The sequence below is a fragment of the Tursiops truncatus genome, chromosome 4, assembly GCF_011762595.2.
Source record: "Tursiops truncatus isolate mTurTru1 chromosome 4, mTurTru1.mat.Y, whole genome shotgun sequence".
Taxonomy (NCBI): Eukaryota; Metazoa; Chordata; class Mammalia; order Artiodactyla; family Delphinidae; genus Tursiops; species Tursiops truncatus.
This window is the reverse complement of record NC_047037.1, coordinates 32,772,366-32,987,135: the sequence shown is the minus strand read 5'-3', so window position 1 is coordinate 32,987,135 and position 214,770 is coordinate 32,772,366. Positions and strand designations below refer to the sequence as shown.

The 214,770-nt window shown below is 45.0% G+C and overlaps 4 protein-coding genes and 1 pseudogene across 4 annotated transcripts; 3 read left to right on the top strand and 2 right to left on the bottom strand.

Moving 5' to 3' along the window:
• The first annotated feature begins 6,455 nt into the window (after positions 1–6,455).
• LOC101334603 (inhibitor of carbonic anhydrase-like) lies at positions 6,456–42,967 on the top strand. The gene is made up of 15 exons (XM_033855197.2): positions 6,456–6,593; positions 16,128–16,300; positions 19,542–19,650; positions 20,467–20,628; positions 21,903–22,050; positions 22,872–22,927; positions 23,986–24,026; positions 25,813–25,903; positions 27,062–27,118; positions 29,991–30,146; positions 33,240–33,381; positions 39,626–39,690; positions 40,320–40,504; positions 41,759–41,945; positions 42,771–42,967. Exons 1-15 carry the CDS (start codon positions 6,551–6,553, stop codon positions 42,803–42,805), a joined length of 1,650 nt encoding a protein of 549 aa, XP_033711088.1. The 5' UTR covers positions 6,456–6,550; the 3' UTR covers positions 42,806–42,967.
• Positions 12,765–13,016, bottom strand: LOC101319938 (small ribosomal subunit protein eS21 pseudogene; annotated as a pseudogene).
• A 27,341-nt stretch (positions 42,968–70,308) lies between the features above and the next one.
• Positions 70,309–101,665, top strand: LOC101338844 (serotransferrin). The gene is made up of 17 exons (XM_019934191.3): positions 70,309–70,463; positions 72,430–72,602; positions 78,519–78,627; positions 79,406–79,582; positions 80,324–80,471; positions 81,270–81,325; positions 81,852–82,030; positions 82,759–82,936; positions 84,148–84,302; positions 86,260–86,350; positions 86,950–86,988; positions 88,323–88,478; positions 91,257–91,401; positions 92,569–92,633; positions 96,154–96,338; positions 97,589–97,778; positions 101,466–101,665. Exons 1-17 carry the CDS (start codon positions 70,421–70,423, stop codon positions 101,498–101,500), a joined length of 2,124 nt encoding a protein of 707 aa, XP_019789750.1. The 5' UTR covers positions 70,309–70,420; the 3' UTR covers positions 101,501–101,665.
• Positions 101,666–106,282: 4,617 nt separating this feature from the next.
• Positions 106,283–143,582, top strand: SRPRB (SRP receptor subunit beta). The gene is made up of 7 exons (XM_019934192.3): positions 106,283–106,480; positions 107,044–107,138; positions 108,200–108,277; positions 111,099–111,181; positions 120,522–120,658; positions 127,802–127,856; positions 143,030–143,582. Exons 1-7 carry the CDS (start codon positions 106,327–106,329, stop codon positions 143,241–143,243), a joined length of 816 nt encoding a protein of 271 aa, XP_019789751.1. The 5' UTR covers positions 106,283–106,326; the 3' UTR covers positions 143,244–143,582.
• A 4,038-nt stretch (positions 143,583–147,620) lies between these two features.
• Positions 147,621–206,418, bottom strand: RAB6B (RAB6B, member RAS oncogene family). Its single transcript, XM_033855373.2, has 8 exons — positions 205,957–206,418; positions 180,063–180,121; positions 159,266–159,319; positions 158,977–159,082; positions 157,595–157,706; positions 156,467–156,560; positions 153,778–153,844; positions 147,621–152,124 (listed from the first exon to the last, which is right to left on the bottom strand). Exons 1-8 carry the CDS (start codon positions 206,024–206,026, stop codon positions 152,060–152,062), a joined length of 627 nt encoding a protein of 208 aa, XP_033711264.1. The 5' UTR covers positions 206,027–206,418; the 3' UTR covers positions 147,621–152,059.
• Between the last annotated feature and the right edge of the window lie 8,352 nt (positions 206,419–214,770).

Genomic DNA, 214,770 nt, shown 5'->3' with positions numbered 1-214,770 from the left:
GGGTCCATTTTCTGCCCACCACACCAGGCTTTCAGTGGGTAGACATAGGAGCCTATCAAAACTGCAGGCTAGTCTTGATTCAGCCAAACCTCGATTGGATGAAAGTGATCAGTCCCCATTTTATCTTCTTAGTAGAATAAAAGGATGAAAAAGGTGGAGAATTTCATTTGAGAATTGGAATCTATGAAGAAGAAATAAAAATGGAAATTCTAGCAGTGAAAAAGGCAATCGTTCCACTAAAGATGCAAGAAAAAGTGTCTTTGCACTTGTGGCAGCCAAGACTGAATGGGAGAATACAGGAATTACAAAACCATGGAAAGAGAATTTTTGCAACTCAGAAATAACATTCTAAACAGCAAAGAGCCTGTTTTACTCCCCCTAAAAAGTCTGAAATTTGAGTTTACATGAAAAAGGCAATAATTTGTGTCAATTTCTCATTAAGTATATTTAACAATACAATAGATGCAAAGAAGAGAGGATTAGTAAACTGAAAGTTAGTTTAATATAAAATATCCAAACTGAAACACAAGGAAAAAAATGGAAATACAGAAAAAGGCATGATACATGTGTGCATTTGAAAAAGATTACTACAGGGACTTCCCTGGTGGTCCAGTGGGTAAGACTCCACGCTCCCAATGCAGGGGGCCCCGGTTCAATCCCTGGTCGGGATACTAGATCCCGCACGCCGCAACTGAGTCTGAATGCCGCAACAAAGATCCCGCACGCAGCAACAAAGATCCCATATTCCACAACTAAGACCAGCCAAAATAAAAAAATAAATATTAAAAAATGAGATTACTACACATACAATTATAGTTGTAGAAGTAGAATCAACAGAATAGGCAGGAGGGATATTTAAACAAACAATGGCTGAGAATTTTCCAAAAGTGATAAAAAAAATTAGCCCAAACCTTCACAGCTAGGGTAAAATCACACTTAGGCATATGATGGTCAAACCAAAGAACATGAAGAAGATAAAGGGAATATTTTAAAAGCAGCCAGAGGAAAAAGATAAATTACCTTCAAAGGAACAACAGTTGACCTCAGTTGACTTCTCAACAGAAATTATAGACAAAAGAACACAATACAGTGACATTATTAAAGTTATGGAAGAAAAGAACAAACTCTACAAACTGTTAGTTAAAAACATTAAAAATCCTGAGAAAATGCTCTGCCAGAAGATTTGCACATTAAAAACAGGTGAGCCAAATAGAAAACAAATATAAGGTGGCAGATAACACTCTAACATATCAGTAATTACATTAAATGTCAACAAACTATATGCCAATTAAAGTCTAAGATTGTCACATGGAGTTTTTAAAATATATGCTGCTTGTAAAAGACACACTTTAAATATAAGGACACAGAAACACTGAACACAAAAGGATTAAAAAATATATGATGCATACAATAGCCAGAAGAAAGCTGGTGTAACTACCCCAATATTAGACAAGACTCTAAAGCAAGAAACATTACTAGAGATAAAAAGAGGCACTTCATAATGATTAGAATTATAAAGGGAATAACCTAACAGTAAGGTATCACAATCTCAAATATGTATGTACTCAAAAACATAGTTTTAAAATATATAAAGCAAAGGTCAGCAGCGTTAAAAGAAGAAATAGACAAATCCACAATCATAGTGGGGAACACACTTCTCTCCAGTGCTAATAGAAAAATCGGATAAAAACAATTATAGAGCTGAACAACACAATTTTCAACGTGTGTGTGTGTGTGTGTGTGTATATATATATATATATATATAAAACACATATGTATGTATTTGATTTATGTATAGCATTATAAATAAAACACTTTACCCAACAGCCATAGAATACTCATTATTTTAAAATGCATATTAAACAACAAAAAGTAACTGTATGCTGGGCCACCAAACAACCTTCAGCACATTTCAAAAGACTGAAATCATTCTGAGTATGTTATCGTACCATAGTGGAACTCAGTTAGACATAAATAACAAAAGATAACCAGGAAATTGAAAACACTGGAAATTAAGCAATACATTTCTAAATAAACTATGAGTTAAACAAGAAATCACAATGAAAATTGGAATATATTTTGAATTAGAATATATATTTGAATATATTTTAGATAATCATAAAGATATAATAATATATCAAGAAAAAGGAAATTTGTAGCCTTCAATGCATATATTAGAGTAGAAGAGAGGCTGAAAATCAATGATCTTAACTTCCTTTTATAAAATCCAGAAAAAGAACAAAGCCCAAAGAAAGTCAAGAAAGCAGAAATCAATAAGTGAATTTACCATAAAGAAAATCAACAAAGCCAAAAGTTGGCTCCTTATGAAAATTAATAAAATAGGTAAAACCTTGGCAATACTAATCAAGAAAAAGGAGAAAACATAAATTACCAATATCAGAAATGAAAAAGAAAATTATAGCAAGGATCCTCCACACATTAAAAATGTATAAGAGCTTCCAGGTTGGTGAACACTTTCACGTGCTGGGAGGACGGTGCATCCCAGTTTCTCAAGGACAGAAGCTCCTGTAACAGGACCCTTCCAAACCTTACCAATGAACCTCTTCATCTGGTCATTCATCTATATCCTTTATAATAAACTGGTAAACATAAAAAATGAATAAAGATAATATTGTGCACAACTTTACATCAATAAATTTGAAATTTAGATGAAATGGGTAAATTTCTTGAAAAACTTAGCAATACCAAGACTTGAAGAATCAGAAAATCTGAACATTTCTTTAGCTATTAAAGAAATTTAATCTGGAATTGAAAACCTTTCCACCAATAAAACTCTAGACATGGGTGTCTTCACTGATATATCAAGACTTATTATAAAGTTACAGAGACTGAGACAGATATAAGTGGAAGGGTTGATATATAGCTTAGTGGAACAGAGTGGAGAGTCTAGAAACACATAGACAGTTACCTGATTTTTGACAAAGCTTATACTAAAGTGCAGTAAAAAAAAGAATTATCTTTCAAGTAAATGGTGCTGGGTCAACTGGGCACACATATGGAAGGAGAAATGAATACAGGCTTCTATCCCATACCATTCACAAATATCAGTTCCAAAAAGATCTAGGCCATGTGCCTTAGCCTTGTCTTCTATGACATCATGCTATATATAGCTCACTAAGTTACTCAGTTTATAACTGTAGTTATATAGCACAAATTACAGGGTCTATACATCATTTGTTAAATTCCAGGAGACCTACTGAGTGAATATTTGGGGCAAAAAAATGTCATGTTAAGAAAAGTCATCTACTTCTTTTAACCTAATTTCTCGTTCACATGAATGGAAAATAAATGTCTGCGTTTTTTTAAAAAAATCAATTCCAGGTGGATTCTAGATCTAAATGTGAGGGGTAAAACTATAAAGCTTCTAGAAGGAAACATAAGAGAATATTTTCATGAACTTGGGACAGGCAAAGATTTCTTAAACAGTTTACAAAAAGTGCTAAACATAAAGGAAAATGTTGAAATAGGACTCAGAAATATATAAAACTTCTGTTTATTAAAAGACACCATCAAGAGAGTGAAAGAAAACCCATAAAATGGAAGAAGATATTTGAAATACATATGTCCTTCACAGTTCTCATATCTAGAATAAATAAAGAACTCCTACAACATAAAAAATGTGAAAATAATCCAATAAAAAGAAGATATCTGAATCACCAATAAACATGTGAAAAAGTGTTCAACTTTATTAGTCATCAGGGAAATTAATATTAAAACTACAGTGAACTTCATCATATGCTCCAGGAGAGCTAAAATTAAAAAGTCAGCCCAAACCAAGGGTTGACAATGATGTGAGGCAACTGGAACTTTCATACGCTGGTGGGAGTGGGAGGAGAGTGGGAAGTGTACAACTACTTTAAAAACAGTGTGGCAGCACTTATTAAAGCTGAACATAGGCATATGCTGTGATTCAGCAATCGTGCCCTGAGTCCCAACGTGGAATCTCTGGCCTCTAGTGTCTTTGGCATGGGGGGGCAGCAGGTGGCCTTCAGGACTTTGTGTCACCATCACAGCAGGCCCAGGGTAAGGGTTTACACCATAGCAGTCTCTGGGACAAACCCCGTGCCAAGAACCCCCTGATGAGTGTCTCACCAAGGAGGGGACATGTTCATCCTTTCCTTTGAGATGGTGTTCAGCAGATTGCTGGTCTAGAGGTTGCTTTAATCTCTGACCAGAAATATGTTGGCTATTTCCAGCTCATGAGCATATGGGATGTGGTCTCAGGGACCCTGACAGCCTCTCTGCACAGCATGGACCTTGTGTGACCGAGGCTCCTAAGCCTTTCTCTGTGCCCTCCAGCTGGTCTTACTCCAAAGCCCAGACGGTCACCTTGAAAGCTGACCAGATGTGAGAGGTCCCCTCCTCACTCTATCCTGTCCCTAGTTATCTGGCACATAGAGACAATACATTTCTTGAATTGAAAACTCAACTTAGCTGGCTAGAGGTGGTGTGAAGGGGGAGAGAATGGGGACAATCTCCCATTAGTTGTCCAATGATGGTGATGTCTGTAAGATATGGAAGGAAGAGGATACATTGTTTACTTTGAGGTATATGTGTGAGAGTGTGTGTGTGTGTGTGTGTGTGTGTGTGTGTGTGTGTAAAAGAAGGGGAGGAGAGCCCAGGTTTGTGTATAATAGTCTCATGCCTTTGACCTTGTGAATTCTGTGACTTACAACCTCTTCCTGCTCCCTCAGGACTATCTCTGGCCTCAGTGGAAGGCAGGGTTAATCTCTGACAGAGGGAAGAACTTTTCATAATTTTGGTAGGAGCTGAAACAAACAACAGTATTTCCTTAGCAAAGATTCACCCTTTGCGCACAAGGAGAGGGGGGCAGAATAAAGAGTTATGGTGGGCTAAAATAATAAACTGTTTAAATTCAATTATAATACATTCTTACAGTCTGAAGACTCAGTTTTGAGGATGCTTTATTAGATGAGTCTTGGTTTGTGGTTTGAATTACTATATTGCCAGTCCTAATACTTACCTTGAGAGAAAGTCTACTTAAAATGTATCCAGGGCAAAAGACTTGAACAAGAGGGCATTTAAATAGTTAATAAGCATATAAAGATACTCAACCTCATTAGTCATCAGAAAAACTCAAAATTATGGTGCAAAACCAACAACACTCCCAGCAAAACAGTAAAAATGTGGAACAGCCAAACTCTTGTACTCTTAATGTGGGAGTGGAAATTGGTTCAACCACTTGGGAAAAGTGTTTGGCAGTATCTGTGAGTTGAACATATGCCTACTTTATTACCAAGCAGTTACTCTCCCAGGAAAATATCCTGCAGAAATGTATACCTGTGTGCAGGAAAAGACATGTACTAGAATGTTCACAGCAGCACTCACTATAAGAGCCCACTAGAAACCACTATCATCAACAGGCAGGATAAATAGCAAGTCCTGCATATACAATATGGGGTCATATGCAACACCAAGATCTCCTGACGGGCAACTATACACAACAACATAGATGAATCTTACAAATGTAACCAGAAAGAAGTCAGATGCAACATTGTACATATTGTATGATTCCATCTCTGTAAAGTTAAACAGTCAGCAGAATTAGTCTATGTTGCCAGAAGTCAAGATAATGGATATCTTTGTGGGGAGATGGGAAGTAATTGGAGGAGAGGCACCCCCCACTCTGTTAACGTTCTGTTTCTTGATGTGGGTGCTGGTTACAGGGGTGTGCTCACTTGGTGATAATTGCTCATATACTTAGGATATGTTAAGTTTTATGTACGTTTATTACACTTAAAGAAAAATTTTGAAAAATCTAAATTCGGAAGACTTCCCCCAGGCAGAGCTCATAGACTTCAGGAGGATGGGGCTGCGGGCTGCACTGGTGAGTAGAAGCAGCCCTCCCAGGGTTCAGCGCTTCACTTGACCTCAGACTTCAGCCAGGGTTGCAGGAGACGGTGTCAGGGGGATTGGGGGTGGGGGAGGGACCCGGACTGGGCAACCGAGACGCTTTTGTTTTTTTTTTTTTTTTTTAACCGAGACGCTTTTGGAGGAAGAGTCTGAGGATACCTGAAAATTGCGTTCAAAACGTTGTGTATGCGTGTGCACATGCTCTCCTGGGGGAAGGGTCCACAGTGTTCACCTAGTGGACCGCCCCTCAGTCCCGAAGAGTCTGTGTTGGAGACATCGAAGAGTTGCTTGTCTAGATGAAGGTCCAGGGGTCAAGGAACCCGCATTCTAGTAACTAACCTGGGGCCCGGGCGGTCACTCTCATCTTGGGCCTCGGCTTCTCTGTCCAGTGGGCTCCGGGGTTGCTGTGGTTCGTACCTCCGGGGTGCGGACTACTAGCCCGCGAGCAGAGATCCAGCCTCTCAGTTCCGGGCGCTGGGCAGAGGTGCAGCCGCAGCGAGCCCCTGCGAGCTGTCTGGGAGAGGGGTGGGGGTGTGGCGAGGGCGATGGGCCGGAAGGGCGAACCCTTCGGAGGAGGCGGATCCGCTCCCTCGCGGGCAGGTAAAGTTGGCCGAGGCCCCGAGAGCCGGGTAGGAGTCGCGCCCCGCCGAGGAGAATGAGGCTCGCGGTCTGCTCCGTGCTGTGCGCGGGGGCCCTGGGTGAGTGCGCACTGGGAGCCGGGTGGGGGCCGGCCGTTTAGGATGGGACCGGGTGCCAGCCGAGGGTCAGCCACGGCGGGACACTGCACTGTCTCGTCTAGGAGGCTTCGAAGCAACCCAGCGCCTGGCTGGCTCCAAAGTGCCTTCCACCGCCGGTGGTTCATCAGTGCACCTGACCAACTTTCGCCCTTGCAGAAACCCTGCAGACTAGGGCAGGAGTTCGCAAACTCTGACCAGCTGACCAAATCCCGCCAGCTGCCTGATATACAGCCGAACGAGCTAAGAATGGGTTTTACATTTTTACATGTGTGAAAGAAAATAAAAAGAAAAATAGCTTGACACATAAGAATTATGTGAAATTCAAATGTCAGCGTCCATAAATAAAACTTCATTGCAACACGATCATGCTCATTCAGGTATTTGTCCATGGCTGCTTTCAGGCTTTAAGGGCAGAGTAGAGAGTTGCCACAAAGACTGTATGGCCCACAAAACTAGTAATTGCCTAGCTAGCCCAGTACAGAAAAAGTTCATGACCCCTGGCCTGGAGGCTGTTCGTCCAGTTTACAGTGAAGGAAACAGGGTCAGAGGAGAGAAGGGATTTTTTCCGAGGGCTCAAGGACTATTATTAAGAGGGGGAGGGGCACATCAGGTAAGCTTGTCATGTCAGGTATCTAACCAGAAGGATCTTTCCTGCTCTGAACTGTACAATGCCTCCCATCCCGACTACACACTAGGCAGGTGGAGGAATATAGGGGAGAAACAATCACCCTAGAATGGAATCCACCTGCCGCTCGGTGCCATGTGACTGGGTGGTCCCTTGCCCTCCTCTCTGAGCTGATTTCCTCCTCAGTTCAGTAGAAATTACTTTTTCACAGCAAACACACAGTTGCTGTGAAAGTGACATGAAGTCATGTACCTAAGGGCAGAGCTGTAGGCACAGGTGAATTATCACTGGAAAAAAAATCCTGCACGTAAATGTAGGGGACCCCGTCCCGTGTTGGGGGGCTGTCAGGGCTCTTGGCTGGGTAACTGTAAGGAAGGTAATGGTGCAAAGTCACTAACCTCATGCAGGTGGAGACCCCTGCCTGGCGGGACAACTGGGTTCTGTCCAGCCCTGATTCTGTCAGGTCTCAGGCTGTCTTAAATCATTTCTGGGGTAGGGTATCTATCATGGGGGGAGGCATAACCTGGGCTGAGCAGAAGAAGGCAGGAAAGGCAAGGAGTGCTTTCAGGGATGGGGGTGGCCCTCCTTGGCCCAGTGCTGCCACCTAGGGCCACACGGGGAGCTCTGATGGGGCTGGGGAAGGCTGGCAATGTTGCTACAGCTGTGGTCCAACTATGGCTGCAGAAAATCCAGAGTGCAGCCCCCTGGCCTCTCCCGTATTCTTCCTGAACAGGGCTTCTGTTGTTTGTTCTTCCCCCATCCCCTCTCTTGGCAGTGTCAGGCACTGACCAAAAGTTCACTTTCCCAGTCGGCTCTGTGTTTACTAAACAGAGGCAAGAGCTGCCTCTCCCTGGCCCTCCGCCCACTCCATCCCAACATTCCTTCTCTCTTGGCCACTGGACAAGGCTGGAATCGAGGACGTGCTTTCTTCAAAGCTCAGTGTTCTCTTCCTATAAAAACCCTTCTGGTGGCAGATGACAGGAATGTAACCAAACTAGCTTAAACTAAAAGTGTCAGAGGAGTGGGAGTGGTGATCAGTAGGCCTTGCAAGAGCCAAGAACCAGGGGCTCAGTACAGCCTGTACCTCCACCTTGGCTGCCACCTCCTTTCTCTACCTTTTGCTCTTCCGGGGAAGAGATTTCTCCACGCAGTGAGCATGTGGCCACCAGCAGCTTTTCCCTTCTAGAGCAGATTGAAATATTCACAGTGGGCTCTGATTGCCCCTTCTTGAAATTGTCACATAGTTGGATGGAGTGTTGTTGATGGCTGGCCTAGTTTAGGTTACTTGACTCCATTGACACTTAGCTTGCTTGCACACACTCTTTCTTTTTAAAATCATTTTTATTGAAGCATAACTTACTTTTAATAAAATGGTCTCCTACAAGTATACATACAGTTCAATGAATTTCAAGAAATATGCCTACCCCCATAACTACCACCACAATCAAAATATAGAACATTTCCATCACTCCCAAACTGTCCCCTACCCCTTCCCTGTCATTCGCATTTTTTCCCACTTTAGGTAAGTTTTTCCTTTTCTAGGATTTCATGTAAATGGAATCATGCACTACATAGTCTTTTGTAACTGGCTTGTTTCATTCAGCACAATTGTTTAGAGATTTATCCACATTGTTGTATGTATCAAAGTTCATTCCTTTTTATCGCTGAGTAGTATTCCATGGTATGACTTTATCACAGTTTGTTTTCCATTCATTTGTTAGTGGATGTTTAGGTTGTCTCCAGTTTGGGATATTATGACTAAAGCTGCTATGAATGTTAGTGTACAAGTCTTTGGGTGGACATATATTTTCATTTGTTTTGGGTAAATATCTAGGAGTAGCATTGCTGGGTCATAATGGTAACTTGTTAAGAAAATGTCAAACTTTTTTGAGTAGTTGTACCATTTTCCATTCCCACCTACAATATGATAATTTCAGTTGCTCCACATCCCGCTAACACTTGGTGTTGTCAATATTTTCACATTTAGCCATTCTGATAGGTGTGTGTACTACCTCACAATGGTTTTAAATTGCATTTCCCTGATGAGTAATAATGTTGTAGCTTAGCTTTCCATTTTCTTTTTTTTTAATTAATTAATTTTTTTTGAATTTTTGAATTCTATTTTTGTAAACAGCAGGTTCTTATTAGTTATCCATTTTATACATATTAGTGTATATATGTCAATCCCAATCTCCCAATTCATCACACCACCAATAAAATAATTAATTTTATTTATTTATTTTTGGCTGTGCTGGGTCTTTGTTGCGGCACATGGGCTTTCTCTAGTTATGGTGAGCGGGGGCTACTCTTTGTTGCCATGCGCGAGCTTCTCATTTCAGTGGCTTCTCGTGTTTCAGAGCACAGGCTCTAGTCTCGCTGGCTCAGTAGTTGTGGCGCATGGGCTTAGTTTCTCCACGGCATCTGGGATCTTCCTGGACCAGGGCTCAAACCCGTGTCCCCTGCATTGGCAGGCGGATTCACTGTGCCACCAGGGAAGCCCTCCATTTTCTAAATGATACCTTCTGAAGAGCAGATGTTTTACATTTTGATCAGGTTCCCTTACCTAATTTTTATTTTTTGTTATTATGTTTTGTGTCCTCTCTAAAAATATTGATATAATTGGCTACCCCCAAAGTTGCAATAGTTTCCTCTTTGTTTTATTTTAGAAGTTTTATAGCTTCAGCTTTTATGTTTTGGTCTATGATACATTTTTAGTTAATTTTTGTGTATGGTATAAAGTAAGAGTTGGGATTCACTTTTCTCATATGGATATCCAGTTATTCCAGGACTTGTTTTCGAAAAGAATATCCTTTCTTCACTGAATTACCTCGGCAGCTTTGTTGAAAATCTACTGACCCTATATATATGGGTCAATTTCTAGACTCTCTGTTCTGTTACATTAAGCTTTATATCTCTCCTTGTGGCAATATCACACTGTCTTGGTTACCGTAGCTTTATAATAAGTCTTGAAATCAGGTAGTATAAATCCTCCAACTCTATTGTACTACTTCAATGTTGGTTTGGCCATTTAGATCTTTTGCATATCCAAACACAATTTTGAATCAGGTTATCAAATTCTATAAAAAACAATTAGGCTTAGATTATTATTGAGATAGCATTTAATTTATAGATTATTTTGAGGCTTGGCATCTTAACAATATTGAGTTTCCTAATCCATGAACATTCTATATCTATTTATTTAGGTCTTCTTTCATTTATCTTGGAAATTTTTTGTAGTTTTCATGTACAGTTCTTGTTCATAATTTGTTAAATGTATCCCTAATATTTCATATATATATCTATTTTAGATTTTTTTTCTTATTTTCTTTCATTTTTCTTGGCTGTATCAGGTCTTAGTTGTGGAACGCTGGATCTTCGTTGAGGCATATGGGATCTTTCGTTGCGGCACGGGCTCTTTGTTGTGGTGCGCAGGTTTCTCTCTACTTGTGGCATGCAGGTTTTTCTCTCTTTCGTTGTGGTGCGCAGGCTCCAGGGCGCATGGGCTCTGTAGTTGGCGGCAGGTGGGCTCTCTTGTTGAGGCATGTGAGCTCAGTAGTTGTGGCACAAGGGCTTAGTTGCCCCGCGGCATGTGGGATCTTAGTTCCTCCACCAGGAATGGAACCTGTGTCCCCTGCATTGGAAGGTGGGTTTTTTTTTTTACCACTGGACCACCAGGGAAGTTCTGATATTTCATATCTTTGAAAGCCATTGTAAGTATTATTATTTATTTATTTATTTATTTATTTTTTTGCGGTACGCGGGCCTCTCTCTGTTGTGGCCTCTCCCGTTGCGGAGCACAGGCTCCGGACGCACAGGCTCAGCGGCCATGGCTCACGGGCCCAGCCGCTCCGCTGCACGTGGGATCTTCCCGGACCTGGGCACGAACCTGCGTCCCCTGCATCGGCAGGCGGACTCTCAACCACGGCGCCACCAGGGAAGCCCGTAAGTAGTATTTTTAAAGTTTCATTTTACAGTTTTTTCTTTTTAGCTTTGTAGAGATTCAACTGATTTTAGCGCTTTGACCTCAGATACTAAGACCTTTCTAAATCATTTATTCCTTAAAATTTTCTGTGTAGAGAAACATGTTATCTGTGAATATAGACAATTTTCTATCTTCTTTTCCAACCTGTATGCCTTTTGTTTCTCTTTTGAGCTTTGTTAAAATGGTTAAGACCTCTAATACAGTGTTAAACAGAAGTGAAGAGAATGTCAATCTTTGCCTTGTTTCTGACCTGAAGGGGAAAGCATTCAGTCTTTCACCATTAGGTATAATATTAACTGTGGGGTTTTTTGTAGATGTTCTTTATCAGGTTGAGGACATTCCTTTCTATTCTTACTTTGCTTGGAATTTTGAATTGGCAAGTGCCTTTTCTGTTCTATAGAGATAATCGTATGAATTTTTCTGTTTTATTCTGTAATATGGTGAGCTATACTGATTAGTTTTTGCACATTAATTCAACTTCACATTCCTGGACAAGGGATAAACCTGTGTGTGTGTGTGTGTGTGTGTGTGTGTGTGTGTGTGTGTGTGTGTGTGTTCATGTACTTAAGAATTTTTTTTTGGCTGCGTTTGATTTGTTAATATTTTGTAAATGATTTTTGTGTCTATGTTCATGGGGGATATTTGGTTGTAGTTTTCTTTACTTATAATGTCTTTGTTTGGATTTGGTATCAGGTTAATGCTGGCCTTAGAAAATGAGTTAGGAGTATTACTTTCTCCTTTACTTTATAAGATAGTTTTTGCCACATTGGTGTTATTTCTGTTAAGTGTTTGATAGATTTCATGAGTGTAACCACTTGGGTCTGGAACTTCCTTTAACATTCATTATAGTGCAAGTTTGCTGTACCCAAATTCTCCCAACATTTGTTTGTCTGGAAAAGTTTATTTTTGCCTTCAGTTCTGAAAGTTATTTTCATTGGTTTTAGATTTCTAGGTTAGCAAGTTATTTTTCTTTTAGCACTTTAAGGATATTCCATTGTCTATGACTTGTGTGGTTTCTGACAAAAAGTCTGAGATATTTATTGTCTTTGCTCCTCTGTACCTAATTTTGTCTCTTTTCTCTGGTTGCTTTAGAACTGGGAGTTTGTAGTTTTCATAATATTAGGAAAAATTCTGGCCAAATCTTTCTTCACATATTTTTTCTTGCCCCTTCCCCCCTTTATTATCCTGGACTCCAGTTACACATATGTTAGATCACTTGATACTGTATGACAAGTCACTGAGGCTCTGCTCATTTGTTTTTCTATCTTTCTTTCTCTCTGCTTCATTTTAGATAGTTTGTAGTAATGTCTTCTAGATCATCTTTTTTCTTCTGCATATCTAATCAGCTGTTAATCTCATCCACTGGAATTTTTATTTCAGATATTCTATTTTTCATTTCTAGGAATTCTTTTTGGCTCCTTACATCTTATATTTGTATCCTCATTATGCTCATGTTTTTCTTTTCTTGGGGGTAGGGTTCACTATTTACTTATGGCAAATATTCCACATCCATGATCCTCTCCAGTCAGAAGTTCTTTGAGAGGATGCCATGGGCCTTGGCCAGTCGGAGAATGGCATCATCTGACTCTCCCATCCTGTGAATGGCCCCACAGATAGCCTAGGTTTTGAACTGGGTGTTGAACCTGCCTGTTACTTTGTTAACCTCAGCCAAGTTCACCTGGACTGACGCGTGGTCTTTGGCGCCGATGATGCAGTTGCTGGCAGAGTATTTCTGCGGCAAATACAGGTCCACGAACTCTCTGGCATCATTTTGCATGTTGAGGGCATGTCTGGTGGCACCACAACAAGCATGGGAGCAGAAAGGAAGCGCCGCATCCCCCAGCAGCGCTGATGTTCCTGTTTTTCTTTAGCGCTCCGAGCATACTTATAACATTTAAAATAGCTGTTTTAAAGCTATTTTCTGTTAATTTCCTCATCTCTTTCATTTCTGTCTGATTGTATTGACTGATTTTCCTCCTGGTTATGGATTACATTTTCCTGCACCTTCACTTGTGTATTAATTTTATTGGTTGCTGGATACTGTGAATTTTACCTTGCTGAGTACTGTATTTTGGTTTTTGCTTTTTTTTTTTTAATTTAAGGAGTGTCAACCTTTTTTTCTGACAGGCACTCATAATGTCTTCAGATCAGCTTAACCTTCTCAAGACTATTTTTCAAGATGTTTAGGCAGTGTCTAGAATACCCTTCTTTCTAGATCTAGTTTAGCTTACTTATGGAATCTTTCATAAATGCACTATTTATTCAATAAGATTTTCTCCACTCTGAATGGTGGGAACCCAAATGATTCCTAACCCCATTTGAGTTCTGAGAAATGTTTGGTTTAGGCTCCCTATTAAATTTTCTTTCCCTAGCAGTTGTCCTTGCCTGGCCTCCACAATGCTCAAATTGATATTTAGCCAGAATCTCCAAGGTGTGACAATTCTGGATCTCAATCTCTCTTCTCTTTCTCCTCTCTTTTTGCATTCCCTGCTCTTTGGTACCCTGTGCTGCACATTCTAATTGCCTCCACCTTACCAAACTATGGTCTCTGTCTCCTCAACTTGGGGTGACCATCGGGCTGTTTCTTTTCTCTTCTCTGCCCTGCTATCTGGACATTTTGTCCAGGAAGAAAGCTAGTGTGATTACAGGGCTTACTTTATTTGTTTCCCTTCTCTCGGGGATCACAGTCTTGCACTTCCTGTTGTCCAATGTGTTAAAACATTTTTTTCGTATGTTTTTCCCCAGGTTTTTTTTTTTTTCTCACCTGTTTAAAGTGCTAGGGCAAGTCCCATATCAGTTATTTCTCATAGGTGGAAATAGAAGCCCATCCTGGTTTGATTTTTTGTTTGTTTGTTTTATGTTTTATTTGTTTTGCATTTGTTTAGTTCCCTGCTTTAGTACCATGTTTTTGTCCAGACTTTAGCGTTTCCCCTAATGATGTGAATATCATTCACCCTATTTTATACTCACACTGAATGAACTAGTGATTACCACTGGGGAGAGGGAGGGGATGAGGGGCAATATATAGGTAGGAGAGGGAATAAAAGGTTATTATAGGATTATATGAAATTATCTGTGTGAAACTTTTGGAAATTGTAGAGCACGGTAGAATTTAAAGAATCTTTCATTCAATAATAAATAAATAAATAATTTAAAAACATCAGAAATTCAAAAGCTACAGTTTTAATCATTTGACCATAAGCACAGGTGACTGAAAATAGACTTTCAAAAAGGCTTTCTCAGTAAGTGCAAACCTTTGAAAAAAAAAAAACTGCAATTGTATACAGTGGCTCTTTGTGTAACTTAACCTGCTTACAAAGCTATTTTCATTTATAGAGTTGTATTGTCTCTACAGTTATCAGTCATTTCTAAGAGCAGAAACGTTTTAAGAATCTGTATTGGCAAGCAGAGTAAACATGCTTTGAAAGGCTCAAAGTGCAATATGAGCTATTACTCCACACACTTCTATTCTGCGCAAGGGCATCTGTCCTGACAGCTCCATTCTCTCACTGGCTCTTCTACCCTGGCGGCTACTATCGAAGACCTGTTCAAAACAGAGCTGAAGCACTCCATTTGTCACTCCCTGTCTTTGGTATGGGATTCTCTCTAAGGAAATTTGACATCTCCAGTCCCATTTATTTTGATATTTCCTACTTGCAGACAGTTAAAACACAATACAGGCTTTGGAGTCAAACAGACCTGGGTGTTTCAAGTATTAGCTTCATCTCAAGTTATTTGATGTCTCTGACAGTTTTTTTTGTTTGCTTGTTTAAATTCATCTACAAAATGGGAACACCAGTATTTAACCAGCAGGACAATTGTGGGCACTCGAGGAGGGTCATGTGCCTGGCCTGACACACAGGGCCTTCTCAAAAATTCATAGCTGTGACTGCTGTTACTTGCATCTGCTAGATTTCATCTAAGATGACATTTTGCTCAAATACCACAGTTCTGTAAACAGCATTTTGCCTTTGCATTATTGTTAACACTAATTACTACAGCCTAAAGTGCCAGTGAAATGAACAGACACTGATTTTAATGCCCCAGCAGTTACTACCATGTAAGGTTAGAGTATCTAATGCCAAGACAAAGATTAAATCATTAGGCCCAAATCTTCCTTCCCATAATGCTATTTTCTTTTTTGGTGTGAAATTCACTAAAATGAAATTAGTCATTTAAAAGTGTACAATTCAGTGGTATTTAGTATGTTCACAGGGTTATGCAACTACCACCTCTATCTAGTTCCACCATAGTTCCAACACCCCAAGAGAGCATCCTGTACCCATCCTCCTCTTCCCCAGCCCCTGGCCACCACCAATTTGCTTTCTGCCTCTGTAGATTTACTTATTCTAGATATTTCATATAAATGGAGTCATATAATGTGTGGCCTCTTGTGTCTGGCTTCTTTCATTTAACGTATTATTTTTGAGCTTTATCAGTGCTGTAGCATGTAGCAGTACTTTACTCTTTTTACGGTAGATTATATTCCATTTTGTGGATGTACTATATTTTGCTTATCAATTCATTCATTGCTGTGCATTTGGGTTGTTTCCACCTTTTTTGACCATTGTGAAAAGTGCTGCTCTGAATATTTGTATATATGTATTTGAGTATCTGTTTTCAATTCTTTTGGGTATATACTTATGAGTGGAATTTCTGGGTCATATGATAATTCTGTATTTAACTTTGGGGGGATGCTTTGGCTTTTTTCTCCAAGGGAAAAGGCACAACCAGAGAAATGGGACCTGAGAATTTATGTGGGCCAGGCAGCCAGTCCAATGTGTGTCTACCCCTCTCAGCCAACCCTTGACCTTGTCTTTACCTTCTTCTTACAGCAGAGAAAGGTGAGTGCTGTGGGTCACTTACACCCCTGGCCTGTCTCCCGTAGGGCTGTGTCTGGATGTCCCTGAAAAAACTGTGAGATGGTGCACTATCTCAAGTCATGAGGCCAATAAATGCTACAGCTTCCGTGACAACATGAATAATGTCCTTTCAGTGGAGGGTCCTCATGTCACCTGTGTGGAGAGAACCTCTTACCTTGAGTGCATCAAGGCCATTGTGGTAAGTCACTGCTGCCTAAGAAGAGTGGAAGAAAATCCATACTTTCTCCTTCTTTTTTTGTACTTGTTATAGTTTATTGCTTCAGAACAACTTTCTCTCTAGCAAGGAACTAGACCATGCTTTAGAGGAGAAAGAAATAAGCTAAAGACTTCAAAGTACAGAGACTATGTGTAGATGAAAATATAGGTGCTCAACATTCATTAATAGTGAAAACAACAATAATAATAATTAAACAACTGATAGAGAAGGATTCAGTGAAAATGGCCACGGTAAAGCAAAGCCAGAATTGCACTGAAAGAGAAATCTATAAAGACTCAGAAATAAACAAGAAGCTGTAGTATCACTATTATTACTTAAAATTGTTTTTGGAATTTCCTAGTAATGCAATGATATAAAATACATATGAGATAGAAACAAACAAAATATCAATATTTTCAGATGCTTGCATGCCTAGAAAGTACAATGGAATCAAGAGAAATGTTACCATAATTATTAATGAAAAAATTAGTTTGGTAAAAGATAAATATATCACAATTAATGTCATTTTCATATATCAACAGTCACTAGTTGGGGAAAAATAACCTCAAATTGTGATCTCATTTACATTTAAAATGATATACAGAAAAATGTTGCAGGGAAAAAATCATATGAGAGATCCGCAAGATTATTATAAATGTAATACAAAAGTCTGAGACAAATGAACAGTACTTATTAATAAATTAAAACATATGCCATATTCCCAGACAGGAAGACTAAACTTCATATATGTGCACATTTTCCCAAAGTTAATTCATAAATTTAATATAATTGTTATCAAAATTATATTATAAAATTTAAAAAGTCAGTAAAATAAGTTTACAATTCTTAAGAAGAAATATGGGTGAGAATATAAAATAGTATTATGAAAAATAAAATGAGCTGGGGAGTAGCTGAGGCCTGCCTGAAACTATAACATATTTAATAACAGCATTACAAAGAACAGGGTCCTCGGACAGATGTAGAAGATCTGGAAGAGAACAAAATTCAGACGTATTCCGAGCTTTCTATACATACATCCATCTGTCTAATTATCTACATGATATGATGTAGATGCAAACTATGATGAATGTCCAACACTAAGGCAGTCTGGTCCTAGGCTTAATGGTTACATACACATAGATTTAGATATTGTATGATAAGGCATACTTTCCAAACAAATGTCTGAGAAAGGATTCTTTAGTTGGACAACTGGATAGCCATTTAGAAATAAAATCAAGTGAGATTTTTAATCCATTTACCAAAATAAACTCCCAGCTTGACTCAATTTGACTAATGTAGATAGATATAAAAAGATAAATCACAGAAGTAGACAAATTTGGAAATGTAAAAATTTTAAGTCTCTGACAAAGGAAAAAAATTAAAGCCCTAAGCATACAGAAAAATATATTCACATCAGCTATAACGAAACAGTGTAGTGTAAAAGCTATGTAAAGATGTCATTTAAATTTATAAGAAATGCTTAAGAATAACAAGCTATAAACAAACTACTCACAGAAATGACAACTAATAGACGATACAAGTAAGGAAAGGAAAATGTTCATCCTTTATAATAATCAAAGGATGCAAATAAAACCACCTTAAGGTAGCAGTTTATATCTCGTAATGTGATAACATTTCTTAAATGATAGTATTTCTTGCCGGTAGTTTTGCGTGAAATTGGTATGTATTGCTATGGGCATTAGAAATTATAAATTTCTACATCATTTCTGGAGAAAAATTTGGAAATATTCAGTAAGGGTCATAAAGATGTACACAAACTTTATTTATTTTCTCTAATTCATTCATATTTATATATGACCTTATGCAATTGTGGGACCTGGTTAAGAGATATCTGTAAGACTATTGTCTTTGCATCTGATACTGGAACTTGAGGAGGAGGTGGGCAGGAGGGGGAAGATGTGTGAAAAGGAGGAAAGACTGAGAACCATCTAGAACCTCAGTCATGAGCTGGAGCCCATGGGGATGGACTGAAACCTGTTCTTGTTGCTTCTGACCTTGATGGTGTTCACAAGGCCTTCTTGTCTTTTACCTTTATACTAAATCCCTCCTTTTCTTAAATTGGTTTCTGATACATGCAACCAACAGAATACTAACTTGATATATGTATATACATATGTATACATATACTTATATATGAATACACATTGTAAAATATATGTAAGAAAAAATGAGATGGAGTAAAGGGAGGCAAGTATACAGAAATGTAGTATTAAATTTATAAAAAGCCAAATTACTTTAAATGTCAATTAAGAAATGAATAAAAAGCACTATTTACAATAGCCAAGATACAAAAGCAACCTCAGTGTCCATCAGTAGATGAATGGATAAAGAAGATGTGGTGTATATATACAATGGAATATTACCCATAAAAAAGAATGAAATCTTGCCATTTGTGACAACATGGGTGGACCCAGAAGGTATTATACTAAGTGAAATAAGTCAGACAGAGAAAGGACAAATGCTGTATGATTTTACTTATATGTGGACTCTAAAAGACAAAACAAATGAACAAATATAACAAAACAGAAACAGAGTCATAGATACAGAGAACGGGTGGTTGCCGGAGGGGAGATGGGTAGGAGGAGGAAAGATATAGGTGGGGGAGATTGAGAGGTACAGACTTCCAGTTGAAAAAAAAAGATTTCCATGAGGAAATGAGGGGTAGGGAATAATCCAACCTCATTTTTGAGAAGAGGCTGTGAAGTTACTGCTTCTCTCAGGGAGGAAGGAATTCTTGGCTGAGAGATCCTTGAAGAGGGAATCCAGACTCAAGAGTGCAAACCATGACTTCTTATGGATGGAAATATTCTACAACTCATTCACTCAATTCAACATTTATTGGACACCTACTGGCAGTCGGTGCTGGGATTTGGCAGGATAAAACAACACAGTAACATCCCCACCCTGGAGGAGGCTGCATTTCAAAGGGGAGGACAAACAATAAATAAACGTTTGTCAGATGGTTGATAAGGGCTCAGGAGAGAAACAGAGGGCTTCCAGCATTTATGAGGTGGTAGTTTTAAGAGCACAGTCGGAGGAAAGCTCACTGCGAAGGCTTTTGAGCCAACACTAGGGAGGCGGAGGAGGTCTGAGCCATACCAAGTATCCATGGCGATACTTGTCAAGTGTCCCTGGCAGAGGGTTAGGTGAGTCTTCCTCAGAGGTGAGGGGCTTCATTCATGTCTGGCCTTTTCTCTTTCAGGCAAACAAAGCAGATGCTGTGACCATTGATGGAGGTTTGGTGTTTGAGGCAGGCCTGGCCCCCTACAACCTGAAGCCCGTCGTGGCAGAATTCTACGGGTCAAAAGATGGTGCGTCTTCCACGGGGACCCAGGTCTCTGTTCTGACACAGCAGCCACAGCAGAAGGCAGGGACTCTGTTGGCATTACACTTGCAGGGAACAAAGCTGCTGGAGTTCTCTAGACTGTGAGAGGCTGTTACCTCCGCTAACTCATGGGGGCTGGGATCTTGGCTCTTTCTGGGAAGCTGTGAACTCTGAGCATCCTGATGGGAATGCTGCTTGTGCTGCTGAGTGAGAGCGGGCATGTTGTCCAGAGTCCACTGCCCGCCCGGTGGGGTCGCCCATCTCTGGAGACACACAGACCTGGACAGCCTCTCCGTGTGCCAAGTCCTCTGCAGTTGCTAGAGAACACAGTTTGAAGAATGGGGTTTGGGGAGGCGAAGAATGGGGTGCCTGCCATACTTGTCCATGAGTGTCACCAGTGTGTGTGTGAGCACGGTCTGTCTCAATTTGAGTCCAGCTTGCAGGGCCCTGGCGAAACCCTGGAGACGCCCTCCATACCTTCCCCCCACACCTTCATCTTCGTGCCCAGGCTGCAGACAGAGAAGGGAGAAGAGCCCGTGGGGAGAAACAGTAAATCTCAATGACTGGGAGCTGCAGGCCCTGTAATAGCTGGTGCAGAAAAAGAACTCAAGTGTATTGCCTTGAAGAGGGGCAGTTTCCTTTCTTCTGTCAATCAAGGGCCTTTCCCTTTCCTTTTCTGCCTGCTTACCAGGAGATGTTGCAGGTCCTAGGATCCCCCCAAGTTCCTTTGCACACACTCTGTAAGATGAGTGGCAATGATGTGGCATCTTCCTTTGGCCCTTCTTTCTCTGCTCCTTTTCAGATCCACAGACTCACCATTATGTTGTAGCCGTGGTGAAGAAGGGCAGCGATTTCCAGCTGAACCAGCTCCAAGGCAAGAAGTCCTGCCACACAGGCCTGGGATGGTCTCCTGGGTGGAACATCCCCATCGGGATACTTCTTCCCTCTGACTTGGTTGAAAAAGGTAAGCTGGCTGGGACGGGGTGCCCTGAGGCAGGGTTCCTACTCCCAGCACCCACGTGGATTCTATTGGGGCCTTACGAACACTAACAGGCGTACAGGTTTCATAAACTCCAAGATGGGGACAACCTGCTTTAAACGTGTGCTGTCTGGGTTTGCTGCACCAGTGAGCCTTGGGAACTGGCAGCTGAGTCTTTCCTTCTCTCAGCAAAGGAACCCCGGTCTCTGAGCTCCTGGCAGCCCCACATTCACGGTAATCCCAGCAGTTTGGCTTGATAAGGGCCATCGTGGAGGCTGATGAGAAAGGGGAACTGCCTTCCAGCTGCCCAGGAAGGCTCACTGGGGATGATCGCCATACCGCCAGCAGTCAGGCCTCAGTGCTGTGGGTGAGGGCTTGGGATGAAGGCGAGAGGGGATGAGTGGACCAGAGCTATGATTTTTTGTGTACTCCAGTCTCTTGTTCAGTTCCGATGAGTCATGGTGAGCCTAGGGTGCCTTTTCAGCCCCTGAAAGATGACAGCCAAATTTTCTGTGCTCTGCAAAATTGTGTCTTTTTGAGCCCTGCCGACTCTGCAGCATTTATGTTTCACCTGTGTTTGGGGCTGCAGAGGTCAGATGGGGTGCGCAGCCTGGGCCACAGCTCTGGCTATGTTTGCCCTTTCTTGGGGTTCCTGCTTGCCCCGGTGTCAGACGCTGTGGGACGTCTGTCTGGGCGGTTATGATGTGGCTGTTGGCACACCCCCGAGCCCATGAGGCAAGTTAATCCAACCCCCTCCCATGAGTTCCTGGAAGAGGGATCCCCGGGAGCCACCACAGACCCTGGATCAGAAGAGGAGAGGGGTGGGTGGGACCACGTCCTGAGATAAGGAAGGGCTGTCGGGGGTTCCTGCGTGTTTAGAGTCCTGCGGCCTCCCCCACCACCCCCGAGCCTCCGTGTTGGTGAGCTAACCAGGTGAGTGGTGCTGGGGCTGCAGCTTGGGTCAGTGCAGCTCAGCAGTTTTCGCACCCTGCAGGGGACAGGCTGGGAAGCTTCTTTTGGGCTGGAGCCCCGGGACCACGCGTGAGCCAGCCACGCCCTCAGACCTGGGCACTGTCGGCCACCTCTGCACACCCACTTCCTCATGACAGTCCCAGGCAGTGCATGCAGACCTCTGGGCTCTCACATACGGACACACACACACACACACACACACACACACACACACACACACACGCATGCGTGACCAAGGGGCCCCGGCAGCTCATGCCCTGAGGTCCGTGTGTCTCCGTGTTGAGCAGCAGCGGCTAAGTTCTTCGCGGACAGCTGCGTTCCCTGTGCGGATCAGACGGCTTTCCCCAAACTGTGCCAACTGTGTGCGGGGAAGGGGACCGACAAGTGCGCCTGCAACTCCCACGAACCGTACTTCGGCTACTCAGGGGCCTTCAAGTGAGTGGGGCCCCCTTGCTCCTCTTCCTCACTCTGATGATGGAGAAACTAAGCCACAGGGAGTGGACGGGGCCTGCCTCAGACCACCTAGAGTGTCGGTGTGAAACACAGGGTCTCGAGTGCCTCCCACGGCCCACCCTCGTTCCTGCCCGTCCTGAGGGGCAGTCTTCTGTGGGGGAGCCCCGCTCGTCTCCCCAGATGGAGGGGTCTGGACCAGGGAGGTTTCTGGGATCCATGGACACAGGCTTGGACTCCCAGCTGGGCCAAGGGCTGGGAACCCTCCCCTACACCAGCTGCTTCTCTCTACCTGAGTATCTCTGTGTCAGGGACGCATGCTGCTTCTCCCCACCTCCCTCTCAGCCCCCTGCCTGCAGGCACCTCTCCATACTCCACGCCCTGCAAGAGACATAGCTGCTGCTCAAAACCAGAGCAAAACTGGCCGGGAGTCCAAGCCTGTCTAGAGTTTTTAACCTCTATGTAAAAGGCTTTAAACCTTTTTTTTTTTTTTTTTTTTAATCTGTTGCTTTTGGCTGCCTTCGAAGAGGAAGGTGGTGGGTTCCTCTTTTGCAGCCTCCCTCCCCAGAGTTGCCTGGGATGTAGCTTAGGGGGCTCCTGCTTGCTTCAGACCTGGCTTGGCTGTGGGGATTCAAAGGGTCTTCAGACAGGGCCATCACCTCTGTGAGGACGGACTGAAGCCTGGGAAACTGTGGGTGAAGCCCTGTTAGCCAGTGGCCCGGGGCAGAGCCTGGGGAGGGGGGTACTGGGGGAGGGGCGAGACTGTGCTGTGGACAGCGCCTGACCACAGCTGTCCTGGTCCTCAGGTGTCTTCAGGACAGTGTGGGGGACGTGAGCTTCGTGAGGCACATGACGGTGTTTGGTAAGTGCCGGATGGAGGAAGAATCCTGCGGGCCACCCTCTGGCCAGAGGAACTCATTTCTTCCTGAGCCGCCTTACATCTAGAAATGGGTGGTGCTAAGATCTTAATGAAATAGGAGAGTTTCTGTATAAAAAACACTTCCACTATTTGTACTTTGTTTAGTGCTCAGTTTGTTCAGTCTATAAATCTACCAAACAAATCTGAGCATTTAAGCATTACTTACCAACAAATAAAACAAGTTTTAATAATCAGATTATCTTAGTCACTGGAATACCAGTTTCCGATCTAATCACTTTCTCCTGAATACTTCATTATGAAGGGCTCCTAAATGCTTTAATCACCTTAAACAAACACAGATTATTATAATGATTTCAGAACTTATTAGCACATCTATAATTAAATCTGTTGCAAAAGCATTACTACCATGGACAAAGATGTATTTCTATGTTAAAAAAAAAAAAAAAACCTTCCAGAGTTTTGGGCAGTTTATCAGAAACAAACAAAATAATATTTCAGACGAGTCCACAGGCCCCCGGGTGTTGTCCCTGCAGAGCAGCTCATACTCGTCCCTGTCAGCCTTGTCAGCCAGGTTCTCTGTGGAGGGAAGCCCACATGAGCCGATGGCAGGCAGAGAAAGAGGTGTGGTCCCTGCCCCTCCCTGTATCCCAGATTGTTTGGGGATTTGTTGAAATAACTTTCTAAGCCCAAGATGGAGCCGCTCCTGCCTGGAATGCCAGGTCACCACTGAAACTTAGATAACTTCCTGTGCCTGTAAATGTTCTGCCTGACCAGAAACACAGTCTATCCAGTCAGCCAGGCCCCCAGTGCCAAGCCAACTCTGGGTCTATACTTCCTTCCTTCTTCCTTCTCACCCTTGGCAATGTGGCCCCAGCCAATCAGATATTATCTATTTTTCTCTTAGTTGTTCTTTACCCTATCAAAGCTTCCTGCCTTCTGCCCTATTCTGCAGTTCTCTGAATGGAGACTGCCCACTTCAAGAAGTGTTGAAGTTTGTATCACCTAAACTGTCTTCTTTAATCATTTTTTAACAGCCTGAGGAGGACTAAAAGAGAATCTTTTCCAAATACATTTTATACAGGTGAGGATGCTGAGCCCTCAGGAGATGAAATGACACATTCTCACTGCAGAGAGACCCAGGGCTGGGAGGCATGCTCAGCCCAAGCCTCTGCTAACAAGGATGATGACAGCAAATGTTTTCTGAGAGCTCACAGCACACCAAAGACTGACCTGAAGGCTCTCCATGCTCTGTCTCGTTTAATCCTCATAACAACTGGGGGAGGCTGGTAGATTATCCAGATTATCCTATTCTAGAGATGAGGAGACTGAGGCTAAGAGGGTTAAGGGAACTCATCAAAGTCTGAGTTAGTCTGTGGCTGACACAGCGCCAAGCTAGGACAATGAAACTCAGAAACTTCTGCTTAAAAGACAATGAGGGATCTTATATAATAGTGGACATGTGACTTTCAGCAAAGGGAAATTGGGATGGTCTCGGACAATTGGTTGTTTTCAGAAAGTGAGGATGTTTTCAGTTCTCCAGGGTGAGCATTAGAAGATGCTACCCATTGGCCTAACTGTGCCAACTTGAGCAGCCAGAGGAAATAACAATGACGGCTATCGGGAACAACTTGATTCTGGGAGACAAAACCCATAGATGACACCACTAATTAAAATTATTGATGATAAGATACACATGAATTGCCAAAATGCTAGCAAACCAGGTCAGTGTGTGATAATGAGGGGACAGTGAATTGTGAACAGCTGAGCAAGGGAACAAAGCCACTACACTTCTGCTCCATGTCAGGGAAAGACACCAGGCTGCGAGGAACCAAGGCCCCTGGAAAAAGTGAGGGCTCAAAATTCTCCTTGAGGTGGCAGATACATTTTAAAAAATGAACCTAGCATAAAATACACATCTCTTGTTTAAACATCCTAAGTGATACAAGTGTGTTTTGTATCTAACAGAAATTTAATTGGTTATAAAACCCAGAATTTAGGGATGTGTCCTTTGGATTAGTCAGATCCTGGAGGCTGACACATTCCATAGTGGTTATGAGCAGAAGCTAAGGAATTAAACTACCTAAGTCTTAGTGACCATCTATTGGATAAATTACTTAGCTTCTCTCTGCTTCAGTTAACTAAGGTATAAAAGGGGGAGAATTATAGTACCTACCTTACTGGGTTCTGTGAGGGAGTACATGAGGAAATCATTGTAAAGTGTTTAGAAAAGGGCCTGGCACATAGTAGGGGCTTGATAAGCTTTTGCTTCTGTAGTTACTACTGTTTTAAGATAGATTTCTAGAAGAGCAATTAACAGGAGAAGAGCAAAGAGTGCCTGTGTCTGTGTGTTTGTTTCTTGATGACCTTATCTATGAATATAAGTATGCATTTTTTTGTCTCTGTTGTTGGAAAAGTTCATTGATTAAAATCATAAGTTAATTATTAATGAATTATTAATTAGAGTACTAATGGGGTTATAAGAACAGAATTGAACTATGCCATACAGAAGAAAACGTGTTCCATAGAAACAGATTAGACACATACTCTGAGTCTGATTGTCGAGTGAGTGACAATGGTCACAAAGAAAGTGTAGTGATGGCATGTCCAGTACTCAGAACGGGGTCTCATGCGAGGGCACAGAGATGACCAGGGAGCATGACCTGGGTTGGGTGCTTGCTTCTGGGTTAACAGGCTAAAGGCATGTCCAGTTTTCTAAACCCTGTGTTTATGTGGCAGAAGCTCTGGGTCATACACCATTTGGTTTATCACAAGGACGTGTGACATTAAGCCAATGAGATGGAAACCTCTGAGGATGAGACAGGATAACAGCCTCACTGTTGTGCTATTGGTTTATTTCTTAACTTCAGAAAGGAGAGGCTGATGCCATGAGCTTGGATGGAGGCTTCATCTACACAGCGGGCAAATGTGGTCTGGTGCCTGTCCTGGCAGAGAACTACTGTAAGTGGAGGGGAGGGTCTCTGTGTTTTCTTCCTTCTGGGCTATGGACACAGAAAGGTGAGGAAATAATTTAGTTCGATGTGGAGATAACAATAGATGTTATCTGGAGTGTAGGGAGCTAGTAGATAACATCTATCTTCCCCAGAGTCAGAACCAGTTAAGATATAGATGCGGAACTTAGGCTGAAAGAAATCAAAATAAAACCTTTATTACTGAAAGAGTGATATTGGAGGGCATGGCATAGAGCTAGCCATGGGGCTTGTCAAATTGTCCTTGAGTTAGAGTCACCCACCAATTCAGGAGGACAGGTCTGCTGGCAGACCGCATGCTGAGGGCAGAGGGAAAACACATTCTGTCATAGATGAGATCGAAACCACCCTCTCCCCATTCTCTTCAACAAAGAAAGAGCCACAGGTGCCTAGATCCTTTTGCCAAATTTACTAATCCAAAATTAGCTCACCCAAGATGCACTGGGACATTGATGGATGGGGCCACAAGGTCATGGTCTTTGTGGGGATCCCTCCACCTGGAAAAATACAGCCAGGGGAAAAGAGGATTTCACCACTATTTGTTAAATGCCTCATCTGCTATGCAGTGAGTGAGAAACCATACGTTATCCTTCAAAACAAAACAAAACAACTCTATGAAGTAAATAGTGGTATCTCCATTTTACTAAGGCTTGGGGGAGTTGAATGATGTGTCCAAGGTAGAATAAAGACTGCAACCAGGTCTTTCTGAACCATGGGCTGGATCCTTCCCCTCCAACACAGCATGACTACAAGGATTGTCTACACAGCCCAGAGCTCGGAAGGGAAGAATGTCCGTATGCCTAGAATCACACAGCAAATCGAAAGGATCTCTGTCAAGGTCTTCAGTGGCTTCTGTTCCCCACCCCACCCCCTTCAATGAGCATCTCATTTTCTTTCTCTGTAATTCCCTGAATGTTGGGCATGTTCTGGGAGGGAACCTAATGTTCCAGTGGCAAAGGTCAGGAGAGAGGAGGTGAAATAGGACTGCAGGATCTCGCCTTGTTGATGGCCAATGATAAACTGCTTAGCAGCGTTTCTCATTTTATTCTTGACTACTGAGACTGAGAAAGTCAGGACTTGAGTAATGTGAGAATTTAATGACCTGTACCTCAATTCTTTTTCTTTTTAGTGTCTCAAGATGGCAAAGAGCAGCTTGGGTCTAAGTGTGTGAACACACCTGTGGAAGGTGAGTCAGAATCGGTAACACTGGGGCTCAAAGGTAAAGGCCTGGGCTTCCCTGGTGGCGCAGTGGTTGAGAGTCCTCCTGCCGATGCAGGGGACACGGTTCATGCCCCGGTCCGGGAAGATCCCACATGCCGCGGAGCGGCTGGGCCCGTGAGCTATGGCCGCTGAGCCTGCGCGTCCGGAGCCTGTGTTCCGCAGCGGGAGAGGCCGCAACAGTGAGAGGCCCGCGTACCACACACACACACAAAAAGATAAAGTCCTGTTGTCAGGGAGGGGGTGAGGAAAGCCTTACAAATAAACCAAAGTTAGTAGAGTTGTTTGAAAAAAAAGAGAGAGAGAGAGAGAGATGACACTGCCGCAGTCCATCGTGAAGGAGCAGGTCTGTCGTGGGGCATGTCACAGTGGACAGAGGGCTCCTGCTTGGACTGCTTCTGCTCACTCTGCTCAGCAGTCCTCTAGAACATGCACATCGCTGGCTGCATCACGTAGATGGGCAAGTGAGGCTCAGGGACGGTGTGACTTGCCCGGGGCCACACAGCCAGGAAGTGGCTGCACCTGGGTTTGGGCAGAGGCGCCGTGACTGGAGACCCCTGCCCTTCCTGACCCACCGCAGTGCTCCCTGTCACATACTGCCACCCATGTCTGCACCGGGACAGGAGCCCGTTCCTGACATTTCTGGGGCCCAGTGGATGCCTCAGAGGGGGAGGAGGAGGGGAGTCATAGATGCTGCTACTGAAGAGGAGGAGGATGAAGATGAAATCAGCCCTTTAGCTTTTAGTGGCTGGCTTTGAATAGCTGGGGAGTGACCTCCTCTTCAGAATAGGAGACCAGGTGACGAGTTTTCCCATCCATGTCTCCACATGGGCAGAGAGGTTCTGTGTCTGTCCCTGAGGTACCTAGTCTTGGGCATTGGCTAGAGCAGTGGTTCTCTAGGTAGTGTGGTGTCTGGACCAGCGGCATCAGCGTCGCTTGAGAACTTGTTAGATGTGAGCGTTCTTGAGTCTGACTGCAGGTCTGCTGGGGTCCAGGATGGGGCCACTGCTCTGTGTTTTAACAAGCCCTTGGGATGATTCTGATGCATATTAAGCTTTGGAAACCATCGTGATGGAGGATCTTGAGATGAAAACAAGTGCTCACCTGGGTTTGGAATTTCTTATGAGACAGGAGAGCTGCAGGAGGTGGGCGGGCACACAAGCTTGGGGTCTTGAGGCCCTGCACCGCCCGCCTCCACAAAGGCCTCAGGGGGGCAAAGCCACTCACCCTGCGGCAGCTGCCCTTTGTTTGCAGCAGGACCCCAGCCCTGGGGTCAACTGTCCCTCTTCCCTCTGCTTTCACGGCTTTCTGTCTTCTCTGAATTGGATCTGTATCTTCAACTCTAAGGGCTGGCATTTCGTTGTTCTGATTATAAAATACGTAAAGTCAGAAAGAATTCTAATTGATTCACAAGTGATTGAAATTTCCAGGAACTGCAGTGATATACAAATGTAGGTCAATGAGGATGCTTAGAAGACGGTTCAGGGTAATGGAGAAAGTTAGATTGGAGTAGAGATGGAGAGGGGTTAATCCCAAAGCCACACACACACACACCAGATGACAATAAATAATACCATTTGTGCAGAAATTGTTACAGCTCAAGAAAGGCACTGTAACAGTATTTGGCCGCCGGAATGGCGTAATAGAACCCAGTTGGATAGGCAAGAGCTTGCGGTGGCCTCAGGAGAATCTGCTTCACCAAGAAAGGGGCTCTGGTACTGCTTCTGCATTAGCAATATGGCTGGAAACCTATCCATGTAACCTCCCCTTCCCATTCCTAACGTACAGTGTGCTCATATTAGCATTACTGTTACCATTTCACTGAGGAGAAATTTAGGATCCTAGATGCTAAGCGACTTGTCTGAGATCATTTAGTAACTGGTGGGCAGGTCTTCCACTGCCATGTTGATTCCCAAATTTTCCAGGCATGAATATATAGATACCTCATCCACAACAGCAAGACAGGGTGTGTGTGTTGGGGGTGGTGGGAGTGGTGGTGGGGAACCACATTACCCATGATTCCAGTCTCTAAATTCAGCCTTGCAGTTTAGGCCTTACTCAACAAGCAGGATTCTGTTACACTCTACTGCAATAGGAATACATCAAGTATCAATGGTGTTCCCATAACAATCAGGAAGAAGACAAGAATGCCCACACCCACCAAAGATATTTGACATTATTTTGTAAGTGAATGCAGAAAGATAAGAAAAATATTTTAAAAATATATTGGGGAAAGGAAGAGATTAAATTGTCATTATTAGAAAATGGTATTATTGTAAACCTAGAAAATCAGAGACCTGACTTTAAAAAAGAAGTCATTAAAGCTCTTTCTTTTGGACTTCTATTCAACAGAAATATTTAAGCAGGTGCACACTCCATACAAAGCTTTATTTAGATAAGTGATTTTTCATGGGGAAAAATGGGTCACAACTTCAATGCCCACCAGTATGGGGATTATAAAACACTGTACTTCTATACAGTGGACATAACTTAGATTCAACTAATAAATAGAATGAGACAGGCATATCTATTTCTACTGAATCAAAAAGGTATATCATTGAGGAAGAATAAAGCACTGGCAGGATTCTGTTGAAAAAGTATGAAGTGTGTGTGTGTAAATATTTGTGAGTGTATGCCTGGAGACATATCTGGAGAGCAGTAGAGTCGCTCTGTTTGGCTGAGTACCTAACAATGATGGTTACTGGGAGGATCTGCTAGAGCAAGGTGAGGGCTTCAAGCTGTTCCCCCTCCCCTGGGAGACTGGCAGGCAGCAACTCTGCAGTACATTTTGGGAGGGCCCTGGAGGTATTGAAATTGCATCCTGGTATCTCTGTTGCAAGGTTATTACGTCGTGGCAGTGGTCAAGAAGTCAGATGCTGACCTCACCTGGGATTCTCTGCGAGGCAAGAAGTCCTGCCACACTGCAGTTGGCACTTCTGCAGGCTGGAACATCCCCATGGGTTTCATATACAACCAAACTGGGTCCTGTAAATTTGGTAAGTGTGCTCTGAGCGGTGGTGCAGCAGCCCCTTCCTTGGGCCTGTGCCTGTGTAGGGGAGAAATTCAGTTCAATGAATGGCATAAGTGGATGGTGTGGACAAGGTCTGGACAGCCATGTGAGTGAGCTTCACATCTCCTTAGCAGGACTCCCCTTTCTCCTCTCCCATTGCTTCTGAGGGGAGTGGTTCGGCCCAAAGGGCAGATCTCAGGGAAATACGCTACTCTTTATGTCTTTCAAATCTGGCTCAGGGAAGAGACCTGGGTTGCAAAGCAAGAGTGGGTCATAGGGGGGCTTCCCTGGTGGCGCAGTGGTTAAGAGTCCGCCTGCCGAAGCAGGGGACACGGGTTCGTGCCCCGGTCTGGGAAGATCCCACGTGCCGTGGAGCGGCTGGGCCCGTGAGCCATGGCCGCTGAGCCTGCATGTCCGGAGCCTGTGCTCTGCAACTGGAGAGGCCACAACAGTGAGAGGCCAGCGTACCACAAAAAAAAAAGAGTGGAATGTAGGGGTGCACATGTGATATGTGTGTGTGTTTGTGTGTATGTGTTGTCTTTCCACATAAACTGAATAGGCTGCTTTCTTAATTGAAAACCTTACACCAGTAAGTTTTGAGTGCTTTAGCTTTCACTTTCACCCTCACCTCTCTTAAATTTCCATATTAGTCGTTTCAACAATGCTCTTGCCAATACCTAAAAGGCTCCTGCTCCCCGGAATTCCCCAGCCATCTGACAAATCCGAGCCCTGCAGGAACCCTGTCACCTGCTCTCTTGGCCCTCTGCACCTGATCAGCTGAACACAGCTGGAGAATGTCGCAGGGCAGAGCAGTTCATTCCATGGAGATGCTCCAGCTGCTGACCCCAGCGCCCCCTGCCCTACCCTGGTGCTCACGAGTACCCCCGCTGTTCCTCTGCTCCACACCCACACTTCCCAATAATTATCCTAATGTCCTAGCTGTCCGTACACTTCCATCCCACGCTTACCTACCTATCACCCTTTCTGAGCACATGATCTCATCTGCACCTGCAAGAGATACTTCAAACCCTCAGGAAGGTTCCCATCAACACCCCACCGCCAAAGCTGGGGGCTCCTGCTGGCTGCACCTGCTCAGCCTCCCTCTACAACGCAGCCCGTCCTCCTACCTGCACTTGGCTGTGGGCCCTGCCTCACCCCTCCCCAGAGCTGCACCCTCAGTGACTACCTCTTCCTCTGGTATGCCCAACAATTTCTTTCAGCATGTGAACGTACCCAGTGTCTTCCACCTTTAAAAACCCTCCCTCTCCCCACATTCCCCTCCAGCTCCTGCCTTCTCTTTCTCCCCTTTATGGCCAAACCTCATAAAATCATGGTCTCAGCCACTCACCCCACTCATGGCTGCACTCACTGCCCTCTGGCTCCTCCACCTGGTTCCACAGGGAGAACTCTGGTCAAGGCTACCGGGACCTCCATGTTGCTCAACTGGAAGGATGGGCTCCAGTCTGTGCTTCCATGACCTTTCCTGCTTCAGATCACCTTAAACCACCATCTCCTGGCTTTTGTGAAAACACACTGGCTTCTTTTTTCTCCTACCCCTACAAAGTCCCTTTCCCACCTGGTTAATAAATGTTTGAGTTGCTTAAAGCAACTTTTTTCCCCACTCTAAACTCAACCCCCAAGCCCTCACATCCATGCCTATAGCCTAGATAACGATCTAAACAAACATTATACGTACAAAGCTAGGCACATAGCAAGCACTAGATAAGTTTGCTGCTGTACGATTATTGTGTCTATATGCTGATAACTGTCAAGTTTTTGTCCCTGGCACAGATCTCTCCTTGCTCTCCAAACCTATGTATATTGAACTGCTTGTTTGACATTATCTAGTCCAGTATCTCAAAAAGTACATTAAACTCAACCTGTACAACATGGAATGCATCATCTCTGCCGATCCTGGCCCTGCTCCAGAGCTGCCTAGCTTGGTGGAGGCCCCCCACTGTCCATCCACTGGCCCCAGCTGGAAATGAGTCTGCCAGCCACCACACACCTGTCCATCACCAGTGATATCAGCTTCTCCTCCTTCCACGTAGCTCCTCCCTCCCCTTTGTGCTACTTCAAGCTGCCCTCATGTCCCCTGGACCCCTGCAGTAGCCTGCTGCCTACACCCCACATCTGTCCTGGCTCACCCTGCTGCTAGACCCCTGGCCCAACATTGTCTAAAGCCCGTCAGAGGCTCCCCATTTCTCTGCAAATAAAGAACAAAATATACACAAAGGTGTAAAATATCACATGTGGTCTGGACCCTGACCCCTCCCACTCACTGGACCACTGGGTGGTCCAGGACCGATGGCCTCCATTAAGCTCTCTGTGCTGTTTGCTCCCTCCCCCAACTCCTGCCCTAGGCCTTTGCAGATGCTGCTCCCTGTCTGGAAAACTCGTCCCTTTGCCCTTCACTTGGGTAATTCCTATTCATTCTTCATCTGTCCACTTCAGGCCTCTCCCTGACTCCCAGGTTCCTTTATCTGTAGCCGTGGAACTATGTTCTTTTTCCCAGAGCACGGTGGGGAAACACGATGATAGGGAAACATAAATTCACTGGCGTGGTTACTTGAGTCGTGACTGTCACCACAGAAACTTGGGGTCCAGGAGGGCGGGGCTTGTGTGGTTTCCTCACCACAGTGCCCTGGGGCTCAGCACAGGGGTGGGCAGCTGGGCCTCTTGGGCCCCTTCCTGGCCTTTGAGTCATGATGGCAGACTTGTAAAGATGGACAAGGGCAGTAGAGATCGGAAAGCATACAGGACAGGTTCAACCACCTAGGACTTCCAATTTTGTCCACTCTCTTAGGGCTAAACCTGTGTCTACCCGTCCACACCACTGACCTGTGCCGGGACTGCTGTGATCTCAAAGACCCTTGTCCCAGCTTCAGCCAGGCCCCCTTTACTCTGCTTCAGCTGCAACCTTTTTTTTTTTAAATTCCATAAGCTTCTTGTTTCTAATCATATGGTACTAAATACCTGAGTGTGTGTTTATGTCACTCAGGCAATTTTAGGAACAAAGTCTGAGGCTTTCTTGCCAACACAGGCAGGAAGAGCTGACCTCTCGTGTCCTCCTGCGCAGATGAATTCTTCAGTCAAAGCTGTGCCCCTGGGTCTGATCCAGCGTCCAGTCTCTGTGCCCTGTGCAATGGCAGTGGCACGCCAGCCCACACGTGTGCTCCCAACAGCCACGAGGGGTACTACGGCTCGAGTGGGGCTCTCAGGCAAGTAGCATCTGTCCACCACCTTTCGCTTTGGCACCAGCCTGGTGAACTTCCTGCCCTTTCACCTCTCTCATCATCCCACCATCTGGGTGCTGCATTTAGGAGGAGCCAGAATTAGAGAACAGAACTGCAGATTCCCAGGGGCCCTGAGGACTCAAGCCCAGCCCCTTCCTGGAGCACTCTTGGGCAGAGCCAGCGGACTCAGGGCACCTGGGGAGAGGCAAGACTGATGGACACAGGTCACAACCCTGCTTCTACTTTTGATCTGTTCTTCTGTGTGATTGTGGACAAGTCACAGGATCTTTCAGAGACCCAGTTTAAGATCAAAGGAAGGACACCGGCTACATGCTTCTTACACCTGGTTGAAGAGTATATTTAAAAACACATATTCCTGGGCTCCTCCATCCATTCAAGAAATATTTATTGAGCACCTAGTATGTGGCAGGCACTATTCTAAGTAGAGAGGTTAGAGCAACAGCAAGACACACCGTGGGGAGAGTAAGACAATAAATACTTAAAGCACAATCACTTCCTGACTGTGATAAGTGCTGGGGGTGGTGGTGGTGACCAAGGGGGGTGATATGGCAGTGACTCAGGGACAATCTTAGAAAAGGTGGTCAGGGAAGGCCTCAGGATCAAAGGGGCCATGTGAACTGAGGGTTAAATGTTGAGAGGGAATCAGGCCTGAGAAAATATGGGGAAGAGTAATCCAGGAAGAAGGAACAGCAAGGACAAAGGCTGGGGCTGGACAAATGATGCCATATTTGAGGCCAGAGAAGGCGCCAGAGTAGAGCATTGGGAGGGAGGGGATCAGGTGAGGGAGGAGGCTGGAGCTGCAGGCATTGGCTGTCTTGGTGCCTTGAGGGCCTGGCTAAGGAGGTAGAGTTAATTCTCAGTATGAAGGGCACCCTGTGGAGTTAGGGTGGTGTGGAGAACACGTGAGTCTCTAGAAAGGAGCCTTCTACTCATCACACTGCCAGACTGCTTCGTCCCTCCCTCTCCAAAGTTTGGTCACTTTCATAAGCCGTACATAAATTACATATTTTCACAGACCCCACTACAAAAATATATGTTGAACATTAAACCTAGGCTAAAATAGTTGAACTTCTCTTTACACTGGGAAGTACATTGATATTAGGGTCCATGGTCCCATTTTGGTATGATTACAGTAGAATCACAGAGACCTAGAATTCTGTCCTCGGAGTTCTATACAGAACCACGGAAGTTCCAAAGTGCAGACGAGCACACGAAAAACAATCTTAGCTCTAGACATCTCATCCTGCCCGCCACCACCTGCCTGCCTTTGCACGCCTTCTAGCTTCCCGGCTCCACCATTCCTACTGACCTGAGGTCCGTTGATCCTGTTCACACCCACCCTCATGTCCTTTTCCCCCTCCAGATGCAGCATACATTCCACAGCCAACCGTGATAATTATTCCCCTGGGCACATCCTCAAATGCCGGTCATCTCTCCTGGCTGAACCTCGACCTGGGTTGGGTGCAACATTCTACTTCGGTGCCAGCGCCTCCAGGCTGACTGGCCTCCCTTTAAAGTAATGCGAACCCAGCTCAGATGAGCCAGAAGTCTCTAGTCCGTTACTACCCCACGCTCCTACAAGACCATTCCATACTCTTTCCTCTCCTCAATCCTCCAACACTTCTTCCTCCATCTGTCACACCTTTGTTTCCTATTTCACCTGAGAAAATTGAAGCAATCAAAAGAGAAACTCCACAACGTCCCACCGCCACATCTGCCGAGTGCTGGCATGTGTGCGCCCCTGGACGCTGCCCTCCCTCCTTTTACTGGGGAGGAGCGGGCCATCTCCTCACCGAGCCCAGCCCTGCATCTGCAGCGATTGTCTCCGGCAGGCAGCCCGCTCAAGGGCGTTGCCCCAGCGCTCCTCCCCCTCTTTTCTCCTGTGTTCTCACATCTTATTCTCTACAGGATCATTTCCATCAGCATACAAACATGCTGCTGTTTTCTCACCTTAAACATAAAGAAATAAGTAAAACCTCTCTTGACCTCACTTTCCTCTGCAGCAGCTTTCCATTTCTCTCCTCTTTACAACAAAATTCCTTGAAGGAGGATATTTTAATGTCCTTGCTCGGTTCACTTTCTCTCCTTTCAATCTCCCCAAAGCCTAGTTTAGGAATCTGTTCACCTCCCCCACCCCAACCAGTGGAGTTGGTTTTATTATTGTATTTAAATTATCTACAGAAAACATTCCTCCTTACTGTTGGCACGTGAGAAGACTACTCCCACCATACCTCCCCACTCCCTGCCTCCCAACCCCCTCCCCTGTATACCACCACCCACCACGCAGCTGAAACTGCACTTTTAAATTGCCAGGGACCTCTGTGTTGTTAAATAAATCCAAAGCCCAGATCACCGACACCACCGATCTCTTCCCCCACTTGCATACATTTTCTTCCCTGGCTTCAGGACCCCACACTTTCTTGGATTCCCTCCTCCCTCTCCTGTTACTGCATCTCGGCCTCTTTGCTGGCTCTACCTCATTGCCCAACCTGTACAAGTTGGTGTGCCCCAGGGCTCCAGCATTGGTCTTCTCTCTTCATGCTCAGACCTTGGTGGTTTTATCTAGTCTCGATCTATCTATATGCTGACAATTCCCAAATTTATGTTCCTGTTCAGACATCTCTTCAAAACTCCAGATGAAACTCCAAACGCATATATCCAACTGCCTCCTGGGCATGTCCACTTGGTTTCTAATCCGCAGGTCAAGTTTAAATGTCCCAAGCTGACCTTTTGGAATTTACACACTCCCACCCAAACCAGTACCTCCTGAGGTCTTCGCCATCTCAGTTAAAGGTAACTCCGTTTTTCCTTTAGGAAAAAGTCAAAGCCTTGGTGTGTGATAACCGTGTCTACTCTCTCTCTCTCAAACCCCACGTCTGGGTCATCATCAAATCATGTTAGCTCTGCCTGCAAAGGGTAACGAGAATTGTCCTCATCGCCCATCTCCAGTGATACCACCTTGATCTAAACCACCATCATCTCTCCCTGGATTATAACCCCCAACAGATCTCCAAGCATCTGTCCTATCCTCCTCCCCCACTCTCGTTGCTGTGTTGTCTCAACACAGCAACGAGAGTGATTCTGTTTAAAGCATTTCTCTGCTTAAAGCCCCCCAGTAATTTTCCATATTACTCAGAGTAAAAGTCAGGGTCCTTCTTTGACCTGTGTGGTCCCTTTGAGATCTGGGAAGGCTCTGTGTGACCTTATCTCCTACATCTTTCCTCTTGTTGTCTCTGCTTCATCTGTGATCTTGGCGTCACAGCTGTTTCTTGAAGATATCAGGCACACTCCTGCCTCAGGGCCTTTGCACTTGCTCTTACCCCCACCTGCAGTGCTCCTTCTTCTCATAGCATCATGGCTAGTTCCCTCATTTCCTTTAAGATTTCTCAGGGAAGTCTTTCCTGGCCACTCTCTGATTTTACACACATACCCTTGCCAATATTTCATATCCGCCTTTCTTGCTTTATGTTTTCTTTAGCACTTTTTACTCTCTAGAATACTATACATTTTATCTGCTGATCTTGGTTCACATCTTTTTTCTTTAATAAAGTGAATGAGGACTTTGGTTGCAAGCGAAAACACCCATATGAACCATCTTAAGGCAAGGGCATATTTTAACAGGTGCTGTGGGAGCTTTCTCCTTGTAAGGGCTGAGACCTGAGCCTCAGGAGTAGCCAAGATACTTTAAGGCAAGGGTTGCCAGGTAAAATTCAGGTCATCCAGTTAAATTAGAATTCCAGATAAATGACGAATGAATTTTTAGCACTTTGCTTCTCCTCTCTCTCTCTCTCTCTCTCTCTCTCTCTCTCTGCACATCTGCCTCATTTCTCTTTCCCCGCAGGGTGGTTTTCTCTGTTTCTCAGTCTACACAGAGGGAATGTCTGTGACCAGCAGCCCCAGCATTGTTACAGGTCTTTAGTTATAAAGAAGCAAACACAGACCATAACGTATTAGTCCCAGGTCCCAGGACATAGGATTGTCAGCCCAGTTCAGGTGAAAGTTTCCCGCTCACATAACTCATGCTGTGAAGTTGCATCGTGAAGTTCCAGCTGCCTCTGCTGTGACCAGATGGATTAAAGCAGATGGGGGGGGGGGGGGTTAGTACTCAAAAAAGTAGTAAAGCTAGGTAGACCGAACAAACGCCAAGAATTTAAAAATAAAATTATACAAAGGGAATTTTGTTTTCTTAGGTATAAAAATAATATTATAATACTACTTAATATAGTAATGCTGTGAGCAATACAGGCTGGTTTATGTGAAAAATGACAAATAAATCAGTGGAAGAGAAAAAATTTCCAAGACAGGTACATGGACATACTATATTTAATCTAAAACAAAGATGACATTTCAGATCATTGGGGAAAGGATGAACTTGAGAGATCAAATAAAATGAGTACAGTGAACCTAGCTCCTGGATCTGGTGACCTGGGCGGGAGGAGATTCAATACTGAGTCAGTCCCCTAAGATGACTGGCAAGGGTCAGAGAGTCATGTGCAGGGGTGCTGATGGCAAGTGCGATGATCCTTTCAGGTGTTTGGATGAGTCCTGGAGAGAGGCCCATTGCTAAGGGCAGTGTGGGGTCAAGGCAGGGCTTATTGTTTGTTTTTACAAGAAGTGTGGAAGCTGATGAGAAGAGTGAAGAGGGTTATAGAAGAGAAAGAGGATGACTACAGTGGAAAGTGCCTGAGCGTGGGTGAGGTGCAGACCACCCAGGGAGGAGACTTTTGCTGGAGAGAGACCTTCCCTCCTCCTTTGTCCCTGGAGGGCAGGAGCGTGCTGGAGCCTTGGGCTGCCAGATTTGGCAGAAGGATGCTGAAAGGAAGCCCAAGTGATGATTTCTGTGTTTCCTCTGGGAAGCCAAAGCACATGTCAGAGTGTGAGTGTTGGGTAGGGGTGTGTGGAGAGACAGAGGTTTACAGGAAGTGGGAGAACGTTTTGGAGTCCATGCTCTATAGAGTTGAGGGGGTGCTGTCTCAAGCTCTACAGAGCGGGGGTGAGGGGGCACTGTTTCACACTTGAGCACAAATCAGAATCTCCCAGAGAGCTTGTTAAAACACCGATGGCTGGACCCCACCCCCAGAATTCCTGAGCCAGTAGGTCTGGGGTGGGGCCCGAGAACGTGCATTTCTAACTAGTTCCCACTGGTGCTGATGCTGCCGGTCCAGCCCACACTTGGAGAATCACAGATCTAGAGCAGAGAAGGGACAACAGGAATGCCCAGGTGAAGTCAACGATCGGGAAGCTCTGGTTTACCTCACTGCCGAGGTGCAGACACACCTGAGGCAGACGATCAGGCTCTTTCAGGACTGAGACGATCAGGCCAGGGTGGAGGGCGTGGTGTTGAAGCAAGGAAATAGAGCAAGATGGAGAATTGAACGGAGTAGCTGAGCCTAGCTAATGATAGAGGGACCCGAAGATTAGGAGAGAGAGAGAACTGGATCAATTCCAACTGATTGAATGTCACAAAACTGATTTTTAACGCGCTCAACATTTCTCACAAAGAATGCACCTTAGGGCTTCCCTGGTGGCGCAGTGGTTGAGCGTCCCCCTGCCGATGCAGGGGACACGGGTTCGTGCCCCGGTCTGGGAAGATCCCACATGCCGCAGAGCAGCTGGGCCCGTGAGCCATGGCCGCTGAGCCTGAGCGTCCGGAGCCTGTGCTCTGCAACGGGAGAGGCCACAACAGTGAGAGGCCCGTGTATCACCAAAAAAAAAAAAAAAAAAAAAAAAAAAAAAAAAAAATGCACCTTAAACACACAGAAACATTTTTCAGGGGATTAAGCATGAAAAATATCTCATGATGCACATTAACTTTTGTTAAGGCTGAGTAGACATATGGATGTGATAGGACTCCTTCAGAATCACATCTTACGCTGATTTTAATCTCTGATGTGTGTTTTGATCCAACCAGAGAATTATCCTTGGATATCCCTATTCATAGGAGAACACAAGCAGCTCTTGTGGAGAAACCAATCAGTGTTTTAAAACAAGGAACCAAACAATAGGTATCTACAACAGAATCTAAATAAGCAGACTTCTATTTTCCCACGGCATTTCCCCTTGAGTCCCCAGGGACAGCAGGCATCACAGGAGCGTGTGTGGTGTAAGTGGCCCGGGGTAGGGCTGGGAGCTCCCAGTGGTTCCCTCTTGGAGCCTCTCCCTCCCACTGCTGTAAGTCCTCCTTGCTGACCTGACCCTCTCTGTGCAGGTGTCTGGTTGAGAAGGGAGACGTGGCCTTTGTGAAGTATCCCACGGTCCTGCGGAACACTGACGGTAGGCGCCTACGCTGTCCTTTCCTTTCTCGGAAAACTCAGAGTCCTTCCTGGGAAATCATTCCCCAGATGGGCAAGGGGGAAGTTTATTAACCCCATCAGACTCTGGTGACTTTGGTCTAACCTTTTTTATTTAGGGAATGAGAAAATTCTTCACGTCTGGGCAGACTTGACAGGGTTGGTTATCACATTGGTCTTGAACTCAACTGACAAACACACAGCTGCCACAGTCCATATGAGCACATCTGGCTGTCTTGATTTTTAGGCGCTCAGGCTACAAGTTTTTGTCAGCTATGTGTATTGCAAATATCTTGTCCCTCTCAAGTGAAAGGCTTGCCTTTCACTTTCTTGATGATGTCTTTTGATAAACATTCTTCATTTTAGTATGGTTCAATCCATCAATCTTCTCGTTTCTGCCTAGTGCTTTTCAGGTCTGTTGAAGAAATCTTTGCCTTTAAGAGAATCTATGAGTTTATGAATGTTGCTCTTCTGCTTTATTGTAAAGGCTTTATTGGTTTTTTTTGCGCCTCTGTGATTCTCCCAGGCACTGGTGGTCGGTCACACCCCCCATTGAGGGTGCCTTGACCAAAGCTGTCAGCTGTAGCCCGTCCACCTCCTCTCTCTCCCCAGGAAAGAACCCTGAAGCCTGGGCGAAGGATCTGAAGCAGGAGGACTTCCAGCTGCTGTGCCTCGATGGCACCAGGAAGCCTGTGACCGAGGCTCAGAGCTGCCACCTGGCCATAGCCCCAAGTCATGCTGTGGTCTCAAGGAAAGATAAGGCGGATTTTGTCCGCAGAATGCTCTTCAATCAACAGGTGTGGGAATTCAGTCCTCATCCCCGAAACGAATGCTTAGGTTACTTGCAGAGCTGCACAGGCCACATCCCAGTCGCATGCCCTTTCTCCCTCGGCAGTGGGCCCTGACTCTGATGAATGCGGAAGGCTGGCGGCTGCGCTCACTTCTTGCTCTGGGGCTGTCTAGGATATCACAGTGGACTGGAAGAGTCCCAGACGCATGGGTATCTCAAGCGTCTCCCTGAGACTCACTTGACTCTCTAAGCAGAGTCGTGGTACCTCTTGGGCTTGTTCTGTCACAGAAATAAGGGAGTTGGCCCTGTGCCCTTCACAGTAGGCTGGGCTACATGTGGAAAAGGCAGAACGGAGGTTACTCTGTGTGACCTAGGGAGGATCCCAGTGTGTTTCCTGGACCTGGGTAGGCTGAGACTGTTTTGGCTTCGTGAAAGTCGAAGAGCCAACATTCAGACAACTCATGACCTCTACAGGCAGCCAACAAGGGATGACCCTATGAAGTAGTGGCTGTCTGAATCAGATGATCTTAAGGAAACCCAGAGCCTTGTCTGCCTTTTGCCCTAGCACACCCCATTCCTGGAGGAGCCCCAAATGAGTCATACATATCTTAGCACATTCTGCCCACACATCCCAGTTAAAAGGTGATGACCCAGGGACAGGTGGAAATACAGAGGCTCTTGGTCATGGACTTTTGAAGGGATGGGTCCCACACAGAGCAAGCTGTCACCTGGGCTACAAGGAAAGTGGACAAAGGAAGGGGGGAGGGGCAGGAAGCGGGGGAGGGGCAGGGTCAGTGCCTGGGGCAGGTCCAGAGAACAGAAGAGGCAAGGTAGTAAGGGCTCCGGCCACAGGAAGACATGGAAGGATGACCCAGAGAGTTGAAAACATCTGGCAGTGATTGGTTGGGATAGTGATACAGCTGTGAACTTGGAGCTCTTTCTATTTAGCAGTTGCTTTACATACATCATCTCAGTATTTAGCATAATTACCTCCATATACAAATGAGTAAACTGAGGTTCACTGAGCTCCGTCAAGAATTTTCTTAATGTCACTCAACAGGAAAAGCTAGGGCCTGGATTTGAACCCAGAGGCCATGCTTTGTGCCATTTTACTACGGTACCTCCTAAGCTGTCTCTGTGTCCCAGGTCTCCTAGGGCCTGGCGCTGAGCAGTCCAGCAGACTCGGGGCTTCTGAAGCAGAACACACAGCTCCGTGCTGCCCAGTGCTGCTGGTCACTCGCTGTCTGTCTGTCTAACCCAGGAGCTCTTTGGAAGAAACGGGTTTGAATACATGATGTTCCAGCTGTTCAAATCCTCAAGCAAGGATCTGCTCTTCAGCGATGATACAGAATGTTTGACTAACCTTCAGGACAGAACAACTTATCAAAAATACTTAGGGCCAGAGTATCTTCATGCTATTGCTAACATGAGACAGTGCTTACACTCTGGTGAGTAGAATAAACACCAAGGAGCAATAACGTGGCGGTCAAAGTAAACATGTTTGTCTTAAGGACGACAGTGTGCCAAGCCTGGGCCAGTACGAATAGGACACAAAGATTAGGAAGGCTTGCTCCTGGCCCTGCAAGAGGATTCAGGCTTACCAGGGAGGCAGTCAATTAGGCCACAGTATAAGACACTAACCGAAAAGGCCAAATCATTTGAAGGAGCCAGAGAGTGCAACAGAACTGAAGATCATTTGGAAATTGAACTTGTTTACATGTATATTTCCATTTTTTGGCTAATAGAATGAAAATGTCTGTGTGTGGGAGCACTTCAGTGTAGGGAGGAGGTTGGAAATAACACATACATACCACTCATAGTGGACCAATTTTCAAAGATTTTAAATAAAATGTATAATTAATATTAAAATAAACAAGTGTTGTTAGCCTAAGCAGGCCACCTCTACATATATACATATGTAGAAGTGGCACTAAGTAAGTCATTTCTCTCTATTTCTATGTACTATAGACATGGCATAGCTGCCTCAAAAAAAATAAGTTGGAGAAATAAAATTAGAGCTGGAATAATCAAATTATTGGGAGTGTGCCTGAATTTTTGTTAAATTATATCATGTGTTAGAGACGTGGAGAATAGGAGGAGAGGAAAATGTAGATGTTTAAGGATAGCACTGACATCAGTTAGAGGAGAGAGAGAGAGATTTTTTAAAAAAAATCTTCATTACCTACCATTTACTTTTAGAAAATAGGAAGAGCATCATACTTAATAAGCACAGGTAGTACCTGACGGTCTTTCTCTTATGTTACCTCTCACAGAACTTCTGGATGCCTGCACATTCCATGGAAATTAAAAATTGATCCAAGTGGGCAACCGCAGAGATGCTCAGAGCCTGCAAATCCAGTGGGGCCACATTCTCACTTGTCTGCATGGTGGGTCTGTGTTAATATCAGTTAATCTTTATAAGTGTGTCCTGTAACTGATGCAAAAAATAAAATGAATAAAAATTATTGTGTCTTTCAGAAAACTTCATGAAATGTTCTCAGATTTTGGCAGGGGCAGAAAATGGTTTGTTTATACTAGAATTGTGCTTCTGAATTTAGTATGTTTTAAATTATATCTTTTTTTAGACCTCTACCATACTAGCTCAACTTCCCTCCCTATTGTTTGATGGTTTTACCCACGAGTCACTTAAATAACATTTAAGCAATAAATCTGTCTGAAGGGAGTCTGAGTGTGCAAAAAAAGCATTAGTGTGTGCAGTATCAAGGACTGATAAGGAATGAGTTTCTGCATTTTGAAAATATATTTGAGCATTTAAAATCCATAATGTCAAGCGGAATCAAACTCCTGATCAGATTAATTGAAAAATATGAAAATTACCGCAAAAATCTCATCCTACTACCTTTTTGCAGTATATTTCCTAGAAGTATGATTTACACTCATTTAAGTCAGTTTCTTACCAGAGATTTTGCCTTATCTATTATTACCATGATTCCAGCCTATGGTAGTGCCTCAGTAAATGCTGCATGGGAACCCAAGTTATATATTGTGAAGTGTCAGTTTGGTGTATGGACTTCTGCTTCTGCCTGTGAATGAGTAACCAGTACAGGATTTGCTGTCCTTCCATAAACAACTAAAAAACTGGAAAAAATACATGAAACAAATGTTCTCAAACATTGGGCTATAACAGTGCAGGACTATGATCCTTGAAAGAAGGAAAAGAAAAGAGGTGTGCAGAGTGATGACCTTACTTTTTCCTTAGAGGAAATTTCCAGATCATGGCAAAGGGAGCAGGAACCCAAGAGAGCCCATCACACTGAGTTGAGGAAACAGAGATAGGAGTTTGGGGAAGCCAGAGTGACTGGAATTTGTATACAGAGAGATCTGTACAGGAGTCTCCTTGAAATGTTTGGCAAAATACTAATCTGCTTGTGTATAGAATGAAACTGAAGTCCGTCAGGCTAGGCAAAGAATGACTGTGAGAGGCCCATAAGCTGAACAATGCCCAGGGCTCCCATGGGGCCAGGAGTCAATCACGTTCCTACCAACCAGTGTGAAGAGACCTCACTGAACACCTAAGCTTTTCTCTGAAGGCAGCTGGGGCTGAAATAGCTGTAGACTAAGGGCTGCTCCATAACTGCCCTTACTGAGAGTGACACTAGCCTTGGTGAGATCAAGCAGATCTGCAAGTCACCTGACTGCCCTCTAAAATAAACCTCAATACTCACTAAAGGAATACAACAAAATCTAAATATTCAACAGTGTGACATGCATAATATCCAGCATCAGATACAAAGATTACCAGATGTGCAAAGAAGCACAAAATGTGACCCAGAGTCATCAGAAAAATCAACCAGTAGAAACTCACCTAGAAACCACAGAGATGATGGTATTCAGACAATTAACTTTAAACAGTTGTTATAAACAGGCACAAGGATTTAAATGAAAACATGAAGAGAATTCCCTGGCACTCCAATAGTTGGGACTGGGAGCTTTCACTGCCAAGGGCCCGGGTTCCATCCCTGGTTGGGGAACTAAGATCCCACAAGCCATGTGGCCAAAAATACATACATACATACATACATGAACATAACAAAGTAAAAAGTGTAAGGTTTCAAAAAGAACCAGTGAAAATCTAGAGCGGCAAAATTTGTGTTTCAAGGAATTTGTTTGATCTAAATTGTCTATTTTTGCCATAAAATTGCTCAAAATATTTCCTTATTATTATTTTAATATTTATAGGTTGTGTAGTGATATCTCTTCTTCTGTTTTTCATACCGGTAATTTGTATTTTCTTCTTTCTTCTTGACCTGTGTAGCTGTAGCTTTATCAATTTTCTTGAACTTTTCAAAGAATGAATTTTTAGTTTTATAAATTTTCATATTATTATTTTTAAATTTTATATTTATTTAATTTATTTATTTTTGGCTATGTTGGGTCTCTGTTGCTGCACTCGGGCTTTCTCTAGCTGAGGCGAGCAGGGGCTACTCTTCATTGCGGTGTGTGGGCTTCTCAATGAGGTGGCTTCTCTTGTTGCAGAGCGTGGGCTCTAGGCTTGGGGCTTCAGTAGTTGTGACTCCCCGGCTCTAGCGCGCAGGCTCAGTAGTTGTGGCACATGGGCTTAGTTGCTCCGCGGCATGTGGGATCTTCCCGGGCCAGGGATCGAACCCGTGTACCCTGCATTGGCAGATGGATTCTTAACCACTGTGCCACCAGGGAAGTCCCACTATTATTTTTTAATCTCATAGATTCTTAAGGTGCAAGCTTATATCAATATTTAGCCCATTTTATTTTTCTAATATAGACATTTAAAATGATAAATTTCCCTCTAAGCACTGCTTTAGCTGAATCCCACAAATTTTGATATGTTTATTTTCATTATCATTGAGGTACATTTTTTCTAGTTTTTCAAAGATTTCTTCTTTGATCTGTTGATTATTTAAAAGTTCTTTTTAATTTCCAAATATTTGGCAATTTTCCAGATATACTTTTGTAATTTATTTCTAATTTAATTCCTTTGTGGTCAGAAGATATATATTCTATATAACTTCAATCCTGCTAAATTTATTGACTTTTTTTTTTTTTTTTGGCCAGCATATGACCAATCTTGGTGTATGTTCCATGTATACTTAAAAAAAAAGTATTCTTAATTGTTTGGTGTAGTTCTGTAATATGTAGTGTAGTACTATAAGTAGCAGTAGGTCAAGTTGGCTAAAGTTATTGTTCAAATCCTCTGCCTTGACTCATTTTCTATCTACTTTTTGCATTAATTACTGAGAGAAGAGGATTGAACTCTCCAACTATAAGTATGGATTTGCTCATTTCTCCCTCCAGTTTAAATAGATTTTGCTTTATATATTTGGAGGCTTTGTTACATACACATTTAGGAGATTAGGCTTTCTTGATGAATTGACTCCCTTACCATTATGAAATGTTCCTAGTTGTCTCTGTAATACTTTTTCTTTTTAAGTCTGTTTCATTGGATATTAATATGACCACTCCACCTTTCTCATGATAGTTTGTGCTTGGTTTATTGTTCTACATTCTTTTACTTTTAATTCATCTGTTTCTTTCTATTAAGGAGGGTTTCTTATAAAGAGCACATAGTTTTTTTTTTTATTCAGTGTGACATTCTCTTCCCTTTTAAATGATGTGTTTAGTTCATTTATATATAATGTAATTTTTGATATTTGTTTTCTATCTGTCTCATCTGTTCCTTGTTCCTTATTTCCTCTTTTCTGCCTTCTGTTGGATTAATTGAATAATTTTTAGTATTTCATTTTACTTCTCTGTTAGTTTATTAGCTATTATTTTATTTTTAATATCTTCTCCAAGGTTTGTAATATACATCTTTAGCTTAATACCAGCATCAAATAACATTATATCACTTTGTGTCTAACATAAGATCCTGTACAGCTTCACTTTCCCCAGTGATGTGTGGATAAACTTTTAACAACCAGATCTTCAAGGTAAAAAAAGCCTTGATTTGTGTCATTTGCCAGTTTCATGGAGTATGTACTCTCGCCATGGATGATTTCAAGCTACCAAAGTAATGTCAATGAATTCAGAGTTGAGTAGAGATACACACAATCAGCCTTTGCAAGCCATCACAAGCTGGCTGTACTACCCCACTGATTTCCCTGTTTTATCTTTTGTGCTCTTACTATCATACATTTTACTTCTACATATGTTAGAAACTCCACAGTATATTTTTATTATTTTTACATCAAGCTGTCAATTACCTTTTAAAGAAATTTAAAAATGAAAAAAATCTTATAATATTTACCCACATCTCTACTGTTTCTAGCTCTCTCCATACTTTTGTGTAGGTTATAGATTTTAGATATTTTGAGGCTATGTCTTTCTGGCATGCTTTCGTTGTCTGTAGATATGTTATTTTTCTTCTTATTTAATTTTCTGTAATAACTTTGTATAGTATTTGACCGCAGTACTTTTGGTTACTGAATTTTATGTGAAATTTGCGTTCCTGAACTTTTAGACTAAGGCTATTTTCAGGAAAGATTTTCTAACTTTACAGAGCTCCGTCTTCTGTTGTTTTGTGCATTATTCAAAAACATAGTAGCTTGTTTTCTTGGGTTTTTTGGTTTTATTCCCTTGTCCACTTTGGTCTAAACCTTCCTTTTACTTAATCCTTGTTTTCCCTTTCCCACACAAATCTGATTCCACGTTCAGCAGTCTCTTGCACCAGACTGCTCCAGGTCCTTTTGTCCTTCTTGGGAAAGGTATTTTCACATCTCGTCCTAGGCTGTCTCCCTACAGGATACCCCTAGGAAGCCACAGGCATGCTTATCCTTCAACCTGGGGCTTCTAGGAAGACTCTCTTCTAGAGTTTCACCTGCTACAGAGTCCTCAGGCTCTGTTGCCTGAAGCCTCAGAGACTGTTGCCTCTGATGGGCTTGAGTCTCTGCCACCAGTTTCCCCTACCAGGAAAGCCACCCTTGCAGTCTTGAGTGGATTAGACTTGAGGCAGGAGCCTGAAGATCCTGGTCCAACAGGGACTTCTCCCTGTCTGGGGAAAAGCTATCAAGCACTCTACCTCTACTTTTTCCCAATTCTAAGACTTGGAAAAAAGACAAGAGCAGATAATAAATGTTTAGAATTTCAACACTTTTGGGGTACTAATGGACCCCTTTGAGTATTAATAAAATCTTGGGACTCTCACCATCATAACACACACACACACAGACACACAGACACACACACACACCCCTTGGTGTATAATTTTTGTGTATTCATAGCTCCAGTCCACTGATTCTTCTGCAACCTCACACCACTTTCCCCTGGGGTGGAGGGGTGGAGATAGAGGCTACTTAATCTATTTTCAGGCAGATTCTACCCTGAGGGGTTAATAAGTCTTGTTGCACATATAGACAAGTTGCATATATTTATGTAAAAGGCCTATCTGTGGAACATTTAGGACAACTAAAAGGGTAGGATAATTTAATTGTAGAAACCAAGAGTTGACACCAATTGTCTACAAATCTGTATAGATCAAAGGTTTACTTTGAAACAGCTAAGAAACCAGGTGGACTTTGCTATCCTCTTCCCACGCAGAGCAGGGACATCAAACAATGGCATTTGCTGTCAGGGCAGTAGAGGAATCTGCAATCTGTTTCTTTTGCCCCAGGAGCACTAGACTCTGCTCAGCTTAACCAGCCACTCCTCATGGGCCCACCTGAAGATCTCAGGACTTGGCTTCTCTTGGTGAAAGAGCATGGGAAGTGAAATCCCTAAATGACTTAGAAGACATTATGAATGACACCTTTCAAGAAAGCATGTCACAGGATGGTGGGGATGGCTCAGGATATTGAGTCCAAAATCCTGGGTTCTGGCTTTGTCTGCTGGGCACCCTACCAGTTATGTTCTCTGGCTGGGCTTCAGTTTTTCTCTCTATAAAATGAGATCATTGTACTAGATGGTCTTGCAGGGTGTGTTTTGCTGAAGGGTCCATTAGCAATGGAAGGTGCCATGAAGATATTATGTGGGGTCACTTCATTAATTCACTGAATATGTTGTTAGTACTCAGTCTGTGCTGAGTGTTCCATAATAATGATAGCATTGCCCATCTATTGGTTACTGTTACATGTCAGGCAGGACTAGCACTTTAATAGCACTGTAAGTAATCTTCGAAAGGACCCAAGAAGGTCTCATATTCCTATTATTAAAGAGAAAACGTGCTAGGAATAGGTAAGTAACTTGTCCAGCATCATGTACCTTCTAAGTGGCCTATGATTCAAAACGAGGAGTCTCTGACTCCAATTTCATACCCATTTTATTCTACAGATTGCACATGATAATACCCAGTATCTGTCCTCAAGAATGGACAGGTGAATAAAAAGCGTGCATAGGTAACTAGCATAAGGTGAAAAAAACTTTGCAGCATCTGCTTGCTATATTCTTTATGATGCATTGTCTAGGATCTAGTGGTGAGCATGCTTGCAGGGCTCCCTGATGTGGTGTGACTCAGGAGCTGGGGTCACAACACTGTGCATATGGGAATTGAAGGGGAAGATATTGGTCATGACATAAATAAAAATAAGAAGGAGAATAATGTGCTGGGTACTGTACCAGGTGATTTACTTTAATTGCTAATTTAGTTCTCATAATAACCCTATGAAGTAGGTATTATTATTCTCATTTTCTAGGTGGGAAACAAAAGGTGGTGAGAGTGAACTAACTCACCTAAGTCACTAAACAACTGAAAGTCTTACTGAATAGAAGTAAATGACCAAATCACACTAGATATAGTGGTGTCCCCAGTCAAGGAGAACCAGGACCAGGTTCTCCTCTTGTCCCAGTCTTTGCAGTTGTGATCATTTCTCATGTTTACTTAATGCTCCTTCTATCACCACTACATTCTTGCTTAGCACTGGGCAGGTGATTTCCAAATACAAATCTGGAAATTAACTCCACTTCTAGGAGCAGATTCCTCTACCTGAGATCCTTCTTTCATTTTAAAATGAAGACTCCTTGACACCCTGGTGTCCTGGCCTACTTTATACCAGGCTCTTAGAATTCCCCAGCCTTCCTTTCCCCTCCATAGTATCCCGCTGTGTGGCCTGGGAGAAGTCAATTGCCAGAGGGGCTTTTGAATAGATGTTCCATCCTGGGACAGATCCTGCCTGTTTCACAATTTTGTCTGAAATCAACCCTGCCATGGAGCTCTAAACTGTGCCCCAGCCCTGACCTCTAACTCTCTTCCCATCTTTGCCAGACCTGTCGGAGTGCCCTGCCAAGAGCATGCCAGAGAAGACCAACTTTCCCTGCACACCTGCCTTTGATCAGGGACTTTTGTTCCTTTACACATGACAGTTTCCATAGTCCACTTAGCTCCAGGGTCAGTGGCCTCTGCACCTATTGGCCTAGCGGTCAGATACAACCAGGTTAGGTTGAACATTATACTGATAAGGAGAGAGTTTTATTAGGAGGTTCTTTTGCATGCAGAATAGACATCTCTGGCTTTTGAAACAAGGACAAACACCAGCTAGTCTCTCCCAGTACATTATAGAAGAATGATTGTGTTGAGGAAAAGGAGCCCAGAGCTTTGTTTAATGGTAAAAAATGTTAACTATCTCTGTTCAGTTTTTCCTCATTCTGCACAGGATCCTGCTCTCTGCCCTTCACAGTTTACTGTGTGACTGTGGAGACAGGTTAAAAAGCTCCTCTTCCTTTTCCTTTTCTCTACTTTTCTCTTTCTCTTCCATTTTTTGTTCTTTTCTTCAGTTAAAAAATACTTATTTGTTCTCCTTCATTTCCTCTCCTTGAGATGGCCAGGGGGAGTGAAGCCTGAGGGACTGGGGCCAAAGAGGCAGCTGGAGGATCAGGAGGTTGATAATATACAGGGGAATGGAACAAAGAGCTAAAAATATTGAGAACATCAAGATCCAGCTTTCTCACTGTCAGGAGGAAGGGAGTTGCAAATATGGGGAGGGAGAAAACTAAAAGATTTGCTGCGATGTTCAACTTGAATTGGAGGAATCAGTGTGAACTCATGGTTGGAGAGAGAGAGAGAAGGAGGGAGGGAGAGATGGATGTAGATGTGTGTTATTATGGAAATCTATATCTATATATCTATATCTGTATCATCTATACATATGTTGAAAGATCCTAGTATCAATTTCTCTCCAAAGCAGTTACCACACCTAGCACCCATATTTTGGTTCCTAAATACCATTCTATACTAAAAGGATAAAGTTTCTTAGAGAAATGAGATTCCTGAAACAGAGATTCCAGAGCTAGTATAGGGAAAGTATGAGATAGGCCTGAATGTCTTATTCTGCCAGAAAGTGATGTGCCTAAAAAATTATGGGGCTTGTAACAAATACACAGGAGCAAGCGTGAAGGGCCACAACAATCTATTCATCAAAATAAATGAGGGGGAGTGTTCTGGGAAGATGGCAGAGTATAAAGCACCAAGAATCAGTCTTCCCACTCAAACAACAATTACACTGGTAGAAACTGTTTGATGTAAGTATTTTTGAACGTTGGCATCCATTGAAGGCTTCCAAATTCCAGGGGAATGTTTAAAGGGTAAACTGCCATTAATTTCAGTCAATTTCAGTTCTTAGCCTAGCAGTGGCTACCCATCTCCCTCCCCCATGCCCCACATCAGGCAGCTGTGTATGTATTCCTGGAGCAGCTTGCACACAGCTTGTGGGATCCAAGGTGGGCAATAAGGATCCTGTTATGAAATATTAGGGATTTGTGTTATGGTCATTGATTGCAGCTTCTGAACATGGAGGTGCAGATACAGAGGAGGGAAGCCATTGTTACTGCACTTCTCCTCTTCGTTGCAAGACCCTCCTCCTCTGAGTGATTTCCAGAGGGTTTAAAGGGCCAATACCTTTTTACCACCCCCCCTCACTTTTTTCTTTTTCTCCCTTTTGAAAATGAGACATTTAAGACTAGGGCATTAAAAAGCAACTGCATATTCAAGAGAAATTAGAAAGTCATTGTGCATACCCAGGGAAAGGAGCAGGATCAAAAATGACTGAAAAGATCCTAAGTTTGTACTTCAGCTGATCCTTGGCACAGAGATAGTCTACAGCAATAGAAAACAAAACAAAACGGCAAACCCTGAGGAAGGAGAATCTGATTTCCAGAGTTACTATATTGTTAGATTCAAATGTCCAGTTTTCAACAACAACAACAAAACAAGGCATACAAAGAAACAGAAATGTATGGACCATTGAAAAGAGAAAAAAATCAACAGAAACTGTTCCTGAAAAAGACCTGATGATGGGTCTACTAGATGAAGACTTTAAAACAGCTGTTTCAAAAATGCTCAAGAGAGAACTAAAAGGATATGTGCAGAAAGTAAGCAAACAAAAAAATGACGTATAATCAAAATGGAAATATAAGTAAAGAGATAGAAAACCTAAAAGAAATTCTGAAGCTAAAAGTATAATAACTGAAGTAAAAATTCATTAAAGGAATTCAAAGGCATATTTGAACAGGGAGAAGAATCAGTGAACTGAAAGGCAGGACAATGGAAATTATTGAGTCTGAAGAGCAAAAAGAAAAATTATGGAGCAAAAGTGAACAGAGAATAAGGGACAAGTGTGTCTTCATAATGTAGAATAACATATACATTATGGGAGTCCCAGAAGGAGAATAGAAAGGAGTAGAGAGAACATTTGAAAAAATAATGGTCAAAAATTTCCCAGGTTTGATGAAAGACGTGAATATAAATCCAAGAAGCTCAGTGAACACCAAGTAAGATGAACCCAGGACCCACACCAAGACATATTATAACCAAACTGTCAAAAGTAGAGACAAAAAAATAATCTTGAATGCAGAAAGAAAGAAAAAACTCTTGACATACGAGTGATCTTCAACAAGGTTATTAACAAATTCCTCTTCAAAAACTTTGCAGGACCACCACTTCCCTGGTGGTCCAGTGGTTAAGACTCTGCACTCCCAACGCAGGGGGCCTGTGTTCAATCCCTGGTCAGGGAAGTAGATCCTACATGCTACAATTAAGAGCCCACATGCCACAACAAAGATCCCGCATGGGCAATGAAGATCCCGCATACCCCAACTAAGACCAAGCGCAGCCAAATAAATAAATAAGTATTTAAAAACAAAACTTTGGAGGACAGAAGGCCGTGGGCTGGTACATTTAAGGTGCCAAAAGAAAAAACACTATCAATCAAGAATCCTATGTCTGGCAAAATTGTTCTTCAAAAGTGAGGGAGAAATTAAGACTTTCCCAGATAAACAAAAGCTGGGGACATTTGTTACCACTAGACCTGCCCTGCAAGAAATACTAAAGGTAGTTTTGCAGGTTGAAATCAAATGACACAGGGCTTCCCTGGTGATGCAGTGGTTAAGAATCCACCTGCCAACGCAGGGGACGTGGGTTCAAGCCCTAGTCCGGGAAGATCCCACATGCCATGGAGCACCTAAGCCTGTGCACCACAACTACTGAACCTGCATTCTAGAGCCTGTGAGCCACAGCTACTGAAGCCCACATGCCTAGAGCCTGTGCTCCGCAACAAGAGAAGCCACTGCAATGAGAAGCCCGCACACTGCAAGGAAGAGTAACCCCCATTCGCCACAACCAGAGAAGTCCTGCGCACAGCAACGAAAAGCAATAGAGACAAAAATTTAAAAATTAATTAATTAATTAAAAAAAGAAAGAAATCAAAGGATACTAGACAATAACTTGAAGACTTATGCAGAAATAAAGATCACAGTAAAGGAAAATACATGAGTGATTATAAAAGCTAGTATTATTGTAACAAGGGTTTATAATTCCACATTTTGTTTTCTACATATATAAGAGACTAACGTATAAAAATTTATTAGCTTATGTTTTCAGACACAATGTATAAAGATGTAATTTTATGAAATCAACAATTGAAAGGGGTGGGGAATGGAGCTGTAAACAAGCAGTTTTTGTATGTTATTCAAGTTAGGATGGTATAAGTTCAACTTAGAGTGTTATAACTTTAAGATGTAATCTCCATAGTAACCACATGGAAAATAGGTATAGAATACACACAAAAGGAAATGAGAAAGAAATTAAAATGTTTCACTACCAAAAAAAAATCAACTAAACACAAGAGAAGACAGTAATGCTGGAAATGAACAGAAAAATGCTGTATGGCATGTAGAAAACAAATAGTACTATGACAGAAGTCCTTCCTTATCAGCAATTACTTTCAATGTAAATGGATTAAACTCTCTAATCAAAAGACAGAAATTAGCAGAATGGAAAAAAACATGATATAATAAAACATTGTCTGCAAGAGACTTACTTTTATCCAAAGACACAAATAGATTGAATGTGAAATGATGGAAGAAAATATTCCATCCAAATAGTAACCAAAAGAGAACAGGATTGGCTATAATAATATCAGAAAAAATAGACTTTAAATCAAAAAAGTTTATAACAGACAAAGAAGAACATTATATATTAGTAAAGATTTCAATACAGTAAAATGATATAATAATTACAAACATTTACAAACCTAACAATAGACCATCAAAATATATAAAGCAAAAATTGTCAGAATTGAAGGGAGAAATAGACAGTTCTACAGCAATAGTTGGAGACATCAATATCCCACTCTCAATAATGGACAGAATAACCAGATAGAAGATAAGCATGGAAATAGAGGACTTCAACAACTCATTAAATCAACTAGATCAAACAGACATATACAGAACACTCCACCCAATAACAACAGAATACACATTCTTTTTAAGTGCAAATACACATTCTTTTCAGGATATGTTAGGCCACACGTTAAGTCTCAATAGACTTTAAAGATAGATATAATATAAAGTATCTTGTCTGACTAGAACAGAATACTGTATGCTAACACATATATATGGAATCTAAGGGAAAAAAAAAAAAAGCTCATGAAGAACCTAGGGGTAAGATGGGATTAAGGAAACAGACCTACTAGAGCATGGACTTGAGGATATGGGGAGGGGGAAGGGTAAGCTGTGACAAAGTGAGAGAGTGGCATGGACATATATACACTACTAAATGTAAAATAGATAGCTACTGGGAAATAGCCGCATAGCACAGGGAGATCAGTTTGGTGCTTTGTGACCACCTAGAGGGGTGGGATAGGGAGGGTGGGAGGGAGGGAGATGCAAGAGTGAAGAGATATGGGAACATATGTATATGTATAACTGATTCACTTTGTTATAAAGCAGAAACTAACACACCATTGTAAAGCAATTATACTCCAATAAAGATGTTAAAAAAAAGGGGGTGCTTAGGAATTATCTTAACAAAAGAGGTAAAAGTTTTGCACAATGAAAACTACAAAACATTGCTAAAAGAAGTTAAAGAAGACATAAATGTAAAGACCTTCCATGTTTATTGATTAGAAAACTTAACATTGTTATGATGTCAATACTACCCCAAATAATCTACAGATTAAACGCAATTCTATCAAAACCCAAATGACTTTTTTTTCTCAGAAATAGGAAAAAATCCTAAAATTCATATGGAATCTCAAGTGATCCTGAATAGCCAAAACACTTTTGAATAAGAACAAAGCTGGAGGACTCACATTTCCTGTTGTCAAAACATACCAACAAACATAACATTATATTTTATAGATTTCAAAAGAGTATGGTGCTGGCATAAAGACAGATACATAGATCAAAGTAATAGAATAGAAAACCCAGAAATAATCACTGACATATATCCACAAAGGAGTTCAAGTCATTCAATAGGTGAAAGGATAGTCTTTTTGACAAATCATGCTAAGAAAACTGGGTATAAACATGCAAAAGAAGGAAGTTGGGCACTCACCTAATACCATATAAAAATTAACTCAAAATTATTTAAAGACCTAGACTTAAGACATAAAAAGTATAAAACTCTTAGAAGAAAACATAGGGAAGAAGCTTGATGACATTGGATTTGGCAGTGATTTCTTGAATGTGACATCAAGGCACAGGCAACAAAAGCAAAAACAGACAGATTGAAGTTTATGAAAATTAAAACTTTTGTGCATCAAAAGATACTATGAACAGTAAAAGGTAACCCACAGAATGGGAGAAAACATTTCCATGTTAGATATCTGTTAAGGGATTAATACCTAGAATATATAGAAAACTCCTAAAACTCAACAAGAGAAAAACAAACAACCAATTCTAAAATGGGCAAAGAACTTTAACTTTTTTGAAAATAAATTATATGAATGGTAAATAGGCACATGAAAAGATGCTCAACATCACTAATCATTAGAGAAATGCAAATTAACTCTACATTAAGATACCACATACTCATTGGAATGGCTCCTATCAAAAAAACCAGAAAGTAGTAAGTGTTGGTGAGGATGTGGATTAATTAAAACCCTGTTGGTGGGAATGTACAGCCATTGTGGAAAACAGTATGGAGATTTCTCAAAAAACATTAGATGTAGAGTTACCATATGATCCAGATATTCACTTCTTAGTATATACCCAAAAGAATTGAAAGCAGCGTCTTGTAGAGATATTTATACACTCATGGTTTATAGAAGTATTGTTTGCAATAGCTAAAATGTGGAAGCAACCCAAGTGCCCATTGCTAGATGAATGGATAAGCAAATATGGTATGTACATACAATGGAATGTTATTCAGCCTTAAAAAAGAAGGAAATTATTGACATGTGCTACAACATGGATGAAACGAGGATATTATGGTAAGTGAAGAAAGACAATCACAAAAGGCAAATAGTGTATGATTCCACTTAAATGAAGCACTTAGTGTAGTCAAAATCATAGAGATAGAAAGTAGAGAAGTGGTTGCCAGGGGCTGGGGGTAAGGGAAAATGAGGAATTATTGTTTACTGGTGTAGAGTTTCAATTTTGCAAGATGAAAAGAAATCTGGAGATGTATGGTGGTGACAATTTGCACAGCAATATGAATGTACTTAATATCACTGAACTGTACACCTTAAAATGGCTAAGATGATAAATTTCATGTTATGTGTTTTTTACCACAATAAAAAATGGAAAAAAAACAATAATAGTAAAGTATTATAACCCACTGAATATAAAAGAAACCCCCAAGCCCATGCTGATAAAAACAAATAAAAGGAAATCAATAAATAAATGGAGAAAGAGAAGTACTTGTTTATTTTAGAATGGCAATTGATAAATGCACAAGGAATGATATAATCAGAAAAATCACTATTTGGTAATCAATATAGTAATAATGATTCAGGCAAGAATCATCAATGGATGCTAAAACTGGAGGCTGAAAGTCTGATGAGGAACAAAATGTTAAGTAGTTTCAAAGTGTCTCTCCACAGACTACTCATTAATTACAAAGGAAAATTTACAGTGTAGAAACCTGTCAGACACCACCTTAACCAAGCAAATAAAGGTTACAGAAGTGATAATGGAACAAATTACTATTGTGTTCCTTCTAATGCAATACTCTGAGAACCCAGCCTCACTTCTGTGATGTTGCTGTCAAAAATGCACACCCTGAATCAAATCATGAAGCAATTTCAGACAGACCCAAATTGAGGGACTTTCTGTAAAATGCTGTTAAATGCAAAATAACATGTTAAATCACACCAGCCAAATCCAGAATGTTGGAAATTCCAAAGGACAAATGATGCAGTTTCTTCAACAAGTAAATAGCGTAAAGGGTAAAAGAAAAGAGCAGAAGAGATTTAAGATATATAACCAATTCAATGCCTAGATCTTGTTTTAGGTTCTAATTTGAATGAGGTAATAAAATTTTTTGACAACCAGGTAAACTGGAATATTAACTGGGAATTAGATAATAATATGGGATAATTGTTCATTTTTGACAGGTGTGATAAATGCATTATGGTTATATATTAAAAATCCCTTAGCTGTTATAGATGCACACTTTTGTGGGTGAAGTAATTCACTGTCTGTTACTCCAGAAAAAAATGGGGAAGTGGAAGGATGGATGAAATAATATTGGCAAAATGTTGACAATTGATGAAGTTGGGTAAGGTGTACATGGGAGTTTATTACATCATTTTCTCTACTTATGTGTATATTTGAAAATGGCATATATCTATGTAAAAGAAGGCGGAGGAAGAGAAGACGAATCTGGAAGAGAAGAGGAATCTGAAATAGACCTTAAACCATAGCTAGAGTTTAATTTGCTTTTTAATGTGAAAGAATTGGAATAAACATAAGAACTAAATTATATACCAACTGTGGTGGATGTATGTCTATAAATACTTATTTAGTGGACTGTATATAATTTTTATTCATACTACTAATCCAGTGTCAAGTTATAGAAAGCACGTAGGTAATTTTATTGATAATGAACAGCTGAATTGGATAGACATGGCAATTATATTTCAGATGTCAGTACTTAGAGTTAGGCAGAAAAGTTTAGAAAAATCAAATGCATTTTGCTCTAATCTTGGAATGCTACAACTTACACAACCAAACAAATGTCTATTTAAGGTCTTTTGCATTTCCTTATAAACTTTAGGATTACATTGTCAATTCCCACTAAAAAATATTAAAAACTTATTAGGAGTTAGATTGGGAGTTCACTGAACCTATATATTATAATTTGAGGAGAACTGACATCTTTATAATATTGAGTCACCACTCCATTTTCTGTGTATAGCCTTGCATTAACTTAGAGTTTCTTTAAAATTTCTCATCAATATTTTACAGTTCGGTGTGTAAAAATTTTAGACATCTTTTAATAGACTTATTCTTGGTCATTTGTGATTCTTATACTACTTTAAATAGCATTATTCATTAAAAAAATTTTAATCTAGGAATATAATTGATTTTTGTATATTTATCTTGTATCCAGCAACACTGCCTGGCATTTTTCTTTTTTTTCACATTTTTTAAAATTAATTAATTAATTATTTATTTTATTGGAGTATAATTGCTTTACAATGGTGTGTTAGTTTCTGCTTTATAACAAAGTGACTCAGTTATACATATACATATGTTCCGATATCTCTTCCCTCTTGCATCTCCCTCCCTTCCACCCTCCCTATCCCACGCCTCTAGGCAGTCACAAAGCACCGAGCTTATCTCCCTGTGCTATGCGGCTGCTTCCCACTAGCTATCTACCTTACATTTGGTAGTGTACATATGTCCATGCCTCTCTCTTGCTTTGTCACAGCTTACCCATCTCCCTCCCCATATCCTCAAGTCCATTCTCTAGTAGCTCAGTGTCTAGTAGCTCTGTGTCTGTCTTACCCCTAGGTTCTTCATGACATTTTTTTTTTCTTAAATTCTATATATATGTGTTAGCATACGGTATTTGTCTTTCTCTTTCTGACATACTTCACTCTGTATGACAGACTCTAGGTCTATCTACCTCATTACAAATAGCTCAATTTCGTTTCTTTTTATGGCTGAGTAATATTCCATTGTATATATGTGCCACATCTTCTTTATCCATTCATCCGATGATGGACACTTAGGTTGTTTCCATCCCCGGGCTATTGTAAATAGAGCTGCAATGAATATTTTGGTATATGACTCTTTTTGAATTATGGTTTTCTCAGGGTATATGCCCAGTAGTGGGATTGCTGGGTCATATGGTAGTTCTATTTGTAGTTTTTTAAGGAACCTCCATACTGTTCTCCACAGTGGCTGTGTCAATTTATATTTCCACCAAGAGTGCAAGGGGGTTCCCTTTTCTCCACACGCTCTCCAGCATTTATTGTTTCTAGATTTTTTGATCATGGACATTCTGACAGGTGTGAGATGATATCTCATTGTAGTTTTGTTTTGCATTTCTCTAATGATTAATGATGTTGAGCATTCTTTCATGTGTTTGTTGGCAGTCGGCATATCTTCTTTGGAGAAATGTCTATTTAGTACTTCTGCCCATTTTTGGATTGGGTTGTTAGTTTTTTTGTTATTGAGCTGCTTATAAATTTTGGAGATTAATCCTTTGTCAGTTGCTTCACTTACAAATATATTCTCCCATTCTGAGGGTTGTCTTTTGGTCTTGTTTATGGTTTCCTTTGCTGTGCAAAAGTTTGAAGTTTCTTTACATCCCATTTGTTTATTTTTGTTTTTATTTCCATTTCTCTAGGAGGTGGGTCAAAAAGGATCTTGCTGTGGTTTATGTCATAGAGTGTTCTGCCTATGTTTTCCTCGAAGAGTTTGATAGTTTCTGGCCTTACATTTAGGTCTTTAATCCATTTTGAGCTTATTTTTGTGTATGGTGTTAGGGAGTGATCTAATCTCATACTTTTACATGTACCTGTCCAGTTTTCCCTGCACCACTTATTGAAGGGCTGTCCTTTCTCCACTGTACATTCCTGCCTCCCTTATCAAAGATAAGGTGACCATATGTGCGTGGGTTTATCTCTGGGCTTTCTATCCTGTCCCATTGAGCTGTCTTTCTGTTTTTGTGTCAGGACCATACTGTCTTGATTACTGTAGCTTTGTAGTATAGTCTGAAGTCAGGAAGCCTGATTCCTCCAGCTCCGTTTTTCACTCTCAAGATTGCTTTGGCTATTCGGGGTCTTTTGTGTTTCCATACAAATTGTGAAATTTTCTTTTCTAGTTCTGTGAAAAATGCCAGTGGTAGTTTGATAGGGATTGCATTGAATCTGTAGATTGCTTTGGGTAGTAGAGTCATTTTCACAATGTTGATTCTTCCAATCCAAGAACATGGGATATCTCTCCATCTATTTGTATCATCTTTAATTTCTTTCATCAGTGTCTTATAATTTCTGCATACAGGTCTTTTGTCTCCTTAGGTAGGTTTATTCCTAGATATTTTATTCTTTTTGTTGCAATGGTAAATGGCAGTGTTTTCTTGATTTCACTTTCAGATTTCTCATCATTAGTGCTTAGGAATGCCAGAGATTTCTGTAAATTAATTTTGTATCCTGCTACTTTACCAAATTCATTGATTAGCTCTAGTAGTTTTCTGGTAGCGTCTTTAGGATTCTCTATGTATAGTATGTCATCTGCAAACAGTGACAGCTTTACTTCTTCTTTTCCAATTTGGATTCCTTTTATTTCCTTTTCTTCTCTGATTGCTGTGGCTAAAACTTCCAAAACTATGTTGAATAAGAGTGGTGAGAGTGGGCAACCTTCTCTTGTTCCTCATCTTAGTGGAAATGCTTTCGGTTTTTCACCATTGAGGATGATGTTGGCTGTGGGTTTGTCATATACAGCCTTTATTATGTTGAGGAAAGTTCCCTCTATGCCTACTTTCTGCAGGGTTTTTATCATAAATTGGTGTTGAATTTTGTCAAAAGCTTTCTCTACATCTATTGAGATAACAATATGGTTTTTATCCTTCAATTTATTAATAGGATGTATCACATTGATTGATTGCATATATTGAAGAATCCTTGCATTCCTGGAATAAACCCCACTTGATCATGGTGTATGATCCTTTTAATGTGTTGTTCGATTCTGTTTGCTAGTATTTTGTTGAGGATTTTTGCATCTATGTTCATCCGTGATATTGGCCTGTAGTCTTCTCTCTTTGTGACATCCTTGTCTGGTTTTGGTATCAGGGTGATGGTGGCCTCGTAGAATGAGTTTGGGAGTGTTCCTCCCTCTGCTTTATTCTGGAAGAGTTTGAGAATGATAGGTGTTAGCTCTTCTCTAAATGTTTGATAGAATTCGCCTGTGAAGCCATCTGGTCCTGGGCTTTTGTTTGTTGGAAGATTTTAAATCACAGTTTCCATTTCAGTGCTTGTGATTGGCCTGTTCATATTTTCTATTTCTTCCTGATTCAGTCTTGGCACGTTGTGCATTTCTAAGAATTTGTCCATTTCTTCCAGGTTGTCCACTTTATTGGCATAGAGTTGCTTGTAGTAATCTCTCATGATCTTTTGTATTTCTGCAGTGTCAGTTGTTACTTCTCCTTTTTCATTTCTAATTCTATTGATTTGAGTCTTCTCCCTTTTTTTCTTGATGGGTCTGGCTAATGGTTTATTAATTTTGTTTATCTTCTCAAAGAACCAGCTTTGACTTTTATTGATCTTTTCTATCGTTTCCTTCATTTGTTTTTCATTTATTTCTGATCTGATCTTTATGATTTCTTTCCTTCTGCTAACTTTGGGGGTTTTTTGTTCTTCTTTCTCTAGGTGCAAGTTTAGGTTGTTTATTCGAGATGTTTCCTGTTTCTTAAGGTAGGATTGTATTGCTATAAACTTCCCTCTTAGAACTGCTTTTGCTGCATCCCATAGGTTTTGGGACGTCGTGTCTCCATTGTCATTTGTTTCTAGGTATTTTTTGATTTGCTCTTTGATTTCTTCAATGATCACTTCGTTATTTAGTAGTGTATTGTTTAGCCTCCATGTGTTTGTATTTTTTACAGATATTTTCCTGTAATTGATATTTAGTCTCATAGTGTTGTGGTCGGAAAAGATACTTGATACAATTTCAATTTTCTTAAATTTACCAAGGCTTGATTTGTGACCCAAGATATGACCTATCATGAAGAATGTTCCAAGAGCCCTTGAGAAAAATGTGTATTCTGTTGTTTTTGGATGGAATGTCCTATAAATATCAATTAACTCCATCTTGTTTAATGTATCATTTAAAGCTTATGTTTCCTTATTTATTTTCATTTTGGATCATCTGTCCATTGGTGAAAGTGGGGTGTTAAAGTCCCCTACTATGAATGTGTTACTGTCGATTTCCCCTTTTATGGCTGTTAGTATTTGCCTTATGTATTGAGGTGCTCCTATGTTGGGTGCATAAATATTTACAATTTTTATATCTTCTTGGATCGATCCCTTGATCATTATGTAGTGTCCTTCTTTGTCTCTTCTAATAGTCTTTATTTTAAAGTCCATTTTGCCTAATATGAGAATTGTCACTCCAGCTTTCTTTTGGTTTCCATTTGCATGAAATATCTTTTTCCATCCCCTTACTTTCAGTCTGTATGTGTCTCTAGGTCTGAAGTGGGTCTCTTGTAGACAGCAAATACATGCATCTTGTTTTTGTATCCATTCAGCCAGTCTGTGTCTTTTGGTGGGAGCATTTAGTCCATTTATATTTAAGGTAATTATTGATATGTATGTTCCTATTCCCATTTTCTTAATTGTTTTGGGTTTGCTATTGTAGGTCTTTTCCTTCTCTTTTGTTTCTTGCCTAGAGAAGTTCCTTTAGCAGTTGTTGTAAAGCTGGTTTGGTGGTGCTGAACTCTCTCAGCTTTTCCTTGTCCGTAAAGCTTTTAAGTTCTCCATCAAATCTGAATGAGATCCTTGCTGGGTAGACTAATCTTGGTTGCAGGTTTTTCTCCTTCATCACTTTAAATATGTCCTGCCAGTCCCTTCTGGCTTGCAGAGTTTCTGCTGAAAGTTCAGCTGTTAACCTTATGGGGATTCCCTTATGTGCTATTTGTTGTTTTTCCCTTGCTGCTTTTAATATGTTTTCTTTGTATTTAATTTTTGACAGTTTGATTAATATGTGTCTTGGCGTATTTCTCCTTGGATTTATCCTGTATGGGACTCTCTGTGCTTCTTGGACTTAACTATTTCCTTTCCCATATTAGGGAAGTTTTCAACTATAATCTCTTCAAATATTTTCTCAGTCCCTTTCTTTTTCTCTTCTTCTTCTGGAACCCCTATAATTCGAATGTTGGTGCATTTAATGTTGTCCCAGAGGTCTCTGCGACTGTCCTCAGTTCTTTTCATTCTTTTCTCTTTATTCTTCTCTGCAGTAGTTATTTCCACTATTTTATCTTCCAGGTCACTTATCTGTTCTTCTGCCTCAGTTATTCTGCTATTGATCCCATCTAGAGGACTTTTAATTTCATTTATTGTGTTGTTCATCTTTGCTTGTTTTATCTTTAGTTCTTCTAGGTCCTTTTTAAATGTTTCTTGCATTTTGTCTATTATATTTCCAAGATTTTGGATCATCTTTACTATCATTATTCTGAATTCTTTTTCGGGTAGACTGCCTATTTCCTCTTCATTTGTTAGGTCTGGTGGGTTTTTATCTTGCTCCTTCACCTGTGGTGTGTTTTTCTGTCTTCTCATTTTGCTTATCTTACTGTGTTTGGGGTCTCCTTTTTTCAGGCTGCAGGGTCGTAGTTACCGTTGTTTTTGGTGTCTGTCCCCAGTCTCTAAGGTTGGTTCAGTGGGTTGCGTAGGCTTCCTGGTGGAGGGGAGTAGTGCCTGTGTTCTGGTGGATGCAGCTGGATCTTGTCTTTCTGGTGGGCAGGTCCACGTCTGGTGGTATGTTTTGGGGTGTCTGTGGACTTGTTATGATTTTAGGCAGCCTCTCTGCTAATGGGTGGTGTTGTGTTTCTATCTTGCCAGTTGTTTGGCATAAGGTGTCCAGCACTGTAGCTTGCTGGTCGTTGAGTGAAGCTGGGTGCTGGTTTTGAGATGGAGATCTCTGGGAGATTTTCGCCATTTGATATTACGTGGAGCTGGGAGGTCTCTTGTGGACCAGTGCCCTGAAGTTGGCTCTCCCACCTCAGAGGCACAGCACTGACTCCTGGCTGCAGCACCAAGAGCCTTTCATCCACACGGCTCAGAATAAAAGAGAGAAAAAGTAGAAAGAGAGAATTAGTATAAGTAGAAAGAAAGAAAGAAAGAAAGAAAGAAAGGAGGGAGGGAGGAAGGGTGGAAGGAAGGAGGGAAGGAAGGAAGAAAAGAAAGATGAAGAAAAATAAAATAAGATAAAATATAATAAAGTTATTAAAATAAAAAAATAATTATTATAAAATTTTTTTTAAAAAAACAAAAAACGGACGGATAGAACCCTAGGACAAATGGTGGAAGCGAAGCTATACAGACAAAATCTCACACAGAAGCATACACATACACACTCACCAAAAGAGGAAAAGGGGAAAAAATCATAAATCTTGCTCTCAAAGTCCACCTCCTTAATTTGAGATGATTCGTTGTCTAATCATGTATTCCACAGTTGCAGGGTACATCAAGCTGATTGTGGAGTTTTAATCCGCTGCTTCTGAGGCTGCTGGGAGAGGTTTCCCTTTCTCTTCTTTGTTAGCACAGCTCCCAGGGGCTCAGCTTTGGATTTGGCCCCGCCTCTGCGTGTAGGTCGCTGGAGGGCATCTGTTCTTCGCTCAGACAGGACGAGGTTAAAGGAGCTGCTGATTCGGGGGCTCTGGCTCACTCAGGCCGGGGGGGAGGGAGGGGCACAGAGTGCGGGGCGAGCCTGCAGCGGCAGAGGCCAACATGACGTTGCACCAGCCTAGGGTGCGCCGGGCGTTCTCCCGGGGGAGCTGTCCCTGGATCTCGGCACCATGGCAGTGTAGGGCTGCACAGCCTCCCCGGAAGGGGGGTGTGGATAGTGACCTGTGCTCGTACACAGGCTTCTTGGTGGCGGCAGCAGCAGCCTTAGCGTCTCATGCCCGTCTCTGTGGTCTGCGCTTTTAGCCGCGGCTCGCGCCCGTCTCTGGAGCTCCTTTAAGCAGCGCTCTAAATCCCCTCTCCTCGCGCACCAGGAAACAAAGAGGGAAGAAAAAGTCTCCTGCCTCTTCAGCAGGTCCAGACTTTTCCCCGGACCCCCTCCCGGCTAGCCGTGGTGCACTAACGCCCTGCAGGCTGTGTTCATGCTGCCAACTCCAGTCCACTGCCAATGCTCCGACCGAAGTCCTAGCCTCAACTCCCAGCCCTGCCCCGGCGGGTGAGCAGACAAGCCTCGCGGGCTGGTGAGTGCCGGTCGGCTCCGATCCTCTGTGTGGGAATCTCTCCGCTTTGCCCTCCGCACCCCTGTTGCTGTGCTCTCCTCCGCGGCTTCGAAGCTTTCCCCCTCCGCCACCTGCAGTCTCCGCCCGCGAAGGGGCTTCCTAGTGTGTGGAAACCTTTCCTCCTTCACGGCTCCCTCCCACTGGTGCAGGTCCCGTCCCTATTCTTTTGTCTCTGTTTATTCTTTTTTCTTTTGCCCTACCCAGGTACGTGGGGGGGTTTCTTGCCTTTTGGGAGGTCTGAGGTCTTTTGCCAGCGTTCAGTAGGTGTTCTGTAGGAGTTGTTCCACGTGTATCTGGTGTATCTGTGGGGAGGAAGATGATTTCCGCGTCTTACTCTTCCGCCATCTTCCCGGAAGCCTATCTAACATTTATTTTTCTAATACTTAATCCAGTTTTTTAGAATTTTATACATTTTCAATCATATCATTAGTGAAAATAAGAGTTTTATTTTTTCCTTTTCAATCCTTTTATATTATTATATCTTTTTCATACCTGAGCAGACTGGCAGGTAGGGCTACAAGTAAAAATGTTGAATAGAAATGATAATGGTAGACCTTCTGATCTTTTCCTTGATCTCAAAGGGAAAACTTTCATTCACCATTTCACCACTGAATATGATGGTTTCACATATACATTTCTTATGTATATTTACATATATATTTCTTTTATGTATATTTCACACACACATGTACATACTCTTTATCAGATTAAGCAAATTTCCTAGAATAAGTTTGCTGAGTGTTTCAAAATGAATGGTTGTTGGATTTTACCAAATGCTGTTCCTCTACCCACTGATGGTCATATAACTTTTCTCCTTTATTCTGTTAATGTGATCAATTACACTGATTTTTTTTTTTTGAAGATAACTTGCATTCCTGGAATAAACTCAATTTGGTAATGATTTAGTATCCCTCTTAGATGTTGCTGGATTCAATTTGCTAATATTTTGCTTAAGATTTTTGCATCTATGTTCATAAAAAGAATTTTTTTAATCTTTCTCATAATATCCTTGACAGTTTTTGGTTTTTGCTGTACTTGCCTTAAAAATTTAGTCAAGGAGTATTCCTTCTTTTTCTATTACCAGGAAGAGTGTGTGTAAGAAGAATTCTTCTTTAATGTTTGGTAGAATTCATCCGTGAAGCTATCTGGTCCTGGACTATTCTTCATGGAAAGGATATTTTTATGGGCTCCCCTGGGGAAAGAATAGAAACTCAAGAACCATCAATTGTTCAGGGACTTCTGAGGGATAGAACTAAGAGAGAGACAGAGGTGGTGGTGTATGACATTACAAATTACCTGGCATTTTCCTAAAAAGACTCTGCTCTTTGTTACCAACTATCACGCCACACATCCCTGAGCTGGCAGGTCTCCAGGATAAGGAGTCTACGAGTGTAGTTCTCCGGCTGCCTGATCCCACCTTCCCAATGACCACAGGCATGTCTTTCAGAGGAGAAGCCTTGGTGTTGGGCAGAGAGCAGTGAGGGAGAGGGGGAGGAGGGACGGGTTCAAGCAGACAGAGGCCCTTTGTTTGCTCTGCTTCTTTGTAAATGAGGCAACATTTAGAAACAAATATTGGTTCAGAGGACCAATGCCTTCATGCCATCTCCTTTAGGTCAGCTACCCAACCTCCCTGCATGTACACACAAGTCCACCTCTTTCAACAAGAGGGCCAATCCTGTTGAAATTTAAAAGTTTTATTCAGCTTATGGTGGAAGATTTGGATCATGACTTAGATTCATCTGTAACTGGAAGTTCTCTTCTCTCTCTCTCTCTCCTCCCTCCCTTCCTCCCTTTCTCCCCTCCTCTCTGGACAAATAAAGAGAAGATCAATATAGAAAAAAAAAGGAGACAAGATCAATATTAAAAAAAAAAAGGAGAAAAGATCAATATCAAGAAGGCAGCTGTGGTCTAGAGAAGGCTGGGACTTAGGAGATTTGAGTTCAGGTTCCAGAGCTCTGTGAATGAGGACCTGTCATTTTACTGTAATGTTCACATCTAAAAAATGGGGGACTGATCTTACCTCATTAGGCAGTTAGTCAAGATCACAAGGTCTTGCCCCAGAACAGTGCCTGGCATGTGGAACAGCTGAAAACATGATCCTTTCCTTCCATCTGAGCATGATAAGCCAGTGCATGCCTGAGGTGCTGCAGCTGGGACACCCACACCTCTCCCAGAGACAAGCCCCTCTGCAGCAGAAAATGGGGGCTGTGTGTCTGTGGAGAAATGGCAGTCCTGGAGGCCTCTGGTCTGTTTCTCTCTCAGTGTGACCCCAGAAAAGCCTCTTGGCCTGTGTGTGTGTCCCTGTTTCATGGGAGAGGCAGTGTCCCTGGTGGATGGGTACATACGCTCTGGAACCAGACAGCCTGATTTTGCACCTGGCTCGCCAGCTGACCTTGGACAAGTTAATAACCCCTCAGGGCCTCAGTGTCCTCATCTCATCTGTAAAATGAGGATTCTAATGCACTGATCTCAGAGGGCTGTGGTGAGGGCCCAGTGAATCTCTCAGCAAGTATTAGCCATCATTAAGCTGTAAAAGAGGGACAATGAGCTTCCTGACTCCAGAGTGTTTCTAGTAAAGAATTAAACACCATAAGGGAGAGCACAGGGACAAGTGTCATGGGCCACCAAGGACACAGAACACTGACACTTTCACCTCTCACCACCACACACCCCCATACACATTATAGATGTGGGCACAGCCATACAACCAGGGTCATGCACTCATGTACACCCACAGCTGGCCTCACCCCTGCCTCCTGGGAGTGGCAGACACAGGCCTCTATCCTGTCCTCCTGAGCAAGAACCAAGGCTCTTGTGAGTAGATGGTGCGGGATCCTGTTCTCCATGTCTCCTCTGGCCCTTCTTCAGATCCCGTGGGCTCTGTACTTCCTCCCCTGCGTGTCTTAGGCTCAGACTCAGAGGGCTCCACTGAGGCAAGGCATAGGCTTGGCTGGCCCAGAGAGGGCTCAGCCTGGCCAGAGTGCTCTCTCTGAGGGCTCAGGCCAGGCTGTAGGCCTGTCGCCAGAGGAGCTGCCTCAAGAAAGGCTCACTGTGTGAGTGCAGAAGGGGCCCAGGGGGGAGGATCAAGATCCATCTGCCTCGCATGCCCTCCACCAAGCTCCCATGTGTTCGTGGATTAGCTCAACATTCGACAATTCTCCTTCCTGCTTCTGGGCAGACTCTGCAAGCTCACTGCAGGACCTGTAGAAGGCATGAGCTGAGTGTGGGCATCCTGCTCTGTGGAGTCTCTCCCAGCCAGCCCTGCCCCTGACTTTCCCCCTCCATTCTTCTCTCCGTACCTCAAGGTGCCCCATGAGGACAGGCCACCCCCTAATGCCTGCTGCAGTGGGCAGCAGGAATTCGCCCCTTCTGCCAAGATTCTGGGTTTCCCATGGCTTGAGCCAGAGGGTCCACAAGGGCAGAGACACAAGCGCAGCAGCCGCCACTCTTCTTCACGGTGAGGCAGGGATTTGGAGGGCCAGGCTTGTCTCATGTCCCCTCTGTAAACAGAAAGTCCCTGCTAAAGTAGCGCTCTCTGAAATGGAGCGTGTGTAGCCCCCTGTACATGAGACAATCTATTGGGGCGTGGGGAGTTTATGCTAGCTTCCGATTATATTTACTCCTCATGCAAAAGATGAATAAGTTAACACTCACTCTTGTTTCATATGAGGATTGGCACTGCCTCCCACCTGGTCTGCAAGGCAGGCAGACGCATGTCATGGAGGGCCTTTGAGGTTCCTGAGGGAAGATGGGGAAAGCCTCACAAGGGGTGGGGTGGGGAAGGGGATGCTGGAAGGCTGTGACTCCCTGAACTGTCCTTTACTTTTGGCTTTTGTGGTTCCACATTTTGTGGTTTGCATATGCCCAGTAAAATGGATGTACAGATTAAGTAACGTGATTTAACTCATCAGATCTCCCAAAATGCATGAGTGCCTTAGAAAGATTCCTGCAAAGAAACTAGACCTAGAAGATGATTCCGATATCACAAACACAGGTGAACTAAAATAAAATGGCACTACTGAGATATCTTCTAAGTCTGGTGTAAATTAATGTAAATAAAACCAAAAACAATGCTAATCTGATTGGGTTGGATAAGTAACTTAAGAAAACCCTAAAATTATCTTGACTCTCTGGAATATGGACTTACATCTACTATCAGGAACTTTGCCCCTTCCCTAAGTGTATATTTTGCCTTGAGATATTTTTCATTGTGTATAAGGCAGAGTATAGAGAGAGACATTTAAAAATGAGTGTTTCATCTTTGTCTCATTGTTTACAAATTTTCTATTCCTTTCATGATTGAAATATACACAATATTAGTTTAAAAAGTGTATATATATATATATATATATATATATATACACACACACACACACACACACACACACACACACACAGTGTACAGCCTCACTATTTTTCTGGATAAGGATGGGCAATCAAAATGGTTTGGAGACCACTTTTCTGGAGGGACCCAGGGATGACCCAGGGCAATGAGATCAGGCCACATCCTCTCCTGGGTCCCTTTCTTTGTGTTCATGTGTCACTTGTCCTGAGTGTCACAGAGTCTTGATCACATTCCAGGGCAGCTTCTTGTAGGAGAGACATTGTCTCTCCTGTGACTCTGTCCCTAGCCTAGGTGTCCAGCAGGCTGCATGAAGGGAAGGAAGTTTACCGGTCCAGCATCCTGTGCTCAGGAGGACGCATGGGGAGGGACAGCTCCTCCGTGGGCCTTTAAGGGCCCAAGAAGGAGTAGGATTTCTGGATACACCTGGGAACAAGTGAAAGAGGTTGAGCCTGTTGTCTTTGACTTGTGGTCAGCCTTATTCTTCTCTCACACCCTCTCCCAGGAAGGTCTCTGCCTGTCATTCTCCTGTTCTGGTGTGTGTTTGGGGCAGTCCCTTCCTTCTTCCATCTGTAGAATGAGCACATAGGTTGGTTCAGGACCAGCTGTGGCACCCTGGGATTCAGAAGCAGAGCCACCCCCGCCTCTTTCCGCTGCAACTCTGCTCCTGGCACAGAGCAAGCGCGCGTTAACAACGGGGTGATTTTTCTTTAATTCCCTTCCAGTCAGCATTTTTGTGTTGGATTCCACCCACGGGTCTGTCCCAGAGGTCAGGAAATGAGGTGATCAGCCTGAGCGAGGAATGAAGGGGGAGGGCTGAGGGGCGATTGGGCAAGCGGGCTGCACAAACAAAGGGGGTCAAAGATCGTGCTTGGCCAGCCCCGCGGGTGATAAAGGGGCGCGGGGTGCAGGGAGGTGGCCCAGAAGCCGGTCCGTCTGTGCTCGGCACTCCGCTTCGCAGACCCGGGAGGATGAGGCTCGCCGTCTGCGCTCTGCTAGCCTGCGCGGTCCTGGGTGAGTGCGGTCGCTGGGAAGGCCCGCAGAGTCGCCGGCCCGGGCGCCCCCTGAATACCGGAGCCCGCCACACCATCCCTGGGCTCCGCGTTGGAACTGGAAGCCCGGACCTTTCCTTCGCTTCTCCCCGCTGCACTCTTGCATCTGCTTCATCACTGCCTCAGGGACAGCTCTGCGCTTGTGCGCACCTTCTGGTCCTGCCTGTGCCTCTGCCACATTTTCACCCCCTCCTTGCTTCCTCCTCCTGTCCAGAAAACCTTGTAGTAGCGGAACACAATAAATTAGAGCACTTCCATCACGGTTTATCAAATCCCTTTGCTGCGGTCTCAATCAAGTCCAAACTGCTTAGGATGGCATTCAAGGCCTCCCCAGATCTGGTCCCACCTCCACTGATAGTCTGATGTCCCATGGGTGCCCTTGGTGCTGACCATGCCCCACTAATGAGGCAGGGCAGTTGAAGGGTTTGGAGCATGGGATTTGAAGCCAAACTTTTTGCGTCCCCAGCGGTGAGGGGGGTAGTACAGCCTGGCCTGGAAAGGTCCCGTGAGAGTAAATGAGGCTGTGGATCCAGGCACTAGTGGAGTGGACTTTGCTGCACACATCTGTGCTTCGAAGCCTGTCACTGTTAGGCCCCCTTTGTCCTCTAACTTTTGCTGGCCAGTAGTGGTGCATTTATAATACCTTTGGAGCCTTCTGTGTTTAGCTACTTGTCTTTCCTGAAAAAGTTAACCCTTGAGAGTCGACCCACCTTACTTGCCTTTGCCTACCCGCCCAGCCCCCAATCCTAACCTCAGAGAATCTCACAGGGCTGTGGAAGGTAAATGCATGACTGAGGACAAATTCCTGCCTTTGGGATCTCAGGAGGGGTAGTTTGGGGAGGGCCTGGAGGAGTGGTTTTTGGGAGAGTCTGCCACTGACTCCTTGTTGCCTCCTTTGATATCCCATGGGCAGAGGTGGAATAAAGGGTGGTTGGGGGACAGGCTTCCTGTGGCCCCTCTTTTTCCATCCTGGAGAACTGTTCCCTCCCCCTCTCTTGCTTTGTGCATTGTGAATATTCATCCGCGTCCTTGAGCCAGCCCTGTGCTGCTGATCCACAGAGTGGAGATGACAGAGGGCTTTGCGGACAGTGCCAAATGCTCATATCATGGGGACAACACATCTGCAACCCCATGGATTAATTGCCACAGACATGGCTGGCTTTAGCTTCTCATAGTGGCAGCCAAAAAGCCTAATGGTAAAATTGAGGGAGGGGTCATTGGAAACAGAGAGAAACATTGAATATGTGGAGTTTCTAGTTATTCTTGGAACAGAGGATGACAGATGAGCATCACAGGCAAATTTATTGCCTCATCAATCATGTAGCCCTATGTACTGGTCAAGCACATGGAAAACAACTCAGAATGTTATCTTCTTTTGTTCCCTGGGCAGAGACCAAAGTCTGGAGACCTGATTTCTAGGCCAGTCTCAGCTACTAACAGGCTGGGTAACCTAGGGTAAAGCATCACTCTCTGAGCCCAGTTCCCTCATCTCTAAAAGATAGTAATTACTGGATGATGTAATTCCTTCCCTGCTGGCTTCCCAGAGTTGTAGCATTGAGCCAACACCTTGACGTAGCTGAAAATCCCCTGTGTATACTGAAGCTTGTATTCCATGGCAGGCCACGGGTCATGAGGTGAATGAAGGAGGCTCAGAGAACACAGAGGAGCAGCTTATTGTCTCCAATTGAGAGCTGATAGTCAAGTCGGCATCCCTCTGGCCAGCACAGTCTGGTCAGTGGGAAACTAAGAGGACATTAGGGTGCCTGTCACTTGTCCCCAGACTCAGAATGCAGTGGAAACTCTGTCCCTTGTTGTTCACGGACAGGAGTGGGAGTGGACATGATGGAGGGGAAGTAGACTTCACGACCCTCCAGAGGGTGCTGCTGTCTCTCCCACTGGCACAGGGACCTCTGACCTCTCTCCCCTAGGGCTGTGTCTGGCTGTCTCAGAGAAAACTGTGAGGTGGTGCACCGTTTCAAGTCATGAGGCCAATAAGTGCTCCAGTTTCCGTGAAAATATGAATAAAGTCCTTGCTGATACTGGTCCTTTTGTCTCCTGTGTGAAGAAGACCTCCTACATTGATTGCATCAAGGCCATCATGGTAAGTCGTGGCTGCCTAAAGGAGAGCAGAAGAAAATCCATACTTTCTCTTTCTCCTGTTGTTTTGGAATCATTCTGTACTCACAGGTAGGAGGCTGCTGTGTGGGGCAGTCAGCCCCTAGTGCTAGTAAAATCACTTTAGAAATGGAAATACGAGCAGTCACCTTTAATGAGTCTTGAAGCAAAATCTAACATGTTCTGAAAGGGGACTCTTTTGAGCCACCAAATTCTCTGAACTCAGAGAAGAAAACAAGAATACATGCTATCAGAATGACCATGTAACACTATTTTGGAGGTTCCTGATGCATCACAAGAAGTAGATGAATGGTACACACAGGGAAGAGGAATGCATAGTCATGATTGCAGTTGATAGCTGATCCTTTTGTCTTCTAGGTTTTCCAAAATACTCTTCGCTCCTTTAACATTGTTCCTGCACATTTGAATGTGTGTCAGACCCTGTGCTGGGCAATGGGGCTGCAGTAGTGAATTTAAACACACATGCTCCTTACTTTTGAGGAGTTTACAGTCTAGTCAGGAGAGAAGAAAGACATGAAAACAAGTAGATGTGAAATTTCAAATTGTGTCATGTACAATGGAGGGAAAGAAACAGAACTTTCAGAGGAAACCTGCTTTGGCCTGGGTGTCAGGGACAATCTCTCTGAGAGGGAGCAATGAACCTGAGACCCCAGGGATGAGCATGGGTAAGCCTGCCAAAAGCTATGGTAGAATACACCAGGTAGTGAACCATAGCATGTGCAAAGGGCCTGAGACAGAGGAGAGCTGGGCTTGTTTGAGTTTCTGTAGGGAAGGTAGGGTGACTGGAGCAGAGCAAGCAGGAGACTGGAAGGAGGAATGAGGTGGGAGAGGTAGACTCAGCCAGATGGAGCATGATTAACTCAAGGAATCAGTGATTTGGTATAAACAACTGGTCTGTTGTGTGTGTGTGTGTGTGTGTGTGTGTGTGTGTGTGTGTGTGTGTGTTTATTGAACCTCAGTTACTATCATGGATTAATTATAACTCTTGATTTATGACATAATTTCAGCTTTGGTGTATGCATACCCCTCTTTGTTTTTAAATATGTTAATAATATAAAAATAATATTATCCACAAACCCACCAGAGGTTCTCAAAACTTCATCACTGCCAATAGCTTATTTCTAGGGCTACTGTGTGGCAGCATTGGATTCTATGGGAACAACACCACTTGGGGTAGTGTAAGCCACTGGCCCTACTTACAACTAGTGTGTGTTTCCCCATCCAGTGCAAACAGAATCCTAAAACTTTCTTGTCTTTTATTTTAATTTAAGACATATAGGTATGTGTGGATGATTGTACAGTTTTGCTTCTTAAAATATTTTATAAACATGCCATCGCTATGTGTTGTCTTCTCATACTTGCTTTTCCCTCCTCAATATTATGCTAAGTTTTCACACATGTTGTTGAATATAGCTATTGTTCATTCATTTTCAGAGCTCTACAAAAGTCCATTGTGTTAGTATACCACAATTTATGTTTTCTTTTCTGGTCATAAGACATTTGGATTTTTTCCAGTTTTTTGTTATTCTAATCAGTGTTTGTGGAATACTTTTATACAAATCTCCTGGGACACAAGAATTACTAGTTTCTCTTTAATATATATGTAGGAGCAGAGTTTCTGTGCCATGGGATATGTGAGTATTTGACTTTGAAGACGATGCCAAATGTATTTGGTTTTTAAGCAAATCCAATGTGGTTATTCCAATTTCCACTCTCACCAGCAGTGTATGAGAGCATAACCCATATCATTCTTGGTGAATTTGATATTTTATTATTATGAAAAAATCACTATCTCTGGCAGTACTTCTTAACTAAACTCTATTTTTCTGATATTAGCATACATACTACATCAACTTTCTTTTGGTTAGTATCCTCTTCCTATATCTCTTTCCATTCCTTTATTTTCAACTTTCTGTGTGCTGATCTTTCAGGTGTGTCTTTTGAAATTTGTATATTGCTGGATTTTGTTTATTAATGAAATCTGACAATCTTATTTATTTTATGTGGTAAATTTAGACCGTTAATAAATTATTTTTTTAATAAATAAATTTATTTATTTATTTATTTTCTTTGTTGGCCTCGTTGGGTCTTCGTTGCTGCGCACAGGCTCTCTCTAGTTTTGGCGAGCAGGGGCTACTCTTTGTTGTGGTGCATGGGCTTCTCACTGAGGTGACTTCTCTTGTTGAGGAGCACAGGCTCTAGGCACGTGGGCTTCAGTAGTTGTGGCACGCGGCCTCGGTAGTTGTGGCTTGTGGGCTCTAGAGTGCAGGCTCAGCAGTTGTGGCGCGTGGGCTTAGTTGCTCCGCGGCATGTGGGATCTTCCCGGACCAGGGCTCGAACCCGTGTCCCCTGCATTGGCAGGTGGATTCTTAACCACTGAGGCACCTGGGAAGCCCAAATTATTATTTTTATTATTGATAAATTTGTGCTTATTTCTGCCATTTACTTTTTGATTTCTCTTAGTCCTGCTTTCCCTCTGATTTCTGATTTTTCCTTTTCTGATTTTTAAAAATGGAGTTCGTACATGTGTGTTCATTTGGATTGTTTTCCCTTTATTCCACCTTTCCCCCTACTGAAAGTAAATTTAAACAATTTATATATTTTAATGACTTCCCTTAAATTTTTACTGTACAATTTTAGCTTAACAAAATGTTAATAGTAAAATAATCTTGACCGTTATGTCCTTCTGAAACAGCAAAAGAACTCTGGAATGTAGTAGCTCAGACTTTGCTCTTCCCTGTGTAGATATTACTATTTGATATTTTATGTCTATCTTGTTTTAACCCTGGAATGTAGATACTTCATGTATTTGTTGGCAGTATACATAAAATACTATATAAATATATATTTATATATGTGTGTGTGTGTGTGTGTGAGTGTGTGCATGTGTAAGTTTGTGTATGCACCCAAAAGTTCAGAAAGAGGGAAGGAGATGGAGAGAGAGAGAGGCAGAGAGAGAAATTTGGACTTGTTTACATTTTTGCCATTTCATCTGTTTACCATTCCTTCTCTTTTTATTTTTTTTAAGTTTTAAAAAAATTTTTGGCTGAGCTACGTGGCTTGCGAGATCTCAGTTCCCCAACCAGGGATCGAATCCAGGCCGCGGCAGTGAAAACACTAAATCCCAACCACTAGACCACCAGGGAACTCCCTACTATCCCTTCTTATATTTCAGACCATCCTTCTGGGACAAGTTTTCCTTTTGAAATGTGTTCTTTTGGTGATACTTTAGAGTCAGTATCTTGGTGTTAAACTCTCTCCATTGCTTGCTTGTTTGTTTTCTCTGAAAATGCTTTAATCTCCCCCTTATTCTTGAATGGTAATTTTGCTGAATGTATAATTCTAGTTTGATATTTTTACACTATTTAAAAATACCATTCCACTGTCTCCTGAGTTCCACTGTAGTCGTTGAGAAGTCTGATATTATCCTATTATTCCCTCAATCATCTCTCTGGAAAACTTTGAGATTTCATGTCCTTGGTTGGTGATGTTCCATAGATTCGCTATGATATTTCCAGTTGTAGAAATCTTGTTACTTATCTTGCTTAAAGTATGTTGGATCTGTGGAATCATGTTTTTCACCAGTTCTGGAAAATTTGCTGCCATTATCTCTTTAAATACTGCCTTTTCTTTAGTTCCTTTTTTTTTTTTTTTAATTCTAGGATTCCAAGAAAACATGTTAGGCCTTCTTTAACCTAGCATCTATATCTTTTAATCCCTCTTTCATAGTTTCAGTCTCTCCACCTCTTTTTTGGCAGCATCTGGGATGAATTCTTCAGATATAGCCTCCAGTTTCCTAATTCTCAATTTAAACACGTCTAATCAACTTGTTGCCCATTCATTCACTTTTTTTTAATTTCAACAACTATATTTTTTGCTTCTAGAAGTACCAGTTTAAACAGCTTTTCTTTTTTATTCCTGATAATTTCCTTTCTATGCTTATCTCTGTGATTGTAGCCTTCACTCTGTGCATAAAGCACATATATAGCTCTTCTCCAATAAAGCACATATATAGCTCTTCTCCATTGTTTCTGACCATTCCAACATCCACAACCCTTGAGAGCCCAAGTCTGCTGTTCCTGCTGATGCCCATGCATTGTGGCTTACCTTCTTTTGGGTTTGTTTATCTGCACCTGGGAAGTCATGCTTGACTTTAATCCTGCCCCTCCCTGCTGGTTCAGTTTCCCTTCAGAATCCCTGTTGCTCTTGTGGACTCCATGAGTTAGGCCTTGGCTCCTTGGTTCCTGAGCCCCTGAGGCCCCAGTGATTCCTGCCCAGGATCCTGGTGTCTGGGCCAAAAAAGCCCCAACCTCACTGCTCTAGGATAAGCTCTTATTTGTTTACTCATTTAGTTTTATTCTGTGGTGTGTGAGGTGGGTGGGGACAGTCTCTGGAGGTTTCACCTACCTTTTGAGATACCAAGAAAACCATAAAGATTGTTTCATATATGGAGTCTATTTGTGGAATAAAAGAGTCCTTCACCATTGTGAATGTATTTAATGGCACTGAAAGGTACTCTTAAAAATGGTTAAATGATAAATTTTATGTTGTTATTTAATTACAATAAAATAACAAAAACAATTCCAACTATCGAAAGAAAAGTTTCAGCTAGACAAATATATGGTTTGGTTTACATTATTATTTTATTTCATTTAGAAATACTATTACCTTATTATTTATCTATAACATGACATAGATCATAGAGCTATAGTCCCTGCCTTGTAATTTAATCCATAAATAGTAAGAACTATTTATGGAGTACTAGCAAGGGCTTCAAGAAAAATCATTTTGATTAAAGATATTTGAAGCAAGAAAAAAAGCAATAAAAGTATGTTATGAAGTGCCTATATAAAAGATGGTGCTTCTCACTTCAAGAGAAAATAAATTCTAGACCTAGTGGGAAGGTATCTATAATATTGGTTATAGTGAACCAAGTGAACTACTGGTTTAAAGATGAGAATTAGTGGAAGCAAAAACTAAAAATGAAAACCAAAAACCCAGCAAGTAACAGTAAATGGGAGAAAGAAACCCACACTACGTGGATTTGAATCCCAGCTCCATGACTTACTAGCTATGTGGCTTGGGGAGGTGACTTAAAGTTTCTGGGCCTCTATTTTTTAATGTGTAAAATGGAGCTGAGTTGGACAATGGTGTCTGTGTAGTTGATTAAATGAACAATCAGCCATAATGGAAGTAATAGTTAGCATTTAACACTCAGTTCAGAGTATAGGCTAGAAGTTAAAGCCAGAGAAAGCACCCGTCCCTGAACAAAAGACTCCTGCAGTTATATGGACCCAGGACAGGAAGAAAAAGTACTGAGTACTGAATCAGAGTGGAGAAGGATGTCTTCAAGGCTCCCCTTCCCCACAGAGGCATCTGAGGAAGATCTCAGCAGAAGGCCCAAAATAAAGAGGTCACCAAATGAAAGGACCTGAACTTGAAATGTAAATATGTGTAACAGCATGGCCAGGCAGAGGGACCTGAGTCCTTGACTGCAGCCCCTTCAGAGCCTGTGGTGCATGGGCTGTGCACCCAGTCTGGTGTTGGCGGGCAGCTTTCCCCCAAGAGGCCTGCTGGTAAAGCCTCTGTAATTTAGGTCAGTCTTGAAAAATCACGATAGTTTTCTGGGCTAGCAGCTGGACTCCTCACCAGGGAAAACAGAAACACGATCCATTCTTTCTCTTTGCAGGAATTAAGGAATATGGTGGCCAAATCCCCTCACCAGGGAGGTAGAGTTAACTGAAGCTTGTGGTGTTGTGCAGCTAGCTATTGGCCAAACTGAGTGTTCTTCTGGCCCCAGATCCAAGGAGCACCACCCAACTATAGATAGACCTTGCTCAGAAGTAAGGGCTTCCTCAGACTCTGGTCTGTTCTCTTCCAGGATAATGAAGCAGATGCTGTGACGTTGGATGGTGGTTTGGTATTTGAGGCAGGCCTGAAGCCCTACAACCTGAAGCCTGCAGTGGCAGAGTACTATGGCCCGAAAGATAGTAAGTTCTCCCCGGGGACCCAGGAAGGTGTTTGTGGCCCTTGTTCTCTCCTGGTAGATGCTGAGTCTTGTCTCATTCAGGCAGGTAATGGAGATTAGCTACTGAAGAGCCTGCCCCAGGGGGCAGTGAGTGGGGAATGAGAGGCCCTATCAACCACCACAGCCACAACCCAAGGCCTCTGGGAGCTTTGGGCTGGTTGAGGACTGGTGCTCAGGACACTGACCTCCTGGGCAGGCTGTGTGCAATCTGAGCTGCACCACTGGGGTTTAAATGTGTAAAGAGCAGCTCTCCAAGAACCACAGGTGCCACACGCAGGGGAGAGATCACACAGGAGCATGAACTTGGAGCCCTGACAGCTTTGCATCTCATCTGAGAGCAACTCCACTGTCCCTGGGGCTGTGTGAGGGACAGAAATACTTAGAGAAAGTCAGGACTGTGGCCTCTGTTGCCACAGTTCCAGTTTCCAGGGGAGCTTGGCTTGGTAGTTGTAGGCAGACACTCCCTGCAAGGCCTGGGTAGGCAATAGCATTGGGGCATGTGTGCATGTGGCTTCTTGCTCCTGGGTTTGCCTGGAGGGTTGTTACAAATGTCTCCTCTGTGGTCCTACCTTTCCCATGTAAGCCTAGGAAAGTTTTTCTGATCCTTCCCTCTTTAGAAGCCAACCCAACATAAACGTTACCTCGGGGTTCCCCTTCCCTACTCAGGAGCCCAGTAGTGATGAGCAGTGCTTCCCTGGGGCCCAGTTTGAGAGTCTTTCATCCACGCTCTCCCTTTGCAGAGCCGCAAACTCAGTATTACGCTGTGGCCGTGGTGAAGAAGGGCACTGAGTTCGGTCTGAAAGAGCTCAAAGGCAAGAAGTCCTGCCACACAGGCCTCGGCAGATCTGCTGGGTGGAATATCCCCATGGGCTTACTTTACTGGGACTTGCCTGAGCCACATGAATCTCTTCAGAGAGGTAAGCAGGCAGGAGGGTGAGTGCCCTCAGCAGGCATCTCTTCCTCAGATGCCCACATGGGCCACACTGGCGTCACTCAACATGATCAGGTGATGATATGTGATGACTCTGGGAGTGGAGGTGGGAGGTTAAACAGCTTTAAACTGGCAGGTCTGCTGCACCAGCAGCCATTAGGGGCTGTCACAAGTCCTTTTATCTCTGAGCTCCTGACACCCCACCAGAGGTTGTCCTGAGGAGTCGGGGGAAGGGAACAGAGGGCTTCAGTCAGGGCCAAGGTTGCTGGGCCCCACTGTTCACTTCCCTGGGGTGCTTTCCTGTCTGTGGCTGATGCTTTTCCCATTCTGCTGGAGCTTTCCCTGGTGGCCATCTGCTGGCCATGAACTTGGCGTGCACCTCTCCAGGCGGGTCCTCCATTTCTCACGCATGGATCCCAGAGGAGACCTGTCTCTGAGCTGTTCCAGTCTGACAAGGCAGGGAGGGGGGCTGACGGTGACCTGGTCTTGGAGGGTGGCTGGCACAAGCCTGGTTCTTGGGGAGGGAAGAGGGAGGAAAGGGGTTAAACTCGTCCCTTTTTGGAAACCCTTAATCTTGAAGAGTGAACACTTGTAAAGGCAAACTGGGTCTGGGGGTGCTGGTTTTGTCTGGGTCTCTCTGTCCCATCATGAGCCTAAGCTGGGAGCTGTAAGTGCCTCTGGCCAGGCTGGCTCACGCCCTGTGCTTCTGTGTCTCTGTGTTGAGCAGCAGCGGCCAGTTTCTTCGCCGGCAGCTGCGTCCCCTGTGTGGATCAGTCGGCCTTCCCCAAACTGTGCCAACTGTGTGCGGGGAAAGGGACGGACAAGTGCGCCTGCTCCAACCATGAACCGTACTTCGGCTACTCAGGGGCCTTCAAGTGAGTGAGACCGGCTTCTGCTCCATCCGGGCTCCTAAGTGTCCAATGTCCTTGGCTGGAAATCTCCCCTGGCCCACAGCAGAGCCCAGTCTTCAAAGGGGCAACCAGGGGGCCTAATCGCCTCAGTGACACAGGGACTTAGTGACACAGCTGGGACTCCCCAGGCCAGGCCGGGCCAGTGCATACTCTCTTCATGTGACATTGACAAGGAAGCCCTCTCCTGGGGTTCTTCTTTCCGTTTCCCCAGAGTTCTCTCACTGGACTAGGCAGAGCCTGAAATGACGGGCACGGCCCTAGTGTCCATGCTGCTCTTCAGTGGCGGGCCCTCTGCTCTCCACTGCAGCAGCGCTGGCCGCTCAAGGCGCTGGCCTCTCTCCTGGCTCCTCTCACTGTCCCTGTGCAGGCAGCTCATGTGGCTGATTTCTTGCTCCCTCTCCTCCCTTGGTTATACTCTAAAGTTTTAGAGCCAGCCAAGGGCACCTTTCCTCCCTCAAGAGACACTATGCCTTTATCCTCCACCAGAAGTTTGAAAACACTTTTCTCATTGAAACATCTTCAGTGCCTTTTTGATGCTTTGGGGCACATGGTGAGGGTCCTCCAGCTCCTGTGAGCTCACCCCCCTATCTCCATGGTACCCTGGATATCAGTGCCCCATGGTGCCCCCTTAGCTGTGGGTCTTCGTAGAGGCCTCCCCCAGGCCCTGCCCTTTCTCCAAGGCTGGACAGTGTGGTCAGACCCTCAACCTGAGGAGAGGGGCCAGCCCTGCAGGAACCCTCCTAATGTGTCTCCTTCCCACAGGTGTCTGATGGAGGACGCTGGGGAAGTGGCCTTTGTCAAGCACACCACGGTATTTGGTAGGTGACAGGAGAAGCATCTGCAGGTCCCTTCAAGCAGAAGGCCTTCCTTTTCTTCCTGCCTTCTTCTACATGCTCAGTAGTCAGACATGAGCATAGTGTGTTCCTCCTTTCTCACTGCTGGGGTGTTTACCTGCGCAGAGGCGTGTGTCTGTGGGGTCCCCGGCTGGACTCCTGGGCTTCATCCTATCGTTCAACTTCCTAGACACTGGGACCCTTCCTCCTGGTCAGTGTTGCAATAGCAAAGGATTGGGAGGAGGTCTGGCCGGCCTTGGCCTGTAGTCAGCCTGCTGAGATGAGACCTCTTGTGGGGTGTGGGCAGTCACCCCTGCACGGGACATCAGAAGCTTTACCTGTAAATTGGCTGTGGGATCCTGAGCAAGTCAGTTTTCTTCTGGCTCAGTGTTTACTCTAGGCTTCTCGGCTCACACAGTTTATGATTCAGTGGGGTTTTGCAAGGGAGCGGAAGGGGCACCACACCTCACGCTCTGCCTGCCGTCGGCTCACGTGGGCTTCCCTCCCCCAGAGAACCTGCCTAACGAGGCTGACAGGGACGAGTATGAGCTGCTCTGCAGGGACAACACCCGGGGGCCTGTGGACGAGTACGAGAGGTGCCACCTGGCCCGGGTCCCTTCCCACGCTGTCGTGGCACGAAGCATGGGCGGCAAGGAGGACTTGATCTGGGAGCTTCTTAACCAGGCCCAGGTATCGAATCCCCATCCTCTTTCCTGCTTAGCAGTTCCTGCTTGGATTTGGGGCATTTTCCTGCACTCCCTTCTTGCCACTGTAGAAGCCCTTCTGTGTTCAGGATACAGTGGGGACCATGCCACACACCATCCACTTGTAAGAAAGCACCCAGCAAAGCCTTCTTGGACTTGCACAGAGCCTAGTCCTGCATTATCATCTGTCAGACCCTTACGTTCTAGACCAGTGACATGAAGCTGCTCCTTCTTGCTCTATTCCATATCTCTCCCATTGGAAAGGAAATGATCTCTCTTCCAAGGTCCTTCAGCCTGACTGCAAGGGAGCTGCACACACAGCCAGCTTTCCTTCCCTAGAGCAGCAGAACACCAGAACTGAGCCAACTTTCTCTTATCCGGCCCTCCCATCTGTCCATCTGTCCATCAAGGCAGCCACACAGTGTCAGCCTCTGAAGGAGATGTGTTTCTTGCACTCAGTGAGCTGTCATCCAGCCAGGGAGACAGGCACAGAAACACATTCAGTGAAATAGGGTGTTTGTTATATGGCCCAAGAGGGCTGTGAATGGGGAAGGTGCTGGGTGGGAAAGAACAGATCCGACTGCCCTCTCTCCTGGCATCTTGAAAATTTCACTTTTTAGTTTAGTTTCCTGAGTTTTAAATTTTTCTTCGGTCCCATTTTGCAGCATCCCTTCTTGCTGTAGCCATTCAGATCTGTGTTTTTACCACACACAGGAACATTTTGGCAGAGATACCTCTGAAAGCTTCCAGCTCTTCAGCTCCCCTCATGGGAAGGACCTGCTGTTTAAGGACTCTGCCAATGGGTTTTTAAAGATTCCTCCTAAGATGGACTCCTGGCTCTACCTGGGATATGAGTATGTCACCGCTCTCCGGAATCTAAGAGAAGATACACGTAAGTGTTTGCGAAGGATCGTGTGGCTCTAGGAGATTGGAAAACTGGTGAGGGTGTGCACCAGCAATAGAGTCTTTCCAGGTATTGAACACCTGTCCCAACAATCCTTTGTCTGCCCTGCCTGTGCAGCCCAGTGTTAGATGAATGCTAAATGGCATCACCAAAGGGCATTAAAGGAAATTCATGCTTAAAATGATTTGTATTGATACCAGCACTGTTTTCCTTGTATAAATCAAGGCTACCCTACCCACTTTGTGAAGCCAGTTAGCCTGGCGTGAAGTAAGTCAACTAGAATGAAATTGCTACAAATGTGCACATCTGAAGCCAATGCTATGGTCAACATGTGCCATGGTGAAGCTGGAGCTTTAGACAGGTCGATCCTGCTTCTGAATTTCCTTGGGTCATTGGGGATGTGTTTGAACCTTCATTCAACAGACATGTATTGACCACTTATCTATAAACTGTGCAACGTGCTGGGCATACAATGGTGAGTCAAAAATATATTAAATTCTGCTGTCATGGAACCTTCAGCCCAGTGGGGAAGACAAATGTTGAAGGAATAGTCACTCCATTGAATGATCAATTAAAAATGAGAGATTTCCTCAGCAGAAGGAAAACAAAAACAAAAACCCAGAACAAAATATCATGGCTCTAGAAGAGTGCAAAACAAAGAAAGACAGGTCCCAGAATTGAGGTAAGGCTTCCCTGAGGAAGTGCCTCTTGAGCTGGGTCTGAAAGTTGGGTTGGTGTCCATTTATTCAGCCAACATTTATTGTACTGACCATGAGGCAGGCACTAAGGGTGCCATGGAGAACAAGACAGGCATGACCCTAGCCCTGGCCAAGCTTATGTTCTCCTGCAGGGAACAGACAATAAATAATGAATAAATATATAACAACAGCTCAGATGGTTAAGTGCTATTTCTAAACAAAGAGGGAAAAAAAAAAAAAAAAACCCAGCCTGAAGTGATAGAGTGCCTTGGGGTTGGGAGGAAAGTTGACTTCTCATAAGAAACAATTTTAAGTTAAATCTAAATGATAAGAAGCAACTAAGAGACTGTTATTACCTTTGATTTCTAAGAGATTAATTCCTTGAATGGGATCTGTTTGTGTATTGCTGAAAAATCCTAGCATTTTCATGAAGACAGTAGCATAACCAGCAGGCAACATCTGGGCCTCTTCTAATCTCTGGTTCTCTTCCTTATGTCCTAGGCCCGATCGCCTCAAAGGATGAATGCAAGAAGGTGAAGTGGTGTGCAGTGCACCACCAGGAGAAGGTCAAGTGTGATATGTGGAGTGTGAGCAGTGACGGGGAAATAGAGTGTGAATCAGCAGACAGCACTGAAGAATGCATCGCCAAGATAACGGTACGTCACTCCTGCCTCTGTAGGGCAGCATCCCTGCCACTGTTGCCCACCTGTCCCCAAGGGTGAGTGAGTGTTCCTGGGAATGACACGAAAAGCCGGGTTCCAAGGAACCTTGCCCTCACTGTGGGAGACCAGCCCAACTGGAGCCTCAGGACCTTTGGGCTTCTGGATCTGAAGGGCTCCTTAGGGCTTGTTTCCTCCTAGTGTTAGCACCCAGTGGAGGGCAATCTGAGCCATGTCTGCTTAGGGAGGCTGGACCTGAGTGTGGGTGTGCCTGAAACCCATGGTGTGCCATGGCAAGTGAGACAAGTGTGACAGGGTCGTGTTATTGTGCAAGCGGGTAGAAGTTTAGCCTTGTTGATCACAAGAGTATTCCATATTTGCTTTTAGATAATGTTGAAAAATTGGAGGATATAAAGAAGAAAATACATAAAAACTAATTGTAACCTTATAACTCAGAGAAAATCCTGCTAACTGGGCTCATATCATTCATACAATTTACTCTCTTTTCTCACCTAATCTTATCTAGGGAGCTTTTCCCTTGTCACAAGTCATTCTTTGAAAACATGATTTTTAAAAATATATTTTAGTTTATTTTTGAAAGAATATACACTATTCTGTTTACAGTGGTATATCTGGGGACCAAGTTTATGGGGGACTTTCATTTCTTTTTTTCCTTTTTTTTAAATTTAAATTTTTATTTTTATTTTCCCTTACGGTTTATTATAGGATGTTGAATACAGTTGCCTGTGCTATACAGTGGGACCTTGTTGTTTACCTGTTCTATGTATAACAGTTTGCATCTGCTAACCCCAAACTCCCAACCCATTCCTTCCCCAGCCCCCTCCACCTTGGCAACCACAAGTCTGTTCTCCAAGTCTGTGAGTCGGCTTCTGTTCTGTAGATAAATTCATTTGTGTCATATTTTAGATTCCACATATAAGTGATACCATATGGTATCTGTCTTTCTCTTTCTGACTCCCTTCACTTAGTATGATAATCTCTAGGTCCATCCATGTTGCTGCAAATGGCATTATTTCATTCTTTTTTTATGGCTGAGTAATATTCCATTGTATATATGTACCACATCTTCTTTATCCATTCATCTGTCGATGGACATTTAGGTTGTTTCTATGAAAACATGTTGATAGCTTAATGTTGATAGCTATTCCAGAGTGTGGATGTGCTACAATTTGTTGAGCCATTTCCTTGCTATTGAGCATTAAGTTTGGTCCTATCTTATTGATATTATGAATCACACTTGCATGCTTTTGCCCACTTACACATTTTGCCCAAATAGTTTCCCACGTATCTGATTATTCTTTTAGGGTATATTCCTCAAAAGCATATTTCTAAGCCCAATGGGAAGCTTGGCAGTCTTGTTGAATTTAAGCATTTCTGAAATTTGGGGCTTATTAGCTCTATTAGATCATTATATCTAACAGATCATTTGAGTTTATTTGACTCATTCATTAAAGACCTTGTATTGATCAAGCACCAAAATAGCACCCAGCCAATGTGGCCGAGATTCGGGTCTGGGGCCCCCATCAGGAGGCGCTCTGTGCCACAGACACAGCCCTGAGTCTCTGACTCCGCTCATTTGTCTTACAAATGAGAATTCTTGGTGTCAGAAAGGTGTTGTGAGAGTGTCTCTGGGACAGTGTGCCCTATGAGAGGACAGGGGGACTGAATGTGGGTCTTTCCTTCTGAAGAAACTAAGCAAAGCACCCAGAGTTGATCATCAGTTCATCATGGTTTGGGTGAAAATGGGAGTACATTTTATTTTCTATGTTGAGTGTGCCTGACTGATCCTTTGGGGGTCCAGTACCAGCAGCTTCTGTCTCGCTGGGCCTTCATGACCTGTGCTGGCAAGGCTGCTTCAAGGAAACAGCTTGGAGGGCATGTGGGACAGAAGATGGTCTCTTTTCACCTGCTGTGATGTGCTGTGTCTTTGCAGAAAGGAGAAGCTGATGCCATGAGCTTGGATGGAGGCTACATCTACATAGCAGGCAAATGTGGTCTGGTACCTGTCCTGGCAGAGAACTACAGTAAGTGGAAGGGGCTTCTCTCAGTGTTTCATTTCCCCTGGGCCATGGAGAAAGGAAATGGAAAATCACAGCCTGATTTATGCCACATGGGCCATAAAGCTCTTGCTTACTGAGCACCTCCTACTTCCTAGGCTCTGGGCTCCCTCATCTCTAGTCCCCAACAGTTTTCTTGAAGGATGGAATCTTCTATCATACCTCCCACAAGGGAGTTGGAGGCTTTGCACTGGGAAGTTCTAGCTAAAAGTGACCCCTCTGCAGAGGACATCTAGATTCTCAGTTGGGATTCCTGGCAGGTCTTCTTGATTCCAAAGCTCACACTTCTCCTGTTGCCCTGGTGCAGGGATTCAAGTACGGTTGGCAGAGACCACTGTGGCCACAGGACAGATAGGGTGGGAAACTTGAAATTTACAATTTTGGACTACATTCCAGAGGCCAGGGAGCTAAAGTGAACTTGTATAATCCAGACAGCCTGGACCTTTTGGGAACTGGTGATATGTAGACAGTTTTCCTGGCTCTTTTAGTTCTGAGCTGCACATGGTAAAGACGATTTCCAATCTATAAATGAGTATTTAATGACTTCTTCATTTTCTCCTCTACAGAAAGTGAGGGCCAACATTGTACAACCACACTAGAGGACGGTGAGTTGAGATTGGTAACCTCATGAGTTTAAGATAAATTCCCATTGCTTTTGGGAAAGGGTAAGGTAAGTTTAAATTCAAATCAAAAGTAGATAAGAGACCAATTTTCAGAATGCAAAGGAATCATGGAAGTAGAGTAACTGGCAATGATGATTACTTTTTTATACTTGCTATGACTTGCACATGGGAATTTTCATTTAATCCTATAAGGTATGTCTTGTTGTCCTCTAAGGATGCATAAGAGGACCAACAGCTCAGAGAGATTACAAGTTGTCTAGACTCCAACATCCAGCAAGCAAATACAGGCCCTCCCCACCACTCCTGACTGCCTCGCATTGCATGAGGCCAGGAAAGTTTTAGATGAGAGTTAGCACCAGCCCAGGAGCCTTGCTGATACGTGCCTGGCAGGGCTGAAGAGAGAGGCTCATACCGGCAGATGTCTAGGGGCATGTGATTGCTTAGTCTCCCAGCCAGAGCTAGGCCCAGGAACCCAGGCCAACCTGGCTCTCACCCAGCGCTCTGGCTGGGGGTGGATCTGGAAAGATGTGGCAGCAGAAAGACAGGAAATCTTATCAAAGTGGGCTCTGGGGCCCGCACTCAGGTCCCTGCAGGTCATTTCCAGCCATTAGTGTGCAAGTCTGTCCTCATCACTTTTCCCAGTTACAACCTTCAGCCTCTCCCCATCACACTAGGAACCAAGCTCTTCAGCCGAAAACAGAACTATTCTTATTCCATGAACAATAAGATTTGTGTCTTTTCTGTTGGAAACAATTTCCTGAATTAATTAAATTGGAAAACTGAAATCATGAGTTGATATTCTATTACCAGTTTTAAAGATCAGCATGTATTTGCAGCTAATCATGGCAGCTAACTTGATTTTGACAGTTTCCACTTTGCATATTTATTGTGCTGCAAACCTGTATTCTCCTTATCACAAATTATCTGGCCAGAATATCCCTGTGGTTTATTGCTCATTTACTACTCTTTCCTAATGTACCCTTCAGTATCCATTCCTCTGCTATTCCACAGTGGAGGGTGAGTTGCTGGTTTATGTCAGTAGCTTCATGCATTTGGGGAAGGGTTATACACCAGCCATTGCTCTGATGGTTATGTATTCTTACTACTTTACTTTTTAAGTTCAGATTAATCTCCACCTCCTGGAATGACTTGTATCCACCCCCCCCCCACCCCCCCCCCGTCAGTTATTGGGAAGACCCTTTCAAAGAGAGAAGGAATGGTTTGGGATAATTCTACTCCTTAAGGAGATGGCAGGTTTAGACACTCTGGAGGGCCCAGGGGTGTTAATACTCCCTATTTAGGTGTCTTTCTTGCAGGGTACCTTGCTGTGGCTGTGGTTAAGAAATCAGATACTGATCTCAACTGGAACAATCTGAAAGGCAGGAAGTCCTGCCACACTGCAGTAGACAGAACCGCTGGTTGGAACATCCCCATGGGTCTGCTCTACAATAATATTAACCACTGTGAATTTGGTGAGTGAGCTTTGAGAGGGTACTGTTGTCAGGGCCAGGTGGGAAGAGGTGTACTGGGAAGAGTGTGGTATGGTACAAGATGCTGTGGCTGTGGCTCTATGGTAATACAATTTGGTTTAGTGAACTTCAAGAAAATATCTAAAAGGAATGGTAGGGCTGGGAGGTGGATCAGAATGGTTCTTTTCAGTTGCACATAATGGCTTAAGTGAATATGCATTTACTTTTCTCTCTCATGAAAAAGACCAGAGACAGCAGTCCGTGGCTGGTACTCTCATTAGAATCCCAGGCTCCTCTCTCTTCCTGCTGCACCATTCTCAGCATGAGGCCTCCATCTTCAAGGTCACTCATGGTTGCCATTATATCCATGATCCAGGCAACCTCAAGGAACAAAGAGAAAGGGCACTTGACGTATGTGCCACCTTGTTAAAGGAGCTATTCAGGAACTCTAGCCCAATTACTTCAGCTAACTTCTCATTGCCCTGAACTTAGATACATAGTCACATTTAGCTGTAAGAGAGGCTGAAAAATGTCATCGTTTATTTGCGCATGTTTCTGTCCCAAATAAAACTAGATTTTTGTTCAAAAAATTAAAAGTAGAATTACCATATGATCCAACAATTTCACTTCTGGGTATTTACTGGAAGAAAACAAAAATACTAACTCGAAAAGATATGCACCCACACGTTCACTGCAGCATTATTTACAACAGCCATGACACGGAAAGAACCTAAATGTCCATCATGAATGAATGGATAAAGAACTTGTGGTTTATATATATACAATAGAATATCATTCAGTCATAAAAAAGAAAGAAATTTTGCCTCTTGCAACACCATGGATGGACCCTGAGGGCACTATGTGAAATAAGTCAGGCAGAGAAAGACAAATACCGCATGTTCTCATTTATATGTGGGATCTAAACAAAAATAAAACAAAATAACCCGAGCTCATAGACACAGAGAGCAGATTGGCGGTTGCCAGAGGCAGGGGTTGGGGGTGGGCAAATTGGGTGAATGTAGTCAAAAGGTAAGAACTTCGGTTATAAAATAAATAAGTCATGGGGATGTAATGTACATCATGGTGACTGTAGTTAATGCTGTATTGCACATTTCAAAGTTGCTAAGAGAGTAGCTCTTAAAAGTTCTCATCACAAGAAAAAAAATTTAATGTGATACACCACATTAGCCAATTGAAGAAAAAGATCATATGATCATCTCAATAGATACAGCAAAAGCTTTTGATAAAATTCATCACCCATTTACGAGAAAAACTCTCCAGAAAGTGGGCATAGAGGGAATATACCTCAACATAATAAAGGCCGTATATGACAAACCCACAGCTAACATCATATGCAACAGTGAAAAGCTGAACGCATTCCCTCTAAGATCAGGCACAAGACAAGGACTCCCACTGTTGCCACTTTTATGCAACATAGTTTGGAAGTCCTAGCCAAAAGAAAAAATATTTTTTTTCTTTTGCGTTACGCGGGCCTCTCACTGTTGTGGCCTCTCCCGTTGCGGAGCACAGGCTCCGGACGTGCAGGCTCAGCGGCCATGGCTCACGGGCCTAGCCTAGCTGCTCCGCGGCATGTGGGATTTTCCCGGACCGGGTCACGAACCCGTGTCCCCTGCATCGGCAGGCAGACTCTCAACCACTGCGCCACCAGGGAAGCCCAGAAAAAAAGTTTTTTAACACTGTATGGTGATGGACGTTAACTAGACCTATTGTGGTGATCATTCACAATATAGTCACAGTAGCGAAACATGTTGTACTCCTGAAATTAATGTTATACATCAATTATATCTCAATAAAAAATTAATGGAGAAAAAAATTAAAAGAAAAAGAAAAGAAACTTGATCTTTGTTATGAAGAAGCAAGGGGAAATGGCCATTGGGTGGACAGCTCCAAGCCCTGCCACAGGGCTTTCTAGGCAATGTGGTATGAGGGATCTTCAGGTTTCTTTAAGATCTTGGCAGTCTCACCAAGTGACTGCTCAGCTCCTAGGCCCCTTCAAAGTGGTGGAAATCAGTTTATTCTCTGTGTCCTCTGAATATCTTCAGGTATGAGCTTAGTTCTACCTCCTAAAATCTGTGTGTAATTTCACCATGGACATGTTTTCTCATGGTTCTTATTTTCTTTAACTTCCTGAGTACTTCCTCCCTGCCACCTCCAAATATTTGTAGGTACTTCAAAAGGAGGGTCTCTAAAGACAGTTATGAACCAGGCAAGTCCTGTGTGTGTGTGTGTGTGTGTGTGTGTGTGTGAGGGGGGTGCATTCAGGAGTTCTGTTGCCCACCAGCAAGGGCAGCACTTCTGCTCTCCTGAGCCTCCTGGCAGTTTTACAGCTATGGGAGAGCAGCTGAACTGTGTGTGAAACTCCCCAGCACTTTCTCAAGGTTGGAGTTCTAAGTTCTGTTAAAGGCTCTTCTAATGAATATCAGAGAAAAGAAACACCAAAAACAAGTGGCACAGCTCAGGGAGTGAGACCTTCAATTTTACCCCTTTTAGTCAACTTTCATATCATTTCCATCCCATCTCTCTAGGTGAGTGAGACACTATTGGTATGCTGATGGAATCCCCTCCACCTGACTTGTGAAGGTTCCCAGCCTCAATTAAGTTTCCTTTCAAAGCCTATACCCTGGCAGGTCCTGAGTTGATGGCAGGTCACATAATGAGTATGTTCTACCTATCCTGGGCCATACACACCTGTGATGTGTTAGGTAAAGGCCACTGACATTGACTCAGGAAGAGCTGACTTTCTCTTATCCTTCTGCACAGATAAATTTTTCAGTGAAGGCTGTGCTCCTGGGTCTCTGCGAGATTCCAGTCTCTGTGCTCTGTGCATTGGCTCAGAAGGTGTTCCGGGAAGGGAGTGTCTTCCCAACAACCATGAGAGATACTATGGCTATTCAGGGGCTTTCAGGTGAGTATTATAATCCTCATACAAAAATAATAGTAATCCCAGCCCTGACGAGATTCCTTTTTAGGAACGCAGGTGAGATTCTTACATTCCTATCCCATTAGTCCTGCATGTTAGGGTGTCACGTTTACAAACATAAGTAGAAACCTGTGAGAAGAGGCATCCAGCTCCCTCCAGGACACGGTCTCCAGACCTGGCTGTCATAGACAGCAAAGACTGGCAGTATGGTACAGGTCAGAAGTTCTCAGCGGGGGGTGATTTGCCCCTCAGGGGACATTTGGCAGTGTCTGGAGATGTTTTTGATTATCAGTGGAGTTGGGGGATGCTACTGGCATCTAACTGGGAGAGGCTGCTAAACATCCTACATGCGTAGGACAGCACCCTACAACAAAGAATTATCTGGCCCCTAATGTCACTAGTGCCAGGTGAGGAAACCCTACCATAATTGAATAAACACAGGAGTCAAGCATCTGGCTCATGCTCTTCCATTCACCTCTGGGGGAACCTACAACCATGGAAATATATCAATACAAAAGTAAAGTACATGACTTCTACATCTTTGGTTACATTTCTAGCTCATGGAGTCTCTATCATTTTTAAAGAGACACCTGGGCACTTTACGACCTTATTAGTTTTTAACTATCCTGTCTGACTTGGGCCTGTGTCACTTAGCAGTTCATGAATCCATCAACTTCACAATGATGGTGGTATTGTAACTAAAATCCTCACTAGGGAAGGAAAAACAAAGATTATCCCAACTTCCCAGGTACAACCAGCTTGTGAGTTAGAGTAAGAACAATTCACAGCCCACAAGTTTACAATTTTACAAGGAGACTGTGAGTAAGGAATCACCTTGAGGGAAAACTGCCCCTCTAATATCTGTGTTGAAACTAGGAAATGGATGTAGCTCTGTTGGGGAAAATGGGCCAGAATTTAGAATTTAGAGTGTAGAAGTGAGATTGCATAACTACAAAGCATATCAGAGGTTTTGTTTTCTTTTTATTACTTACATTAGTAATATGTAAGATCAGTGACAATAGATTAGTGATCAAATGGGAATCACAATTGCTGATATCAGATGGCCAGCCCTGGATCTATAAGGTGGCCTTTCTGAATGACAGATGTGTCTCTGACCTCTTTTCTTCTCTCTCCCTGTCTGGGACTCTGCAGGTGTCTGGTTGAGAAGGGAGACGTAGCCTTTGTGAAGGCCCAGACTGTCACAGAGAACACTGGTGGTACGTGCATAACCTTTGTCCCCATAAATCAGGGTCGCTGGTTCACTTGTGTCCAGGATGTCTTTGTGGAAGTGTTATGGACACTGTCAGGGTCCAGAGCTCTGATTCTCAACCTGTTTGTTCGGTGAAGAGAGAAGTGTTTGCTTGGATAGGCAGAATGGTAAGGACCATGGGCTTCCCAGTGGCCCTGAGTCTCTCCCAGGAACCTTCCTACAGGTGCAGGCACTGTGCCTCCTTTCCCCTAAATACTTCAGTGCACATTTCCTAAGAACAAGGACTTTCTCTCACATACCTACATTACAATTAGGAAGATCAGGAAATTTATACTAACATGGATTTAATACTCATCACGTCCACAGTCCCTATTCAAATTCTGTGAGTTGTCCCCAAAAGGTCCTTTATAACTATTTCTAGGTCCAATATATATGTAAATATATTATAGGTCCACTGGGAAAAACATACAGAGAGTGGCACCCCTGTAGGAATGAGCACCAAGACCTTGGCTTCTAGAACCATTCTCCAATAGAAGGAACCAAGGCCCCTTGGAAAAATAGCTGATTCTGTGGCTGGGGCAGGAAAAGTATAAGGTGAACCTGGAACATCATGCTGAAGAGCTCAGAGAGATGGGACGTATCAAAGCACATAGGAGCCATTGTGAAAGCCCTCCACTGGCCAAATCTGGGACATTTTGAGCTTGAAAAGACATAATAATAGTAGTAAGAAATGATAACCCATTGAATAAAATAGGAACGCATAAGTCCATCCTGATTAAACAAATGAGTATAAGGGAAACGTCTTCCTTATTGTAGAATGCTAATTACAGATGCAGAAATAATTATGAAGTTAAAAAACTATCGTTTGGCAACCAAGATAGTAATAATTGATTCAAGCAAGGATCATCAATGGGCACTAAAACTAGGGGGTGAATATTAGATGGCCATGACATTAACAAACAAGACAAAAATTTTAAAAATGTCAGTAAGAATGAGTATTCCACCTGCCCACTCTCTATCACTAACTGCTTATATTCCCCACCTAGAGTCCAGGCAGCTATTACTTCCCTCCTTCCCTCATGTCCCTTTACTCAACCTCAGATGTTTCCAGCAACTCATTTAGAATGAACTAGTACAGGACCAACTCCTCTAAGACGCCTTCCCCAATGGCACACCTCCATCCCACAACAGAATCCTCTGTCCATATTGCTCTTATTATTGAATTCATCACATTCCGTAATAAACTATGGCCACAGGGAGCTCTTTTTTTCTCTTCTTACATCCCAACACCAACCATAGTACATGGCACACAGAAGTTGCTAAGTACTTACTTGAAGGAATAATTGGTTTGGCTAATTTTTCTTTCTTCCCTCCTGTTACTTTTGCTTTTTCCTTTAAGGGCTGTCCTTTTTCCTGCTACCTGAGTGTTACCCTAGGCTGGTTCTTTGTCATCCCTTGATTTCTCTTTGTACCCTTCCAAGTAGGGCTCCCCTCTCGAGGCCGCAACTCTCTTTGCAAAGACTCCAAAAGCCTTACCTCCTGAGGGGAATTTATAGAGGAGGCCCACCTCCCATCTAAATAACATCCCAGGATCTCTGTTTGCCCTGTGGTCATTTTTATGTACAAAGTACACTGGCACTGCAACCTCAACCTGTATAAATCCAAACTCCTCATACTTCTCTCAAAACCCAGTCCTCTTCACACAGCCTCTGTCCCCATGGAGGTCTTTATTATATGCCCTGCCAGTCGAGCCTAGATTAATTTTTCAGTCAGTATGTTTTTTGTTTCTTCGGAATATGTATGTCTTCATTAAATTCTATGGTATGTTGTGATATGGAAGAACCAGGATACGAAGGCATAGAGACTGTATGATCTAATTATATAGATATGTGTCTGCATATCATACGAGTCTAGAAAAGAGACTAGAAGTAATGCACCAATGTTGAAGGTGAATGCTGTGGGATTATACTGGGTTTCAAAGTCTTCTTCCTTAAACTATGTAGCACTTTACAAATTAGCTGCAGTAAACAAGCATTATTTGTAGTGGAAAGAAAATTTTTTATCATGCCCTTCTAGATGCCCACTGCTCCTAACCCAGACCAAATCACCTCCCATCTCATTTTTCCTAGTTGTCCTATTTCAGGCTCACACATTAACACTGATTTCCATTCATAAGTTCTCATAGACCCACTTTTCTTCCTACCTAAGTGCCACACTCCATCCCACACTCAGGGCCTTGAGGATCTGAGCATGTTTAGCCTGACTGCCCAAGACTCTGTTCCAGTGGGGCTATCCTCCACCCAATAGGAACACCGGGCGCGTACCTGTCCGTGAGTCTTGCTGGAGCCCTCCATCCCCTCACAGAGAAGCGTTCCTCTCTCCTCCTCTCAGGCCTACACATGTTACAGGACACACCTGAAAACTTGCCTTCCTGAGTTAATGTGCTCTCGCTGTGCTGGTTCCCTAGCTCACACAGCGTTTAGAGAGTGTTACACAAAATACAAAATGTTATTATCTGTGCCCTGCATTTTTGATTTTGGTATGTGTGCTATTTCCCCCCTCCAATAAGACTGTGTCTTGCAGAAGGCTGAGGACATGGTACTGAATAAATGCTTAAAGTACTAAGTAGAACAGAATGGGTTTGGAGAGAATAAGGATGGATTTCACTTGGAAGGTGTTGAGTTGGAGGGATGGGTAAGAAAAGAAAGGAGAAATGTTAAAAGGTGAGCAAAGATATGTGCAGGTACTGGTGGGAGGAAAGGCAGGCAATTTGGAGTTTTCTATAAAAACCAAAAGCGTACCTTTGGAGAGTGTAGGAAAAGGGATATTTTTGCTCTCCGTATAAATTTAAACTTTTAAAATACTGCATTCATATATTAGTTTTTCAATTAAATGAGAAAATTAAATTAAGCAAAAGACTGCAATACTGTATTTTAGGAGAGAAGCAAAAACCAGGAAAACTTATTTGAGAATTGCCTTAGGAGGAAGGAGCTTAAGCCTTGAGAATAGGTGAGATGTTCTTTTTTCGGAGAGAATACAGAAAAGATGAAGCAAGGGGCTGAGAACAGGATATGGACCTGTATGCACAGAGGCATGCATGCATTCCACATAGAACTAGAACGAGTGAGCCAGATTTCACTCATAAAAGTGAAATCTTTGGCCCTTCCAAAAGGGCCTCTGGGGAAAGTTCTTTTGCTTGCTAGTGCCAGATGGTACAGCACAAACCTGCTTAGAGGGTCACATTCTTTCTACACTGGAGCAGGAGATCCAAATGCTTTGGAATTTAGAAGAAATGAAGATCATTTTGAACATCATCCATAGAATGTGGTTCCCCCTCCCCTGGCTGGGTGGGCAGATTGAATGGAGTGGTCTCTGGGAATTCCTGGTAACTCTCTTCCTCTCCACATTACTGTAACCCCTGCTGGCCACTGGGTCCAGGCCCTCCACACGCCAGTGGGTTGGTCACATCTCCCCAGTGAGGTGTGCCTTGATCAAAACTGTGGCTGACCCACCTTTTCTGTACCCAGGAAACAACCCTGAAGAGTGGGCAAAAACACTGCAGGAGGAAGATTTTGAGCTGCTGTGCACCGACGGAAGCAGGAAGCCTGTGAAGGATGCTATTGATTGCCACCTGGCCCGAGCCCCGAATCATGCTGTGGTCTCACGGGAAGATAAGGCAGCTTGTGTTCGCAGAATATTAGACAAACAGCAGGTATGGTGGCACAGACAGGGCCTCCAACCCTTTCTTCCTGAGTGCGTGTGGATTATTTGGGGATTTCCCAGCTGAGTCCCAGCCCTACCCCAGCATTCTTTTCCTGGAAGTTAGAACTGGGAGGGCATGGACTGTGGAACTGGATCTCCCAGGCCTCGCTCTGCTCACTAGAGATCAGACCCCATCTGATGCATGTTTCCCAGGGTCCAAGTACCTGCCTTGCAGCTCGACGCTGATCTTGCTCTGTGGTACCCTCATTTTCCCCACTTCTGCCTTTTTTAAAATGAAGGTGACTGATCCTATTTCCCAGCCCTTCTAGATACAAGTCATGAAATGTGGACTGTGTTTCTCTTGCTTAGGCATACTAAGAACCATTCCAACAGGCAGCAGAACCCAGGAACCTACCCTGAGGGAACTTGTCCTCTGGGGAAAACAACCAACCCAGGGCTGGCCTTGTGGGGAGAGAGACTGCCTGAGTATTTTAATCCTAAAGACCCCTCCACCCACAAACACCACCCTCCCCTCAGTGACAGCTTCCTGTCTGTTGATCCACCATTGGTTTTCTTCTTTTAAAAATTAATGATCCACCATTGGTTTTCTTCTTTTAAAAATTAAGATAGCTACCTTTGTGAGTCCTCTGAAGGTAAATGGTACTAATAATTAGTATTTAATGGACATTTCCTAAGTGCTAGATGGAATGCTAAATGTTCTGTAATCATTATTTCACTTACAATCTTAGAAGGCCTGGAGGAGTTGAGCCTCTTATCAAGATAGGATCAAAGATGAACTTTTAAGTTCATATGAACTTAAAAGTCAGATATGAACTTTTAATAGCTACCTGTACTACTCCTCACTGGGTTGCTCATATTTAATATTTTCTTTGACAATAATACTTAAAAGGGATATGCTTCTTCCCTCTCATTTCCTGGAAGCCACCCCCAAGACCATGGCCAACAAAGTGAGGAAGAGAGATCAGAGAAGTCAGCAGTGGGCAGGAGGCAGGGACTTCCCCAAGGAGATGGGACCAGGATAGACCCTACAGAGGACTTTGGGGCCTCATGGAAGTACAGATTTGTGGTCCATAATTGTATGAATGCCAGGTGATGGATGTGGAAAGATCCTGAGGCATCCTCTGCAGCTTCCCTTTCTTCCCAGGGCTGGTTCCCAGCTTCCAGTCTCCTCCATCCCATCCATGTGCTCCCAGCAGCTCTTTGCCACAGGTCCTCATGCACTTTCTGTCCATTTGACAGGCTCAATTTGGAAAAAATGGAAATAACTGCCCGAGCAGTTTTTGTTTGTTCGACTCAGAAAACAAGGACCTTCTGTTTAGGAGTGACACTAAATGTTTGGCTGCACTTCCGAACGCAACAACGTATGAAACCTACTTAGGAACTGAGTATGTCACAGCTGTGGCTAACCTGAGACAATGCTCAACCTCAAGTGAGTAAGAGGAACAGCATTGGGGAATCTGCAAAACGAACATGTGCGGGGTTCTGGGTGCTGGATACAAAAGGAGGAGCGGGCTGCAGTCCCCAGGAGATGACCAACAGACAGGATGAAATGCTGAGGGAACAATGCAATCCCAGCATGAATGAAAGGCTAACTTGCATGGGCTGATCGTAAGGGGGCACCGGCTGAAGGCACTGAGGTAGTGACTGCCAGGACATACAGAATTCCATGCTATTACTAAGAAAAGGAAGAGAGTTATGTGCCCATGCCAATTACTCTGCTCTAAACACCTTTTTATACAGTGCTGCCTTGTTCAAGATGGTAGCCTCTAGCTACATGTGGGTATTTAAACTTGTATTAGTATTAAACAAAATTTTAAATTTAGCTCCTCAGTAACACTAGCCATAATTCAAGTGCTCAATAGATACATGTGTCTCCACACAGATGAGCAAAGAGAACATTTCCAGCATTGCAGAGAGTTCTTTTACATGGTGCTGCTCCTGAAAGCTTGAACAATGATAAGTTCCAGTAACTCTAAAGTTGCCATACACACCACAGGCATACCTCGGAGATATTGCAGATTCAGTTTCAGACTATTGCAATAAAGGAATATTGCAATAAAGCAAGACATATGAAGTTTTTGGTTTTCCAGTGCACATAAAAGTTATGTTTATACTACAGTATAAAGTGTGCAATAGCATTATGTGTAAAAAGTGTCTAACAAGGTACGTACCTTAATTAAAAAATACTTTATTGCCAAAAAATGCTAACCATCATCTGAGCCTTCAGCAAGTCATAATCTCCTTGCTGGTGGAGGGTCTCCCCTCAGTGGTGATGGCTGCTGACTGATCAGGGTGGTGGTTGCTGAAGGCTGAGGTGACTCTGGCAATTTCTTAAAATAAGACGACAATTAAGTTTGCCCCATCAATTGACTCTTCTTTTATGAAGGATTTCTCTGTAGCATGCAATGCTGTTTGACAGCATTTTACCCGCAGCAGAACTTCTTTCAAAATTGGAGTTCCATCCTCTCAAGCCCTGCCGTTAGTTTATCAACTAAGTTTATATAATATTCTAAATCCTTTGTTGTCATTTCAACAATCTTCACAGCATCTTCACCATGAGTAGATTTCATCCCAAGAAACCACTCTCTTTGCTCATCCATGAGAAGCAACTCCTTATTCATTAAAGTTTTATCATGAGATTGCAGCAAGTCAGTCACATCTTCAGGTTCCTCTTCTAATTCTAGGTCTCTTGCTATTTCCACCACATCTGCAGTTACTTCCTCCACTGAAGTCTTGAACCCCTTATAGTCACCTATGAGGATTGGAATCAACTTCTCTCAAATTCCTGTTCATGATGATATTTTGACCTTTCTCCATGAATCAAAAATATTCTTAATGGCATCTAGAATGAGGAATCCTTTCCAGAAGGTTTTCATTTGACTTTGCCCAGACCCACCAGAGGAATCACTATCTATGGCAGCTATAGCCTTATGGAATATATTTCTTTCATAACGAGACTTGAGAGTCAGAATGACTCCTTGATCCATGGGCTGCAGAATGGATGTTGTGTTAGCAGGCATGAAAACCACATTAATCTTGTACATCTCCATCAGAGCTCTTGGGTTACCATGTACATTTTTAGTGAGCACTCATATTTCGAAAGGAATCTTTTTTTCTGAGCAGTAGGTCTCAATAGTGGGCTTAATATATTCAGTAAACCATATTGTAAACAGATGTACTGTCATCCAGGCTTTGTTGTTCCCTTTATAGAGCATATGCAGAGGAGACTAAGCATAATTCTTAAGGGCCCTAGGATTTTTGAAATGGTAAATGAGCATTGGCTTCAATTTCAAGTCACCAGCTGCATTAGCCCCTAACAAGAGAGTCAGCCTGTCCTTTGAAGCTCTGAAGCCAGGCATTGACTTCTCCTCTCTAGCTATGAAAGTCCTAGATGGCATCTTCTTCCAATAGAAGGCTGTTTTGTCTACATGGAAAATCTGTTGTTTAGTGTAGCCACCTTCATTAACTATCTTAGGTAGGTCTCTGTGTAACTTGCTGTAGCTTCTACATCAGCACTTGCTGCTTCACTTTGCACTTTTATGTTCTGGAGATGGCTTCTTTCCTTAAACCTCATGAACCAACCTCTGCTGGCTTCAGACATTTCTCCTGCAGCTTCCTCACCTCTCTCAGCCTTCACAGAACTGAAGAGAGTTAGGGCCTTTCTCTGGATTAGGCTTTAGCTTAAGGGAATGTTGTGGCTGGTTTGATCCTTTATCTAGGCCATTAAAACTTTCTCCATATCAGGAATAAGGCTGTTTCTTATCATTTCTGTGTCCACTGGAGCAGCACTTTTAACTTCCTTCAAGAACTCTTCCTTTGTGTCCACAACTTGGCTAACTGTTTGGCACAAGACGCCCAGCTTGTCTTTGGACAGGCCTTCCTCACTAAGCTTAATCACATCTAGCTTTTGATTTAAAGTGAGAGATGTGCAACTCTTCCTTTCACTTGAACATTTAGAGGCCAGTGTAGGGTTATTAACCGGCCTAATTTCAATATTGTTGTGCTGGTGGAGCAGTCAGAACACACACAACATTTATCGATTAAGTTTGCCATGTTAATGGGCATGGCTTGTGGTGCCCCAAAACAATTAATAATAGTAACACCAAGGATTACTGACCACAGATCACCATAACAAATATATAATAATAATGAAAAAGTCTGAAATATTTCAAGAATTACCAAAATGTGACACAGAGACATGAAGTTAGCAAATGTTATTGGGAAAATGGCGCCAGTAGACTTGCTTGATGCAGGGTTACCACAAACCTTCAATTTGTAAAAAACACAACATCTGTGAAGTGCAATAAAGCGAAGCACAATAAAATGAGGTATGCCTGTACTTATCTAGAACACCAGTTTTCTAAGAACTAGAATACAGTAAAACACACCTTTGTACTATAGCTATGTTGGACATCATTTAATGACTTGGAATCATTTGGAAGATGTGGGAGAATACCATGTAGCTATAGGGAGGTTATTCTTCAACTGCAGAGTGCAGGTCCATAAGCCACAGTCCTTAAGATACTGATTCCCAGGTCCTGGGGATACTGATTCAGCAAGTCTGTGCCAGGTCCAGGGTTTCTGCATTTAAACAGCTGCCCACATAATTCTGGTATAAGGAAGGATCCATGGCCACTGTTCTGAGTACCCAGGTTGTATTTACCTAACCTATATAGTCTGTGAGGGGGTGGAGACTCTGTCCCTGCTGTACCCTGCTCCATCCCCAGCTCCCAGGACGGAAACTGGCACGTGCTGGGTGCTTAGTGCATCTCATTATGTTAGTTCCTCACTTGGATCAGAGAGGACAGTCCTCCCAGGCTCATTCCAGCCACATGGACTCAGGCGTGTGAGCCCTGCCCGTAAGACACAAGATGGGGGATGATGTAGGGCAGGGAAATCCTGTTACCATTCTTGGTGTGAGACACTGCCCACTGTAGGCACAGGAGCTGTGCAGGCAGGAGGAGGAGGCCACTAGGAGAACGGCCAGGTCCACCCATCAGAAGAGCAGGGCAACGGGTCTGAGCACTTTTGTATCATGCTTAACTGTTGATTCACTTAACAGAAAACAAATATAGGTAGATATTAACTGCCCTACCCCTCTGCTCTGTCCCCACAGAACTCCTGGAAGCCTGCAGTTTCCACAGACCTTAAAATCCAAGAGTGGGGCCACCACCTGATGGAGATGGGAGCTCACCGGACCCATAAGCTTCCCCTGGTTTTGCTGGTCTGAGTGGTTTGGTTGCCTTCAGTTTGGTGGTGGCACCTCTGCGGGACAAAATAAAAATAAAAGTTATTATTGGTTTTATCTTTTAAAAACTTCATTTTTTCCCTAAATGTTTGGTCTGGAAGGACTAAATACATGTGCAACTAGCCCTTCCTTCAGAGCTCGAGATTCATTTGCTCTTTCCCATAGCCATACCTCCTGGGTACAGTCCAAGTAGGAATTCTTTCTAAAAGGGGTCTGCATGGTCATTATAATATAATCAAGTGTATAAGGCTGTGTGTGTGTTGTGTGTGTGTGTGTGTGTGTGTGTGTGTGTGTGTGTTGCTGGGGAAGGGGGAGGAAGGAGGATGCAGAGTAAGTATTGAGATGGAGCGTTCAAGGCAGTACAGAAAAAGAATATAGACGATTTACACATTTAAAATATTTTCCATAAATTTCATCAGGTATACGTGAAGTCCTGACTCTTACTGCTTGGAAAAGTGAATCACTGGAAACTCTTCTTGCTAAAAATCATAGCTTGACCCCGCCTCCCATGGCAGTCACTGCCCTGTCTCCTCCCATTCTTAGTGGAGCTCCTGAAAGGTGGAGCCTTATTCTTCCCACCCCTCACTGGTTATTAATGGCTGAACACAGGGAAATCAGTCTTCTGCTCCACTCACATCCCTGCAGCTACTCGGGTCAAGGTTACCACCCACCTGCTAGCTGTGAAAACCAACTTGTTCTTTCATCCTTGAGTCTGTTTACTAACTTGATATGGCTGACCACTCACCCTTCCTTGGAACCCTCTCCCAGTTTCTCTGACACAGCAGCTCTTCGCTTTGGTTCCTACCTCTCTGTCCTCTTGTGGTCTTACTGTGGGCTCATCCTACCAGTTCTGAAAAGTAGGGTAATCTTCCCGGGGTTCTTCTCTTGATCCAGTGCTTTTCCAGGCCCTCCGTAAGCAATGAGAATGACTCCTGGGCATCTACATCTATTGTGCTCACCCCTGCTTCCAGCATCCCACACTCACACCTCCCCCTGCCTGTGCATCTATACGGTAGAGTTCGCACAGCAATCGGAAGCCCAACAGAAAGAAAAGTGAGGTGATCATCTTACCCCTTCCCTCTCCTGCTTCCCTAATCCAACTATTGTTTCCATATATTTCATACTGGGTAAAGACATGGTCTGCTACCCACTCACAGGAGTCATAAACTGAGGAGTCAAATTTCAATTCACTCTTTCCCCTCATTCCACATCCAATGTCAGCAAGTTCTGCTGATTTTGCCTTCTAAACAACTCTTCAGTTTGCCCCTTTGTTTCCTAACTCCTATACACTTTGGGGAACAGCTGCAGGTAGGGGGTTCTGAACACAACAGTCCACATCTCTCAACTTTCTAGTAACCAAGGAAACAGACCCTGGGTCCACTTTGCGGACCAGACCTGATGTTTACCTTTTTACATACAGCCCTGCTTTGCTTTGAGTCTAGCAACACTCTGCTTTATGTAATATCCACCTAAACTCCACCCTCACCTCAAATCCTATAATAATTCTTTCTTTTCCTTTGTTTGGTGAGATGTCCCACCATTCCTCTGGCGTGTGGTCTGTCTTATTGCAATGAGCCAACAAATCTAATTTTATCAACAATGCGCTGAGTACCTACCATGATCCAGGCACTGTTCTAGGGACTGTGAACACAGCAAGGCATATTATAGTCTCTGAAAATAATTTCTGTCTATTTTTTATTTATTCCTCCCTCTAGACTGCCTTCTTGTCAGTATATCTGTACAATGTCTGAAATCATGTTCACCAGATACTATTGGTATAAAAACTAAGGTGATTTGTGTTTTTCTTCTTTGATCTTTCATTATTATATTGAGTTTTTAATATAATAAATGTCTCATTTTAATTCTTTTTTTTAAAAATCCTCCATTTTTTCAAAGAAACAGAGTTAAAGAGATAAGCCAGAGTAGGGGAATCACATGATTGGTGTCCTTGAGTCTGAGATAGGTTCCATTGTGATTTGGAGCTGCTGGGAACAGGAGAGAAAAATGCGTCCAGTGAATGAGACATTTTAATTAATGGAAGAGAAGAAAAAATTGTCTATGTTGGTTTTGTTGTAACTCTCCATCTGCTGTTAGAATCAGGCAGCAGAGCACTTTCAGCCAGCAGCAGTCAGTGTCTGCACGTCCTTCCTTGACATCCATCCCCACAGAGCCCCTGGGAGACTGCGGAGTCCCTGAGGCGGAGACGTGAGAGGACAGGAAGCCTCCAACGCCATTCTCTCCTGCTCTCATTACTGAGAATGGCAGCACCACCTTCTAAGACGGGTGGAAGGTGTGCACATTTCTTCTGCCTTCATAATACGCAGGAAACAAATTGAAAAACAGCAGGACCATGTCTTATCAAAGCCCTGCTTCCTCATCCCCAAATTTCACCACCAACACGGCACTTGTTCACTCACGTAGCTCTGACTAAAAATCCCTATACACTGAGGACATTTCTGGTAGGTGTTCTCCATGCCTGGCCCTTCCTCCTTCCCTGCATTTTTAGTCCCTAACAGAAGTTATTATAAAGGAACTGTGTGTGTGTGTGTGTGTGTGTGTGTGTGTGTGTGTGTGTGTGTGTGTTGGGTGGTGGATACAGAGCAGGGATCAAGACCATAAGAAAGAAAAGAAATAGAATGTGGTAAGATTACTGTCAGTTCTGACAGTTTTAATTCATAATGCTAATTTAAAATATAGAAGTTGGTTTACTAAATTTAACCTCCCATCCTAAACATCCTTCCTTAATCTGGAGTCCCTGTTGCCTACCTTTATCAATGAAATGCCTGGAAAATGAATTTTACTGTGTTAGAGCATATAGTCAAGCATAAAGGAGCCCGACTGCCTGGAATCGGTGGGTAGATTACTCAATCCCTGTCCCAGTTTTCCCTCTGTAAAATTGGGATAATGGGTCATTGTGAGGATTAAACAAATTAATAAATTTAAAGTATTTAGAACAATGCCTGGCTCTAGCAACCACTCATTAATGTGAGCAATTATCCTCATTACCTTGTCTCCCCCCGCCCCTCCCCGCTGTTCCCCCTGAGCTCACTTTTCACTCAAGCCTTCAACCTCTGCTGCAGAGATGCTGCTAGCCAATTCCAGGACACGTTTTACTCCTGTGTTGCTGACCCTCCCTTCTCAAGCTTCTTTGTGGGGTTCCCTCTCCTCCTCATTCCTCATGCTCTCCACAATTTAATGACCACTTGTTTACATATGACTTCCAAATGAAAATCTAGCACCTATTGCTGACTTCACATTTGTTTACGGTATCACCTGCTTGATATACGATTTCAGACTTCCCAGAGGCACTGGTAACTCCATATACACAAAAGAGAGGCAGTTTTCATCCTGGCTATGTCCCCAGCTCCAAAGACCCTTCAACTGAGTTCTCTGATTCGCGTTAAGCACTTTGATCTTCCCAGCAACACACACCAAGTGCTTCAGATGCAGTCTTGATAGCTCTCCTTCTCCTTAACTCAGCTTATCCAATTAATCACTAAATCCTATATATTTTCCTTCTAAATATCTCTCATGTCTGTGCCCTCCTTTCCACTTTCCACATTTCCCTGGTTCAGACCCTGTGCATCATTTGCCAAAACACTGCAACAGCCCCAGCTGGTCTCCCTGCCTCCAGTCTTTTCTCTCTCAAACCATAGTTCTCCATTGATCTGCCAGTCATCTATTTCACTCTCAACTGAAACTTCTTACTGCACTCTAGATAAAGTCTAGGTTCCTCAGCATAGCACACGGTCCCTTCACGTCTGGTTTTTGCCAACATTTCCTGCTTCATCTCCTGCCACTTCTGCTGAAATGACACCTGCTTAGTGACAGAGACTGCAAACTGACAGCCCCTAGGCCGGCTACTTCTGACCCTATGAGGTGTTTTATTTGGGCTACAAGTTTTCATTACTTGCTGAAATTTAAAAAGTGGAAAATTTCTCTTAAAAACCTTTCTTTCTGGCTTCTCTTGAAAAACTGAAGAACTGGCCACCTTGCTCCCACATACCTGCCTGGCAGAGTGGTGGCTGCCCCCTTAGGGCAGGAGTGACAGTTTTCAACAGGCTCTGCCCGTCCCATTGACTTTCCTGGCTGCTTCCCTTAACGTAGGTATCTCAGTTGCAGCCCTGGATTTACAGTGTAGGGACACTGAATTGCTCTTTTCTTCTGCACAGAGCACCCTTTCTCCTGTTTCACCTGCAGAGGGTAACTCATCCTTCATGGCTCAGTTCCTGTCGTTTTCCTCCGGGAGCTTTTCTCTGAACCCATGTGGACTAGGCGCCCCTTTCTGCATTCCCATACCGCACCTTACATCTTCGGTCTCACCTCCTGCCACGTGATTTTCCGATGAAATATTTGTGTAATGCTTGAGTTCCTCACAAGACACCTCACCTCACGAAGGGAGCGACTAGAAATCTTCAGCAGAGATTTCTTGAGCCATTTATTTTATTCATCCATCATTTTGTCAACAACCATGAAGAGAGCGGCGACATCTGACTCATATCTTAAAGGATGAGCGTGTAACTCATACTTGTGTCTGGCAGCTCAGTCTTTTCGGCGGGAGCGCAGTGTCCAAGAGAACTACAACTACCATCAGGACCTTCGGGGTCCCGGCCTCCGAAGGAGGAAATATAACCTAGGAACTACCACTCCCGTGATGCTCCGCTTCGGACGCCTGCGCAGAGCCGAGGGCCACGTTGCTTTTGCGGTGCCGGGTAGCAAGATCTCAGCCATGGCTTCCGCGGACTCCCGGCGGATGGGGAACGGCGGCAGTGTCGGAGGCGCCTTCCAGCTCTACCTGGACTCCTTGCGGCAGGAACTGTGGCAGAGGGACCCGACGCTGCTGTCAGTCGTGGTGGCGCTCGTCGCGGTGCTGCTGACGCTGGGTAAAGAGGCGGTCGGTAGATATGGCGGGTGCAGGGCTGGCGGGGATCCGAGCTTGGACTGGGCTTGTGCAGACCGCGGACGCGGAACGGACATGGCACCGGGGGGGCGTCTAGAGAGGGGGACTCACCCCTTATACCAACCTGCCCTCCTGCCTGAAGCAGCAGGAGCAGCGCAGCGTTACTAGCCCCTGTTCTGCGTGAGCGCGCGGTTCTCTCCCTTTCATTGCTCTTGCTACGAAGACTCCAATGGTCGTCGTTCCAAGTTTGAGCATCCTATGTTTGCGAACTGGGCGCTGGGGATACAAAGCTAATGAGCAAGATTGCGCTTGAAGAGTACATCGTCGGTGTAGGGGCTGCAGATGCAAAAAAATTGACAGTTGTTAGTGTTAGGCACTCAGCGGAGTCCCTAAAACAATAATGATTATAATGGTGGTAATAACAATGGAGGTAAGTTCCAGGTGAATGAAGTGTTCTGTGGTAGACTTAATTTCCCACAGCCCAACCATACATGCATATTGTTGATAATCAAGGCATAATTTTGGTTGTTTTTCTCTATTCCACAGTGTTCTGGAAGTTCATCCGGAGCAGAAGGAGCAGTCAAAGAGCTGTTCTTCTTGTTGGCCTTTGTGACTCCGGGAAAACATTGCTTTTTGTCAGAGTAAATGCTTTGATTTACACCTCTCTTAAACTTGATAGGAAATTTGAGGGCACCCCATTAGTCCTGTGAGGTGTACTTTGGAAAAGAAGCTGTGCTGACAAATTGGGGAGTTAATTCTTGAATCACTTGGTAGGATGAAAAGACTCTTGAAAAGCTCTTAAACTGGAATTTGACCATTTCTATTCTCTTGTACTTGCCAGATACTGACATTTAACCCTTATCCCATTTAAGGGTTTTATATACTAACTACTTTCATGTCATGGCTAAGGATGCCAGACCAGCTGGAGAGATAGAGGGCAGTAATCTGTATACAGTGTATAATTCTTCTGAGACTTTGTCAAAGAAACCTTTTTAAAGGGTGATTCTTCTTCTGCCTATTGGCTACTTAGGCTTCTTTTCACTAATATTTATTTTGAGTCCATGTAGTATTTTTATTTATTTATTTATTTATTTTTTGCGGTATGCGAGCCTCTCACTGTTGCGGAGCACAGGCTCCGGACGCACAGGCTCAGCAGCCATGGCTCACGGGCCCAGCCGCTCCGCGGCATGTGGGATCTTCCCGGACCGGGGCACGAACTCGTGTCCCCTGCATCGGCAGGCGGGCTCTCAACCACTGCACCACCAGGGAAGCCCTATGTAGTATTTTTAAATGTTTGGTTTTTGCTACAGAGAGTAGCGGAGGTTTTCTTCTGATTACTCTTCTTTTTGAGAGTATAAATTATTTCCCTTCCACTTTGATGATTGTAAATGTTGATGGAAGGTCGGTAAATTTGGCCACTAACCGTTTGAAACTATTATTTGAAAATAATAGTTTAAAAATAATAGTTATCCCCCTCCTCTCGTTAAGGAGAGGGGAATGAAGTTTGCAATTAATTAGATTTTTGTACAAGCAAAGGAAGAAAGAAAAAAAAAACTAATATGGTCCTTTTCAGCTATTGCAAGTAACATTCGTTTATTTGACCTTACACCTAGGAGAGTTAGAGCAAAGTTACTTTCTTTAGGTTTGCTATTTATGTGTTTACTCTGATCTCCCCCATGTTGTGTTTTGTTTTGTTTTACAGTTGTTAACAGGCCTTTACAGAGACACTCAGACTTCCATCACTGACAGCTCTGCTGCCTACAGAGTCAACAATAACAGGGTAAGAGGTTCCTAGAATGTGGGGAGTCTGACAGTTTTACTTTACTTCGGTGTGTCAGGAAAAGGCATTTCTAGGATAAATTAGTCTGAGGGCATAGGTACGTTCATAGCTTATTTTTATGGATAAATATTGTGCATGTGACAAATTCTTCTTTTGACCATCCAAGCAGTGGACTTAATCATGCCCTCCCCTGCTTTGTTGTACCTTATGCACACTGATTATTTATTAATTTTTGTTTCTGTGTCTTAATTCCAACTTTACCATGAGTTCTTAAGAGTGAGCATTAAGCCTTTTTCTTTAGTACATGTATATGGGACAAAAATTCAGAAGGTTAGAAAGGATATTTGGTGAAAAGTAATTTTGCCTTTCCTATCCCTTCTTACAAGTCTTCTCTTTGGAGGTAGTAACTTACCATTTTCCTGTATAGCCTTCCAGATGGTCTATGCTATACAAACATATCTGTATATCTTTACTTTTTTCTTTTTTAACACTGTGTTCTACCCCCTCCCGTTTGTTTTTGTTTTTAATTTAACAATATAACTGATACAGCTTGGATTTGTTTTCATTTTTTCTTCCTCATTTGCATACATAGTACTACCAGGTTGTTTTATGACCTGCATAGTATTCCATTACGTGGCTATACCATACAATTTTTTTTTTCCTTTCTTAAAGCCTTTACTTTTGAGACATGACAGAAAAATCTTACAGGTACACATGGAAAAGTAGTACATGATCACAGTTGAATGTGAAGACAGTATAATCAGAAAGCTTTTACTCCTGTCAACTAATGTTGAGTTTTTATTTAATAAGAGCCCTATTAACAGACATTTAGTTTTTTGGTTGTTACAATCTTGCTTTTACAAACAGTGTTGCAGTGGATATCTTATGGAGTATACATGAGTATATTTAAAAAACACCAATAAGGAATCGTGAGAAGGACTTTTTATGTACCTGTATGGCCCCAGAATGTAGATAGTGACTGCCAAGCCAATTATAATGCTTAATAGGTATTTAGTGAGTGAGTGGAAGGAAGGTGGGTGGATGACTGATTGGAGGCATTAGATGTATAGATGGATGAATTAGAATGGTGATTTTAGAGACTTTTTCTCCCTCTCCTTGGGTCCTCCCCACCCCGCCCTGCCCTTTTCTGGTACCTCCAGTATTAAACATTGTAAGCAAAGATAAAGAGACATCCTTTTAAATGTCTTAGAGGTATTTTTTTTCTTTTTTCAATAGTGGCACTGTTTCTGACTCAGACCTTTTTAAACTCCCAAGGATTCAGATTTTGAAATTTCAGATTTGGGAGATCTTTAATTCTTGGGGCACTTGTACTAGATATTTTAAGTGGGGTATTCCAGGGTATGCTTTAGACCTGTACTTTCCAACAGAGTAGCCACTGATCGTGTGTGACTGTTGAGCACCTGAAATATGACCAGTCCAAATTGAGGGCTGCTATAAGTATAAAATATACATCAGATCTTGAAGACTTGGGATGAAAAAAAGAATAAATATCAATTTCTTGAATTTTTTTTATATGTTATAAAGCTAATTTAGATATACTGGGTTATGTAATACATATTTTTAAAATTTTACCTGTTTCTTTTTACTTTTTTAATATAGCTATCAGAAAACTTAACATTACAAATAAGACTTGCATGTTTCTATTGAATATGTAAAACATCCCTCCCTTTTTTACTTCTTTTCCCACCCTCTTTGTGTTTTAGATTTAGTCTCTCAAAATAGTAATGTATTTAGTACTGTACCTTATGGATTGTTTATAGTATGTGTTGTGGTGCTGATTATGAAATGTGATGGGGGTCCCAACCTGAGGTCCCTACACTACCAGTATAAAAATAGAAAAAAGGCTAATACACTTCGTGTATTACCTATAAAAGATTAAACAGACTAAGTGACAGGTCACAGTGTATCCAGCTGTAATTATGTCAAATCTGTGCATAATGCTGACTTCCTCCTGCTGAATAGTGGTTGAGGCTGGCTGTGGAGAAGGCAGAACATATGAGAAATGATCCGTGGGTCTGATAAATGTACCGGGGCTATACCCGAGAGTCTTAGGATTGAGCATTGCCACATCTGCATTGAACCTGAGCTCAAGAATGAAGGCCTGGCATGAATAGCATGTAAGTGGGCACTTAATCAGTCTGCTCCGTAGTGGCACAACCCCGCCCTGTTCAGTGATTGTCACCTGGATCAAGAATTGACAAAAAATATTGACAGAGTTGGAACAAATAAATGGTGTGTCTAGTGGACATATATTTTAAAATTAGATTGCAGTAGAAATATAAAAGAATGTTTTGTTTTTATAAAGGTTGGGGATCCCTGCAGTCGTAACATGTTATATGATAAAATGTAGGTTCTTATATTATTTAGTTTGTGAATATTTATTACTGTTTTTCCCATGTTTTTGCTTTTATTCATACTGGTATTTTTCCCAGCCTCAGGTGGACTTTCCTGACTTCCCCATACAGGGTCAGGTTTCTCACGTACCCTCAGAACATTGATCAAAGTTGTAATTTTACATTTACATGTAATTTTACATTGTGTTGACCTTTCTGATTATATTATAAACTCTGTTAGGGCAGGACCATGTTTTTGTCCATTGTTAAATCTCCAGAGCCTTCACTCCATGATTTATAAATAGAGGATGCTCTGTGAACATTTGTTTGATTCATTAATCAGTTACAGTGACCTTTTCTGATTCATTAATTGGGTACCATTCTGATACCTGCGATCTGATATGAAAGATTTATGTTGTAAATGTGAATCCGGACTGAAACATTAATAATATTGCTGGCATCCTTAGGGCACTAGCCTGACCTTGATTGACCTCCCTGGCCATGAGAGCTTGAGACTTCAGTTCTTAGAGCGGTTTAAGGCTTCAGCCAGGTAAGTAGGAAGTGGGAAGGGCTTGTCTGAAATCTTTATATCAAGGCCAGCTATGTTGTTTGCTCTCATGGTATTCTGGAGGCATCCTGGTGTCCTGGAGTGGAAAGAGCATGGACCCTGGGGTCAGCATTTCTGGGTTGCAAGTCCACCTTCACTTGGATTATATGAGATAATATTTGAAAATATTTCTCAGAGTGTTCAGAAAGTGTTTACCCTTATTATGATGTCAGTAAATTTTTCATTTACTCTGAGGACAAATTTAGTAATGTGTAGAACTATTAAAATCTGAAAAAAGAATTTTAAAGCTAGGTGGCATCTGAGAAGATATTAAAATCCAACATTATTTATTTCTATCCATAAATTATCTAAAACTGATGCCTGAAAAGTACAGAAGAATATTTTCATATTTCTTTTAGTATTGTCCTAGTATTACTGACTCTTATTTCCTAAATTTCTTGTGCTTCAGCTTAAGATGCTTTATTCTTGTGTAGTCTCTAACACTGGTAGGAGCTTGAGGAAAATCAAAATACCACATTTCATTTATTTTAAGACACATTTTAACATCTATGAAATTGGAATGCCATTTATAGTTAATGGTGTCATAGTTTAATTGGCAGTATTTTCTTTCTTAGTTGAACCTGAAATAATATGTGTTTTAATTGATGGAATCTGGGTTGATGGAATGAGGTAGTTGTTTCTTTCCTTATTTTTGAAGGTATCTTGTTTTGTATTTTGTTGTTGCTTCTTGGCCCACAAGGTGGTGGTGATGAGCAATCTGTTGAGACTGTTGCTTGATTTGAAGAAAAAAAAAAAAAAAGGGCTTCCCTTGTGGTGCAGTGGTTGAGAGTCCGCCTGCCATTGCAGGGGACATGGGTTTGTGCCCCGGTCCGGGAAGATCCCACGTGCTGTGGAGCGGCTAGGCCCGTGAGCCATGGCTGCTGAGCCTGCGTGTCCGGAGCCTGTGCTCCGCAACGGGAGAGGCCACAACAGTGAGAGGCCCGCGTACTGCAAAAAAAAAAAAAAAAAAAAAAAAGACTATTTTTAGAGAGTTTTAGGTTCACAGCAAAATTGAATAGAAGGCACAGAGATTTCCCATATAACCCTACCCCTACACATGTCTAACCTCCCCTATTATCAGCATCCTTCACCCCAGTGGTTCATTTGTTGCAACTGATGTACCTAAATTGACACATAATAATCGCTCAGTCTGTATGTTACATTAAGATTCACTCTTGGTGTTGTACATTCTAGGAATCTGAAGAAAGGTACAATGATATGTAGTCACCATTATAGTATCTTAGAGAGTAGTTTCACTGCCCTAAAAATTCTCTGTGCTGCCAGTTCATCTTTCTCTCCCCTAACCCCTCACAACCACTCATCTTTTTATTGTCTCCATAGTTTTGCCTTTTTCACAATTTCATATAGTTGGAAACATACAGTATGTAGCCTTTTCATGTTGGCTTCTTTCACTTAGTAATATGCATTTAAGTTTCTTCCATGTGTTTTCACTGTTTGATAGCTTATTTCTTTGTAGTGCTGAATAATATGCTATTGTCTAGATGTACCACAGTTTATTTATCCATTTACCTGTTGAAGGACATCTCGGTTGCCTCCAAATTTTGGCAGTTCTGAATTAAGCTGGTATTTGTGTACACGTAAGTTTTGGGGTAAATATCAAGGAGCACAATAGCAGAATCATATAGTAAGAGTATGTTTAGTTTTGTGAGAAATTGCCAAACTCTCTTCCAAAGTGGCTGTACCATTTTGCATTCCCACCAGCGATGAAAGAGTTCCAGTCACTCTGCATCCTGACCAGCATTTAGTGTTGTCAGTGTTCTGGGTTTTGGCATTCTAATGGGTATGTAGTGGTATCTAATTGTTGTTTTAATTTGCATTTCCCTGATGACATATGATGTGGAGCATCTTTTTATATTTGCTATTTATAAGTTATTTAAATCTTGTTTGGTGAGGTGTCTGTAAAGATCTTTGACCCATTTTTTAATTAAGTTGTTTGTTTTCTTACTGTTGAGTTTCAAGAGTTCTTTTATATATTTTGGGTAACGGTCCTTATCAGATATATCTTTTGCAGATATTTTCTCCCAGTCTGTGGCTTGTTTTCTCATTCTCTTGATGTTGATTTTTGTAGAGCAGAAATTTTTATCTTTACTGAAGTCCAGTTTACCATGGATTATATTGTATATAAAAAGTCATTGTCAAACCCAAGATCATCTAGGTTTCCTCCAGTGTTATCTCCTAGGAGTTTCGTAGTTTTGGTTTACGTTTAGGTGTGTGATCCTTTTTTTTTTTTTTTTTTTTTTTTTTTTTTGGCGGTACTCGGGCCTCTCATTGTTGTGGCCTCTCCCGTTGCTCACGGGCACAGCTGCTCCACGGCATGTGGGATCTTCCTGGACCGGGGCACAAACCCGTGTCCCCTGCATCGGCAGGCGGACTCTCAACCACTGCGCCACCAGGGAAGCCCCTGTATGATCCATTTTAAGTAAATTTTTGTGGAAGGTGTAAGTTCTGTATATCTAGATTCATTTTTTTGCATGTGGATGTCTGGCTGTTCCAGCACTATTTGTTGAAAAGACTATCTTTGCTTCATTTGTTGCCTTTGCTCCTCCATCAGAGATCACTTGACTGTATATATGAAGGTCTCTTTCCGGACTCTGTTCTATTGATTTATTCTCTCACCAATACCATGCTGTCTTTGTTACTATAGTTTCATAGTAAGTTGGTAACATCAGTTCTCCAACTTTATTCTGCTTCAGTATTGTGTTGACTATTCTGGGTCTTTTGCCTCTCTGTATAAACTTCAGAATCAGTTTGTCAGTATCCACAAATAAGTTGCCAAGATTTTTATTGGGATTGCATTGAGTCTATAAATCAAGTTGGGAAGAACTGACATCTTGACTCTATTTAGTCTTCCTATACATGAACGTGGAATATCTCTCCATTTTTCTAGTTCTACTTCAGTTTTGTTGATCAGAGTTTCATAGTTTTCCTCATATAGATCTCATATGATTTGTACCTAAGTTTCATATTGTGGGATGCTAATGTAAATGGTATTGTGTTTTTAATATCAAATTCCATTTGTTCATTCCTGATATTTGGGTAAGCAATTCACTTGTGTATCAACCTTGTATCCTGCAACTCTGCTATAATCGCTTATTAGCTCCTGAGCTTTTTGGTTGATTTTTTCAGATCATCTATAGTCATTTCATGTGCGAATACAGACATTTTTATTTCTTCCTTCCTAATCTATATCTTTTATTTCCTGTTGTTGTCCTAATGCATTAGCTTGAAACTACAGTACAGTGTTGCAAAAGCAATGGTGAGATGGGACATCCTTGCTGTGTTCCTGGTCTTAGCAGGAAATCTTTGATTTTTTTTCACCATTAAGTATGACGTTAACCATTTGATTTTTGTAGGTATTCTTTATCAAGTTGAAGTTCCCCTCTATTCTTAGTTTACTAGGAGGTTTTATCATGAATGGTTGTTTGATTTTGTCAAATGCTTTTTTGGATCTGTTGATACGATTGTGTGATTTTTCTTTTTTAGTTTATATATCAATGAAATGATTATGTTAATTGATGATTGAACGTTGAACCAGCCTTTCATACCACTTGGTGGTTGTGATTTTGTGATTTATAATGAGAAATGCATATTTGGTCTTCATCCCTGTTTCTGGCACAGAGCTCATAAAACCCTTAGAATTTCCTAAGTGATGAGAGTGATAAATGTGTCTTTTGTTACGTTTTTGGGGTGAGTTTTGGAAAGCACCTAAGGATGGGGGCTGGGTGCCGGAAGAACCAACCATATGATTAGAGAGTTGGAACTTTTCATTCCCATCCAGGGAAGGGAGAGGAGAGAGGCTGGAGGTTGAATCAATCACCAGCGGTCAGTTGTTCAGTTAATCACGCCTATATAATTATGCCTCTATAAAACCCCAAAAGGATGAGGTTCATAGGGCTTCTAGGTTGGGGAACCAGAATGCTTCCACATGCCACCCTGCAGGGCCCAAACTCCGTGGGACAGAGGCTCCTTTGTTCAGGATCTCACCATATGTATCCCTTCATCTGGCTGTTGATTCATATCCTTTAATATCTTTTGCAATAAACTGATAATTTAGTGAGTTAAATGAGTTTCCTGAGTTGAGCTGCTCTCACAAATTAATTGAATCCAAGAAGGAGGGGTCATGGGAACCTCTGATTTATAGCCAGTCAGTCAGAAGTACAGTTAACAACCTGGACTTCTGACTGGTGTCTGAGGTCCCTGCTACCAAATTAATCAAACCGAAGGAAGGAGCTGTGAGACCTTCGAGTCTGTAGCCTGTTGGTCGGAAGCACAGGTAACAATCTGGGCTTGTAATTGGCATCTGAAGTGGAGGGCAGTCTTGTGGCACTGAGCCCTTAACCTGCGAGGTCTGATGTTACCTCCAAGTAGATAGCATCAGAATTGAGTTGAATTGTAGGGCACCCAGCTGGTGTCAGGAGCATTGCTTGGTGGTCGGGGAACCCACATCCCCCACATTGGAATTGGGTCCAGAACCAATTATGGTGTATAATTCTTCTCATACATTGTTGGATTCGATTTGCCAATATTTTCATGAGGATTTTTACATCTGTGTTCATGAGATATTTATCTGTACTTTTCTTGTAATATCTTGGTTTGTGTTTAAAGTAATGCTGGCCTCGTAGAATGAGTAAGAAAATATTCCCTCTGTTTCTATTTTTTGAAAGAAATTATAGAGAACTTGTATATTTTCTTTCTTAAATTTTTTTAAATTGAATATTTGTGGCATATAACATTGTATAAATGTCCTTAAACATTTGATAGAATTCACCAGTAATCCCACCTGTGCTTAGTGCTCTCAGTTTTGGAAGGTTTAATTGTTGATTCAGTTTCTTTAATAGATACAGGGCTATTCAGATTGTCCGTTTCTTATGTTAGTTTTGGCAGATTGCGTCTTTCAAGGAGTTGGACCATTTCATCTAGGTTATTACATTTTGGGGCATAGAGTTATTTATAGTATCCCTTGATTGTCCTTTTAATGTCCATGAATCTGTAGTGATATCCCCTTTCATTTCTGATATTTGTAATTTGTGTCTTCTCTTTTTCTTAGTTAGACTGGCTAGAAGTTTATAAATTTTATTGATCTTTTCATAGAACCAGTTTTTGGTTTTGTTGATGTTCTCCATTGATTTCCTATTTTCTGTTTCGTTGATTTCTGCTCTTTCATTATTTCTTGCGTTTACTGTAGATTTAAATTACTCTGATTTTTCTAACTTCCTAAGGTGGAAGCTTAGATGATTGATTTTAAGTCTTTCTTCTTTTCTAATAAATGCATTCAATGCTGTAAACTTCACACGGTATAGAATTCTAGGTTTTGGGAATTCTTCTCTCAACACCTTAAATATTTCACTTGACTCTCTTCTTGCGTGCATGATGTCTGAGAAGTTGAATATAATTCTTACATTGCTTCTCTATAAGTAAGGTCTTTTTCCTTCTGGCTTATTGTGGGATTTTTTTTCTTTATCTTTGATTTTCTGTAGTTTAAAAATGATAATGGCTAGGTATAGTTCTTTTAGTATTAATCCTGCTTGGTGTTTTCTGAGCTTCTTGTGGTTTCTGTGAATCTGTGCTTTGGTGTCTGACATTAATTTGGGGAAATTTTCGGTCATTATTGTTTAAATATTTCTTCTGTTCTTTCCTCTCTTTCCTCTCCTTCTGGAATTCCCATTACATATATGTTACAACTTTTGTAGTTGTCCTGCAGTTCTCAGATATTCTGTTATGTTTTTTTAAGTCTTTGTTCTCTTTGCTTTTCAGTTTTGGAGGCTTCTTTTGAGATATCTCAAGCCAGAGATTCTTTCCTTCAGTCATGTCTAGTCTACTAATAATTCCATCAAAGGCTTTCTCCATTTCTGTTAGGTTATTTTTGATCTGTAGCTTTCTTTTTAGTTATTTCTTAGAACTTCCATCTCTCTCCTTACATTGCCCATCTGTTTTTGCATGTTGTCTACTTTATCTTTTAGAGCCCTTAGCACCACAGTCACAGTTGTTTTACATTCTTGGTCTAATCATTCCAACATCTCTTCCATATCTGAGTCTAGTTCTGTTGCTTGCCCCTTCTCTTCAAACTCTTTTTTACTTTTTAGTATGTCTTGTAATTTTTTCTTGATAGCCAGACACAATATACTGGGTAAGAACTGCCCTTAGTAACGTGAAGTGTGAGGGGAAGGGAAGTGTCCTGTGATTAGGTCTCAGTCTTAGTGAACCTGTGTCTCTGGACTGTGAGCTTCATACTTGATTCTCAACTGATTCCTCAGTAAGTTGTATTTTTCTGTATATATGTGTTGTTCTCTCCAATTTGGCGGGGAGTGATTTGCTGTATAACCTCACTTCTCTGATGAATCTAAGTGCTGTTGAGTTTTCAGTCTGGTTAGCTTTTTACTTGTTAGAATGCAGTGGTGACTTCCAGCTTCTTTCATGCTGGACTGGAAACTGGGAGTTGTGTGATTTTTTTTTTTTTTTTTATTCCTCAAACAATTGATACAAATCTAGAACTGGCAAATTTTGCTATAATTGGGTTTTAATTTCTAATTAAAATTTTTTTTCCATTTTCAATTATAAATTTTTTACAGTTCACAGTGTAATTACTCTTTGATCCAAGTATTTTGGGTAGCTAAAACGTTCAAAGTATGTAAGATACAAATGAACTCAAATCATAATCACAATAAATGCAAATTCAAAAGACATTTACTACAGTGGACCCTTGAACAGCATGGATTTGAACTGTGTAGGTCCGCTTATAGGAGGAATTTTTTCACTTAATATGTACTGCACAATCTGTGGTTGGTTGAATCCGGCAATGCCAAACCTCAGATACAGAGGGCTGGCCGTGAAGTTACACGCAGATTTTTGACTGGAGGGTCAGGCCTCTAATCCCCACATTGTTCAAGGGTCAACTTATAGTATATTGATCTGAGGCTTCTAATTTTTTAATCCTACCTTTTTTGGTTAATCAAGTTTCCCTAATATCATTTTTCCCCCTCTGCTGGTTTGAAAGTATGCTATTTTTTCTTTTTTCATTGTGACCCTCTACTTTTTTTTTTTTAAACTTTGATTACTTAAGTTTAAAATCAATAATATTGGTTTTCTTTCACTGGAACTTAAAATACCTTACTTTGATCTTCCTCACATCTTCCTTTCATTTTATTTCTCTTTCTTCTTTTTTAACACCCAACAGTTACTAATATTTTTCTCCATCATTCAGTGATCACCTAGAATTACCAGGATGTTTATGGATTTCTTTTTTCTCTATCGCTTCTTGCCTCTTACTCTTTCCTTTTGATTCAGTTTTCTTTCACGTATATCTTTTGGATATGTTTCCAGAAATGGTGAATAAGAGATAAAAGTTTCTCATCTTTTGTTCATTTGAAACTTTTTTCATTGGTCTTCATTTTTGAATAACTATTTTAGCCGAGTATAAAATCCTGGGTGGCAGTTATTTCTGTTTTCACATTGAAGGCATTACTCCTGACTTCAGATATCTGTTGTTGTAGATGGGAAAGCAGTGCTCAATCTAATTGTCATTTCATGATACAGAATCTTATGTTTTTTTAATCCTGTATTCAGGGGTAGATTATCCTTCTGTTTAGGGGTGATTTAGCTTTATCATGGTTGGGATTCAAGTGTGCTATTTCAGTTGAAAGATTTGTATCTTCAGTTCTGGAAAATGCTCAACAATATCTTTTTAGGTAGTTCTATTTCCAAATTCTCACTTTCACCTCCTGGAACTCTTATTAACATCATTGAACCTTATCATTTCTGCTCTTCTTGTCTCTTCTCTGTCATATCTTCCAAGTCTTTTTACCTTACGTATAGTTGATATTTTCGTCTTTATTTTGTAGTTTATTATATCCTTTTCAGCTGTAGTATTCTCTGCTTAACTTTTCCATTGGGTTGTTACTAATTTTGTTCTTTACTTGTAAAAACATATCTTTCAAAATCAGCCTTTTTTTTTTAGTACTATCTTTATTCTTTTATTATGGTGTCTAGTATTCTTTTAAATAATTTAAAATATTTTACTGATTGCTTTATTATTTTTAGTTTTGAGTGCTGATTAATCTGCCTTTGTGGTTCTCCCTCATAATGGTTTATTTACTGTGCTTTGTAATTTTGATCCAGATACCCTGTTCAAGGGGGTTAGGTTTTGCTGTTGATGTTGTGGTTGCTGTTTTGTTTTGTTTTTTTAAATTGCTTTAGGTTATGAAAGCCTGTCTCCAGAAGGGGTTCATATTTCCTTCTGTTGGGGGCCATAGGAGTTCATTGAGTCTGGCCCAATTTTTATATATCTTCCTGCTTGGGGATCTTACACCATGAGATAGTGTAAGTTCATACCCTGTTTCTGTGTGTGGCACAGGAGGCCTGGTGATTCAATTCTTCTTGGATTATTTTCCCACACTGTTGTCTGTTAGACTGCTTTTAAGTACTAGGCTTTGCACAGAGTGTTCAGTTCCAGCTTTCCAACTCCATGTTGGCTGTTGCACATCTCCTGGGCTTTCAAACCCTTGTTCCTAAAGCCTATTATCTGCTGTTTTCCTGGACTGCTTTGCTTTAGCTTAGATATCTCTTTATTTCTGGCACATGAGGATTCTCACTGTTGCTGCCTTAGGTTGGGCCCTACCTGGTCACTCTGCTTCTAGTTTGATTATCCTCTTAGTTGTATTTGTAATTTAGGCACTAATATTCTTTGTAAGACAGAAAAGCATAAACTCTTTAGGTCAGTGTGTTGCACCCCTTTGCCGTCTGACCTGGTTTTCCTTCATTTCCCCACCTACCTGTGTATTAACTTACCTTGAGTTCTCCAAAGCATGTTGTTCCACCACTTTGTGCCCTGCACATACTACTTTCCAGACAGTCTTTGCCACAGTAGTATTTTGTCTGGCTAAAATTCACTCAACTATTACATCCTCCTTTAAGTGTTCCTGACCTGGTTTCATGTAAATTATCTTCCTCTTTGTTTCTATTATAGCAGGTACAAGGTTTGTCCTAGTGTTTTATCACATGGTTTTGTATATGACAATTTGCTGGACTTGAGGGGAGGCATCATTTTCTTTTGTCTTTTTAGATACAGTCATTGATACATAGTAGCACTAAGTAATCCTTTGTTAAGTATTTGTGTTGTATCATTACTTGTGCAGACACCTGTATGTGAGTTTGTTTTGTTTTAATCATTAGGATTGAATTGGGCAAAATTAAGGGTATCATTTTTCAATATAATGCTGCACTATTGCATGCTCACATGGCAGTTTTTCTTTTTTTCCCCCTCCAGGGCTATTATGTTTGTTGTCGATAGTGCAGCCTTCCAGCGAGAGGTGAAAGATGTGGCAGAGTTTCTGTATCAAGTCCTCCTTGACAGTATTGGTCTGAAGAACACACCGTCATTCTTAATCGCTTGCAATAAGCAAGGTACTATCATGTTTTCTGGTAATAATAGTTGAGATTTTTCTGGGATTGCTACTAAGAATTAATACAGTTATCTACAATTGTTATTACTGAGGGTGAGAGATGATTGCTAATGAACTATAAATTAAGGATTTTAAATCTTAAAATTTATTTATACTCTAGCATTTTCATTAGTCTCCCTTACCAGGCTGTTCTAAGGAGCGACAAAGGAGTGATTGTTATCATTTATTCTTTGATACAGTGTTTTATTTTTAATCGTAAATTATTTTAATTTACCAAGTTAAGTTCATCAGATCGACAATATGTCATATCAGATACACAGTTGAGGAAGGACAGGATGGAGTCTCTCCTTTTAAACAAGTTTGCCATCTAGCACATTTCATCAAGGAGAGTTTGCAACCTTGTAAGAATGAAAAACATTTTAGTCTCAGCCAGTAAAACTAGGCTTCAGTTTTATTACCTTTAAAATCGGATTAGGAGTGATGTCAGCATCATGAGGTGTGAGACACCTTCTTTGTCTCTCCCCTTCATTCTACAACTAGTAAAACATCCAAAACTCAACAAAGGTTCCTCTGCCCAACACACTAGAATGCTGGAGAGATCCACAAGTCTACTTCTGAAGGTGGGTGGACTGGAACACATGGAGGAGGTAGAACTGGCGGAACAGTGGAAGAATGTCTACAATCTTAGCCTCTGGCCACAGTGGCTGAGCCTGAAGCCCCAGAGAACCCTATAGCAACAGGGAAGACAGCACACATGGCTCCAGCCTCCTGGCTGCAGTAGCTCCTTTGGCCACAGGGACCCGCAGCAGCAGTGGTGGTGGGGCCTGTGACCCCAATCCCCTGGCTCATGGCAGTGCTGCATGCAAACCCGACAACCCCAGATGTGGCGAAGGTGTCCGTGACTCTGTCTCCTTCACTTTTCCCCACACACCCCCCCACTGCTCAAGCAGTGACAGTGAGGGTACCAGTGACACATCTGGCAGAGGTAGTAGAGGGTGGAAAGTGCCAATTCTCAAATATGGTCAGAGGCAGCTCAGGTAAGAAAAGCCAAAAACCTGTGCTATAGCAAGAAAAAGAAAAGAAAGGTCTCTATTTTCCAACTTGTTGAACTGTAAGAATCAAGGAGAAAAAAAAAGCTTTACCTACATAAGAAAGGTATTTGCTACTTCAAATGCACTGGCAGAGGAACAGTTTGTCAAGTACCATGTAAAACCACAGTACACAGTGTAACGAAAAGAAAGTGACAGTTCTCCAGCAGCCAAACTTAAGTCATGGAAGATTGTAATCTAACTGATAGAGAATTCAAAATAGCTGTTATGAAGAAACTAAACAAGCTACAAGAGAACTCAGGAGGGCAGTTCAGTGAGCTCAGGAATAAAATTAATGAACAGAAGAAATACTTTACCAAAGATATTAAAAGTCTAAAAGAGAACCAAACAGAAGTTCTGGAGCTGAAGATGTCAATAAATGAGATGAAGAATGCATTAGAAAGCACTGGAAATAGAGCAGACCATATGGAAGAGAGAATTAGTGAGCTTGAATATAGAGATCTAGAAATGATTCAAGTAGGAGTGGCAAGAGAACTAAGATTTTTTTAAAAATAAAATTTTATGAGAACTATCCAACTTCATTATCCTTCATAAAGATAATGGTTATCCCAGAGGAAGAAGAGAGGGAGAAGAGAGCAGAGAGTTTATTTAAAGAAATAATAGCTGAGAATTTCACAAAGCCAGGGAAGGAACTGGATATACAAGTCCATAAAGCTAAGAGGACATTTAATTATCTCAATGCTAAAAGGTGTTCTCCAGGACAGATTATGTTAAAATTGTCAAAATTCAATGATAAAGAATTTTAAAGGCATCTGGAGGAAAAAAGACAGTAGCCTACAAAGGAACCCCTATTAATCTATCAGCGGATTTCTCAGCAGAAACTGTATAGGCCAGGAGAGGATGGGATAGCCTGCTCAAAATATTATAAGACAAAACCTCTGCCAAGAATTCTTCCAACAAACTTATCCTTGAGATACAAAGGAGAAATAAAGACTTTCCCAGACAAAAGCTGAGGGAGTTCATTACCAGTAGACCTGCCTTACAAGAAGTGTTGGAAGGAGCTCTTCTACCTGAAACAAAGAGGCAAAAGTACGCAAAACTTTGAGTAAGGTGATAAATAGATAGAATCAGAAAATTGCAACTTTACATCAGAATAGGTTGTTAATTATAAAGGTTAAAGGGGAAAAAGCAGTAAAAATAATTATAGCTATTGCAGTTTGGTAATGAACTCACAATATAAAAAGGGATAATTTGAGATGACAAAAATGTAAAAGGGGAAGAGGAAAAGAACAGAACCCATATAATGGCAAATGAAGATAAGATCCTATCAGCGGAAAAAGGACTGTTTTATCTATGAGATGTCTTATACAAACCTGATGGTAACCACAAAATGTAAGTCTAGAGCAGAGACATGAAACTAGGAGGAAACTAGTAAACCACCAACTAAGGTGTCAGGCAGAAACAATGGAGATATAGAGCAAACAAAAGATAAAATGGCGGTACTAGTCCTCATTTGTCAATAATCACCCTAAATATAAGTGGATTGAATTCACCAATCAAAAGACACAGAGTGGCTGGATGTATTAAAAAACAAGACCAGCTATGTCCTGTCTCCCAGAGACTCATCTCTAAAGACAAACATAGGCTCAAAGTGAAGGGATGGAAAATGATACTCCAAGCAGATGGCAGCCAAAAGAAAGCAGGTTTAGCCATCTCAGATCAGATCAAATAGACTTCAAGCCAAAGAGAACAAGATGGACTTATATAATGATAAAGGGGACAATCCATCAAGAAGATGTAACATTTATGAATATATAAACATCTAACATAGGAGCACTAAAACATGAATTATTAACAGATCTAAATGAAGAAATTGACAACAATAAATGGTAGGGGAGTTTAACTTCCCACTTACATCAATGAATTGATTATCTAGACAGAACGTTAACAAGGAACCATTGGCCTTAAATGAAGTATTACATCAGGTGGAATATATACACACACACACACACACACACACACACACATACATACATACATACATACATGTATATAAATAAAACATTCCATCCCAAAGCAGCAGAATACACATTCTTCTCAAGTGCACATGGAACATTCTCAAGGATAGACCATATGCTGGGACACAAAACAAGTTTCAATAAACTTAAGATTGAAATCATATCGAGCATCTTTTCCTACCACAAAGATTTGAAACTAGAAATCAACTACAAGAGGAAAGCTGAACAAATCACAAATATGTGGAGACTAAACAACATGCTACTGAACAACTATTAGGTCAATGAGGAGGAAAAGAGGAAATAAAAATCCCTGAAGATAAATGAAAATATGTCATACGAGATCAATAGGATGCATCAAAAGTAGTACAAGTTTATAGCAATACTTGCCTACCTCAAGAAACAAGAAAAATCTCCACAGTCCTTACACCTAAAGGAACTAGAAAAAGAACAAACTAAGCCCAAAGTCAGTAGAAGGAAGGAAATACTAAAAGCCAGCAGAAATAAATGAAATAGAGACTAAAAAGATAGTAGAAACTAAGAGCTTGTTCTTTGAAAAGATAAACAAAATTGACAAACCTTTATCTAGACTAACTAAGAAAAAAAAGAGAGGAGGCTCATATAAATAAAATCAGAAACGAAAGAGGAGAAATTACAACAGATCCCACAGAAATACAAAGGGTTATAAGAGAATACTGTGAATAACTACACCAACAAATTGGACAGCCTAGAAGAAATAAATACATTCTTAACAAACAACCTTCCAAGACTGAATCTTGAAGAAATAGAAAATCTGAATAGGCTGATAACTAGGAAGGAGATTAAAACAGTAATCAAAAGCCTTCCAAAAAAACCAAAAGTCCAGGACCAGACAGCTTCACTGGTAAATTCTACCAAATGTTCAAAGAAGATTTAATACCCATTCTTCTTAAACTATTCCACTTATGATAAAGACAATAAAATGGGTATAGAAAGAATGTACCTCTACATAATAAAGGCTATGCATGTCAAACCCACAGCTGACATCATACTCAACTGTGAAAAACTGAAAGCTATCCCTCTAAGATCAGGAACAAGACAAGGATGCCCACTCTTGCCACTCTCATTCAACATAGCTAAAGACTCCACCAAAAACCTATTAGAAATAATAAATGAATACAGTAAAGTTGCAGGGTGCAAAAGCAATATACAAAAATCTGTTGTGTTTCTGTACACCAACAACAAACAAGCAGAAAGAGAAATTAAGAAAACAGTCCCATTTAAAATTGCAGCAAAAACAATAAAATACCCAGGAATAAATTTAACCAAGGATGGGAATTCCCTGGTGGTCCAGTGGTTAGGACTGCACACTTTCACTGCTGAGGGTGCAGGTTCAATCCCTGGTCAGGGAACTAAGATCCCACGATACAGTAAAAACTATAAAACATTGTTGAGAGAAATGGAAGACACAAAGAAATGGCAAGATATTTCATGCTCATAGACTGTAAGAATTAACATTGTTAAAATGTCTATTTTACTTAAAGCAATCTGCATATTCATTGCAGCAATCCCTGTCAAAATCCTAATGACATTTTTTGTAGAAATGGAACAAAAATTCCTTACATTTGTATGGAACCATGAAAAACTGTGAATAGCCGAAGCAATTCTGAGAAAAAGGAACAAAGCTGGAGGTATCACATGCCCTGATTTCAAAATACTACTACAAAGCTATAGTAATCAAAACAGCATGGTATTTGGCAGCAAAACAGACATACAGGTCAATGGAACAGAATTGAGAGCCCAGAAATAAACATATGGACAGTTAATTTACAACAAAGGTGCAAAGAACATACAATGGAGAAAGAACAGTCTCTTCAGTAAATGGAGTTGGGAAAACTGTACAGCCACATGCAAAAGAATGAAAGTAGACTATTATACCATACACAAAAATTAACTGAAAAGTGTATTAAAGACTTGAATAGAAGACCTGAAACCATAAAACTCCTAGAAGAAAACAGAGAGTTCAGACTTTGACATGGGATTTAGCAATATGTTTTTGGATCTGTCTCCTCAGGCAAGGCAAACAAAAACAAAAATAAACAGGTGGTACTATATCAAACTAAAAAGCTCTGCACAGCGAAGGAAACCATCAACAAAATGAAAAGACATCCTACTGACTGGGAGGAGATATTGTCAAATCATATTATCTGATAAGGGGTTAATATCCAAAAAATATAAAGAACCCATACAACTCAACAACAACAAAAAACCTGATTTAAAAATGGGCAGATAACCTGAATAGATGTTTTTCCAGAAAAGATATACAAATGGTCATTGGGCACATAATGAAGATGTTCATCACTAGTGAAGATGAACATCATTAACTATTAGGGAAATGCAAATCAAAGCCACAATTAGACATTACCTCACACCTGTTAGAGTGACTCTTGTCAAACAGAGAAGAAATAACATGTGTGGGCGAGGATGTGGAGAAAATGGAACCCTTGTGCACTGTTGATGGGAATGTAAATGCAGCCACTGTGGGAAACAGTATGGATAGTCCTCAAAAAATTAAGAATAGAGCTACCATGGGATCCAGCTATTCCACTTCTGGATATTTATCCAAAGATAATGGAAACACTAACTCAGAAAGATATTTGCACCTACTACTGTATGGTGATGGATGGAAACTAAATTTTTGATAGTAAGCACGGTGTAGTGTATACACAAATTGAATCATAATGTTGTACACATGAAACATGTTATAAACCAATGTTACCTCAATAATGAAATAATCTCTCTTTTCTAAAAATAAGATAGACTAGTTGATCTTTAGTCCTCTTTCAGACCTAATCTCATTCTATGAAAAGCTCAATGCATTTCTCAAAGGTGAGCTAGTAGTAACCCTAACAATGACTTATCGTGAATCAGTCTTAGGGTCATTACCTGACCACTTTATTTCTTCTATATTTATTTGGCTTCTGCTGGTGCCAAACCAGTGCTTTTTTATTACTAAAGTGCACTTGATGCCGTAACATACCATCTTAGTATCAGCTGGAAATGTTCTTGGTTTAGTTTTATATGACAGGCAGGGTATTTCTACTGGAGTGAAGGGTCTTGTTAAAATCACAAAGCTGGTAGCTTCTCTTCTTGTTACATTGGCTGGACTTATGTATACAACATATGTGTTGATTTCAAATGTCTGTAAGATGTAGAAAACTTCTGTGAAAGAGCTTCTCAATTTTAGGGTCACCAGCTTAATTGTAAGCATAATTGTAATATAAATATTTGTGCAAATATAAAGCTTACTTTGATAATGGAATACTAGTGATAAAAAGCTCTTTAAGCGGGCTTCCCTGGTGGCGCAGTGGATAAGAATCTGCCTGCCAATGCAGGGGACACAGGTTTGATCCCTGGTTCAGGAAGATCCCACATGCCACAGAGCAACAAAGCCCATGTGCCACAACTACTGAGCCTGTGCTCTAGAGCTTGCGAGCCACAACTACTGAGCCTCTGTGCCACAACTACTGAAGCCCACAGCCTAGAGCCCATGCTCTGCAACAAGAGAAGCCACCGCAATTAGAAGCCCACACCCTGCAACAAAGAGTAGCCCCCACTCGCCGCAGCTAGAGAAAGCCCGTGTGCAGCAACAAAAACCCAACACAGCCAAAAATAAATAAAATAAGAATAAAAATAAATTTTAAAAAAAAAGCTCTTTAAAAAAATGGTGGGGTTGGTGGGAGGGATAAATTGAGAGTTTGGGATTGACATATACTTATTACTGTATTTAAAATAGATAACCAACAAGGACCTACTGTATAGCACAGAGAACTCTGCTCAATATTCTGTAATAACCTAAATGGGAAAAGAATTTGAAAAAGAATAAGATATATGTATATGTGTAACTGGATCACTTTGCTGTACACCTGAAACTAACACAACATTGTAAGTCAACTATAATCCAATGTAATATAAAAATTTTTTTAAATGGTGGGGCAAAGAAACTTACTGGTTTAAATAGGAATTTTCCATATGTGCAAAAAGTCTTGGGAAAAGACCCCTTCTGCTTTAAACAACAGCAGTGTCTTTATTTCTTTACAGACATTACAATGGCAAAATCAGCAAAGTTAATTCAGCAGCAGCTTGAAAAAGAAATGTAAGTAAGAATAAGTCCTGTTGGTTAACTGTATCTCTTAACACTTAGGAAATATGTATATATTGCTTAAGGTCTTTGGTTTTGTATGGTTATCACAATTAGCCTGAAGATTGGTGTGAAATATACTTGTTAAATAATTGACAACAGAATTAATGGAACTGTAGAAAGTATTAATGGGATGTTTATAGGTATTTAAAATTTTCATGGAAAGAAAATCTCAGGTTTATTGCGACTACAGCTCAGTTTGTTTTCCCACTGTTTCTAGACCTAGTTTATAGTAGATATGAAAGGATTTAAAAACTAAATTTGAAAGCCATGGAAATTTTTGTTGACAGAACAAGAAAGGAACACTTCAGAAGAATATAAAAATCTATGATACTATTTTGTAGTGTGTTTCTTGTTTTCAAGCTATGTGGCGATATCATTTAGCTTGATTTTAGTGTTTAAAAATTTGTGAATTGAGCTATAAGCTTTTGAATTTTAAGGAATCTATGTCTCTGTGTTCTGCTGATTTGTAAGAGTTAGCTAACAGGTTGCTTACATAGGAGATACAATCAACATTATAATAGAGCAAGTTATGTTTTCTTATGCTGTTATGTAAGGATATTTTTAATAAAAAAATCTGATAAGGAAAAATTGTACAAACTCAACTTTTAGTAAATTTTTTCCAATTATCATTTACATTCTCCTTTGCTCATTTAATAAGCACCTATAATTTGTCTAACATATGCCATGACCTGCTCTAGGATGTGACTATAAGAAGTGTGATGTTGTTCCTGTACTCAGGAGCTTAGAGTCTAGTAGAATATGGTTTGCTTCAGGGGTTGACAAACTCCTGCTGAGGGTCTGCCAACAAAGAGTGGTTTTGCATTTTTATAGGACAGGTAAGAAAAGAAGAAAAGTAGAAAAATATGTGGCAGAGACTAAATATCACCCACTAGCCCAAAATATCTAATTTATGGCTCTTTACAGAAAAATTTTACCAGCCCGGGTCTGTCATTTTCTGTGGCTTTTTTTTTTTTCATTTGAGAATGATATATTCAATCCCATGTGCTTTAAACTTTTTAATATATAATAGAAGAAAAGTTAGCCATTCAATTAGATTTATCAAAGACATCATGCCTTCAAATTGAATATCAAAAGAACATTTTAACCCCTTTATTGAGGTATAATTGATATGTAAAAAGCTGTGAATATTTAATGTATACAACTCAATTTGGGGATAAGCATATACCTGTGAAACCATCATCACCATCGAGGCCATAAAAATATCCATTACTTCGCAGAGTTTCTTCCTACGTACTTCATTATTTGTGTGTGTATGTATTTCATGAGAACACTTAACATAAGATCTACCCTATTCGCAAATTTTAAGTGTATAGTGAATACTATGCTATATATTAGATCTCTAGCACTTACTTATTTGCATAACTGAAACTTTATACCCTTTGACCATCATCTCTCCATTTCCCCCTGCCCCCCACCTTGGTGACCACCATTCTACTCTTTGCTTCCATGTGTTTGACTGTTTTAGATTCCACATATAAGTGTAATTAATCATAATGGTAGTTGTCTTACTCTATGTTATTTCACTTAGCATAATGTTCTCTAGGTCCATCCATGTTGTCGCAAATGGCAGGAATTTCTTCTGCAGGGCTAAATAATATTCCATTGTATATATGTTCCACATTTTCTTTATCTGTTCATCCTTCGATGGACATTTAGGTTGCTTCCATATATTGGCTATTGTTAATAATGCTGCAATGAACATGGAAGGCATATACCGCTCCGAGATTCTGATTTCAGTTCCTTTGGATAACTACCCAGAAGTGGAATTGCTGATTCATATGGTAGTAGTTCTGTTTGTAATTTTTTGAGGAATCTCAGTGCTGTTTTCTGTAATAGCTGTACCAATTTACATACCCACCAACAATGTACCAAGGTTCCCTTTTCTCCATATCTTTACCAACACTTATCTTTTTTTTTCTAATGTTAGTAATTCTGTCAGGTGTGAAGTGACATCTCATTGTGGTTTTGATTTGCATTTCCCTGATGAATAGTGATGTTTAGCATCTTTTCATGTACTTGTTGACTATTCGTATGTCCTCTATGTCTGTTCGGGTCCTTTGCCCATTTTTTAAATTGGATTATTTGTTTTTTTTTGTTACTGGGTTGTATGTTTTGGGACAGATCCAAAAACATATTGCTAAATCCCATATTTTGGATATTAACCCTTATCAGATATATGGTTTGCAAATATTTTCCCCCATTCCATAGGTTACCTTTCCATTTTGTTGATTCTTTCCTTTGCTGTGCACAAGCTTTTTAGTTTGATATAATCACACTTGTTTATGTTTGCTTTGTTATTTGCTTTTGGTCTCATATCTTAAAACTAATTTCCACAACACCAGTGTCAGTGAACATTTTCTTCTTGGATTTTTATGGTTTCAGGTCTTATATTTAAGTCTTTAATCCATTTTGAGTTGATTTTGTGTATGGTATAACATACACAGTTTCATTCTTTTGCATGTAGATATCCAGTTTTCCCAGCACCATTTATTGAAGAGACTATCCTTTTCCTATAGTATACTCCTGTCATCCTTGTTGAAGATTAGTTTACTGTATATGCATGGGTTTGTGCTGGGCGCTCTATCCTATTCCATTGATCTATATGTCTTTTTATAGTACCATATTGTTTTGATTACTATAGGTTTACAATATAATTTGAAATCTGGAAATGTGATGCCTCCAGATTTATTGTTCTTACTCAAGATTATTTTGAGTATTATAGTTCTTTTGTGGTTCCATATGAATTCTACCATTGTTTCTTCTATTTCTGTGAAAAATTCCATTGGAATATTGATTGAGATTCCATTAAATTTATAGATGGAGATCTTTTTGTTTGCATCGGGTCTCAGTTGCGGCACGTGGGATCTTCGTTGCGGCATGTGGGATCTTTTGTTGCAGCCTGTGAGCTTCTCTCTAGTTGTGGCGCGCAGGCTCCAGAGAGTAATTTGGGGAGAGTGGACTCTGTAGTTTGCGGCACGTGGGCTCAGTAGTTGTGGTGTGCGGGCTTAGTGGCCCCGCGGCATGTGGGATCTTAGTTCCCTGACCAGAAATAGAACCCACATCCCCTGCATTGGAAGGCAGATTCTTAACCACTGGACCACCAGGGAAGTCCCCTATAGATGGACATTTTAACAATGTAAATTATTCCAATGTATGAACAAGGGGCATTTTTCCATTTATTTGTGTCTTCAGTTTCTTTCATCACTGTTTTATAGTTTTCAGTGTACCGATCTTTCACCTACTTTGTTAAATTTATGTCTAAGTATTTTATTGTTTTTGATGCTATTATAAATGGAATTGTTTTGTTAATTTCTTTTCCTGATAGTTCATTAGTAGCGCATAGAAACAGAACTTGTTTTTGTGTGTAGATTTTGTATCCTGCAATTTTACTGAGTCTGTTAGTTCTCATTTTTGGGGGGGTCTTTTATGTTTTCCTATATTTAGATCAAGTGATCTGAAATCAGAGATAATTTTACTTCTTCCTTTCTGATTTTGATGCCTTTTGTTTCTTTTTTGCCTAATTGCTCTGTCTAGGACTTCCAGTACTATGTTGAATAGAAGTGGCAAGAGTAGGCATCCTTATCTTGTTTCTGATCTTAGAGGAAAAGCTTTTAGCTTTCACTATTGAGTATGATGTTATCTGTGGGCTTGTCATATATGACACTTGTTATTTTGAGGTACATACCTTCTGTAACTATTTTGTTGAGTTCTTATCATGAAAGGATGTTGAATTTTGTCATATGCTTTTTCTGAATCTGTTGAGATGATCATAAGATTTTTATCCTTCATCCTGTTAATGTGATGTATCCCATTTATTTATTTAGGTTCTCTGATGTTACATATATACATGTATATGTACACAATTATTTTATCCTCTTGATGAATTGGCCCCTTTATTATTATATGATAACCTTCTTTGTCTCTTGTGACAATTTTTGACTTAGTCTATTCTGTTGATATTTATGTATTCAGCCCTACTCTCTTTTGTTTATCATTTGTATAGAATATGTTTTTCTGTCCCTTTACTTTGAACCTTAAATCGAGAGTGCATCTCTTGGAGATAGCATGTACTTCAAGCTTGTTTTTTTATCCATTCATCCACTCTGTTTTGATTGGTAATTTAAACCATTTACATTTAAAGTAATTATTGATAGGTAAGAACTTATTCTGTTTTGTTGATGGTTTTCTGACTGTTTCATAGTTCCTTTGTCTCCTCTCTTCCTTTGTAATTTGATGATTTCTTTTGTATTGTTATGCTTTGACTTTTTTCTCTTTATTTTGTGTGTCTACTACAGGTGTTTTCTTTGTGACTGTCATGGCTTATATAAAACATCTTATAATACTGACAGTCTAATTTAAGCTGATAACAACTTTGACTGTATACAAAAATTTGTATACATTAACTTCTCCTTCCCCCACATTTTATGTTACTGATGTCACAATTTACATCTTTTTATATTGTGTATCCATTAATAAATTATTGTAGTCATCGTTATTTTTATTACTTTTGTCTTTAGCTTTTATGCTAGAGTTAAAAATGATTTATGTGTCACCATTACAATACTAGAGTATTCTAAATTTTAGTATATTCTTACTGTTACAGTTAGTTTTATACTTTCATGTGTTTTCATGTTCTTGATTAGTTTTATTTCACCTTGAAGAACTCCCTTTAACATTTCTTATAAGGCAGGACTAGTAGTGATGAACTGCAGCTTTTGTGTGTTTGGGAAAGCTTTTGTCTGTCCTTCATATCTGAAGGACAGTTTTGCTGGGTATAGTATTCTTGGATGGCAGGTTTTTTTTCTTTCAGCATTTTGAATATACCGTCCCACTCTCCACTGGCCTGCAAGGTTTCTGCTATGAGATCCACTTTTAGTCTTATGGATTTTCCCTTGTTTGTGACAGATGGCCTTTCTCTTAATGCTTTCAACATTCTGTCTTTGACTTTTGTCAGTTTGATTATAATGTGTCTCATTAAAGCTCTCTTTATGTTTAATCCATTTGGGGTTTTAGGGGCTTAGTGGATCTGGATGTTCATTTCCCTCCCCAGATTTGGGAGTTTTCTATCATTATTTTTTTAAATAAGCTTTCTGATTCTTTGCCTTTATCTACTCTTTCTGAGACTCCCATCCTTTTATGATGTCCCATAAGACTTTCTTCACTCTTTTTCGCCTTTTCTTTTTGTTTTTCTCACAGAGTAATTTCAAGTTACCTGTGTTCAAGCTCTCCAATTCTTTATTCTGCTTGATTGAGTCTGCTGTTGAATTTTTCACATCCAGTCATTGTGTTCTTCAGCTCCAGAATTTTTGTTTTTCATGGTTTCTATATCTTTGTTGACTTTCTGATTTTGTTCACCTATTCTTTGCCTCATTTTGTTGAGTTTTCTGTGTTATTTTGTACCTTATGGGACTTTCAGATGATTATTTTGAATTCTTTGCCAGGCACTTTGTAGATCTCCTTTTCTTTAGGGTCAGTTATTGGTGATTTATCGTCTTCCTTTGGTGGTGTCATGTTTCCCTGATTTTTCATGATCCTTGTGTCCTTATTTTGGTGTCTGCACATTTGAAAAAGTAATGACTTCTTCTAGTCATTATAGACTAACTTTGTCGGAGTAAGCACTTCTCTAGTCAGTCCAGCCAGAGATTCTGGGTGGGCTTGCTGCTGGAGTCCCTAGGCAGGTTGGCCTTGCTTCTGGGTTTGTGGGTGGGTGGGCCTAATGCCTGGGTCCATGGAAACTGGCCTGGAAACTGAATCTGTCATGGCTGGCCAGGTAGGTACCTGTGTCTACTGGGGCTGGTCAGGAGCTAGGTTCCATGACACAGTAGGTGCTCACTTCACTCTCCTTCCCCCGTGTGAATCATATCTCTCCATGCTGCATTGTTCAGGCTTGCAGGAGCAGTAACGTGGGTAATGTGGAACTGTCCTTTCTACCCTCTTCAATGCATCTTTTCTTATTTCTGTGTTATACCCAGGTGCTGTCATCTCTAACCTGGATTTCTTATCTCTCATGAAGGTATTCTTCTGTGTGGATGGTTATTCAAATTCATGTTTCTGTGAGAGGACTTGAGCTGAAAACTCCCATTCTGCCATCTTGCTGGTGTCACTTTCAGTGGTTTCTGTCCTTTCTGAAATTGCATGTTCATCACCTCTTCTCCTATTCTTGATGTTCACTCTTTTGAGACTGCATATTGCTTGTCATTAAGCTAAAAAAATTGGAATTAGCTGATTTGTTTTTCTAAACTTTCTGTGCAATTGTTGAGAATTATCTTTTGGACAAAAACAGGCATAACATTTGTACATCCATTTTTTTAAACAGCATAGTCCAAGTCTTCCCATGTTTAAAACACATTTTCCTTAGTCCATTTGTTTTTCACTCTAAAGGGCCGTAGAAAAACAATACAGAAAAAAATGCTGTATTATACGGCAGTGAAATAAAATGTTAAAAAGTTATAAAGGGGGCTTCCCTGGTGGCACAGTGGTTAAGAATCCGCCTGCCAATGCAGGGAACACAGGTTCGAGCCCTGCTCTGGGAAGATCCCACGTGCTGCAGAGCAACTAAGCCCCTGTGCCACAAGTACTGAGCCTGCACTCTAGAGCCCATGAACCACAACTACTGAACCCATGCTCCTAGAGCCCATGCTCCGTGACAAAAGAAGCCACCGCAATGAGAAGCCTGTGCACCACAACGAAGGGCAGTCCCAGTCACCGCAACTAAAGAAAGCCCACGTGCAGCAACGAACCCAACACAGCCATAAAAAGAGAAAAAGTTATAAAGGTTAATATCAGTTAAATTAAGAGTCTAAATTTAGTTTAAACTTGTGTTTAGGAGAACTAGGCCTTATCAGCTTTGAAGCATTTGATAGTCCTCTGAATCCCAAGATTTACTATGTTTACATGGCCTTATGGCAAGAGCTGAATATAATGTTCGTCTTTTTTTCCTTTTGAGTTGTTTTTTAATTGTAAAATATACTACGTGTAAAAGAGTATATGTGCCACATATATTGAGTTTAAAGAATAGTAAGGTGAATACCCATGGATGCACCACCTTGCTTAGAAGGCCCAATGTGCTCCTCCCCAAATGCTGTTCCCTGTATTAATTCTTTGTTGTTGTTTTTTTTACAACTTTATCGGAGTATAATTGCTTTACAATGGTGGTGTTAGTTTCTGCTTTATAACAAAATGAATCAGGTATACATATACATATGTTCCCATATCTTTTCACTCTTGCGTCTCCCTCCCTCCCACCCTCCCTATCCCACCCCTCTAGGTGGCCACAAAGCACCGAGGGGATCTCCCTGTGCTTTGCGGCTGCTTCCCACTAGCTATCTATTTTACGTTTGGTAGTGTATATATATCCATGCCACTCTCTCACTTTGTCACAGCTTACTCTTCCCCCTCCCCATATCCTCAAGTCCATTCTCTAGTAGGTCTGTGTCTTTATTCCTGTCTTACCCCTAGGTTCTTCATGACACTTTTTTTTCTTAAATTCCATATATATGTGTTAGCGTACGGTATTTGTCTTTCTCTTTCTGACTTACTTCACTCTGTATGACAGACTCTGGGTCCATCCACCTCATTACAAATAGCTCAATTTCGTTTCTTTTTATGGCCTAGTACTATTCCATTGTATATATGTGCCACATCTTCTTTATCCATTCATCCGTTGATGGACACTTAGGTTGTTTCCATCTCCTAACTATTGTAAATAGAGCTGCAATGAACATTTTGGTACATGACTCTTTTTGAATTATGGTTTTCTCAGGGTATATGCCCAGTAGTGGGATTGCTGGGTCATATGGTAGTTCTATTTGTAGTTTTCTAAGCAACCTCCATACTGTTCTCCATAGTGGCTGTACCAATTCACATTCCCACCATCAGTGCAAGAGTGTTTTCTTTTCTCCACACCCTCTCCAGCGTTTATTCTTCCTAGATTTTTTGATGATGGCCATTCTGACTGGTGTGAGATGATATCTCATGGTAGTTTTGATTTGCATTTCTCTAATGGTTGATGATGTTGAGTACTCTTTCATGTGTTTGTTGGCAATCTGTATATCTTCTTTGGAGAAATGTCTGTTTAGGTCTTCTGCCCATTGTTGGATTGGGTTGTTTGTTTTTTTGTTATTGAGCTGCATGAGCTGCTTGCAAATTTTGGAGATTAATCCTTTGTCAGTTGCTTCATTTGCAAATATTTTCTCCCATTCTGAGGATTGTCTTTTGGTCTCGTTTATGGTTTCCTTTGCTGTGCAAAACCTTTGAGGTTTCATTATGTCCCATTTGTTTATTTTTGTTTTTATTTCCATTTCTCTAGGAGGTGGGTCAAAAAGGATCTTGCTGTGGTTTATGTCATAGAGTGTTCTGCCTATGTTTTCCTTGAGAGTTTGATAGTTTCTGGCCTTACATTTAGGTCTTTAATCCATTTTGAGCTTATTTTTGTGTATGGTGTTAGGGAGTGATCTAATCTCATACTTTACAAGTACCTGTCCAGTTTTCCCAGCACCACTTATTGAAGAGGCTGTCCTTTCTCCACTGTACATTCCTGCCTCCTTTATCAAAGATAAGGTGACCATATGTGCGTGGGTTTATCTCTGGGATTTCTATCCTGTTCCATTGATCTGTCTTTCTGTTTTTGTGTCAGTACCATACTGTCTTGATTACTGTAGCTTTGTAGTATAGTCTGAAGTCAGGGAGCCTGATTCCTCCAGCTCCGTTTTTCGTTCTCAAGATTGCTTTGGGTATTCAGCGTCTTTTGTGTTTCCATACAATTGTGAAATTTTTTGTTCTAGTTCTGTGAAAAATGCCAGTGGTAGTTTGATAGGGATTGCATTGAATCTGTAGATTGCTTTGGGTAGTAGAGTCATTTTCACAATGTTGATTCTTCCAATCCAAGAACATGGGATATCTCTCCATCTGTTTGTATCATCTTTAATTTCTTTCATCAGTGTCTTATAATTTTCTGCATACAGGTCTTTTGTCTCCTTAGGTAGGTTTATTCCTAGATATTTTATTCTTTTTGTTGCAGTGGTAAACGGGAGTCTTTTCTTGATTTCACTTTCAGATTTTTCATCATTAGTATATAAGAATGCCAGAGATTTCTGTGCATTAATTTTGTATCCTGCTACTTTACCAAATTCATTGATTAGCTCTAGTAGTTTTCTGGTAGCATCTTTAGGATTCTCTATGTATACTATCATGTCATCTGCAAACAGTGACAGCTTTACTTCTTCTTTTCCGATTTGGATTCCTTTTATTTCCTTTTCTTCTCTGATTGCTGTGGCTAAAACTTCCAAAACTATGTTGAATGAGAGTGGTGAGAGTGGGCAACCTTGTCTTGTTCCTGATCTTAGTGGAAATGCTTTCGGTTTTTCACCATTGAGGACGATGTTGGCTGTGGGTTTGTCATATATGCCCTTTATTATGTTGAGGAAAGTTCTCTCTATGCCTACTTTCTGCAGGGTTTTTATAATAAATGGGTGTTGAATTTTGTCGAAAGCTTTCTCTGCATCTATTGAGATAACAATATGGTTTTTATCTTTCAATTTATTAATATGGTGTATCACATTGATTGGTTGCGTATATTGAAGAATCATTGCATTCCTGGAATAAACCCACTTGATCATGGTGTATGATCCTTTTAATGTGTTGTTCGATTTTGTTTGCTAGTATTTTGTTGAGGATTTTTGCATCTATGTTCATCAGTGATATTGCCCTGTAGTCTTCTCTCTTTGTGACATCCTTGTCTGGTTTTGGTATCAGGGTGACGGTGGCCTCGTAGAATGAGTTTGGGAGTGTTCCTCCCTCTGCTATATTTTGGAAGAGTTTGAGAAGGACAGGTGTTTGCTCTTCCCTAAATGTTTGATAGAATTCGCTTGTGAAGCCATCTGGTCCTGGGCTTATGTTTGTTGGAAGATTTTTTTTTTTTTTTTTGAGGTACGCGGGCCTCTCACCGTTGTGGCCTCTCCCGTTGTGGAGCACACGCTCTGGACGCGCAGGCTCAGCAGCCATGGCTCACGGGCCCAGCCGCTCCACGGCCTGTGGGATCTTCCCGGACCAGGGCTCGAACCCGTGTCCCCTGCATCGGCAGGCAGACTCTCAACCACTGTGCCACTAGGGAAGCTTGTTGGAAGATTTTAAATCACACTTTCAATTTCAGTGCTTGTGATTGCTCTGTTCATATTTTCTATTTCTTCCTGATTCAGTCTTGGCAGTTTGTGCATTTCTAAGAATTTGTCCATTTCTTCCAGGTTGTCCATTTGATTGGCATAGAGTTGCTTGTAGTAATCTCTCATGATCTTTTGTATTTCTGCAGTGTCAGTTGTTACTTCTCCTTTTCTAATTCTATTGATTTGAGTCTTCTCCCTTTTTTTCTTGATGAGTCTGTCTAGTGGTTTATCAATTTTGTTTATTTTCTCAAAGAACCAGCTTTTAGTTTTATTGATCTTTGCTATCGTTTCCTTCATTTCTTTTTCATTTATTTCTGATATGATCTTTATGATTTCTTTCCTTCTGCTAACTTTAGGGTTTTTTTGTTCTTCTTTCTCTAATTGCTTTAGGTGCAAGGTTAGGTTGTTTATTCGAGATGTTTCCTGTTTCTTAAGGTAGGATTGTATTGCTATAAACTTCCCTCTTAGAACTGCTTTTGCTGCATCCCATAGGTTTTGGGTTGTCCTGTCTCCATTGTCATTTGTTTCTAGGTATGTTTTGATTTCCTCTTAGATTTCTTCAGTGATCACTTCGTTATTAAGTAGTGTATTGTTTAGCCTCCATGTGTTTGTATTTTTTACAGATCTTTTCCTGTAATTGATATCTAGTCTCATAGTGTTGTGGTCGGAAAAGATACTTGATACAATTTCAGTTTTATTAAATTTATCAAGGCTTGATTTGTGACCCAAGACATGATCTATCCTGGAGAATGTTCCATGAGCACTTGAGAAAAATGTGTGTTCTGTTGTTTTTGGATGTATTGTCCTATAAATATCAATTAAGTCCATCTTGTTTAATGTATCATTTAAAGCTTGTGTTTCCTTATTTATTTTCATTTTGGATGATCTGTCCATTGGTGAAAGTGGGGTGTTAAAGTCCCCTACTATGAATGTGTTACTGTCAATTTCCCCTTTTATGGCTGTTAGTATTTGCCTTATGTATTGAGGTGCTCCTATGTTAGGTGCATAGATACTTAAAATTGTTATATCTTCTTCTTGGATCGATCCCTTGATCATTATGTAGTGTCCTTCTTTGTCTCTTCTAATAGTCTTTATTTTAAAGTCTATTTTGTCTGATATGAGAATTGCTACTCCAGCTTTCTTTTGGTTTCCATTTGCATGGAATATCTTTTTCCATCCCCTTACTTTCAGTCTGTATGTGTCTCTAGGTCTGAAGTGGGTCTCTTGTAGACAGCACATATATGGGTCTTGTTTTTGTATCCATTCAGCCAGTCTGTGTCTTTTGGTGGGCACATTTAATCCATTTACATTTAAGGTAATTATTGATATGTATGTTCCTATTCCCATTTTCTTAATTGTTTTGGGTTTGTTATTGTAGGTCTTTTCCTTCTCTTGTGTTTCTTGCCTAGAGAAGTTCCTTTAGCATTTGTTGTAAAGCTGGTTTGGTGGTGCTGAACTCTCTCAGCTTTTGCTTGTCTGTAAAGGTTTTAATTTCTCCATCAAATCTGAATGAGATCCTTGCTGGGTAGAGTAATCTTGGTTGTAGGTTTCTGTCCTTCATCACTTTAAATATGTCCTGCCAGTCCCTTCTGTCTTTCAGCAGAGTTTCTGCTGAAAGATCAGTTGTTAACCTTATCGGGATTCCCTTGTGTGTTATTTGTTGTTTTTCCCTTGCTGCTTTTAATACGTTTTCTTCTTATTTAATTTTTGACAGTTTGATTAATATGTGTCTTGGTGTGTTTCTCCTTGGATTTATCCTGTATGGGACTCTCTGTGCTTCCTGGACTTGATTAACTATTTCCTTTCCCATATTAGGGAAGTTTTCAACTATAATCTTTTCAAATATTTTCTCAGTCCCTTTCTTTTTCTCTTTTTCTTCTGGAACCCCTATAATTCGAATGTTGGTGCGTTTAATGTTGTCCCTGATGTCTCTGAGACTGTCCTCAGTTCTTTTCATTCTTTTTTCTTTATTCTGCTCTGCAGTAATTATTTCCACTATTTTATCTTCCAGGTCACTTATCCGTTCTTCTGCCTCAGTTATTCTGCTATTGATCCCATCTAGAGGATTTTTAATTTCATTTATTGTGTTGTGCATTGTTGCTTGTTTCATCTTTAGTTCTTCTAGGTCCTTGTTAAATGTTTCTTGCATTTTGTCTATTCTACTTCCAAGATTTTGGATCATCTTTACTATCATTATTCTGAATTCTTTTTCAGGTAGACTGCCTATTTCCTCTTCATTTGTTAGGTCTGGTGGGTTTTTATCTTGCTCCTTCACCTGTGGTGTGTTTTCCTGTCTTCTCATTTTGCTTATCTTACTGTGTTTGGGGTCTCCTTTTTTCAGGCTGCAGGGTTGTAGTTACTATTGTTTTTGGTGTCTGTCTCCAGTGGCTAAGGTTGGTTCAGTGGGTTGTGTACGTTTCCTGGTGGAGGGGAGTAGTGCCTGTGTTCTGGTGGATGCAGCTGGATCTTGTCTTTCTGGTGGGCAGGTCCACGTCTGGTGGTATGTTTTGGGGTGTCTGTGGACTTGTTATGATTTTAGACAGCCTCTCTGCTAATGGGTGGTGTTGTGTTTCTATCTTGCTAGTTGTTTGGCGTAGGGTGTCCAGCACTGTAGCTTGCTGGTCGTTGAGTGAAGCTGGGTGCTGGTTTTGAGATGGAGATCTCTGGGAGATTTTCGCCATTTGATGTTATGTGGAGCTGGGAGGTCTCTTGTGGACCAGTGTCCTGAAGTTGGCTCTCCCACCTCAGAGGCACAGCATTGACTCCTGGCTGCAGCACCAAGAGCCTTTCATCCACATGGTTCAGAATAAAAGGGAGAAAAAGAAGAAAGAGAGAGAGAGAGAGAGAGAGAGAGAAGGACGGAGGGAGGGAGGGAGGGAGGGAAGAGGATAAAATCAAATAAAATAAAGGAAGATAAAATAAAATAAAATTGTTAAAATAAAAAATAATTATTAAGAAAAAAAAATTTTTTTAAGGAAAAAAAAACGGACAGATAGAACCCTAGGACAAATGGTGACAGCAAAGCTATACAGACAAAATCTCACACAGAAGCATACACGTACACACTCACAAGAAGAGGAAGAGGGGAAAAAAATCATAAATCTTGCTCTCAAAGTCCACCTCCTCAATTTGGGATGATTCGTTGTCTATTCATGTATTCCACAGATGCAGGGTACATCAAGTTGATTGTGGATCTTTAATCCACTGCTTCTGAGGCTGCTGGGAGAAATTTCCCTTTCTCTTCTTTGTTCGCACAGCTCCGGGGGCTCAGCTTTGGATTTGGCCCCGCCTTTGTGTGTAGGTCGCTGGAGGGCGTCTGTCCTTCGCTCAAACAGGACTGGGTTAAAGGAGCAGCTGCTTCTGGGGCTCTGGCGCACTCAGGCCCGGGGGGGAGGGAGGAGCACGGAGTGCGGGGCGGGCCTGTGGTGGCTGAGGCTGGCGTGACGTTGCACCAGCCTGAGGCGCGCTGTGCGTTCTCCCTGGGAAGTTGTCCCTGGATCCCGGGACCCTGGCAGTGGCGGGCTGCACAGGCTCCCGGGAGGAGAGGTGTGAATAGTGACCTGTGCTCACACACAGGCTTCTTGGTGGTGGCAGCAGCAGCCTTAGCATCTCATGCCCCTCTCTGGGGTCCGCGCTGTTAGTCGCTGCTCGCGCCGGTCTCTGTAGCTCCTTTAAGCAGCGCCTTGTTTTTTCTTGCCACCTGCCTGCTTGAGTTGGTATGTCAGTCTCCTCCTGCCCTTGGACTGGGCTTTACACCATCAGTTATACTGGTTCTCAGGCCTTTGGACAGGGACTGGAATTATAACCACTCGCTTTCCTGGGTTTCCAGTTTGCAGATGGCAGATGATGTGATTCTTAGTTTCCTTTATCACTCATATTTTTCTGGGCAGTTAAAGCATTTTTCAGTATGAGGAATATATAATCATGGTTCTCTCATTGTCCAGAACTGGGCACGTGGCCACGTCCAGCAGCAGTAGATACTGACTTCTTCTCTGGGCTCCAGCCTGCTGTCCCCACGACTGTCGCGGCTTCGGCCCCCGGGGCCCCTCCAGAGCCGGCAGCCTCAGTGAGGCTGCCCTCCCCTCGGGCTCCGGGGCAGTTCCATGACAGCGGAGGGAAGAGACCCCGAGCCGGGAGTTCCAGCTCTGTGGAAACGTGGGCTCCGTTCTCTAATTATTTGTTTTTAAAATACGTTTTACATCTATGTGTGTCTTTCTAAGCAAGGTATTTAGTTTTCCTGTGGATTCTTCGCTAGTTTTCATGAAATCTTACAGCACCAAGAAACGCTTTATTTTGTAAGGAAGCAGATTGTCAGCCTGTATTCCTCTGCTTCTGGACAGCAGAAAGGGGGAGAGAAGTAGACAAATGAGCCTTGCTTTTGCAATTCTTATTAGGGCCAGCAGGTGGCAGTTAAGTGACTTAAATTGGGAAAGTGTTAGTGGTTAAAGAGATTGGAGAATAGTAATTGTACCCAAACTGGATATGAGAGTCTATAGTTTCTGGATTTCTAAGCTCTGTATCCAGATAGACTCAAGGTAAATATAAATACCCTATCTACCCACACTTCACTTTCAGAAACTTTTCAGAAAGGTTTTATAATACTTATAGCGGGTAATTTAAAACTGTATCTTAAAATGGCATCATGCAGGAAATGCTAGTAGAAGGGGGCACTGAACTGGAAAAAGGTTGGTGTGACCTTGGTTCATTAGTGCCCTCCTGTCATCTGGCCATGTTAGGTTGGATCCGTATCCTGTCTGTCCAAGAGAGTGACCTGTAAATGCAAATATTCAGCAATCCTAATAGCATAATTGACAGTTTTATGATGAAGTATTTAAATGAGTGCTGAAATATTTAGGAATTAATATGACTTCCTAAAGGCCTTTAATTGTTATATAAAAATTAAGCTCTTTTTGCTTCCTGACTCATTTTCCTTTTGTCTCACAGCAATACCTTACGAGTCACCCGTTCTGCTGCCCCCAGCATACTGGACAGTTCTAGCACTGCCACTGCTCAGCTGGGAAAGAAAGGCAAAGAATTTGAATTCTCACAGTTGCCCCTCAAAGTGGAGTTCCTGGAGTGCAGTGCCAAGGGCGGAAGAGGGGACGCTGGCTCTGCTGACATCCAGGACTTGGAGAAGTGGCTGGCTAAAATCGCCTGAGGGCCAGATGCAAACACAAGACGGGAGTGTGTATGTGTGTGACTGACAGTTTTGGAAAAGGATGTGGTGGTCTGGAGTTGATAAAGAAGGGGTACAAATATAGTTAGGAACTTTTCCTTGTTCTGGAAACAAATTATTGTTGAAACCAGTGTGGAAGTTTTTAAGTTCAGTTCTCCCTTATTGCTTTCAAGCTAGTTAGTTTTATTTGATTCGTGTCTTCCCTTTTCAAAGTGTATGTAAGGTCCCTTTAGCATATGCTTGATGTAAGGTCAAGGTCTAACAAGCCGACCTCACGTAGAGAGGATATTATCATGAGAATATAATATCATCTAAAATGTTTTCTTGTCCTCTGCTTCTGTGCTTTGGTCTCTTTTTCCTGGAAACAAACCTGTCTGTGTATGGAACTGGGTGATTTCCAATTGCCTTTGACATTCATGGGCAGTACATCATCTAGTCCTCTGTGAATTTTCAGATTTGTAGGTGCAATTACAATATGGTCTCCGACATGTGAAGGAAGGTTGAAAACAGCAGGGCTGTGTTGACAGTGGTCTGTTCTTCATCAGCTCAGTGACTTGTCCACACTCCAGCCTCATAGCACTTAGGTTTCAAAAACATGTTGTGAACCCTAGGAGTCGTCCCCAGGTGATAGAACTATAAGCGCTAAATCCCCCAATGCTACTAAAATGTACACTAGAAATGTACGTTCTAGTGGTTTCCCTTAACTGGGGAATATGTGGAGATTTAGAAGCTGTTCTGTTTTTCTGGATGCGTGAATGCTCCTGGGCTATCTTCATGTGCTGTTTGATGAGCTCCTATCTTGTACTGTCAGCTTGAATGCTGTGGAACAAATACAAAATGAAAAAAGTTCTCTGTAGATTTTTAAAGTGCATGTTCACTGATGGTTTAAGAAAAATGGCATTTTCAAAGTGATGTTCTTCGCTGTCTTCTTAAATGTATGGCTTTTATAATGGCTTTTATAAATGATTAATACATTTCTTGGTAAACAAAACAGCCTGTCTAGCTTAAAGCATTTAAATAGAGTGGTAGAGTAGGTACAAATGGGAGCACGTTTTAGGATTCAGGCCCAACTCCAAGTTTCCAGGGCCTAATGATTGCAGTGTACATAAGAAGAAACTCTTCAATCCCTAGCTCACACACTCAGGGACAAGCCAACTAAAGCCTCAAAGGAGACAAGGGTGGCTGTGGATAAGTGAGACACTAATCGCAGAGCAGTGTGGGAAGTGCAGTTAACAGGAGAGGCGCAGGGTGCTCCAGGAGTGTGCAGTGGGGCGCCTAACCCAGTCTTGAGGGATGGGGAGAGGCAAAGGAGAAAAGCATGGAGCTGATGACGTCCCAGTGAGTGTGGCCCCCACGTACATACACTACGGCCCAGGCCTCTGCCTGCTGTCTCCCCTTCCTGTGTGTCACTCTGGCTCCGAGTGAGGGGACCCCAGGGCCCCTCCTCCCCCGCCTGCACACCCTGCATCACACACCTTGCTGCTGGAGTATGAAATAAACCCAAGCTCGCGCGGAGAAGACGTTAAGAGTATGACCGTGGCAGGGTTCTTACTGGGAAGCCTCACTGCTGCTAATGTTATTACTGTCTTTTGGACTCTTTCTTGCCCTTTCCTTATTAGCCAAGTAGTAATTTAAGGAAGTGGGTAAGATCAGTGAACCGGAAGCCCAAAAGGAATCTGATGAATGTGACATGTTCACATAATCATAGGTAATGCTCACCTGAATAAACATCAATGGCTTGATGCTTCCGTTAAGAGGCGTGTGTGTTCTCTCAGCTTTTTTGATGTTTTTTTCTGGTAATAAACTGTTTTACTTTATTGGAGGAAGCAATACACAGAACAAGTGACTTGAAGAAGGGGAGCAAGGTTGAATTTTATTCAAGACCTAAAGATGATCTTTTGCAAAAGGAAAGTTATGTCTCAAACAGTGATTCTCAGATGTTAGTGTGCATCAGAATTAACTGATGCCTGTTAAAGAGCTCACCTGAGGACCCTGCTTCTGAACATTCAATTCAGCAGTAGATCGGGTGTGGTCTCAGGAATCTGCATGCTTAACGTGACCTCTACCAAGCACCTGGGGCTCCTGGGCGCACCCTCACAGGTGATGTGGCCTCCTGTAGTATCATGCGTGCCTTTAGTGTGTTTCGTTTCTAAGTTCTTTGGGCCACAAGCCCTGTGTAGTTTTGCTCACAGGGTGAAGGAAGCAGGCAGCCCGCATAGTCCCATCCTGCTTCCTAACCCTGTGCCACAGTCATCCCACTCTTGTGTGTCTGGGCCAGGGTGAGGTCATGGTGACTAGTCCTTGGGAGCTTGGAAGGGTTTTCAATGGGAGGTCAAATTATTTTCTTGTGGCACTGAACCCGTTCAGCCAAAGTAGGCCCATTTCTTCATGGGATGGCGAGTATGGCCAGAGTGGAAAGAGGGATGTCAGGTCACAGGGACCAGCAGACTAGGCATGACTGTATGTCACAGGTGAGACAGCTGTGGCTTGAAACACCTCCTTGGGAACACGGCAGTGTCTGAGCCACTGCATGTTGGGGCCGCTGAGACCTGCTCCCGGGGCAGCTGCCACCTGATGTGAATGGCCCTGTGCCCTGCGAGTGGGGAGGGGCAGGCGTGGTGTGGTGCCGGTGTGGAGACAACTGTGACGAGCAAGCCCTGGGCACTCACTGTCCTGGTACATACCACCCGCTTCCGGAATGGGGTCTCCGTGGGTACTGAGCACACCCGCACACTGAGGCCACCTGTTTCTTCCAGCTCTTTCAACACTTTCCGAGCATTTGGGGGCCTTGGTAGCCCCTCTGCTGCCAGGTGCCTGACGGTTTGCTGGGATCTTAGCTCCTGACCAACAACAGCTGCTATTGCTGGGGAGACCCTGAGGTCTGCTCCTTATATTTCCCCACGCCCTGTGTCTCAGCACCCCTGGGATTCCAGTGGTCCTGCTGTGTGTGAGGCACTTGGCTGTGTTCTATTGGTTTGAGATCATTTCAGCCAGAATGTTATGCTTTTTTTTTTTCTTTCTTAAGGTTTGATTTAGAAAGGAATTATCAAAGCTTCAACTGGTTATGCCCATTCTCACCTAAAGGTGCATTAGCAGCAGTTTAGATGCTAACCTCTTCTATTTCAGCCCTTCAGTTACTTAAAGGAAGGTGGACAGCAAAACACAGCTACAGTGATAGGGAAAGCCACCTTGAGCGACATCCCTTGATGGCAAGCAGGGCACTCCAGGTAGGACATTCACCACAACCCTAATCTTCACATTCACGTCTGGGGAAGCCCAACAGTGCTTCCTTCACCCGCGGGGGAAGGGGTTGCTGGGCGTCCGTGTAAGCACCATGCTCAGGGAGGTGACCCACTCCCCTTCCTGTCTGCAGTCGCGTGGCCCTGAACACCACAGTCTTGGGGAATGACTGCTTGTCCGGAACAGCTTTACTCTGGCTTTGATCTGGTCTGTACAAGCACGTGCACTTTGGCTCTCAGGCCCGGTGCCTCCTCTACCTTACAGTTTACACCTGGCAGCCAGGAAAGTTAGGCTCAGTGGGCAGGGACACCTAGTTCCTGTTCCTCCTAATCAGAGATGGCTTCCTTGAGGTGGCAGATTGGAGGGTGTTCCAGAAACTTTAGTACCTTTAAAGGGGAAAGATAATTTTAGTGAAGTTGAACTTGATGAAGAATAAGACCTGGTGAACTTGGCTTTCCCTATAGCCCCAGGATTCCCAGCATTATCAGACCAGGGCAATTCTGGGCCTAATCTTGGCCTTCGTGTCCTCTTTGGATTGGTCCTACCACTCTCCTGGCCTTCAGGGCATTTTTTAGTCTGGAGGTGACTGAGACCTGAAGGGCCGTCTCAGGGAGGTTCTCTGATTGGTGTGGGGTGCCGCTGGAGGGGTACGAGGCAGCTTAGTGTCATCTGAAAGGTGATTATGGTTCACCTTGAATTCTTGCCTTTAAATACTTTCTAGAAATCACTGGAAGGGAGATCCAGCCCCTGTACCCACCCTTCCTAACCCTCATCCATGGCGAGTGGAAAGCAGGGATGACAGGAGGTATCACACAGCCCTGAGTCTCAGTTCTGCCTGGAGTTTCCATCAGCCTTTAGGCAGAATGCAGATTATGGAAGTGTGTGGATTTAATCTTATTAGTGGGTCCTGCCTTTTCCCCCTTCTGAATTGGAAAGCCCAGGTGAACAGAAGGGAGAAGCAAAGGGCTTTGGATGGTGAACACACCACCGGGACATGAGAGGAGGGTCTTCGTGGAGAATGCACTTGAAGAAACGTGTGTTGTCCACACCATGCCCCGCGCCCCCACCCATATATGACTGCACCATTTAGAAGCATTAGACAAGAGCCTTTGTGTTGAGAATTAGGACAGTTTATTGTTTGATCAACATGCTGAGTCTTCCACATTTTACACAGTTTTATGTAAAGTCAATGTGGCCATTTAAATCTGCTGAGCCAGTGAGAGATGGAAATGCCACCCTCTGTGCTCCTCACGGCCAATCACTTTTATGGGGACGGGCGAGGGGGAAGGTGACACACACGTGATACAGGCTGGCCGTCGATGTATGGAGGCTTCGCACTGGAAGGAAGGTCTGAACCCCACTGCAAGGATAAACCACGCCCTGCCTGGAGTGTCAGCCACACAGGGAGGCGGGGGGTCTGGTGTCCAGGGAGTTTACACACTGAGAGCTCAAGGTTTCGGAACACTGAAACAGTCCATTTCAAACAAAAAGTCCAAAAGGTGCCCTGGTCTGACAATCAGAGTGGACTTGGGGACTGGCCCTTCTTTGCAATGGAGGAGCCTGAAATGTACATGGGTTCTTTCCTGCCTCACTCGGCTATGCTGGACAGACTTACATCCGAACCAGAGTAGAGATGGCCTGAGGAGCACGCGTGCCCAGCACCCCTGTGTGCCAGCGGACCGTCACATTTGTTACACGCAGGTCAGCAATGGATGAAGAGTGGAAACACCTTGGTTCTGACTGCTTCTGGCTTACTGGGTGACCGTAAGCAAGTCACCCTTTTCAGTCTTGGTTTTCCTGCCTTGGCATAAGAAGGGTTCTGAGCTCTCCACCTCGATCAGCTGTAGCCAGGGGACAATGCCTCACATTTTTGGGGGAGAGGTAGTTAGGAAACTAGTGCGCACGGGTTAATGCACAGACACTTCAGCTCAGCTGCCCTTTGTGTGGCTCAGACATACCTCACAGCCCTCGGCTACGTGTTCTCACATCCTGACATCCTCACCCGCCTTCCGCCATGTGAAGGAATGAGGCTGCTCTGCCTGCAGGACACCGAAGCCAGCGGTGCCATTACTGTCACACCTGGTACTTGTGGGCAGGGGCTCCCAGCACTGACTGGCCACCAGGAAGACAGAGACATTGCACTCAAGATGTGTTCTGCACCCTTAGCTACCACCATACAACCCTTGTTTCTGTTGCCTGAGACACTGGAACTGATCTGGCCATTGCTCCTCGAACCTGGGACATTCCAGACCGATTGGGGATGCTGTCAGGAAGAGAGTCGTGACGATGATGGCAGGGAGGCCTCTGACTGAGTCAGCACTTGCTCGCCTTGGACCACACAGCTGCAGTTCTAGCGCTCAAGATGCTGGTACCACACTTTCACTCCGGCACATATGTGCATTCATAAATATGCTTCCTGCTTTTCCCACCGTGTGCTCAATTTTTCAGATGCCCACAAAACAGGAGCTTTACTGACAGCTTTTCTTTGAGATTCCTCAAAGTAAAAAAGAGGGCTACAGAAGATGACCCTGCTCTACTCCCAGGTCAGGGCTGCTCTGTGGGGAGAGAGACTGAACCACGGGCTAAACTGAGATCCTTTCCTAAAAGGATTCCTCCCCTTTGCCTGGATTTGGCAACGGTGGGATACTCTCACTGCGTATGCTGAGGAATTTCATGATATTTTCTTCAAGGGAACCTGATCATTTCATTATTGAACCTTAACCCTGAGACAAGATCCTAGCTACAAGCAAGAGGGCAGTGATGGCACCTGCCCAAAACGGGAGCCAAGGAGCCAACACCCTTCTGTGCTGGAGGTCTGGCTGCCCTGACAGACCCAGGAATGAGGGGTGGAGATGAGGCCCAAGGAGGGTGCCCATGGAGCGGTGTGGCACCACCAAGATGGGAGGATGAGGGGAGGCAACCGCCCTCACCTGCAGAGGCCCACGGGGCTGGGAGAGCCCGGGCTCAGGAGAGAGGATGTTGTGTACGCACTGGAAAAGGAGGGCTCACCTACGCCACATCAAGCCACATTGTATCTACTGAGTCTCTTACTATTCTTCTAGGCTGTGATGGAAAAAAAAGTGGTGCCTTGGGTATGTGTGCACATGAGAAGAGGACTTTCTACCTTTTTTTACAAGAATGTTTTAAGAAAAAGTACTCTTAGTACCAAGAACATAAAAATCCACCATCCATTCATTCACTGAGACCCAAAGAGATCCCTGCAAATGGGGCTGTCCCAGGGGCCACAAGCAATGGCCCTCACTGCCAGCCAAGCCGGGTGCTGTCACCTGGACTCCTATGAATTCTCACCAGGTAAGTAAGCACTCTTCCAACAAGCACCACTTGGGGGTGTGCCATGGTGGGGCTACGGGCCCACGTGGGCATGCACACCTGTGCTTACAAGTACAGACAGAAAGAGTGCACATATTCCCAGGGGCTAGTTTTGCCTGTAGTTAACAAATCTATGCAGTATTTTATTGATGGCAAGACAATCACAAGTTTTGGGACAATATTAAGTATTTCTTATTTCAACACGCTGCAGTACTTTTGAATTTCCAAAACTGTTATCACAATGCAAGTTCCAACTTGAGAGGAGGAAGAACAAGAATATACATTGAGCACATGAATCTCTGTGAGAATGTGTGTGTGGAAGGTGTATACACAAATCTATCTCTATATATAATTATGTACACACATATAAAAACTCAACACTTGACACTGGAATTACGTTCGTACATTGGTCTATGCCTTCTGGAAGAGGAGCTCAGTGGGAATCCTGCTTCCTCTTTTCTTCACCCGAAGATACACTCCTCTCTAAAGATCAGCTCTGACACACAGTCTCTCCTTAGCTGAGTGTGTGACAGACCCACTGGACAACTTATCAATGAGTCCTGCCAGGTCCTGCTGCACTTACAGGCTGCCAGTTTGGATTAGTTTCTGAGAAGTTCCAAATTCATTGCAATAACTTGTCAGAGCCCTGCTTTATGGAGGAATTTACCCCCTACCACACCCCAGATGGTCATTTAGCTCAATTATGACAAGCCCAATAGCAGCCTGGAGGAAGAGTCAATGCCGGCTTGGAGGGCAGGGCTTACCGATTTTGGCCAGAGTGGCTGCCCACTGCCTGGCTTTGGGCCAGCTCAGGGGCGGTGAGTCTGGGTCTATTTGGAATGCTGGCCAAGCAGGCTACATCACTTAGTGAAAGAGAGAGTTCTCTTCAGAGATTTTACACATAGGTCCTCAGGTCTAAGTCCTCTCAGAAATGAGTCAAACATGGCAAGGACGTCTCTCTGGGAAGCCTTCTGGGGACCCCACTTCAGCCCTACCCTCAGGCAAGCAGAGTGCTGCTACAATAGCTGCAAAGGTCTGTGCACAAAGGTTTCAACTGCACTGTGCCAGAGTGGCAGAAACACGTCAAGAAGTCAGCTTTTGCAGAACAGCATCAACAGTATTAGCAACCAAGGATTGGCAAACATGCATCTTCCAGGTGGCAGTTCTGCAGACCCTCCCTTCCCCAGTCACAGACGGGCCAATACTGTGTGATACAGGCTCCAGCTTTCCTGGCACCCAAGGAGGAGGGCTTCAGGGGACACACACTGACATTCCATTTGCCCTTCCCTTCCCTGCAACCCAGATGTGTGTGCTGATCGCTGGACAGGTTGGCTAAAACATTTTCAGAACTACACATGGTGCCCCCAGTCTATAAACCAGCCCACAGTTGCCAACAGCACCCCGTCCTTCCTTCCTTCCCATGACCTCTTGTTCTGCCAATCACTAGGCGGACCACAGAGAGTGGAAGGTTGCCTGTGGCGAGTGCCCTCTCAAGGCTTTTCAGGGAGGGGAAAGAGGCAGAAATAATTCCAGTGGGCCTGCGGCTGGGCCCCCTGCAGTTCACAAGGCCTTAATTTCAGCTCGGGGCCGTGACTAATGCCCCACTCTGGCCATGGAAGAAGGACAGAGTCACAGCTGCCTCTTCAGAGGCTGTTTCATTCAATCAGTGTTTGATTTAACCAGGTAGGGCCTGTTTGGTGGATGCTGGTTGGTCTGGGCCAGACAGCCCGGGGATTGGAACCTAATTAAATCGCCCAGTTAATTGTTTAAATGTATTGGTCTGGGGGTGGGAGGAGAGCAGAGGTGATGAACCGTTCAAAGAGGACAGGAAGGAGGAGGTGTGTGGAAAAGGTTCTCTGTAAGTTTACAAATATACAAAAACAAAAAAGCACATCTTTCAAATAAAAATGACTACATTTTTATCTGGCAAAAAGTTGTATACACATGGTTTAAATTTTTTTTTAATTTTAACAGTTTTTGGCAATCTTAATAAAGTACAATATATTACAACCAAACCAAAAAATAGTTGTTTAAGTAACAGCTGTTAAGAGTGACGTGATCCCTGATGCCCAGCCTCCCTCCCCATCCCACCCGACTCCTAGAGACAGAGAGAAAAGAAAAATCCTCCCATCTGGATAAGCTCATCTCCCACCCCCCTTAGGAAGCTAACCAATAGGAAGCAACACAACAAGCGAGTAGTGTTAAAGGAAGCCTGCGGTCAGGCTGCATTAGCAGGAGCAGCCACCCTCGCTGGCCGGAGGCTCCTGGGGTTTGTCCAGCTTGATGTCGATCACTGCAGGGGGCGGGGCTAAGGAAGATGACGCTCTCGGAGCTCCCACCCCCGCTCCTGCTCCGGTGCCCCCTAAGTTGCCCTGCGCAGCCCCTCTGTCCCTCAGCAAACACCCAGGAACTTGCTCTTTTCTTTGCCTGGGTGGGAAGGATGCAGGGTCACCAGCTCCCACCCTTCCACCTCTTCCCCGACCCTTCCACATGCTCTCACCAGTATCCACCAGAAGTAAAACTTGTCCTGGGCTGTGGGACCATCATCTAAACACAGGCCCGACAGACCCTTTCTTAGAAGGCTTCTCGGTGACCAGCCTCGGCCTCGGCCTTGTTACCTATCAGCCCCACCCCAAAGTGCCCAGGAGGTGGAGCCTGCCGGCCGGGCATGGACCCCACCTCACAAAGTACAGGGCTACACGGGCCTTGCCCAGGTGGGCACAGCAACCCTGACCCCTCAAGCTCCCGTCAGAACGGGTCGCTTAGACCCTTAGGCTGTTGCTGTGAGAACCCACATCCCTGGGGAAGGGTGTCAGCATAGCCCCTCTCCAGCCCTTTCCACGGGCGCCGTGGGGACTGTGGGCTGGAGAAGCACCGATGGGAACCGCCAGAGGAGCGGGTGCAGAGTGCACAGCCAGGCCGCTCCCTCTGCCCTCACCAGGCTGAAATCTCAGTCAGGCCAGGCCAGGCCTGGTCACGGCACTGCACAGAATCGCCCTTCCTGTGGGGCTGGGAGTGGGTAGGGGTTGAAGCAGCCCTGCTATGGGACCTGCTGCCCGTGTCCTAGGGAGGTTTTGTGGTCCCTAGGTAAGGACGATGGGAGAGCTTCTTCAGAAGTTAAGTACTATGAAAAGCCATGCTTCCCCTAAAGACCACTTACCACCTTCCCTCCTTACCACTTTTTGGCCACCTGGCCATGGCATATTCTGAGTATGACTTTGTCCATGACTTTTCCTGATTTTCCCTAAACCCCAATCTTCTTATGCACATTTTTATCCTGTTTTGTGTGTACGCAGCGTAAATATACATAAACACACATTATTTATAACATGGTAGACTATAAATAAACTAGTAAATAGACAATGAACAACTGCCTTCCTTCCCACTGGGCAAATCAGACCACCTCTCTGAGCCTCGGTTTCAGCTTTTGGGTGTGGCCTGAGTTCTGGGGTGGACGGTGTGAGTGGTGTGCAGACCCTGCCCCCAGAGCAGTGGGGAGGCCTGGGCTGTGCAGGGCAGGCAGGGGAGGAGACACCTGGTGGGGCAGTCGTCTCGCATAGAGGAGGTTGGGCCATGCTGAAATCACGTCTGAGTGCACGGAAACGGAGATTCTACTTGTCCCCATGAAACACAAGTCTGTGTTCACTGGAAAGAAGGGCACTTACTATCTCTCACTCTCCACACTATCACTCCACACACATCCCTCTGGCATTCCCACACTGTTTTGGAAGCTTAGGTGGTTCGAGCTGGATATGGTCTTAAGGACCTTGGAGTTCAGCCTCATCCCTGTACAGAGGAGGCCCCACAGAACAGCTATCTGCCAGGAAGGCTGGCCTGGAGAACTGGCAAGGGTCTGCCCACTGTTCTAACATACCACGTGGATAAATCAATGAATAAATGGCTTCTGCAGCACATCTTTCACTCACTTGTCAAAGGAAAAGGATACTGCCTTCTTTGCTTTTCTCCTGGACGTTCTCCATTCCAGGCAGAGCCGAGGCCACACGTCGGAAGAGCTGGGGAGAGGGGGAGATGCAGCATGAGCCCCCATCCTTCCCCTCCTGCTGCCGGTGTCTCCACCCTCTGCCTCTTCTCACCCTGACCTCGGGCTCTGCTCTCTTTCTGTCCCACTGACTGCACCCTGGACAGCAGGGGCTGCACCTAACTTCTCCCACCTGTGCCCCCAGCACCTCTCATGGCGTTGGGCCCCGGCAGGCCTCTCACCCAGGCAGGCTGGCCACAGGGTCACGAGGGGCTGAGTGTGGGTCATGGTGATGGCAGGGACCTACCCTAGTGCAGAAAACGATCTAGGTTCTGGGAGACAAGCTTCTGGCCCGCTGCCCATGTAGGGACCTGGTGTGGGGAAGGGACTTTCGACCTGCCCTTGAGACAATGACCCTCTCCTCAGGGAGCCCCACGGGCATCAGGGCAGCTGGGAGTCAGGGCCACACAGTCACAGCGGAGATTTTTTTGGAGGCAATAAGGACACAGGAGTGTGAATGTGACATTGTGGGTTTGCTTGGGTGTGGGTGAGTGCGATGTGCATATTGTGTGTAGAGGAGTATGGGTGGTGTGGTGTGGATGTGTGGCATCTGTGGGGGGGGAATGAGTGTGTATGGTGTGTACATGTACACATGTGGGGTTTCTGTGCGTGTAAGTCTGTAAAGTGTGCATGAGAACTGTGTGCGTGTGGTTGTGTGCGTGTGTGTGTGTGTGTGTGTGCGTGCGTGGAACCTAGCGGGTGACGGCAAGTACAAGGCAGAAACACAAGGCACCAGAAGATCCTGAATTCCCTCCCATCTCTCTACAAACACCAACTGCAGGAACTAGGTGAGCTCTGGGCTTAAAACATCTCCACTGCCTGAGCTCTCTGAAGACAGGGTGAGTCTTATTCAAGGTCTCACCCCAGAGCCCAGCCGCATGGGAGCACCCAGGCTGGGTGACAGGACCAAAGGCGGTAAGGGTTCAGGCGGGGAAGCCACTGGTGGGCTCTGCGTGGTATGGACCCTGTGGGCAGGCTGCAGGGGGGCTCTGAGCGTGGCTGGCAGAAGTGGGAGTTAGATGGAGGCTCTTGGGGTCACATGGGGGCTTCTGAGAGCAGATATGCTCACGTTCAGAGTCCAGGAGGCTACACTGCATGGGGATGCCTCTCCACCACACAGGCTTAGAACCGACCATATACAACTCCGGCTCAGACCATCGCCCGGCTTCCAGAGCAATCCGGAAAGGGGGGCATCGGCATCTCCCTGACCATGGGGGCAGAGGCTACCTGCCCTCGGGGCTGCTGCCCTCTGCTTCCCTGCCCCCCAAGCCTTTCCATCAGGGCCGCGCAGAGCAGCAACCAGTGTCTCCTGCAGGCCTCCAGGGACAGGTAGCTCCCTCCTCCAGGTGACACCACGGCCACCCTGGCCTTATTCCGAAGGAGGCTGGGAAGGGGATGGGAGGAAAGAGAGCCATGTTGATGACCCTCCAACTGGGGTGGGGGCACTGAGTCCTGGGAGCTCGGGGCCTCCCATTCTGTCCCTTTCCGCTCCTCTGCCACCTCCCACTGGCAAGGCACTGCCCAGACTGGGTAAAGCCTCACTGCGTGAGGCCGGCTGCTACAGTGGCAGCTTGTCTAGTGCCCCTGGACACTGCTGGGGGCGGCAGGGCAGAAGTAACCCCCAGCCAGGCCCCGACACTCCTCCAGCGGCACCTGTGCCCATGCTGGTCCCCTGGCCCAGGCCGCCCCCTCTCATCACCTCTCTGAGTCCTCTTTTCCCTGCAGACAGGGGTTCCTCACCTTTTTTTGAACCAAAGATTCCTTTGGCAGGCTGGCGAAGCCTATGGGCTCCTTTTAAGTGTGTGAAATGAATTACATATAAGTTTTATGTAAAGGAGACCATTTAGTATTGAAACAAACTTCTAAAATCTTTAAAGATACAGACTTGTGACTAGCAGCCCGGGAACCTGTTAAAGAGCAGAAGCCGGCAGGGCGTCTGACAGCCCCTGAGATACTGAGGTGGGAAAAAGTTCAAGAGACCTGCGACACCGTAAGGTGATAAGAAAGCGGCTGTGACCTCTACCGTGATAAAGCCCCAGGTGCTGCTAACATACGGAGTTGGGTTGCCTACGCTCACAGCTGCAGGAAATGCTGGAGACACATCAGAGGTTAGTGCAGAGACACTTGTTTCCCACCTAAATCCACTGACCTGCTGAATTCCATCTGTGGACTCCTTGGGGGTCTGTGGACCCAGGAGAAGACCCCTGCTCCCAGGCTCAGCCCTAACCCCACCCCCTCTACGGCTCCTCTGAGGCTTCTGACTCCCAGGCCTCCCCCCACCGCGAGCTCGGACCGCACCGTGGGTGGGCTCTTGTCTCCAAGCCTGCCTGGACCGCCACAGCCTTGAGCACGTGCCAAGCACAAGGCAGGAACCCCAAAATGCTGATTGGATAGACTCTCCTGCACGTCCACCCCACGTGAGGTAAGAAGCAGGGGAATGCTACGTCTCTCGGCCTCCTTGAAGCTGGTGGCTGATCCCATAGCCCCAACGGCCTGAGGGCGAGCAGTAGAGCTCTGGAGGCTACTCGCTCCCCATCTGGTGGCTGGATGGCCCCACCTAGTCACTAGCCCCTTGGCCAAAGGCGGCAGACCCCACCTGCTTCACGTTGTAGCCGGTCTTGGCGCTGGTCTCGATGAACATAACGCTCAGTTCTTTGGCGCGCTGCTCCCCCTCCTCGATGGTTATCTGCCTGGAGGGGAGGCGAGGGGGGACCAGTTCAGTAGGGAAGTAGCCCCTGGTGGGGGCGGAGGGAGCAGCCTCAGATGATGGGGGCCCCTCAGTCAGCCCTGAGGTCAGGCCTGGACCCCAGGGCTCCCTCAGGGCACAGCAGGACACCAGCCCCTCCCTACTCCTTGGGAGCTCCGTCCAGGTTGGGAGCAGGCCCTGAGGCAGGTGGCTTGCTGTCCCTTTCGCAGTGTCACCACGGCCAGAGCCAACATTCGTAAAGCACTGCCAGCCACAGACCGCCTCTCTGGGTGGTACCATCAGCCCCATTTTCCAAATGAGAACACTGAGGTTAAAAGTAATGGCCCCAAGGTCACCTACTGCAAAGGAGCTGGGCTTTGAACTCCGTTTTCTTCACTTCAAGGACAAGATTCAAATAAAGCAGCCTCTAATTCAGATTATTCCCTAAACGGGCAGAGTACATCTCAGGAAGCCCTCAGTCCATGACTCATTGCTCTACCTGCCCCATGAGATGAGTGGACCAGTGCAGGGAAGGGCGCTGGGGTCAGCCCTGTGCCTGGAGGATGGTGTGGAGCAAGCAGCCTCTTCAGGGAGAGCGTCCCACCCAGACACAGCGAAGGACCAGGCCCTTCACACCCACACCCACATCAGCCAGGCATTTCACAGGGGCAGGGCCGGTGGGAGCCCGAGGGCTGCTGTGTCTGTGTCTGCACTGAGGCCGGGCCCAGACCATGCGCTGCTGGGCCAGCCAGGCGCATATGGCTCCCCTCAGGCCACGCGTGGAGGCCTGCCCTGCCCCTGCCAGCCTGGAAGGTGGGGCTTCAGACATGACACACCTGTGGGTAGGCGTCTACCAGGTGCTTTCAAAGCCTCCGGTGCCCCAAGGGGGTCCTTCCCAGATGAAGGGGGACAGGTCAGACAGGGTGCTGGGCAGGGGGTAGCTCACAGGGGCTGCTCACCCATAAATCCCAGCACTCCCCCTCCAGGAGGAGCTGCAGAGGTATGGAGGGGGCCCGGCCTGCAGCCCGCTGCACCTACCTCTTGTCGGCCAGGTCCGTCTTGTTGCCCACCAGCATGATGATGACGTCGCTGCCCCTCTCTGTTCTGACATCATCGATCCACTTAGAGGTCTGTTGGAAGGAGTTGAGATCTGGAGGTGGAAAGTGCAGATAAAACAGGGCGTGAGCGGCAGCCCTGGCAGGAGAGGGGGAGGGCGGGAAGGGAGTAAGACCAGGAGCAGGAGGGAGGGGTGTGTGCACCCTCAGACACCTGGGCAGCGCGGGAGCACAGTCCAGCGGGCCTGGCTCCTCCCAAGGACGTCCACACGTGTTTGTGGAGCTGTGCCCGGGGTCCCCGAAGGCCCCTCATATGCTGAGCCACCCTCTGGGGAGAGAAGTCACAGCATCTGGAAGGCCGCTGGGTCATGACTTCCTACTAGTAGTCCTAGGGCCCACCTGAGAGTCGGACCTGACTTTTGAGGCTCACAGCAGAGTGAGAAATGGGTGCAGTAGACTTGGCTGAGCTTGGAAACAGTGTGACAGTGTGTGTGTGGGACCGCAGCAGCTCCCAGCGCAGGAGGGCCCTGCAGAGCAGCCTCCCACTGACAGGAGCTCAGAGGGATTTCTGAAGAGCACCCTCAGGCCCTGAAAGTAAGGGGAGCAGGGAAGGCGGCCCCAGGAGCAGATAAAAGCCAGGAGCGGCCAGGCATTTCAGGGCAGCCCCCTCCTCAGTCAGAAGCTGTGACACGCCGCCGCACAGAAGAGCAGTCACAGGGCGACGCCCACCACTCAGCAGCCCGCAGGCCCAAGGGGAGCGGAGGCTCCCTTTCCTGGAAACCTAGGCTTCTCGCAGCCTGACCTTCCTTATGCTCAGCATCAGGCTGCAGGAGCCCAGGCCTCCTCAGGGACCAGCTCCCACCCGCTCTCAGGTGTGCAGGGAGCCTGCGGTCAGAGCCAGAGGCAGCCGGCTGGGGCATCCTCCCACCACACCCATGACTGCAGCCCAAGCGCTTGCCAGGTGTGTGCCCTGACACCTGCCTGGGCAGTGGGGCTCTGCACCAGGCCCTACCCCGCACCCCAGCCCCACAAGCCTCCCTCAGGGCTGTGCGTCGCTCTTGAGAACAGCTGATTTGGCCAGAAGAGCCACAGTGTGTGAGAAGTGCAGGCCACCCAAGGCCCTCCTGGACCCGCTGGGCCTCCCCTCCCACGGAATCCGGTAAGGAACTGGGATGCTGCTGACAAAACCACGGCTGCCAGGTCAAGGTTGGCCTGGGGACCAGCGTCTTCTCCCATCTTCACACACACACACACACACACACACACACACACACACACACACACTCTGCAGCCTGGCTGGGGCCACACCTGGCCCCGGAGCCCCTGCGAGCTGCCCTCCGCCCAGCACCCAGGCCCCACACTCACTTGTGATGTCGTACACCACCACAGCCACCGTGGAGTCCCGGATGTAGCTGGGGATCAGGCTGCGGAACCTCTCCTGGCCGGCTGTGTCCCAGAGCTGCAGTCGCACCTGTCACAGGGAGGGAGGAGGCTCAGGGGGCAGTGAGGTCCTCGTGGTGGGAGTGGGGGCTGAGGGAGGGCCCGGCTCTGGGACGCTGGCCAGGCACAGGCTCTCAGCGGTGCCCAGCATGGGCCCCGGGGGATAGGTCCCAAGGAGCCCTGCCCGTCCTCCCGAGTCAAGTCAGGCACTCACCGTACGATCCTCCAAGTACATGGTTTTTGACAAGAAGTCAATCCCAATGGTTGCCTGTTAGAGAAAAGCACAGAACGGTCAAACCCGAAAGGTCTCAGGCAAAGGGGCAAAAGCTGAGACACCCAGGCGGGGACACAGCCAGCAAAAGGGGTCACCCACACCGAGCCTTAGGTGGGTTCTGCTCTGCTGCCCCACCCCCAGCTCAACAGTGAACCCTCTTGCCCCTCTCAGAGGGAGTGAGTTTGAGCTGAACAAGGATGAGGATAGGTGTTTAGGGAGTGATACTTTTTGGAGAGGAAGAGAAAAGTGCTTTGGAAAGGAGAGGAGAGAACAGGTGAGGCGGCTTCCCCAGCAGCAGGGCCACTGGCACGTGTATCTCCTGCCCCGCTCAGGGGGGAGCCCGGAGGAGCAGGAACGAGGTGGTCTCCCTGCCCCAGCCTGCCGGCCCCGCCTGCCTCCTTCCCTCCCAGCCTCCACTCGAGTCTCCCAAAGCTTTTCTCCTCAGCCCTGGAACTCGAGCGCCTGGCGGGGGATCACCACTGGCCAGGAGGTGGAGCGGGGGCAGGGCGGCTTGCCACGGGGGCGGGCAGAGAGCAGCTGGCTTTCCCCAGGGGCATCACAGCCACCCACAGCAGCATCTCGTTGCGAAACCCACCGGCTCTTCTCTACCCAGATCGACACACTGGAAGCCAACTGTCTAGGTCACGCCTATGCCTCCTCTGTCCTGGCACAAGGAGATGCAGTTGGGCCAGATGGCTGGGACCCATCACTCACTTGCTGTGTGGCTTGGGGCAGGCCTCCAACCTCTCTGCGCCGAACCTGCACCCAGTGTTTGTGACGGGAGCAAGAGGCTTTCAGCATGAAACAGTCACTGCTATGTAATTAATAATAATGGAGACTCCGACACAGCCTGAATGTCAGGGCACTGGTTAAGGACACGGTGGTTCATCCAAATGATTAGAAACTTTGGCAGCCATTAAAAATCACGTCCTTGAAAAACATTTAAGGATTTCGGGAAATGGTCGTCAGGTGAAAGAAAGCAGGTTACAAAACATCATGTATAGTGTGATCCCAACTTGATTAACTGAAGTAGAGATACAAGTATTTTTCATATTTTCTTAGACGTTGACGTGAAGGGACTACACTAAAGCCTTAATAGTGCTGGTGTCTGAGTACTGACACTGTGGGTGCTTTTTTTTGTTTTTTTGGCTTCTTTCATTGTACCTTTTTCTATTTTCTACAATGAACATATAATAGTTTTAGAAGCATAAATAAAGCATTTTGAAAGAAAAATAGGGCTGAGAAATAAGCTTCATTGAAAGGAAAATTGTGCGGTGACTTCTGACTACAAAAACCACAACCAAGGGCTTCCCTGGTGGTGCAGTGGTTTAGAGTCCACCTGCCGATGCAGGGGACGCGGGTTCGTACCCTAGTCCGGGAGGATCCCACATGCCGCGAAGCGGCTGGGCCCGTGAGCCACGGCCGCTGAGCCTGCGCGGCTGGAGCCTGTGCTCTGCAACGGGAGAGGCCACAACAGTGAGAGGCCCGCCTACAGCCAAAAAAAAAAAAAAAAGAAAAAAAAAACCACAACCAAGAAAGCCCAAGGAAATAGAAAAACCCAAGTCTGCAGGCCCCCCGGCTGACTGCAAGCAGGTGCATGTACACTCCCACCCTCACCCATTCCACAAAGGAGTTAAAGTGGCTGCATCCTCCTGGAAGCTTGCTTTAGTGCAAAGATAGGGAGTGTCAAGGAATCATACAATTCTACAACATGCGTGCTAAGCAAACACCTTAGACACAACTCAATCCCCTACTCTGGAGACCTGGAAAGTTAAAGCACACACCGAGCGTGACTTTGCCAGTCAGAGGCAGAGCTGGGAGGATCAGTGTAAAATCTTGGCATCACTTGGGCTCTTTCAACCCCAGCTTTGCACACCTTTCCTGCATGGTGTAGCCACTGGGGAATAAGTCTGGAATTGACGAGCGGCTTGTAGACTGAGCCTTGTTCCTTAACAGTCACACTACCTCCACTTATTAGTATCTGTTAGAGCAATGATCCTTGTCTGCTGTCACGGAGAAACGTACAGAGCAGGCAGACATCTCTCAACTTCAGTGCTCAGTGGGCTCCCCAGGGACTGCCAAGCTCCTTCTGTAAAGTGACCCTTGAGCTAAAAATCCAGGTGTATGACCTCAGGATTGGTAGCAGGGACTGCTAGCTGTCCCCCAACACGGAGTCTCCCTTTCTATAGTATTACGACTCCAAACGTATAGATAAACTCATGGCTGCCCCAAATAAAGACTGTATTTCCCAGTTTCCTTTGTAGCTGGGTGGCTAAGTTCTCTGGTCAGTGGGATGTGAAGGTGACATTTGCATCTTCTGGGATGGGTCCTTCATGGGGAGAGGCGATGTACCCACAGCTGCCCCTTTCCCTTTCCCACTGTTTGGAATAAAGACAGGTGGTAATAAGTCATATTGGCCCATCCAGATGAAGGTGACAGAGTAGTGGCGACAGATGAACCAGACAGAGGAAGCCTGAGTTCCTGCCTGTAGAGCCCCCTCAGCAGCCTGAGACTCTTACGCCCAGACTGTTGTGTGACAGAGAACTGGGCTTCTATTTCGCTTAAGCCACTGTTATTTGCAGTTTCTTTTAATACAGCCTAGCTCTATCCAAACTAATAGAGCAAAGAACCACGGAGAAACATACCCCTCAAGGGTAGGCAGCATGGATGGTGACAGTGATGTTCCTGATGATAATGTAACAACAACAACCCCATTTCGCCTCACATGTGCTTCCATGGAGGACAGAGAAGTCACCAGATGACATGACAAGGATTGTGCCTTGTGGATCAAGCTCTGGTAAAGCTCAACCCAGTGGCCTCCATAATCATAAACACCATTTGCTGAACACTCACATACTTTACTACCCCTCACAATAGCAGATCAGTGGTAATGATGAAAGTAAGGCTGAAAGGACCAACTTCCTATCTCTCCAGCTCTCTCCCACCTCTATTCCCACTTTCATGCTTCTTCCACATCAGAGAAACACCTGGTTCCTTAAGTGCCCAGCCTCTCAGACCTGTTCTGGCCACACTTCTCACCCAGCCAGGCCACTGAGCCACAAAAGACCTTCCCACAGCTGCACACACTGGTGCCAAAGCACAGGCACTGTCCTTGGATGTGGCTGAGGCATCAGCTCTGCTCAAAAACATCTCCCTAAGTTGCACTTCCAATAATGGCTAAGTAGTTTGTATCAAACTAACCCACCCACAGATAACTATTATAAACTCTGCACAAATGCAACAAATAACAATTTGCAATCACCGAAAAGTGATCAAAAGCAGGCAGAAAATGGAGGGGTTATAATCTCTAAAGGAAGGGAAGAAAATGAAGTGAGATCCTATGCTTAACCAGTTTTCCCCCTGAGGTAGCTTCCTAGTCCCACCAAGTTAGAAGGACTTGGTAAACACCTCAGGCATTTCATGAAAACCCCAGAAGGGCCAGCTTTGGGAAAAAGGACATCATCTCAGGACTAAGGGTTATATCAGAGGACTAAGGAAAAAACCAAAAGAGACCTATCTTAACAAACTTTAAACATGGTAAGTAGGTTCCATGTCCTGGCTATTGTAAATAGTGCTGCAATGAACACTGTGGTACATGACTCTTTTTGAATTATGGTTTTCTCAGGGTATATGCCCAGTAGTGGGATTGCTGGGTCATATGGTAGTTCTATTTTTAGTTTTTTAAGGAACCTCCATACTGTTTTCCACAGTGGCTGCACCAATTTACATTCCCACCAAAAGTGCAGGATGGTTCCTTTTTCACCAGACCCTCTCCAGCATTTATCGTTTCTAGATTTTTTGATAACAGCCATTCTGACCGGTGTGAGGTGATACCTCACTGTAGTTCCGATTTGCATTTCTCTAATAATTAGTGATGTTGAGCATCTTTTCATGTGCCTCTTGGTCATCTGTATGTCTTCCTTGGTGAAATGTCTATTTAGGTCTTCCGCCCAGAAAATGTGACACATATATACAATGGAATATTACTCAGCCATAGAAAGAAACAAAATTGAGCTATCTGTAGTGAGGTGGATGGACCTAGAGTCTGTCATACAGAGTGAGGTAAATCAGAAAGAGAAAAACAAGTACCGTATTCTAACGCATATATATGGAATCTAAAAAAAAAACCAAAACAAATGGTACTGATGAACCTAGTTGCAGGACAGGAATAAAGATGTAGACATAGAGAATGGACTTGAGGACACGGGGTGGGAGGGGGAAGCTGGGGCAAAGTGAGAGTAGCATCAACATATATACACTACCAAATGTAAAATAGATAGCTAGCTGGTGGGAAGCAGCAGCATAGCACAGGGAGACCAGCTCAGTGCTTTGTGACCACCTAGAGGGGTCGGATAGGGAGGGTGGGAGGGAGACACAAGAGGGAGGGGATATGGGGATATAGGTATGCATATGGCTGATTCACTTTGGTGTACAACAGAAACTAACACAGTATTGTGAAGCAATTATACTCCAATAAAGATCTACTAAAACAAAAAAACAAACAAAAAAAAACATGGTAAGTAAACTCTTCCAAAAAAAAAAAGGATTAAGTTGCCCATAATTTTAATTCCCCATTGAAATAAAACTCAACACCCTTCAGAGGAAGGTAACAGAATCTACGAATCTCTACAACTTATTATTATTCACGATGTCCAGAACACAATAAAAAAGGATTAGACGTGAAGAGGCAGGAAATTTAAGCCATAATTAATGGAAAAAAACTCAATAGAAACAGATACCCAGATGACTCAGATGTTGGATTAGCAGACAAGAACTTTAAAATAATTATTATAACTGTGTGAAAAATATAAAGGAAAAAGATGAATACTATGGGTGAATTTCAAGACATATATGGAGACTAAAACAAAACCCAGAAATCTTAACACAAAAAAACACAATACCTGAAATAAAAATGCCTTGGATTTGAATAACAGCAGCTAGGACACTTCAGAGGAAAGGGCAGTAAACTTGAAGACAGTCCAAAAGAAGTTGTTCAAACTGAAGCACAGATTTTTAAAAGATAGAATAAAAATGAACAGAACTTCAGGAACTTCTAGGGCAATATAAAGACCTGATATACATGTAGATGGGGTTTCAGAAAGAGTAAAAACAAACAAACAAACAAAAACTAATGGTCAGATATTTTCTCAATTTGATTAGAAACATCAACCCACAGCTTCAAGAAGCTCAGTGAACCTAAAACAGGATACAAAGGAAACCACACCCACACAAGTCATAGTCAAATTGCGGAAAACTAAAGATAAAGAGAAAACCTTAACAGCAGCTAGGAAACAGAAAGACACAATACATACAAGGAAACAATGACAGGAATGATGGCTGATCTCCCTTCAGAAACAATTGAGAACAGAAGACAATGGAGCAAAACCTTTAAAATTCTAAAAGAAACAAACCACCATCATCCTCGTCATGTAAGCCTAGAATTCTAAAGCCAGTGAAAATTTCCTTCAACACTGAGAGCAAAACAAAAACATTTTCAGATAAGGGAAAACTGTGATCATTTGTCACCAGTGAGCCCTCATTACAGGAAATGAACACTTCAGGCTGAAGGGAAATTTTACAGATGGAAGTTTGGATCTTTAAAGAAGGAATATAGGAGCACCAGAAATGGTAAGTCTGTGATATATAAAAACATGTGACTTGTCCTCGACCACCTCCTGTTTCCATCCACATCAGTAACAATTCCTAACATCCTCCTGTTTTGTCCCTGCTTCATCCTCCATGAGACTCACTCTCAGAAGATGGCCTCAAACCTACTTTACAACATCAAGTACAAACCACTTCAATTCCTTGCTTTTACCCTCTAATATAACAACAACGATAACTACAGTAACAATGACTAAACATCTGAGTGCTCTTCATGTGCCAGGTAAGAACTTAATATGCATTACTTAACTTAATCCTGATAACCTGTGCCATGAGTTATGCTCTTTAGTATTTAGACGTTTCTGCTAAGAAGACTGAGTAAAGTTGATCCCTGAGCAACGTGTGGTTAGGGGTGCCGGCCATCCACACAGTGGAACACCCATGTATAACTTACAGTCGGTCCTCTGTATCGCACTTCGGTTCCTCCGTTCAACCAACTGCAGATGGTGTAGTACTGTAGTACTTACTACTGAAAACAACTGCATATAAGTGGACCAGCCCAGTTTAGACCCACCTTGTTCAAGGGTCAGCTGTATAAGAGATGCTAAATTACTTGCTCAGTGTCAACAGCTGGAAATGGCAGAGCCAGAATACAAAGATATATGCAAAGTTGTCTATGTGTGTCCAGCCGTATCTCCATCCCTCCAGCCTCTGAGCATTTGCTCCTTCTGTCAAAGTAAGCCTCTCACTGGGGTTCTCTTGGCCCTGAGCCTCCCAGCCATCAAGGTTCTTTTCTCTTTTCTCAACCCCTCATTCTCTACTCACTCTTTCCTTTCATCCAAGAAACATTCTTAAAATTCTTGCATCCTTAAAAAAAAAAAACTTCCCTGTCACTAAGTGGCTCTCCAGCTCTCTGCCAATCTCTCACCTCCATTCCCTTGGTATGCTTCTTGGAAAAGGACCCAAACCAGCTGTCCCCACTTCCTCTCTTCTCACCCACTGCTCAGTGGTCTGACTCCTGCCCCTCTGCCCACTGAGGCTGCTCTGGCTGTGGTCGCCATGGCCATTCATCTCCAAATTGTAAGGACACTCTATAGGCCAGACTCTACTAGATGTACTTGACCCTGTGGACCAATCTCTTCCTTGACACTCTTCCTTCCTTTGTTTTCATGACATGACTTGTTTCTGGCTCTCCCTGCCTCTCTAACTGCTGTCCCTTATTGGCCTCTTACAGGATCCTCTTCCTTTCTCTGTCCCTAAAATGTTGGTGTTCCCTACTGTGTCAGGGGACCTCATTTACTGTCACAGCTTCAAAAAGGATGTGCTGCTGGCTTCCCAACCTACATTCCAGGCCTCACCTCTGTCCTGAGCCCCAGATCCAGGTATCTGACCGCTTACTGGACATGTCCATCCACGTGTCCTCTAGACCTCTCACTAAACATATGTGTCCCACCCAGAGCCCCTCATCCCCCTCCAGACTTACATCTTCTACTTTCCCCATCTCGATGAATGGCACCTCCACCTCCATGGGTGCCCAAGCCTGCAGAAGCCCTCCTGAGTTCCTCCTCTTCCCTTGCTCTCTCGTCCACCCCCTCACAGCAGAGGAATCACTGAGCTGATACTTTGCATCCTGAGTGTTTTCACCTGTCTGCTTCTCTCCATCCCCACCAACACTGCTCCAGTTCAGTCCTCCAACTTCTTTTACCTGAACAGCCTAACAGCTTCCTGACTGGTCTCTCTGCCCTGAGGTTCTCCCTGGATAAATAATCTCTCACCAGCACCAGTGTTATCTTTCTAAAACATAAATCTGACCATATCACTCCCTACTGCCCCCAGGAAACAATCCAAACACTTCAGCTTGGCCTGCAAAGGGTCTGCCCATCGCTTCCTTTGACTTCGTTCCCCTCTTTCTCAGCTTGCACTTCATACTTTAGTAATAATACTGTGGTCAGGACTCTACACGCACAAGTCACCTTGTGTTTCTGTGCCCTTTCTAACGCTCTTCCACATGGTTAAAACCTAATCAGAGATCAAGATTCAGCTCCTCTGCTGAATCCAGTCATCTTCTGAGCCCTCAGGTTGGCCTCAGGGCCCCTCATTTAACAGTTTCCTTTCTAAACTGGAAAGATCTCATACTAGTCAGTCTCTCCCAGTGGCCAGTGATTTGTAATTTTCAACACATAGTGCATGGACCACTTGCTTCAGAATCACATCAGAAGCTTGTTAAGTATGCAGATTGCTGAGCCCAGCCCAGACAGACAGAATCACAATCTCTGGGGTGTCAGTCTGGGCATCAGAATTCCAGACAAGCCCTCAGATAACTCATTTGTGCAGTAAAGTTTGCAAACAACTGCGTAGATTCTGAGCTCCTGCTGTAATTGGTCTGAGGAGTCTGTGGTATCCAGGAGGAGGGGCAGATTCCTTGCCTGGGGTGAGAGACAGGGAGATGCCCATGCCTGCAGAAGGGGCTAATCACGGATGAAAAAACCAAGGCTCACTCTGAACTTAGGTCATACAGGTGGGGGTGGCAGAGGCAGGATTAGAACCCAGGTCTCCCTGACTGCAAAGCCCCTGCTCCTGACTGTTGAGCTGTATTCCCTCTGCTTCCTGAAGTCCCTTCATTTCTGAAGCTGTCACTGAGTGTGTGTGTGTGGGTCACATCCTTTCTGGCTCCCTCCGGTCAGAATCTATGGTCATTAGCCATAACAGCTCGGCAGAGTCCACATTAAGAGGAAGTTCATTTGCATTTTAACAACAACAACAAAAGTCAGCTCTCTAAGGGCAGAACAGAAACAAGAACTTTTAAGATGGCCTTGGTTACCAGAAATTTTCTAGCTCCTTGGCGTCATTTATTTTTCCAGACACAAGGCATAAGCAGTTGGCCCTACACTACTGCCAGCTGGAGCCCATTGCTCCCAGACAGGCCAGATCTGCAGGGAGAAGGTGGTCACAGTCTTTCCTGGGCAGCTCCTTTCTGGCATATGGTGTAAGTAAGTAGCACTCATTCACTTATTCACTCTTGAGTGTTTACTATGTGTTAGACCAAAATAAGCCCTGGTCCCAGCCTATAAGGAGTTGTTCCCTCCCGTGGAACGCTCCTCCATATGGCTAACACCTAGTCACAGTTCACGATTCAGCCTTGAACTTCCAAACTTGTGGAGGCGCTAAGATTAGCACACAGAACTATGGTCCCTGACAGATGGGTAGGACTATTGTAGTTAGAGGGTCTCTAAGAGGAGGCGGACCTTGCTTCTGATTGATTTCTTGAGGAAAGGCAGGGCAACTATGCCAGTCCTTGAGTGAATACTAACTTACCAGCAGGTGAAGATGGGGAAATAGTAGAGGATGGGAAGTACGGGGAGTAAATCCCAGATGGAGGGAATGGGGGTGTTCCGATTTTGGTAATCAGAACCAACCCTCTTACAGATTACAATTATAAATTCTGAGCAGAATGTAAAAAACAACTAACTGAAGGCACTAGAAAGTGACAAAAGCAGGTAGAATCTAGAGGGGAGTCAACACTTAAAAGAAGAGAATGGCCCTGGGCAAGGCTCCTGTTTTTACGACTGTTCATTCACCTACAGGCAGCCCCGGCTGGAGCTGAGGGGTAGCTACAACTTGGCAAGAAACCCATAGTCTTACTGGTTAAAAATGAGAGGGCAGATCATAAAACTATCACAGCAGCTGGAACATGTGGAAAATCCTGGAGATGAGAAATCCCAAATTCTGCATGTAAATGCTACCCAAATCTCTGGCCCAAAGAGATCACAAGTAGCCTAAGACTGAAAACCAAACAAACAAAGCTGAACAGAACTTTAAGTTGCTGCCTACCACGGGGGAGAGAATTGAGAATTTGGGTTCAACAGGTACTATTCCAAAGGAACAAGCAGAATCCATAGTCTTGATCACAATGTGTAGTATACAACTCAAAATTACTATACATATGAACTAAAAGCCGTATTTAAGAAAAAAAAGAATAAATGGAGACCAGCCCCGAGGTGACCCAGATGTTGAAAGTAGCAAGCATTTTTCGGCAGCTAATACAATTATGCTCAAACATATAAAGAAAACATGCTCACAATGAAGACACAGATTTTAATCTGTGCATCTCAGCAGAGAAACTATAAAGAAGCAAATATAAATTTAGAACTAAAAATACAATATCTGAAATTTTTAAATGCTTAACAGAAGACAGCAAATGACAGATGAAACAGTGAACTTGAAAACGGATCAATAGAAATTATCTGAAAGGATAATATGGGGACTCCAGACAAAAAGAACAACTAGCTACCCACGTAGGCCACAACCTCCATTCCCTCTCAAAGGTCAGCACAGGTCATACAGTGTGTGAGTGTATTGATGGGAATGTGGTTATGAGTGTATGTGAGTAGACACGTGATGAATGGAGATACACGAGTGTGCATGCAACTGTGTATCTGCATGTGGAAGGTAGTAGGTGTAAGAGGCTTGTGTGGGTATGAGTGTGTGGTGGGGAGGGAGTCATTTCTCCTTTAAAGGTAAAGCCCAGATCAATGTATGCACACAGCCCTGGTGAGGCCAGGAGGCTAAGAGGCTGAGGTGACCAGGAGCCTCCATGGGGGAGGGGGACAGATTTCTGCCAGCAACCCTAGGCTCCCTGTCAGTGCCTCCTAGAGCAGTGCATGGCCAGGCCTAGAGGATCTGGCATGCAGCTAGCAGAGTGCCCCACCCAAATGGACCTGGGTGGGGTCATGTGCCCAGAGGGCCCTGGTCCGTCTTCAGGGACCTCTGCCAGTGCCTTGGCAGGCTCTGAATGCTGTATAATGGGCTTGGAAGAACACTGTGTTGGGAGTATCCTGGGAAAATGACAGCCTCTCTGGCCCTCAGCTTCTTATCTCTAAAATGGGGATAATCACAGCTTCCTCCAAGGACTCTTAGATCAAATGAGTTAGACTGCATGAAGGTACTCTGTGCAAACAAAATGAGGACTGACCAACTGACTGAGGGATTTCCAAAAGATGCTGTAGAAACTTGGTCCTGGGAACCTTTGTGCTTGTAATCTGTATTCACATCCCAATAAATGAGTGTTCCCAGAGCTTCAGGAAAGGCTGGCCCTCAAAGAGGTGGGTTCCAAACGAACCATGGAGTCTTGGCCACAGCATTCATTTTCTGTATTCCGTATCCTCTTATGAGGTATGCAGTAAATTATTCTTGCTGGAAACTTTTCCACAAGGATGTAAAGAGGGTATCAAGACAACACGAGCAGCAGGCTTGACTCTGAGACTCTCCTACCAGTACATGACCCCCACGATCCTCCCCTTCCCTCCTCGACTGTGCTGGGTGAGCCTCCTGGGCTCGATGGGCTCGATGCCCCTCCGAGGAGGCTGGACTGCATCCTGCTGTGGTTAGATCACCCCAAACCTGGCAATGCTTATTTATTCCTTTAATATTGCTGTACTTGCCAACTGTACTGCTTATGAAAAATGGCAGGCACTTCGTTTTATACAAAACAGGTGGAACCTTAACAAGGACAGATTTCATAGCTGCGTCCACATTTATCTCCTTCTGAATGTGGTATTAACCAGTGTTAACAGGGGCTCAGACACACAGTTCAGAATGATGGTGCGTTACACGCCTCCCTCTACACGAAAGCTCCCATTGGCCCAGCATATGCCCGAGGAAAGAGATGTTTCCTGAGGCACTTGTTGAAATCGTTTTTGCTACGTGCATTTATTATGAAATGTAATTTTGCATCCACATTCTGACAAGACACAGTAATAAAGTGTGCTGTGGAAATTTGCATGGTAATTTGCATGAATTGACTCAAGATTCTCTTCTCTGGAAGAGAGATCATGAAAAGGAATGTATTTGTGTCTTCTTTTAGCCTTGGCCAGGCCTTGGCCCGTGGCTGGGGAAGCATCCCCAAGTGGCAGAAAGCAGCTGGGCATGACAAGCCCTTGACAATGAAGCTGCTGTTTGTGCTCTGCACCACCAACCATCAGATGAGAGTATCGGTAAAGACATGCAAATAAGCATGCAAAATGAAGCTGGCAAAACTTACGGATTCAGACCAGCAAGTGGACGCTGTGGGGGAAGGAGACAGCAGCCTCTGGGAAACACGCTGGGCATGGTCTGGCCTTGCCAGCAGCTCAACCAAGTGCTGCGGAGGAGGGGCGGCTGGCTGGGAGGCCACAGCGCAGGTACCAGGATTCTTTCAGACACCTCAGTCTCAAAGTCTACACAGTCCCTGTGGCCACTTTCCTCCCAATGGGGAGTGGCTTATGCCAGTCACCACCCAATACAAATATTTATCAATTGCTCTTTTATTTCCTGACTGTGCTCTGAAACATCAACCAAGCAATATGCACCTTACAACTTTAAACAAGGGGTGAAATGTCATCAAAATTAGTCAATCCTTCCAGAAGCCACACAGATGCCCAGGGATGTGTGGCCTGAAGCTCCCTGAGAGGTCTCCCACAGGCTCACAAATGGATGCAATGCATCAGCCCTCTCCTCATCTCTTAGGGAAAAAGATGTTCTGGGGGATGGACTTTTGAGGGCATCTAAGCGCTGTCTATGAGTAACCTATGAAGCGAATTAGGAAGGATTACTAAAACCTGGGTCAGAGTCGCACGATGGGGCCACTTCACTTATGAACGCTAGCAGGTGCTATTGGACTCCCCCAATACCAACTGGCAACCTCCTACTCCCTTGCCAACCTGGAAGTAAAAGTGAAATGCTGCTTTCCCAGCCTCTCTAAAGGATAATGGTGATCATGTGACTCAGTTCTCGCCAATACGACATAAGCTGCAGTCTGCTGGAGGGGGAGGGGATTCTAGGGAAGCTCTTGCTATCTTTATCTGCCTTGAATGCAGAGGTGACCTATGGAGCCAGGCTGCATGAAGATAACCCACAGAACAAGAAGGCAGAATAGACTGACAGCAGGGGTCTGGGACCTGCCTGATGGCATCACTGGGCAGCTGGGCCACCTCAAGTCCTACCGTGACTTCTCGCACCTGAAAAACCAAAGCCCTTCCTTGTTTAAGCCAGGTTAGTCAGGTTTCTCTACTAGAGGCTGACTTCATACCTAATTTGCAATATGCTTGACAAAAGAGCGAAAGAAGCGCAGGGGAGAGGAGGGAGGGAAAGAAAAGATGTTACAGCAAGTCTGCCCTCAGACCAGTCCCAGGTAAACGTCCAAAAGGAGCACCTGGGTGACTGGTGGTGCCCAAGTGGGTGTCTGAGGGCAAGGTCATCTTGCCAAGCTGCCTGCCTGGCATTCAGGGGCATTTCACTATATAAGAGTGTCACCTCACATTTTGACCACAGAGCCTAATGTTTGCGAAAGGTGGAACTCTACTACATTAATATGATAAAATCATCATGTTGCTAGAGCTAACCAAAGATGGAGTCCAGTGTTCTGCCAGAAGTCTGGGGCCCTGGCAGCATCTGGCAGAGTGCCAGAGCTCTGCACAGGCAAGCATGGTTGGGAGGCCCACAGTTTCCCATGAAAACACTATGTTAGTAAGTTATTGTTAGCTTCACTTCATCATTACCAACTTAGTTTGTTGTGGAGTTGTTGGTTTGCTTCGCTCTCTATATAGAGCATGGTAATGCACATTTGTATCAACAGTATTTCTGGCGTATAATTTTCCATCATCCAGGCTTTAAGACCTCCATGAGCTATGGTTTAAATACAAATTAACCACATCCCTACTGCTAAAGTTTGAGGCCACTGGTCTAGGTGATGCAGGGGTTAAATGCCATCCAAATAATTTCCAGGTTAAAAAATGCAATGCTAAGAAACTGGGATGCTGGCCCAGAATCTGTCAGCTAAGTGACAGAGGTGGGATTTGAACCCAGGCCTCTGCATGCAGCATTGTTTTGGAGGAGAAAAAAAGAGCTGATATAAGAGGATGTGCTGACTCTTTCTCCTCTGTGTGACCCCACTCTGACCACCTCGACAGGGGTGGAAGATTCTGCCCCTGTCTCTCCAGGTGCCGGGTGGTTACCTGGACACCACCTGGGGATACGTGGCATCTTGGATTCTATGGGGAAAGGCCCCTCCTCCTGGCCCTCCACCTGCTCTCTACAGTCTGACCCAGAAAACTCAGTAGCTCTTGGGACTTCAGGAATCCAGATCCTTCCAGCGTCTCCTGGGCCCACCCACATAACAGCCATTTTCAAACATCTTCACTTGACTGTTCCACTATCACTTCCCACTCAACTTTTCATTTTGCTTTGTGTTGACGGCACCGATATTCTTCTGGGGTGTCTGGACAGAAACCCAGGGCCCACTCCTCTCCCTCTTCTGCACCCCACAGGCCTACTCTGTCCACTCGCCCCTCCCACTGTCCTGTGTGTCTAGGCCCAGGCTTGGCCCAGGCCCCTCACTCATCCCACGCAGCCCTGCATGACTGCTCAGTGACGTTCCTCCCTCCCATGCTCCGCCCTTCCACTCACAGAGCTGCATCCAAGTCTGCGGGCCCTGCTGCAACTGCCATCCCTGCCCTGGCCGGGGCCCACAGGCCTGTCTCCTGCAAACTCTGGGGTCTTTGATCCCATCGGGGCCCACCGTAGGAACCACAATAGCTCTCTCCATTCCCTGCCCCGTAAGCCCAAGCCCCGCTGAGTTCCTAGGGCCTCCACAGCCTCATCAACTAGGCCCACTTACCCACTGGGACAGCAGGCACAGACCCTGGAACCCACAGTACTTTTAGAGGCCCAGAAAAATGTGTTTTGTTTTGTTTTGTTTTTTTTGCGGTACGCGGGCCTCTCACTGTTGTGGCCTCTCCCGTTGTGGAGCACAGGCTCCGGACGCGCAGGCTCAGCGGCCACGGCTCACGGGCCCAGCCGCTCCGTGGCACGTGGGATCCTCCCGGACCGGGGCACGCACCCGTGTCCCCTGCATCAGCAGGCTGACCCCCAACCACTGCGCCACCAGGGAAGCCCTGTGTTTTTTTTTGTTTAACTTTTTAAATTTTAATTTCTTTTAAAATCAAAAGAAAAAAATGAATATAATAATAATGACATATAATAATGAATCCAGCCTGTATTGTCTTCATCTTTATAACAATACAGTTATAAAATATAATTTACATACATTAGTATATATTTGTGTGCATATATATATATATATGGCTTTTTAATGAAGGAAGGAGCAAAGTGCCCTGGAAGGCAAAAGTGCCTAAGGCCGTGAAAGTCAAAAGGCAGCTCAGCCAGTAGCCCATCCACAGGCCCGCTAGGACCCTCCACTCCAAAAGGGCACAGCCCGCCCCGGCACCGCCCCCCACGCATGCGCAGCACTGGATCATTGCACCTGGGGCCCCCACCAAGGCTTCTCCTTCAGTTACTAATCCTCCCTCCCACACAGTGGCATCAGATCCTCCCTGCCCTTTCCCACTCAGCTCCCACCCTCTCCTCCAGGAAGGCTTCCACACCCACTAGAACAGCCACTGATCCCTGCCTTGTCTGAAGCTCCACGCCCCCAAGGACCACAACACTCTTGACGAGCTCCACGCATTAATGTAGGATGAGAGAATGGGAAGATGAGCAGGGAAGTACCTGGACGACGACAGCAGTGTTGGTTATGACGTGAGCCTCAGCCCCATGTCAGCACTCCAGCCGCAGACCATGCTCCCCGGGGGGGGTAGGGTGGCCACGTGAGGCCCACCCCCTCACCTCTACCCGCCCACCGCCCAGGATCTGTCCTTGCAGAGCTGCAGCCTGGCCACCCCACCACCGGACCTTGCCCTCAGAGCTGGGTGCCCAGCACAGTACGATGTGCACACACACCCTGGCAGATGGGACGGATGCTGCACCATGCACCCCGTAGGCCAAGGGCCAGCTGCCTTGCCCGGTGCCCTTGCAGCACGCCATGTGGCTCCTCTGAATCTCCTGCCTCTTGCTGACCAAGTGCTCCATGCTGTGGCCACAAAAGCCATCTCCCCTGGACCCTGCGTGCCGACCCATCCACTCGTCTGACTGGCTGCACCTCCTCTTCAAGGTGGAGCCCCGGGCACCTCCCCACCTATCAGAGGGAATCCTGTCTCCTGGTCTCTCTTGGCTGCTGTGGGCTCTGTGTGGGCTCACTCATCTCCTCACAGTGACCCCCTGACAGAAAGGTGCTCAGTGCCATCAGCAACCTACTCCCAAGTCCCCAGGCCTTTCCTTTTCCCTGGCCCCGGCAGGGGAGGGGATCAGAGAGCAGCGCCCATGAGTGTGAGGCTGGGTGTCCAAGGAGGACATTCTGGCTTGACCCATCCCCAGGTCCTTCTTCCTCACTGTGGCCCACTTCAGGTCCACCAGTGAAGGCGATGTGGAGACACTTTAGGTGTGGGGCTTGGATGCCCAAGCCTGGCAGCCTCCAGACCACCTTCCTGAGTCTGGTTGGACAAGCATTAGCAGAACTCGCTGCCCCAGAAAGAGAGACTTCAAAGCCCCACACGGACGACCCCTCACATACCATGGTCATCACAAACGCCCCCTCCCTGAGCACCTGGGATGTGCTGCTGTGAGACCCAGCGGGAGCTCAGCTCCCCTGAAAGGCCACCCGTGCTGCAGGGGTGAATTGTCGGGGCGGGGCAGGTGCTGGTTTGGGGGCTGCTGAGCAGCCAGATGGGCAGCTCCATGGCGTCAATGACCAGGCCCCAGTGAACGTATTTACTTTATTAAATCAACTTACAAATACATAAAGAAACATCTGATCATTCTGAAAAGCCCTGTAAGAACAAAAAGACTTGCTGCCAGATAGGCTCCTGGGGAAACGGCTTCCCCAGGTCAGATGCTGGGCCAGTAGCACGTGAAGCGCCAGAGGGGCCTGGAGCCTGGAGGGGTCCCCAGTAGGATCAGACTGGGAGGTGCTGGGACACTGTGTAGTGGGTTGAAGAGTGTCCTCTTCCCAAATTCTGTCCATCTGGAATCTCAGAATGTGACCTTATTTGGAAAGAGGGTCTTTGTGAATGTAATTAGTTAAGGGTTTCAGGATGAAAAATCATCCACGATTTAGGGTGGGCCCTAAATCCAATGACTGGAAGTGGTAGGAAGGATTCTCTCCCAGGCCTTTGGAGAGAGCATGGCTCTGCTGATTCCAGACTTCTAACCTCTGGAATTGTGAGAGAATAAACTTCTGTTGTTTTCAGCCACTTGGTTTGTGGCAATTTGCTATAGCAGTCCCAGGAAACTAATACACAGCTAGCAGGGAGAGAGGAAAGCCCCCAGATCACTGAGGGGCTAACAGCAACTCAGGCAGTCCCTCGGCCTGTGAGGGCACAGTGGACACAGCCATGCTGTCCCCTTCCCAGAGGCACCGTGGGACCCAGGGAGTGCTCCAGTGCAGTCCTCCAGAGACACTCCCAGGAGCACCTAGGTAAGCCCCAGCGGGCCGGGACCCACTGGCTGCTTTCCTAACTTGTGCTGGGTGGGAGGTCTAGGGACAGGCCGGGGGCTCCAGCCTTGGTTATCAGTTCATCTCAGTCACCTCTGAGATTTAAAAATGCTAATGCCTGACCCAGCCTGTGCATCTCCAGTCATCCCCCCAGTAGGTACTGCTAACATGCAGCCAAGATGGGGGACCCACAGAGAGGGCCACATCTCATCATGGCGCAGGTACCAGGGGTTTCTTCTTAGTACATTTTGAAAGACATTTTTTAGTTGGGATTTTATATAAGAGCATTGTTGCAGACATGAATCTCACCAGGCTGTAAGTCTTGACTTTTTGCTTCTTTAAGTGAGTGGATTTAGATGGGGTGACAGGTGGGTGGTGAGAGGCTGGGGAATGCACATGTCAAGAGGAGAACAAGGTACACGTGTGTGCAGGGGAAATGCCAGGCAGGAGGCGGCAGGAGACCCGCTCCCAAGGCCACAGGTCAACAAGGCAGCATCTCCCCTGGGCCTGCCAGGCGGACCGGACCCCGGAGAGGTCTGGCGGGGAACCGCGCTCTGCGTGCCCAGGTCCTCATGCCAGCTCCTTGGGGCCTCGGGCATGTTCAGCCCCAGACAGAGGGAGGACTCACTGCCACCCAGGATGAGGTTGAACCCTCTCTACCCTCCATGCCTGGCTCAGGGCAGGGCCAGATTCTGTGGCCAGGTCATTTTCTCCCACTTCTCTGCAAACAGAGTAAGCACTTCACAAACATCCATTGTCAGAATAAGTGAATAGGGGAGGGGGTGGGAGACAGAGCCAGAGACACACATAAGGATGGGAGGGGTGGAGCGGTGGAGCCGCCCTGGGAACTTTCTGGGCACCTCAGCCAATCAAGGCGGGGACAGGGGCGCTCTGCTGGGCTGTACTGGTTGGTACACAGGGTATTTGTGGGCAGTGCTGGGGAGTGGTCAGCGTAGGGGGGCACAACTGGGAACATCCCCCGGGGCCCTCAGGCATCTTGTCTACTTCCCAAGTGCCTCTGCCACCATGTTAAGAAAAAGTAACATTTCCCCCTCTCCATCTCCAGAGAATTCATGAAAATGGGCCTGTGTGAGCACACAACTGGAGCCCCAGCCTCCCAGCCTAACTACCATCTTAGAGGGTATTGGGAGAGAAATTCTACCTGCAGCCAAAAAAAAAGTCAGAAAAGCCTACAGTGGGGAGGGACTTGGGCTTTCTTCACTTTTTGCCAGGACACTGGACATCGACACTGGGCCACTGTGGCCGCTCAGTCAGATGGAGTCTAAAAACCAAGGCAGACAGGGCCTCTTGAAGCCACTGTGGTGGATTCTGACACCAGCTGACACAGCTGTGGGCAGGCCCTGCTCTGGACCCATGAACGCAGAGGTGGATCCGAGGGGTCCTGGCCTCAGCCAAGCTGAGAGCCCATCCGGCAGCCAGAGCAGTAGGAGTTCCTGTAGGGCTGGGAGGGCAAAGGAGCCCCGAGGACAGTGTGCTAGGGAAGATGGAGCCGTGGAGGGGTGCAGAGCATGAGGAGGGTCCTGACCACAGACAAACATGTGCTCTGAGCCTTGATGAGTCAGAGGAATTTTCCACTGCAGAGGAGAGAAGAGGGAAGGGCATTCCAGCAGAGGTGACACCATGAGCCAAGGCATGGAAGTGGGACAATGTCACTGAGTGGGGAGCAGCAAGCAGGGAGGCCCGCTGGACCACGGGATATGGGACAAGCAGTGGGCCATAGGAGGTGACACTGGAGACTCAAACGACATGGGGAGGAGTTGAGGCTTTGATCCACACCAGTGAAGACCACTGCAAAGGCTCTGAGGCCATCTCTACTGCCCACCACTGCCAAGAACACCAGCCAGCCAAGGGCATCACTTATTATCAATGGGACATCAACAAGAAGTATTATAAGTAACTTAATATTTGAAAAATCAAATAATCAAAACAATATCTGTGAGATCATTCACTGACACACACACACATGCACATGAATACACACACAAATATGCAAATACCAAGTCAGACTTGAGAACTGAAGTTAGAGCTGTGATTCGGATGCAAAGCGACGCAGTAGGACTCCCCTTACAGGGAGGAGAGGGCTCTGCAAGCCTGCCGTGGTACAGAGCCTGGCCTGTACCAAGCAAGACATAGTGTGGCTGAGATAATCATCCCAGAGCAGATGTCCAAGGCTGTGTACGGCACTCGGGGCCCCATGTCCTTACCCTTCAGTCAATTCTTACCAAGTCCGCTAGTTATCTGGTATTTCAGATGACAGCAGAGGAAAAGTAGGGATTTAGAGGGAGGCAGAGAAAGGAGCTGTGTATGAGGCAAAGATGCTGGCTGGTCCAGAGTGAGACAGACAGACTAAAGAGTAGACACAGAACCGTAATCTGCAGTGGGCTGTGCTCTGCATGCTCTGTAGGTCCCAGGATGTGGGAGACCTCTTAGCACAGCAGTCCCCAGTGTGTTCTATAAATATTTATCCTTTGAGGACTCGATGACAAAAGGATTCCATGACCAAATACATCTGGGAGATCCTGCACACTACATCTCCCTTTCAGCAAATCAAAACCATACACTGATGTAGTAAAAGGCCCTGAGAAGTCCTGCAGTAGAAAAGTAGATTTACTTTCGTTCACCAGTGTTCCCTAAGCCCCAAACCCTTCTCCCTGCCTTTTTTCCCTCAAATAACACCTACTAACATCCCTTGGAACTACTATCTCACAGAACCCACTGGCTTAGAAAATTGAATTATTATTTGTGTCTGTCTTAAGGAAGAAAACAATATATTTTTTCTTAAAAATAGTTGAAATGATTAAGTTTGGTGCTTTGTGATAACAGCTTTAGCTGCAGGGGAAATTCACTTCATTTGCTCATCAGTGGTGACAGGAAAGTGAAATGTTACTGACCTTCAAGAACTCAGCCTTAGGCTACATGGAGCCACCTCTGGTTAATTCCAGACCACCCTTGAGAGCCAGGAGCACACAGGTCACTCTATCCAGCCTCCTGCCCATGTAGAGCAGTGCAGGCCCATCACACCAGCCTCTCCAGGGAAGGAAGTGTCCCAGCAACCGTGTGTGTGTGTGTGTGCGTGTGTGTGTGCGCGCGCGTGTGCGCGCGCGTGTGTGCGTGGGCGTGTGTGCACGTGTGTGTGTGTGGGCGTGTGTGGCTGTGTGTGTGGGCGTGTGGGTGTGGGCGTGTGTGTATGTGGGGGCGTGTGTGTGTGCGCGTGGGTGTGGGTGTATGCGTGTGTGGGTGTGTGCGTATGTATGTGTGGGTGTGGGGGGGGCGTGTGTGCGTGTGTATGCGTGTGTGTGCGTGTGTGTGTGTGTACGCACTCACGAAGGTCCAGCACACAGCCACGCTGGAGGAGCAAGTTCTCCTACTGCTCTTTCACATCCCTCATTTTGCTTCTTGCCCATCCTCCTCCACATGGTGATGCCCCCAAGAAACCAAACACTGTCATGGTTTAGCCCTGCCATGGGGGGCAAGAGAACACAGACTGAAAGGTGTCCTTTCTCTACTGGAAACATTTCCCTTATTGAGGTTTGCATCTTCAGAAGGGCCCAGGGTCTTTACCGGGCTGGGACCAGTGTGCAGATGGGAAGCTCCTCCAAGGCAAGATGGATGCCCTAGGTCCCAGGAATGCCCCACTCTCATCCTAGCATCAGCAACCCTGGGAGGGAGGCTGGCATGGTGTCCAGGTGGCTGTCAAGGCTGCAAACACTGCGGGGCTTGGTGGGGGGTGGGGACCCAGGAACTCACCTGGTACGTGTTGTCGAAGCTGTCATACATGAACCGCGTGATCAGAGACGTCTTCCCGACTGTAAAACAACAAGAAGAGAGGGGTTTAGCCGTGATCCGAGCTAGGCTCCTCTAAACACATTTCATGTGACAAAAACAGATAATGAAACAAAAAAGCCCAGAGGAAAAGATGAGATGCAGAAACAGAAGTGGGAGGTGGGACCCCCAGAGAGGGACATTGAGGTGAGGCAGCCGAGTCTACACTGGGTGGGCTGCAGTGGCGTTCCTGCCAGGCACCAAGGAGGAGGCCTCCCCCTGCCCTGTGAACTCTTACCACCCAAATCCAAGTCTTCCTTGACCCATAAGAGCCCAACTGATGCAAGAGCCATACCTGAAGAATCAGAGCAAGTGTGTGCACTACAAGATGCTTCTGTCACATGGGCCCACGCTCACCTGGAAATACTGCCTTGCCCTTGGTCACAGGCTAGGATGGAGACATGCTCCTTTATTTCAGCCTGGGCACTGATGAGGAACGTGGCTTTCCAAGGAACCAGAGGGCAGGGGAAGTAAATGACTCCCCAGTGTCTCTCTTGGGCAGGACTATTTTTCATAACGTGTGCCTGACTGTCCAGCTCCTCGCAGGATGTTTAGCATCCCCGGACCTTGCTGGGTAAATGCCTTCAGGATCCCCCGTCACCGTGACAAGCCTGAACTCCCCTGCACATTTGCAAATGCCCTCTAAGGGGCAGTAACACCTCCAACGGAGAACCACTGGTATGGCTAAAAGAACCAGGAAGTCCCTTGGGAATCCCATAAATGCTGCTAATTTCCCAAATTGCAGGGTTTGGCTTCTGACCTAACCCTGTGCAGGTCCCCTGAGGCCTGGCTGTGGCGGAAATGCCTGCTGCAGCATTTGTAAGCATCTGGGTGGGAAGGAAGGGAGATAGGAATATTTGTTAGGTCAGGCCCAGCATGGAGTGCTACTCCGTCCCACCGAGTCTCTGCCATGGCCCTGGGAGGCTCAGAGGGGGACCGCACCAGCTGAGCTTGGCTCAGAGCTCTTTGTGCTCCGGGCTGCTGAAGACAGATAACTCTGGCAGGGAACGCAAGACAGCCAGCGCCCAAGAGCTCTCATTCCACCTCTCCCCGATTCTTGGACGGGATGTCCACAGGCTGGGCCTGGAAGGGTGGCTGGTCACTGCCTGGACGGAGCAGGGCAACCCAATGGGGTTCCTCTGGGAAAGGTCCTTTTCCAGTTCGGAAGCCTCAGTAGTGCACCAGGTGAGTGCAGTCCTCTCCCAACAGCCAGCACTTGTAAGGGAAGGGCAATTGTCTTCCACGGGGAGAAGACACACTGCTCGGTTCCAGGCCTCCCAGACCTCACCCTTCGCGTCTCTTCATTGGGCTGTTCTTGATTTGTATCTTTCATAGTAAAACTGTAATTGTAAGTAGAGTGCTTTCCTGAGTTCTGTGAGTTATTCTGGTGAATTATGGAACCTGAGGAGGGTCGTGGGCACCCCCAGATTTGCAGCCAGCTGGTCAGAAATGCGACTGCTCCTGGGGACTCCACCTACAGCTTGCGTCTGAGGTGGGTGGCAATCTAGCTGGGGACTGTGCCCTTAAACCTGGGCAGCCTGACACCAGCTCAGAGTGGGTAGTGCCAGGACTGAATTGCAGTACACCCGCTGGTGTCAGAATAGCCTCGTTTCTCTTCTCAGTATCTCTGGGGTGAGAAGTAATACACCCAGGATCTCTTGTAAGTTTACCTGGAAACTGCCCTTTGAGCTTCTAATAAAAGTTAAATCTGTAAAGTACTTTCCAATTGCTTTAAATCTCCACTCAAACTCACACAAAGGTGAGAAGTGGGGGCTTCCCACACCTGGAGGATCGGCTCTGAGGCTCTGAGGCCACAGAAAGGCCTGGCTGGGAACTGCTGAGGGGGGACCGACCACACAGTGAAAAGTGGAGCAACCCGAGCCAGCAGGAGGAGGATGAAATCAGGGAGCGCACGGCATCCTCCTTTTCCAAGAGACAATGGAAAGGTCCTTCCTCCTCGGGAAGAGAGGTACTGCAGGGCCCACTGGTAGCTCCCCTCTGTGGTGACACACAGCACCTCACACCTTGGCGAAAGGGACACGGTCCTCTTCTCCAGCGGGCTCTCCCCTGGGGCAGCTGAGCAGGCAGGGAGGAGAGACAGCGGAATCCCCAAAAGCCACTAAAGGAACAGGAGGTTCACGGAGGAGCTGAGAGATCAGAAAGCCCTGCAAGGCTTCTCTGCCAAGTTCCCCTTCTTCGGGCGCCAGCCACTGCCAGTGGCTTCACAGTGGCTTGCAGGGCGACTGCTAGGTGGGAGGAGAAAATGCCAAAGGAACAAGTAGTGTCCTGGGACTGTGCAGGAGGAACTTTTAGGTGTGGGGTCCTGGCCAGTGCCAATATTTTCTGAGCTTTCTCACAGTCACCGTAACAGGCAACACCTGAACCCTGTATTTACGGAGTGCGTCAGGCACACCCCAAGGCTGTGCCAGGCACAGATTTACACGACAGCAGTAAACAGAGGAGACGGGACACCCGCCTACCTGAAGCTTGCAGGACTTCTGTGTTTGCAGCTATGCTGTACTAAGCCCTTAAGACCACCCTGGTTAGTCCCCAACCCTGAAGCAGGTACTCATGCACCCCCATTTTATACAAGGGGAAACGAGCTGACAGCTCCTTGCCTAGGGCCAGAGCCGAGCACGGCCAGGATAAGGTGGTCGGACCAGGGACTGAGCTCCTATCCCTGACGCTCCTCAGCGTCTTTGGGTCATGCTGGGTTTCAGGATTCGGCTGGGTCATTATTGCCACCACTGTAGATGTCACGGAGCTCCGGGAATAGCCTTGCCAAGTCAAGGCACCTTTTTCTTGGGATGGGCTGGAGGCAGGGCCTCTCCCTACTCAGGCAGTGCTTGACCCAACCTGCAAGGCCAGAAACTGGGAATTCAGGCACGGGTTGGGCAAACGGAGGGCTCAGCAAAGCAAGGATGGATGGGTTAGGACACCTGGGGCCCAGCACACCAACTGAGGCCTGAACTGAATGACAGCCTCGTTATCAAAAGGGGATGATTTCTTCCCACTCTTCTAGGTGGTTTTTCTCATTTCTCAGAGCAGAAGCCCTCCTCTTCCCTGCCTCAGAGCTTCCCCAAGACCACCCATATTCTTTCCATGGCTGCCAGGACAACATGGCTCAGACCCTGTCTGAACCTGTCAGCTTGGCCTCCCTGCTTAGAGGCCTCTAACTGCTCACCCTCCCCGCGGCCTCAGTGTGCACCCTTTACTGCAGGCAAGTGTGCATCAGCACCATGGCTGGTGTGTCCTGCCCCGGCCCCAGCTTGAGCCAGGCCTCCACCCTGACCCACGGCCCCAGGGCTCCAGGGTGGGGCTCACCAGCCTGCAGGGGACCAACCAGCCCTCAGAGCAGAGCCCAGGCAACACTATGCAGCACCAACAGCAGGAAAGGTGCCTCCATGCTTTGTCCCTAGGGCCCTGAGGCAGAGCTTTACAAAGGAGCCCCTCGCCCACTGCTGCCCTGGCATCACGTAAAGGAGCTGGCTGCGTAAAGGGGCCGCCCCACGTACTTCCTGACCCCACACCCCACCCTCAACAACTGCTCTGGGTGGAAGGTGCTGGAACCTGGGTATGAAGAGCCTGCACAGCCCACCTACCTGGCCACTCTCGTCTCACCGCAAAGAGCAGCGCGACAGCTGGAGCCGTCAGCTGACAGGGCACCACCACTGGGCCAGCCAAGGGGAGGTCCAAGAGGACAGCGCATTCAAGCAGCTCAGACAGGGCTGGGCAGGGGGAGGGGGGGGAGACCCTCCCCCTGAGGTCCCCTGCCCTCCTGAGGCCCCTTGCAGCCTGTGGGAGGGCCGCCTCCCACACAGCCCTGTCCTCAAGGTCATACTGTCCCACTGCCCTTCTAACAACTGCTCTCCGACACCACTGCAGCAACGTGGAGCTCTTTCCCAGGGCAGAGATTCAGCTCTATTGGAAGGATTTTATTAAAAATAAGCAGGCAATCATTATTGAGCTTTTCTCTCTCTGCTCATGGCTCAGCAATATGCTTATCATCTTCTGGTGGTTTAATCCCACATGATTAAGCAGGGAGACATTTTCCCTCTTTCACCCAAATGAGGGTGAGAAAATGCATTCCTGAGCACTTATTAGGAGCCTCTAGAAAGAAGGAATGGAAACGCTAACTCTTACTGGGATTCTGCTCAGCGCCAGACAAGAAATTCTTAGGTTTCCTCATTAATCCTCATCATGATCCAGTGAGGTGGTTCGTATCCCCAAGGTCACATGGCTGGGAAGCAGTGGAGCTGACATATAAAACCAGATATGATGCCAAAGACCTCACCTCATGAATGACATTGCGCTGGTTTATGGGAAGGTCTGACCAGCAGCAAAGCAGAGATCACAAAGGGCGGGGGCCCAGGGGGCTGGGCATCAGGAAGGCTGCAAGGGCAGCTGTTGAACTGTGGGAAGCGGGGGTCAGAGGAGACCAGGTATTTCGGGCGGAGGGAACAGTGGGAGCAAATGCACACAGGCAGGAAGATAAAAAGCTTGTGCAAAGAGATGGGAGGCAACAAGGTCAAGGTCATTTCCCCTGTCCTTTGGCTCAGGGAAAATGGGGCCAGACCAGGTGTGTAAGGAGAGGGGTAAACGACAAGCACTGTTCAAGGAAGCTACGTGTGGCCACTGAGTTGATTTAAACCAAAATCCATCTATGGGGCCAGTTGTAGAGGAAGGGAAGGGACGGACCGATAGAGGCAAGCCCGGTGGGCCAGGGGCTAGATGGCCAGGCCATGTGGCCACACCAAGGAGCACGATTCTCTCCTAGGGGCGGCAGGAGCTCCCGAAGGGTCTTAAGCAGAGAGGTGGTGGGAAAGGTGTGGCAGCTCATAATGGTCACGATGGCTCACAAAATATGCCCCATACCACGTGCTCTTCTTACAATGTACCACAGACACTCTATCCAGAGGTAAATCTGTGGGCCCGTGACTGTGGCAGAAATGGCACCGTGTGTGACTCGAGGCGAGGTTAGAAAAGGCAGCACAGCTTCAGTCTGGAATGCTCCAGCTCCCTCACACTCTGAAAGCTAGCCCTTCAACCCAGCCGCCATGCTGTGAGGAAGCCCAAGGCAGCCTACATGTGGGAGAACCTCCACGGAGGCCTCCAGCCAGCAGCCAACAGCCAGAAGACCTGTGGGTGGGCGAGCCTTCAGATGACTCAAGTCCAGACTTGGAGCCATCAAAGTGGAACAGAGGCACCCTTTCCCCGCTAGGACCTGCCCAAATTATAGATTCCTGAGCAAAGTAAATATTTTCATCCTCTTGAGCCACTAAGTTTGGGGTGGTTTGTTATAGAGTATTAGGTAATCAGAGCAACAGTTCTGTGCTTTAGGAAGAAAACTTACCCTTCTAAGGGGGGAAGGGCCTACAGGGGCCAGATTGGAGGCAGGAATCCAGCGAGGGATGGCGGATCTCAGTTAAAGCAAAGGCAGTGGCGCTGGGGAGAAGTGGAGAGCAGAGGAGAGTGATAGGACCTGATAACTGGTCAGACTCAGAGGAGAGCCCAGGATGCCTCCCTGACACCTGGCTTTGTGACTAGCACACGATGGGGCCATTCCTTAAGCCCAAGCGAACTGGACAAGAAGCAAACACCAGGTCATCACTCTGGATTCAGGTCACCCATAAAAGCTTTCTTTAAAATTGTCAGACCAAAGCACAGATACCAGCACTACATTCCGAAAAAAATCATTACATAATGATGGGTAATAATCATGCAACCTCATGAGCTGAGGATCTGAGCTTATTTTCCATTATTGATGTCACCACGGAACAGTCCTTTCCTTACCCACATCTAAGCTTCAGGCCCAGAGGTCTTGCAAACCCGTGGGCTGTCCCGATGAGCTCGGTTCCACACACCCTGGAAGTTCAACCAGTGCAAGGTGGCCCTTCATAGCCAGCTAGCAGCACCCACCTGGACCTCACCCATGGGGGCCACTCACTCCACCAGCCTCCCATGGGCCCCAGTCCCCATCTCAGTGGCAGATCCCAGGTAAATAGATTTTTGTACATTCAGGTGGCTTCTAGGTAGCCGCAGAGGACGTGAGGCCTCTCTGTTCATTCAACAAACACCCAGTGGGGGCTTACTCTGTGCTAGGCCCAGGCTAGGCCCAGAATTCATAGCGAGAAGCAGATGTCCTTCTGCCCTACAGCAGCCCTCACCCAGTGGCAGAGCCAGATTCAGGTGCAAACACCTAAGATGCGAGGCAACTTGAGAGGGGGTACCAAGAGGCCAACAAAAAGGTAAGGCCACTCTCTGCTGGGGAACTGCAGAAGCATCCTGCAGGCGGTGGCATTTGGGCTGGGTCTTGACTGGTGAAGACAAGGCATCAGGGGGACAGCATTCCCAGGAGAGGGACCAGAGGGGTCTGGTGATGTGAGGCTGAGGTGTCCTCTGCATACAGCTGTCCCTTACCCACATCTCACCATGGCTGCCACGTGAAGCCAGACTCCCAGGGCTTTGGGGTCAGTGCCTATGAGAGTTCCCGGGCATGGCTGGGGCCCGGGCCACAGGCTGACAGCTGAGTGGGCTGTGAGCACCCAGACTCCCACTCCGACACTGTCTTGCTCCAGGAAGGACCCCTCTCCGCCCTGTCACCTCAACTGCGGGTGAGGGTGGAGGTGGAAAGACTGCCGTGAGGGCCAGAAATGGGGCAATATGTGAGGCAGAGTGCAAGAAGTTCGCTGGAGACTTGGTAGAGGGTCTGCCAAGACCCGGCACTGTGTGCCCCACCCCTGGGTTCCCCCCCCACCGAGCCACACCCGAACCTTGCCCCACCATCTGTGCCCAGCTGCTCACTCACGTTTGCCGCCCACACCAGCGCAGGGGCGCTGCTGGATGGTCAGTGGGGTCTCCACTGGTCCTCCTCGGGGTCACAGAGCTGGGCCCAGGGTGGCAGGCAGGAAAGATGTGGCAGACCTCACTGCCATCTCTAGGCTGCCCTAGCAGGCTGCCCACCTCTCAGACACTTGTGTTTTTAGGAAAGCAGTCCCCATGCCAGGGAAAGGGTCTCTGCATTCTTGGCCCATAGCCCCATCAGCCTGCCCAGGTCAGAGAAGGTCCGAAGCTGTCACAAGGTGGCCCTCGGGGCTGAAAAGGCAAATCTGCTTCCCCAGGGCTCAGACCAGCAACCCATTCCTACGATGGGCCCAGCTAACTCAGGTGTCCCATCAGCTCAGTTTCCAGAACACAGATGGGAAATGCTGGGGAGTGCTGGGAAGGAGGCCAGTCCCTTCCTGGTCCAGTGTCCCTGCCCTGCAGGGGCCTGGGGAGATGGCTCCACCAGTCCCATGCACCTCCCTGCCTACAAAGCCCCCCATTCCTGGCCTGACCATGAGGTGCACAGCCCCCAGGCCCTGTGGTGATAAGACGAACAGCTGGAGACACCAGCTTCATCTGTCTGATCCTTGTTTCCTTTTGTTCTATTTTCACAAACCAGAAAACCCAGCCCTGCTCTCCTGCAAGGTGGAGAGGCGTGGGGGGCTGGGCACCGGGCTCCTGCTGCACACTCCACCCTGCCACCTCATGCTCAGAAGAGCTGCTGCAGAACAGGGCTCTGCCAGCTCCTACCTGAGCCCTGAGGGGCTGGCTGGCTCACCATAGGCTAAATGAGGAAACACGTGAAAATCCCATTTCAAACCATCCCCCCAAAGACTCAGGCGGTAATTAAGAAATATGTAAAGCTCTTAATTGGACACTTTAATTAAGTGTGTTAATTCCCTCTGCCAGAGGATGCTCAGTCACCTGGGCCTCACCCGGGGACCCAGGGAAGACAGAACCGAGGAGGGAGGAGGGGGGAGAAGCGGAAGGAGTGGTCGCAGGACAGTGGTAGGGGCTGGTCCGGCCCAGGCACTTTCTCCTGCTCCAGCTGGGAGCCTGGTCCATCCCCGATGCTCTCGCTTCCCCACTGTCCTCCAACTGTCCGCATCTGCTCTGTCTGAGCCCAGTGATGCCAGGAAAGCCTGCCCTGGGTCAGTCGCTGTGGGGTGTCATCCACTCTCTTCCCCCACCAACATATTATCTCACCTCTGCTGCTCACTGAGCTAAGAGGTCATTATTCCAATGAGGTCAGGCTAGATGGTCTTTAAGGGCTGCTTCCAGTCTGAGGCGAGTGACAATGCTTACCAAGACTGAAATGCAGCTGGATAAAAGGACCAAGGGAGGGGCTCATTTCCAGCTGTGGGCGGAGTCCCTTTGACCCTTGGGTCTCACTAACCTTCAAACATTTCATCCCATTCCCACTCCCACCCCCACAGGCCTAGAGCCCTGAGAGCCCAAGAAGGGTCTGTGCTCCGCTGTCTGCTCTGGTGGGAGGGCGGAGGGGCACAGAGGCCAGGGAGGGTGCACCAGGCTGTGCGTTGGCATGACTGCTGTGCACAGGAGAGCTCACACTCATCTGATAGCCTGGGTTAACCCTCTCCTTCTTTCCCCCACAAAAGGATCACTGGTGACTATATTATTTAAAATAATATCAGGATACAGTAGCTACCTATCAATAACAATAGTGGATAGCTGCCCAATTCCTCTGAATGCCCCTACTGTGTTGGAGAGGTCTTAAGCCATCCTCCCCAATGCAAGAGCCTCCCTTGCAGCTCTGTTGTAGGCATCCTACCTAGAATTCTCCCATGAGATGCTCACGTGAGACTCACCAGAAATGACCGACATGAATCTAGTGAGGTGTGGGATGTCCCTGGATTCTGATGTGGGTTTCAACACCAGCCTTTGACAGTACCCAGCAGAGGGACTGCGTCTACCCCTGGATCAGTGCTGGTGTGAGTCAGGCTGCTGCTCCAAGCCTGGTTCTCTGACTCTGACCCTCCCAGAGACTCTGTGCTCCCCAGTCATTGCTCTGATACACTGCTTGAATCGGCTGGAGAGTGAGAGTAGACTTCTCTTATTTGCAACTAAGAATTTTAAGAGGGATATAAGGGAAAGGATAAATAAGCTAAAAAGAGAAGGCTGGAGCAAAAAGTTTGTTCACAGACATACATCTTAAAATATATTACCCGATCATTAAAGTCAGACTAAGAAACTGCCTGAGCTCTCTGGAGGTCAGAGCAAAAAAAAAAAAAAAAAAAAAAAAAAAAGCTAACGTGATCAACTGTACAATTCTCAGTATTCATAAGACAAGACCAAACTAGTTGTTAATGATGAGCTTGTAATAAGAGCTGGATAGCAGAAAGTTCTTGCCAAGACTCCAGAGTGCAGAAATCATGCAGCAAATTTACGTTTATATAATTAATTGTATGAATATCACAGATGAAAATCAAGAATACTAACTAGGGTTTCCCTTGTGGTGCAGTGGCTGAGAGTCCGCCTGCCGATGCAGGGGACACGGGTTCGTGCCCCAGTCCGGGAAGATCCCACATGCCACGAAGCGGCTGGGCCCATGAGCCATGGCCGCTGAGCCTGCATGTCCAGAGCCTGTGCTCCGCAACGCGAGAGGCCACAGCAATGAAAGGCCCACATACCACAAAAAAAAAAAAAAAAGAATACTAACTAGACAACACTCCTGTCCAAGCCAATGTTCTCACTCATGGGCCCAGACCAGTGTCCCCTACAAATAAATGATTAAATGAAAAAACAAAGACCCAAGATGTTAGCTTCTGGTCATCAGATTTATCTTCTCACTGGAAACAATCAAAAGACAGACAAAATATATGAAACTGATTTTCAAGACAGTACATAAGGGCAGTAAAGGACAGTAAACCCTGAGAGACATGAAGCAAATCAAGTGAGCCCCCCAACTGCCCCCAAATTGTTGCCTTGAGAAAACTTCAGGACATGGCACAGGGAGTGGGGAGATAGAGCTGAGAGTCTGGAGAAAACATGTCAGCCGAAGTTCACAAGAGAGGAAAGAGGTGCACAAAGACAGAGAGAACACCAGAGGTCTGTGAAGTGGCTCACTTAAGTCTTCAGCTGAGGACTGATCAGCAAAGGTGTGTAAAGAAACTGCTCAAGACTTGGGAAAGAACCACCCAAATGGATTAAAAAGGAAACAGCACCTGGCATCTACATAGGCCTGGGATAGTGCCTGTTCCTACCAGCCAGAGTGAAAAGCTTCCTCATTCATGGCACACTGGGGAGAGAACTCTGAAGGGCTGTGCCTCAAGAGTGGGAAATAATTAGCCCCAGACTGAGCACCACTCCAGTCCCAGCTAACAAATCCTAAGAATTTATAGGAATACAAAAACCATCCAATACACAACATGACAAAATTCACAATGTCTAGCATCCAATAAAAAATTACCAGGCATGAAAAGAAGCAATAAAATAAATCCTTAATAAGGAGAAAAAAATCAGTTGAAACTGACACAAATGTTAGAATTAGCAAACAAAAATATTTTAAAAAACAATTATTATGACTGTATTTCATATGTTCAAAAAGTTAAACAGAGATATGGAAGATATTTAAAAAGACACAAATCATCCTTCTAGAAGTAAAAACTACAATGTGGGAAATGAAAAATACACTAGATGGGTTAGCAACAGATTAATCCCAGATTAAATGCAGAAGAAAAGATCAATGAACTTGAAGACAGAGTAATATCTAAAATAAAACACAGAGTAAAAAGAACAGAAATAAATTACTGGAACACTAGTGAGCCATAGGATGACATCAAGTAGATTAACATACATGTATTTGGAGTTCTCGAAGAATTGAAGAAAGTTTTACTGAAAATATTACAAATTTGAGAGAAAATGTAAACCACAGATCCAAAAAGTTCAACAAACCCCAAGCAAAGGAAACATAAAAGACATCACACAGAGGCACATCATAATCAAATTGCACCAAATCAGTGATAAAGAGAAAATCATAAAAGTAGCCAGGGAAAAATGACACACTATATACAGGGAAACAAAGATAAAGAAGACAGCAACTTCTCCTCAGAAACAATGCAAGCAAGAAGAAAATGGAGCAGTATCTGTAAGGTCCTGAAAGAAAAACTTATCAACCTAGAATTCTGTAACTTTCAGATATATACAACATCTTTCAAAAATAAGGATGAAATAAAAACTTTTTCAAATATTCAAAAGCTGACAGAATTCATCAGCAGCAGATCTGTACAGGTAGTACTCCAGGAAAAAGTGAAATGACACCAGATGGAAATGTGGGTCCACATAAAGGAGTAGTGAACACAGGGAATGGTCACTACATGGGAAAATGTGTAAGATTTCTTTTGTATCATTGAAATCTCTTTAAAAGATAACTGACTGTTTAAACAAAAATAACAAGAATATATTGGCTCACAGGCCTAAGAAAATATAGAATAAAAATCTTTGTTACCTTGTCAGAAACCATGCAAACCAGAAGAAAATGAAGTGACATCTCTGAAGTACTGAAAGAAAAATATTGTCAACATAGAATTTTATACCCAGCAAAAATATTTCAAAAATGGAATTGATATAAAGAAGTCAGATGCCAAGACAATTTCTTGCTAGCAGATCTACAACACAAGAAAGGAAGTTCTTTGGGCAGAAGGAGCAAGACACCTACACACTCACGCTTACATCACACATGGTTACACACAACTGACAGGCCTGGATTTTAATCTTGGCTCTGCCACTTATTTGCTGTGTGATCTTGAGTTAGTTACTATACTCTCTGAGGCTCAGCATCCTCATTTGTACAATGGAGGCAGAAGTGCCTACTTCACAGAAGTGCTATGAATCCCACAGGAGCAGTAAAATGTTAACATTCTGGGTGGAAGGCATGTGAGAAGCCTTCACACTAGTCTTACAACTTTCTATAAGCCTAAACTTATGTCAAAATAAAAAGTTAAAGGAAAAAACGAAATATGACGATTTTTAAAATTATGCACACACACACATATGTATGTTATATCCCTGTCTCAGATTCTGCACACATTCAGGAAATGGCTTGCTCTGATTAAACATTGTGGTCAACGTGAAATTTTCCTAAGGAAATAGAATATAACTGTACTTGGCATCAACAGTCTTCACCAAGAACAGGGACCTAGCTGGGCACTGGGGAACTGCTGTGAGCCCTTCTAACCACAGGCCAGGAGATGGAGTAAGCCTGGACAGGACAGCTTGGTGGGCAGAACCTTGGCATAACCACCTAGAGCCTTATGCTATCTAAGTGAGCTCATGCTCACTTAGATGCATGCAAACACACACACACACACTCTCTCTCTCTCTCTCTCTCTCTCAACCCAGCAAGCACCAGAAGCCCTGGTGGCGGGGGGGGGGGGGGGACTCTCTAGTACCCCTGGTGTCTTAGCTACGAAACTGAGAACCTCATCAAGGATGACGTCTTCAGGATTTCTTGAAAACCACTTGAGCCTGAGCACACAGCTCATGTGGGCTGCAGAGTTCCTCCCACCATGGCCAGCTCACCCACTGTCTGGACCCTCTCTACCTCACTGAGTCATCTTGAACACTCTTCTCAGCTTCAAAGAGGTGCTGGGTCTCCCCTCCAGGTCCCAACAGCAGTAGCAGCACCTGCTAGCTTTGAGTGCTAGCCACTCTCCACCCCCAGCTAGAACAGGAGCTCCCGCCTGCAGTGCACACACTCTGGCTTGGCTTCCCTGGATAGCCAGACCTGGATGGGCAGGATGCACTCCATTCCAATTGGCTTGAGGCTCAGCCCAACTCTAGTCCGACCCTACGCTGGCCAATCGTGTCACATGTCTGAGTAGCTGCATGGGTGCTGTGAAGAATTCAACCATAGTGAGGATATGTACGTTTGAGAGAAGGAAGAAACACATGCTAAATTCCCACCACCAGCTGATCTTTTGACAAGGCTGGTGTTAATGCAATTTGGTAGTTTATTAAACTGAGAGGAACTCTTGGTTCATCCACAGCATGGAGGTTGGCAAAGTAATATACGTACATGCTCACATTTATACTTCTCTTCCTAAGGCAAATTGCTGGTGGCATTGCTATTAAAAGCCTCATTCACAGGGAGAGGACAGTGGGGCAGTGACAATGTGTAGACAGAGCGCTGAGAGCCATGGCTTGTGTTTTCCAGATTATCAGCTGAGGTCCAGTCAGAGAGGCCTTGTGACAGTGGACCCACAGCCCCCATCCAAGGGGGCCCAGCTGTTGCCTGGCCATGAGATCAAGCTTGCCCGGTCAGGTGGAAGGTGGCCTCAAGGTCACAGGCTGCTGGAGGCATGGCATCCTTCAGAGGAACCCTGGGCTGGCGCTGACCAAGGGTGCTGACTCCAAGGCCTCCCCGAGCACAGGGAGCTGCTCCCGGCACTTGTGGGGGCCCAGCGCCCCCTCCTGTCCCTGCATACCCTCACACAGCCTGCTCACTCTGTGCACCTTGCTGCTTTGCCAAAGAGGAAATGGGCACAATCCCAGCCGCATGTCCAGAGCCAGCTGGTGAGGGAAGAGTGGATGTGGAGACCTCCCCATTCAGTCAATAGAAAGAAGACCCCTCCTGCCCTCAGGATGGGCTCAAGGGCACCTGCTCAAGATTCACCTGGAGAGTAGGGATGGCCTTCCAGGTGAAGTTTAGAGACAAGGACCATTGTTTCGGGGGTGGAAGATGCACTCTAGATCTCCGGACCCCTGGGCCTGAGAGTGAGCACAGGACCACCCAGCAGGCAAGGAGGATTCTTTGTCTCCAGCCCTTGTGGACCAGAGATGACTGCTGGCCAGGCACTGGGGTGGCTGGAGGGCCAGGCTGGGGAACAAGAAACTGGGCGTATATTCAGGTCTGCCCCTGGACTTGGACACCTGGGTACCAAGAAGATGTATCCAGGCTCACTTGTCCCATCCCACAAGCTCCAGGTCCTTAAGGAGCCCTTCTCCAAGGCAGCACCCCAGAGGGTGTGAGCCATAGAGGACTCTGGAACTAATTCTGTCCAAGCCTCTCACTGAGCTAGGAGATGTGAGGTCAGAGAAGAGGGGCCGCTTGCCCAGGATCACATGACCCCAGGGTCACGGCCAGATAGTAACTCCTGGTGCACAGCCAAGAGCTCCACTTCAGAGGTTTGCCTGAACCCATCAGGCTTATAGAAGTATGCCCAGGACAGGAAGATCATGCCTCCTGAAGCCACAGTGGAAACACACAACACGGGAGGAGCAGCAGAGATTAAAACTCACAAAGGCCCTGAGGCCTGGCTTCTAGAAGGATCACAGATCAGAGTGGCCTCAGAATGCCAAGTCATGGCAAGAAGTCACCTAGAGATCATCAGATCCAGTCCTTCACGTAACAGAGGAAAAACTGGAGGCCCAGGAAGCAGGAGGGTTTGCTCAAAGCTGCACAAAGGAGGAGAAGTAGCAGAGAAAGAACCAGGACCCGACTCCTGGGGCCTCCCTGGAGGAGGGCCTCCCTCCTCCCATGGCCCCAGCCAGCTGCTTAACCAGGAGCAGGTCATAGTTCCTCATGGAAGCTCCAACTCCTTGTCTGCAAAAGGAGGACATCTCTAAGGTGTGTCTTCCCTGGAAAAATCTTCACCCCATCTGTATTAGTTATTTGTTGCTGTGTAACAAATACCACAAAGTTAGAGGATCAAAACAACATACATTTATTATATCACATTCCCCTGGGGCAGGAGTCTGTGCACGGCTTTCCTGGAACCTCTGTTCGCAGTCTCACAAGGCTACAATCATGGTATTGGCTGGGCTACGTTTCTTCCTGGAGCTCGGGGTCCTCTTTCAAGCTCCTGTCTGTGGTGGCTGACCAAATTCAGTCCCTCGTGACTGGAGGACTGAGTCTCCATCTTCTTGGGGGCTACCGGCCAGGGGCTGCTTTTCCCCTAGAGGCCACCCACAGTTCCTCACCACATGACCCCTCACTGCCCTCTCACCACATGGCAGCTCACGCCTTCAAGGCCAGCAGAGGAGTCTTTTAGAGAAACAATCGTGGGAGTGACAGCCCATCATCTTTGCCACACCACACTGGCTAGAAGCAAGTGTCGGGTTCCATCTGCATTCAAGGGGAAGGGACTAGGCAAGGGGGTGACTCATTCAGGGTCACCTTAGGTTGTATCTGTCAAACCATCTCACATTCCTAAAAGATGCCCCCTCTACTCTTCCCTCAGCCCCCGTCTCCTCTCCTGCGGCGGTGTTAGTGGCTGGTCACCTGCTGCAGAACCTCGCAGGTCTCTCTGTTTAGGACTGAAGCCCTCAGCTGCCCTGCACGGAGGCTGTGGTGGGCAGGGGCTGTGACTACCTCACCATACATTTCCCACAGCACTTCCAGCCCCCCGAGGTGAGGTGGACAGATGAGTGGACATTGCTGTCCAGACCAGAACTCTGGCTTAGATGACCCTTTGGCTGCATGACGGAGAAAGGGGAGGAGCTGGCTCTTCTGGCCCAACACCTGGGGTTCTGCCCTCTTCTGATGCAGGTGGGAGAGAATCAGGGTGGGTGGGCTGGCAAGGCAACTTTCCAGGCCTGCATTTCACATTCTGACGTGGGCAGCAGCCGGCAGTGCTTTGGTTGGATGTGGGGGAGTGACGGATTCGAGTCAGGGGAGAATTTCCGGATCCTGGTGCTACAAGTAGGATCTGCTAATATCCCTAAAATAAGTGGCTAATCTGAGAGTGGCTTTTTTTTTCCCCTAAAAATAAACCCTTCTCAGAGGCGCTCTCTACACAGAGAAGGGCAGAACCAAATAATCTCCTGGCCCCAAGGCTTGACCCTACTTGCAGCAGCCCAGTCTGGGAACTGCAGGGTCCCAGTGGGGCAGAGCCAACTGGCCTTGTGGAGGGAGAGACGAGGCTCAGTCTGCTCATGGAAGCCCGGTGTCGCAGCACTGGGGCCGTGGAGCTGAAGAATGCCCTCCCTCATCTCCCGGGGCCGAGCTGAGAGCCCTTCTCTCCACTCCTGCTCTGCCTGGCCGAGGGTCGTCGGCCTCCTCACAGCAGCAGCCCCCACCCCTCAGCTCATCCTCCACGTGAAAACAGAATTAGTCCCGTCACTCCTGTGCCCCAACCGGAATCAGTGCCTCCACAGGACCCTTTAATTCTATTTGGTTGGGGCCCCAGGACGGACAGCACCATTGCCTAGAGCCTTATGCCACCCGGGCTTTCCCAAGGCCGCAGCACGTGGCGGCCAGCAGGCCTGTGAAGGCGCGCTCCGGCACCTGTGTCTGGTGGGGGGGCCTCCCCTCAGTGCCTCCATGGCCCTCTCTTCCCTGCACTTCCCGACTCCCACCCCCCATCCTTCACTGGATGAGGAAATACACAAGAAATGTGAGTCTGAATGCTTCACTTTATCCTCTTCAGTCTGTGTGATGTTTATTCCCCGCTCGTCAACAGGGTCAGAACATTTTCTCTACCTCTCTCGGAATCCGCACGCCGCCCCCAGAGGGACCTGACGCCCATGTGGAGGTCACACTCGCAGCTCTGCAGTCCCGAACCAGGGATGTGTCTCTTGGTCCTGCTTCTGCCCCGGGATGGGGGCAACGGGGGTACCCAGCGGGGTTTCAAACAGGTCAAAGCTGGGCTGAGCTGCTTGCGGCCAGCTTCCAGGCCGTTTTCTCTAGTCCAGCAACTCTGGGCAGGGGCGACACCTCTGCTGAGCACCAACCGAGGGCACAGGTCTCCTTACCCACTCTGATCTCACAGACCATTAACGTGGCCCTGCCCACAGGGGCCACTGAAATGTGCTGTGACCGCTGACGATGCATAATTAGGGTATTCTCCCCCTACCAGCTACACTGGCAAAGGAATGCCCAGGTGGGGCTCAGTAACCTCCATGGGCGGAAGACACGAGGGGCAGGGAACAAAGGTTACCAGGGCTTTGGAGGGTGGCGTTTCAGGCCTTGAGGACAGACCATCAGACCGTGAGCGGGCCTGCGGGTGGGGGCCGGGTTCAGGAAGGCAGCCCCCTGTCTCCACGCCAGCTCCCTGGCTCCCACCCTTTGCCTTTTGCACAGCCAGCTTAAGACTAGGTTTCTGTTTCCAAGGCGGGGAGGGAAGCTCTTCCCCACACAGTCCTCCCTCAAGTCCTCAGGGACGCCTGAGCTGGTTGGGAAGCTGGAAGCTGGCAGAGAAGAGCAAGGGAATCTATGGAAGAAAGCACAGGAAGGGAGTCAGGTGTCTGCTGGAAGAGAAGCCCAGCAAGAGAGGCAGTGGCAGGAGGCTGCACAGGAGGCAGGAGCTCACACACCCAGCGGCCCGCTCCTCTCCAGGTGTACACCCGCCCTGAGCAGCTGGCGGACGGGAAGAGTCTGGAAGGGCTGCCAGCAGTCCCAGAGCACCCAGGGCACTGTGGAGGCTGGAAGGGCAGAGGAGCTTAAGGCAGCCAGTTTGGGTACATCTGGGGACAGTGTGGTCTTGCAGAGAAGGACAAAAGTCCCTCCTCTACAACCCTTCATTGTTCCTGAGTCCTCAGTCAACAGAGAAAGAATCAAGAAAATATACATCCGCAGCAGAGGTGAACTTCAGGGCTGGAAGGAAGCTCAAGCTGATACCTGTCACAAGGCCTCCTCTAAATTCCATCCTCTGAATGTTCCCAGCCGGCCTGGGTCAGGCCACCTGGATCTCCTGCCTGCAAGTGGGCCATAGCCTTGTCTTCTAACCCATAAGCATGTCCCTCCTTGGTTGACGCCCCCCATTGGGTCCCAGCTGCCTGCAGGGAAGACCCAGACTCCTGTGTGTGGCCTGACCCTGCTTCCCCAGGTGCAACTCCTCCCACCACGTTCCCCCAACCACACCAGAGCCCAGCCACGTGAAGGATACCCAATTCCCTAGAAGGCCCATGCCCATCACAGCCCTCAGCCTTGGCACAGCTGGGCACTCTGCTCGTGATGCCTCCCTCACCTGCCAGTGAATTCCTGCTCACTGTGCACCACCTCCTCCGGGAAGCCTCCCCTGATTCCCCAGCAGACCACACCCGCAGCCTTGCTTGTGTAGTTAATACTCACATCAACACTGGCTGAGGTCCAAGAACTGTCCCACTCACAACACCGCAGACCCTCCAGCCTGCAGTCCCTGGGCCGTGTCCTCAGGGAAGGACAGTGGCAGTGAACTTGAGGTGCTCTGCTTGTGAGCAGCTGTGGGGCCACAGGGGGTCAGGGTGAGTCTGTCCCCCTCCCTGCCAGGCCAGGCAGCAGGGAGAACGCCGGCCAGTGAGTCAGAGACCCGGCGGTCCTTCCCAGCTCAGCAGTAGCAGCTTCTGGGTCCCGCACCCTGTGTAAACGTCTTCGCCTCTCAGAGCCTCACTTCCCTCATCTACAAAAGTGATAAGCAGCTCTACCTGTCAGATCACAAGAACGCTGCCCTGCAGCTCACTACACAAAAACGGTCCATCAGTGATTCTCCAAACCTTGCACCCCTACTTCTCCTCCCCTCATACATCTACGAGCAGGCGGGGAGGGGGGGTGCCGTCACTATTTCACCAACAAAATTACCTCTTACTGGAGCATTTAGCATGTGCCACATATCGATGTATTAGACACATCTTGGAAGTCCAGCAAGGTCATAAAGACCCTACTGTCTTGGAGGGAAATGAGCACCGGGGGTCCTCATTTTTGAGGCCCCTCTCTGTCTGGGTGTTACATCCCAACACCCAGACAGAGAGGGCCAGGCTGGGGTGGAAGCCCAGGGCTCAAGAGGATGCCGTTGGTGTTGGGGCTGGAGTAGGAGCTGGGACTGGTCTACTGGGGACACCGCATATCCCTCTTGGCTCTGGCCCCTTCCCAGCCCTCCCCACTTACCACCCACCCACCTGGCTACAGAAGGAAGTGTCCCGGAGTAGGAGTACCTGGGAGCTGTCACCCATTCTGCTGTCCTCTGTATGAGATAAATGCCTGTCGGCAGGAAGGGCAAAACAGCTCCATCCCTGTTGCCTGGCAACCTGAGCCAAACACATCATCAGAAGGGATGAACCAAAGCACCCCGAGGGCACAGTAGGTAAGGCTGGGCCCAGGTAGGTGGGCCTAGAATGTTGGCCAAGAGAAGAGGTGGCAGACTGGAGAGGACCCTGCACTGGAGCCCAGGGCAGTTCCAGGGGAAACAGTTGGCAGAGGCCCTGATCCCATGCATTCATCCCTGCAGCCCCTCTGACCCGTGCCGTACCCAGGCTGGGAGTGTTACTGGCTTGGTGTCATACTCTAAGCTGGTGCTGAATTATAGAACCACTTAGAGCTCCACTGGCCCTAGTGATCACCAAGTTCACTAGCCTCCAGGGACACATCGAGAAAGTGAAAGGTGGGCTGGGGCTAATCCAACCACATGGCCAGCTGGTGGCAGACCCTAGACAGAATCAGGGTCTCCAGGGCCCTGATATCTCCAGGCCTGGAGGGAGAATGAGGCCAGAGGAAGGGCTACCCCCAGAGAAGGTAGGAACCAGCTTCTCAGTGTGACTGGTTCTTCCCTTCTGAGTAATGAGTTCTCAGCTAGAACCTGGCTGAGCCAGCCTCTGTGACCTGCCCTCACCTCATCTCCAGCCACAGGGGGAAATGGGTGAGCCAGTCATCCCAATACTGGAAACCCCTTTCTCGAGGGAAACCCCACTAAAGCAACAAGCCCATTCCCCAACTGCCCAGACCCTGGAGGAAAGCTGTGGTCTCCAGCACAGAGCTCACCCAAATGAAGTCTTCCTCCGTCGCCCGTCCTGCTGGGGCTCCAGGCTGCCACTCTTTTAATGCATTTTATAGAGGTAACCTTTACTGTAAAGGCTCCATTCTGCCCTCAGGGGTGAGGCATCATCTGCTTTCTCCCGAACCCTGGTCTGTCCATTGGGTATGTCACCCCCCGGGGAACAGAAGGCACCTGGCCGAGTCACTCAGGCTCCCACCGGCCTTGTTACCAAGAGACCAGGATAAATATGCTTTTCTACTGAAAATAAATCATTTTACTAAAAACGATAACATATTCACGGTAGTGAAAATTTACTTTTTAAAAAAGATCCCACTTAGTTCAGGGCCAAAGTTACTGAAATAAAAAAGGGAATTGGAAATTTCAAGTTCAGTAAAGAAGCTCTCTTAGGAGTCCTCAGGCGTTAGGAATCTGCATCCTTTCCTGCCCTGTTCCAGGAAGCAGAGACTGGCTTCCTCATCATCGCGGTCCCCTCAGGGCTTAAGTGCCCAGCCCTGCCTGCAGCCCCATTTCCCGGCAGCCTGTCTTTTGAGCTCTCACAAAAGCTGCTCATCTCAGGGTGCGTCAAGTACTTCTCCCTGGCAACCTCCCCCATCTTCTCTGTGGTGAGAAATGGAAAAGGATGACAGACAGATACACAGACAGTGGAGGAAATGCCCAGTACAGTAGTCCACCCCCCATGATTATGAATTTTGCTGTTCCACCTAACCTTTCCTCACCCTCCCCAACGGGTCTATCCATCAGTTTCTCTAAATGATTTACACTGAGACCAGAAAGCCCTGCACATTCAAAGGCTCATTCATTCTGCAACAGTGGAAGAACGGTTGGGGAGGACAGGAACACTTTGCAGCCTGGATGGGACACAGATGGTACCACCCTCAGGCCTGCCCTGGGCGAGCTTGCAATGTCAAGGCAACACCTATAAGGATAAATATTCATGGGCTGATTTTAGGGATTTAATAAGTAACAAAAGGACAATGAGGTTATTTTGTTATATTTTAATGGTATTCATTATAATTTGGAGGCTGCAAATGATAATGATAATCAGACCATGCAAACGATGGTAATTACTATTACACCTGCACCACCAGAACGTGTTCTCACAGTTTCTTTTTTGTCTTCTGGTGAGTTCTCGAGCATCTATCATCAGCACTGAGGGTGCCACTTTTCTCTTATACCAAGTACAGGTTAATTCTCATCTTGGTGTCTGTCTGTCTGACCTCACACCCAGTTCTTTAAACAAATAAAGCAAAGGTTCTGGGCCTGCACCTGACATCCAAGGTTCCCTCTCTCATTCCAGCCACTGAGGCAGGGAGAAAAATTGGGAAGAGAGAAAGCAGGACCAAGAAGCTGAGGCACAGAGACACTGGGTGATTCACTTCAGATCTCAAAGTGAGCTCTGCCGGGTCTGGATGTGTCCCTTCCGCCCCACCTCTGGTGGCCTTGCTGCTTCTCAAAGTTCTGCAGAGATGGTGGGGATGGGGGTGCCCTGAGAAATTCAGCTTCCGTGAGATGAACGGTGAGGTGGGTGTGACCAAGGCTAAATGAGCCAATCCTCTATGAAGGACTCTGTAAGTGTTGCAGATAAAAATCCTCTGGCTTGAGAAAGCGGCAGGTGTCAGGATGAAGAATCCTATTCCAAAGCGGCCTTGACTCCTGTCGCTTTCAATCTACTGATGGGCCATCAGCAAATCCCACACAGCAAAGATCTCTCATCATTTTCAAATGAGATATTTAATGAGCACAAAACTCCTGCAGGCGGAGAGGGGGGAAGGATGACTAAGATGACTAGTCACCTTAAGGTGCTGAAATTTGCCCTTAAGGGGCTTAAAATTCAGTTAGGGTTTCTGTACCTAAAAGAAGTTAATAAGCATTTTAAAATCCTGAGGAACCAAGACAACAGAGATCTTGGGGCAGCATGTGATTGTTTCTAAAAATGTTCAGAAAAAAACAAAGCTCCACCATGGTGAGTGCCCAGCTAGGCTGGGCACAGCAGGGCCAGCAGATCTGGGAGGAGTCCACTTCTGGGATGGGCTTCAGGCACAACCACCAAGCCAGCGGTGGGCTCCCTGTGGGGCTGCAGCAGTGTGGGTTGCGGGGAGGCAGGGGTCAGGCAGGACCCTCCTGGCAGTGAGGACAGGGATGAAAGTGGAGGGGCAGCCCTTCCCTCTCAGCAGTTGCTACTTGTCCTGCTCTCCTTGTCCTTGTCTTGCTCTCCACCCTTGTCCTGCTCTCTACCCCACGCACTTCCTCAATGCAGGAGGGAGAAGAGCAGGCAAAACTCCCTGGAGAGGGTGGGCCCCTTGCAAGACCTACTCCCCGCACTCAGCCCAAAGAAGGAGCACCAGCATGCTGCCTATAGAAGCGTCTCCCCCTCTGACGCCTTTAGAAGGCGCCTCTGACACCTGCCCCCATAGGTGGGCAGGACGCCCTGCTATGTGCTTCTGCAGCAGCTGTTCCTCCCTCGTCACGGCCCTCGCAGACCTTTACTGTAATTATATCTGCAGATGTCTGTGCTCCCCAGTGGACTATAAGTTCCACGAGGCAGGGATACACTCAAAGATCTGACTGAATGAATAAACGGATGCTGGGAGGAGGAAGTGAGAGAGGCGGATGGGGGAGGGAGAGAGGGATGGTTGAACAAATGAGAAAACAACCAAAGCTGCCTGCTGGGTCACTATGCTGCATGAGTCCAGGGATGCCACTCACATCGTGCTCGGCATGGATGGCACCTCCAGCAACACAACTGCCAGGGAAGGACAGGAAGGCGGCTGGTCACAGGGAGAAGCTGGCCTACTGGCCTCAGCCTGGGGAAGGAGACCAAACTTGTGTCCATCAATCTTCCTGCTCCGGCTGGAGGAGTCTCAGGGAAGGGAGGTGAGCAGAGGCCAGAGTGCAGCAGACACAGCCCACTTCCCCCTCCCTGCCACACACACTCGGAGAAGCCCCGCGTGAAGCTGGAGCCCCACAGAACGCCATCAGAACTCAGGAGGAGGGCTGTGTCCCCCAGGTCGAGCTCCTTCCTCAGATATCTGCTCATGCCTGCCTTCTCTGGATGCCACCAAGTGCCCAAGTCGGGACTGGTGTGCATCACCCCCTCTTTCACCCTCCATTGCCATCAGCACAAGGGCACGGCCAGCAGGCCCAGAGAGCCATCTGAGCCCCAGCAGGATTGCACAGCCTCCACACTGCAAGGAAATCCTTCATCCTGGGTCCACAGCAACCTCTCCACAATCCCTCCCCCTGCCAGGCTGATACTGGCCAGCCTGTATTCCATGCTCCACAGTAAGGCAATCATTCGGCTGCTAGGAGGTGGTACTCTCTCATGGGCTAGAGGTATTCTCTCCAGATTGGCTCCTCAAGGCTTCCCACCCAAACCAGATCCCTGGAATCTCTGAAGGCCCGATGCCCCTGGGATTATCTGGTCCTGGGCACCCTCCTCATCACTGGGCTCCAGGCCGGGCACTCCTCTCTGGGATCCAGCTGTCCTCGCCCACTGGCCTAGAGAGATGCTACCAGTAAGCCAGGCACAGGGAACAGGAGAAGGCCATCTCCTTCCCCTGGCTCCTTTCCAGGGGACTCAGCTCATACAGGCCAGCCCATGCTGTTCTAGAAGTCCCTGCTGTGCCCAGCTGACCCAAGTTCCCTGAGTACAGAAGGGGAGGTACCTCCAAGGTCACACAGGGAGGGAGACCCAGGGTGGAGGTGATGGCCAGAATTCAGTGGGAACTCAGAATTCCCTCCACCACACAGGCTGTAGAGGATGCGGGCACAAAGGACCAACACGTGTAAAAGTGCATGTGGGCAAGATGGAAGCCATGGCTGCGGTGGCAATTCCTCTGTCCCACCAGGCTCAGAGATGCCCATGTCTCCTGCCTAACTCAGGGACCCCAAAAGCTCTGTAAAATTGAAGGTAAACAACCCACTAATGACACAACAAAGTGGGAGGAGGCCTTTCAGGGTCCTAGGGCTCCCTGCCAGAAGGGACCAGAGTGGCTAATAGCCAGTGGCACTGATGGCAGTGCCTTTTTCCCTAATGACCATGTTCAAAGGGCCCAGAAAGCAAGCTCCCAACCAACTAGCCCGGTATCTCCACCAGGTCACCCAACATAGCCACAAGCCTGGCCAGAGTATGGCAACCCTAACCCCCTATCAGGAAAGCGCCCCAATTCTTGGCTTCCCCAATTCAAGGTCACCTTATTTCCCAACGGCATGTTAGTGACTGGGAACAGGAGATGTGGTTCCAGTCCCAGAAGGGTTAACAACTCACAATAGGACTCTGGGTCGACACCCCATCCCTGGGGCTGGAACTTCCCATATAAACATGCTGGAGAGGTGGGGGCTCACTCTCTGAGGCCTTCAGGTCTCATTTCTGTGATTTTAGGGGCAAAGGGGGTTTGCAGGGCTCAGTAGGGGCCTCAGCCCATCAGAGATTCCGTGGGAGCCCAAAGTTTTACCTCAAACACACCATTCTCCTCATCAAACCCCTGGTCCTTTGCTGAAGCATGTTCAGACTTGGAATAAACAAGTGTTTGTTGGGAACCTCCCATGGTCCAGGCCCTTTGGGAGACACTGAGGAAACATGAAGGGGTAAGAGAACTGCCCTTAGGCAACCATCTTACAGAGACAGAAACTAAGGCTCAGAGAGGCTTTGAAATCTGCTCAAGGGAACACAGCTAAGAATTCAACTCCCAGGGCTCTAGGCCCGCTAACACTAGCACTGGGATGTGAAGACCACCCCCACCCCCCAAATCCCTTTAGGCACAAGGAAAAGTTAGTTTTGTGAAACTGGAATCTACTAAGATCAGAAACTCAGAGTCCAGGACACAGGGCTGGCTGCCTGAGTTGATTTTGTTCTGAAACGCCCAGCCTGGCCCCAAAACCCATGTCAGAACTCGACCACCTTTTGACACCCTTCTCTGAGCTGTAATGAGCAGAAGCAGCAGGCAGGTGTGTGACCTCCACAACCCATAGGCACACGCATCACAGCAGCACTGCTCCCGGAGCCCACCAGGTCCTCCCAAGGTTGTGTGTGTCTTGGCCCCTTGTATAGACAGGCACCAAGCCAGGTGAACGGGACTGGTCTGTAGAGCTAGAGCTGCTGGTCCTGCTCCCAGAGACGGCCTTCTCCCACAGCAGAGCTGGTCAGGGCCCAGCTGGTCTCCCTGCAGCCCCAGGTGAGAGGCCTCTGGAGGGATGCTCTGAAAAACCACTCCTTCCTACAAGTGTCACAGGGTCCATGCTCCTCAACCTGGTCTTCCCACCTCGGGACTAACCTGGATTTCAGAGATGCTTTCCCTGGGGAGGCTGCTGGGCAGTACGTAAGCCATTTGTCTACCCCTCTCCCCGGCCCCTGGCCCGCTGCCACGGTGACCTCCCCTCCCCCAAGAAGGGCGGTGAGCTGGGGGGTGGGAAGAATCCACCGCCAACGCTCTCGGGAGGGGTGCTGGGAAGCCAGGCAGGGCGTGTCGCCTGGTCCTTTCTCTGCCCAGCCCCGGGCGTCACGGCTCTTGGTGTGAGGCGCCCCGTACCATCCCCCAAATCTGCCTCGCACTGGGGAACCCTTGCTGTCATCGCCCAGATCCCTGAGCCCCATAGGGGCTAATACACACTGGCGAAGGGCAGCGGGTCTAGAACCTTCTGTGCCCAGTCGGACGTAAGCCAGGGGAGGTAGGCGCCCTGTTCCCCCACGACCTGCACCCGCTCTTTTCAGAGGAGACATCTGTGGGTCTCCCCCCGCCCGCGGCCGTCTGCCCTGGGGTCTGGACGTGCCCGTAATTACGGTTCCGGGCAGGGGCCCCAGGGAACCCCTCCGGTGCCGCGGGGTGGGGAGCGGCCAGACGCCAGTCCCGTCTCGTTCTCCAAAGAGGGGCGCCGTCCTCCCCGCGACCCTCACCGGCGCCCCGCCACCTGCGCGGTCGCCCGCAGCCGGTGCCGCAGTGCGAGCGAGCCAGCGAGCCCGGAGCCTTCACGCCTCGGCCGGCGCCGCTGAGCGAGCCGCCGCCCTCCGGCCTCCCCGCCGCGCCGCACCTGCACCCGCACCCCGAGCCCCCACCCCAGATCCCACCCTCACCCCCACCTCCGGCCCCAGCGTCTCCTCGGCCCTTACCCTTGGGCCCTCCCCTGCCCGGCCCCGCCCGAGCCGGCCCCGACTTCTCATCCCCAAACCTCCCCTCTACCCAGGCACCGAGGGGCCTTTTCGAGCCGGGGCCGGGGTCCCAATCGGGTGGATGATTTGGCGGGGGTTCGACTCGACGCCAAGCCAAGAGAATAAGCGGGGTACTTACCACTCTGCTCCCCCAAGAACACCAACTTGAATTTTCTCAGTGGGTTCCCAAAATCTCCCCCTGCGGACATGGTGCTGGCAGCCTGGGCTGGGAGAGGAGGAGGAGGAGGAGAAGCGAAGGAGCAGGGAGGGGAGAGGAGGAGGGCGAGGGGAGGCGGCCGGCGGTGCGGGAGCCGGAGGGGGAAGGGCTGGCTGCGCGCGTCCCTGACTCCCCAGCTGCGTCCCGGCCCCGGCCTGCGGCTGCGTGTCCGGCGGCGGAGGAGAAGGAGGAGGAGAAAGAAGAGGAGGAGGAGGAAGGCTGGGGCTGGGCTGCCGCGGGCGGCGCTTGATGCGGTGCGAGGGGCGCGCTCTGGACGCCCGAGGCGCGGTGCGAACAGCTAGGCGCGGGCTGAGCGGGGCGCAGGGACTGCGCGCAGGGCGGAGGAGCGCTCTCCCAAGCCGCACTGGTCGGCCCCCCTCCCGCCTCTCTTCTCCGCCCGCGCCTGCGCTCTGCGCGCTCCCCAGCCTCTGATGTCATTCGGGGCCTGCGGGGCTGGGGGGCGCCAGTCCACCCACCCGGAGCCCGCACCCGGCGGGGGAGAGAACCGCCTCGCCGTGCCTCAGAGAGATCCCCGAATCGAGCCCTATCTCACTGCCCCTCTACGTCTGTCTTCCCCACTCTACCCTCCTTTGAATCCAGAAAATGACGTGAAATTATCAGAGGATATTCGTTTCTGGTCTTTAAACCTAGATGCTAGTCCCTTCCTCCACCTCCTGCAACACCAATGCACACTCAACCTGGCCATCCTAGAGGGTGGAAAGGAAAGGAGTGGAGAATGAGCCAGGGTGTGGTGGACCGTGTGTGCTCAGGCAGGCTCTACTGTCATCTTGTGCGTCTCTTGCCCTCCCTACCCTCTCTAGACCCAGATCCCTCCTCTTGGGCACAATCTGTGAGGTCATAGGTGTCCCCACAGACATGCCCAGTGAGAGAGGAAGCACCAGTAAAAGGCGTACCTCCCTCAAACCAACCGCTCCTAAGGATCATTTTATCCTAAACCTAATGCCCCGTGGGAGAGAAGGAACAATGAGGCCCTGAATGTCAGCACCTCCATCTCCAGAACGGTGCCCTGGATCCCTGGACCCTGGGGCCTCCGTGTTGACAATGCCGCTCCTTGCCCTGGCAATTAGGTGTATCTGGACAATGAGCTCCTGGAGCACAGGAGGGAGACCTCCCATTTGCCTCTGTATTCATCCGACCTTTTAAGGCACACAGAGTAAGTTGTGAGTGGCTGAGAACAAGGAGCAGGTGCCAGGTGTTAGAAGCACTCCCAACCCAGTCCTAGCATTCTGGCTAATGCTAGCTTTGAGGTTTTGCAAAGCTGCCTCTACCGTGCTGCCACCACGTGGTCTATGCTTTTAGGACTGTTCAATGAACATTTATTTGGGATTATAACCCAAATGTTTAGGAACAAGTTGCATGTGTATATGTGTATTTCATACAGAGAGAAAAGTGAGAAGCAGCCTTCATCTCTGGAGATTTCCAGAGGACATTTGTTGACCTCTTTGTGACTTACATGGCTTGCTTGGGATGTCTCCCTGTCTGGCTCCATGGTTTGTTTACTTAGAGTCTCTCTTTCTCTCATTGCTTATTAAAAACCAGAGAGTGAGTTCCATGAAATCAGCAGTTGAGGCTCCACTACTGAATCCCAAGGACCTAGCTCAGAGCTTAGGAAATAGTTGTTGAAAGTTTGAATGAATGTCTAGAACGCAAATCAGAACAACTGTTCCACTTATTGAAGAGACTGTCTTTTCCCCATTGTATGTTTTTGCCTCGTTTCTCATATGTTAATTGACCATAAGTGTGTGGATTTATTTCTGGGTTCTATATTCTCTTCCACTGACCTATGTGTCTGATTTTTGTGCCAGTGCCATACTGTTTTGATTACTGTGGCTTTGTAATATAGTCTGAAGCCAGGGAGCATGATTCCTCCAACTCTGTACTTCTTTCTCAAGATTTTTTTGGCTATTTGGGGTCCTTTGTGTTTCCATACAAAATGTGAAATTATTTGTTCTGGTTCTGTGAAAAATGCCATTGGTATTTTGGTAGGGATTGCATTGAATATGTAGATTGACTTGGATAGTATGGTCATTTTGACAATATTAATTCTTCTAATGCAAGAACACGATATATCTTTCCATCTGTTTCCATCATGTTCAATTTCTTTAATCAGTGTCTTATAGTTTTCTGAGTACAGGTCTTTAACATCCTTAGGTAGGTTTATTCGTGGGTATTTTATTCTTTTTGATGTGATGGTAAATGGGATTGTTTCCTTAATTTCTCTGTTTGATAGTTCGCGGTTAGTGTATAGAAATGCAATAGATTTCCGTATATTAATTTTGTAACCTACAACTGTACCAAATTTATTGATGAGTTCTAGTAGTTTTCTGGTGGCATCTTTAGGATTTTCTATGGATAGTATCATTTCATCTGCTAACAGTGACAGTTTTACTTCTTTCTTTCCAATTTGGATTCCTTTTATATCTTTTTCTTTTCTGATTGCTGTGGCTAGGACTTCAAAAACTATGCTGAATAAAAAAGGTGAGAGTGGACATTGTTGTCTTGTTCTTTTCAATAAATGGCACTAGGAATACTGAACAGCTATGTGTAAAAGAATGAAGTTAGAACATTCTCTAACACCATATACAAAAATAGACTCAAAATGGATTAAAGACCTAAATGTAAAACCAGGTACTATAAGACTCTTAGAGGAAAACATAGGCAGAACACTCTTTGACATAAATTGCAGAAATGTTTTTTTTTTGGATCCATCTCCTAAAGCAAAGGTAACAAAAGCAAACATAAACAAATGGGACCTAGTTAAGCTTAAAAGCTTTTGCACAGCAAAATAAACCATTGACAAAATGAAAGGACAACCAACTAAATGGGAGAAATGTCTGCAAATGATATGACTGATAAGGGGTTAAAATTCAATGTATTTAAAGAGCTCATACAACTCAACATCAAAAAAACAAAACAACCAAATTAAAAAATGGGCAGAAAAACTGAATAGACATTTTTCCAAAGAGGAAATGCAGATGGCCAACAGGCTCATGAAAAGGTGCTCAGTATTACTAATCATCAGGAAAATGCAAATCAAAACCACAATGAGATATTATCTCACACCAGTCAGAATGTCTATAATCAAAAAGTCCAAAGATAACAAATGTTGACAAGGGTGTGGAGAAAAGGGAACCCTTGTACACTCTTGGTGGGAATGTAAAGTGGTGCAGCCACTGTGGAAAACAGTATGGAGGTTCCTCAAAAAACTAAAAATAGAACTGCCAGATGATGCAGCAATTCCACTCCTGGTTATATATCCAAAAAATAATAATTCAAAAAGATATATGCACCCCAATGTGCATAGGAGCATTATTTACAATTGGAAGCAACGTAAGTGTTCATCAACAGATAAAGACAAAGAAGATGTGGTGTATAGATAGATAGATAGATAGATAGATAGATAGATAGATATAGATATAGATGGAATACTACTCAGCCATAAAAAAGAATGAAATTTTGCCATGTGCAGCAACATGGATGGACTTGGAGGGCATTATGCTAAGTGAAATACGTCAGACAGAGAAAGATAAATACTGTATGATATTATATGTGGCAAGTAAAAACTATAACAAACTAGTAAATAGAGCAAAAAAGAAGTAGACTCACAGATACAGAGAACAAACTGTGGTTACCAGTGGGGAGAGGGAAGGGGAAGGGGCAATATAGGGGTAGGAGAAAGAAAAAGGTTATTATGGGATTATATGAAATCATATGTGTGAAACTTTTGAAAATTGTAAAGCACTGTAGGATTTAAAGAATCTTTCATTCAATAAAAAATTTTCTAAATAAAAATAAATTTAAAAACTAAAAAATTCATCCTTTTCCCACTGGGAAAAAAACAAACAAACAACTGTTCCACTTCTCAGAATGGCCTTTGGTTTGGAGCCCCATAGACTGTAGGGCATCACCCTGGGATATCTCCCCTATGATGCCTGGCATCAGGCACGGGGCCACATTTCAAACTCCCACCCCACTTCTGCTCTGGGGTTTTGCTCTCTCAGGAGGCTGCATCCAGCATGGGGCTGAAGGATGCCCTAGAAGGAGACAAGCCTCCCAAGCTGCAGCCCTTCCTGCCTCTATGAGTGGTCCCTCCATGGGAGGGGCAGGGGAGGCACCCAGCGGGCACCCTTCCTCCTACCCACACCTTTTCGTAACATCTGGTGCTGTCTTCCCACACACTCTTGTCACATCCTGAGGAAATCATCTGTGGGAAGACGAAGTGTGACAGAAATTGTACCATCTATCGGTAAGCCTGCGCAAGTCCTGTGCCTTCCCTGACCATCTGGTCCATACATGAGGCAGTGGGGCCGTAGGGGAGGGAGGGGTGGGGCACGGGCCCCTCTGGGCACCTCTAAGCCTCTGAGTCAACTTACATGCTTACCAGCCCCAGCTGACTGTGGGCCAGGATGCCTTGTGGGACTCTGTCCAATTCTTCCAGTTCAAATGACAAAAGCCCGACTCCAGCTACTTAGGTACAGCGACGTGGGCTGGCTCAGGTAGCGGGAGCAGACAGTGGCATTGCTCACAGAATGTGGTCATCAGGCTATGGGATCAGAGTTGGCTCCACATCCCTCTCCTTCCCCATCTTTTGTCATTGCTCATCTCTCCTTATTTGGGGTCTTGTTCTTAACCTGCCCTAGAGCAGACAGGCTTTCTCCAGGTGGGGAAAACAAAATGTGAAATGTGGCCACTGTGACACTCAGTTTGGCAATCCCACTGGAACAAGTTTCTTCCACATGGCATCCTTGTGTTCCATTTTTGAAAATTATGTAAAGCTTCCTATTGAGGCTAACGATGTATATATAAGTTGTAAAGAAAACCTGTCATTAGGAATGCCCATTCACCCTCCACCCAGCTGGAGCAATCAAACATCACAATATTCTGAGGCGTCTGTTGTTTCCCTCCATTGCACCCCTGCTGCTCCCTCCCTCCCCAACACAGAAATGCAGAACCCCAGCTGCCTTTTCGTTGAGTTTATCACATTTGGATGTGTCCTTCAACAATATCTCCTTTTGTTTGCATCGTTTGAACTTTATCTAAGGTATCAAATGACGTGTTTTTCTCCTATGACTTACATTTTTCTTACGTCGTGTTCCTAAGATTCATCTGTTGATGCGTATAACAGCAGTCCTTTCATTTTCACTGCGATTTTGTATTCCATTGTTTGCTCCAATTTTAAAATCATTTTCAGTAAAATGTGTCCAGTTTAAAAATGTAAAATACTTTTAGATTCACAATGATAACATCTTACATAGCCATAGTACATTAGTAAAACAAGGAAATTAACACTGGAAAATGTACCCAGTTTTCCTTCTGCTACTACAAATAATGCTGTTGTGAACATTCTTTATGTGCCTCCTGATACACCTGTGAGAAATTTTTGCAAGCTGTGTTTTGAGTAAATAAACTGAGGTATAGAATTAAGTATATGTTTAATCTTATGCCAAACTGTTTTCCAACAATAATCCTCAGCTCATATAGCTCTACACCTTCACTTATAGTTTTCATTTTCTTCGAGAGTCTTGACTCTTCTCAGCTCTTTGCTATTATATGCACTTTTTAAAAACTTTTTAAAAATTTGAAGTATAGTTGATTTACAGTGTTTCAGGTGCATAGCAAAGTGATTCATTTATACATATTATTATATGCATTTTTAATTAAACTTTTTATTTTGAGATCATTATAGATTTACAAGTAGTTGTAAGAAATAAGACAGATCCTGTGCATCATTTATCCAGATTCCCTCAGTGGTAACGTCTTGCAAAACTATAGTACCATATCACAACCAAGATACCGACAGGTGCAGAACATTTCCATCCCCACAAGGGTGCCTCATGAGGTCCTTTTATAGGGACACCCTCTTCCTCCTGCCCCACCCCTTTCCTAATCTCTGGCAACCACTAAACTGTTCTTTGTCTCAATAATTTTGTCATTTTAAGAATGTTATATAAATGAAATTATACAGTATGTAACATTTTGGGATTGGTGTTTTTCACCTGACATACTTCTGTGGCAATTCACCCAGGTTCTGTGTATCAGTAGTTGGCTCCCTTTTACTGCTGACCAGTATTCCATAGTAGGGATTACCACAGCTTGTTTACCATTCACCCATGGAAGGGCATCTGGGTTATTTCCAGTTTGGGGCCATTACAAATAGAGCTGCTATGAACATTCATGTACAGGTTTGTTTGTTTGTTTGTTTTCATGTACAGGTTTTTGTGTGAACATAAGTTTTTATTTCTCTGGGATAAATACCAAGGAGTGCAATTTCTGGGTCATATGGTAGCTGCATGTTTAGTTTTTTTTCTTTTAAAGGAATAGCCTAACTCTTTTCCAGTTGGTACCACTTTATATTCCTACCAACGTCACATGAGGGATCCGGTCTCTCCACATCCTCACCAGCATATGGTTTTGTCACTATTTTTTGAGCCATTCTGTGAAGTGTGTAGAGATATCTCACTGTGGTTTTAATCTGCTTTTCTCTAATGGCTAGTAATATTAAACATCTTTTCATGTGCTTATTTGCTATCTGTATATCCTCTGAAATATCTGTTCATGGCTTTTGTTCATTTTTTAATTGGATTGTTTGCTGTTTTACTGTTGCATTTTGAGAGTTCTCTATATATTCTAGGTATTAGTCCTCTGTCAGATATGTGGTCTGCAGATATTTTTCTCCCAGTCTGCAGCTTATGTTTTCATCCTCTTAACAGGGTTTTTTGCAGAGTAAAAGTTTTCGATTTTGATGAAGCCCACCTTACTGATTTTTTTTCTTTTAAGAATTGTGCTTTTGCTGTTATGACTAAGCCCTAAGTCTCAAAGATTTTCTATGTTTTTTCCTAAAAGGTTAAAAATAGGTTTATGTTTTACATTTCAGTTCATGATTCACTTTGAGTTAAATTTGTATGAGCTATGAAACTTAGGTTGGAGGCTTATTTTGGGTTTTTTTGGACTATGGATGTCCAGCTGCTTCAGCACCATTGTTCTTCCTCTAGTGAATTATTTTCGGCCATTTGTCAAAGATCAGTTGGGCCTTGTTACTGTTGGGGAGGGGGTGAACATCCGGTCTCCCCACATGGTCTTCGCTGACACTACAGGTGGGAGTCACTGCCCACCTCCCCCCACCCCATACTGCCCAGTGGGGACAACAGGCCCAGCTCCCATCTTGGTCTTCTCTGATGCCCCCATCCCAGCTGAAGGATTGGGGCACCTTGATCTAGCTTAGAGATGGTAGAAGTGTATACTCACCGCTTGGACTTTACTGGGGTAGGTAGGTGGGAGTGGGGGGACCTCACAGTTTTTCTGCAGTGTTTGACTAAAAGTTTTCTGTCTTACTAAGCTGCCCCTCTCCTGCTCCATTGACTAGAGAGAGCAAGCTTTGGTTGGGGCTTTATTTTTTTCTGTGCTCAGTGGTGTTTTTTAGTCACTAGCTTCTTCAGCTCCAAGTCCAGGACATAAGAGATAAAAGGAAAACCCAGGGAACTCATCACCATGTCATTCCTCAGGCCCTAAGGTCCAAAGCTGGTCTGCCTTCTTCTCTCCGCCTTTTAGAGTTTTCTTATGTTTGTTTTGTACATAATATCTGGAGTATTCAATTGTATTTAGCAGGAGGAACAGGGAAGAGTATGTTTGCTCCACCTTTCTACCTACATATTTTAATGTAAACTTTTATTAAAATGTATCATGCATGCCTAAAAGTCAACAAATCACAAGTGTACAGCTTAATGAATTTTTCCAGAGTGAACATATCTATCTAACCACCACTCAGATCAAGAACAGGAATATTTTATATATATATGTATAACTGAATCACTTTGCTGTACACTTCAAACTAACATAACATTGTAAATTAACTATACTTCAATTAAAAAAAAAAAGAAGAGGAATATTGCCAGCATCCCAGAAGTCTCCGTCATGCCCCTTCCCAGGCATTGTTCTGTTCCCACAAAGGAAAGAACTATTCAGATATTTCAGCAAAGACTGGTTTTGCCCATATTTAAACTTTGTATAAGTGGAGTCAAACAATATGTACTCTTTCTTTTATATTTATTTATTATTTATTTATTTGTTTTGGCTGTGCTGGGTCTTAGTTGCAGCACGCGGGATCTTCATTGCAGCATGTGGGATCTTTAGTTGCAGCATGTGGACTCTTAGCTGTGCAATGCATGTGGGATCTAGCTCCCTGAGCAGGGATTGAACCTGGGCCCCGTGCATTGGGAGCATGGAGTCTTACTCACTGGACCACCAGGGAAGTCCCAAACAATATGTACTCTTGCATCTCTGGCTTCTTTCATTAAATACTGGGTTTGTGAGAGTCACCCATGGTGTTGCATGTAGTAGTAGTTGATCCACTTTTGAGGTTGTATAGTGTTCCACGGTGTGAATATATCAGTTTATTTATCCATCTATTGTAGAGGGACATTTCAGTTGTTTCCAGTGCTTGGTTATTACAAATATTGCTGTTATGAAAATTCTTAGATGTGTTTTTTGATGAATATATGTTCCAGATATACACGTGTATTTCTTCTGGGCATATACCTAAGTGTGGAATTGCTAAATCATAGAGTATGTCTATTTTCAGATTTAGTATATACTTGCAGCTTTCCAAAGTAGTTGTACCAAGCAGCAGTGATATATGAGAGTTCCAGTGTTTCACATCCTTGCTTACACTTAATATTGTCAGTCTTTTAATTTTAGACATTCTGGTGGATAGGTAGT

Coding starts and splice junctions, on each gene's coding strand:
- LOC101338844 (XM_019934191.3), top strand. CDS start 70,421: ATGAGGCTCGCCGTCTGCGCTCTGCTAGCCTGCGCGGTCCTGG. Junction 78,628..79,405: donor GTACTATGGCCCGAAAGATA/GTAAGTTCTCCC, acceptor CTCCCTTTGCAG/AGCCGCAAACTCAGTATTAC. Junction 82,937..84,147: donor GAATCTAAGAGAAGATACAC/GTAAGTGTTTGC, acceptor CTTATGTCCTAG/GCCCGATCGCCTCAAAGGAT.
- LOC101334603 (XM_033855197.2), top strand. CDS start 6,551: ATGAGGCTCGCGGTCTGCTCCGTGCTGTGCGCGGGGGCCCTGG. Junction 16,301..19,541: donor AGTGCATCAAGGCCATTGTG/GTAAGTCACTGC, acceptor TTTCTCTTTCAG/GCAAACAAAGCAGATGCTGT. Junction 40,505..41,758: donor GAATGCTCTTCAATCAACAG/GTGTGGGAATTC, acceptor TGTCTAACCCAG/GAGCTCTTTGGAAGAAACGG.
- SRPRB (XM_019934192.3), top strand. CDS start 106,327: ATGGCTTCCGCGGACTCCCGGCGGATGGGGAACGGCGGCAGTGTCGGA. Junction 106,481..107,043: donor CGCGGTGCTGCTGACGCTGG/GTAAAGAGGCGG, acceptor TCTATTCCACAG/TGTTCTGGAAGTTCATCCGG. Junction 120,659..127,801: donor AATCGCTTGCAATAAGCAAG/GTACTATCATGT, acceptor ATTTCTTTACAG/ACATTACAATGGCAAAATCA.
- RAB6B (XM_033855373.2), bottom strand. CDS start 206,026: ATGTCCGCAGGGGGAGATTTTGGGAACCCACTGAGAAAATTCAAGTTG. Junction 157,707..158,976: donor GGTGGTGTACGACATCACAA/GTGAGTGTGGGG, acceptor TTCCACCTCCAG/ATCTCAACTCCTTCCAACAG. Junction 152,125..153,777: donor GGAGAAAAGCAAAGAAGGCA/GTATCCTTTTCC, acceptor CGCCCCCTGCAG/TGATCGACATCAAGCTGGAC.